At 41.9% G+C, this 240,778-nt stretch overlaps 4 protein-coding genes, 2 long non-coding RNA genes and 1 pseudogene across 7 annotated transcripts in view; 4 read left to right on the top strand and 3 right to left on the bottom strand.

Moving 5' to 3' along the window:
• The window catches only part of LOC147372851 (antigen WC1.1-like), a 64,589-nt gene extending 57,683 nt beyond the window's left edge, over positions 1 to 6,906 (top strand). The window contains exons 14-20 of the mRNA XM_086402113.1: positions 883 to 924; positions 1,013 to 1,327; positions 1,571 to 1,603; positions 2,147 to 2,284; positions 2,670 to 2,759; positions 3,629 to 3,766; positions 6,732 to 6,906. Coding sequence (XP_086258239.1) covers positions 883 to 924; positions 1,013 to 1,327; positions 1,571 to 1,603; positions 2,147 to 2,284; positions 2,670 to 2,759; positions 3,629 to 3,766; positions 6,732 to 6,877 — 902 coding nt within the window. The 3' untranslated portion in view covers positions 6,878 to 6,906. The remainder of the gene's footprint in view (positions 1 to 882; positions 925 to 1,012; positions 1,328 to 1,570; positions 1,604 to 2,146; positions 2,285 to 2,669; positions 2,760 to 3,628; positions 3,767 to 6,731) is intronic.
• A 22,711-nt stretch (positions 6,907 to 29,617) lies between these two features.
• On the top strand, positions 29,618 to 83,048 carry LOC147372850 (antigen WC1.1-like). The gene is made up of 10 exons (XM_086404356.1): positions 29,618 to 29,657; positions 46,239 to 46,553; positions 72,494 to 72,740; positions 73,911 to 74,108; positions 79,343 to 79,384; positions 79,441 to 79,787; positions 80,043 to 80,075; positions 80,640 to 80,777; positions 81,224 to 81,316; positions 82,903 to 83,048. Exons 1-10 carry the CDS (start codon positions 29,618 to 29,620, stop codon positions 83,046 to 83,048), a joined length of 1,599 nt encoding a protein of 532 aa, XP_086260482.1.
• Positions 83,049 to 101,710: 18,662 nt separating this feature from the next.
• On the top strand, positions 101,711 to 166,522 carry LOC147372847 (antigen WC1.1). The gene is made up of 20 exons (XM_086402116.1): positions 101,711 to 101,825; positions 108,308 to 108,628; positions 115,831 to 116,139; positions 116,233 to 116,550; positions 123,714 to 123,806; positions 123,883 to 124,197; positions 125,339 to 125,653; positions 136,616 to 136,930; positions 142,384 to 142,692; positions 142,786 to 143,103; positions 152,077 to 152,169; positions 152,246 to 152,560; positions 153,644 to 153,958; positions 160,368 to 160,409; positions 160,498 to 160,812; positions 161,067 to 161,099; positions 161,646 to 161,783; positions 162,169 to 162,258; positions 163,129 to 163,266; positions 166,235 to 166,522. Exons 1-20 carry the CDS (start codon positions 101,753 to 101,755, stop codon positions 166,378 to 166,380), a joined length of 4,311 nt encoding a protein of 1,436 aa, XP_086258242.1. The 5' UTR covers positions 101,711 to 101,752; the 3' UTR covers positions 166,381 to 166,522.
• Positions 130,695 to 131,271, bottom strand: LOC147372849 (NADH dehydrogenase [ubiquinone] 1 alpha subcomplex subunit 12 pseudogene; annotated as a pseudogene).
• Positions 151,856 to 153,436, bottom strand: LOC147372848 (uncharacterized). The gene is made up of 2 exons (XR_015164325.1): positions 153,251 to 153,436; positions 151,856 to 152,861 (listed from the first exon to the last, which is right to left on the bottom strand). It is a non-coding gene; the product is annotated as an uncharacterized LOC147372848 (long non-coding RNA).
• LOC147372846 (uncharacterized) lies at positions 162,533 to 180,235 on the bottom strand. Its single transcript, XR_015164327.1, has 2 exons — positions 180,153 to 180,235; positions 162,533 to 162,786 (listed from the first exon to the last, which is right to left on the bottom strand). It is a non-coding gene; the product is annotated as an uncharacterized LOC147372846 (long non-coding RNA).
• Positions 180,236 to 186,039: 5,804 nt separating this feature from the next.
• On the top strand, positions 186,040 to 237,775 carry LOC147372845 (antigen WC1.1-like). 2 transcript variants are annotated; one of them, XM_086402099.1, is made up of 20 exons: positions 186,040 to 186,176; positions 190,187 to 190,507; positions 199,536 to 199,844; positions 199,938 to 200,255; positions 204,324 to 204,416; positions 204,494 to 204,808; positions 205,924 to 206,238; positions 211,176 to 211,490; positions 215,273 to 215,581; positions 215,675 to 215,983; positions 223,290 to 223,382; positions 223,459 to 223,773; positions 224,888 to 225,202; positions 231,387 to 231,428; positions 231,516 to 231,830; positions 232,086 to 232,118; positions 232,665 to 232,802; positions 233,190 to 233,279; positions 234,151 to 234,288; positions 237,489 to 237,775. In XM_086402099.1, the coding sequence occupies exons 1-20, from the start codon at positions 186,104 to 186,106 to the stop codon at positions 237,653 to 237,655; spliced, it is 4,323 nt and encodes a 1,440-aa protein (XP_086258225.1). In that variant the 5' UTR covers positions 186,040 to 186,103; the 3' UTR covers positions 237,656 to 237,775. The 2 variants fall into 2 exon arrangements, with proteins under 2 accessions (XP_086258225.1, XP_086258224.1); XM_086402098.1 differs by having other exon boundaries at positions 231,387 to 231,830.
• The last annotated feature ends 3,003 nt before the right edge of the window (positions 237,776 to 240,778 follow it).

Genomic DNA, 240,778 nt, shown 5'->3' with positions numbered 1-240,778 from the left:
GGATCCAGTGGAGAAGTGAATAGCAATCCACTCCAGTGTGTTTGTCTGGAAAATCCTATGGACAGAGGAGCCTGGTGGGCTGCAGTCCATAGGGTCACAAAGAGTTGGACATGACTGAGTGACTAACACACACACACACATAACCAACACTACATTGTGGAGCAATTATCTTCCAATTAAAAATAAATTTAGAAAAGAGAGTTTCCTTTTACAACAGTAGTCTTCACTTGCCCACTTGTCACATTGAATAATAGGTAAGAGTAGTTTATAATCTATCTAATAATTTTCCATTAAAATTATGTATATGAGATTTTGAATATAAATTGACTCTGTGCTTCTGGACTGAATATTTTTAATATGAACTATTATCATAGGCTGTTACCATTAATTTATATTTGGTTTACTATTTCACAGATTAGTATGAATTTAAAAAAAGAAATTTTATTTCACTGAATTTTATTTGTCTATTCATTCATATAATAAATATTTATCAAGCCCCTCTCTAGGTATTTCGAAATGGCTTTCCATAGATATTTGTTGAATGAGTGCATACAATGAGCAGGCACTGTCCTAATAGCAGAAACATGGCACATATAAGATGTACAAGGTCCTTCTTCTAATGGAACTTTCATTCAGAGGGGTGTGTGTACATTCGTAGATGTCTGTGTTTATATTTGCTGTGGGGTGTGAAGACTGATAAACAAGTAAATATTTAAAGTAATTTCAGCTGGTGATCAGATGCAGTGAATGTTTCAGCCCAGGAGATAATGAGCCTGTGTTTTCACATGTCATTTGCACCGAGCCATGGACCTTAGATAATCTTATGTGGGGACAGGAACACCCTCAGCTATTCCTGATCCACTGTTTCCCTGTTGTGTGCAGGAAGAAGACCCAAGAGCTGTCCAACTGCTGCCCCCTGCACAGGTACTTCGGCCCCGCCCCATCCCGTGTGGCTCCCAGGGGCTCCTTCCTCTCACCAGGGCAGTCACAGGAGGGGCTGCTGCCTTTTCAGACAGAGAGAAGCTCCGCCTCAGGGGAGGAGACAGCGAGTGCTCAGGGCGGGTGGAGGTGTGGCACAACGGCTCCTGGGGCACCGTGTGCGATGACTCCTGGAGCCTGGCAGAGGCTGAGGTGGTGTGTCAGCAGCTGGGCTGTGGCCAGGCCCTGGAAGCCGTGCGGTCTGCAGCATTTGGCCCTGGAAATGGGAGCATCTGGCTGGACGAGGTGCAGTGTGGGGGCCGGGAGTCCTCCCTGTGGGACTGTGTTGCGGAGCCCTGGGGGCAGAGCGACTGCAAGCATGAGGAGGATGCTGGTGTGAGGTGCTCTGGTGAGTGAGGGGCTCGGGGTCCGCCCTGGGTGACCTGGGGCAGCGGGCTGGGCCGGGCATGGTGGGGAGTGTGTGTTCAGACATCCCAGGTGCTGGGCCTCTGATCTAGGATGAGGGAGCTGGGAGGCCTGGACATTGATGCTGTGGAGACTGAGAGGGGTGATTTCAGGCTCAGGAGGGAAAAATGGGTTGCCCTGCATTCTGGCCAATTCTTCTTCCCCACACTACTGTTTTTCTCTTTAGGTGTAAGGACAACATTGCCCACGACCACAGCAGGTACTGTGATCCATCCACGGGCAGGAGAGAACACTCAAATACTGGGCACCTAGTCTGTGGGCCCTCTGACAACTCAGAAGAGGAAAGAGTCTGAGAAGCCATGGCTGTTGGGGAGGAGCCAGGGCATTACACTGGGGAAATCCCCTGCCTTGATGTCCAGGGTCAAATGTTCTCATGCCTGGGGTCCAAGGAAGTCTGGCTTCCTTGTAGAATCTAAGGATCTCCCACCTGCCCTTGAGTGTTGCTCCTCATCAGAGAGGTGCAAGTCCCTGGACTGTTTGATGCTCTGTCTCCTGAAGCCCAAAGAGAAGGGATCAGCTGGGTCCTCAGAGGCTGTCTCTGCAGGGCAGCTCCCTGACAATCCCCATCTCTGCCTCGGGGCCACACTGGCCAGAGTGGAGTTGACTTGTCTCAGGACGAGACCCGGAGGAGCCCTGACAGTATGAGGCTGAGACGCCATTGTCCAGAGCTCCTGAAAATGCTGACACAGGAGATTTCTCTGTGCCCAAGACTATCTCCAGCCCTTTTTCCTGTTCTCCTTAGGGACCAGAACAACCTCAAATTCTCTCCCTGGCATCTTCTCCCTGCCTGGGGTCCTCTGCCTTATCCTGGGGTCGCTTCTCTTCCTGGTCCTCGTCATCCTGGTGACTCAGCTACTCAGATGGAGAGCAGAGCACAGAGGTGGGCTGCAGGGGGAACTGGGGACCAGGGAGAGTGTGTGGAGGCAGGAGATGGGGCAGGTATGAGGAGGGGAACCTGGGCCAGGTACTGTTCGGAGTTGTAGACTCCATGTGCTCCGTGCTGAGCTCTAAGGGCTGAGTAGACAGAGGTTCTTAGGACTGGGGTGTGAACTCTCATAAGTCATGGCCTCTCCTGTGAGACCAGACAGAGTTGGCACTGAGATGTAATCAGGGTCAGATGAGGGAGAAGGTGCTGACATGGTGCATGGGGTAGGAGACGATGCTGAGGTCCTGGCAGCTCCATGTGAGCACTAGGGAGATGAAGGTGGGCTGGCTGGATCGGGGTATCTGGGGAAGCTTCTCTGACTTGCTGGGGGATCTCTCAGCCTTATCCAGCTATGAAGATGCTCTTGCTGAAGCTGTGTATGAGGAGCTCGATTACCTTCTGACACAGAAGGAAGGTCTGGGCAGCCCAGGTGAGTGTCTCTGCCCTCCTGGGATCTCTGGTTGTCACCACCCACTGGCTGTGCACATCTTCTCAGCATCTGCAGACCCCATGTGTGCCCCAGGCTCACAGAGACAGCTCCTCTAAAGAGGCAGGATGGCCTCTCAGAGCCCCGTGACCTCCCAGCCTCTGTCTACACTGCAGAATCCAGGCCTGTCCCTTCTCAGCCTTAACACAGGTCCCGTGGGTGTGGGGAGGGTCATGTTGTGTGTTGTGTGATGTTTGTCTCCACATGAGGCTTCCTGTTAGATTTCTCACTGACTAAACTGCTGTATTACACCAGAGATGGTGAGGACAACAGTGACTACAGATCCAGTCCAGGAAATAGAGGTGGACCTGCCTTGGCTGGGCTCTGGGGAGGAGAGTTTCCCTCACAGAGAGGAGATTTAAGGGGAATGGTTTTCCTTTGATGGACCAGAGGCATCCCTTGTGTCCAGATGGGGTTCGTCCTTCTCCTTCTCTGGCTGTTCTGTGATGTGTCACATTGGGACTGGTCTCTCTGTGTACAGAATCACAACAGGCACACAATGTTTAAAAAAAATTAACATCTGTAAAGCACAGTTTGTCAAAGTACTTTAGCCATGCTCAATGGTGGAAGAGTTGCTTTGAGGTATGTAGTTTCCACCAGAAAATATTGAGATATGTAATATCATGTTTTGGCTATGGACACATCAAAATGAAACATGGTCTTAGAGAAAAAAGTCTTTTGAAACAAGGAGTGACTGGTGCCTCTATTCAGAAACTTGGAAACTCTGGGTCAGAAGGTATCTTAGATATTCCCCAGACCAACCCACTTACTGTGGTTTCATCCACTCCCTTGTCTGCTCTTGGAACCCCCAGATCAGATGACTGATGTCCCTGATGAAAATTATGATGATGCTGAAGAAGTACCAGTGCCTGGAACTCCTTCTCCCTCTCAGGGGAATGAGGAGGAAGTGCCCCCAGAGAAGGAGGACGGGGTGAGGTCCTCTCAGACAGGTGAGTGGGGTCAGTTGATCTCCTGCAATCTTTCTATCTGAAAAGAGTGAATTTGTGCTCCTCAATGCCCAGCCTCCCTAGAGATTCAAAATATAGGTAATCTCATACATTTGGTAGCATTATCTTGACCATATGCCATATTTAATGCTGTCAGACTCCTTGCAAGGAGTGAGAATCACTCTGCTTTTGGCATTTATGTCTCCATAATGTGACATAAACTTATCATTTTGTATGTGATATACTTGCATAAAGGTTTATAGATTACGGAATTTCCTGGTGGTCCAGAGGTTCGGATTCTGCACTTTTACTGCTAGGGCCTAGGTTCAACCCTGGTCAAGGAACTAAGATCCCACAAGCATTATGTCATGGCCAAAAGAGAAACTTATCGATTAATTGAGCATATTTAAAAGAAAGCTAAGCGCTGAAGAATTGATGCTTTTGAACTGTAGTGTTGGAGAAGACTCTTTAGAGAGCCTTGGATGGCAAGGAGATCAACCCAGTCATATTAAAGGAAATCAATCTTGAATATTCATTGGTAGGACTGAGCTGAAGTAGAAGCTCCAATACCTTGGCCACCTGATGTGAAGAACTGACTCCTTAGAAAAGACCCTGATGCTGGGAAAGATTGAAGGCAGGAGGAGAAGATGACAGAGGATGAGGTGGTTGGATGGTATCACCAACTCAATGGATATGAGTTTCAGCAAGCTCTGGGTGTTGGTGATAGGGAAGCCTGGTGTGCCGCAGTCCATGGGATCACAGAGAGTCAGGCATGACTGAGTGACTGAACTGAACTAAACCAAATTCAAAGGCGGAACAAGTGTTTTAATAATATCTTTGCATGGTCACATACATGAAGGCAAACCATTCAATATCACAGTAATCCAGGTCTATGCCGGATCAGTAATGCTGAAGAAGCTGAAGTTGCCGTTCTATGAAGACCTACATGACCTTTTAGAACTATCACCTAAAAAAGAGGTCCTTTTGATTATAAGGGACTGGAATGCAAAAGTAGGAAGTCAAGAGATACCTGGAGTAACAGCCAAATTTGGCCATGGAGTACAAAATGAGGTAAGGCAAAGGCTAATAGAGTTTTGCCAAGAGAATGCACTGGTCATAAAAAACACCCTCTTCCAACAACACAAGAGAGGACTCTACACGTGGACATCATCAGATGGTCAGTACCAAAATCAGGTTAATTATATTCTTTGCAGCCAAAGATGGAGATGCTGTATACTGTCAGCAAAAACAAGACCGGGAGCTGACTGTGGCTCAGATCATGAACTCCTTATGTCAAATTCAGACTTAAATTGAAGAAGGTAGAGAAACCCACTAGACCATTCAGGTATGACCTAAGTCAAATTCCTTATGATTATACAGTGGAAGTGAGAAATAGATTCAGGGGATTACATCTGATAGGCAGAGTGCCTGATGAATTATGGTCGGAGGTTCATGACATTGTATAGGAGGCAGGGATCAAGACCATCCCCAAGAAAAAGAAATGCAAAAAGACAAAATGGTTGTCTGAGGAGGCCTTACAAATAGCTGAGAAAAGACGAGAAGTGAAACCAAAGGAGAAAAGGGAAGATATCTCCATTTGAATACAGAGTTCCAAAGAATAGCAAGGAGATATAAGAAAGCCTTCCTCACTGATCAATGCAAAGAAGCAGAGGAAAACAATGGAATGGGAAAGACTAGAGATCTAGTCAAGAATATTATAGATACCAAGGGAATATTTCATGCAAAGATGGGTACAATAAAGGACAGAAATGTTATGGACCTAACAGAAGCAGAAGATATTAAGAAGAGGTGGCAAGAACACACAGAACAACTATACAAAAAAAAGTCTTCATGACCCAGATAATCAGATGGTGTGATCACTCACCTAGAGCCAGATATCTTGGAATGTGAAGTCAAGTGGGCTTTAGGAAGCATCACTCTGAACAAAGCTAGTGGAGGTGATGGAATACCAGTTGAGTTCTTTCAAATCCTAAAAGACGATGCTGTGAAAGTGCTGCACTCAATATGCCAGCAAATTTGGAAAACTTAGCAGTTTTAATAATATCTTTCCAGGCCATAGGACTGGAAAAGGTCAGTTTTCATTCCAATCCCAAAGAAAGGTGATGCCAAAGAATGTTCAAACTACTGCACAGTTGCACTCTTCTCACACTCTAGCAAAGTAATGCTCAAAATTCTCTAAGCCAGGCTTCAACAAGGCATGAACCATAAAATTCTCAATGTTCAAGCTGGACTTAGAAAAGGCAAAGGAACCAGAGATCAAATTGCCAAAATTCGCTGGATCATGGAAAAAGCAAGAGAGTTCCAGAGAAGCATCTATTTCTGCTTTATTAACTATGCCAAAGCCTTTGACTGTGTGTATCACAATAAACTAATATTTCAGTAGCTGCAAGAAGACCCTCATTCTCTAGAAAAGAGTATTTCTCCATCTGAGGGCCTGTGTAGTTTCTGGGGAGGAGATATCTGTGGGTGTACCTGTGATACTATTTGTGGACATTTGGGGACAGGAGTCAAGTCAACTAAGAGCAGACTTGGGTTGTGAGTGAGGAATTCAGATTTTTCCTGTCTCCAGTCTCCCTCTTATTGTGAATTTGCATCTATCACCTGTGAAAGGAGAACATTTAAATTCCTTTTTATGATTCTTACCATTGCTGGGCATCTCCTTGGTATTGTGTTGCCTGGAAGCAGGTCTCCCAGAACATCTGAGCACAGGTCTCCTGTGATGCAGGATTTCCCCAACACTGAGGCCCAGGAGACCACATGCACTGGATCTGAGAGGACAGCTGGGATCCATCCTCACTGGAACTCATGTGAAATAGCCTGAGCCTCCCTCCCCAACCTGGGTCCCAGGGATGCTTTGTTATAACCACGTGCTTGTCTCCCTTCCACCAGAGCGTTCTGTCCCATCCTCCTGTCTCAGTTCTAATCAAACTTCTCTTTTCTACTTCAGGCTCTTGCCTGAACTTCTCCAGAGAGGCAGCTGATCCTGGGGAAGGAGAAGAGAGCTTCTGGCTGCTCCAGGGGAAGAAAGGGGATGCTGGGTATGATGATGTTGAACTCAGTGCCCTGGGAACATCCCCAGTGACTTTCTCGTGATGCTGTATTAAATACGAGATGAAGCCTCAGATATTCTAATTGCCTGTATTTCAGTAGAGTAGTGCTGACCTATAATTGTGTCATATGAAAATTGCTGAAAATGAAATATTCTTAATAAATTAACTTTTTGCTGTGCTGTTAATTTAGCAAGCTCCATGTCAAACGCTTTTAGAGGATCAGTCCTCAAATGCCATCTTTCTCAAAGGAAATGAAAGATGAGTGAGCTGACCTGCTTTCTCACTTGTCCTAGAGGCTAATGAGGGCATGCACACAAGTGCTCCAGGTCACTCTTAAGGATGTAAACTTGGTCTATATTCACATACTCCTTCCTAACAAGATGAACTCATGGAAAAACAAAACAAAACAAAATAGTTCTAAACACCTCTGAGATGTCACATCACCAGTTTGTAACTTGTCCTTGGACACCAGACTGGGTATGAGTTTCAAAGTGGAAGGTTGGCTGGTGGGAGAGAATGGATACAGCTTTCCTTATCCTGCCTCAATATTCACAGGCCAATTAAAACTCTAACTGTACATAACTACCTCTTCCTTTTTCATCTCTCATTTATTCCTTTAGTGGATACAGACACCTCTTTGCTCATCTCCCATGTCTATTTGATTATCCAATCCTTATAAATCCATTCTTTCTTTTCCATCTCTTCCTACCATTTCTTTAGGATGCTGCTATTTCTTGTCTCTCCAAGGATCTCTCCTTCTAAGTGAATTATATCAGTTCATATATATCTTCAAGTTGATGGAAGGCAAATTGGTGCTCACCCGCACCCTGTATTCAGATGGGACAAGAAGGCAAGAAAGTGGAGACCTAGGCAGAGGGGATCCAGAAGAATAGATGTAGATAGAAAGATAAGAACATTTGGCTATTTATGTTTCAGAGATATGGATGGAAGCATCTGACATGACTGATCTCTTAGAGGAAGAATTTCAGACCAGGGGCTTGTTTGAAAACATCTATTTTTCAGATGTTTCAAGATTGCTTAAACAGTGTCAGACTTCATTTTTTTGGGCTCCAAAATCACTGAAGATGGTGACTGCAGCCATGAAATTAAAAGACGCTTACTCCTTGGAAGGAAAGTTATGACCAACCTAGACAGCATATTCAAAAGCAGAGACATTACTTTGCCAACAAAGGTCCATCTAGTCAAGGCTATGGTTTTGAACTGTGGTGTTGGAGAAGACTCTTGAGAGTCCCTTGGACTGCAAGGAGATCCAACCAGTCCCTCCTAAAGGAGATCAGTCCTGGGTGCTCATTGGAAGGACTGATGCTGAAGCTGAATCTCCAATATTTTGGCCACCTCATGGGAAGAGTTGACTCATTGGAAAAGACCCTGATGCTGGGAATGATTGGGGGCAGGAGGAGAAGGGGACGACAGAGGATGAGATGGCTGGATGAAATCACCGACTTGATGGACATGAGTTTGGGTGAACTCTGGGAGTTGGTGATGGACAGGGAGGCCTGGCGTGCTGTGATTCATGGGGTCACAAAGAGTGGCACACGACTGAGCGACTGAACTGAACTGAAAATGTAATTGTGATCCTGCTGTGACTCCTCAGTGTAGACAGAGCTGGCATGAAGAAGTGACAAAGTAAAGATTACGTTTACACAGCAATACCCCTGCAACCCTCCCTGCCCCCCACCCCCACCCTCAGCCAATTCCATTGTGGACATGTGGAGAAGCTGCTGAACTAATAAAAAACCTGAGAGTGCTGGCCTGGTTGTGAGCTGGACCCACCCAGTTACTTGGTTGATGACTCGGGATGGTTTCTAGGACTCCAACCTACACTCATGCTTGCAGTCTTCATAGTTCGAGGCTGTGCTTGGGGATGGGAAGATGCCCAGGGCTTCTTCCAGGGCAGCTCACATGGCTATTCACTTGGGAAGTGATGAAATAGAAGACATATGATGAAATAAGGCAGACACACAAAGAAGCTCAGTGAACTCCAAAAAACACAGATAAACAATTGAATTCAGGAAGACAATATAAGAAGAAAATAAGATTAAAAAAAATTTCTCATCATCATTATTATTGTTTTTAATTTTTGGTTGCATGAGTCTTTGTTGCTGCACATGGGCTTTCTCCAAATGCAGCAAGCAGGCACTACTCTTTTTTGTGGGCAGCAGGTTTCTCTATGCATGGGCTTCTCTTATTGTGAACAGGTTCTAGGCACCCAGGCTTCAGGGGTTGCAGCGTCACCTCCTATTTGTGATTTGTGGGTCCTAGAGCTCAGGCCCAGTAATTATTGAGCTAGGGCTCAGTAATTGTTGAGCTAGGGTGTTACTTCACAGAATAAATTCAGATTTTTTTTTTAAACAGAGATAGAAATCATAAAAAAGGAAGTAAACAGGGAGTTTTGCTGATGGTTTAGTGGTTAGGATTTGATGCATTTGCTGCTGTTGTCTGGATTCAATCCCAGTAGGGGAACTGAGGTCCCTCAAGCTCTGCAGTGAGGCAAAGAGAATAACACAAGGAACAAAACAGAAAATGAACCAAACAGAGATTCAGTTGCTTAAGACTCAGTTCAGTTCAGTGGTTCAGTCGTGTCCGACTCTTTGCGACCCCAGGGACCGCAGCACGCCAGGCTTCCCTGTCCATCACCAACTCCTAGAGCTTGCCCAAACTCATGTGCATTGAGTCAGTGATGCCATCATCAAACAGTTTCATCTCCTGTCGTTCCCCTTTCCTCCTGCCCCGAATCTTTTGCAACCTTAGGGTCTTTACTAATGAGTTCTTCACATCAGTTCTTCACATCAGGTTGTCAAAATATTGGAGTTTCAGCTTCAGCATCAGTCATTCCAATGAATACTCAGGACTGATTTCCTTTAGGGTGGACGGGTTGGATCAGTTGCTTAAGACTACAATGAGAGGAGGAGCTAAGATGGTGGGGGAGTAGGACGGGGAGAACACTTTCTCCCCCACAAATTCATCAAAAGAACATTTAAACGCTGAGTTAATTCCAGAAAACAACTTCTGAATGCCGGCAGAGGACATCAGGCACCCAGAAAAGCAACCCAAGTCTTTGAAAGGAAGTAGGAAAAAATATAAAAGACAGAAAAAGAGACAAAAGAGGGAGGGACAGAGTTCCGTCCTGGGAAGGGAGTCTTAAAAAGAGAGAAGTTTCCAAACATCAGGAAACCTTCTCACTGCCGAATCTGTGCCGAGCCTTGGAAGCACAGAGGGCAACATAACAGGGAGGAAAAATAAATAAACAATTAAAACCCGCACATTGTGAGCCCTTCAGTGACTCCCCCAGCAGAGAAGCAGCGCAGATGCCTGCATTCACCATTAGCAAGCGGGGGCTGGGCAGGGAGGCACGGCGCTGGCTGCATCGCAAGGATCTGGCCTGAATACCCCGAGCGCTATCTGAGTGAAATAATTTGGGCTAGCAAACCAGACTGCGGGATATCTACCACGCAAAAAGCCGGCCCTAACCTAAGACACCGCCAGGCCGCCGGCGGCAGACCATCCCCCTCCAGTGATAGGCAGCCAGAGCCGGAAGGGGACAATCGCAGCCCCAGAGAGACATTATCTATAAAACTGTAAGCAGGCTTCTTTGCTAACTAAAACTTCTTGGGGGTCTGGACGGTCAACATCTGCCTGAGAAGGTGCGTTAGTGCACACCTAGATAACCGAGCGGCGGGGAGGCGATAAGTCGCAACAATCGCGCATGCCAAACACCTCATCACCTGAGCTGCTCGGATCTGGGAAGGGCACAAAACACAGGCCCAACCGAGAGTCTGCACCTCTGAGGACTACCCGAGTGCCTGAACCTGAGTGGCTTGGACCTGGGAAGTACAGGCAGCCCAGGGCCGGCGACGGATGGTTCCCAGTGGAGCAACCTAGAGCCTGAGCAGTGTGGGCAGGGAGCCTACACAAGCCGTGAACGGGGGGCAGACCCAGTGTGGCTGAGGCACTGCGAGCACATGCCAGTGTTATTTGTTTGCAGCATCCCTCCCTACCTCCCCTCAGTGCGACTGAACAAGTGAGCCTAAAATAAAAAAAAAAGTGTCCTCCACCGTCCCCTTTGTGTCAGGGCGGAAACCAGACACTGAAGAGAACAGCAAACAGAAGAAGCTATAAGAGAGGGAACCGCCTTGGAAGCTACAGGCAACAGATTAAAACCCTGTGGTTAGTGCCAACTACATAGGAAGGTGCCTATAGATCTTGAGAAATATGTCAGACCAAGGAACTAGCCAAAAGTGAACTGAACCTGCAATACGCACAACAAAACCGGAGAAAGTCCTAGATATATTTTTACTATTTTTATGATCATTCTTTCTTTCTTTTTATTTTATTTTTTTAATTAAAAAAATTTTAAGTCCTCTATTATTCCTTTAATTTTCACTTTTATAACCGATTACTTTGCAAAAAAAAAAAAAAAAGGTCCGTATTTTTTTTAAAGCAAACTTCATATATATATATTTCAAATTTTTTTGACCTTGTTTTTTTTTTTTTCCTTCTTTTCTTTAACATTGTACTTTTGAAATTCCAAACTCTACTCTGGATTTTTAATTTTAGCTTTTTGGTATTTGTTATAAATTTTGTACCTATAGTTTTTTTTTTTTATAATTTCTGTGACCCTTTTTTATTTTTTATTTTTCTTTTTCTCTGTTTCTTTCTCATCTTCTTTTAAATAACATTGTATATCTGAAATTCCAAACTCTACTCTAGATTTTTAATTTGTGCTTTTTGGTATTTGTTATCAATTTTGTACCTGTATTTTCTTTATAATTTATACGACTTTGTTCTTGTATTTTTTTTCCCTCTCTCTTTCTTTTTCTTCTTCTTTTTTTAACATCGTATTTTTGAAATTACAAACTCTACTCTAGATTTTCAATTTTTGCTTTTATGTATTTGTTACCAATTTGGTACCTTTAAGAACCCAATCTTCAGTACCCATTTTTCACTAGGGAGCGAGATTAATGGCTTAACTGCTCCCTCTCCCTTTGGACTCTCCTTTTTCTCCACCAGGTCGCCTGTGTCTCCTCCCTAACCCCTCTCTACTCTACCCAACTCTGTGAATTTCTGTGTGTTCCAGACGGTGGAGAATACGTAGGAAACTGATTACTGGCTGGATCTGTCTCCCTCCTTTTCATTCCCCCCTTATATCCTCCTGGCCACCTCTGTCACCTTCCTCCTTCTTCTGTTCTCTGTATAACTCCGTGAACAACTCTGAGCGGTCCAGTTGTGGAGTGCACATAAGGAAGAGATTACTGGACAGCCCACTCTCTCATTGATTCCACCTCATCTCATTCAGGTCACCTCTAACTCCCCCCTCCCTCTTCTCTTCTCCATATAACGCTGCGAACCTCTCTGGGTGACCCTCATGGTAGAGAAACTTTTCATCTTTAACATAGATGTTTTGTCAATGGTGCTGTATAGAAGGAGAAGTTCTGAAACTACTGTAAAAATAAGACCAATAACTGGAAGCAGGAGGCTTAAGTCCAAACCCTGACTCCAGGGAGCTCCTGAAGGAACATTAATTGACAGGAGCTCATCAAATGCCTCCATACCTGCACTGAAACCAAGCACCACACAAGGGCCAACAAGTTTCAGGGCAAGACATACCAAGCAAGTTCTCCAGCAACAAGGAACACAGCACTGAGCTCCAAGAAACAGGCAGCCCAAAGTCACCCGAAAACCATAGACATCACATAACTCATTACTGGACATTTCATTGCACTCCAGAGAGAAGAAATACAGCTCCACCCACCAGAACACCGACACAAGGTTCCCTAACCAAGAAACCTTGACAAGCCACCTGTACAAACCCACACAGAGCGAGGAAATGTCACAATAAAGAGAACTCCACAGAATACAGAAAGGACACCCCAAACTCAGCAATTTAAACAAGATACAGAGACAGAGGAATACCCAGCAGATAAAGGAACAGGATAAATGCCCACCAAACCAAACAAAAGAGGAAGAGATAGGGAATCTACCTGATAAAGAATTCCAAATAATGATAGTGAAATTGATCCAAAATCTTGAAATCAAAATGGAATCACAGATAAATAGCCTGGAGACAAAGATTGAGAAGATGCAAGAAAGGTTTAACAAGGGCCTAGAAGAAATAAAAGAGAGTCAATATATAATGAATAATGCAATAAATGAAATTAAAAACACTCTGGAGGCAACAAATAGTAGAATAACAGAGGCAGAAGATAGGATAAGTGAGGTAAAAGGTAGAATGGTAGAAATAAATGAATCAGAGAGGATAAAAGAAAAATGAATTAAAAGAAATGAGGACAATCTCAGAGACCTCCAGGACAATATTAAACACTACAACATTCGAATTATAGGGGTCCCAGAAGAGGAAGACAAAAAGAAAGACCATGAGAAAATACTTGAAGAGATAATAGTTGAAAACTTCCCTAAAATGGGGAAGGAAATAATCACCCAAGTCCAAGAAACCCAGAGAGTCCCAAATAGGATAAACCCAAGGCGAAACACCCCAAGACACATATTAATCAAATTAACAAAGATCAAACACAAAGAACAAGTATTAAAAGCAGCCAGGGAAAAACAACAAATAACACACAAGGGAATTCCCATAAGGATAACAGCTGATCTTTCAATAGAAACTCTTCAAGCCAGGAGGGAATGGCAAGACATACTTAAAGTGATGAAAGAAAATAACCTACAGCCTAGATTATTGTACCCAGCAAGGATCTCATTCAAATATGAAGGAGAAATCAAAAGCTTTTCAGACAAGCAAAAGCTGAGAGAATTCAGCACCATCAAACCAGCTCTCCAACAAATACTAAAGGATATTCTCTAGACAGGAAACACAAAAATGGTGTATAAAATCGAACCCAAAACAATAAAATAAATGGCAACGGGATCATACTTATCAGTAATTACCTTAAATGTAAATGGGTTGAATGCCCCAACCAAAAGACAAAGACTGGCTGAATGGATACAAAAACAAGACCCCTACATATGTTGTCTACAAGAGACCCACGTCAAAACAGGGGACACATACAGACTGAAAGTGAAGGGCTGGAAAAAGATTTTCCATGCACATGGGGACCAAAAGAAAGCAGGAGTAGCAATACTTATATCAGATAAAATAGACTTTAAAACAAAGGCTGTGAAAAGAGACAAAGATGGTCACTACATAATGATCAAAGGATCAATCCAAGAAGAAGATATAACAGTTATAAATATATATGCACCCAACACGGGAGCGCCGCAATATGTAAGACAAATGCTAACAAGTATGAAAGGAGAAATTAACAATAACACAATAATAGTGGGAGACTTTAATACCCCACTCACACCTATGGATAGATCAACTAAACAGAAAATTAACAAGGAAACACAAACTTTAAATGATACAATAGACCAGTTAGACTTAACTGATATCTATAGGACATTTCATCCCAAAACAATGAATTTCACCTTTTTCTCAAGCACACATGGAACCTTCTCCAGGATAGATCACATCCTGGGCCATAAATCTAGCCTTGGTAAATTCAAAAAAATAGAAATCATTCCAAGCATCTTTTCTGACCACAATGCAGTAAGATTAGATCTCAATTACAGGAGAAAAACTATTAAAAATTCCAACATATGGAGGCTGAACAACACGCTGCTGAATAACCAACAAATCACAGAAGAAATCAAAAAAGAAATCAAAATTTGCATAGAAATGAATGAAAATGAAAACACGACAACCCAAAACCTATGGGACACTTTAAAAGCAGTCCTAAGGGGAAAGTTCATAGTAATACAGGCATACCTCAAGAAACAAGAAAAAAGTCAAATAAATAACCTAACCCTACACCTAAAGCAACTAGAAAAGGAAGAAATAGAGAACCACAGGGTTAGTATAAGGAAAGAAATCTTAAAAATTAGGGCAGAAATAAATGCAAAAGAAACAAAAGAGACCATTGCAAAACTCAACAAAGCCAAAAGCTGGTTCTTTGAAAGGATAAATAAAATTGACAAACCATTAGCCAGACTCATCAAGAAACAAAGGGAGAAAAATCAAATCAATAAAATTAGAAATGAAAATGGAGAGATCACAACAGAAAACACAGAAATACAAAGGATCATAAGGGACTACTATCAACAATTATATGCCAATAAAATGGACAACGTGGAAGAAATGGACAAATTCTTAGAAAAGTACAACTTTCCAAAACTCGACCAGGAAACAATAGAAAATCTTAACAGACCCATCACAAGCACGGAAATTGAAACTGTAATCAAAAATCTTCCAGCAAACAAAAGCCCAGGTCCAGGCAGCTTCACAGCTGAATTCTACCAAAATTTTTAGAGAAGAGCGAACACCTATCCTGCTCAAGGTCTTCCAGAAAATTGCAGAGGAAGGTAAACTTCCAAACTCATTCTATGAGGCCACCATCACCCTAATCCCAAAACCTGACAAAGATCCCACAAAAAAAGAAAACTACAGGCCAATATCACTGATGAACATAGATGCAAAAATCCTTAACAAAATTCTAGCAATCAGAATCCAACAACACATTAAAAAGATCATACACCATGACCAAGTGGGCTTTATCCCAGGGATGCAAGGATTCTTCAATATCCACAAATCAATCAATGTAATACACCACATTAACAAATTGACAAATAAAAACCATATGATTATCTCAATAGATGCAGAGAAAGCCTTTGACAAAATTCAACAACCATTTATGATAAAAACTCTCCAGAAAGCAGGAATAGAAGGAACATACCTCAACATAGTAAAAGGTATATATGACAAACCCACAGCAAACATTATCCTCAATGGTGAAAAATTGAAAGCATTTCCTCTAAAGTCAGGAACAAGACAAGGGTGCCCACTTTCACCATTACTATTCAACATAGTTTTGGAAGTTTTGGCCGCAGCAATCAGAGCAGAAAAAGAAATAAAAGGAATCCAAATTGGAAAAGAAGAAGTAAAACTCTCACTATTTGCAGATGACATGATCCTCTACATAGAAAACCCTAAAGACTCCACCAGAAAATTACTAGAACTAATCAATGATTATAGTAAAGTTGCAGGATATAAAATCAACACACAGAAATCCCTTGCATCCCTATACACTAATAATGAGAAAACAGAAGGAGAAATTAAGGAAACAATGCCATTCACCATTGCAATGGAAAGAATAAAATACTTAGGAATATGTCTAAATAAAGAAACTGAAGACCTATATATAGAAAACTATAAAACACTGGTGAAAGAAATCAAAGAGGACACTAATAGAAGGAGAAATATACCATGTTCATGGATTGGAGGAATCAGTATAGTGAAAATGAGTATACTACCCAAAGCAATTTATAGATTCAATGCAATCCCTATCAAGCTACCAACAGTATTCTTCACAGAGCTAGAACAAATAATTTCACAATTTGTATGGAAATACAAAAAACCTCGAATAGCCAAAGCTATCTTGAGAAAGAAGAATGGAACTGGAGGAATCAACCTACCTGACTTCAGGCTCTGTTACAAAGCCACAGTTATCAAGACAGTATGGTACTGGCACAAAGACAGAAATATTGATCAATGGAACAACATAGAAAGCCCAGAGATAAATCCACGCACCTATGGTCACCTTATCTTTGACAAAGGAGGCAAGAATATACAATGGATTAAAGACAATCTCTTTAACAAGTGGTGCTGGGAAAACTGGTCAACCACTTATAAAAGAATGAAACTAGAACACTTTCTAACACCATACACAAAAATAAACTCAAAATGGATTAAAGATCTCAACATAAGACCAGAAACTATAAAACTCCTAGAGGAGAACATAGGCAAAACACTCTCTGACATACATCACAGCAGGATCCTCTCTGACCCACCTCCCAGAATATTGGAAATAAAAGCAAAAATAAACAAATGGGACCTAATTAAACTTAAAAGCTTCTGCACAACAAAGGAAACTATTAGCAAGGTGAAAAGACAGCCTTCAGAATGGGAGAAAATAATAGCAAATGAAGCAACTGACAAACAACTAATCTCAAAAATATACAAGCAACTCCTACAGCTCAACTCCAGAAAAATAAACCACCCAATCAAAAAATGGGCCAAAGAACTAAATAGACATTTCTCCAAAGAAGACATACAGATGGCTAGCAAACACATGAAAAGATGCTCAACATCAGTCATTATCAGAGAAATGCAAATCAAAACCACTATGAGGTACCATTTCACACCAGTCAGAATGGCTGCGATCCAAAGTCTACAAATAATAAATGCTGGAGAGGGTGTGGAGAAAAGGGAACCCTTTTACACTGTTGGTAGGAATGCAAACTAGTACAGCCACTATGGAGAACAGTGTGGAGATTCCTTAAAAAACTGGAAATAGAACTGCCTTATGATCCAGCAGTCCCACTGCTGGGCATACACACTGAGGAAACCAGAAGGGAAAGAGACACATGTACCCCAATGTTCATTGCAGCACTGTTTATAATAGCCAGGACATGGAAGCAACCTAGATGTCCATCAGCAGATGAATGGATAAGAAAGCTGTGGTACATATACACAATGGAGTATTACTCAGCCATTAAAAAGAATACATTTGAATCAGTTCTAATGAGGTGGATGAAACTGGAGCCTATTATACAGAGTGAAGTAAGCCAGAAAGAAAAACACCAATACAGTACACTAACGCATATATATGGAATTTAGAAAGATGGTAACAATAACCCTGTGTATGAGACAGCAAAAGAGACACTGATGTATAGGTCAGTTTTATGGACTCTGTGGAGAGGGAGAGGGTGGGGAGATTTGGGAGAATGGCATTGAAACATGTAAAATATCATGTATGAAACGAGTTGACAGTCCAGGTTCGATGCACAATACTGGATGCTTGGGGCTGGTGCACTGGGACGACCCAGAGGGATGGTATGGGGAGGGAGGAGGGAGGAGGGTTCAGGATGGGGAACACATGTATACCTGTGGCGGATTCATTTTGATATTGTCAAAACTAATACAATTATGTAAAGTTTAAAAATAAAATAAAATTAAGAAAAAAAACACAAAAGTTTACAAGCAATAAATGGTGGAGAGCGTGTGGAGAAAAGGAAACCCTCTCACACTGTTGGTGGGAATGCAAACTAGTACAGCCACTATGGAGAACAGTGTGGAGATTCCTTAAAAAACTGGAACTAGAACTGCCTTATGATCCAGCAATCCCACTGCTGGGCATACACACTGAGGAAACCAGAAGGGAAAGAGACACGTGTACCCCAATGTTCATCACAGCACTGTTTATAATAGCCAGGACATGGAAGCAACCTAGATGCCCATCAGCAGATGAATATATAAGAAAGCTGTGGTACATATACACAATGGAGTATTACTCAGCCATTAAAAAGAATACATTTGAATCAGTTCTAATGAGGTGGATGAAACTGGAACCTATTATACAGAGTGAAGTAAGCCAGAAAGAAAAACACCAATACAGTACACTAATGCATATATATGGAATTTAGAAAGATGGTAACAATAACCCTGTGTATGAGACAGCAAAAGAGACACTGATGTATAGGTCAGTCTTATGGACTCTGTGGGAGAGGGAGAGGGTGGGGAGATTTGGGAGAATGGCATTGAAACATGGGTAATATCATGTATGAGATGAGTCGCCAGTCCAGGTTCAATGCACGATGCTGGATGCTTGGGGCTGGTGCACTGGGACGGCCCAGGGGGAGGGTATGGGGAGGGAGGAGGGAGGAGGGTTCAGGATGGGGAGCACGGGTATACCTGTGGCGGATTCATTTTGATATTTGGCAAAACTAATACAATTTGTAAAGTTTAAAAATAAAATAAAATTAAAAAAATAAAATTATATTAAAAAAAAGAAAGAAAAGAAAAAGGAAGAAAGAAAAAAAAAGACTACAATGAATGGAATGCAACAAAATGAAAAATTGTTGATGCTACCTAAAGCATCAACAACAGCAGAAGACTCTGTAACTTAGAAAACAGGGCCATTGAGATTACCCAGCCAGGGGACAAAGAAAAAGAGGAATGAAAAAGAGTGAAAGAACCTGTGTGAACTATGGGGTAACATTCACAGAAACAACCTGCACATTATTGGAGTCCAGGAAGGACAAGAGAGGGAGAAAGGGACACAGATTGTACTTAAAGAAATAATACCAGATAAGTCCCAAATCTGATGAGATTTAGACATCCAAGTTCATGTAGCTAATAGGTCACTCCTCAGGGTTCATTCAAAATGATCATCCCCAAGACACATTTCTTATAATCAAGAAAAAGAGAGAATATTATAAGCAGCAAGAGAAAAGTAAATGCTCACAAAAAAGAAATTCCCTTAAAAATATCAGTGGACTTTTTAGTAGAAAACTGACTGTCCAGGAGAGAAAGGATGATATATTCAAACTTTAGGAAAAAAAAAAAAGCCTACCAACCACAAATACTTTTCTCAGGAAGGTTGTTTTTCATAAATGAAGATGATATAAAGACTTTCCCAAACAAACAACAGTTGAGGGAATTCACCAACATTAGGCTTGTCTTACAAGATTGCTGAGAGGAGTTCCTTAAACTAAATGAAGGATGCTAATTTTTATATGAAAGAAGTGAAAATATGCAACAGACTTGTAAATGTAAATACTGAATCCAATTCAGCATCCTCTGACACTGTAACACGGTAGTGTGCTAATCAGTTAGCTTTAGTCTGAAGAAAGTATTAAAATAGCTATAGAGAAAAATATTTTGTTAGTGGATATACAATATCAGATCAGATCAGATCAGATCAGTCGCTCAGTCGTGTCCGACTCTTTGCGACCCCATGAATCGCTGCACGCCAGGCCTCCCTGTCCATCACCAACTCCCCGAGTTCACTGAGATTCACGTCCATCGAGTCAGTGATGCCATCCAGCCATCTCATCCTCTGTCATCCCCTTCTCCTCCTGCCCCCATTCCCTCCCAGCATCAGAGTCTTTTCCAATGAGTCAACTCTTCGTGTGAGGTGGCCAAAGTACTGGAGTTTCAGCTTTAGCATCATTCCTTCCAAAGAAATCCCAGGGCTGAGCTCCTTCGGAATGGACTGGTTGGATCTCCTTGCAGTCCAAGGGACTCTCAAGAGTCTTCTCCACACCACAGTTCAAAAGCATCAATTCTTTGGCGCTCAGCCTTCTTCACAGTCCAACTCTCACATCCATACATGACCACAGGAAAAACCATAGCCTTGACTAGACGAAGCTTTGTTGGTAAAGTAATGTCTCTGCTTTTGAATATGCTATCTAGGTTGGTCATAACTTCCCTTCCAAGGAGTAAGCGTCTTTTAATTTCATGGCTGCAGTCACCATCTGCAGTGATTTTGAAGCCCCCCAAAATAAAGTCTGACACTGTTTCCACTGTTTCCCCATCTATTTCCCATGAAGTGGTGGGACCGGATGCCGTGGTCTTCATTTTCTGAATATTAAGCTTTAAGCCAACTTTTTCACTCTCCACTTTCACTTTCATCAAGAGGCTTTTGAGTTCCTCTTCACTTTCTGCCATAAGGGTGGTGTCATCTGCATATCTGAGGTTATTGATATTTCTCCCGGCAATTTTGCTTCCAGTTTGTGTTTCTTCCAGTCCAGCGTTTCTCATGATGTACTCTGTATATAAGTTAAATAATCAGGGTGACAATATACAGCCTTGAGGTACTCCTTTTCCTATTTGGAACCAGTCTGTTGTTCCATGTCCAGTTCTAACTGTTGCTTCCTGACCTGCATACAAATTTCTCAAGAGGCAGATCGGCAGATCAGGTGGTCTGGTATTCCCATCTCTTGAAGAATTTCCACAGTTTATTGTGATCCACACAGTCAAAGGCTTTGGCATAGTCAATAAAGCAGAAATAGATGTTTTTCTGGAACTCTCTTGCTTTTTCTATGATCCAGCGGATGTTGGCAATTTGATCTCTGGTTCCTCTGCCTTTTCTAAAACCAGCTTGAAATCAGGAAGTTCACAGTTCACGTATTGCTGAAGCCTGGCTTGGAGAATTTTGAGCATTACTTTACTAGCGTGTGAGATGAGTGCAATTGTGTGGTAGTTTGAGCATTCTTTGGCATTGCCTTTCTTTGGGATTGGAATGAAAACTGACCTTTTCCAGTCCTGTGGTAGAGAGAGGTAAATTGTGACATCCAAAACAAAATGCGTAGAAGGGGATAAAAAGGTAGAGCTTTTGCATGTCATTGGAATTAATTTGTTATCAGTGTAGTATTTACTGTTGTCCCTCTAAGATGTTTTATGTGAGCCATGTGGCAACAGAAATGTAAAAATGTACAGTAGATTCACAAAAAGTAACAAGAAGGGACTCAAAGAGCAACAGTATCCAAAATCATCAGTTCACAGTTCTAACTGTTGTGCACAACAGTTGAGTTGTCCTGGTCTCCACATCATCTTTCAAGATCAGCTGAAGAGGACTCTCCTTCGAAAAGTGAAACACTAATTAAGCTGTCTGTTATTTTAAGCCAAAGAAGTCTTTTGGCACCTTATCTCCTTCCTTATGTCATATCGATGGTGCAGCTGTACTTTTTTAATCGCAAATTTCCTTCCTGTGATATTGCTATGTGGTTTTAATGAAAAAAAAAAAACTGCCAATGATAAACCATATGAATATCCTGTCTCCTCAGTTGGGTTTGATTAAGACTTATTAAGAAGCCACATGTAGGTACTTTGTGGTTTGCCTTGTGTATCCTTAGAGATAGAAATTTGCAGTGTTCATTGTGACATATTTGTTGGTGATAGCTGCTTGTTTTTGAAAATCAAATTCTGCCTTGCTAATTGCCATAAACATTTGCCTTTAAAACAAAAATATTAGCTAAATGATGTTCTCAGAAACATTTCTTTATATTTAAGACAATTTATCTTCAATATTTAATACAGTGCCATTCAGCCATTCAATAAATATTAGCTGAGCATCTGTGAAGTTACAGAGAGGGAAAATATAGAGCTTAGACACAGGCACAGGCCTCACTCCAATCCTGGGCCCTGGCAAGGCCTCAGACAATGCCTGCAGACTGCAGGAGCCTTGGTTAGCATGCCCAGATTGGGAAGCATTCGATGACAAGAAAAAGAGATCTGTTCACAGAGTCTTTCATGTTAAAGGAGGAACACATTTTGCTTGTATTTCCAGTGTTCTGAGGCTGGTCTGCGGGCAGGACTCAGCTGCACCAAAGCTCCATGTGCAATAGAGCCTCAGTTCATAGACTTTGAGTCTGAGCAATCACTCAGGCTTTGAACTCTGAGTGCCACCCCAGAGGCACTAACCTTAGGTTGCAGTGGTTTAAGAATCACCACCCACAAGAACTCAATAGCTCTGCAGTTGGTAATTACATCAGCTCTGAGCAGGGGTGGGTTAATCGTGAAGTTAATGAAGCGTATTTTTCAGAGCCTCTCCTTGCACCAGCCCCTTCCAAGTCCCAGGGGGGGCCCTAGGGCTGCAGTTGAAGCAGAGAGGACTCTATGATCCTTGCCCTCTCACCGTGTCTTCTGCCTGCCTTTTGCCTGTGGAAAACTTTAGTCAAAGAATATGTTTAATTGGAGAAGCGAGAAACGTGGAAACAAAGGAAAACAGTCAGAGGAGACTAAATATTAATAATGTAGTCATTAAGCACAGTCAAGGACCTTTAGTTCTTTCTCAAGGGTTATAGATGATATTCTAAGCCATGTCCTGTGAGCTGTCTTATAGACACAAAACACCAGGCGGAGCAGTGAACTACATGATGACCACACTGTATCCAGGACTTGAGCATCCACAGTTCTGAGAACTGACCACAAAGACATGGGAACAAGTACACCCAGGCACTAAAGATCAACTGTACCTAAAACAACCAGTGGATGTTTTGGATGGCATCACTGACTCAATGGACATGAGTTTGAGCAAGTTCCAGGAGTTAGTGATGGACAGGGAAGCCTGGTGTGCTGCAGCCCATGGGGTTGCAAAGAGTCGGACTCGACTGAGCGACTGAACTGAACTGAAAACCACCAAGATGATGCTAATCAGACCACTGATGACCAATTTGAAGATGATTGTTAGAGATGAGTGTGCTGTTTCTGCATATAACCTCCCCCCACCCCGGCTCTGTCTATAGAAGCTCTCACCCTCTTGTCATGGGGTGGGCGGAGTCAGCCCTTGTACACATGTCCACCACCATCCCCGCCAGTTGCTGGCATCTGGAATAAAACAAACTTTCCTTTCCACCAACCTGGCCTGTATGCTGGCTTTTTAGCGGTTAGCAGCCGGACCCCTCACGCATACCTTTCGGTTACATGGTCACAAGGAGATAGGTTTTGAATGTGCCATTTTCTTCAGTTGAGGGAAAAAATAATTCAGCAAAATTATTTCTTACCCAAAGGTGAAGAATTTAATTAACTACATGAAGAACTAAATCCAGGAATCAGATTTGTTCCGGAAATCAAGAAGAAACAGAAGAGGTTTGGAAAGTACATGCTGCTTTTTCATTAGTACAGGATTGGTGGAATGTAAAAATAAGATGAAAGATGATGAACTGACTAACTCAGAGCAAAGGAGAGCTGTTTAAGGATGAAGGTCCTGATGCTCAGAGACAAAGATGGGGAGATGGAAGCACAACTGTCAGCACAGACTGATGTAAAGGGAGGAGGAGCTGCACCAGGTGTGGATGCTCTTAAGCAGAAGTTTAGGTCTAGTTGTTGGTCAATCAGTGATGGTGACTAGGAATCAACCAAGCCCCAAAGAGGAATCAAGTTGAGACCTGAGGGAGCAGCTTGGGATGAAGACACAGAAGGAAGAGGAGATCCAGAAAAGTACCTGCTTCATGGGACAGATTTTGTCTTCCTTTCAAGTCTTCAGAATAGGCTCTGTTCTGATGCTGGAACAACTGACTCCCAAATCTCAGAAGGAACACACACATGCATACACACATTCATTACCAGCCTGCAAACGTACTGTGGTCAGTGAGGCTCCACTAGCTTACACGTGTACCATGTGGAACACGCAGCTTCTGGGGCAGGAAAGAGAGAAACCAGAGAGTCGCATGGGGTTTTCATGCCTCTACTCAGAAGTGACACAGGTGACAACACCCACGTTTCATTGGCCAGAATGAGTCACTGGGAGATAGAAAAACAGCTATTTGATGAATATTACTATTGATGCCACGTCCTTGGTAGCAATGCTGTCAGTTTTGTTTTTTGTTTTTTCCTTGCCTTGGTGAAGTTTCTGAGGTACAATTTTGTGCAGAAATTAAATGTCATTAGACCGTCCCCAGAATGGGATTTGAAGAAGGCCTTCTGTATCGGGTTCCTTCGTCTGGTGTGTCTCTGGCTCCTTACTGCACTTCTGTCTGTGCTGAGTGGGAGTACTCAGATTCGTGTTCCCCTGCCCCCACCACCCTCCCCACTCAGTATCACTAACTGCAGGGTGATTTTCAGCATTTGTTTATGCATTCATTTCTTCATTTATCCACTATTTGTTAAGCTCTGTCTATGTGTCTTTACCTGACTTTAAAGAGATATTGAAGAGTAAGACACAATACTTCTTCTCAAGAAGCCCCCACTTTAGAGACAGTGAGCAAGGTTTTACAGATTAAATAAACACAGCAGTAATTTTGAGTAGGAGGAATTAGAAAGAGTTTATAGATGTGACAACTCTGTGCTTTTAAAAACAAGAGAAGATTTATGAATTTTCTTTCTGTAATGGGCTTAAAAGTGTGTCCTCTAGAATTGAAATATACATAAATGTAATATTCTCTATTTTTATCACGGATTTCATCTTGTGCACTAGCAAGGGATGTTTGTGTGGATTGAAAGTTCCATAAAGTTAACACAGACTCTCCCATTTAAAATTTATCCCTCAACTTAGCTCAGGTTCATGGTAATAACTGTCTTGTCATTTCTAGTTCAAGCTCCCTGCTGAGACTGGTTTTCCTCTCTTTCAGGAGGCATCTTCTTGTCTCTCCTCCCACAGGTGGTGCCTGGGGTGGGAGGGCTTCTTTCCAACAGCAGCAGGGAAGACCCTTTGTCTGCATGCTCTCCACTTAGAATCTGCTTGTCTTTGATTTCTTAGCTTTGATCTGCTCTTGTCTCTGGGTATCTGGTGTTGCACTATGGAGGAGTGAATGAGGCCAATTCAGTGCCACACTCTGTTCGATGTTTCTGGTTATAGACTGTAACGGGCTGAACAGAGATGATGGGCTGGACCTCAACCAGCTCATGGCCTTGCTCTTTCCTTCATGCTCTTGTGATGAAGTGGTCTTTGGTAAAGGAGTCTTTACTAACCTTGGTCCCATCCATGCAAGGAACGCAGATGGTGAAGGGTGTCGCCAATGCTTTGGTGTAACAACTCAGTTAATAATTTTCCTTTAGAGTTGTATACTTCTTTTTTAATTTAAAAATATTTTGTATTTTAGTCTGTCTGATTGGTCCTGAGGAAATTTTCCTCAAGCAAGCAGGTTTAATTATTAACTTGCCTAGCAAAGTGATTACTGAACCTCTGACCACCATTTTCTCATGGTGATTTGGGGATAATAATGCTACATGTTGTATTGCTTTAGAATCCATAAGGACAAATAGTTAGCCTAAGTCAAAGAACAAGATTCTGCTCTTTACTTCTGTACTTCTAATTCAACATGGAAGATGTTTAAATTTTTTTATAACAAAATTTCTTCCTGTTACAGTTGTGTGTGGTTTGAATTGAAAATATGCCAAATGATAAATACATAAACATCCTGACCACTTGGCCGTATCTGATTAAGACCAGAACAGGAGGCTTCATGGTCTTCACCTGTCAGTGTTCTGTGGTTTGTCTTCTTTATCTTCAGATATACAAAGAAATTTGCAGCATTTGTACGTGTTGAGAACTGGCTGTCTCAGCACTGCTCTTGTACTGGGGCTAGGTTGTTTCTAGTTATTGAAATTTACTGCCTTCATTGCATAAAGGTGTTGAAGTCAACCATATATAGCTCATACCATTTAACAGTATTGAAATATCATTAAAACAAATGATGCAGATTGCATTGTGCTGTTACATCCTCACAACAAGTTAAATTATTTCTCAAAAGATTTCTTTTTCCTTTAAAAAAAAAGACTTCTTTTTGATTGAAATGATTTGTGTAAAATACCAGGCTGACATTCATTCATTCAGGTATATAAGAGACATCATTACGATTTTTAGTTAGCCAAGCACTGGGGATATGGAGGTGAATTAGACACAAAATGTTTTACCAAGTATATCTGAGTTTATAAAGTAAAATGATTAAGTAAACAAATTAATTCACAAAAGCTCACCAATGGTAAGGTCGAGGTTCTTGAGCAGTTACATGGGGCACAGAGAGAAGGAGTGATGTGTGGAAAACTCACAACTCTGATTGGCACCAATGACCATCACAGCATGTGGTTCCTGGGAGACTTCTGACAGCCTCAGTCAAGGCTCCAGGTCACAGAATTGAATTCCTGTTCTAGAGTCCTGGGATTCCTGGGATGAGATGGTGGGAGATGCCCTAACACTGCTTCTCTTCTACTACTACGTGTGTAAGTATGTGTGCGTGTTAGTCACTCAGCTCTGACCAACTCATTGCGACTCCATGGACCGTAGCCCCTCCAGGCTCCTCTGTCCATGGGATTTCCCAGGAAAGAATACCGAAGTGGGTTGTCATTTCCTTCTCCAGAGAATCTTCCTGACCCAGGGACCGAGCTCAGATCTCCTGCATTGCAGGCAGATTCTTTATCATCTGAGCCATCAGGAAAGCAAGTTAACAGTAGTACATAATACTACGACTATGCACTACTGCTGTTGCCTGGAATGTTCCATGGACAGAGGAACCTGGCATGGGTTTGCAAAGTGCTGGCCACGACTGAGCACATCAGCATCAGCACATGTACTACTGTTAACTAGTGTTGTAATATCACATGCTAATGCCAACTCACCTAATCCTCACCAAAATCAGTCATCTTGGTGGGATCATCACCCTCCTTTTACTAATCAGAGAGTGTAAGAACCCCCTGTTCAAGGCCCACACTTGGCATGTGGCTAAACTGTGAGTCAAGACCAGGCAGTCTGGCTCCTGAGCCTGTTTTCCTGACCCTGTACTGCACTCTCTCATGTTCATTGTGGACACAGCTGGGTTAGTGTCCTCCCTAAAATTTTCCTCCTTCAAATCTTTGATGAGATTGGATACTGAGATTTCTTTACGTGTCAGAAAGATGTAGCTTCATCCGAGGGTGAGTTGGTCCATGCTGACCCTGCACCCCCAGCTCTGGGGTAGAGGGTGCTGTGGGGACAGGCTGCCAGCCCTGAGTTTGCTGCTCCTTATAGCCCATCCCTTTCTATAAAGGGTCTGGAGCTGCTAACAGCATCTTACCTGTGAGATCTCCATCCCAAGTTGAGACCATGTGTACCTGGTTCACTAAACGCATCCCTGTGTCACCCTGTGGGAGGGATGACTAGACCTCAGGAAGCACGTCCTGTGTTCTCGGTGTCTGGCTGGTGGTTTCTGGTGATGGTGTGGACTCCACATCTGGGTAAGGAATGATGACTCTGGGCCCAGAGGGAGTAGAGCATCAATTCTAAGTGACTGAGCAGATCCTGGTCTTACTTCATCAACTGAGTGTAAATTTTGGTTTTGATATTTATAATAAGTTTTTATCATTAATGTGTTAAAGGTCCAGATATAGAAGGAGACGGGGTCAGGTACAGTCATTGGGCTTGAGAGTGAGAGGACCAGATGACAAGGAAGTGATACTTAAATAAATAATGGGTAAATATTAGCATATTTAGAGGAAGAAAAGCACGTGTTCAACTGTCTTTTCTCCCATCTCAAGTAGGAAGAACAGGCATGGCGGGACAGAGAAGTTGTGTCTGCTGACTGGGATGAGGGGTTCTCTGGTGGGGGATGTGGCAGGGCTGTGGACTAACCTGCAGCTGCCCTCAGTGTTGGCCCTACTGAGACCTTAAGGTGGGCCGTGGGTAGCTCTTGAAGCTGTCTCTGAGCTCCGGTGGGGACCCTGGGGCCTGTGTGTCACAGATGCTTGCTTCCACGTCTGTGCTGAAAAGATGGAGTCAGGGTGAGGGGGCCTCAGGGTGGGCTTGTGTGGACCACAGGGCTGCATCATGGGAATCTTGAGCCTGAGGGGGCATGAGGAAAGGGAGCAGCACATTAGTGACCTTGAATTTCGATTGGGGAGCTCTATCTTGCATCACTTATGGCCCTTCTCAGTCTCTCTATTCATCCCTGAGGTACCTTCCAGGGGAGCATCTGGGAGCTTCTCTGATGAGTGGAAACAGAACAAGGCAACAATGGCTACACTGGACACCATCCCTTCTGCTTGGATCTCTCCCCTCAACCCACCTGGGATTCCATTCTTGCCACCACCTTTCCTCTTAAATGCAGAACAGAGGAGGTGGGTTCATTGGTGGTTTCAGGCAGCATGAACCCCTTTCTCTTCTCTGCTTCAGTCACCCCTTCTTTGCCCCCTGCCTGCAGCTATCATGTAGCAGACTTTCTATTTCCCCATCTCTCTGGAGCTGTTCCCCTTAAATTATATTTTGCATCTTCTTTAGTTATGGTTTTATAGTACAAATGTATTCTGAATCTTATCAAACCATACTCTCAGCATATAAAGGGGGTACATGTGAAGTTTAGAAAACTTTAGTCTTTCTAAAGTATAATTTTATTCTTGTTTTCATTGTTTAGTCACTTAGTCGTGCCCAACTCATTTCGACATGATGGACTGTAGCTGCCCAGGCCATTCTGTCCGTGGAATTCTCCAGGCAAGAATACTGGAGTGGGTTGCCATTTCCTTCTCCAGGGGATCTTCCCGACCCAGGGATCGAATCCACATCTCTTGCTTTGTGCGCGGATTCTTTATTGGCTGAGCCAAGAGTGAAGCCCCATGTTTTCGTCTAGAGATCCCTGCTCCTATTTTGGTGGGCTAGAGTTGAATGACGACTCCTACTTTCTCTTTGTTTCCTTTAATAGCAATCTCTTTCTCTCTGTCAGCCTCGTTTAGTGACTAGCTGAAAGAGATACTTCACATAAAATGAAATTCAATAAAGGGAAAGGGATTTAACACATCTGAATGTCCCTTTAGGGAACCCGCCTGCCAATGCAGGAGAAGCAGATTTGATCCTTGAGTCAGAAAGATCCCTTTAGAAGGAAATGGCACCCCCTCCAGTATTCTTGCCTGGGAAATCCATTGGACAGAGGAAGCTGGTGAGCTACAGTCCATGGGTTGCAAAGAGTCAGACATGACTGAGCATGCAGGCACTTGCTCCAGGACCAAGTCTACAGATCAGTCTGAGAAGGGGGGAAACCCTGCAATCTCATCCCCCCAACTTGATGGGTCTCACTTCATGGCTTCACAGTCACCTGTGAATTCCTGTACTCCTGGTCCTCATTTTCTGCTGACCTGATAAATACTCCTGTATTTCAAGACTTCTTGTAGTTCTCTGCTTCCACCCTGAGCTCAGTGCCGGGGAAGATCAATACTTGATTCCACAAAAGTTATTCTCCACGGGTCAACAGATCCCACACCCAGACCCTGTGAGATCTCATAGTCTGCAGATATTGACCAGGGTGATCAGGGGAGAGAAAGGCACTCATGATTTTTGATGAACCATTTCTACCCCAGTCCCAGTGGTGGGACCTAGCTGTCAGGACTATGGAAGCAGGAGGTCAAAGGACCATGTTGCTCATATAAGGAGATGTTGAAGATTAAGAAGCTCATTGGTGTCTGAGCTTCAGAAAGTGGCAGATGCAGCCTCTGATAGTGCCTGAAATGGCGAAAGGTGTCGCTATTGGCTCTCAGGCAGGAGGGTGTAAGGGGTGGTCTATATAGACCCCAGTCGGCACCCTGACGCCTCCTCACAGGCTGATCCTGCAGCTGGGACTGTGACCTTGAGGACGTGGGGTCAGGATGGCTCTGGGAAGACACCTCTCCCTGCGGGGACTCTGTGTCCTCCTCCTTGGCACCCTGGTGGGTGGTCAAGGTAGGAGCTCCCCTCTGTCCCAGTTCACAGCAGGGGAGAGGATGCTTTGATGAAGGGAAAGGTGTCTGGAGTTATGGAACCTGGCCTCAGTGTTTCTGACCAAAAAAGAACCATGCTGATGTGAATCCTGGTTCCTCTCCTATGGAGGGTGGGGGAATGTCCATTGGTCATAGTGGCAGATTTTACAGAGCTGTGAGGTTTTGTCTGGATCGAGCTGGGTCAGCCTAAGTCCCCTCCATGGTCTCCCTTGTCTTCAGGGAGCTTCTAGGAGTCCCAGTGGCTGTCAGTGTGTGGAAGGTCCAGTGACTGAGCTCAGCTGGGACTCTGGGCTGTTCCCACACGCTCCATTTGCCTGGTGTGTGAGCACCACCCCTGGTTCCCTGTGTTTCCTGTGTCTTTGCTCCTGTAGGCTCTGTGATTGTGTGTGTGTATATGTGTGTGTATGTGTGCAGGTGAGGAGTGTGTGAGGGTGTGTGTGTGTGTGAGGGTATGAAGAGTGTGTGTGTGAGAGTGTGTGAGGGTGTGTATGTGTGAGGGTATATGTGGGTGTGAAGAGTGTATGTGTTTGTGGAGTGTGTGAAGAGTGTGCAAGTGATGTATTAAGGTGTGTGAGGAGTATGTGTGGGTGAGTGAGGGTGAGTGAGGGGTGTGTGAGTAGTGTGTGAGGCTGTGTGTGTGGGGGGAGTGTGTGAGCCTGTGTGTGTGTGTGTGTGTGTGTGTGTGAGTGTGTGTGTGTGAAGGGAGGTGGAGCCTGTCTGTGTGAGAGGAACAGAGCTGCTGAGCAGGGAGTGAGTCTCTTGGTCTGTGAATCACACGGGGTGTTCACAGGGCTGGGTGTTATGACCGCTGCATGTAATTGGATCAGCGATAATCATATACCTGCCTGCCTCTCTCTGGCTCCTCTCCCCCATCTCTCGGGCTCCCCTCTGCTTGTTGCCATGTGTGCCTAGCACTGGGCTCTGTGAGAGGCTCTGCCTGCTGGCCTCATCTGTTCCCACCAGGTGTCCATTAGGGAGCAGAGAAGCCTGCATCCAGGAGAGGGGACCTCTTGTCTGTTCAGTTCAGTTCAGTTCAGTTTAGTCGCTCACTGGTGTCTGACTCTGCGATCCCATGGACTGCAGCATGCCAGGCCTTCCTGTCCATCACCAACTCCCAGAGTCTACCCAAACTCATGTCCATTGAGTCGGTGATGCCATCCAACCATTTCATCCTCTGTCGTCCCCTTCTCTTCCCACCTTCTCTCTTTCCCAGCTTCAGGGTCTTTACGGATGTGTCAGGTTTTCACATCAGGTGGCCAAAATATTGGAGTTTCAGCTTCCACATCAGTTCTTCCAATGAACGACTTGTCCCTCTGTTTGTAAAGATCAGTTGATGTGCAGCCCCACGTGTATAAGTTCCCAAGTCCCTGCCCCGGTCCCTGTGACTCATTTCCTGATGTGCTGGGGGCCTGGGATGGTCCTTTCCCCTCCCAGGATCTGCTGTGACTCTGTAGGGAGCACTTTCTCTCATGCTCTCTCCTGTCCCTCCCTCCCTGGGAGCTGCTTTCCACTGAGTTAGGGTGGAGTATGTTACCAGTTGTTCTGTTGTGGTCTGCAAGGTTTCTTTGGACAAATCCACTGATCTCCTTATGGGAGTTCTCTTGGGTGATAGAATTTTTTTCTTCTCTTTTTTTTTTTTCTTTTAAATTTTATTTTATTTTTAAACTTTACATAATTGTATTAGTTTTGCCAAATATCAAAATGAATCCGCCACAGGCATACATGTGTTCCCCATCCTGAACCCTCCTCCATCCTCCCTCCCCATACCATCCCTCTGGGTCGTCCCAGTGCACCAGCCCCAAGCATCCAGTATCGCGCATCGAACCTGGACTGGCAACTCGTTTCTTACATGATATTCTACATGTTTCAATGTCACTCTCCCAAATCTTCCCACCCTCTCCTTCTCCCACAGAGTCCATAAGACTGTTGTATACATCAGTGTCTCTTTTGCTATCTCGTACACCAGGTTATTGTTACCATCTTTCTAAATTCCATATATATGCGTTAGTATACTGTATTTATGTTTTTCCTTCTGGCTTACTTCACTCTGTATAATAGGCTCCAGTTTCATCCACCTCATTAGAACTGATTCAAATGTATTCTTTTTAATGGCTGAGTAATACTCCATTGTGTATATGTACCACAGCTTTCTTATCCATTCATCTGCTGATGGACATCTAGGTTGCTTCCATGTCCTGGCTATTATAAACAGTGCTGCGATGAACATTGGGGTACACGTGCCTCGACTTTTAGAATTCTCTCTTTCTCTTTGCATTTGAACAGTTTACTCTGTGAGTCTTGGAGAAGGTTGTTTGGATTGAAATTTTGGGGTGACTTATTAGCTTCTTGAACAAAGATGTCCAGATCTTTCCCCAGGTTTGGAAATTCGCAGCTTGTCTTTCTTTCTTTTTTAATTATTTATTTTTGGCTGTGCTAGGTCTCCTTGCTGCATGTGGGCTTTCTCTAGCTGTGGTAAGCAGGGGCTACTCCTCGCTGCAGTGCACAGGCTTCTCACTGCAGTGGCTTCTCTTGCTGGAGACCACAGGCTCTAGGTGCACACGTTTCAGCAGCTGTGGCACACTGGCTTAGTTGCTCTGCGGCATGCGGAATCTTCCTGGACCAGGGATTGAACCCATGTCCCCTACATTGGCAGGTGGATTCTTAACCACTACACCACCAGGGAAGTCCTCAGCCCTTAATTCTTTTCTCCTTCACTTCTTCTGCTATGACTCCGGTCCATACATTGTTTCTCTTTATGGTGTCCATTGGCTTTCTATATTCCTTTCATTCTCTTTTGACTCCTCTATTTGGATGCTTTCAACTAATCTTTCTTCTAACACATTGATTCTTTTTTCTTTTTCTTTCCCTTGGTCAAGTCTGTTGTTGAATCTCTGTGTTGAATTCTTCAGTTTACTCATTGTATTGTGCATATTAAGTTGCCTCAGTCATGTCTGACTCTTTGTAACCCTATGGACTGTAGCCCACCAGGCTCCTCTGTCCATAGGATTCTCCAGGCAAGAGTACTGAAGTGGGTTGCCATGCACTCCTCCAGGGGATCTTCCGGAGCCAGGGATTGAACCTGAGTCTCTTATATTTCCTGCACTTGCAGACAGGTTCTTTACCACTAGCGCCACCTGGGAAGCCCAGTCACTTATTATTCAACTTCAAAATATATGGTTGAAGAATTGAAGAAGTGAAAGTCACTCAGTCATGTTTGACTCTTTGTACACAGTCCATGGAATTCTCCAGACCTTAGTGGAGTGGGTAGTCTTTCCCTTCTCCAGGGGGTGTTCCCAACCCAAGGATCAAACCCAGGTCTCCAGCATTGCAGACTGATTCTTTATCAGCTGAACCACAAGAGAAGACCAAGAGAAGACTGGAGTGGGTAGCCTATTCCTTCTCCAGCAGATATTCCTGACCCAGGATTTGAACCGGGATCTCCTGCATTGCAGGATTCTTTACCAACGAGCTATCAGGGAATTGCAAAATATCTGGTTAGTTCTTTAAAAAAAAAAAAATAGAGTCTTCTGATGCTGGGAAAGATTGAAGGTGGGAGGAGAAGGGGACGACAGAGGATGAGATGATTGCATGATATCACTGACTGAATGGATATGAGTCTGAGTAAACTCCGTGAGTTGGTGATGGACAGGGAGGCCTGGTGTACTGTAGTCCATGGGATCTCAAGGAATCAGACACGACTGAGCAACTGAACTGAAATGAACACTGGTAATGTCTCCATCTATGATGTTCCTGCTAATGAAATCCTTTTTATATGCAGAAACCAGAGTCATCTTATGACTTAATCGCTAAAGTGACATCTGATCACTTTCGTCAAATTCCATTTGTTAGATGCGTGTTACAGGTACATTGGAGTGTGGAATTACACAAAGACATGAACACCAGATGGCAGGAATAACCAGGACATTTTAGAGCCTGTTATCCCAGCCCTCTGTTCCCGAAATGGATGAGATGCTTCCTATGGACAGGGAAGGAGAGGGAGGATTCCTCCCTGGGTCCTGGGCCATGAGCAACTGAGATGGAGAAGCTGGACCCTAAGTACCCTTGGGCACATCTATAGGGAGGGCAGCATCCAGAGTCTCTGAAGGCCTGTCCTCGGTGGTGTCCCTGGAGCTGGTTCTACAGGCTCCTGAGAAATACTTGGTGCCTCCCTTCCTGCTCCAGGTTCAGTGATGGCACATTGGGGGTTTAGAGTTGGCCATGCTGGGAATGTTTATACCACAGAGGTCAGGAAATACTATATCCCATGCACTGTTTTGCTCCTCAGAGAGCTAATGTTTTAAATATTATACCACTCTAAGTCTCCTAAAATCTTTCCTGTTGTGTGTCTCCTTTGCAGTACTGGAGCTGAGGCTGAAGGATGGAGCCCACCCCTGTGAGGGGAGAGTGGAAGTGAAGCACCAAGGAGAATGGGGCACAGTGGATGATCTGGAATGGACCTTGAAGGATGCATCTGTAGTGTGCAGACAGCTGGGGTGTGGAGCTGCCATTGGTTTTCCTGGAGGGGCTTATTTTGGGCCAGGACTTGGCCCCATTTGGCTTTTGTATACTTCATGTGATGGGACAGAGTCAACTGTCAGTGACTGTAGGCATTCTAATATTATAGACTATCGTAATGATAGCTATTCCCACGACTGGGATGCTGGAGTAGTCTGCTCAGGTAAGTCCTGTCTGGTTTGTGTGGGGATCTCTAGCAGGAAAAGCCTCTGTCTTATTACCAGAATGACTTGAGATTACGGATACAGTTTTTAGAACATACTTGGGTGAAGGGTCTTTGTGATGTGTCACAGGAGGCAGAGGTGAGGCCAAAAGTTTCATACAGATTAGCTTCTGGATTCGAGCTCTGTGACACAGTCTCAGCATGGTAATTGTTCTGTATTCTTTGACATAATGGTCAGTAGGGTGTGGCTACATTGATGGGGGGGTGGTGTCATAGGAGAGTTGTAGGCAACAAGGTTTATTATCCTCATTAGTCCTAAAAGTCAGAGTCACCACACTCCATCAGGTTGATATGTGGGTGATGTGCCAATAGAACAGGCTCAACCAAACAATGGTGACCCCAAAAGGGCATGTGAAGACCCATGGACAAGTGACCATACCCGAAGTCATGGTGCAGTTGCATAAGGAAAAGGTGTGAGAGAAATTCAGTGGTGCATTTAAATGTCCCTAGGTCACAGTCAGAGGAGGCCCGAAGTGGGACGTGTGGCAGGGAAAATCTCATCACACTGGTGTACCTGATGAATCGAGTGTGGAGCTCACACCAATTTGCAAGGATGTTGAGGGAGCAGGAAAATGAAGTCTTGAAGTTTACAACACAGCAGCTGAAGTGCATCACGTATAAGAGGCAGTGAAGCTAAGAGTTTATGGGGTTCTCAAGGCAAGAATACTGAAGTGGTTTGCCTTTCCTTTTCCAGTGGACCATGTCTTGTCAGAACTTTCCACTAAGACCCGTCTGTCTTGGGTGGCCCTACATGGCATGGCTCATAGTTTCATTGAGTTAGACAAGGCTGTGGTCCATGAACTGTGAACTTCCAGATGTTCAAGCTTGATTTAGAAAAGACAGAGGAACCAGAGGTCAAATTGCCAACATCCATTCGATAACTGAAAATGCAAGAGAGTTCCAGAAAAACATCTACTTCTACTTTATTGACTATGCCATAGCCTTTAACTGTGTGGATCACAACAACCTGGAAAATTCTTCAAGAGATGGGAATACCAGACCATCTGACCTGCATCCTGAGAAATCTGTATGTAGGTCAAGAAGCAACAGTTAGAACTGGACATGAACAAAAGACTGGTTCCAAATTGGGGAAGGAGTAAGTCAAGGCTGTATATCGTCACCCTGCTTACTTAACTTATATGCAGAGTACATCATGAGAAATGTTGGACTGGATGAAGCACAAGTTTAAATCAAGATTGTCGGGAGAAATATCAATAACCTTAGATGCAGATTACATCACACTTCTGGCCAAAAGCAAAGAACTAAAGAGCCTCTTGATGATAGTGAAAGAGGAGAGTGAAAAAGTTGGCTTAAAACTCAACATTCAGAAACTAAGATCATAGCATCTGGTCCCATCACTTCCTGGCAAATAGATGGGGAAACAGTGGAAATAGTGACAGACTTTTTTTTTTTTTTTTGGCTCCAAAATCACTGCAGGTGGTGACTGCAGCCATGAAATTAAAAGATGCTTGCTCCTTGGAAGAAAAGCAATGACCAACCTAGACAGCATATTAAAAAGCAGAGACATTTCTTTGCCAGCAAAGACCGACCTAGTCAAAGCTATGGTTTTTCCAGTAGTCCTGTATGGATGTGAGATTTGGACTATAAAGAAAGCTGAGCACCAAAGAATTGATGCTTTGAACTGTGGTGTTGGAGAAGATGCTTGAGAGTCCTTTGGACTGCAAGGAGATCCAACCAGTCCCTCCTAAAGGAGATCAGTCCTGAGTGTTCATTGGAAGGACTGATGCTGAAGCTGAAACTCCATTACTTTGGCCACCTCATTCGAAGAACCGATTCATTGGAAAAGACCCTGATGCTGGGAAAGATTGAAGGTGGGAGGAGAAAGGGTTTACAGAGGATGAGGTGTTTGGATGGCATCACCGACTGAATGCACATGAGATAGAGTAAACCCCAGGAGTTGGTGATGGACAGGGAGGCTTGGCATGCTGCAGTCCATGGTGTTGCAAAGAGTCAGACATGACTGAGGAACTGAACTGAACTAAATTGAAGCTAAGAGGACCTGATGTGACTCCTAAGAAGTACTCAGTTCTACCTAAGTGTGTTTGACCTATGCCAAGGTGGATGCAGGAAAGACAGCAGTGAAACTAGGGTGTGACTGGGTGCTCACAGTGTTTGGCAGAGATGTTTCTAGTTGTTATCACAATTGCAGATTGGATGTCCAGGTTATTAATCACATCAGAACAACTGGACTGGAGGAAGATATTGTCAGTTATCACAGTGAATTCCCTAAGGTAGAAGGCTGGTCTTAGGATAGTACCACCCCATCTAATGGGATGGTGGGACAGGGGAGCCCTGAAGACATCTGCAGTAGGTCCTTAACAGCCACAGCCAATCAGCTCTTGGGTATTTATGTTGAGGAAGATCATTGGAAAAGTGATCTTTTCTAATCTCACCTTCAGCAGATCTTTGATGATTCTAGTTGATGCCCTTAAGGAAACAATTCTTTTCCTTTTTAAAAAGTACTTTATTGAGGTATGTCTGACATACAAAACTGCTTGATAAGTATGCATTTGTGAAACCACTACAGCACTTATGTCATAAATCTATTCACCTCTTCAAAATGTTTTCTTCCATTCTCTTTATCATTCTTATTAAAAATAATTATTTTCAAGGTGACTTTGAATTTTAGTTAGAAACTTTTGTTTTAAACAAACCTGTTTTCTTGCATCTCAAGTAACCTTCCTCATTGTCACAATGTCATAATCATGGTTCCAACTTAAGATAAATTTATGGAAATACTACAGGTGTCTCTACCATATTTTGATAAATCAGCATCTGAATAAAAATGGAGTGTGTGATGTTGAAACTTTGTGTGAAATTAGAACTCCCAATGTTATCTTAAGAAAACTGATGTCTTGTTATTAATTCCAGTTAAGATATACTTAGAAGTAGAGAATTGGAAGTGCTCTGATATTTAACAAAGGTCTGTCTAGTCAAGGCTATGGTTTTCCAGTGGTCATGTATGGATGTGAGAGTTGGACTGTGACGAAAGCTGAGCATTGAAGAATTGATGCTTTTGAACTGTGATGTTGGAGAAGACTCTTGAGAGTCCCTTGGACTGCAAGGAGATCCAACCAGTCCATTCTGAAGGAGCTCAGCCCTGGGATTTCTTTGGAAGGAATGATGCTAAAGCTGAAACTCCAGTACTTTGGCCACCTCATGGGAAGAGTTGACTCATTGGAAAAGACTCTGATGCTGGGAGGGATTGGGGACAGGAGGAGAAGGGGATGACAGAGGATGAGATGGCTGGATGGCATCACCGACTCGATGGATATGAGTTTGAGTGAACTCCGGGAGTTGGTGATGGACAGGGCAGCCTGGCGTGCTGGGATTCATGGGGTCACAAAGAGTCGGACATGACTGAGCAACTGAACTGAACTAATATTTAAACCCTGATTGTGGTTTGTACACCCTGACTACCATTGCTGTAACTTAGACTATCACATTTTTATGAACGGTTCCAGGTTCCTTCTATTTCTCTTTTTGTCACTAGTTTCCTCTTCCTGGTCTGTTTTTTCTGTATTTTCAGACATATTTTAATGATGTGAAGAAAAGTCAGTGGTAGTGATGTAGCAAAAATAAGATTAGAACCACATGTGTTTTCATTATCTTAATCAAAACTCTTGGAGTTTCTTCTGCTCAACCTTAGCAGTCAGGTATGGAAGAGAAATTCTAGCCTCAGTAGTGGATGCTGGAAGTGAAGTACCATATTTAGGAGAAATATAGAGTGGAAACAGGAGAAGGCAATGGCACCCCACTCCAGTACTCTTGCCTGGAAAATCCCATGGGCGGAGGAGTCCGATAGGCTGCGGTCCATGGGGTCGCTAAGAGTCGGACACGACTGAGTGACTTGACTTTCACTTTTCACTTTCATGCTTTGGAGAAGGAAATGAGAACCCACTCCAGTGTTCTTGCCTGGAGAATCCCAGGGACAGGGGAGCCTGGTTGGCTGCTGTCTCTGGGGTCGCACAGAGTCGGACACGACTAAAGCGACTCAGCAGCAGCAGCAGCAGCAGCAGAGTGGAAACAATGACCAGAGGAGAATGTAGAGAAGTTTGTTTGAAAAAACGAGGAGATTTCAAGGAGTTCAGGTGGAAGATCTGGGAGGGAATACACAAATTGTGAAGGACTGTGGTGCAAGCGTTCCAAGTTCCTTCAGTCCTGTCCTACTCTTTGTGACCCTACTGGAGTGGGTTGCCATTTCCTTCTCCAGGGGATCTTCTCACCCAGGGATCAAACCTGGGTCTCCTGCATTGCAGGCAGAGTCTTGATTATCTTCTGAGCCACCAGGGACTACAGTACTGAAGTGCAAAATGATGAGGGGATGAAGGTGCAAGGATTGCAGGAGGGGAGGGTTGGAAAGATGCAGGTCAATTCATATATTCACCACAGCCTCTGTGTTACACTTCCTTCCTGCCCTCATTCCTTCCCTCCCTCTCTTCCTTTATCCTGTTGTGGGAGTCATTTCTCAGCTCTGTGGAAGTGCTAGCATTTGTAGCTGGCAGTTTTCTTAGTGGAAAATTTTTATAATATGGATTCTGTTTATTTAACAAATAAGTTTACTCATATTTTTCTCTTTTTTTGTATCAGATTTTGGTGAGTTGTGTTTCACAAGTAACATGTTTTTAAGGACTTGGCCCATTTTACAAAAAAATTTCAAATTAGTAACACTGGTTCATATCTCATATCTTTACATGTTGGGAAGATCTACAATGATACTCCTCCTTTTGTTACTGGTGCTGTTAATGTGTTCCCTCTTTTTTCTTAATTGGTTTGCTAGAAGATTATCCATGTTAATGTTCTTTTTAAGAGAATCACTAATGGACTGTATTGATTTTCTTGATCATGTATTTGCTTTCTTCTTAATTGATTTCTATGCTCAGTTTTCATTCCTCTTTTTCAGTTATGATTGTGGTTGCTTTTGTGGAGTCTTGGATCATTTCCTTCTGTTTCTATTTTTATTCTAATGTAATCATCAAGGAAGCATCAAGGTTCTAAATTTTCTTCTAAGCATCACTTTATTTTTAACCCACCAGTTTCAATACTATATAATTTCTTTTGTATTTTATTATCATAAAATGTTTCTTTTTCTCTGAATGAATTCTTTGTCTTATAGTCTGACTTTGTATGATATTAATTTAGATATTATATAGAGTTTTCTCTGAATTGTGTTTGCATGGTTTTAATTTTTACCTCTAATATGTTTCTGTGTTTATATTTAAACACATAAAAGTTTGTAGACAGTATATTGTTTTGTCTTATTTTATCTGGTCTAATTATCTTGTTTTTTATTTGGAGTACTTAAGTTATTTATTTAATGTAATTGTTGACGTAATTGGGTTTAAGTGTACTTGCCTGCTGTTTGTCAGAGAAGGCAATGGCAGCCCACTCCAATGCTCTTGCCTGGAAAATCCCGTGGACAGAGGAGCCTGGTAGGCTGCAGTCCATGGGGTCGCTAAGAGTTGGACACGACTGAGCAAATTCACTTTCACTTTTCACTTTTATGCATTGGAGAAGGAAATGGCAACCCACTCCAGTGTTCTTGCCTGGAGAATCCCAGGGCAGGGGAGCCTGGTGGGCTGCCGTCTATGGGGTCTCACAGAGTCGGACATGCCTGAAGTGACTTAGCAGCAGTAGCAGCAGCAGCAGCTGGTATATGTTATATCTTTGTTCTTATTTTAATCTTCGAGTATATTTTATCATTTTAATTTAAATACTGTATTGGTTTATTAATTATATCAGATTTTTAGGTGATTATAATGTTTAATTTTATTAATTTTAAAAGTAATTTTTATTTTTTGCTGGCTGGGTCTTCACTGCTGCATGGGCTTTTCTCTAGTTGTGGAGATCAGAGACTACTCTCTAGTTGCAGGCATGAGTTTCTCATTGCAGTGGCCTCTCTTGCTGTAGTGCACAGGCTCTATGGTGCACAAGCTTCAGTAGTCGTGGCCCCTGGGCTCTAGAGTACAGGCTCACTAGTTGTGGTGCACAGGCTTAGTGGCTCCCTGGTATGTGGGATTTTCCTAGACAATGGATTGAACCCACGTCTCCTGCATTGTCAGGTGGAGTCTTCACCACTGAACCACTGGGAAAGCCCAATGTTGAATTATTAATCTTCAGTTACATTTTACCTTGAAATGATATTATGTCACAACATGCAGTGTCAGTCACTATACTTTTCTTCCACTTTCTTTTTCTTGTCTTTGGTGCTATCATTGTCATATATTCTATTTATAAATTTATTATGAATCTTATAGTTTGTTGCTAATATTTTTGCTTAAATCTTCTAATAGAGGATCAACATTTAGCACAGTCTCTATAGCTTTGAGAGGATCCATGTTTTCATCTGCTTTCATCTCCCTTTAGCTTGAAGAACTTTCTGAGGCAATTTTGTGTAGTGTGTGTCTGGTGGCCTCCAATTCTATCATCTCTCATTTACCTGAAATCATTTTAATTTTCATTCAGTTTTGAAAAGTATTTTCATAGCTGATTCAATTTTAGTGTAACAAATGCCAAATCCCAATACTTTAAATATGTATTACATTGTCATCTGACTTTCATTGCCTTCAACAAAATGTCAGTAAATAATACTTATCCTTTTGTTCCCTGTATATAATGTGTCAAACTTCCCTGGCTACTCTTAACATATTTTTGTTTGTTTGTTTGTTTACCAATGAATTTCAGTAATTACATTGTCAAGTTTTCTGAGAATGGTTTCATTATCTTGTTTGGGGTTTGTTTAGCTTTTTGGATCAGTGGGTTTACAGTTTTCAATAACTTTGTGAAAATGTCATTTATCTTATCTTAATATTTTTCTGCATATCCCTTATTCTGAATCTCCAAATACACATATTTTATATATTTTGATGTTATCCCACATGCCATTGAGTTTCCATTCTTATTTTTCTGCCTTTTTACTCTTTGGTTCAATTTAAATAGTTTCTACTGCTGTGTTTTACTTCCCAGTTCTTTTATTCTGCAATGTCTAGTCTCCTGTGTAATTAATCCAGATGACTGTTCGTTCCAATACTATATTTTTCAGTTTCAGAAGTCTCATTTGTTTATTTTTCCTAGTTTTCCTCCCTGTTTATTTTTATTGTTCATTAAGCATATTGATATTAGGGGTTTAAGGAGCTCTTCAGCCAATTCAATCATTTCTGTAATTTCTCAACCTACTTTAAATGATTGTTTTTAAAAAAGGTGTTATGTGTTACATTTCTCTCTTTTGGAAATTCTAATAATTTTTTGGTTGGATGTTGGGCATCACTAAGCAGTCCTTAATCAGGAAGAAATTCAGAAATAAATAATCAGGACACACCCAAAAAATTGGCCATGGGCTTGAATAGACATTTCTCTAAAGAAGACATACAAATGGCCAGTGGGTGTATGAAAAATGCTTGACATTGTCAATCATCAGGGAAGTGTAAATCAAAACCAGAAAGAGATATCATCTCACACATGTCAGAATGACTGTTTTTTTTTTTAAAGACACCTAAGTGTTTGCAAGGCTGTGGAGAAATTGACACTTTCTGTGTACTTATCCACATGAAATGTATAAATTTTATTAATAAAGCTATGTAATCCAGGGGTTAAATCTCTGGATTTTCACTGTCATGGGTCCAGGTTCAATCCCTGACCTGGGAACTAAGATCCCACAAGCCACAGCACAGCCAAAAACAAACGAACAACAACACAAAAACTATGACCAAAAAATCTGTATGATTTGTAGTGATGTCCCTTTTCATTCTTGGTATTGTTAACTTCATTTACTCTCTGCTCTTCATTGGTATTGATCAGTGTTCATCAGTTTTCAATGAGCCATGTTTAAAGGGTTTTTTCCTGTGTTTTCTATCTTATGCTTACCTTCTTTTCTGTTCATTATTATTCCTTTTTTAATTAACCCCAACATTCTATATTCTTTAGGCTTTCTCATCTCCTAGTTTCTTAATTGAAACTTACATTTTTTTCACTTTTGGTCTTTCCTCTTCTCTAAATCTAGGGTATAAATGTCCCTTAGGCACTACTTGAGTTTCATTAGAGGAATTTATGATAATATCATTATTTTGTGTTTATTATCATTATTATTGTATTTTTATTATCATTATTTCACAATATTTGGTAAATTTTAAATTTATTCCCAGACTCGGGTGTTTTTTGGAAGGGTGTTGCTGAATTTCCCAAAATAGGGATGGCTAACAATATTTTCTTTTTAATTCTTAGTTTTATTCCACTGTGGTCAGAGTAAATACTCTGTATGTATTCAAAGAGTGAAATATTTTGTCCTATTATGTGGTCATTTTTGATAATTGTTCCTAGTGCATTTACAATAATGTGAACTCTTGCATTGTTGGGTGCATTGCTCTATGTGTTACTTAGTTAAATGTGCTGATTATTTTGTTGTACATCTACTGTATTCTTTGTTTTTTGTATGTCTGGTCTGTATGCTATTGAAAAAGATACAGTAAAAATCCCCCATTTTGATTGTGATTTTGCCTATTTCTTCCTTTCATTCTGTCAAGTATATTTCAAAGCTATGTTCTGTTACCTTTCTTGAATTTTGATGTCTATATCTTTATTAAGGGTGGATCTCATTATAATCTTGAAAATTCCCTCTCTAATTCAATTAGTGTTCAGTTTAGTTCAGTTAAGTTGCTCAGTTGTGTCCGACTCTTTGTGACCCCATGGACTGTAGCATGCCAGGCCGCCCTGTCCATTACTAACTCCCAGAGTTTTCCCAAACTCATGTCCATTGAGTCAGTGATGCCATCCAGCAATCTCATTCTCTGTCCTCCCCTTCTCCTTCTGCCCCCAATCTTTCTCAGCATCGGGGTCTTTTGAAATGAGTCAGCTCTTCACATCAGGTGGCCAAAATATTGGAGTTTCAGCTTCAACATCAGTCCTTCCAGTGAACACTCAGGACTGATCTCCTTTAGGATGGACTGGTTGGATCTCCTTGCAGTCCAAGGGACTCTCAAGAGTCTTCTCCAACATCACAGTTCAAAAGCATCAATTCTTCAATGCTCAGCTTTCATCACAGTCCAACTCTCACATCCATACATGACCACTGGAAAACCATAGCTTCTGACTAGATGGACCTTTGTTGGCAAAGTAATGTCCTGCTTTTTAGTGTGCTGTCTAAGTTAGTTATAACTTTCCTTCCAAGGAGCAAGCGTCTTTTAATTTAATGGCTGCAGTCACCATCTGCAGTGATTTTGGAGCCCCCAGAATAAAGTCAGCCACTGTTTCCATATCTATTTGCCATGAAGTGATGGGACCAGATGCCATGATCTTGTTTCCTGAATGTTGAGCTTTAAGCCAACTTTTTCGCTCTCCTCTTTCACTTTCATCAAGAGGCTCTTTAGTTCTTCTTCACTTTCTGCCATAAGGGTGGTGTCGTCTGCATATCTGAGGTTATTGATATGTCTCTCAGCAATCTTGATTCCAGCTTGTGCTTCATCCAGCCCAGCATTTCTCATGAGGTACTCTGTATATAAGTTAAATAAGCAGGATGACAATATACAGCCTTGAGGTACTCCTTTTCCTATTTGGAACCAGACTGTTGTTCCATGTCCAGTTCTCACTGTTGCTTTCTGGCCTGCATACAGGTTTCTCAAATGGCAGATCAGGTGGTCTGGTATTCCCATCTCTTTCAGAATTTTCCACAGTTTATTGTGATCCACACAGTCAAAGCCTATGGCATAGTCAATAAAGCAGAAATAGATGTTTTCCTGGACCTCTCTTGCTTTTTCAATGATCCAGCAGATGTTGGCAATTTGATCTCTGGTTCCTCTGCCTTTTCTAAAACCAGCTTGAACATCAGGAAGTTCACGGTTCACGTATTGCCGAAGCCCGGCTTGGAGAATTTTGAGCATTACTTTACTAGCGTGTGAGATGAGTGCAATTGTGTGGTAGTTGGAGCATTCTTTGGCATTGCCTTTCTTTGGGATTGGAATGAAAACTGACCTTTTCCAGTCCTGTGGCCACTGCTGAGTTTTCCAAATTTGCTGGCATATTGAGTCCAGCACATTCACAGAATCATCTTTCAGGATTTGAAATAGGTCAACTGGAATTCCATCACCTCCACTAGCTTTGTTCGTAGTGATGCTTCCTAAGGCCCACTTGACTTCACATTCCAGGATGTCTGGCTCTAGGTGAGTGATCACACTCTCATGATTATCTGGATTCAAGGCTACTGGAAAAACCATAGCCTTGACTAGACGGAACTTTGTTGGCAAAGTAACATTTACTCTTTCTTAAAAAACATTTTTCAGCTTTTTAAGTTGTATCCAGCAAGACCCAGCAAAACACAATGGCCTGCTGTGAATTCCTCCATTCTCCATGGAAGTGGAAAATTTTAGGTTTAATTCTCTACTTCCTCATTTACTTAAAGTGCAACATTGATAGACATTCTTTAACCCTTCTTTACATCACTTTTATGTATAAAAGGAGAGGAGAATACAGTGAGCTTGTTAATATTATTTGTTCAAGGGCTTGCATGAATGTGACCTATTTCTGCTCAGTGATAGAACTAGAAGAACTTTTCCGGTGGCTCAGCTGTAAAGAATCCACCTGTAATGCAGGAGACACTGGTTAGATTGCTGGGTCAGGAAGATCCCCTGGAGGAGGGCATGGCAACCTACTCCAGTATTCTTGCCTGGAGAATCCCATGGGCAGAGGAGCCTGGTGGGCTACAGTTCATAGGGTCTTAAAGAGTTGAACATGACTGAAGTGACTAAGCAAACATACACACTATTTCCCCCTAAAGATCGCATAACTCCAAAATTTGAATAACAGAGATTCTTGACACAAAGTCCAAGGAGGGATTATATATTTTTTGGGAGTAGAAGCAACATTCTATGATTCCCAATGGCATCTGGCCAGTGTCAATGTTCCCTGACATCATGTCTCCTGCAAAGTTGTTCAGTCTACTCAAAGAGATCACATTCTTTGAAAGTAAGTATCCAGATCTGAAGTCTGAAGCTTAGAACCACAAATGAAATATTCTGGGGTAAACCAAGATATCACAGAATCCATTTGTTTTTCAGTTCTGAATGACTGTACCAAGGAGAAGAATTCTAATGGTAGAGGATTCATGATTGCTATCTGAGGCATCTGATAAGGGCAGTTCCTGACTCCACTCCCTTTACTCAACCCCTTTAACTCTTAGGTCAACGGCATCAAAATGTGTGTGCTTTGAAAGGAATCCATCCAGCTGCCAGCTCATTCCTGTGACTCTGAAATCTTTTAACTGCTCCGGGTAGAAAGACTAACATTTCCTGTAAATCTTTCTCTGGTGCTGTGCAGAACTCTACAGATCAGAATGTTAACTCTGATAGGACCTTGTACCACCTTCTGTCTCAGACTACTCACTAGACTGGTTTCAACTTAATATTTCCTGTTTTATTTTCTACCTATTCTTCAACCTTATTATTCTCTTGCCACTGGTATAAAAAAACCAGACCCAGCTGCTGCCCAAGTGCAATGACTCCGTGTCTGAATCAGCAGGGTCGGCAGCCTCAGAGGAGAGCGCCCCCTACTGCTCTGGTGGGGGGGGGGGTCCCACAGGACAGAAAACCCTTCCCAACCCCTGGTGTCCCATTTCTCTCTGCTCAGACAGCAGACAGATCCGCCTGGTGGACGGAGGTGGTCGCTGCTCTGGGAGAGTGGAGATCCTTGACCAGGGCTCTTGGGGCACCATCTGTGATGACGGCTGGGACCTGGACGATGCCCGCCTGTTGTGCAGGCAGCTGGGCTGTGGAGACGCCCTGGACACCACTGTCTCTTCCTCCTTCGGGAGGGGATCAGGGCCCATCTGGCTGGATGAAGTGAACTGCAGAGGAGAGGTGTCCCAAATGTGGAGGTGCCCTACCTGGGGATGGCAGCCACACACCTGCAATCATCAAGAAGATGCAGGAGTCATCTGCTCAGGTATGGTCAGTTCTTTGTCCACAGGCAGAGAAAATGGAAAGTTCCAAGAAAGCTGGTGTCTGATCAGCAGGGCAATGGGAGATAGGTGGGCTAGAGAGGACTCAGACGCCTACCCATCCTTCCTGAGTGCACTGTGGCTATGAGTGATGAGCTTCATATACTTTCCTATTATAAGTCTCTGCTATTCTTTTCGTCTCCAGTGGACTTACCTGACGCTAAAATAGCTGTATTCATTCTCCCAATTAAAATAAATCCTCATAAGTTGTTTTCATAATTCACTTTTTGTAAGAGTGAATCATTTGCTAACTGCCACATACACATTCTCTTTGCACAGGGAGGCTATGAGAAGGAGGGAAAAGAATGAGGATGTACTTTCCTGGGTGCAGTTGTTTCTGTACAAACAATGTGAGACATTATTTTGCACTAGGCCAGTAGGAGTGGAGGTTACTCTTACTATAGGATGATATCATTTACATATATAGAGGTGATCCCTAAAGGGATATCATTTAACAAATCAGAGATTCTTATGGATTTGTGGCAGATTCAAGTTTCCTTTGGAAATTTAGTTGTAAATGTTCATAGTTCTTTGATGGTAGAACTAGAGAACTGTGAATGAAATGCTCTGAGTCATATATTCTTTCATTGTTACTAGAAAAGTCTCTCTCCCCAATTTTTCCTTTAAGATATCTGTATAAATGCAAACTTTGGAGGAACACTTAGCCGTGCACTAGCAAGTCAAAGGTGGAGGTAATAAAACATGAATTTCTGTGTTTTATGACAAGAGATTATGTAGTTTATATTTGATGATTTCAGTGATATAAGAGACTTGTGTTTGGGGGCTTATTTGGAGCAAGAGGACAAATGTAATTTTTGAAGAAGGTGGAACAGGTTTTATAGTAGCTGGGAGGAAGGGGAATGGCAATGGGAGCTGATGAAGGCAACTGTGAGGTTCTCTGAGCAGCACTGAAGGTCCAGGTGTGGTGTGGAAGATGTTATGTGCGCCTAAGGACCCAAGATGTCTACACAGCCAGAGACCAGACAAGGATATATCTTTATTATATTTAATATCTTTATTCATTCATGTCAGTTCAGTTCGGTTCAGTCTCTCAGTTGTGCCTGACTCTTTGCAACCCCATGAATTGCAGCACATCAGGCCTCCCTGTGCATCACCAACTCCCAGAATTCACTCAAATTCACATCCATCGAGTCGGTGATGCCATCCAGCCATCTCAACCTCTGTCGTCCCCTTCTCCTCCTGCCCGCAATCCCTCCCAGCATCAGAGTCTTTTCCAATGAGTCAACTCTTTTCATGAGATGGCCAAAGTACTGGAGTTTCAGCTTTAGCATCATTCCTTCCAAAGAAATCCCAGGGCTGATCTCCTTCAGAATGGACTGGTTGAATCTCCTTTCAGTTCAAGGGACTCTCAAGTGTCTTCTCCAACACCACAGTTCAAAAGCATTAATTCTTCGGTGCTCAGCTTTCTTCATAGTCCTTCTCTCACATCCAAACATGACTACTGGAAAAACCATAGCCTTGACTAGATGGACCTTTGTCAGCAAAGTAATGGCTCCGCTTTTGAATATGCTATCTAGGTTGGTCATAACTTGCCTTCCAAGGAGTAAGCGTCTTTTAATTTCATGGCTGCAGTCACCATCTGCAGTGATTTTGGAGCCCCCCAAAATAAAGTCTGACACTGTTTCCACTGTTTCCCCATCTATTTGCCATGAAGTGATGGGACCAGATGCCATGATCTTAGTTTTCTGAATGTTGAGCTTTAAGCCAACTTTTTCACTCTCCTCTTTCACTTTCATCAAGAGGCTTTTGAGTTCCTCTTCACTTTCTGCCATAAGGGTGGTGTCATCTGCATATCTGAGGTTATTCATATTTCTCCCGGCAATCTTGAGTCCAGCTTGTGCTTCATCCAGCCCAGCATTTCTCGTGGTGTACTCTGCATAGAAGTTAAATAAGCAGGGTGACAATATACAGCCTTGATGTACTCCTTTTCCTATTCAGCTTTCTATTTAATAATTTTCTTGGAATTTTCACACAGTTATTCTTGTATATAAATTTTAAAATCAAGTAGAAAATAAAAAAGTAATAAGATATCTCAGAAGTCTCTATCTTAATATGTCCTAAGACTTTATTGATTATCCAGCACATATTTGAATATGTAACTTTTATCAGGGTATATAAACAGAATACAAGAAATACTTCTCTCTTTGTCTTTCTAAATTTTTAATCTTGTGTAATTAATATAATATCAACAACCTCAGATATGCAGATTACTTCACTCTAAATGTCAGAAAGTGAAGAGGAACTAAAGAGCCTCTTGATGAAAGTGAAAGAGGAGAGTGAAAAAGCTGACTTGAAACTCAGCATTCAGAAAACTAAGATCATGGCATCCTGTCCCAGCACTTCATGGCAAACAGACGGGGAAAAAATGGAAACTGTGACAGACTTTTTTTTCTTGGTCTCCAAAATCATTTTGGACAGTGACTGCAATCATGAAATTAAAAGATGCTTGCTCCTTGGAAGAAAAGCCGACAAACCTAGACAGTATATTAAAAAACAGAGACATCACTTTGAGACAAAGGTCCATCTAGTCAAAGCTATGGTTTTTTCAATAGTCACGGATGGATGTGAGAGTTGGACCATAAAGAAGGCTGAACACTGAAAAACTAATGCTTTTGAACTGTGGTGTTGGAGAAGACTCTTGAGAGTCCCTTGCACTGCAAGGAGATCAAACCACTGAATCCTAAATGAAATCAACCCTGAATATTCACTGAAAGGACTGATGCTGAAGCTGAAGCTCCAATACTTTGGCCACCTGATATGAAGAGCTGATTCACTGGAAAAGATCCTGATGCTGGGAAAGATTGGAGGCTGGTGGAGAAGGGGACGACAGAAGATGAGATAGTTAGATGGCATCACCGACTCGATGGACATGAGTTTGAACAAACTCAGGGAGATAGTGAAGGACAGGGAAGCCTTTGCTACCCCATGGACTGAATGATCTTCAGTCCAACTTGATGGGCATGAGTTTGAACAAACTCAGGGAGATAGTGAAGGACAGGGAAGCCTTTGCTACCCCATGGACTGAATGATCTTCAGTTCATGGGGTAGCAAAGAGTCAGACACGACTGAATGGCTGAGCAACAACAACAACAATAACCAGTTAAATAAAAATGGTTTATCTAGAGTGTGTAGCCTATGACCAAACTCCCAGCCAGAATAGATTAGGGGTCCTAACCTGGGCGTCTCTGGGGAGATGGAAATGGATAAATAATAAAAGGCAAGCAGATCATCCTCTCTCTCTTCATTCATTCTTGTATGAGTGGTCAAGCTAATCCTTCAATTCTTTAATTTCTGCAGTGCCTTTTCTGTTCTCTCCTGCTCTCTATCCTGCTGCTGCTGCTAAGTTGCTTCAGTCATCTCTGACTCTGTGCGACCCCACAGATGGCAACCCACCAGGCTCCACGGTCCCTGGGATTCTCCAGGCAAGCACACTGGAGTGGGTTGCCATTGCCTTCTCCACCTGCTCTCTATAGTCGATTTTTATTCTGTTACATCATTCTCTTTGGGACTTCAAAGTTCACAAATGTATGCAATCAGAGTCCTTCACCAGAACAAATTCCACCATGTACATAAATAATCATGAGCACACTCAGAAACCAGGAAAATTATTTAAAAAGTTGTTCTTTATGATGTGCAGATTTTTTTCCTATTGGATTACCTTTTCTGTATCTAAAATATGGTCTCTGAAGGATGAAATCATTATCATCAGTCTTTTTTTGGTCTCTCTCTCTCATACTCCATTCACTCCCCATTTAACCTGCCACTCACTCCACCTCACTCCCTACAGAAGTTCTTTCCTTTTGGAGTCTCCTTTCCATCTATTTGTAGCTCTTAAGCTTGTTTTTTCTTTTCTGCATTGGGAAAAATCAGAAAGGGTAGCAGGGTTATGTGGTAAATGGGAGGAACACAGGGGATAAAAAGTGTTAAAATCTTGTTGAACAAGTCTTTTTCCCCCCAAATCTTTTTGTGTTTCATTCCTATTGAGGCATTTGCAATTTAGAAATCTCTAAAGTATGTATTAAAAGACGCTTAGTCCTTGGAAGGAAAGTAACCTTCCTAGACAGCAACCTAGTAACCAACCTAGACAGTATATTAAAAAACAGAGATACTACTTTGCCAACAAAAGTCCATCTAGTCAAGGCTATGGTTTTTCCAGTGGTCATGTATGGATGTGAGAGTTGGACTGTGAAGAAAGCCGAGCGCTGAAAAATTGATGCTTTTGAACTGTGGTGCTGGAGAAGACTCTTGTGAGTCCCTTGGACTGCAAGGAGATCCTTCCAGTCCATTCTAAAGCAAACCAGTCTTGGATGTTCATTGGAAGGACTGATGCTGAGGCTGAAACTCCAATACTTTGGCCACCTCATGCGAAAAGACCCTGATGACTCATTGGAAAAGACCCTGATGCTGGGCAGGATTGGGGGCAGGAGGAGAAGGGAACGACAGAGGATGAGATGGCTGGATGGCATCACCCACTCGATGTACATGAGTTTGGGTGAACTCCGGGAGTTGGTGATGGACAGGGAGGCCTGGCATACTGTGATTCATGGGGTCGCAAAGAGTCGGACATGACTGAGAGGCTGAACTGAACTGAAAGTATATTGGGTTGTTTGCTGTCTGCTCTCTTCCTCTCATTCTCCTTTTTTATAGCTTGCTGGCTTCTTATCTCAGAAATCCAAATAGGAAAGGCATATGCAGTTAGCATATAGATAAGGTTAGAATACATTGAATTATCATTACTCTTTCACATTTGCAGAGAATCTCATGTCTAGTATGAAGCAATCAACTAACTCAATTGTCTTGCATAATCCCACTGAGACCTCACTTTCTCCTAGGTGTCTTGATAAATCCTAGGTTTTTAAAAAATATGGCTAGGACAATTTCCTCCCTCTCCTATGACTCTCTGAGCTTTTGTCATTTCTAAACTTACCCGTGGACAACTTCTTTCACAATTAGATTATAATATCTGCACTCAGATCCAGCCCGTGTGATATTCCCTGTCCTCAGTGACTTGAATATTGGCTCTGAGAGAAAACTGGCCAGAATTTTAGCCCCAGAAATCTCAGGATGGTCCTCTAAACTTCTAAACTTCTCTGGCTCTTAGGCCTCTAAGCTATTGAACCCCATGAACCTTTTTCACTCTCACTTCAGCTCTGCATGCATGTTTGAATGTCTACTACTGTGCGGTTTCTTTGGGCACCGTAGTTTCCATGCCCCAGATAGGAATTAACATTCCTAACCAATATATATTCTCGGGATTCAGCCATTCCGAACTGACCCTTCAATCCTTCTGGATATCTCTTCAGAAACTTGCTCATGAAAATGCAGTTTGACAAGGACAGTCAAATTCTCTTTTCTTATCCCCTCTTATTCCACTGTTGGAAAGAAAAGCTTTCACTCCATCTCATGCCTGTGAATGTTGTTTCCAATTGTCAAGCCAGGTTCATGAACAATCACTGCGTTTGTTGTTCTTTGTTTCTCTTAGGATTTGTGCGTCTGGCTGGAGGGGATGGACCCTGCTCAGGGCGAGTAGAAGTGCATTCTGGAGAAGCCTGGACCCCAGTGTCTGATGGAAACTTCACACTCCCCACTGCCCAGGTCATCTGTGCAGAGCTGGGATGTGGCAAGGCTGTGTCTGTCCTGGGACACGTGCCATTTAAGGAGTCAGATCACTGGGTCTGGGCTGAAGAGTTCAGGTGTGAGGGGGAGGAGCCTGAGCTCTGGTCCTGCCCCAGAGTGCCCTGTCCAGGGGGCACATATCTCCACAGTGGAGCTGCTCAGGTTGTCTGTTCAGGTGAGATGCACATCAGGACTTAACCTCCGTGTACGCTTAGTTCAAGGTAAAAAAGAAATCAGATTGTGCTGAAATCCTGTCTTTTTCTATCAGTGTACACAGAAGTCTGGCTCATGAAAAATGGCACCTCTCAGTGCAGGGCAGGTGGAGATGAAGATTTCTGGACATTGGAGAGCTCTGTGTGCCTCCCACTGGAGTCTGGCCGACGCCAATGTTGTTTGTCATCAGCTCGGCTGTGGAGTCGCCATCTCCACCCCAAATGGAACAGAAGGAAGTGATCAATTCTGGAAAGCCTGATTTCACTGCTCAGGGACTGAGTCCTTCATGTGGAAATGCCCTGTGACTACCCTGGGTGTTCCTGACTGTTCTCATGGCAATACGGCCTCTTTGATCTGCTCAGGTAAGACAGGGAAGGGCTACTATACTTAGGATGCTCCTGGAGTGAAACTTCCCAAGAGCAGAGAGTAAGGGAAAACAGGCTTAAAAAGGAAGATATTCTATAGTGAAATTATTGAACTCAGGTTTCAACTGCTCATTACTCAAGAATCCAATACTGAGAGATAAGCGTGGGGTAAAATTAAAGATAGCTTTGTTGAGGAAACCAGCAGTTCTGGGGAGACAGAGGACTAATGTACCAAAGAACCAGCTCCCCCTTGCTGATCAGGACAAGTGTTTTTAAACGGGAATTTCAGGAGTGCACAGGTGGAAGTAGGGGACAGGTTACCTGCAGAATAGCACAGCTAGCTCCGACAGTCATCTTGAAATAGGTCTGAACAGTGTCACCTTTATTGTTTGAAATACAGTTAATCATCAGTTCTAGTGTTGGTTTGTTCCCATTTCCTTGAGGCTGATTCTTGGAATTGTGCAAGATGAAGAAGATTATGGGCTTCCCTGTTGACTTAGATGGTAAAGAATCCGCTTGCAATGCAAGAGACTCAGGTTTGATCCCTGGGGTGGGAAGATCCCCTGGAGAAGAAAATGGCACCCCACTAGTCTGGTCATCATGTAATTTACTTCTACCTCCTGGTTGGGATTTCAGCATCTGCAAAACAGCTCAAAGGATATGGCTCAGAATGTTAGCTATAGCCCATGAGGAGGAACTAAAAACCCTTGACTTTGTTAGGGCTAAACTATTATTATTTTATCCTATTTGACTGTTTTTGTTTGTTTCTGAAATTTTTCATTTCTGTGATTAAATTTATTCTTTGGCTAAGGCTTTTCTACAGACAGAAGCAGGTGCAGGACATGAGGGTGGTCTGTCCTGAGAAGGCCCCGTAAGGTCCTGCTCCATAACCTTCTCATTGTTCACTCATTTTTTTCAGGGGAAAGAAGTGCTAAGAAATGCTAAGAAGTGCTATGTCGGGAAAGAAATGCTTAGATGAATAATATTTTTATGAAACATTATTATTTAAGGATAATAATAGAGAACAAAGTACAAACAGTAAGTGTATGCCTAGGTCATGTTCCCCAACCCAGATCTACAAAGAGAACATTCACAGCACCACAGAATCACTATTGCCTCCCAATAGCTGTGTCCTCCTCCTCTCCAGGGAAGACTGCTTACCTAAGACTTGTACTGCCATAGAATATTTTCCCAGTTTTTGAACTTTATGTATAACCATACAGAATGTTTTCTTTTGTGTCTAATTTCTCACTCATGATGTTGTTTATGGCAACATTGTATTCAATTTTATTACTATAGAGTAGTCCTTTGAATGATCACATGACCATGCATTGATCCATTCAACTAGTGGCAGAAATTTGAGTTTGTTGCCAGGTTTTGACTATTACAAATACAGTGGTGCAAGTTACCATGATGGTGACTTTTGGAATAAATATTTATTATTATTTTTTTTGTGTGTTTAATTCTGTTTTATATTTTTATTTTCTTAATGGTACGGTGTACTTCAATAAGCCAAGTTACTCATCTTAAGTTAATTCATTCACGTTTTTTACTGTACATATAGTGCTCCTTCAGTCAGTCAGTTCAGTTCAGTCACTCAGTCATGTCCGACTCTTTGCAATCCCATGGACTGCAGCACATCAACCTTCCCTGTCCTTCATCATCTCCCACAGCTTGCTCAAGCTCATATCCATTGAGTTGGTGATACCACCCAATCATGTCATCCTCTGTCATCTCCTTCTCTTCCTGCCTTCAGAATTTTTCAGCATCAGGGTCTTTTCCAATGAGTCAGTTCTTCCCATCATGTGGCCAAAGTATTAGAGCTTCAACTTCAGCATCAGTCCTTCCAATGAATATTCAGCACTGATCTCCTTTAGGATTGACTGGTTTAATATCCTTGAAGTCCAAGGGACTCTCAAAAGTCTTCTCCAACACCACAGTTCAAAAGCATCAATTCTTCTGTGCTCAGCTTTCTTTATGGTCCAACTCTCACATCCATACATGACTACTGGAAAAACTATAGCTTTGTTGGACCTTTGTCAGCAAAGTAACATCTCTGCTTTTTAATATGCTATCTAGGTTTGTCATAGCTTTTCTTCCAAGGAGCAAGTATCTTTTAATTTCATGGCTGCAGTCACCATTTGCAGTGATTTTAGAGTCCAAGAAAATAAAGTCTGTCACTGTTTTCATTGTTTCCCCATCTATTTGCCATGAAGTGATGGGACCAGATGCCATGATCTTCCTTTTCTGAACGTTGAGTTTCAAGCCAACATTTTCACTCACCTCTTTCGCCTTCATCAAGAGGCTCTTTAGTTCCTCTTCACTTTCTGCCATAAGGGTGGTGTCATCTGCATATCTGAGGTTATTGATATGTCTCCCAGCAATCTTGACTCCAGCTTGTGCTTCATCCATCCCGGCATTTCGCGTAACGTGCTCTGCATAAAAGTTAAATAATCAGGGTGACAATATACAGGCTTGACGTACTCCTGTCTCAGTTTTGAACCAGTCCCTTGTTCCAGTCCATAGAGCTCCTTATATCCTTCTAGAAAGAACTTTTTCTACTCCAAAATCACAAACATGTTGTCTGAGAGTATCTCAGAGAAGTGTAATTACTTTTCTTTTGCATGTAATCATACAGTGCCTCTAGGATTGATAACTGTGTAGGATAAGGGTCAAGTGTCAGGTTTTCAAATGGGCATACAGTTGACTGAAAGTCTTTTTCTGGAAAGACTATTGCCTACTGCAGTGCCACCTTTGTGATAAATGAAAGGCACATATGTCTGAGTACTTCTTTTAGACTTTCTATTCTGTTCCACTGTGTCATTTGTCTATCCTTCCACCTGTACCACACTTTGTTAATTATTGTAATTTTATAGCAAATCTTGAACCTTTCCTAGTGGCTCAGATGGTAAAGAATCTGCCTGCAATGTGGGACACCTGGGTTTGATCCCTGGGTTGGGAAGATCCCCTGAAGAAGTGCATGGCAACCCACTCCAGTGTTCTTGCCTGGAGAGTCCGCATGGAGAGAGGAGCTTGGTGGGCTATAGTCCATTGGGTCACAAAGAATCGTAAATAACTGAGTGACTAAGCACACGTAGTAAGTCTGGGTAACTTTAATTTAAAGAAGTTATGTTGTTGCTGTTCTTCCTAACTGCTTCGGTCATTCTTGGTTTTTGTATTTTGTATACATTTTTGAGCTGAAGCTCCAATACTTTGCCACCTGATGTGAAGAGCTGACTCATTAGAAAAGACCCTGATGCTTGGAAAGATTGAAGGCAGGAGGAGAAGGGGACAACAGAAGATGAGATAGTTGGATGGCATCACTGACTCAGTGGACATGAGTTTGGGTAAACTCTGGGAGTTGGTTATGGATAGGGAAGCCTGGCATGCTGCAGTCCATGGGATTGCAAAGAGTCAGACATGACTGAGTGACTGAACAACATCATAAATTTTGAATCATCTTGTCATGTTTCACACACACAAAAGCATCAGGGAATTTTATTGAGGTTAGCTTTAATCTGTATATAAATTTGAGAATGATTTATTTTGACAACATTGAGTTTCCCAAATCATTGGCAAAATATATCCCTTCATTCAGTTCGGTCTTGAATTTCTCTCAGATGTTTTGCACATCTTTACCTAGGTTTTCTCCTAGGCATTTTATGGGTTTGATGTTACTAGTATTTCCTTTAGTGAAGGTTTTCTAGGAATGAATTCTCTCTGAACTTTATCTGGATTCCCCAAACGTTAGGTTAGTATTTTGCTTTAATCCTTCATTCTTTCTTTCTTTTCTCTCCCTCTCTCTCTCACTCTAGTTTTCTCTGTCTTGTTCTAGCTTTCCCTCTCTCTCCTCCTTTGTCCCTCTCCTGTCCAATTTTCCCCTTGAGTATGTAAAATCTTTCTGGATTAAGTTGCAGAGAGGATGCTCCTTTATCCCACCCCCTCCCCAACAACAACAACAAAAAACTTCAGGGAATTTCCTTACATATCCACAGTTCAATCAAACCTTTAGAGATATCAGCCCCAGATAACATCTAAGTCCAACCACATGAGAGACCCTAAAGATAGAACTGCCAAGTTGAGTCTTTCCCAAATTACTGACCAGAAAATTATGATCAAAATTAAAAAAAAAAATTCCTTCAACTGCTAAGTTTGGGGGGAAACTTTGTTATACAGTATTGTTAACCAGGCACTTACCATGTAACCAGCTTTTCTATATAGAGGAATATTTATCCTCTCATCTTCCATTTTACTATTTCTACTTTATATTGATCTAATGTGCTGATAGACTCATTCTCCAGTTCTTAATTTCAGCTGTTAACTTTTTCAGCTGTAGAATTTTCATTTGTTTTTGTTACCATTTCTCTGCCAAGACACACATCTTGTTAATTAATTCTTTGAGGACTTTAATCATGGCTTTTAAAATTCTCTGTCAGACTATAAAGCTCTTAGAGGAAAACATAGGCAGAAGATTCTTTGACATAAATTGCAACAAGATCTTTTTTGACCAACCTTCTAGAGTGAAGAAAATAAAAACAAAAATAAACAAATAGGACCTGATTAAACTTAAAAGGTTTTGCATAGCAAAGGAAACCATAAACAGAACAAAAAGACAACTGTCAGAATGGGAGAAAATATTTGCAACTAAAATGAAACAACTAACAAGCGACCAATCTTCAAAATGTACAAACAACTCAATATCAACAAACCAAACAACCCACTTGAAAAATGGGAAAAAGACCTAAACAGACGTTTCTCCAGACATACAGATGGCTAACAAATACATGAAAAGATGTTCAACATCACTAACTACTAGAGAGATGCAAAACTGCAGTCAGGTATTACTTCACACCAGTTAGAATGTCTATCATTAAAAAAATCTACAAACAATAAATTCTGGAGAGAATGTGCAGAAAAGGGAATCCTCCTACATATGGGTATGTAAATTGGCACAACTACTATGGAGAACAGTCTGGAGGTTCCTCAAAAAACTAAAAATAGAACTATCGTATGACTTAGCAATCCCAATCCTGGGCACATACCTGGAGAGAATCATCATTCAAAAAGACACATTCATCCTAATGTTCATTGCAGCACTATTTACAACAGTCAGGAGACAGAAGCAACCCAAATGTCCCTCACAGGAGGAATGGATAGAGAAGATGTTGTGCATATATAAAATGGAATATTACTCAGCCATAAAAGAATAAAGTTGTGAAATTTGCAGAGACATGGATAGACCTAGAGATTGTTATGTTCGGTTTAGTTCAGTTCAGTCACTCAGTCATGTCCGACTCTTTGCCACCCCATTGACTGTAGCACAAGAGGGCTCCCTGTCCATCACCAACTCCCAGAGATTACTCAAACTCATGTTCACTGAGTTGGTGATGCCATCCAACCATCTCATTCTCTGTCGTCCCCTTCTCCTCCTGCCTTCAATCTTTCCCAGCATCAGGGTCTTTTCAAATGAGTCAGTTCTTCACATCAGGTGGCCAAAGTACTGGAGCTTCAGCTTCAGCATCAGTCCTTGCAATGAACATTCAGGACTGATTTCCTTTAGGATGGACTGGTTGGATCTCCTTGCAGTCCAAGGGACTCTCAAGAGTCTTCTCCAACACCACAGTTCAAAAGCATCAATTCTTTGGTGCTCAGCTTTCTTTATAGTCCAACTCTCATATCCATACATGACTATTGGAAAAACCATAGCCTTGACTAGATGAACCTTTGTTGGCAAAGTAATGTCTCTGCTTTTGAATATGCTGTCTAGGTTGTTCATAACTTTTCTTCCAAGGAGTAAGCGTCTTTTAATTTCATGGCTGCAGTCACCATCTACAGCGATTTTGGAGCTCAAAAAAGTAAAGTCAGCCACTGTTTCCACTGTTTCCCCATCTCTTTGCCATGAAGTGATGGGACTGGATGCCATGATCTTTGTTGTCTGAATGTTGAGCTTTAAGCCAACTTTCTCACTCTCCTCTTTCACTTTCACCAAGAGGCTCTTTAGTTCCTCTTCACTTTTTGCCCTAAGGGTGGTGTCATCTCCATATCTGAGGTTACTGATATTTCTCCCAATAATCTTGATTCCAGCTTGTGCTTCATCCAGCCCAGCATTTCTCATAATGTACTCTGCATAGAAGTTAAATAAGCAGGATGACAATATACAGCCTTGACGTACTCCATTTCCTGTTTGGAACCAGTCTGTTGTTCCATGTCCAGGTCTAACTGGTGCTTCCTGACCTGCATACAGATTTCTCAAGAGGCAGGTCACGTGGTCTGGTATTTCCATCTCTTTTAGAATTTTCCATAGTTTATCGTAATGCACACAGTCAAAGGCTTTGGCATAGCCAATAAAGCAGAAATAGATGTTTTTCTGGAACTCTCTTGATTTTTGATGATCCAGCGGATGTTGGCAATTTGGTCTCTGGTTCCTCTGCCTTTTCTAAAACCTGCTTGAACATCTGGAAGTTCAAGGTTCATGTGTTCTTAAAGCCTGGCTTGGAGAATTTTGAGCATTACTTTACTAGCGTGTGAGATGAGTGCAATTGTGTGGTAGTTTGAGCATTCTTTGGCATTGTCTTTCTTTGGGATTGGAATGAAAACTGATCTTTTCCAGTCCTGTGGCCACCGCTGATTTTTTCAAATTTTCTGGCATATTGAGTTCAGCACTTTCACAGCATCATCTTTTAGCATTTGACATAGGATTGTTATGTAGAATGAAGTAAATCAGAAAGAGAAAAACAGATACTGTATAACATCACTTATATGTGGAATCTAGAAAAATGGTAGAGATGAACTTACTGCAAAACAGAAATAGAGACACCAACATCAGATCAGATCAGATGAGTCACTCAGTCATGTCTGACTCTTTGCGACCCCATGAATCACAGCATGCCAGGCCCCCCTGTCCCTCACCAACTCCTGGAGTTCACTCAGACTCCTGTCCATCAAATCAGTGATACCATCCAGCCATCTCATCCTCTGTTGTCCCCTTCTCTTCCTGCCCCCAATCCCTCCCAGCATCAGAGTCTTTTCCAATGAGTCAACTCTTTGCATCAAGTGGCCAAAGTACTGAAGTTTCAGCTTTAGCAGCATTCCTTCCAAAGAAATCCCAGGGCTGATCTCCTTCAGAATGGACTGGTTGGATCTCCTTGCAGTCCAAGGGACTCTCAAGAGTCTTCTCCACACCACAGTTCAAAAGCATCAATTCTTTGGCGCTCAGCCTTCTTCACAGTCCAACTCTCACATCCACACATGACCACAGGAAAAACCATAGCCTTGACTAGACGAACCTTTGTTGGCAAAGTAATGTCTCTGCTTTTGAATTGCTATCTAGCGGGGAGGAGCTAAGATGGCGGAGGAGTAGGACGGGGAGAACACTTTCTCCCCCACAAATTCATCAAAAGAACATTTAAACGCCAAGTTAATTCCAGAAAACAACTTCTGAATGCCGGCAGAGGACATCAGGCACCCAGAAAAGCAACCCAAGTCTTCAAAAGGAGGTAGGAAAAAATATAAAAGACAAAAAAAGAGACAAAAGAGGGAGGGACAGAGTTCTGTCCTGGGAAGGGAGTCTTAAAAAGAGAGAAGTTTCCAAACACCAGGAAACCTTCTCACTGCCGAATCTGTGCCGAGCCTTGGAAGCACAGAGGGCAACATAACAGGGAGGAAAAATAAATAAACAATTAAAACCCGCACATTGCGAGCCCTATGGTAACTCCCCGGCGAAAAAGCAACGCAGACGCCTGCATCCGCCATTAGCAAGCAGGGACTGGGCAGGGAGGCGCGGCGCGGGCTGCATCGCAAGGATCTGGCCTGAATACCCCAAGCGCTATCTGAGTGAAATAATTTGGGCTAGCAAACCAGACTGTGGGATATCTATCACGCCAAAAGCCAGCCCTAACCTAAGACACCACCAGGCCCGCGCATGGAACAAAGGACTGAACAGAGATAGCCGGCGGCAGACCATCCCCCTCCAGTGATAGGCAGCCAGAGCCGGAAGGGGACAATCGCAGTCCCAGAGAGACATTATCTATAAAACTGTAAGCAGGCTTCTTTGCTAACTAAAACTTCTTGGGCGTCTGGACGGTCAACATCTGCCTGAGAAGGTGCGTTAGTGCACACCTAGATAACCGAGCGGTGGGGAGGCGGTGGTAAGTCGCAACAATTGCGCGCGCCAAACACCTCATCACCTGAGCTGCTCGGATCTGGGAAGGGCACAAAACGCAGGCCCAACCGAGAGTCTGCACCTCTGAGGACTACCCGAGTGCCTGAACCTGAGCGGCTTGGACCTGGGAAGTGCAGGCAACCCAGGGCCGGCGACGGATGGTTCCCGGTGGAGCAACCTAGAGCCTGAGCAGCGTGGGCAGGGAGGCTACATGCGCTGTGAACGGGGGGCAGACCCAGTGTGGCTGAGGCACTGCGAGCACATGCCAGTGTTATTTGTTTGCAGCATCCCTCCCTACCTCCCCTCAGTGCGACTGAACGAGTGAGCCTAAAATTTAAAAAAAAAAAAAAAAAAAAAAGTGTCCTCCACCGTCCCCTTTGTGTCAGGGCGGAAACCAGAGTCTGAGGAGACCAGCAAACAGAAGAAGCTATAACAGAGGGAAACGCCTTGGAAGCTACAGGCAATAGATTAAAACCCTGTGGTTAGTGCCAACTACATAGGAAGGGGCCTATAGATCTTGAGAAATATAAGTCGGACCAAGGAACTAGCCAAAAATGAACTGAACCTGCAATACTCACAACAAAACCAGAGAAAGTTCTAGATATATTTTTACTATGTGTACGATCATTTTTCTTTCTTTTTTTTAATTTTTATTTTTTAATTAAAAAAAATTTTTTAACTCCTCTATTATTCCTTTAATTTTCACTTTTATAACCGATTACTTGGCAAAAAAAAAAGTCCCAATTTTTTTTTTAAGCAAACTTCATATATATATTTTATAATTTTTTTGACCTTGTTTTTTTTTTTTTCCTTCTTTTCTTTAACATTGTATTTTTGATATTCCAAACTCTACTCTAGATTTTTAATTTTAGCTTTTTGGTATTTGTTATCAATTTTGTACCTGTATTTTCTTTATAATTTATACGAGTTTGTTTGTTTTTGTTTGTTTGTTTTTTCTCTTTCTTTTCCTTCTTCTTTTCTTTAACATCGTATTTTTGAAATTCCAAATTCTACTCTAGATTTTTAATTTTTGCTTTTATGTGTTTGTTACCAATTTGGTACCTTTAAGAACCCAATCTTCAGTACCCATTTTTCACTAGGGTGCGAGATTACTGGCTTAACTGCTCTCTCTCCCTTTGGACTCTCCTTTTTCTCCACCAGGTCGCCTGTGTCTCCGCCCTAACCCCTCTCTACTCTACCCAACTCTGTGAATTTCTGTGTGTTCCAGACGGTGGAGAACACGTAGGAAACTGATTACTGGCTGGATCTGTCTCCCTCCTTTTCATTCCCCCCTTATATCCTCCTGGCGACCTCTGTCACTTTCCTCCTTCTTCTCTTCTCTGTATAACTCCGTGAACAACTCTGAGCGGTCCAGTTGTGGAGTGCACATAAGGAAGAGATTACTGGATAGCCCACTTTCTCATTGATTCCACCTCATCTCATTCAGGTCACCTCTAACTCCCCCCTCCCTCTTCTTTTCTCCATATAACGCTGTGAACCTCTTTGGGTGACCCTCACGGTAGAGAAACGTTTCATCTTTAACATAGATGTTTTATCAATGGTGCTGTATAGAAGGAGAAGCTCCGAAACTACTGTAAAAATAAGACCGATAACTGGAAGCAGGAGGCTTAAGTCCAAACCCTGACTCCAGGGAGCTCCTGACTCCAAGGAACATTAATTGACAGGAGCTCATCAAATACCTCCATACCTGCACTGAAACCAAACACCACACAAGGGCCAACAAGTTTCAGGGCAAGACATACCAAGCAAGTTCTCCAGCAACAAGGAACACAGCCCTGAGCTCCAAGATACAGGCAGCCCAAAGTCACCCCAAAACCATAGACATCCCATAACTCATTACTGGACATTTCATTGCACTCCAGAGAGAAGAAATACAGCTCCACCCACCAGAACACCGACACAAGCTTCCCTAACCAAGAAACCTTGACAGGCCACCTGTACAAACCCACACAGAGCGAGGAAACACCACAATAAAGAGAACTCCACAAACTGCCAGAATACAGAAAGGACACCTCAATTCAGCAATTTAGACAAGATGAAGAGACAGAGGAATACCCAGCAGATAAAGGAACAGGATAAATGCCCACCAAGCCAAACAAAAGGGAAAGAGATAGGGAATCTACCTGATAAAGAATTCTGAATAATGATAATGAAATTGATCCAAAATCTTGAAATCAAAGTGGAAACACAGATAAATAGCCTGGTGACAAAGATTGAGAAGATGCAAGAAAGGTTTAACAAGGGCCTAGAAGAAATAAAAGAGAGTCAATATATAATGAATAATGCAATGAATGAAATTAAAAACACTCTGGAGGCAACAAATAGTAGAATAACAGAGGCAGAAGATAGGATTAGTGAATTAGAAGATAGAATGGTAGAAATAAATGAATCAGAGAGGATAAAAGAAAAACGAATTAAAAGAAATGAGGACAATCTCAGAGACCTCCAGGACAATATTAAACACTACAATGTTCAAATCATAGGGGTCCCAGAAGAAGACAACAAAAAGAAAGACCATGAGAAAATACTTGAAGAGATAATAGTTGAAAACTTCCCTAAAATGGGGAAGGAAATAATCACCCAAGTCCAAGAAACCCAGAGAGTCCCGAACAGGATAAACCCAAGGCGAAACACCCCAAGACACATATTAATCAAATTAACAAAGATCAAACACAAAGAACAAGTATTAAAAGCGGCAAGGGAAAAACAACAAATAACACACAAGGGAATTCCCATAAGGATAACAGCTGATCTTTCAATAGAAACTCTTCAAGCCAGGAGGGAATGGCAAGACATACTTAAAATGATGAAAGAAAATAACCTACAGCCCAGATTATTGTACCCAGCAAGGATCTCATTCAAATATGAGGGAGAAATCAAAAGCTTTTCAGACAAGCAAAAGCTGAGAGAATTCAGCACCACCAAACCAGCTCTCCAACAAATACTAAAGGATATTCTCTAGACAGGAAACACAAAAATGGTGTATAAAATCGAACCCAAAACAATAAAATAAATGGCAACGGGATCATACTTATCAGTAATTACCTTAAACGTAAATGAGTTGAATGCCCCAACCAAAAGACAAAGACTGGCTGAATGGATACAAAAACAAGACCCCTACATATGTTGTCTACAAGAGACCCACCTCAAAACAGGGGACACATACAGACTGAAAGTGAAGGGCTGGAAAAAGACTTTCCATGCAAATAGAGACCAAAAGAAAGCAGGAGTAGCAATACTTATATCAGATAAAATAGACTTTAAAACAAAGGCTGTGAAAAGAGACAAAGAAGGTCACTACATAATGATCAAAGGATCAATCCAAGAAGAAGATATAACAATTATAAATATATATGCACCCAACATGGGAGTGCAGCAATATGTAAGACAAATGCTAACAAGTATGAAAGGAGAAATTAACAACAACAGAATAATAGTGGGAGACTTTAATACCCCACTCACACCTATGGATAGATCAACTAAACAAAATTAACAAGGAAACACAAACTTTAAATGATACAATAGACCAGTTAGACCTAATTGATATCTATAGGACATTTCATCCCAAAACAATGAATTTCACCTTTTTCTCAAGCGCACAAGAAACCTTCTCCAGGATAGATCACATCCTGGGCCATAAATCTAGCCTTGGTAAATTCAAAAAAATTGAAATCATTCCAAGCATCTTTTCTGACCACAATGCAGTAAGAGTAGATCTCAATTACAGGAGAAAAACTATTAAAAATTCCAACATATGGAGGCTGAACAACACACTGCTGAATAACCAACAAATCACAGAAGAAATAAAAAAAGAAATCAAAATTTGCATAGAAATGAATGAAAATGAAAACACAACAATCCAAAACCTATGGGACACTTTAAAAGCAATCCTAAGGGGAAAGTTCATAGCAATACAGGCATACCTCAAGAAACAAGAAAAAGTCAAATAAATAACCTAACCCTACACCTAAAGCAACTAGAAAAGGAAGAAATGGAGAACCACAGGGTTAGTAGAAGGAAAGAAATCTTAAAAATTTGGGCAGAAATAAATGCAAAAGAAACAAAAGAGACCATAGCAAAACTCAACAAAGCCAAAAGCTGGTTCTTTGAAAGGATAAATAAAATTGACAAACCATTAGCCAGACTCATCAAGAAACAAAGGGATAAAAATCAAATCAATAAAATTAGAAATGAAAATGGAGAGATCACAACAGACAACACAGAAATACAAAGGATCATAAGAGACTACTATCAACAATTATATGCCAATAAAATGGACAACGTGGAAGAAATGGACAAATTCTTAGAAAAGTACAACTTTCCATAACTCGACCAGGAAGAAATAGAAAATCTTAACAGACCCATCACAAGCATGGAAATTGAAACTGTAACCAAAAATCTTCCAGCAAACAAACGCCCAGGTCCAGACGGCTTCACAACTGAATTCTACCAAAAATTTAGAGAAGAGCGAACACCTATCCTGCTCAAACTCTTCCAGAAAATTGCAGAGGAAGGTAAACTTCCAAACTCATTCTATGAGGCCACCATCACCCTAATCCCAAAACCTGACAAAGATGCCACAAAAAAAGAAAACTACAGGCTAATATCACTGATGAACATAGATGCAAAAATCCTTAACAAAATTCTAGCAATCAGAATCCAACAACACATTAAAAAGATCATACACCATGACCAAGTGGGCTTTATCCCAGGGATGCAAGGATTCTTCAATATCTGCAAATCAATCAATGTAATACACCACATTAACAAATTGACAAAACCATATAATTATCTCAATAGATGCAGAGAAAGCCTTTGACAAAATTCAACATCCATTTGTGATAAAAACTCTCCAGAAAGCAGGAATAGAAGGAACATACCTCAACATAGTAAAAGGTATATATGACAAACCCACAGCAAACATTATCCTCAATGGTGAAAAATTGAAAGCATTTCCTCTAAAGTCAGGAACAAGACACGGGTGCCCACTTTCACCATTACTATTCAACATAGTTTTGGAAGTTTTGGCCACAGCAATCAGAGCAGAAAAAGAAATAAAAGGAATCCAAATTGGAAAAGAAGAAGTAAAACTCTCACTGTTTGCAGATGACATGATCCTCTACATAGAAAACCCTAAAGACTCCACCAGAAAACTACTAGAACTAATCAATGATTATAGTAAAGTTGCAGGATATAAAATCAACACACAGAAATCCCTGGCATCCCTATACACTAATAATGAGAAAACAGAAAGAGAAATTAAGGAAACAATTCCATTCACCATTGCAACGGAAAGAATAAAATACTTAGGAATATGTCTAAATAAAGAAACTAAAGACCTATATATAGAAAATTGTAAAACACTGGTGAAAGAAATCAAAGAGGACACTAATAGATGGAGAAATATACCATGTTCATGGATTGGAAGAATCAATATAGTGAAAATGAGAATACTACCCAAAGCAATTTATAGATTCAATGCAATCCCTATCAAGCTACCAACAGTATTCTTCACAGAGCTAGAACAAATAATTTCACAATTTGTATGGAAATACAAAAAACCTTGAATAGCCAAAGCTATCTTGAGAAAGAAGAATGGAACTGGAGGAATCAACCTACCTGACTTCAGGCTCTATTACAAAGCCACAGTTATCACGACAGTATCGTACTGGCACAAAGACAGAAATATTGATCAATGGAACAACATAGAAAGCCCAGAGATAAATCCACGCACCTATGGATGCCTTATCTTTGACAAAGGAGGCAAGAATATACAATGGATTAAAGACAATCTCTTTAACAAGTGGTGCTGGGAAAACTGGTCAACCACTTGTAAAAGAATGAAACTAGAACACTTTCTAACACCATACACAAAAATAAACTCAAAATGGATTAAAGATCTAAACATAAGACCAGAAACTATAAAACTCCTAGAGGAGAACATAGGCAAAACATTCTCTGACATACATCACAGCAGGATCCTCTCTGACCCACCTCCCAGAATATTGGAAATAAAAGCAAAAATAAACAAATGGGACCTAATTAAACTTAAAAGCTTCTGCACAACAAAGGAAACTATTAGCAAGGTGAAAAGGCAGCCTTCAGAATAGGAGAAAATAATAGCAAATGAAGCAACTGACAAACAACTAATCTCAAAAATATAAAAGCAACTCCTACAGCTCAATTCCAGAAAAATAAATGACCCAATCAAAAAATGGGCCAAAGAACTAAACAGACATTTCTCCAAAGAAGACATACAGATGGCTAACAAACACATGAAAAGATGCTCAACATCACTCATTATCAGAGAAATGCAAATCAAAACCACTATGAGGTACCATTTCACGCCAGTCAGAATGGCTGCGATCCAAAAGTCTACAAGCAATAAATGCTGAAGAGGGTGTGGAGAAAAGGGAACCCTCTTACACTGTTGGTGGGAATGCAAACTAGTACAGCCACTATGGAGAACAGTGTGGAGATTCCTTAAAAAACTGGAACTAGAACTGCTTTATGATCCAGCAATCCCACTGCTGGGCATACACACTGAGGAAACCAGAAGGGAAAGAGACACGTGTACCCCAATGTTCATCGCAGCACTGTTTATAATAGCCAGGACATGGAAGCAACCTAGATGCCCATCAGCAGATGAATATATAAGAAAGCTGTGGTACATATACACAATGGAGTATTACTCAGCCATTAAAAAGAATACATTTGAATCAGTTCTAATGAGGTGGATGAAACTGGAGCCTATTATACAGAGTGAAGTAAGCCAGAAAGAAAAACACCAATACAGTATACCAACGAATATATATGGAATTTAGAAAGATGGTAACAGTAACCCTGTGTATGAGACAGCAAAAGAGACACTGATGTACAGATCAGTCTTGTGGACTCTGTGGGAGAGGGAGAGGGTGGGGAGATTTGGGAGAATGGCATTGAAACAAGGGTAATATCTTGTATGAGATGAGTCACCAGTCCAGGTTGGATGCGTGATGCTGGATGCTTGGGGCTGGTGCACTGGGATGGCCCAGGGGGAGGGTATGGGGAGGGGGGAGGGAGGAGTGAGGAGGGTTCAGGATGGGGAGCACGGGTATACCTGTGGCGGATTCATTTCGATGTTGGGCAAAACTAATGCAATATTGTAAAGTTTCAAAAAAAAAAAAAAAAAAAAAAGAATATGCTATCTAGGTTGGTCATAACTTTCCTTCCAAGCAGTAAACGTCTTTTAATTTCATGGCTGCAGTCACCATCTGCAGTGATTATGGAGCCCAGAAAAATAAAGTCTGCCACTGTTTCCACTGTTTCCCCATCTATTTCCCATGAAGTGGTGGGACCAGATGCCATGATCTTCATTTTCTGAATGTTGAGCTTTAAGCCAACTTTTTCACTCTCCACTTTGACTTTCATCAAGAGGCTTTTGAGTTTCTCTTCACTTTCTGCCATAAGGGTGGTGTCATCTGCGTATCTGAGGTTATTCTTATTTCTCCCTTCAACCTTGATTCCAGCTTGTGTTTCTTCCAGTTCAGCGTTTCTCATGATGTACTCTGCATATAAGTTAAAAAAGCAGGGTGACAATATACAGCCTTGACGAGGTCCTTTTCCTATTTGGAACCAGTCTGTTGTTCCATGTCCAGTTCTAACTGTTGCTTCCTGACCTGCATACAAATTTCTCAAGAGGCAGATCAGGTGGTCTGGTATTTCTATCTCTTGAAGAATTTTTCACAGTTTATTGTGATGCACACCATTAAAGGCTTTGGCATAGTCAATAAAGCAGAAATAGATGTTTTTCTAGAATTCTCTTGCTTTTTCAATGATCCAACAGATGTTGGCAATTTGATCTCTGGTTCCTCTGCCTTTTCTAAAACCAGCTCGAACATCAGGAAGTTCATGGTTCACTTATTGCTGAAGCCTGACTTGGAGAATTTTGAGCATTACTTTACTAGCGTGTGAGATGAGTGCAACTGTGCAGTAGTTTGTGCATTCTTTGGCATTGCCTTTCTTTGGGATTGGAATGAAAACTGACCTTTTCCAGTCCTGTGGCCACTGCTGAGTTTGCCAAATTTGCAGGCATATTGACTGCAGCACTTTCACAGCATCATCTTTCAGGATTTGAAATAGGTCAACTGGAATTCCATCACCTCCACTAGCTTTGTTCATAGTGATGCTTCCTAAGGCCCACTTGACTTCACATTCCAGAATGTCTGGCTGTGGGTCAGTGATCACACCATCGTGATTATCTGTGTCATGAAGATCTTTTTTGTACAGTTCTTCTGTGTATTCTTGCCATCTCTTCTTAATATCTTCTGATTCTGTTAGGTCCATACCATTTCTGTCCTTTACCGAGCTCATCTTTGCATGAAATGTTCCTTTGGCATCTCTGATTTTCTTGAAGAGATCCCTAGTCCTTCCCATTCTGTTGTTTTCCTCTATTTCTTTGCATTGACCGCTGAAGAAGGCTTTCTTATCTCTTCTTGCTATTATTTGGAACTCTGCATTCAGATGTTTATATCTTTCCTTTTCTCCTTTGCTTTTTGCTTCTCTTCTTTTCACAGCTATTTGTAAGGCCTCCCCAGACAGCCATTTTCTGTTTTGCATTTCTTTTCCACAGGGATGGTCTTGATCCCTGTCTCCTGTACAATGTCACGAACCTCATTCCACAGTCCATCAGGCACTCTATCTATCCGATCTAGGCCATTAAATCCATTTCTCACTTCCACTGTATAATCATAAGGGATTTGATTTAGGTCATACCTGAATGGTCTAGTGGTTTTCCCTACTTTCTTCAATTTAAGTCTGAATTTGGCAATAAGGAGTTCATGGTCTGAGCCACAGTCAGCTCCTGGTCTTGTTTTTGCTGCCTGTATAGAGCTTCTCCATCTTTGGCTGCAAAGAATATAATCAATCTGATTTCGGTGTTGTCTATCTGGTGATGTCCATGTATAGCGTCTTCTCTTGTGTTGTTGGAAGAGGGTGTTTGTTATGACCAGTGCATTTTCTTGGCAAAACTCTGTTAGTCTTTGCCCTGCTTCATTCTGTATTCCAAGGCCAAATTTGCCTGTTACTCCAGGTGTTTCTTGACTTCCTACTTTTGCATTCCAGTCCCCTATAATGAAAAGGACATCTTTTTTGGGTGTTAGTTCTGAAAGGTCTTGTAGGTCTTCATAGAACCGTTCAACTTCAGCTTCTTCAGCATTACTGGTTGGGGCATAGAGTTGGATTACGGTGATATTGAATGGTTTGCCTTGGTGGTAGAGATGAACTTACTGCAAAACAGAAATAGAGACACCAACATAGAGAACATCATATGGATACTAAGAGGGGAAATGAAGAGTGGGATGAATTGGGACACTGAAATTGACATATATGACATATATACACTATTGATGTGCTGTGCTGTGAGCTTAGTCGTATCCGACTCTTTGCAACCCCATGGACTGTAGCCTGCCAGGCTCCTCTGTTCATGGGGATTCTCCAGGAATGAATTGTGGAGTGGGTTGCCATGCCCTCCTCCAGGGGATCTTCCCAACCCAAGGATCAAACCCAGGTCTCTTGCATTGCAGGTAGATTCTTTACTGCCTCAGCCACCAGACTCAGAAGCTCTACACTATTGATACTAAGTATAAAATAGATATTGCCTGGAGAATCACATAGACATGGAGCCTGATGGGCTACAATCTATAGTGTCACAGAGTCAGACACGACTGAATTGACTTAGCATGCACACACACATAAACTTTGCCAACAAAGTTCTATCTAGTCCACCAGGCTCCCCCTTCCATGGGATTTTCCAGGCAAGAGTACTGGAGTGGGGTGCCATTGCTTTCTCTGCTATCTAGTCAAGGCTATGGTTTTTCCAGTGGTCATGTATGGATGTGAGAGTTGAACTGTAAAGAAAGCTGAGCACCAAAAAATTGATGCTTTTGAACTGTGTTGTTGGAGAAGACTCTTGAGAATCCCTTGGACTGCAAGGAGATCCAACCAGTCCATCCTAAAGGAAATCAGTCCTGGGTGTTCATTGGAAGGACTGATGTTGAAGCTGAAGCTCTAATACTTTGGCCACCTGATGTGAAGAGCTGACTCATTGGTAAAGACACTGATGCTGGGAAAGATTGAGGGCAAGAGGAGAACGGGACGACAGAGGATGAGATGGTTGGATGGCACCATCAACTCGATGGACAGGGGTTTGGGTGGACTCTTGGAGTTGGTGATAGATAGGGAGGCCTGGCGTGCTTCGGTTCATGGGGTCGCAAAGAGTTGGACACTACTGAGCTACTGAACTGAACACATAAAATAGATAAATAATAACCTATTGTATAGCACAGCGAACTCTACTCAGTGCTCTGTGGTGATGTAAAGAGGAAGTAAATCCAAGAAAGAGGGGATATATATATATATATATATATATATATATATATATATATATATGGGTCATTGTTGTTTGGTCGCTGAGTTGCATCTGACTCTTTTGTGACCTCATGGACTGTAGCCTGAGACACTCCTTTGTCCATTGGATTTCCCAGGCAAGAATACTGGAGTGGGTTGCCATTTCTTTCCTCAGAGGATCTTCCCAACAAGGGATGGAACCCCGGTCTCCTATTTGGCAGGCAGATTTTTTTTTACCACTCAGTCACCTAGGAAACCCTTACATGTATATATAAGGTATTAAGTTTGCTGTAAAGCAGAAGCTACCACAATGCTGTAAAGCAATTATGCTCAAATAAAAATTAATAAAAATAAATAAACTCTTTGTCAGGTAACTCTAAGAGCCAAATACCCTGGGAAAATTTTTTAATGTTTCTTTTTCCTCTTGTTTTCCATGAGATCTCTTTTATGTAAGTGTTTTTAAAATCACAAACATTGTAGATAAAAAGTTGTACAAATCCTTCAGAAAGGATTTTGTTTTGCTTCTTCTATTTAGGGGTAGATTAAGGATAGAGCAACTTATTTAACTCATTCTTAGGGCAAAGCTTGGCTTAAAACAGTAATCGTGGCATTGTCAGGACCAGGGCTGTTCATAGAGAAAGGGAACACTAAGATTATGGTAACTTTACTGGTATGTTACAGCTTTCATCTCAGCTCCATCACTAGGTCATTATTATTATTATTATTATTTTATTTTGAATTTTTTACTTTGTATTGGGTTTAGCCGATTAACAATGTTGTTACAGTTTCAGGTGAACAGGCAGGGACTCAGCCATACATATACATGTATCCATTTCCCCCCAAAGTCCCCTCCCTTCCTAAAAATTATTTTGCTTAACTGAGTTTCCTGTTCTTCAACCCTCCCAACCCTCTAATCATCGCTCTTTTTTCAGGAAATCACACCCAGGTGCTGCCCCAGTGCAATGACTCTTGTGTCTGAACAAGCACGGTCTGCAGCCTCAGAGGAGAGCACCCCCTACTGCTCACGTGAGGGTCCCACAGGACAGAAGACCCTATTCATTCCCCAGGTCAGCGCCTCATTGTCCCATTTCTCTCTCCTCAGACAGTAGACAGCTCCGCCAGGTGGATGGGGGCGGTCCCTACGCCGGGAGAGTGGAGATCCTTGACCAGGGCTCCTGGGGCACCATCTGTGATGACGGCTGGAACCTGGACGATGCCCGCGTGGTGTGCAGGCAGCTGGGCTGTGGGGAAGCCCTCAGTGCCACGGGGTCTGCTCACTTCGGGGCAGGATCAGGGCCCATCTGGCTGTATGACCTGAACTGCACAGGAACGGAGTCCCACGTGTGGAGGTGCCCTTCCTGGGGCTGGGGGCAGCACGACTTCAGACACAAGGAGGACGCCGGGGTCATCTGCTCAGGTCAGCACTCCACACTGTCCACAGGCAGGGGGAAGGGAGGGCCCAGGAGGACGGGGGTCTGAACCCTGAGGGAGAGATGCTGAAAGGACCAGAGAAGGAGGCTTCCTCCCATGGAGCCTGTCTTTCCAGCAGACGTGAAGACGAGGTGCTTTCACTGCCTCCTGCAGCAGCTGAGATTCTGGTCCTTTCTCCTCGGTAGTGTTTGCTGGCATAGCCTTTTCTCAGTTTTCCTTGTAATCAGGGCTCACTCTTCTGGTACATAGGGTAGAGAAGTCTTAAAGCCAAGGTGCTAGTTTTTTTTTTGTTTGTTTGTTTGTTTGTTTTGTAACAAATTACCACATAGTTAATGGTTTAAAACAACACATGTACTTCCTTACACTTCTGTAGCTTAGATGTCCAGCAGGAATCTCACTGGATGGGGATCAAGGTTTCAGTAGGGTCACATCACCTCTCAGCCTCTGGGAAAGAATCTGTTTTTTGTCTTTTCAAGCTTCTAAAAACTGCCTGCCTGCCTTTGGTCATAACCCCCTTCTGTTCATCATCAGACCAGCAAAGCTCCACCTCTCTAACTGTTATACATATTCACATCTCCCTCTAACCAAAACAAGGAAAAGTATTCCACTCTAAAGGATAGTGAGTCTAAGAATGTGATTAGAATGTGCTCAGGTGGTTAATCCATCATATTTCAGGGTAATCTCAAGGTCCTTACCTTAATCACATCTGTAAAGTCCCCTTTGCCAGATAAGGAAACAGTCACAGATCCATTATTCTATCTGCCTCCACACTGTCCACATCACACCCCTTTCAAACACTCTTTTAGATGTTTTGTCAGGAAGCAGGAGTCAGCTCTCTCTCCCTGCAGGTGTCCCGGTTGGTCTTCCTCAGTTTATATTCACTACATCATGGTGGTAGAAATATTTAGAAAGACAGACACAGATGGACAAAGTCAGATAAAAAGGAGACAGGTTTGACTCTGGTCATCTAGTGGATTTGCTTCCTCAGCTGGGTCAGAGATGAATGTTCACAATTTTGGGGAGAGAGGAAAACCCAGAGCACTGAGCTGGGTTCTCACTGTGTCCTGTCTCCTCCCTTTCAATCTCAGGTTCCTGGCCCTCAGGATGGTGAGCGAGGACCAAGAGTGTGCTGGGTGGCTGGAAGTTTTCTACAATGGGACGTGGGGCAGTGTCTGCCACAGCCCCATGGAAGACATCACTGTGTCTGTGATCTGCAGACAGCTTGCCTGTGGGAACAGTGGAAGTCTCAATGCTTCTGTTGGTCTCAGGGAAGGTTCTAGACCCCCGTGGGTAGATTTAATCCAGTGTCGGAAAATTGATACCTCTCTCTGGCAGTGTCCTTCTGACCCTTGGAAGTACAGTTCCTGCTCTCCAAAGGAGGAAGCCTACATCTCATGTGCAGGTGACTTATGTCTGTTTCTGTGTCTTTCCCAACCCTGTAGGATGTTGTTAGTGAGATTTGATATTTTAAAATCTAAGTGATGGGTTTAAGTTGAGTTTATAAAATGAAGTTGGATGGAGCTAATTTAATCCACATGTTCCAAACTTGCTTTTATTAAAAGTTTTTAATTGATATAATTGACATAACATTATATTGTTTGCTGTGTACAACATAATGCTTATATATTTGTGTATATTGATAAATGATCACTACAGTAAGTCTAGTTATATCCATAACCATATATACAGTTAAATATTTTTTTATATGATGAGGATGTTTAAGATGTATTTTCTCATCATCTTTCAAACAGACAGTATGGTATTCACTATAGTCACCATGCTGTTTATCTCTTCACCTATTAATTTTATAACTCAAGTTTATACCTTTTGATTACATTTGCCACACCAAATTCCCCACCTCTGGCAGGCACCAACCACTCAGCATCTCTGAACTTGCTTTTTGTTTTAAGATTACACATATAAATGAGATTTTATGGTATTTTTCTTTCTCTGTCTGATTTGTTTCGCCTAGCATAATGCCCTCAAGGTCCATCCGTGTTGAAACTGGCAAAATTTTCTTCTTTTTTAAGGGTGGATATATGTCTATGTTACATTTTCTTTATCCATTCATCCATCACTGAAAACTTACCTTGTTTGGCTCTTGTATACATTGCTATAAAATACTAAAAAGTAATGCTGTTAAAGTGCTGCAGTCAATATATCAACAAATTTGGAAAATTCATCAGTGGCCACAGGATGGAGAAGGTCAATTTTCATTCCAATCCTGAAGAAGGGCAGTGCCAAAGAATGTTCAAACTACTGCACAATTGTGCTCATTTCACATGCTAGCAAGGTTATGCTTAAAGTCTTTCAAGCTAGGCTTCAGCAATAAGTGAACTGAGAACTTCCAAGATGTACAGCTGGGTTTAGAAAAGGCAGAGATCAAATTGCCAACATTTGTTGGCTCATAGAGTAAGCAAGAGAATTCCAGAAAAACATCTGCTTCATTGACTAGACTAAAGCCTTTGACTATGTGGACTGCAAGGAGATCCAACCAGTCCATTTGGAAGGAGATCAGCCCTGGGATTTCTTTGGAAGGAATGATGCTAAAGCTGAAACTCCAGTACTTTGGCCACCTCGTGTGAAGAGTTGACTCATCGGAAAAGACTCTGATGCTGGGAGAGATTGGGGACAAGAGGAGAAGGGGATGACAGAGGATGAGATGGCTGGATGGCATCACTGACTCGATGGACATGAGTCTGGGTGAACTCCAGGAGTTGGTGATGGACAGGGAGGCCTGGCATGCTGCGATTCATGGGGTCGCAAAGAGTCAGACACGACTGAGCGACCGATCTGATCTGATGTGGATCACAAGGAACTGTGGAAAATTTTTAAAGAGTTGAGAATACCAGACCACTTTTCCTGCCTCCTGAGAAACCTGTATGCAGGTCAAGAAGCAACAGTTGGAACTGGATATAAACAACTGACTTGTTCAAAATTGGGAAAGGAATTCGTCAAGGCTGTATATTGTCACCCTGTTTATTTAAATTATATGTAGGGTACATCGTGGGAAATGCTAGGCTGAATGAATCACAAGCTGGAATCAAGATTGCCATGAGAGATATCAACAACCTCAGATATGCAGATGATACCACTCTATTGGAAGAAAGAGAAGAGGGAAATAAAGAGCTTCTTGTTGAGGGTGAAAGAGGAGAGTGAAAAAGTTGGCTTAAAGCTCAACATTCTAAAAATTAAGATCATGGCATCTGGCCCCATCACTTCATGGCAAATAAAAAGGGAGAAAGTGGATACAGACACATTTTCTTTTCTTGGGCTCCAAAATCACTGCTGATGGTGATGGTAGCCATGAGATTAAAAGAGGCTTGCTCCCTGGAAGGAAAGCTATGACACACCTAGACAGAATATTAAAAAGCAGAGACATCACTTTGCTGACAAAGGTCCATCTAGTCAAAGTTATGTTTATTTCAGTAGTCATGTATGGATGTGAGAATTGGATTATACAGAAGCTGAGTGCCAAAGAGTTGATGCTTTTGAATTGTGGTTCTTGGATGCCACAAATGAATTGTGAGTCCCTTGGGCAGCAAGGAGATCCAATCAGTCCATCCTAAAGGAAATCGACTCTGAATATTCATTGGAAGGACTGATGCTGAAGCTCCAGTACTTCTGCCACCTGATGAGAAGAGCTGACTCATTTGAGAATACCCTGATGCTGAGAAAGCCTGAAGGCAAAAGGAGAAGTGGGCCACAGAGGATGAGATAGTTAGATAGCATCAGCAATTCAGTGGACATGAATTTGAGCAAACTCTGGGAGATAGTGAAGGACAGAAGAACCTGGCATGCTGCAGTCCATGGGATTGCAAAGAGTCAGACACAACCTAGCAACTGAACAAATATTGCTGCACTGAACATTGTGTTTTCAAGTTAGTGTTTCCTTCAGATAAATGCCCCAAAGTGAAATTGCTAAATCATATGGCAATTCTATTTTTAATTTTTGATGCACCTCAATACTGTTTCCATAGGGGCTGCATCAACTTACATTCCCTCTAACTGTGCAAAAGCTTTCCTGTCTCTTCACATTCTCCTCAACTCCTGTTATTTCTTCTTTTTGATAAAAGCCTTTCTAGAAGATATGAGGTCATATCTCATTGTGGTTTTGATTTGTATGTTCTGATGATTAGTAGTGTTGAGCACATTTTCATGTACCTATTGGCAAGTTGTATGTATTCTTTAAAAAAAGTATTTATCAGTTTCTCTGCCCATTGTTTGAAAGTCATATTGTTTGATTTTTGCTACTGAGTTGTGTGAGTTCCTTGTGTATTTTGGATAATAATCTTTATGAGAAATATAATATGTAAATATTTTCTCCAGTTCCATAGGTTGCTTTTTCATTTTGTTGATGGTTTCCTTAATTGGGCAGAAGCTTTGTAGCCTTATGTGGTCCCAATTGCTTGTTTTTACTCTTGTTCACTTTGATTTGGTGTCAAATCCAAAAAAATCCTCATGAAGACCAGTGTCAACGATTTTATTTTCTGTTTTTTCCTGTAGAAATTTTATGGCTTCAGGACTTGTGATCAAGTCTTTAATCTATTTTGAGTTAATTTTTGTGTGTGGTGTAACACAATGGTTCAGCTTCATTCTTTTGCATGTGGCTCTCCGGTTTTCCCAATGCCATTTACTGAAAAAACTGTCCTTTCCTCATTGTATATTCTTGGTTTCTTTGTCAAAAATTAATTGACCATACAAATGTGGGTTTATTTCTGGGCTCTCTATTCTGTTCCATTGATCTCTGTGTCCATTTTTATACTAACAACATACTGTTTTGATCAATATAGCTTTGTAACATAGTTTGAAAACAAGAAGTATGACACTTCCAGCTTTATTACTCTTTCTCAAGATTGCTTTGGTATTCAGTGTCTTTTGTGGTTCCATGCAAATTTTAGGATTGTTTGTCTGTATCTGTGAAAATTTCCATTGACATTTTGGTAAGGATTGCAGTGAATCTGTAGATTGCTTTGGGTAGTATGGGCATGTTAATAATATTAGATCTTCCAATCCATGAGCACAGAATATCTTTCCATTTATTTGAGTCATCTTCAGTATCTTTCATCAATGTGTTTATAGTTTTCAGTGTACAGGTCTTTCACCTCCTTGGTTAAGTTTATTCCTAGATATTTTATTCATTTTCATGCAAATGTACATCAAATTGTTTTCTCAGTTTCTCCTCCTGGCAGTTTATTGTTAGTGCATAGAAATGCAACTGATTTTTGTATATAGATTTTTCATTCTACAACTTTACTGAGTGTATTAGTTCTCATATTTTTGGTGAGGTCTTTAGGGTTTTCTATATATCATATCATGTAAGGGAGTCTCCTTCTTCATGACTCTGATGGTAAAGAATCCATCTGCAATACAAGAGACCTGGATTTGATCCCTGGGTTGGGAAGATCCCCTGGAGGAGGGAACAGCAACCCACTCCAGTATTCTTGCCTGGAAAATCCTATGGACAGTGTAGCCTGGTGGGCTGCATTCCATAGGTCACAAACAGTCAGACACGACTGAGAGACTAACACACACACACACACACACATAACCAACACTGCATTGCAGATCAATTATCGTCCAATTAAAAATAAATTTAGAAAAGAGAGTTTCCTTTTACAACAGTAGTCTTCACTTGCCCACTTGTCACACTGAATAGTAGGTAAGAGTAGCTTATAATCTATCTAATAATTTTCCATTAAAATTACATACGTGAGATTTTGAGTATAAATTAGCTCTGTTCTTCTGGACTGATTATTTTTAATATGAGCTATTATCATAGACTATTACCATTCACTTATATTTGGTTTACTATTTCACTGATTAGTGTGAATTTAGTTTTATTTTACTGAATTTACTTCATCTATTCATTCATTCAATAACTATTTATCTAGCCCTTATCTAGGTATTTAGAAAAGGTTTTCCATACATATTTGTTGAGTGAGTGCATACAATGTGCAGGCACTGTCCTAATAGCAGAAACATGGCACATATAAGATATACAAGGTCCTTCTTCTAATGGAACTTTCATTAAGAGTTTGGCCACCTCATGTGAAGAGTTGACTCGTTGGAAAAGACTCTGATGCTGGGAGGGATTGGGGGCAGGAGGAGAAGGGGATGACAGAAGATGAGATGGCTGGATGGCATCACTGACTCGATGGACGTGAGTCTGAGTGAACTCTGGGAGTTGGTGATGGACAGGGGGGCCTGGCATGCTGCGATTCATGGGGTCGCAAAGAGTCAGACACGACTGAGCGACTGAACTGAACTGAACTGATGTGTACATTTGTAGATGTCTGTGTTTATATTTGCTGTGGGATGTGAAGACTGATAAACAAGTAAATATTTAAAGTAATTTCAGCTGTGATCAAATGCAGTGAAAGTTTCAGCCCAGGAGTTAATGAATGAGCCTGTGTTTTCATATGTCATTTGCACTGACCCAAGGACCTTAGATAATCCTATGTGGGGACAAGATCACCCCCAGCTGTTCCTCATCCAAGTGTTTCCTTCTTGTTTGCAGGAAGAAGACTCAAGAGCTGTCCAACTGCTGCCCCCTGCACAGGTACGTCAGCCCCGCCCCCTCCCCTGTGGCTCCCAGGGGCTCCTTCCTCCCACCAGGGCAGTCACAGGAGGGGCTGCTGCCTTTTCAGACAGAGAGAAGCTCCGGCTCAGGGGAGGAGACAGCAAGTGCTCAGGACGGGTGGAGGTCTGGCACAGTGGCTCCTGGGGCACTGTGTGTGATGACTCCTGGAGCCTGGCAGAGGCCGAGGTGGTGTGTCAGCAGCTGGGCTGTGGCCAGGCCCTGGAAGCCATGCAGGCTGTGGCATTTGGCCCTGGAAATGGGAGCATCTGGCTGGACAAGGTGCAGTGCAGGGGCCGGGAGTCCTCCCTGTGGGACTGTGTTGCGGAGCCCTGGGGGCAGAGCGACTGCAAGCATGAGGAGGATGCTGGTATGAGGTGCTCTGGTGAGTGAGGGGCTCGGGGTCCACCCTGGGTGAGCTGGGGCACTGCGGAGGCACTGGGCTGGGCCAGGCGTGGTGGGGAGTTTGTATTTAGACAGTGTCCAGGTCCTGGGGCTCTGATCTAGGATGGGGCAGCTGGGAGGACGGGACACTGGTGTTGTGGAGACTGAGGTCTGATTTCAGGCTCAGGAGGGAAAAATGGGTTTGCCCTGCTTTCTGGCCAATTTCTTTTCCTCACACTGCTGTTTTTCTCTTTAGGTGTAAGGAAAACATTGCTCCCAACTGCCACAGGTACTGTGAACACCCATGGGCAGGAGAGAATACTCAGGTCTGGGGACCTGTTCTGTGGGCCCTCTGACAGCTCAGGAGAGGAAAGAGCCTGAGGAGCCCTGGCTGGTGGGGAGGAGCCCGGGGCATTATGTTGGGGAACTCCTCTGCCTTGGTTCCTGGGGCTGCATTTTTCTCATGACTGGGGTCCAAGGGAGACTGGTTCCTGTGTTGCAGGATCTAAGGTTCTCCCGCCTGCCTCTGAGTGTTGCTCCTCATCAGTGAGGTGTGGGTCCCAGGACTGTTTGACACTGTCTCCTGAAGTCCAAGGAGAAGAGATGAGCCGGGTCCTCAGAGGCTGTCCGCAGGGCAGCTCCCTGACAATCCCCTGCTCTGCCTCCGGGCCACACTGGCCGGAGTGGAACTGACCCATCTCAGGATGAGAGAGACCTGGGGGAACCAGGTCACTGTCAGTGTACTGGTGTCTGAGGCTGGGACGCTATTGTCTGGAGCCCCTGGAAATGCTGGCACAGGGGGTTTCTCTGTGCCCAGGACCTTCTCCATACCCTGTTGCCTTGTTCTCTTTAGGGTCCAGACCAGTTTCAAGTCCTCTCCCTGGGATCTTCTCCTTGCCTGGGGTCCTCTGCCTCATCCTGGTGTCCCTTCTCTTCCTGGTCCTCATCATCCTGGTGACTCAGGTGTTCAGATGGAGAGCAGAGTGCAGAGGTGGGCTGCAGGGGGAACCAGTGACCAGAGAGAGTGTGTGGAGGCAGGAGATGGGGCAGGTGTGAGGAGGGGAACCTAGGCCAGGTCTCTGCTGTGAGTCTGAAGAACTCCATGTGCTCCATGCTAAGCTCTAAGGGGTGAGTAGACAGAGGTTCTTAGGACTGGGGCATGAACTTTTGTAAGTCATAGCCTCTCCTACAAGACCATAGAGTCGGGGCTGAGCTGTGAATTCAGGTCAGACGAGGAGAGAAGGTGCTGACATGGTGCACGGGGTGGGAGATGATCCTGAGGTCCAAGCAGCCTCTGTGTGAATATCGGGGAGATAAAGGGTGGGCCTGCAGGACCGGGGTGTCTGGGGCGGCACCTCTGACCTGCTAGGGGATCTCTCAGCGGGCTGGATCAGAGTGTCTGGGGCAGCATCTCTGACCTGCTGGGGCATCTCTCAGCCTTATCCAGCTATGAAGATGCTCTTGCTGAAGCTGTGTATGAGGAGCTTGATCACCTTGTGACTCAGAAGAAGGGTCTTCTGGGCAGCCCAGGTGGGTGTCTCTGCCTGCCCTCCTGGGACCTCTGGTTGTTACACCCACTGGGTGTGCGCATTTTCTCAGCATCTGCAGACCCCACACGTTCCCCAGGCTCACAGAGGCAGCTCTCCAAAGTGGCAGGATGGCCTCTCACAGCCCTGTGAGCCCCAGCCTCTGTCTACACTGCAAGAGCCAGACCCATCCCTTCTAAGCCTTAACACTGGTCCCGTGGGTGTGGGAGGGTCATTCTGTGTGTTGTGTGATGTTTGTCTCCACTTTAGGCTTCCTGTCAGATGGTGAGGACAAAATTGACTCCAGATCCACTCCAGGTAATAGAGGTGGACCTGCTTCAGCTGAGTGTTACGGAGGAGAGTTTCCCTCCTCATAGAGAGGAGATGTAAGGGAAGTCTTCCTTTACAGTCTCCTTTGATGGACCAGAGGGATCCCTTGTGTCCGGATCTGGTCTGTCCTTCTCCTTCTCTGGCTGTTCTGTGATGTTGCACATTTGGGGCTGGGCTCTCTGTGTTCAGAATCACAAGTGACACACACTGGTTTTAAAAATAACATCTGTAAAGCACAGTTTGTCAAAATACTTTAATAATGCTCAATGGTGGGAGAGTTGCTTTGAGATATATATTTTCAATCAGGAAATATTAAGATATGTAATATCATGTTTTGGTTTATGGACACATCAAAATGAAACATGGTCTCAGAGAAAAAAATCTTTTGAAACAAGGAGTGACAGGTGCCTCTATTTAGCATCTCAGAAACTCTGGGTCAGAAGGTATCTTAGGTATTTCCCAGATCAACCCCCTTACTGTGGTTTCATCTGATCCCTGCTCTGCCCTCAGAAGTGCCAGATCAAAGGACTGATGCCCCTGGTAAGGATTATGATGATGCTGAAAGGTACCAGTGCCTGGGGCTCCTCCTGCCTCTCAGGGGACCAAGGAGGAAGTGCTCCCAAAGAAAGAAGATGGGATGAGGTCTCAGAGAGGTGAGTGGGGATTAGCTGATCCCCTGTAATCTCTGGTTTCTGTCCAGGAAAGGGTGAATTTGAGCTCCTCAATGCCAAACCTCTCTACAGTTTCAAAACATGGGTAGTCTCATGCATTTGATGGGCTTCCCTGGTGGCTCAGATGGTAAAGAATCTGCCTGCAATTCAGTAGACTGGGGTTTGATCCCTTGAGCAGGAAGATCCCCTGGAGACGTGAATGGCTACCCACTCCAGTATTCTTGCCTGGAGAATCCCATGGATAGAGGAGCCTGGCAGGCTACAGTTCATAGGGTTGCAAAGAGTCAGACACAACTGAATAACTAGCACTTCACTGCCTGGAGGCAGGTCTCAGAGCTCCTGTGTGAGCACAGGTCTCCTGTGATGCAGGGTTTCCACATGAGCTGAGGCCCCAGAGAGTAAATGGACTGGACCTGAGAGGACAGCTGGGATCCATCCTCACTGTAGCTGATATGAAATAGTCTGAGCCTCCCTGCCCACCCCTGGATTCCAGGGATGCTTTGTCATTACCACTTGCTTAACTTGCTTCCTCCTCACTGTCTGGCCCCCTTGTCTCTGTTCTAAATCATACCTCTCTTTCCTCTTTCAGGCTCTTCTCTAAACATCTTTACAGAGGAAGCTGATCTTGGGGAAGGAGGAGAGAGCCCCTGGCTGCTCCAGGGGGAGAAAGGGGACCCTGGGTATGATGATGTTGAACTAAGTGCCCTGGGAACATCCACAGTGACTTTTCCATGATGTTGTATTAAATACAAGATCATGCCACAGATATTCTAATTGCCTGTATCTCAATAGAATAGTGCTGACCTCTGATTGTGTTATATGGAAATTGCTTAAAGTGAAATATTCTCAATAAAGTAAATTTTTTTTTTGCTTTGTTAATAATTACCACGTTCCATTGACTCAGAAAGTAAAGCATCTGTCTACAATGTGGGAGACCCGGGTTCTATCCCTGGATTGGGAAGATCCCCTGGAGAAGGAAATGGCAATCCACTCCAGGACTATTGCCTGGAAAATCCCATGGACAGAGGAGAGTGGTAGGCTACAGTCCATGGGGTCGTAAAGAGTCGGACACGACTGAGCGACTTGACTTTCACTTTCACCACGTTCCATGTCAAATGCTTTTAGAGGATTTCCTCAAAGGAAATACACGATGAGTGCACTGCCCTCTTTTCTCACGTTCTTCAAAGGCTAATGAGAGCATGAATTTGTCCGGGATTACAGATGCTCCAGGTCACTCTTGCTTAGAATAAGTATCTAAACTTGGTCCACATTCACACCCTCCGTCCTAGCAAGATGACTTTGTTGACCAAAAGGTATAGTCAGAACCTGGTAGAGTTATTTTATTTGGTGGGAATGCTTAAGACTTGAAGCCCTGGAGATATAGCATCTCAGTAGCTTTGAGAAAACTGCTCCAAAGAGGCAGCAGGGGAAGTCAGGCTGTATACAAGTTTGCAACAAAGGGAGCAGGGAATCTGAACATCAAAGATCAGGTACCAAGTTAAGGAATGTAGCGTTCTATAACGCTGGACTGGGAGAAACACAAGCTGGAATCAAGATTGCCGGGAGAAATATCAATAACCTCAGATATGCAGATTACACCACCCATATGGCAGAAAGTGAAGAGGAACTCAAAAGCCTCTTGATGAAAGTGAAAGTGGAGAGTGAAAAAGTTGGCTTAAAGCTCAACATTCAGAAAATGAAAATCATGGCATCCGGTCCCATCACTTCATGGGAAATAGATGGGGAAACAGTGGAAACAGTGTCAGACTTTATTTTTGGGGGCTCCAAAATCACTGCAGATGGTGACTGCAGCCATGAAATTAAAAGACGCTTACTCCTTGGAAGGAAAGTTATGACCAACCTAGATAGCATATTCAAAAGCAGAGACATTACTTTGCCAACAAAGGTTCGTCTAGTCAAGGCTATGGTTTTTCCCGTGTATGGATATGAGAGTTGGACTGTGAAGAAGGCTGAGCACCGAAGAATTGATGCTTTTGAACTGTGGTGTTGGAGAAGAGTCTTGAGAGTCCCTTGGACTGCAAGGAGATCCAACCAGTCCATTCTGAAGGAGATCAGCCCTGGGATTTCTTTGGAAGGAATGATGCTAAAGTTGAAACTCCAGTATTTTGGCCACCTGATGCGAAGAGTTGACTCATTGGAAAAGACTCTGATGCTGGGGGAGATTGGGGGCAGGAGGAGAAGGGGACGACAGAGGATGAGATGGCTGGATGGCATCACTGACTTGATGGACGTGAGTCTGAGTGAACTCCGGGAGTTGGTGATGGACAGGGAGGCCTGGTGTGCTGCAATTCATGGGGTCGCAAAGAGTCGGACACGACTGAGCGACTGATCTGATCTGATATATGGAAAGATGCAAGCCTCTGGTCTCACTGGATTCATTCCTTCCATATGCAGCTCAGCTATCTGGGGCCAACCTGTTTCCCTGTTCACCTTAAGGAGAAGCAGATGGCTGCTTCTTGCATCCCCCAGCTCCTCAGCCATCACCATGGGGGGTGGCAGCATCCCCTGGACCAGTTTTGGGAGCCCTCATTCACAACTGGAGACCAGAAGTCATTGATGGCTGTGACATTTCTCGTTTATTGATATGCCAGGAGATATTTTCATTTCACAAACTCATGGAAAAAACTCAATCCTGAACATTCCTGTATGTTCTTCCCTGAGATGTCACATCACCTGTTTTTAACCTATTCTTGGGCACCAGACTTGGGTGTGGGTTTCAAAGCGGGAATTTGCTGGTGGGAGAGAATGGATACAGCTTTCCTTATCCTGCTTAAGTGTTCATGGGTCAATTAAAACTCTAACTCTAGGTAACTACCTTTGCCTTTTCATCTCTCATTCCCTAGGTTACTTTATTTGTTTATTCCCCAAGCAGATATAGATTCCTTCTTGCTCTTCTCCCATGTCTAGTTGGTTATCAAATCCTTATGAATCCATTCTTCCCATCCCTGCCTACTATTTCTTCAGAACATTGTCATTTCTTGTCTGTCCAATTATCTATCCTTCTGAGCAAATTATATCAGCTCCTATCTCTCTCTAGTTGATGGATGGCAAACTGGTGCTCACCCACACCCTGCATCCATGTGGGACAAGAGGGCAAGAAAGTGAGACCTAGACAGAGGGGATCCAGAAGAAGGGATAGATGGGGAAATCAGGTACGTTTGTCTATTTACATTTCAAAGATGTGGATGGAGGGGTCTGATATGACTGAATTCTTAAAGGAAGTATTTCAGACTAATGGACTCCTCTGAAGACATACTGTTTCAAGATTGCTTTAATCTGGTTACTACTGAAAATGTAAACGTGATCTTGCTGTGATTCTTCAGGGTAGAGAGAGCTGTCATGTAGGAGTGGCCAAGTAAAGATTACATTTCACAACACCCGCCTCCCCTCCAGTTCCATTGTGGACATGTGGAGAGGCTGCTGAACTAATATAAGACCTGAGAGTGATGGCCTGGTTGTGAGTTGAACCCACCCACTTCCTGGCTGATGGCTCTGCATGGTGTCCAGGGCTCTGACCTACAGTCACGCTTGCAGTCTTCATAGTTCTAGGCTGTGCTTGGGGATGGGAAGACGTCCAGGACTCCTCCTAGGGCAGCTCACATGTCTATTCACCACTGGGAAGTGATGAAATAAATGACATATGATGAAAGAAATAAAGTATACCCACCAAGAAGCTCAGGGAGCTCCAAAAAATGCAGATAAACAATCAAATCCAGGGAAAGAATATGTGAACAAAATAAGATTAAAAAGTTATTTATTATTATTATTGTTTTCAATTTTTGGTTTCACTGGGTCTTTGTTGACACACATGGGCTTTCTCTAGTTGTGGCAAGCAGGCACTACTCTTCTTTGTGGACAGCAGGCCTCACTGTGTGGGGGCTTCTCCTGTTGTTGAGCACAGGCTCTAGGTGCACAGGCTTCAGTACTTGTAGCATGCCAGCTCCTATGAGCAGCCTGTGGGTCCTAGAGCACAGAGTAGTTGTGCCCAGGCTCTGAGTTGCTCTGCAGAATAAACTCAGTTTTTTTTTTTTTTTCTGTACAGAGCCTGAAATCATAAAAACGGAAGCAACCAGGGAGTTTGCTGATGGTTTAGTGGTTAGGATTCGATGCTTTCACTGCTGTGCCTGTATTCTATCCTGGTCAGGCAACTGTGCAATGAGGCAAAAAAAGAGATCCCTCAAGCTGTGCAATGAGGCACAAAAAGAGAAGGAACCAAATAGAAATTCTGTTGCTTAAGATTACAATGAATGAAATGCAACAAAATAAAAAATGCTACAGAGAGCATCAGCAACAGCAGAAAAATCTTTGAGGCACAAGACAAGAAAATTGAAATTAGCCAGCCAGAGGACAAAGAAGCAAAAAGAATGAAAAGGTGTGAAAGAACCTGTGCGAACTTTGGGATAACATTTACAGTAACAACCTGCACATTATTGGAGTCCCAGAAGGAGGAGAGAGGGAGAAAGGGACAGAGATTGTACTTAAAGAAATAATACCGATAAGTTACACATCTGATGAGACTTAGGCCTCCAAGTTCATGTAGCTAATAGGTCACCTCTCAGAGTTCACTCAAAATGATCGTCTCCAAGACACATTGTTTATAATCAAGACAAAGAGAGAATTTTAGAAGCATCGAGAGAAAAGCAAATGCTCACAAAAAAGGAATTCCCTTAAGAATTATCAGTGGACTTCTGAGAAGAAACCTGTCAAACCAGGAGAGAAAGGGATGATATATTCAAACTGAAAAAAATAAACCTGCCAGCCAAGAATACTTTTCTCAGGAAGGTTGTCTTTCAGAAATGAAGACGAGATAAAGACATTCCCAAACAAACAACAGTTGAGGGAGTTCACCAACACAGGTTTGTCTTACAAGATTGCTGAGGGGAGTTCTTCAAGCTAAATGAAGGATGTTAATTATTACATGAAAGAAGTGAAATTTTACAACAGACTTGTAAATGTAAATGTGTAATCCAATACAGAATACTCTAACACTGAATATAGTAGTGTGTTAACCAGTTAGCTCTAGTCTAGGGGGAAGTATTAAAATAACTATAGAGAAAAATATTTTGTTAGTGATATACAATATAAAAGAGGTAAATTCTGACATCAAAAACAGAAAGTGTAGTGAGGGGATCAAAATGTAGAGCTTTTGTATGTGATTGAAATTAATTTGTTATCAATATAATAGAATACTGTGTCTATAAGATATTTTATGTGAACCATGTGGCAATAAAAGTGTAAAAACCTACAGTAGATTCACAAAAAGTAAAGAGAAAAAAATCAAAGCACATCATTATCCAAAATCATCAGTTCACAGTTCTAACTGTTGTACAGAACAGTCGAGTTGTCCTGGTCTCTACAGCATCCTTCAAGATCAGCCCCAGAGGGCTCTCCTTTCACAAAGTGAAAAACTAATTAGTCTGTCTGTTATTATAAGCCAAAGAACTCTTTCTGCACCTCATCTCCTTCCTTATATCATATAGATGGTGCAGCTGTACTTTTTTAATTGCAAATTTTCATCCTGTGACATTCCTGTGTGGTTTTAATTGAAAACTGCCAAATGATAAATCATCCCAATACCCTGTCTCCTCTGTTGGTTCTGATTAAGACTTAATAAGAAGACATGTGAGTGTGTTGTGGTTTGTCTTGTGTATCCTTAGAGATAGAGATTTTCAGAGTTTGTTGTAATGTATCTGGTGGTGATATGCACCTTCTTTTTGAAAATCAAATTTTGAGAACTCTGCAGTCAGGAGGAAAGTACTTCTTGCAGCAAATGCAACTTAAACCTATGGGTTTTTCAGTTGCTTTCACATATAACCAGAGGACTAAAAAGTTTCCTTAGCCAGTGACTGTACCTTTTTGACTCCAAAGAACCTGCAGCTACTTCTGTGGCATTGGGCTTCAACTAGATGTTTTATCAATGGTGCTGTATAGAAGAAGTTTTGAGACTACTGCAAAAATAAGACTGATAACTGGAAGCAGGAGGCTTAAGTCCAAACCCTGACTCCAGGGAACCCCTGACTCCAGGGAACATTAATTGACAGGAGCTCATCAAACGCCTCCATACCTACACTGAAACCAAGCACCACACAAGGGCCAACAAGTTCCAGGGCGAGACATACCAAGCAAATTCTCCAGCAACACAGGAGCACAGCCCTAAGCTCCAATATACAGGCTGCCCAAAGTCACTCCAAAACCATAGACATCTCATAACTCATTACTGGACACTTCGTTGCACTCCAGAGAGAAGAAATCCAGCTCCACCCACCAGAACACTGACACAAGCTTCCCTAAGCAAGAAACCTTGACAAGCCACCTGTACAAACCAACACACAGTGAGGAAACGCCACAATAAAGAGAATTCCACAAACTGCCAGAATACAGAAAGGACACCCCAACTCAGCAATTTAAACAAGATGGAGAGACAGAGGAATACCCAGCAGGCAAAGGAACAGGATAAATGCCCACCAAACCAAACAAAAGAGGAAGAGATAGGGAATCTACCTGATAAAGAATTCCAAATAATGATAGTGAAATTGATCCAAAATCTTGAAATCAAAATGGAATCACAGATAAATAGCCTGGTGCCAAGGATTGAGAAGATGCAAGAAAGGTTTAACAAGGACCTAGAAGAAATAAAAAAGAATCAATATATAATGAATAATGCAATAAATGAGATGAAAAACACTCTGGAGGCAACAAATAGTAGAATAACAGAGGCAGAAGATAGGATTAGTGAATTAGAAGATAGAATGGTAGAAATAAATGAATCAGAGAGGAAAAAAGAAAAACGAATTAAAAGAAATGAGGACAATCTCAGAGATCTCCAGGACAATATTAAATGCAACAACATTCGAATCATAGGGGTCCCAGAAGAAGAGGACAAAAAGAAAGACCATGAGAAAATACTTGAGAAGATAATAGTTGAAAACTTCCCACAAATGGGGAAGGAAATAATCACTCAAGTCCAAGAAACCCAGAGAGTCCCAAACAGGATAAACTCAAGGTGAAACACCCCAAGACACATAGTAATCAAATTAACAAAGATCAAACACAAAGAACAAATATTAAAAGCAGCAAGGGGAAAACAACAAATAACACACAAGGGAATTCCCATAAGGATAACAGCTGATCTTTCAATAGAAACTCTTCAAGCCAGGAGGGAATGGCAGGACATACTTAAAGTGATGAAAGAAAATAACCTACAGCCCAGATTATTGTACCCAGCGAGGATCTCCTTCAAATATGAAGGAGAAATCAAAAGCTTCTCAGACAAGCAAAAGCTGAGAGAATTCAGCACCACCAAACCAGCTCTCCAACAAATACTAAAGGATATTCTCTAGACAGGAAACACAAAAAGGGTATATAAATTCAAACCCAAAACAATAAAGTAAATGGCAATGGGATCATACTTATCAATAATTACCTTAAATGTAAATGGGTTGAATGCCCGAACCAAAAGACAAAGACTGGCTGAATGGATACAAAAACAAGACCCCTACATATGTTGTCTACAAGACACCCACCTCAAAACAGGGGACACATATAGACTGAAAGTGAAGGGCTGGAAAAAGATTTTCCATGCAAATAGGGACCAAAAGAAAGCAGGAGTAGCAATAGTCATATCAGATAAAATAGACTTTGAAACAAAGGCTGTGAAAAGAGACAAAGAAGGTCACTACATAATGATCAAAGGATCAATCCAAGAAGAAGATATAACAATTATGAATATATATGCACCCAACATAGGAGCACCGCAATATGTAAGACAAATGCTAACAAGTATGAAAGGAGAAATTAACAATAACACAGTAATAGTGGGAGACTTTAATACCCCACTCACACCTATGGATAGATCAACTAAACAGAAAATTAACAAGGAAACACAAAATTTAAACGATACAATAGACCAGTTAGACCTAATATCCATAGGAAATTTCATCCCCAAACAATGAATTTCACCTTTTTCTCAAGCGCACATGGAACCTTCTCCAGGATAGATCACATCCTAGGCCATAAATCTAGCCTTGGTAAATTCAAAAAAATTGAAATCATTCCAAGCATCTTTTCTGACCACAATGCAGTAAGATTAGATCTCAATTACAGGAGAAAAACTATTAAAAATTCCAACATATGGAGGCTGAACAACACGCTGCTGAATAACCAACAAATCACAGAAGAAATCAAAAAAGAAATCAAAATTTGCATAGAAACGAGTGAAAATGAAAACACAACAACCCAAAACCTGTGGGACACTGTAAAAGCAGTCCTAAGGGGAAAGTTCATAGCAATACAGGCATACCTCAAGAAACAAGAAAAAAATCAAATAAATAACCTAACTCTACACCTAAAGCAACTAGAAAAGGAAGAAATGAAGAACCACAGGGTTAGTAGAAGGAAAGAAATCTTAAAAATTTGGGCAGAAATAAATGCAAAAGAAACAAAAGAGACCATAGCAAAAATCAACAAAGCCAAAAGCTGGTTCTTTGAAAGGATAAATAAAATTGACAAACCATTAGCCAGACTCATCAAGAAACAAAGGGAGAAAAATCAAATCAATAAAATTAGAAATGAAAATGGAGAGATCACAACAGACAACACAGAAATACAAAGGATCATAAGAGACTACTATCAACAATTATATGCCAATAAAATGGACAACGTGGAAGAAATGGACAAATTCTTAGAAAAGTTCAACTTTCCAAAGCTGAACCAAGAAGAAATAGAAAATCTTAACAGACCCATCACAAGCACGGAAATTGAAACTGTAATCAAAAATCTTCCAGCAAACAAAAGCCCAGGTCTAGACAGCTTCACAGCTGAATTCTACCAAAAATTTAGAGAAGAGCTAACACCTATCCTGCTCAAACTCTTCCAGAAAATTGCAGAGGAAGGTAAACTTCCAAACTCATTCTATGAGGCCACCATCACCCTAATCCCAAAACCTGACAAAGATGCCACAAAAAAAGAAAACTACAGGCCAATATCACTGATGAACATAGATGCAAAAATCCTTAACAAAATTCTAGCAATCAGAATCCAACAACACATTAAAAAGATCATACACCATGATCAAGTGGGCTTTATCCCAGGGATGCAAGGATTCTTCAATATCTGCAAATCAATCAATGTAATACACCACATTAACAAATTGACAAGTAAAAACCATATGATTATCTCAATAGATGCAGAAAAAGCCTTTGACAAAATTCAACATCCATTTATGATAAAAACTCTCCAGAAAGCAGAAGTAGAAGGAACATACCTCAACATAATAAAAGCTATATACGACAAACCCACAGCAAACATTATCCTCAATGGTGAAAAATTGAAAGCATTTCCCCTAAAGTCAGGACCAAGAGAAGGGTGCCCACTCTCACCACTACTATTCAACATAGTTTTGGAAGTTTTGGCCACAGCAATCAGAGCAGAAAAAGAAATAAAAGGAATCCAAATTGGAAAAGAAGAAGTAAAACTCTCACTATTTGCAGATGACATGATCCTCTACATAGAAAACTCTATAGACTCCACCGGAAAATTACTAGAGCTAATCAATGAATATAGTAAAGTTGCAGGGTATAAAATCAACACACAGAAATCCCTTGCATTCCTATACACTAATACTGAGAAAATAGAAAGAGAAATTAAGGAAACCATTCCATTCACCATTGCAAGGAAAAGAATAAAATGCTTAGGAATATGTTTACCTAAAGAAACTAAAGACCTATATGTAGAAAACTATAAAACACTGGTGAAAGAAATCAAAGAGGACACTAATAGATGGAGAAATATACCATGTTCATAGATTGGAAGAATCAATATAGTGAAAATGAGTATACTACCCAAAGCAATCTATAGATTCAATGCAATCCCTATCAAGCTACCAATGGCATTCTTCACAGACCTAGAGCAAATAATTTCACAATTTGTATGGAAATACAAAAAACCTCAAATAGCCAAAGCTATCTTGAGAAAGAATAGAACTGGAGGAATCAACGTTCCTGACTTCAAGCTCTACTAGAAAGCCACAGTTATCAAGACAGTATGGTACTGGCACAAAGACAGAAATATAGATCAATGGAACAAAATAGAAAGCCCAGAGATAAATCTACGCACATATGGATACCTTATCTTTGACAAAGGAGGCAAGAATATACAATGGATTAAAGACAATCTCTTTAACAAGTGGTGCTGGGAAAATTGGTCAACCGCCTGTAAAAGAATGAAACTAGAACACTTTCTAACACCATACACAAAAATAAACTCAAAATGGATTAAAGATCTAAACGTTAGACCAGAAACTATAAAACTCCTAGAGGAGAACATAGGCAAAACATTCTCTGACATACATCACAGCAGGATCCTCTATGATCCACCTCCTAGAATATTGGAAATAAAGGCAAAAATAAACAAATGGGACCTAATTAAACTTAAAAGCTTCTGCACAACAAAGGAAATTATAAGCAAGGTGAAAAGACAACTTTCAGAATGGGAGAAAATAATAGCAAACGAAGCAACTGACAAACAACTAATCTCAAAAATATACAAGCAACTCCTACAGCTCAATTCCAGAAAAATGAATGACCCAATCAAAAAATGGGCCAAAGAACTAAACAGACATTTCTCCAAAAAAGACATACAGATGGCTAACAAACACATGAAAAGATGCTCAACATCACTCATTATCAGAGAAATGTAAATCAAAACCACAATGCAGTATCATTTCTCACCAGTCAGAATGGCTGTGGTCCAAAAGTCTACAAGTAATAACTGCTGGAGAGGGTGTGGAGAAAAGGGAACCCTCTTACACTGTTGGTGGGAATGCAAACTAGTACAGCCACTATGGAGAACAGTGTGGAGATTCCTTAAAAAACTGGAACTAGAACTGCCTTATGATCCAGCAATCCCACTGCTGGGCATACACACTGAGGAAACCAGAATTGAAAGAGACACATGTACCTCAATGTTCATCGCAGCACTGTTTATAATAGCCAGGACATGGAAGCAACCTAGATGTCCATCAGCAGATGAATGGATAAGAAAGCTGTGGTACATATACACAATGGAGTATTACTCAGCCATTAAAAAGAATACATTTGAATCAGTTCTAATGAGGTGGATGAAACTGGAGCCTATTATACAGAGTGAAGTAAGCCAGAAAGAAAAACACCAATACAGTATACTAACGAATATATATGGAATTTAGAAAGATGGTAACAGTAACCCTGTATACGAGACAGCAAAAGAGACACTGATGTATAGAACAGTCTTTTGGACTCTGTGGGAGAGGGAAAGGGTGGGATGATTTGGGAGAATGGTATTGAAACATGTATAATATCATATATGAAACGAGTCTCCAGTCCAGGTTCGATGCGCGATACTGGATGCTTGGGGCTGGTGCACTGGGACGACCCAGAGGGATGGTATGGGGAGGGAGGAGGGAGGAGGGTTCAGGATGGGGAACACATGTATACCTGTGGCGGATTCATTTTGATATATGGCAAAACCAGTACAATATTGTAAAGTTAAAAAATTAAATTAAATTAAAAAAAAATCAAATTTTGCCCTGTTAATTGCTGAAAGCATTTGACTTAAAAAAAAAAAGGTATCAATTAGCTAAATAATGTCCTCAAAACTAGTTCTTTATGTTTAAGACACTTTCTTTTAAAAGTCTAGAATAGTACCATTCAGTCATTCAATAAACATTAGCTGAGCATCTATTAGTCAAGGCTATGGTTTTTCCAGTGGTCATGTATGGATGTGAGAGTTGGACTGTGAAGAAAGCTGAGTGCCAAAGAATTGATACTTTTGAACTGTGGTGTTGGAGAAGACTCTTGAGAGTCCCTTGGCCTGCAAGGAGATCCAACCAGTCCATTCTAAAGGAGATCAGTCCTTGGTGTTCATTGGAAGGACTGATGTTGAAGCTGAAACTCCAATAATTTGGCCGACTGATGCAAAGAGCTAACTCATTGGAAAAGACCCTAATGCTGGGACGAATTGGGTGGGCAGGAGGAGAAGGGAACAACAGAGGATGAGATGGCTGGATGGCATCACTGACTCGATGGACATGAGTTTGAGTGAAGTCCGGGAGTGGGTGATGGACAGGGAGGCCTGGTGTGCTGTGATTCATGGGGTCGCAAAGAGTTGGACACTACTGAGAGACTGAACTGAACTGAACTGAACTGAGCATCTATTAACTTATAGAGAGTAGAAATACAGAGCTTATACACAGGAACAGGCTTCACTCCAATCCTGGGCCTTGGCAGGGCCTCAGCAGATGCCTGCAGCCTGTAGAAGCCTTGGAAAGCATGCCCAGATGCGGAAAGATTCGATGATAAGGAAAAGAGAATCTGTTCCAGACTTGCAGATGTTAAAGAAGAAGCACATTTTGCTGTGTTTCCGGTATTCTTATCCTGGTCTGCAGCTTGGACTCAGCTGCACCAAAGCTCCATGTGCAATAGAGCATCAGTTTCATAGAGTTCAAGTCTGAGCAACCACACAGGCTTTAAACTATGAGGGCCATCCCAGTGACGCTAATCTTGGGTTTAAGAGGCTTAAGAATGACCACCCACAGGAGCTCAATAGCTCTGGAGTTGGTCATTACATCAACTTTGAGCAGAGGTGGATTAATTATGAAGCTATTGAAGCTTCACTTTCATAGCCTTTCCTTACACCAGCCCCTTCCAAGTCCCATGAGGGAAGCCCTAGGGCTGTGCTCACAAGGATATAGGTTTTGAAACAGCCATTTTCTTGAGATGAGGAAAAAAATATTCAGCAAGATCACTTCTTAACCAAAGGTGAAGTAGTTTATTAAGTGCTGCTGCTGCTAAGTCGCTTCAGTCGTGTCCGACTCTGTGCGACCCCATAGACAGCAGCTCACCAGGCTCCCCCATCCCTGGGATTCTCCAGGCAAGAACACTGAAGTGGGTTGCCATTTCCTTTTCCAACGCATGAAAGTGAAAAGTGAAAGTGAAGTCACTCAGTCGTGTCCCACTCTTAGCGACCCCATGGACTGCAGCCTACCAGGCTCCTCCGTCCATGGGACTCTCCAGGCAAGAACACTGGAGTTGGTTGCCATTTCCTTCTCCAATGCATAAAAGTGAGAAGTGAAAGTGAAGTCACTCAGTTGTGTCCCACTCTTAGTGACCCCATGGACTGAAGCCTACCAGGCTCCTCCGTCCATGAGATTTTCCAGGCAAGAGTACTGGAGTGGGGTGCCATTGCCTTCTCCGTTATTAAGTGCATGGAGCACTAAATCCAGGAATCAAATTTGTTCAGGAAATCAAGAAAAGACTTAGGGGGCTTAGAAAGTACATGTTGCCCTTTCATTAGTACAGGATTGGTGGAAGGTAAAAACAGGATCAAAGATGATGAACTGACTAACTCAGAGGAAAGGGGAGCTGTTTAAGGATGAAGGTCAAGATGCTAAGAGACAAATTCGGGAAACTGAGCCTGACTGTCAGCACAGAGTGATGTAAAGGGAACAGGAGATGTACCAGGGGTGGGTGCTCTTAAACTGGACTTAGATCTAGTTGTTGGTCAATCAGAAATGGTGACTGAGAAACAACCAAGCCCAACAGAGGAAACAAGGTGAGACCTGAGGGAGCAGCTTGGGATGAAGACACAGAAGGATGGGGAGATCCAGGAAAGTACCTGCTTCATGTGACAGATTCTGTCTTCTTTTCAAGTCTTCTTTCTCCTTTGTATCCATCAGAAGAGACTCTGCTCTGCTGCTGGATAAAGTGACCCCCAAATCTCTCTCACACACACACACACACACACACACACACAGAGATACAAATGCACACATACACACGCACTCATATACACACACATGCACACTCATCACAACCTACAGATGTTTGTGGTCAGTGAGGCTCTTGCACATGCACCATCTGGAACATGCAGCTTCTGGGGCAGGAAAAAGAGGCAGACTAGAGAGTCACATTTGGTCTTTTCATGCCTCCACTCAGAAGTGACACAGGTGACACCACCCATGTTTCATTGGCCAGAATGAGTCACCGGGGAATAGAAATACAGCTATTTGACAAGTATTACTGTCTATCCACATCCTTCAGTAGAACTCTTGAGAGCAGTCCTGTCAGTTTTTTCTCACCTTGGAGAAGCTTCTGAGGTACAGCTTTGTGCAGAGATTGAACATGATCTGACCCTCTGGAGTGGGCTTGAAGGCATTTTCTATTTGGATCCTTTGGCTGGTGTGTCTCTGACTCCTTACTCCACCTCAGTCTGTGCCGAGTGGGATTAGTCAGATTTTGCCCCCACCTCCCTTCCCCACTCAGTATCACTAACTGCATAGTGATTTTCCACATTTCTTCATGCGTTCATTTCTTATCCAATGTTTGTTATACTCCTTCTATGTGCCTTTACTTGACCTTATAGACACATTGAAGAACAAGACACAATACTTGCTCTCAAGAAGCCCCCGCTTTAGAGACAATAAGAAAGTTTTTACAGATTGAAGAGACACAGCAGTAATTTTGAGCTGCAAGAATTAGAAAGAGTTCATGGAGGTGACAACTCTGTGCATCTAAAAACAGGGAAAGATATACGTATTTTCTTTCTGTAGTGGGCTTGAAAATGTGTCCTCTAGGATTCAAATATGCATAAATGTAATATTCACTATTTTTATAACTGATTTCATCTTGTGCAGTAGCAAGTGGTGTTTGCATGGATTGAATGTTCCACAAAGTTAACACAGACTCTCCCGTTTAAAATCGCAGACTCTCCCATTTAAAATTTGTCCCCCTAGTTAGCTCGGGTTTATGGTAATAACTATCTTGTCAACTCTAATTGAAGCTCCCTGCTGAGACTGGTTTTCCTGTATTTAAGGAGACATCTTCTTCTTTTTTTTTTTTTAAAGTTAAAAATAACAAATTTATTTATTTATTTATTTATTTTCTTAATTAGTATACATGTGTTCCCCATCCTGAACCCTCCTCCCTCCTCCCTCCCCATACCATCCCTCTGGGTCGTCCCAGTGCACCAGCCCCAAGCATCCAGCATCGTGCATTGAACCTGGACTGGCATCTCGTTTCATACATGACGTTTCACATCTTCTTTTCTCTCTTCCCCTAGATGATGTCTGGGATGGGAGGGTTTCTTACTTCCCAACAGCAGAGGGGAAGGGTCCTTGGTCTGCATGCTCTCCATTTAGAATCTGCTTGTCTTTGATTTAGTAGCTTTGATTGCTCTGGGCTCTGGGTATCTGAAGCTGCACTATGGAGGAATGAATGAGGCCAATTCAGTGCCACGCTGTTAGATGTTGCTGGTTATAGACTGTAAAGGGCTGAAGAGAGAGGATGGGCTGGACCTCAGCCAGCTCATGCCCAAGCTCATCACATGCCCTTGTGATGAAGTGGTCTTTAGTAAAGAAGCCTTTACCAACCTTGGTCTCATTCATACAAGGAACACAGATGGTGAGGTGGGTCTCCAAAACTTTGGTGTAACAAATCAATTAATTGTTTCCTTTTAAAGTTGTATAGTTATTTTTTAATCCAAAAATATTTTGTATATTAGTCACTCTGATTGGTCCTGAAAATGTCCCTCTACCAAGGATATTTAATTATTAATTTTCCCAGCAAAGAGATTACTTAACCTCTGAAACCTCCATATTTTCATAGTGATTTGGGTATAATAATGGTACATATTGTATTGCTTTACAATCCATAAGATGAAATAGGCAGTCTAAGTTAAAGAACAGGATTCTTCCTACTCTTTACTTCTGCACTTGTAATTCAATATAGAAGCTGTTAAACTAACTTTTTTTATAACAGAATTTCTTCCTGTTACAGTTATGTGTGGTTTGAATTGAAAATATGCCAAAAGATAAGTATATAAACATCTGGACCACATGGCCATATCTGATTAAGACCAGACCAGGAGGCTTCATGGTGTTCACCTGTCAGTGTGCTGAGGTCTGTCTTCTTTATCTTCAGATATACAAAGATGCAGCATTTATACATGTTTACAACTGGCTCTCTCAGCACTGCTCTTGGAATGGGGCCAGCCTTGTTTCTGGTATTGCAATTGACTGCATTCATTGCAGAAAAGTGTAGAAGTGAACCATACATAGCTTATATCATTTAATCATATTGAAATATCATTACAACAATTGACACAACTTGCATTGTGCTGTTAAGTCCTCACATCAAGTTAAATTATATCTCAAAAGATTTATTTTGATTGAAATGATTTGTGCAAAATATCTGGCTGACATCCATTCATTCAGGTATACAAGAGACACCATTTAGGTGTCTCTTAGCAGGCATTGGGGATAAGGAGGTGAATTAGACACAGAACATTTACCAAGTCCATTTATAAAGTAAAATTAGCAAGTAAACAACTTAATTCATGAGGTTCACAGTTGGTAAGGTCGAGGTTCATGAGCAGTAGAACCTCTGTCTGGGGCACAGAGAGAAAGGGCAATGTGTGGAAGACTCACAACTCTGGCCCCAATCACTGTCACAGCATGTGGTTCCTGGGAGAGTTCTGACAACTCCAGTCAAGGCTCCAGGTAACAGAATTGAATTCCTGTTCTAGAGCCCTGAGATTCCTGGGATGGGATGGAGAGAGGGGCCCTAATATTGTTTCTCCACCAAGATGATGTACTACTGTTGACTAGTTATATCTCTTACTAATGCCAACTCATTTAATTCTAACCAAAACTCTGTCATCTATACACAAGTATAACTCTTCTTTTACAGACAAAGCCACTATACAGAGAATGCAAGGACCCTGTTCAAGGTCACACACATGGTATGTGGCTGAGCTCTGAGTCAGGCCAGGCAGACTGGTTCCTGAGCCTGTTCTCCTGACCCCTGAAGTTCATATGGACACAGCTGGGTTAGTGTCCTCCCTAAAGCTTCCCTCCTTCAAATCTTGGATAAGATGGGACACTGAGATTTCCTTATGTGTCAGAGAAGACGAATCTTCATCAGAGGGTGAGTTGGTCCATGCTGACCCTGCATCCCCAGCTCTGGGTAGAGGGTGCTGCCTGGGCACAGCCTGCCAGGCCTGGGTTAACCCCTCCTTCCAGCCCACTCCATCCTTATAATGGGGTATGGAGTCCCTAACAGTATGTTACCTACGAGATCTCAATCCTGAGGTGAGACTACGTGTACCTGGTTCACTAAATGCATCCCTGTGTCATCCTGTGGGAGGAATGACTGGACTCCAGGAAGCACGTCCTGTGTTCTAGGTGTTTGTCTGGTGGTTTCCGGTGATGCTGCAGAATCCATAACTGGGTAAGGAATGGTGACTCTGGGTCCCAGGGGGAGTAGAGCATCGACTCTAGTGACTGAGCAGATCCTGTTCCTACCCTAGCACCTGAGTTTATATTCGGGTTCTGACATTTATAATCAGTTATTATCACTACTGTGTTAAGCATCCAGAAGGAGATGGGGTTCATGTACAGATGGGGGCTTGGAAGTCAGAGGAACACAGGACAAGTGTTATAAAATAACAGGTTAATATTAACATATTTAGAGGGAGAAAAGCATGTGTTCAATTGACTTTTCTCCCTTTTCATTTACCTGAGTCTCAAGTAGGAAGGATGGGTATGGCAGGACAGAGAAACTGTGTCTGCTGACCGGGATGAGGGGTCCTTCCAGTGGGGGATGTGACAAGCCTGTGGACTGGTCCACAGCTTCCCTCCGTGTTGGCTTCATTAAGACCTTCAGGTGTGGGTGGGGAAGGGTGTGACGCCATCTCTGAGCTCTGGTGGGGACTCTGGGGCGTGTGTGTCACAGGTGGGTCCTTCCCAAGTTTGTGCTGAAATGATGAGAGTCAGCGTGAGGGGGCCTCACAGTGGGTTTGTGTGGACCAGAAGGTGTATCATGGGAATCTTGAGCCTGAGGGAGTATGAGGAATGAGGGCAGTTTGTTAGTGACCTTGACTTTCGATGGGGGAGCTCTGTCTTGCATCCTTACTGCTCTTCTCTGTCTCTATATGCATCCCTGGGCTACTTTCTGGAGAGCATCTGGGGGCTTCTCTGATCAGTGGGACACAACAAGGCAGCAATGGCCACACTGGACATCAGTCCCTCCTGCTTGGCTCTGTGCCCTCAGTCCACCTGGAATTCCGTTCTTGCCGCCAACTTTCCTCTTGAACTCAGAATGAATGGACTTCTCTTTTCTGCTTTGTTAGCATCTTCTTTGCCCCTTGCCTGCAGCCACAGTGCAGCAGAATACTTTCTATTTATCATTCTCTCTGGGGGCAGTTCCCTTAAATAATATTTTGCATCTTCTTTAGTTATGGCTAATAATACAGGTGGGTTCTGAATCCTATCAAACCAAACTTTCCCTTTCCAAAGGCAGAAATCGTGAAGTTTAGAAAATGTTAATCTTTCTAAGCTATATATTTTCTTCTATAGAGCCCCACTCCTATTTTGGAGGGTTAGGGTTGAATGATGACTACTACTTTCTCTTTGTTTCCTGTAACAGCAATCTCTTTCTCTCCTGAAGCATCATTTGTTGACTAGGTGAAAGGGGTATTTCATATAAAATGAAATGCAATAAAGGGAAAGGGATTTAGCATGTGTGAAAATCCCTTATAGGGCTTCCCAGGTGGTTCAGCAATAAAGAACCCCCCTGTCAATGCAGGAGACACAGGAGACATGGATTTGATCCTTGGGTCTAGAGGAACCCCTCGAGAAGGAAATGGCAATCCACTCTAGTATTCTTGCTTGGGAAAGCCTATGGACGGAGGAGCCTGGCGGGTTACATCCCAGGGGTCACAAAGAGTAGGACACAACTGAGCATAAATACACCTTCTCCAGGACCCAGTCTCCAGATCATTCTGAGAAGAGAAGAAAGACCAGCAGACTCATCCCCTCAACTTAATGGTTTCCACCTCACCCTCTCCATGGTCACCTGTGAATTCCTGAAATCCTTGTCCTCATTTTCTGCTGGCCCAATAAATATTCTTGTATTTCAAGCCTTCTTGTAGTACTCTGCTTCCAGCCTGAGGTCAGTACTGGGAAGATCAGTGTTTGATTCCACTAGAGTTATTCCCCGAGGGCCAATCGTTTCCACAACCTGACTCTGTGAAATCTCAGTCCTTGGGGATTGGCCAGGGTGATCAGAGGAAAGAAAGGTACTCATAGTTTTCTACGCCAGCCCTGATTATGGGGCCTGGCTCTCAGGACCACGGAAGAAGGAGGTCAAAGGACCGTGTTGCTCATATAAGGAGATGTTGAAGATTCAGAAGCTCATTGGTGTCTGAGCTGCAGAAAGTGGCAGATGCAGCCTCCGATAGTGCCTGAAATGGTGAGAGGTGTCGCTATTGGCTCTCGGGAGGGAGGGTGTAAGGGGTGGTCTATATAGACCCCAGTCGGCACCCTGACGCCTCCTCACAGGCTGATCCTGCAGCTGGGACTGTGACCTTGAGGACGTGGGGTCAGGATGGCTCTGGGCAGACACCTCTCCCTGCGGGGACTCTGTGTCCTCCTCCTCGGCACCGTGGTGGGTGGTCAAGGTAAGAGCTGCCCCTGTCCTGGGTCCACAGCAGGGAGTGGATGCCTTGATGAAGGGAAAGGTGTGTGGAGTTGTGGAGCTGCAGTCTTAGTGTTTTTCACCAAAAAGGAAGCACTGTGGCTGAGAATACTGGTCCGTCTCCTGTGGGGGGTCCACTGGTCATAGCGGCAGATTTTACAGAGCAGTGAGGTTTGGTCTGGACCGAGCTGGGTCAGCCTGAATCTCCTCCGCTGTCTCCCTTGTCCTCAGGGAGCTTCTAGGGTCCCAGTGGCTCCAAGTGTGTGCAAGTTCCAGCGACTAACCCCAGCTGGGACTCTGGGCTGTTCCCACCCGCTCCACGTGCCTGGTATGTGAGCACTGCCCCTGGGTCCCCATGTTTCCTGTGTCTGTGCTCCTGTAGGCTCTGTGCTTGTGTTTTTTGTGTGTGTGTGTGTGTGTGTGTGTATGTGTGCAGGTGAGGAGTGTGTGAGGGTGTGCGTGTATGAGGGTATGAGAAGTATGTGTGTGTGTGTGAGGAGTGTGTGAGGGTGTATGTGTGTGTGAGAAGTTTATGTATTTGTGTGTGTGAGGGTGTGAAGAGTGTGTATGTGTGTGTTTGGAGTATGTGAGGAGTGTCTGAGTGGTGTATGAGGGTGTGTGAGGAGTATGTGAGGGTGAGTGAGGGTGTGTGAGGAGTGTTTGAGTAGCGTGGGAGATTGTGTGAATTTGTGTGAGAATATGTGTGTGTATGTGGGAGTGTGTGAGGCTGTGTGTGTAAGGGGGATGGAGCCTGTCTGCATGACAGGAACGGGGCTGCTGAGCATGGACTGAGTCCATTGGCCTGTGAAGCACACAGGGTGTCCACAGGGCTGGGTGTCACGGCCACTCCTTGTAACTGGATCAGAGATAATTGTGCACCTGCCTGCCTCTCTCCGGCTCCCATCCCCCAGGCTCCCCTCTGCTTGTTGACGTGTCTGCCCAGCACTGGGCTCTGTGAGAGGTTCTGTCTGCTGGCCTTGCCTGTTCCTACCAGGTGTCATTAGGGAGCAGAGAAGCCTGCATCCAGGAGAGGGGACCGCTTGTCTGTAGAGATCAGTTGATGCATAGCCTCAGGTGTCTAAGTTCCCAAGTCCCTGCCCCAGTCCCGGTGACTCATTTTCTGATGTGCTGGGAGCCTGGGATGGTCCTTTTCCCTCCCAGGATCTGCTGTGACTCTGTAGGGAGCACTTTCTCTCGTGCCCTCTCCTGTCCCTCCCTGGGAGCTGCTTTCCCCTGAGTGAGAGTGGAGTATGTTATCAATCCTTCTTCATGGTCTGCAAGGTTTCTTTGGACAAATATGCCAATCTCCTTACGGGAGTCCTCTTGGGTGACAGGATATTTTTCTTCTCTTTAGACATTTAGAATTCTCTCTTTGTCTTTGCTTTTGGATGGTTTACTCTGTGCGTCTTGGAGAAGGCTGTTTTGAATTGAAATTTTGGGGTTACTTATTAGCTTCTTGAACTTACATGTCCAGATTTCCCCCAGGTTTTGGAAATTCTCAGTCTTTCTTTCTTTGCTAGGTCTCCTGGCTGCATGCGGGCTTTCTCTAGCTGTGGTAAGCAGGGGCTGCTCCTCACTGCAGTGCACAGACTTCTCATTGTGGTGGCTTCTCTTGGTGCAGAGCACAGGCTCTAGGTGCACAGGTTTCAGCAGCTGTGGCACACCAGCTTAGTTGCTCTGCGGCATGTGGAGTCTTCCTGGACCAGGGATTGAATTCACGTCCCCTGCACTGGCAGGCGTATTCTTATCCACTTCATCACCAGGGAATTCCTCAGCCATTATTTCTTTTCTCCTGTGACTCCATTCAATACATTGTTTCTTTTTATGGTGTGCATAGTTCCCACTGCTTTCTATATTCTTTTCATTCTCTTTTTGTTCCTCTATTCAACTGATCTTTCTTCTAACTTTTTGGTTCTTTTTTTTTTTTCTTTTCCTTGGTCATGTTTGTTGTTGAATCTCTGTACTGAATTCTTCAGTTTACTCATTGTATTGTGTTCATGCTAAATCACCTCCGTCATGTGTGATTCTTTGTGACCCCATGGACTGTAGCCCTCCAGGGTCCTCTGTCCTTGGGATTCACCAGGCAAGAATACTGGAGTGGGTTGCTATGTACTCCTCCAGGGGATCTTCCAGACCCAGGGATTGAACTCGAGTCTCTTACATCTCCTGCACTGGCAGATGGGTTCTTTACCACTAACGTCACCTGGAAAACCCATTCATTTATTATTCAGCTTCAAAATATCTGGCTAGTTCTTTTTTTTTTTTTTAAGTATATGTCTTTATTGCTCTTATTTTATTTGTATTATTTTCCTGTTATCCATAAATATTTGAATTTTCTTGTAACTCTCTGAGCATCTTTTGAAGTATTATTTTGAATTCTTTGTCAGGCAGTTCTTGGATCTCCATTAATTTGAGCTGGTTACAAGAGGTTTACTGTATTCCTTTGGTGTCATTCTCTTGTAGATGTCTGCACATTTTAAAAAGCTGTCACCTCTGCCAGACTCTATGTCCTGATTCAGTAGAGAAAGCCTTTCACTTCTGGGTAGTGGCACACTGGAATGTACTGAGGGTGCCAAGTGCAGAGGCATAAGGTGGCACTGGGTCCGGGAGGGCATGAGGCTGTTTGGCTCAGGCTGCTGATGTCCACAGCACTGACAACTGTGTGGTGTTTGGCAAGTGTTGCAGGGGGTCTGCTGTCACTGGAATGGTAGTTAGTGTTCTCAGCAGTGCCTCTGGTTCCAGAGCCTAGGGTCATGACCAGCAGTGGTAGTGGCCAGAGCCAATGGTGTGTGCACATTTGGCTTTGGGGGCCTGTTGCAGGTGCCTCTGTCGGGGAGTTAATGGTTGCAGGTGCTCAGGTTGTGGGAAGGCCTAGGAAGACAGCAAAGGCCAAGACCAACAATGGCTCATTGCTCAAACTCATGTCCATTGAGTTGGTGATGCTATCTAACATCTGATCCTGTGCTGCTCTTCTCCTTGTCCTTCAGTCTTTCCCAGCATCAGGGTCTTTTCCAATGAGTCAGCTCTTTGCATCAGGTGGCCAAAATATTAGAGCTTCAGCTCCAGCATCAGTCTTTTCAATAAATATTCAGGGTGGATTTCCTTTAGGATTGACTGGTTCTATCTCCTTGCTCTCCAAAGAACTCTCAAGAGTCTTCTCAAGCACCACAGTTTGAAAGCATCGATTCTTCAGGGCTCAGCCTTATTTACTGTCCAACTCTCACATCCATTCATGACTACTGGAAACCATCATCTGTGCTGTTATTAATTCTTTCAGGGGTAAAATCTGCTGCATCTGTCTGCAGAGCACGTCACTGTGAACTGTGATTTCTCCTGTCATGTGGTTGCTATTGGTCCTTTGCTCTTCTTTCTTATGCCTAGCCATCTCTATAAGACTGGCTCAGCTTTGCAGGTCTGCGTGAAGTGAACCTGAAGCAGGACTTTCATATGGTGCCCCCAAAGGCTAGGGACACTGGTTACTCAGCCTGCTCTTACCCTCCTGGTGAGAGGAACTCTCCTGGCACCCTTGACACTGAGTGATTCTGGTTTGGAGGATGTAATGATGCCTCCAAAATGATAGTATCTTGGCATGGTCAAACTTCTTAGGGTACTCAGATCTTCTGGAGCTGTTTTTGTTACTGATGGCTGTCTAAGTTTGGTCTTTTTTCATAGGATGGAGGCTGCTGTCTCCTACATCAGCATTTTGGTAATGGCACATTTGAGGTCTTTATTCTTTGAGAGAATGGTTTTGAGTGTAGAATTTTAGATTGGCAATTTTATTTTTTTCTTTCGGTAAATCTAAGGCTTCAGTCTACTCTACCCTGACATCTCTTTTTGTTCTTGGGGTTTTAGATGTTAGTATAGATGTTTCTCAATTTTATATACCTAGTCTTTATCTTAGTATTTTTCTTTCTGTCAATTTTCTGCTGTTATTTTCCATTTTAGTAAAAGTAAGCTAGGTATGGTGCAGTAAAAATACAAAATGTATCCTTACATAACATGTTCTGTTCACTTTGGCAGGACTTCTGCTATGGTAATTCTTCAAGCACTCAGGTTGTTGGATTCTCCACCATTGTATTATATCCCACTGTGATACAAGGCTGCAATATTCACTGTGGTAGAAAAATATACTGGCTCTTAAATGTTTCTATGTGGAAGTGACATCATTTGTTCTGCCACTTTGTTGAATGAGCCAGATCACATGGTTATGCTTAACTTCAAATAGGCAAGGAAGTATTACTATTTCCACATGCTCATAAAAAGAGAATTTTAAATGTTGTTGAACACTAGTAATGTCTCCATCTATAATGTTCCTACAAATGAACTCCTTTTTAATGCAGAAACCAGAGTTGTCTTAAAACTTAATCGCTAAAGTGACATTTGATCACTTTTGTCAAATTCCACTTGTTAGATGTGTGTTACTAGGTACATTCGAGTGAGGATTACACAAGGACATGAACACCAGGTGGCAGGAATAGCCAGGACATTTCAGAGCCTGTTACCCCAGCCTCTGTTCCTGAGCTGGATGAGATGCTCCTTACGGACAGGGAAGGAGAGGGACGATTCCTTCCCGGATCCGGGGCCATGAGCTGTAACTGATGGGGAAGCTGGGCCCTAGTAGCCATGGGCACATCTACAGGGAGGGCAGCATCCAGAGTCTCTGAAGGCCTGTCCTCGGTGGTGTCCCTGGAGCTGGTTCTACAGGCTCGTGAGAAACACCTGGTGCATCCCTTCCTGCTCCAGGTTCAGTGATGGCACATTGGGAGCTTAGAGTTAGCCACGGTGGGAATGTTTATATCACAGAGGTCAGGAAATACTATATCCCATGCACTCTTTTTTTTTTTCTTTACAGTTATTTATTTATTTATTTTTCTCTAATTTTATTTTATTTTTAAGTTCATAGCAATACAGGCACACCTCAAGAAACAAGAAAAAAGTCAAATAAATAACCTAACTCTACACCTAAAGCAACTAGAAAAGGAAGAAATGAAGAACCCCAGGGTTAGTAGAAGGAAAGAAATCTTAAAAATTAGAGCAGAAATAAATGCAAAAGAAACAAAAGAGACCATAGCAAAAATCAACAAAACCAAAAGCTGGTTCTTTGAAAGGATAAATAAAATTGACAAACCATTAGCCAGACTCATCAAGAAACAAAGGGAGAAAAATCAAATCAACAAAATTAGAAACGAAAATGGAGAGATCACAACAGACAACACAGAAATACAAAGGATCATAAGAGACTACTATCAACAATTATATGCCAATAAAATGGACAACGTGGAAGAAATGGACAAATTCTTAGAAAAGTACAACTTTCCAAAACTGGACCAGGAAGAAATAGAAAATCTTAACAGACCCATCACAAGCATGGAAATTGAAACTGTAATCAAAAATCTTCCAGCAAACAAAAGCCCCGGTCCAGACGGCTTCACAGCTGAATTCTACCAAAAATTTAGAGAAGAGCGAACACCTATCCTGCTCAAACTCTTCCAGAAAATTGCAGAGGAAGGTAAACTTCCAAACTCATTCTATGAGGCCACCATCACCCTAATCCCAAAACCTGACAAAGATGCCACAAAAAAAGAAAACTACAGGCCAATATCACTGATGAACATAGATGCAAAAATCCTTAACAAAATTCTAGCAATCAGAATCCAACAACACATTAAAAAGATCATACACCATGATCAAGTGGGCTTTATCCCAGGGATGCAAGGATTCTTCAATATCCGAAAATCAATCAATGTAATACACCACATTAACAAATTGACAAATAAAAACCATATGATTATCTCAATAGATGCAGAGAAAGCCTTTGACAAAATTCAACATCCATTTATGATAAAAACTCTCCAGAAAGCAGGAATAGAAGGAACATACCTCAACATAATAAAAGCTATATATGACAAACCCACAGCAAACATTATCCTCAATGGTGAAAAATTGAAAGCATTTCCTCTAAAGTCAGGAACAAGACAAGGGTGCCCACTTTCACCTTTACTATTCAACATAGTTTTGGAAGTTTTGGCCACAGCAATCAGAGCAGAAAAAGAAATAAAAGGAATCCAAATTGGAAAAGAAGAAGTAAAACTCTCACTATTTGCAGATGACATGATCCTCTACATAGAAAACCCTAAAGAGTCCACCAGAAAATTACTAGAAATAATCAATGACTACAGTAAAGTTGCAGGATATAAAATCAACACACAGAAATCCCTTGCATTCCTATACACTAATAATGAGAAAACAGAAAGAGAAATTAAGGAAACAATTCCATTCACCATTGCAATGGAAAGAATAAAATACTTAGGAATATATCTACCTAAAGAAACTAAAGACCTATATATAGAAAACTATAAAACCCATGCACTCTTTTACTCCTCAGAGAGCTTACATTTTAAACATACACCACTACATGGTCTCCTAAAATCTCTCCTGTGTCCTGTGTCTGTGTCTCTCTTGCAGCTCTGGAGCTGAGGTTGAAGGATGGAGCCCATCGCTGTGAGGGGAGAGTGGAAGTGAAGCACCAAGGAGAATGGGGCACAGTGGATGGTTACAGGTGGACATTGAAGGATGCATCTGTAGTGTGCAGACAGCTGGGGTGTGGAGCTGCCATTGGTTTTCCTGGAAAGGCTTATTTTGGGCCAGGACTTGGCCCCATTTGGCTTTTGTATACTTCATGTGAAGGGACAGAGTCAACTGTCAGTGACTGTGAGCATTCTAATATTAAAGACTATCGTAATGATGGCTATAATCATGGTCGGGATGCTGGAGTAGTCTGCTCAGGTAAGTCCTGTCTGGTCTGTGTGGGGATCTCTAGCAGGAAAAGCCTCTGTCTTATTACCAGAATGACTGAGATTATGGATACAGCCTTTAGAGCATACTTGGGTGAAGGATCTTTGTGATGTGTCACAGGAGACAGAGAGGTGAGGTCAAAAGTTTCATACAGATACAGCTTCTGGGTTCGGCTTCTGTGATGTAGTCTCATCATGGTAATTGTTCTGTTTTCTTTGATGTAATGGTCACTAGGGTGTGGCTACATGGTGAGGGGAGGGGTCGTAAAAGAGTTGTGGGCAACAAGGTTTATCATACTCATAGGGTCTAAAAGAGTCACACTCCTCCATGTTGGTATGTGGAGGATGTGACAATAGAAAACGCTCAACCAAGCAATCGTGACCCCAAATGGCATGGGAAGACCTGCGGACAAGTGACCATACCAGGGGTCAGGGTGCAGTTACACAAGGAAAAGGTGTGAAGGGATTTCACTGGTGCATCTAAATGTCTCTAGGTCACAGTCAGAGGAAGCCAAAGTGGGACTTGTGGCAGAAAACAATCTCATCACACTGGTGCACCTGATCAACAGAGTGGGGAGCTCACATCACATTTGCAGGGATGTTGAGGGAGCAGGAAAGTGCAGTCTTGAAGTTTACAACACAGCAGCTGGAGTGCATCACGTATAAGAGGCAGTGAAGCTAAGAGGACCTGAAGTGACTCCTAAGAAGTGCTCAGTGCTGTCTATGTGTTTGACCTGTGCCAAGGTGGATGCAGTAAAGACAGCAGTGAAACTAGGGTGTGGGTGGGTGGTCACAGTATTTGACAGAGAGGCTTCTAGTTGTTATCATAATTGTGGATTAGATGTCCAGGATATTAATCCCATCAGAGCAGCTGGACTGGAGGAAGATATTGTTGGTTATCACAGTGAGTTTCCTGAAGTAGGGAGCTGGTCTTAGGCAAGAATCACCCCATCTGATGTGATCGTGGGACAAGGGAGCCCTGAGGACATCTGCAGTAGGTCCTTAGCAGCCACAGCCAATCAGCTCTTGGGTGTTTATGTTGAGGAAGATCATTGGAAAAGTGATCTTTTCTAATCTCACCTTCAGCAGATCTTTGATGATTCTAGTTGAAGCCCTTAAGAAAACAATTCTTTTCCTTTTTAAAAGGTACTTTATTGAGGTATGACTGACATACAAAACTGCTTGATAAGCATGCATTTGTGAAACCATTACAGCACTATGTCATAAATCTATTCATCTCTTCAAAAGTTTTCTTCCATTCTCTTTATTATTCTTATTAAAAATAATTATTTTCAAGGTGCTTTTAAATTTTAGTTAGAAACTTTTGCTTTAAGCAAACCTGTTTTCTGGCATCTCAAGTAACCTTTGTCATTGTCACAATGTCCTAATCATGGTTCCAACTGCAGATAAATTTGTGGAAACACTACAGGTGTCTCTACCATATTTTGATAAATCAGCATCTGAACGAAAATGGAGTGTGTGATGTTTGAACTTTCTGTAAAATTAGAACTCCGAATGTTATCATCCTAAGAAGATTGATGTCTTGATATTAATTCCAGTTAAGATACACTTAAAAGTAAAGAATTGGAGAATGCTCTGATATTTAAACACTGCTTGTGGTTTGTACTCCCTGACTACCATTGCTCTAACTTAGGCTCTCACATTTTTATGAATGGTTCCAGGTTCCTTCTGTTTCTCTTTTTGTCACTAGTTCCCTCCCCTTGGTCTGTCTTTTCTGTATTTTCAGACATGTTTTAATGATGAAGTTAAGTGGTGGTGATTTAGTAGAGATAAGATTAGAATAGCTTGTCTTTTCATTATCTTAATCAAAATTGAACTCTTGGAGTTTCTTCTGCTTAATCTTAGGAGTCAGGTATGGAAGAGAAATTTCAGCCTCAGTAGTGGATTGTTGGAAGTGGAGTACTGTGTTTAGGAGAAATCTAGAGTAGAAACAATGACTAGAGAAGGCTGTAGAGAAGCTTGTTTGAAATAAGGAGGAGCTTTCAATGAGGGGCTAAACAAATTGAGAAGGACTGTGGTGCAAGTGTTCCAAGTTGCTTCAGTCCTGTCCTACTCTTTGTGACACCATGGACCCTAGTCCACCAGGCTCCTCTGTCCATGGGATTCTCCAGGCAAGAATACTGGAGTGGGTTGCCATTTCCTTCTCCAGGGGATCATCTTCACCCAGGGATCAAACCTGGGTCTCCTGCATTGCAGGCAGAGTCTTGATTATCTTCTGAGCCACCAGGTACTACAGTACTGAAGTGCAAAATGGTGAGGGGATGAAGATGCGAGGATTGCAGGAGGGGAGGGTTGGAAAGATGCAGGTCAACTTGTACATTCACCACAGCCTCTGTGTTACACTTCCTTCCTGCCCTCATTCTTTCCCTCCCTCTCTTCCTTTATCCTGTTGTGGGAGTCATTTCTGAGCTCTGTGGAAGTGCTAGCATTTGGAGGTTGCAGTTTTCTTAGAGGAAAGTTTTTATAATACGGATTCTGTTTATTTAACAAATATAAGTTTACTCATATTTTTCTCTTTTTTTTGTATCAGATTTTGGTGAGTTGCGTTTCACAAGTAATGCATTTTCAAGGACTAGGCCCACTTTACAAAAAATTTCAATTTAGAATAACACTGGTTCATATCTCTTATCTTTAAATGTTGGGAAGATCTATAATGATATTCCTCCTTTTTTTACTGGTGTTGTTAATTTGTGTTCCCTCTTTTTTCTTAATTGATTTTGCTAGAAGATTATCCGTGTTAATGTTCTTTTTAAGAGAATCACTAATGGACCCTATTGATTTTTTTGATTTGTATTTGCTTTCTACTTAGTTGATTTCTGTACTCAGTTTTCACTCCTCTTTTTCAGTTATGATTTTCTGTGATAGCTCAGCTGGCAAACAGTCTGCCTGCAATGCAGGAGACCCCTGTTTGATTCCTAGGTCAGGAAGATCCCCTGGAGAAGGGATAGGCTACCCACTCCAGTTTTCTTGGGCTTCGCTTGTGGCTCAGCTGGTAAAGAATCTGCCTGCAATGCGCGGCACCTGGGTTCAATCCCTGGGTTGGGAAGATCCCCTGGAGAAGGGAAAGGCTACCCACTCCAGTATTCTGGCTTGGAGAGTTCCATGGACTGTATAGACCACGAGGTCATAGAGTCAGACACGACTGAGTGACTTTCACTTTCCAGTTATGATTGTTGTTGCTTTTGTAGATTCTTGAGTCTTGGATCATTTTCTTCTGTTTCTATGTTTATTCTAATGTAGGTATCAAGGAAGCATCAAGGTTCTAAATTTTCTTCCAAGCATCATTTTATTTTTAAGCCACCAGATTTGCTAGTATATAATTTCTTTTGTATTTTATTACCATAAAATGTTTCTTTTTTTTCTGAATGTATTCTTTGTCTTATAGTCTGACTTTGTATGATATTAATATAGATACTGTATACAGCCTTCTCTGATTTGTGTTTGCATAGTATATAATTTTTTACCTTTTTAATATGTTTCTGTGTTTATATTCAAACACATATGTATTTATAGGCAGTATATTGTTTTGTCTTATTTTATCTGGTCTGATCATCTTGTTTTTTATTTGGAGTACTTAAATTATTTACCTTTAATGTAATTATATACATTATGTATATAATGTAATTATATACATATAATTGTGTTTAAGTGTACTTGCCTGCTATTTGTTATATCTTTGTTCCTATTTTAATCATTGAGTATATTATTTTATCTTAAAACTCTATTGGCTTATTAATCATATCAGATTTTTAGGTGATAATGTTGATTTTTTTTTAAATTTTAAAATAATTTTTATTTATTTTTGGCTGTGCTGGGCCTTCATTGCTGCATAGATTTTTCTCTAGCTGTGGAGATCAGAAGCTACTCTCTAGTTGCAGTGCACAAGGTCTTCACTGCGGTGGCCTCTCTTGCTGTGGAGCAAGGCTCTATGGTGCTCAAGCTTCAGTAGTCGTGGCTCCCGGGCTCTAGAGCACAGGCTCACTAATTGTGGTGCATGGGCTTATTTGCTCCGTGGTATCTGGGATTTTCCTAGACCTGGGATCAAAACCGCATCTCTTGCATTGGCAGATGGATTGTTCGCCACTGAACCACTGGGGAAGCCCATGTTGAATTACTAATCTTTAATTACATTCTACCTTGAAATGATGTTATGTCGCAACATGCAATGTCAGTCACTATACTTTTCTTCCACTTTGGTCATTGGTGCTGTCATTGTCATACATTCTACTTACAAATTTATTATGAATCTTGTAGTTTGTTGCTAATATTTTTGCTTTAAATCTTCTAATAGAGAATCAACATCTAGCACAGACTCTATACCTTTGAGTGGATCCATGTTTTCATCTGCTGTCATGTCCCTTTAGCTTGAAGAACTTTCTGAGGCAGTTTTGTGTAGTGTGTGTCTGGTGGCCTCCAATTCTATCATTTTTCATTTATCTGAAGTCATCTTAATTTTCATTCAGTTTTGAAAAGTATTTTTATAGGTGATTCAATTCTAGAGTAACAAATGCCCAACCCCAATACTTTAAATATGTTTTTACATTGTCATCTGACTTTCACTGCCTCCAACAAAAAGTCAGTAAATAATACTTATCCTTTTGTTCTGCTGTATATAGTGTGTCAAATTTCCCTGGCTGCTCTTAAGATATTTTTGTTTGTTTGTTTGTTTACCACTGAATTTCAGTATTTACATTGTCATGTTTTCTGAGAATGATTTCGTTACCTTGTTCGGGGTTTGTTTAGCTTTTTGAATCAGTGGATTTATAGTTTTCAATAAATTTGGAAAAGATTTCATTTATCTTTTCTTAATATTTTTCAGCACAGCCCTTATTCTGAATCTCCAAATACGCATATTTTATATATTTTTATATTATCCTACATGCCATGGAGTTTCCATTCATATTTTTCTGCCTTTTTACTCTCTTTGGTTCAGTTTAGACAGTCTCTACTTCTGTGTTTTACTTCCCAGTTCTTCTATTCTGCAATGTCTAGTCTCTTGTGTAATTAATCCAAATAATTGTTCATTCCAATACTATATTTTTTCAGTTTTAGAAGTCTCATTTGTTTATTTTTCCTAGTTTTCCTCCCTGTTTATTTTGATTGTTCATTAAGCATATTGATATTAGTGGTTTAAAGATATCTTCAGCCAATTCAATCATTTCTGTAATTTCTGAAGTTGATTTAAATGATTATTTTTTTAAAATGTGTTATGGGTTACATTTTTCCCCTTTGGAAATTCTAATAATTTTTTGGTTGGATGTTGGGCATCACTAAGCAGTCCTTTACCAGTAAGAACTTTAGAAATAAATAATCAGAACACATCTAAAAATCAGGGAATTGTACTTGATGAATCAAATAAAGTTTTTTCATTGGGTTATTTTCATTCTGTTCAAAATGTGTTCCTCTAATGACCAAATGATGAACTTTTATTTTTAATAAAAAAAAAAAAAACTTTTATTTTTCTCTCCTTTAGTTTTAAAACTTCCTTGATCCCACCTTGCCTGCCGTATGCCCCACCTACACCCTACTTCTACAGCAGTAGCTATCCTTTCTGATTTTCTTTTCCATTCATCTGTGTCTTTTAAAATTGTGTTTGCTTGTCTGAAGTGGGAGAAATGAAAAAGGATAGCAGCTTAAGTGGTAGATGGGAGGAGCAGAGGGTGATGTAATATGCTAACAACCTATTCAACAAGTGTTTCCCACAAATATTTACATATTTTGCCTGTACTGAGGCTTTTTCAACTTGGAACTCTCCAAATGATGGCTTGTTTGCTCACTTCCTCCTCCTTCTCCTTCTTCTTCCTCCTTTTAGAATTGTAAACCATTCAACATGCCATCTTCTTTTAGAATTGTAAAACATGCATGAAAGAAATTAAAGACAATATAATCAATGGAAAGTCATTCTGTGCTTCTGGGCTGGAAGAAGTAATATTGTTAAAATGCCTGTACTTGTCAAAGTGATCTACAGATTTAATGCAATTCCTATCTAAATCCCAATGGCATTCTTAATAGAAGTAGAGAAAACAGTCTTAAAATAGAAGAGTGTGGTTTAATTTTTATATATTCATGAATTTCCTGTTTCCTTATTACTATTGAGTTTTATTTCTATCCCATTATGGTCATGAAAGATATTATTTTAATATTTTTGAATTTGTTAAGACTTATTTGTAACCTAGCCTGGAGAATATTTCATTTGTGCTTGAGAAGAATGCATATTGTTCTGTTGTTAGAATTAGTACAATGATAGTATTAAAATCAATTAGCATTTTCTATGAGTCCTGTTTCAGAAGAAAAACCTTTAATAGGAGATGATCTGGAAACTCAGCTGTCTGGTAAGGTCCCACTGAGAACACACACTCTACCAGGTCCTTTGACAAATCCTAGGGTTTCAAGAGAGATGGCCGGGACTCTCTCTCTGTGACTCTCTGAGTTTTCTTAACTCATCTTCTTTCCCACTAAGGTCACTGAAGAAATTAATGGAATTTTTGCCATTGAAAAGACAAGATGTGATGACATAAACATGAATTAGTAATAGTGTCCATATTTCTTCTCTGGAGGCGTCACCCATCTACAGGTTGGCATCCCCTCATGGATCCAGCCTCAAGACTTTCCCTCACCTAAGTCACTTGAGAACTAGCTCCTGGGAGAGAAAACTGATCAAAATATTAGCCCCACAAGTTCCAGGAAAGCTTTCTAAGCTTGTCTGGATGCTAGGTCTCTCATATCATAGCCCATGTTTCTCTGGGTGGGTTCCGTTCTGCATATCTCTACTTTCAAGTGCTGGCATATTACACATTATCCTTGGATCTGTAGGTATTAGGCTGCTAAATGAGAAATTCACTTCTTCAACCAATGCTAAAAGATGTGTTTCCAGTATTCAGCCATTCCAATGATCTGAATTGGGCTCTGTAGTTTCTAGGCTCCTAGACCGAGGAATTCAGATTTCTAACCAGTCTCAAAGTGTATGTTCTTAGGATTCAGCCACTCCAAACTGACCTTGTAATCCTCCTGAATTTCTGTTTAGAAACCTGCTCAAGAAAATTCAATTATGACACTAACTATCAAAGACTCTCTACATGCTCCACTTCTAAAAAGAAAAACTTTCACACCACGGCCTGTAATGTGCAGTTTCAAGTCAGTACCATGAACACTGGTTTTGTTGTTTCCTCTTAGGATTTGTGCGTCTGGCTGGAGGGGATGGACCCTGCTCAGGGCGAGTAGAAGTGCATTCTGGAGAAGCTTGGATCCCAGTGTCTGATGGGAACTTCACACTTGCCACTGCCCAGATCATCTGTGCAGAGTTGGGTTGTGGCAAGGCTGTGTCTGTCCTGGGACATGAGCTCTTCAGAGAGTCCAGTGCCCAGGTCTGGGCTGAAGAGTTCAGGTGTGAGGGGGAGGAGCCTGAGCTCTGGGTCTGCCCCAGAGTGCCCTGTCCAGGGGGCACGTGTCACCACAGTGGATCTGCTCAGGTTGTTTGCTCAGGTGAGATGCAGGTCAGGCCTTTCACCTCTGTGAACACCCTATTCAGGTGAGAAAGTCATGTGATTTTGCTGAAACTCTGTCTTCTTCTACCAGCATACTCAGAAGTCCGGCTCATGACAAATGGCTCCTCTCAGTGTGAGGGGCAGGTGGAGATGAACATTTCTGGACAATGGAGAGCGCTCTGTGCCTCCCACTGGAGTCTGGCCAATGCCAATGTTATCTGTCGTCAGCTCGGCTGTGGAGTTGCCATCTCCACCCCCGGAGGACCACACTTGGTGGAAGAAGGTGATCAGATCCTAACAGCCCGATTTCACTGCTCAGGGGCTGAGTCCTTCCTGTGGAGTTGTCCTGTGACTGCCCTGGGTGGTCCTGACTGTTCCCATGGCAACACAGCCTCTGTGATCTGCTCAGGTAAGAGAGAGGAAAGGGCTACTGGTACTCAGGATGCTCCTGGAGTGAAATGTTTCCAAGAGCAGAGAGTGAGGGAAAATGGACTTCAAAGTCAGATATTTCTTGGTGAAATATGGATCTTCTCATTGTTCCTTCATTTTTCAGGTCAGGGCAAGAAGTGTGAAGGGGAATAATATACTTTTAAGCAACATTGTTGCTTACTTATAATCAGAGAAAACAGTGTAGGAGCAGTAAGTATAGACCTCAGTATGAACCCCAACCCAGAGCAACAGAGAGAATGTCCCCAGCACCACAGTCACTGTCGTCCCTTCTCTACAGGGAAAAGCACTTACTGAACTTCTACTAACGTAGAAAGTTTTATCAATTTTTGAACTTTATATAAAATGATGCAGTATGATGCATCTTTTGTATCTAATTTCTTTAGACTCAAAATTATGTTTGGGATTCACTCATGATGTTGTATATTGTAGCACTTTATTTTTTTTTTTATTACTGTAGAGTATGACTTTGAATGATCACATGGCCATGTACTGATCAATTCTACTGACAGTTTAAATCTGAGTTGTTTCCAGTTCTTGACTATTATAAATATGATATTACAACTTACCATGACAATGTCTTTGGATGCAAATATGTGTTACTTACTTTCCATGTTTAACCCTTGGTCTTTTATTTTCTTTTTCTTAATCAAATGGTGTCCTTTGATGAACTCATTTCTTAATCTTATGGAAACATAACTTGCCAACTTTTTCCTGTACATTTAATGCTTCTTATAGCCTTTAAAAGAGAATTTTTGCCTACTCCAAGATCATAAAAACATTCTCCATGAGCGTCTTATGGAAATTTTATTATCTTTCTCTTGCATATAATTGTGCATTCCTTCTGGGATTGATATCGGTGTAAGAAGAGCGTCAGGTTTCATATGGACATCCAATTAACTCAATCTTTTTCTGCAAAGATTCTTTTCCCCACTTCAGTGCCGCCTTTGTCATAAGCAGAAGGGCAAGTATGTCTGTCCTTTTTAAGACTCTCTATTCTGTTCCATGTTATCATTTGTCTATCCTTGCACCATTACTGCATTTTCTTAATTATCATAACTTTGTCATTGTTGTTGTTCAATCGCTAAGTCATGTGTGACTCTTTGTGACCCATGAACTACAGCTCACCAGGCTTCCGTGTCCTTTACTATCTCCCAGAGTTTCAACGGAGAAGGCAATGGCAACCCACTCCAGTACTCTTGCCTGGAAAATCCTATGGACGGAGGAGCCTGGTAGGCTGCAGTCCATGGGATCGCTAAAGAGTCGGACGACTGAGTGACTTCACTTTCACTTTTCACTTTCATGCATTGGAGAAGGAAATGGCAACCCACTCCAGTGTTCTTGCCTGGGGAATCCCAGGGACGGGGGAGCCTGGTGGGCTGCCATCTATGGGGTTGCACAGAGTTGGACACGACTGAAGCGACTTAGCAGCAGCGGGAGCAGAGTTTCAAACTTCGTAGTTAGTCTTAATAACTTTAATTTACAAGAGTTACTTTATATTAACTCCTCTAAATTTGTTGCTTTTCTTACCAACTGTGATGGTCATTCTTGGTTGCTTGTATTTTGTATCAATTTAGAAATCAGCTTGTCATTTTCGCCAAAAGAAAAGCTTAAGGGTACTTTCACTGGGATTACATTTAAAAATTTGAGAGGAGACAAAGAAATTTGAGGATGATTGACATTGACAATGTTGAGTTTTCCAAATCATTGACATAATACATCCTTCCATTCAGTTAGATCTTGAATTTTTCTCAGAGATTTTGCCCATCTTCTACTAGGATTTCTCCTAGGTATTTTATTTTTGATGTCATGAGTATTTTTGTGGAAGTGTCCTGGCAATGAATTCTCTTTGAGTTGTTTTCATCTTTTAATTTTTAAAATTTTGATGTCATTTGAGACATTAAAATGTTGGGAAAGTTATATGAAAATTCCTTTATGACCTTTACCTGGGTTTCTAAATGTTAGTATCAATATTTCCCTTTAATCTCTGTGTGTGTGTGAGTGTCTTTCCTTCTCGATTCCCCTTCTGCCCCATTTCTTCCTGAATATGTAAAATCCTTCTGAATTAAGTTGAAGCCATGATGTTCCTTTACCCTTAGGACACTTCTGGGAATTTCCTTACAGAACCAGAGTTCAGTCAAGTCTTTAAATGACTTCAGCCCCAGGTGACATCTAATTGCAGCACTGAAAGACCCCACTGGAAGACTGCCAAACTGAGTCTTCTTCTGATTAATGACCCAAAGTCATAAGCAAAATGAAGTATATATTCTTTTTCTTCAGCTAAAAGTTTTTCCTTTTCATGTTGATCAAATTGCTAACATCTGTTGAATCACAGAAAAAGCAAGAGAGTTCCAGAAAAACATCTACTTCTGCTTTATTGACCATGCCAAACCTTTGACTGTGTGGATCATGACAAACTGTGGAAAATTCTGAAAGAGATGGGAATACCAGACCACCTGACCTGCCTCCTGTATGCAGATCAAGAAGCAATAGTTAGAACTGGACATGGAAAAAGAGACTGGTTCCAAACTGGGAAAGGTGTATGTCAAGGCTGTATGTTGTCACCCTGCTTATTTAACTTATACGCAGAGTGCATCATGTGAACTGCTGGGCTGGATGAAGCACAAGCTGGAATCAAGATTGCCAGGAGAAATATCAATAACCTCAGATATGCTGATGACACCACCTTTACGGCAGAAAGCAAAGAGGAGCTGAAGAGCCTCTTGATGAAAGTGAAAGAATAGAGTGAAAAAGCTGGCTTAAAACTCAACATTCAAAAAACTAAGATCAAGGCATCCAGTCCCATCACTTCATGGCAAATAGATGGGGAAACAATGGAAACAGTGACAGATTTTATTTTCTTGGGCTCCAAAATCACTGTAGATGGTGACTGCAGCCATGTTTTAAAAGACATCTTCTCCTTGGAAGAAAAGCTATGACAAACCTGCTGCTGCTAAGTCACTTCAGTTGTGTCCAACCCTGTGCGACCCCATAGACGGCAGCCCACCAGGCTCCCCCTTCCCTGGGATTCTCCAGGCAAGAACACTGGAGTGGGTTGCCATTTCCTTCTCCAATGCATGAAAGTGAAAAGTGAAAGTGAAGTCGCTCAGTCGTGTCCGACTCTTTAGCGACCCCATAGACTGCAGCCTACCAGGTTCCTCCGCCCATGGGATTCTCCAGGCAAGAGTACTGGAGTGGGGTGCCATTGCCTTCTCCGACAAACCTAGACAGCATATTAAAAAGCAGAGACATTACTTTGCTGACAATTGTCCATTTGGTCAAATCTGTGGCTTTTCCAGTAGGCATTTATGGATGTAAGAGTTGGACCATAAAGAAGGCTGAGCGCCAAAGAATGGATGCTTTTGAACTGTGGTGTTGGAGAAGACTGCTCTGAGTCCCCTGGACTGCAATGAGATCAAACCAGTAGGTCCTAATGGAAATCAGTCCTGAATATTTATTGGAAGGACTGATTCTGAAGCTGAAGCTGCAATACTTTGGCTACCTGATGAGAAGAATTGACTCATTGGAAAAGACCCTGATACTGTAAGATTGAGGGTGGGAGAAGAAAGGGATGACAGAGGATGAGATGGTTGGATGGCATCACCGACTTGATGGACATGAGTTTGAGCAAGCTCCAGGAGTTGGTGATGGACAGGGAAGTCTGGCGAGGTGCAGCCAATGGGGTCACAAAGAGTTGGACATGACTGAGTGACTGAACTGAACTGGGCTAAATTTTTGGGGAAAATCTTCTATACAACAATGTCACCAGAACTCTTGTTATGTGACCTGAATTTCTACATTGAAGACTATCCTCTGATCTTGCACTGTGATGTTTCCACCTTATGCTGAGCTAGTGCATGACTACTATTATTCTTTAATTCTTAATTTCAGCTAACACATTTTTCAGCTCTAGAAGTACTTCACTTTTGTTATCATTTCTCTGCAAAGATACACATTTTGTCTATTATTTCCATAAACACTTTAATCGTGGCTATTTAAATTCTCTGTCAGGTAAATCTAGCAGGTGAAAAATCTGGGAAATTCTTTCCAATGTCTCCTTTTTCCTTTCTGTTTTTCACGAGATCTATTTTATTTAAGTGTTTGTTTTAAAGTTAGACATTGAAGAAATTATAGAAATCCTTCAGAAAGAATTTTGTTTTGCTTTTACTTATGGATAGATTTGGCCTTCCTTGGTGACTCAGATGGTAAAAAATCTGGCTGCAATGCGGGAGACCTGGGTTTGATCCCTGGATTGGGAAGATCCCCTGGAGGAGGGCATGGCAAGCCACTCCAGTATTCTTGCTTGAAAAATCCTATGGGCAGAGGAGCCTGGTGGGCTATAGTCCATGGGGGTCACAAACAATCTGACATGACTGAGCAACTAAGCACAGCACAGGGATAGATATAGGGATACAACAACTTATTTAACTCATTCTTATAGCAACACTTGGGTTAAAACAAAAATTGTGATACTGTCAGAAGCAGAACTCTCCACAGAGAAGGTGAACAATAAGAGTATGATAACTTTACTGCTGGGTCACGGCTTTCATAGCAAACATCCTCTTCCAAGAACACAAGAGAAGACTCTACACATGGACATCACCAGATGGTCAACACCGAAATCAGATTGATTATATTCTTTGCAGCCAAAGATGGAAAAGCTCTATACAGGCAGCAAAAACAAGACTGGGAGCTGACTGTAGCTCAGATCATGAACTCCTTATTGCCAAATTCAGACTTAAATTGAAGAAAGTGCGGAAAAGCACTAGACCATTCATATATGATCTAAATCAAGTCCCTTATGACTATACGGTGGAAGTGAGAAGTAGATTTAAGGGACTAGATCTGATAGACAGAATGCCTGATGAACTATGGACAAAGGTTCATGACATTGCACAGGGGACAGGAATCAAGACCATCCCCAAGAAGAAATGCAAAAAAAGAAAATGGCTGTCTGAGGAGGCCTTCCAAATAGGTGTGAAAAGAAGGGAAGCAGAAAGCAAAGGAGAAAAGGAAATATATACCCATTTGAATGCAGGGTTCCAAAGAATAGCAAGGAGATAAGAAAGCCTTCCTCAGTGATCAATGCAAATAAATAGAGGAAAACAACAGAATTGGAAAGACTAGAGATCTCTTCAAGAAAATTAGAGATACCAAGGGAACATTTTATGCAAAGATGGGGTCAATAAAGGATAGAAATGGTATGGACCTAACAGAAACAGAAGATATTAAGAAGAGGTGGCAAGAATACATAGAACTGTACAAAAAAGATCTTCACAACCTGGATAATGATGATGGTGTGATCACTCACACTCACCTAGAGCCAGACACCCTGGAATGTGAAGTCAAATGGGCATTAGGAAGCATCACTACTAACAAAGCTGGTGGAGGTGATGGAATTCCAGTTGAGCTCTTTCAAATCTGAAAGATGATGCTGTGAAAGTGCTGCATGCAATATGTCAGCAAATTTGGAAAACTCAGCAGTGGCCACAGGACTGGAAAAGCTCACTTTTCATTCCAATCCCAAAGAATGCTCAAACTACCGCACAATTGTACTCATCTCACATGCTAGGAAAGTAATGCTCAAAATTCTCCAAGCCAGGCTTCAGCAATATGTGGTCCATGAACTTCCAGATGTTCAAGCTGGCTTTAGAAAAGGCAGAGGAACCAGAGATCAAATTGCCAACATCTGTTGGATCATCAAAAAAGCAAGAGAGTTCCAGAAAAAACATTTATTTCTGCTTTATTGACTATGCCAAAGCCTTTGACTGTGTGGATCACAATAAACTGTGGAAAATTCTGAAAGAGATGGGAATACCAGACCACCTGATCTGCCTCTTGAGAAACCTGTATGCATGTCATAAAGCAACAGTTAGAACTGGACATGGAACAACAGACTGTTTCCAAATAGGAAAAGGAGTACATCAAGCCGTATATTGTCACCCTGTTTATTTAACTTATATGCAGAGTACATCATGAGAAACACTGGGTTGGATGAAGCACAAGCTGGAATCAAGATTGCTGGGAGAAATATCAATAACCTCAGATATGCAGATGACACCACCCTTATGGAGGAAAGTGAAGAAGAACTGAAAAGCCTCTTGATGAAGGTGAAAGAGGAGAGTGAAGAAGTTGGCTTAAAGCTCAACATTCAGAAAATGACGATCATGGCATCTGGCGCCATCACTTTGTGGGAAATAGATGGGGAAACAGTGGAAGAAGTGGCTGACTTTATTTTTTTGGGCTCCAAAATCACTGCAGATGGTGACTGTAGCCAAGAACTTAAAAGACGCTTACTCCTTGGAAGGAAAGTTATGACCAACCTAGACAGCATATTAAAAAGCAGAGACAATACTTTGTCAACAAAGTTCCATCTAGTCAGAAGCTATGGTTTTTCCAGTAGTCATGTATGGATATGACAGTTGGACTATAAAGAAAGCTGAGCACCAAAGAATTGATGCTTTGAACTGTGGTGTTGGAGAAGACTCTCGAGAGTCCCTTGGACTGCAAGGAGATCCAACTAGTCCATCTTAGAAGAGATCAGTCCTGGGTGTTCATTGGAAGGACTGATGAAGCTGAAACTCCCAGTACTTTGGCTACCTGATGTGAAGAACTCTATCATGTGAAAAGGCCCTGATGCTGGGAAAGAGTGATGGCAGGAGGAGAAGGGGAGGATAGAGGATGAGATGGTTGGATGGTATCATCGACTGGATGGACATGGGTTTGGGTGGACTCTGGGAGTTGGTGATGGACAAGGAGGCCTTGCGTGCTGTGGTTCATGGGGTTGCAAAGAGTCAGACATGACTGAGTGAATGAACTGAAGTGAACTGAATACAGCTTTCATATAAGCTCCATCAGGAGGGATTGGGGGCAGGAGAAGGGGATGACAGAGGATGAGATGGCTGGATGGCATCACCGACTCAATGGAGGTGAGTCTGAGTGAACTCCAGGAGATGGTGATGGACAGAGAGGCCTGGCCTGCTGCAATTCATGGGGTCTCAAAGAGTCGGACACGACTGAGTGACTGAACTAACTAACTAACTAACTAACCAAGTCATTATTTCCCTTAATTCAGTTTCCTGTTCTTCAACCCTTCCAGACTTCTGATCATTGTTGTTTCTTCAGGAAACCAGATCCAGGTGCTTCCCCAGTGCAACGACTCCGTGTCTCAACCTACAGGCTCTGCGGCCTCAGAGGACAGCGCCCCCTACTGCTCAGGTGAGGGTCCCACAGGACAGAAGATCCTTCTCATTCCCCAGGTCGACGCCCCATTGTCCCATTTCTCTCTCCTCAGACAGCAGGCAGCTCCGCCTGGTGGACGGGGGCGGTCCCTGCGCCGGGAGAGTGGAGATCCTTGACCAGGGCTCCTGGGGCACCATCTGTGATGACGGCTGGGACCTGGACGATGCCCGCGTGGTGTGCAGGCAGCTGGGCTGTGGAGAAGCCCTCAATGCCACGGGGTCTGCTCACTTCGGGGCAGGATCAGGGCCCATCTGGTTGGACAACTTGAACTGCACAGGAAAGGAGTCTCACGTGTGGAGGTGCCCTTCCCGGGGCTGGGGGCAGCACAACTGCAGACACAAGCAGGACGCGGGGGTCATCTGCTCAGGTCTGAGCTGCACACTGTCCACAGGCTGGAGGAGGGGTGGGGCCTTGGAGGACGGGGTCTGAGCCCTGAGGGAGAGATGCTCAAAGGACCAGCGAAGGAGGCTTCCTCCCATGGAGCCTGTCTTTCCAGCAGACGTGAAGACGATGTGCTTTCACTTCCTCCCGCAGCAGCTGCGGATCTGGTCGTCTCTTCTCAGCAGTGTTTCCTGGCAGAGCCGATTTTTACAGTTTTTCTTGAAAGCAGGGCTCTCTCTCCAGTTACATACAAAAAATTTAAACCCACGGTACTAGTTTCCGTTTGCTTCAGTAACAATTTTAAATTAGTGGGTTAAAACAACATATATTTATTTCCTTTGGGGGAGAATCTATTTCTTGTCTTTTCAGTGTTCTAGATTAAAAAAAAAAAAAAAGAAAGTCGCACAATCGTGTCTGACTCTTTGCGATCCCATGGACTGCATCCTGCCCTGCCCCTCTGTCCATGGAATTCTCAAGCTTCTAGACACTGTCTACATCCCTTGATTCACAGCCTCCTTCATCCATTATCAGGCCAGAAATGCTGCAGGCCTCCAGATATTAGCCAGAGTCACATTTCTCTCTTTAGGCAGAGCTAAGAAATGTATTCCATGTTTAAGGATAGTGGGTCCAAGGATGTGCTCAGACTGGGCTCACATTGTTCATACAATATTCTATCTTAATCTCACCATCCCAAGGTCCTTATCTTAATCACATCTGTAAATCCTTTTTGTCAGGTATGGTAACATATTCACAGGTTGCAGAGCCTGGGATGTAGACATTTTGGGGTTAATTATTCTGCCTATCTCCCTAATATCCACATCACATCCCTTAACATACTCTTCAAAGATTTTGTTAGGAAGCAGAATTCAGCTGCCCCTCCCTGACTAGCGCCCACACAGTTTGGTCTTCCTCTCAATTCATATCCACTACACCATTGTGGTAGAAATAGAAAGACAGATACAAATGGACAAAGTCAGTTAAAAGGGCGGTGATGTCAGTCTTGTCATCTAGTGGGTATCTCTTGAACAAGGTCAGAGATGAATGTTTATTATTTCTAGAAGAAAGGAAAACCTAGAACATGCAGCAAAATTTTCACTGTGTCCTGTCTCCTCCTCTTTCAACCTTAGAGTTCCTGGCCCTCAGGATGGTGAGTGAGGACCAGCAGTGTGCTGGGTGGCTGGAAGTTTTCTACAATGGGACCTGGGGCAGTGTCTGCCGTAACCCCATGGAAGACATCACTGTGTCCACGATCTGCAGACAGCTTGGCTGTGGGGACAGTGGAACCCTCAACTCTTCTGTTGCTCTTAGAGAAGGTTTTAGGCCACAGTGGGTGGATGGAATCCAGTGTCGGAAAACTGACACCTCTCTCTGGCAGTGTCCTTCTGACCCTTGGAATTACAACTCATGCTCTCCAAAGGAGGAAGCCTATATCTGGTGTGCAGGTGATTTACTGTCTGTTTCTGTGTGTCTGTCCCAACCCTGTAGGATGCAGTGAGATTTGATATTTTAAAATCTAAGTGATGAGTTTAATTTGGGTCCACAAAATGACATTAAGTGAAAATGTTAGTGTCCAACTCAGTTGTGTCTGACTCTTTGTGTCTGCATGGACTATAGCCTGACAGGCTCCTCTGTCCATGGAATTCTCCAGGCAAGAATACTGGAATGGGTTTCCATTCCTTTCTCCAGGGGATCATCCCAACCTAGGTATCACAATTGAGTCTCCCACACTGCAGTCAGATTCTTTACCGTCTGAGTCACCAGAGAAGCCTAAATGAGGTAAGGATGAAATTAATTTTATCCACATATTCCACTCTTGTTTGTTAAAATTTTTAATTGAGATGTAATTCTTGTAACATTATATTAGTTCTAAGTGCAAAACATAGTGTTTATGTTTTTGTACATATTGGTAAATCATCACCACATGTACAGTAATATCCATCACCACATGTAGTTACAATTTTTTTCCTTATGATCCCACAAGTAAGAATTTGCATGCTGCAACTAAGACCCAGGACAACCAAATAAATAATTAATTTTCAAAGACAGCATTATTCTCTTCATAGTCGACATAAGAACATGCATCATGTTTTTTTTTTTTTTTTAATCCACATTAGGGCTTCCCTGATAGCTAAGCTGGTAAAGAATCCGCCTACAATGCAGGAGACCCCGGTTTGATTCCTGGGTCGGAAAGATCCACTGGAGAAGGGATAGGCTACTCACTCCAGTATTCTTGGGCTTCCCTAATGACTCTGCAGGTAAAGAATCTGCCTGCAATGTGGGAAACCTAGGTGCAATCCCTGGCTTGGGAAGACCCCTGGAGAAGGGAAAGGCTACCCACTCCAGTATTTTGTCCTAGAGAATTCCATGGATTGTATACTCCATGGGGTCGTAAAGAGTTGGACATGACTGAGCAACTTTCACAAACACTATATACAAAAATATTATCTTCTTTCCTATATTACAGTTTTTTTTTCTTTTTTTCTTTTTTAATATAAATTTATTTATTTTAATTGGAGGTTAATTGCTTTACAATATTGTATTGGTTTTGCCATACATCAACATGAATCCACCACATGTATACACGTGTTCCCCATCCTGAACCCCCCTCTCTCCTCCCTCCCCATACCATCCCTCTGGGTCATCTCAGTGCACCAGCTCCAAGAAACCAGTATCATGCATCGAACCTGGACTGGCGACTTGTTTCATATATGATATTATACATGTTTCAATGCCATTCTCCCAAATCATCCCACCCTTGCCCTCTCCCACAGAGTCCAAAAGACTGTTCTATACATCTGTCTCTTTTGCTGTCTCGCACACAGGGTTATCGTTACCATCTTTCTAAATTCCATATATATGCGTTAATATACTGTATTCGTGTTTTTCTTTCTGGCTTAGTTCACTCTGTATAATAGGCTCCAGTTTCATCCACCTCATTATTACAGTTAAGATATCTTTTATGACAATATTTTTTTCTCTAGAATGTTTTAAAATTTTTATTTATTTATAGGAACTCTCTATAAACAAACATCACTTCAGTTCAGTCGCTCAGTTGTGTCAGCTTCAACATCAGTCCTTCCAATGAACACTCAGGACTGATCTCCTTTAAGATGGACTGGTTGGATTTCCTTGCAGTTCAAGGGACTCTCAAGAGTCTTGTCCAACACCACAGTTCAAAAGCATCAATTCTTAGGTGCTCAGCTTTCTTTATAGTCTTATAAACAAACATCACTTACTCTTTCTTAAATATTTTTGTAAATATTTCCCCCATTTTTTGCATATATGTTTAAGGTTATATATGTGAATGGGGGGGGTTATGTTATCAAATCTATAATGGTTTACTTTTTTGACTTCTGCCTTTAATGAAATGTTTCATGTGTTCTTATCTGGTGATGATATTATACAATCACACATAGTAAAATAAATTCAGATAAATAAATGAATTCAAAATTAGGTTTTGAATATTCTTTAGTGGAACTGTAAAATTATTTGCAGAAATTTCTGTAAAACTGTAAAACTGTAAAAACTGTAAAACTGTAAAATTGTTTGCAGAAATATACTGCAAAATTAGGTTTTGAATTCATTTATTTATCTGAATTTATTTTACTATGTGTGATTGTATAATATCATCACCAGATAAGAACACATGTATACCTGTGGCAGATTCATTTTGATATTTGGCAAAACTAATACAATTATGTAAAGTTTAAAAATAAAATAAAATTTAAAAAAGAATTATATTTTAGATATATGATAGCTTCATCACAAAATAAAAACACATTGCTTCATGATTTCATGGATATGATGTCAAAAGTACAGGCAACAAAGCAAAAATAGACAAGTGGGAATATATCAAACTAAAAATCTTCAAGCCAAAGGAAACATCAACAGAGTGAAAAAGCAAGCTAGCACAAATTATATAAGGTATTAATTTGCAAACAAATGAGGAACTCCTGCAACTCAAGGAAAAAAATCCAAAACTTAACAACTGAATTAAAAAGTAGGCCAAGGGCTTGAACAGACATTTCTCTAAAGAAGACATACAAATGGCTAGTGGGTGTATGAAAAATGCTTGACATTGTCAATCATCAGGGAAATGTAAATCAAAACCAGAAAGATATCATCTCACACATGTCAGAATGACTGTTTTTTTGTTTTTTTTTTTTTTAAAGACACCTAAGTGTTTGCAAGGCTGTGGAGAAATTGACACTTTCTGTGTATTTATCCACATGAAATGTATAAATTTTATTAATAAAGCTATGCAATCCGAGGGTTAAATCTCTGGACTTTCACTGTCACGGGTCCAGGTTCAATCCCTGACCTGGGAACTAAGATCCCATGAGCCATAGCACAGCCAAAAACAAACAAACAACAACACAAAAACTATGACCAAAAAATCTGTATGATTTGTAGTGATGTCCCTTTTCATTCTTGGTTTTGTTAACTTCATTTACTCTCTGCTCTTCATTGGTATTGATCAGTGTTCATCAATTTTCAATGAGCCATGTTTAAAGGGTTTTTTCCTATGTTTTCCATCTTATGCTTACCTTCTTTTCTGTTCATTATTGTTCCTTTTTTAATTAACTCCAACATTCTCTATTCTTTAGGCTTTCTCATCTCCTAGTTTCTTAATTGAAGCTTACATTTTTTTCACTTTCAGTCTTTCCTCTTCTCTAAATCTAGGCTATAAATATTCCTTAGGCACTACTTGAGTTTCATTAGAAGAATTTATGATAATATAATTATTTTGTGTTTGTTATCATTATTATTGTATTTTTATTATCATTATTTCACAATATTTGGTAAATTTTAAATTTATTCCCAGACTCAGGTGTTTTTTGGAAGGGTGCCGCTGAATTTCACAAAATAGGGATGGCTAACAATATTTTCTTTTTAATTCTTAATTTTATTCCACTGTGGTCAGAGTAAATACTCTGTATGAATTCAAAGAGTGAAATATTTTGTCCTATTATGTGGTCATTTTTGATAATTGTTCCTAGTGCATTTACAATAATGTGAACTCTTGCATTGTTGGGTCATTGCTCTATGTGTTACTTAGTTAAATGTGCTGATTATTTTGGTGTACATCTACTGTATTCTTTGTTTTTTGTATGTCTGGTCTGTATGCTATTGAAAAAGATACAGTAAAAATCCCCCATTTTGATTGTGATTTTGCCTATTTCTTCTTTTCACTCTGTCAAGTATATTTCAAAGCTATGTTCTATTACCTTTCTTGAATTTTGATGTTTATATCTTTATTAAGGGTGCATCTCATTATAATCATGAAAATTCTCTCTTTCATTCAATTAGTGTTCGGTTCAGTTCAGTTCGGCCGCTAAGTTGTGTCTGACTCTTTGCGATCCCATGGACTGCAGCACCCCAGGCTGCCCTGTCCACCACCAACTCCCAGAGTTTACCCAAACTCATGTCCATTGAGTCAGTGATGTCATCCAGCAATCTCATCCTCTGTCATCCCCTTCTCCTTCTGCCCCCAATCTTTCTCAGCATTGGGGTCTTTTGAAATGAGTCAGCTCTTCACATCAGGTGGCCAAAATATTGGAGTTTCAGCTTCAACATCAGTCCTTCCAGTGAGCACTCAGGACTGATCTCCTTTAGGATGGACTGGTTGGATGTCCTTGCAGTCCAAGGGATTCTCAAGAGTCTTCTCCAACACCACAGTTCAAAAGCATCAATTCTCCATTGCTCAGCTTTCTTTACAGTCCAACTCTCACATCCACACATGACTACTAGAAAAACCATAGCTTCTGACTAGATGGACATTTGTTGGCAAAGTAATGTCTCTGCTTTTTAGTATGCTGTCTAGGTTGGTTATAACTTTCCTTCCAAGGAGCAAGCGTCTTTTAATTTCATGGCTGCAATCACCATCTGCAGTGATTTTGGAGCCCCCAAAATAAAGTCAGCTACTGTTTCCACTGTTGCCATATCTATTTGCCATGAAGTGATGGGACCAGATGCCATGATCTTGTTTCCTGAATGTTGAGCTTTAAGCCAACTTTTTCACTCTCCTCTTTCACTTTCGTCAAGAGGCTCTTTAGTTCTTCACTTTCTGCCATAAGGGTGGTGTCATCTGCATATCTGAGGTTATTGATATGTCTCCCAGCAATCTTGATTCCAGCTTGTGCTTCATCCAGCCCAGCATTTCTCATGTGGTATTCTGTATTTAAGTTAAATAAGCAGGATGACAATATACAGCCTTGAGGTACTCTTTTTCCTATTTGGAACTAGTCTGTTGTTCCATGTCCAGTTCTAACTGTTGCTTTATGACATGCATACAGGTTTCTTAAGAGGCAGGCAAGGTGGTCTAGTATTCCCATCTCTTTCAGAATTTTCCACAGTTTATTGTGATCCACAGTCAAAGGCTTTGGCATAGTCAATAAAGCAGAAATAGATGTTTTCCTGGAACTCTCTTGCTTTTTCAATGATCCAACAGATGTTGGCAATTTGATCTCTGGTTCCTCTGCCTTTTCTTTCTTTTTTTTTTTTAATCAAATAACTTTAATCAAGTTAACAGTAAGCAGTACAATTATAGGAAAAGCCCCATATTTTATACGTAAATTGCTTTTCGTTGTCTTCACTTGTAAGGTGTCAAAGGTGGGACCCACTCCTGAATCTTCTTTCTAGTGGTGGAATAAGGTACGTACTGTTGTGGAGTGCCACTCAGATTGAATTTATGGTTTGTCCAAACGAATTTACGAGCAGTAGGTGGTTTTACTGTTGGAGGATCATCAGTCATACAGTGAAGTCAACGATGCCATTCAGGGGGCACCATGCTTCCATCCACATCCCAGAATGTGTTTTTGCCATTCATTTCAGTAGTATATATAACCCATCTGTGTCGGCCAAAAAACTGCTTGTTGTCTTCATAGTATTTATTTCCATATTTGTCTTCTCCCACTAATGTGCCAACCCTCACATCATTCGCCCTGAACAAGACTTGTAGATAGCCGCGGAGGCCACCGTGGCCGCTGACCTGCTGCAGCCCGCGCTTCAGGACCTGCAGCAACTCCCCCTCTGCCTTTTCTAAAACCAGCTTGAACATCAGGAAGTTCACAGTTCACGTATTGCTGAAGCCTGGCTTGGAGAATTTTGAGCATTACTTTACTAGCGTGTGAGATGAGTGCAATTGTATGGTAGTTTGAACATTCTTTGGCATTGCCTTTCTTTGGGATTGGAATGAAAACTGCCCTTTTCCAGTCCTGTGGCCACTGCTGAGTTTTCCAAATTTGCTGGCATATTGAGTGCAGCACCTTCACAGCATCATCAGGATTTGAAATAGGTCAACTGGAATTCCATCACCTCCACTAGCTTTGTTAGTAGTGATGCTTCCTAAGGCCCACTTGACTTCACATTCCAGGATGTCTGGCTCTAGGTCAGTGATCACACCATTGTGATTATCTGGGTTGTGAAGATCTTTTTTGTACAGTTCTTCTGTGTATTCTTGCCACCTCTTCTTAATATCTTCTGCTTCTGTTAGGTCCATACCCTTTCTGTCTTTTATTCATCTTTGCATGAAATGTTCCCTTGGTATCTCTAATTTTCTTGAAGAGATTTCTAGTCTTTCCCATTCTTTTGTTTTCCTCTATTTCTTTGCACTGATCACCAAGGAAGGATTTCTTATCTCTCCTTGCTATTTTTTGGAACTCTGCATTCACATGAGTATATCTTTCCTTTTCTCCTTTGCTTTTTGCTTTCCTTCTTTTCACAGCTATTTGTAAGGCCTCCTCAGACAGCCATTTTGCTTTTTTGTATTTCTTTTTCTTGGGGATGGTCTTGATTTCTGTCTCCTGTACAGTGTCACGAACCTCTGTCCATAGTTTATCAGGCACTCTGTCTATCAGATCTAGTCCCTTAAATCTACTTCTCACTTCCACTGTATAGTCATAAGGGATTTGATTTAGGTCATACCTGAATGGTCTAGTGTTTTTCCCCACTTTCTTCAATTTAAGTCTGAATTTGGCAATAAGGAGTTCATGCTCTGAGCCACAGTCAACTCCTGGTCTTGTTTTTGCTGCCTGTACAGAGCTTCTCCATCTTTGGCTGCGAAGAATGTAATCTATCTGATTTCAGTGTCGGCCATCTGGTGATGTCCCTGTGTAGAGTCTTCTCTTTTGTTGTTGGAAGAGGGTGTTTGCTATGATCAGTGTGTTTTCTTGGCAAAACTCTCTTAGCCTTTGCCCTGCTTCATTCTGTACTCCGAGGTCAAATTTGCCTGTTACTCCAGGTGTTTCTTGACTTCATACTTTTGCATTCCAGTCCCCTATAATGAAAAGGACATCTTTTTTGGGTATTAGTTCTAAAAAGTCACGTAGGTCTTCATAGAACCATTCAACTTCTGCTTCTTCAGCATTACTGGTTGGGGCATAGACTTGGATTACTGTGATATTGAATGGTTTGCCTTGGAAATGAACAGAGAGATCATTCTGTTGTTTTTGTGATTGCATCCAAGTACTGCATTTCAGACTCTTTTGTTGACTATGATGGTTACTCCATTTCTTCTAAGTGATTCCTGCCCATAGTAGTAGATATAATGGTCATATGAGTTAAATTCACCTATTCCAGTCCATTTTAGTTCACCGATTCCTAGAATGTTGACATTCACTGTTGCCATCTCCTGTTTGACCACTTCCAATTTTCCTTCATTCATGGACCTAACATTCCAGGTTCCTATGCAATATTGCTCTTTACACCATTGGACCTTGCTTCTATCACCAGTCACATTCACAACTGGGTATTGTTTTTGCCTTGGCTCCCTACCTTCATTCTTTTTGGAGTTATTTCTCCACTGATCTCCAGTAACATATTGGGCACCTACTGACCTGGGGAGTTCATCTTTCAGTGTCCTATCTTTTTGCCTTTTCATACTGTTCATGGGGTTTTTCAAGGCAAGAATACTTCAGTGGTTTGCCATTCCCTTCTCCAGTGGACCACATTTTGTCAGACCTCTCCACCATGACCTGTCCATCTTGGTTGGCCCTATACAGCCTGGCTTAGTTTCATTGAGTTAGACAAGGCTGTGGTCCATATGATCAGGTTGGCTAGTTTTCTGTGATTGTGGTTTCAGTCTGTCTGCCCTCTGATGCCCTCTCAGCACTACTGTCAATTAGTGTATCTTTTCCTAAAGTCTACTTTCTGGGACATTGATAAAGCTACTCCAGTTTTCTTATAGTTAGTACATTTTTTCCATCATTGTACTTTCAGCCTTTCTTTGTTTTCATAATATAAGGTTATCATTTTGCAAGTAACATTTGCATCAGTTTTGTTTTATCTTAATCCATTCACTGTAAATGCAATTACTGATATTGATGTATTGGTATCTGCCATTTGCTTTTAATTGATCCACATGCTTTATGTCCCTTTTTCTCTCCCTTTTTTTCCCCTTCCTTTAGTATTAAATAAATCTGTTATTATTTCAGATTTTCCTTTTCCTTTTAATTTTCAGTAGCTTTACTAGGAAGTTTATGAAAACTCTTCCATTTATATTTTTAAAAAATTTTCTATCATTATACCTTCAATTATGACTTCTGTAGTTCTGTCTCTCTGTCTCTGTATCTCTTCTCCCTCTCCTACTCTTTCTTTTCCTTCTCATCTCTCATCTTTATGACTCCTCTAAATCACTGTATTCTAAGTTCTATCTAAAATTTGTTTGACTTATCCATTCACTTTTAATCCTAGATATTTTATTTTAGGTCAACAATGGTTCCATTGCTATTTTTATTTGTTTATGATTATTTGTTAATTTTTTCATCTTTTTACCTGTATATTCTCCCCTTCTCTCTTTTTCCCTAAATACACTGATTGTAGTTAAAATCCTTATGCATTTCTATCATGTGTGTCTCTGAATTCTCTTATCTCTTTTTTTCACTTTGGTCATTTGTCGTGTTATCCTAACTTGTCAAATGTCATGTCATTTTTTATTGAATGCTATAAATTATATATGAAAAAGTAAGATACTCCTGATACATTTTCTAATACCTGAAAGGATCTACCCTTTTATTTTGCTAGGCAGATGGGGGAAGGGGTGTACATCACTCAAACATCTAAATATAACCTAAGACTGAGCTGTAATAAGTGTGGGTTGCAGTTTTGGTAGTACCCGGTCCACCTGTGATTTTTCTGTCCCTGTGACAGGGGATTTCAGACATTTCAGTTCAGAGCCTGGATTCTTTGGCAGCTCAGTACCCAAGAGAATGAGAAAGACTCTGCTTTCCAAGTCTTTTTATATAGTTCTTTAGCCTACTGTCCTTCACAGCTTATATACTGGGCAGATATTTGAGGAGAAAATGTGTTGTGTGAGAGAGGCTCTCAAGACTCTAATTTTGTCACTCCAGCACCAGGTAACTCCCAAATTATGCTGGTTTCCTGTCACAACAATAGTCCTCTGCTTGCCCAAGACCAGATTCAGAATCATTAAATTATGCAATGAATCAGCAAATTCCCAGAGAAAAAGAAGCTATAGATCCTTGGCTAACATTGAAATAACCTCCACTCTTTAGAATTTTAGCATATTTAGTCCATGTTGTATCAACAAATGTTGAATACATTTCAGTTCAGTTCAGTTCAGTCGCTCAGTAGTGTCTGACTCTTTGTGGCCCCATGAATTGCAGCACGCCAGGCCTTCCTGTCCATCACCAACTCCCGGAGTTCACTCAAACTCACCTCCATCGAGTCGGTGATGCCATCCAGCCATCTCATCCTCTGTCGTCCCCTTCTCCTCCTGCCCCCAATCCCTCCCAGCATCAGAGTCTTTTCCAATGAGTCAACTCTTCGCATGAGGTGGCCAAAGTACTGGAGTTTCAGCTTTAGCGTCATTCCTTCCAAAGAAATCCCAGGGCTTATCTCCTTTAGAATGGACTGTTTGGATCTCATTGCAGTCCAAGGGACTCTCAAGAGTCTTCTCCAACACCACAGTTCAAAAGCATCAATTCTTTGGTGCTCAGCTTTCTTCATAGTCCTTCTCTCACATCCATACACGACTACTGGAAAAACCATAGCCTTGACTAGATGGACCTTTGTTGGGAAAGTAACATTTACTGTTTCTTAAAAAACATTTTTCAGCTTTTTAAGTTGTATCCAGCAAGACCCAGCAAAACACATTGGCCTGCTGTGAATTCCTCCATTCTCCATCGAAGTGGAAAATTTTAGGTTTAATTCTCTACTTCATCATTTACTTAAAGTGCAACATTGATAGACATTCTTTAACCCTTCTTTACATCACTTTTATGTATAAATGGAGAGAATAATACAGTGAGCTTGTTAATATTATTTGTTCAAGGGCTTGCATGAATGTGACCTATTTCTGCTCAGTGATAGAACTAGAAGAACTTTGCCAGTGGCTCAGCTGTAAAGAATCCACCTGCAATGCAGGAGACACTGGTTAGATCACTGGGTCAGGAAGATCCCCTGGAGGACTGCATGGCAACCCACTCCAGTATTCTTGCCTGGAGAATCCCATGGGCAGAAGAGCCTGGTGGGCTACAGTTCATAGGGTCTTAAAGAGTTGAACATGACTGAAGTGACTAAGCAAACATACACACTGTTTCCCCCTAAAGACCACATAACTCCAAAATTTGAATAACAGAGATTCTTGACACAAAGTCCAAGGAGGGATTATATTTTTTGGGAGAAGAAGCAACACTCTATGATTTCCAATGGCATCTTGCCAGTGTCAGTGTTCCCTGACATCATTTCTCATGCAAAGTTGTTCAGTCAACTCAAAGAGATCACATTCTTTGAAAGTAAGTATCCAGATCTGAAGTCTGAAGCTTAGAACCACAAATGAAATATTCTGGGGTAAACCAAGATATCACAGAATCCATTTGTTTTTCAGCTCTGAATGACTGTACCAAGGAGAAGGATTCTAATGGTAGAGGATTCATGATTGCTATCTGAGGCATCTGATAAGGCCTGACTCCACTCCCTTTACTCAACCCCTTTAACTCTTAGGTCAACGGCATCAAAATGTGTGTGCTTTAAAAGGAATCCATCCAGCTGCCAGCTCATTCCTGTGACTCTGAACTCATTTAACTGCTCTGGGTAGAGAGACTAACATTTCCTGTAAATCTTTCTCTGATGCTGTGCAGAACTCTACAGATCAGAATGTTAACTCTGATAGGACCTTGTACCACCTTCTGTCTCAGACTACTCACTAGAGTGCTTTCAACTTACTTACTTCCTGTTTTATTTTCTTCCTATTTTTCAACCTCATTATTCTCTTGCCACTGGTATAAAAAACCAGACCCAGCTGCTGCCCCATTGCAACAACTCTGTGTCTGAACCAGCAGGGTCTGCAGCCTCAGAGGAGAGCGCCCCCTACTGCTCAGGTGGGGGTCCCAGAGGACAGAAAACCCTTCCCAACCCCTGGTATCCCATTTCTCTCTGCTCAGACAGCAGACAGATCCGCCTGGTGGATGGAGGTGGTCGCTGCTCTGGGAGAGTGGAGATCCTTGACCAGGGCTCCTGGGGCACCATCTGTGATGACAGCTGGGACCTGGAAGATGCCCGCGTGGTGTGCAAGCAGCTGGGCTGTGGAGAAGCCCTGGACGCCACTGTCTCTTCCTTCTTCGGGACGGGATCAGGGCCCATCTGGCTGGATGAAGTGAACTGCAGAGGAGAGGAGTCCCAAGTATGGAGGTGCCCTTCCTGGGGATGGCGGCAACACAACTGCAATCATCAAGAAGATGCAGGAGTCATCTGCTCAGGTATGGTCAGTTCTTTGTCCACAGGCTGAGAAAATGAAAAGTTCCAAGAAAGCTGGTGCCTGATCAGCAAGGCAATGGGAGATAGGTGGACTAGAGAGGACTCAGACGCCTACCCATCCTCCCTGAGTGTGCTGTGGCTATGAGTGATGAGTGTTATATACTTTGCTCTTATAAGTCTCTGCTATTCTTTTTGTCTCCAGTGGACTTACCTGACGCTAAAATAGCTTTATTCATTCTCCTAATTAAAATAAATCCTTATAATTTTTTTTCATAATTCACTTTTTGTAAGAGTGAAACATTTGCTAACTGCCACATACACGTTCTCTTTGCACAGGGAGGCTATGAGAAGGAGGGACAAGAATGAGGATGTACTTTCCTGGGTGGAGTTGTTTCTGTACAAACAATGTGAGACATTATTTTGCACTAGGCTAGTAGGACTGGAGGTTACTCTTACTATAGGAGGATATCATTTACATATATAGAGGTGACCCCTAAAGGGATATTATTTAACAAATCAGAGATTCTTATGGATTTGTGGCAGATTTCAAGTTTCCTTTGCAAATTTAGATGTAAATGTTCATAGTTCTTTGATGGTAGAACTAGAGAACTGTGAATGAAATGCTCCGAGTCATATATTCTTTCATTGTTACTAGAAAAATCTCTCTCCCCAATTTTTCCTTTAAGATATCTGTATAAATGCAAACTTTGGAGGAACACTTAGCCATGCACTGGCAAGTCAAAGGTGGAGATAATAAAACATGAATTTCTGTGTTTTATGATAAGAGATTATGTAGTTTATATTTGATGATTTCAGTGATATAAGAGACTTGTGTTTGGGGGCTTATTTGAGCAAGAGGACAAATGTAATTTTTGAAGACAGTGAAACAGGTTTTATAGTAGCTGGGAGGAAGGGGAATGGCAATGGGAGCTGATGAAGGCAACTGTGAGTTTCTCTGAGCAGCACTGAAGGTCCAGGTGTGGTGTGGAAGATGCTATGTGTGCTTAAGGACCCAAGATGTCTACACAGCAAGAGACCAGACAAGGATATATCTTTATTATATTTAATATCTTTACTCATTCACATCAGTTCAGTTCAGTTCAGTCTTTCAGAAGTGTCAGACTCTTTGTGACCCCATGAATTGCAGCATGCCAGGCCTCCCTGTCCATCACCAACTCCCGGAGTTCACTCAGACTCATGTCCATCGAGTCGGTGATGCCATCCAGCCATCTCATCCTCTGTCATCCCCTTCTCCTCCTGCCCCCAATCCCTCCCAGCATCAGAGTCTTTTCCAGTGAGTCAACTCTTCGCATGAGGTGGCCAAAGTACTGGAGCTTCAGCTTTAGCCTCATTCCTTCCAAAGAAATCCCAGGGCTGATCTCCTTCAGAATGGACTGGTTGGATCTCCCTGCAGTCCAAGGGACTCTCAAGAGTCTTCTCCAACACCACAGTTCAAAAGCATCAATTCTTCAGCTCTCAGCTTTCTTCATAGTCCTTCTCTCACATCCATACATGACCGTAGGAAAAACCATAGCCTTGACTAGATGGACCTTTGTTGGCAAAGTAATGTCTCTGCTTTTGAATATGCTATCTAGGTTGGTTCTAACTTTCCTTCCAAGGAGTAAGCATCTTTTAATTTCATGGCTGCAGTCACCATCTACAGCGATTTTGGAGCCCCCCAAAATAAAGTCTGACACTGTTTCCACTGTTTCCCCATCTATTTCCCATGAAGTGATGGGACCAGATGCCATGATCTTCGTTTTCTGAGTGTTGAGCTTTAAGCCAACTTTTTCACTCTCCTCTTTCACTTTCATCAAGATGCTTTTTAGTTCCTCTTCACTTTCTGCCATAAGGGTGGTGTCATCTGCATATCTGAGGTTACTGATATTTCTCCCAGTAATCTTGAGTCCAGCTTGTGCTTCTTCCAGCCCAGCATTTTTCGTGATGTACTCTGCATATAAGTTAAATAAGCAGGGTGACAATATACAGCCTTGATGTACTCCTTTTCTTATTCAGCCTTCTATTTAATAATTTTCTTGGAATTTTCACACACTTACTCTTCTATGTAAATTTTAAAATCAAGTAGAAAATAAAACGGAAGTAAGATATCTCAGAAGTCTCTATCTTAATATGTTCTAAGACTTTACTGATTATCCAGCACCTATTTGAAAATGTAACTTTTATCAGGGTATATAATACAGAACACAAGAAATACTTCTCTCTTTGTCTTTCTAAATTTGTAATCTCATGGAATTTATATAATATCAACAACCTCAGATATGCAAATGACATCACCTCAAATGGTAGAAAATGAAGAGGAATTAAAGAGCCTCTTGATGAAAGTGAAAGAGGAGAGTGAAAAAGCTGACTTGAAACTCAGCATTCAGAAAACTAAGATCATGGCATCCTGTCCCATCACTTCATGGCAAACAGACGGGGAAAAAATGGAAACTGTGTCAGACTTCATTTTCTTGGGCTCCAAAATCACTGTGGACAATGACTGCAATCATGAAATTAAAAGATGCTTGCTTCTTAGAAGAAAAGCTGACAAACCTAGACAGTATATTAAAAAACAGAGACATTACTTTGAGACAAAGGTCCAACTAGTCAAAGCTATGGTTTTTTCAATAGTCAGGGATGGATGTGAGAGTTGGACCATAAAGAAGGCTGAACACTGAAAAACTAATGCTTTTGAACTGTGGTGTTGGACAAGACTCTTGAGAGTCCCTTGCACTGTAAGGAGATCAAACCACTCAATCCTAAATGAAATCAACCCTGAATATTCACTGAAAGGACTGATGCTGAAGCTGAAGCTCCAATACTTTGGCCGCCTGATATGAAGAGCTGATTCACTGGAAAAGACCCTGATGCTGGGAAAGATTGGAGGCTGGTGGAGAAGGGGACGACAGAAGATGAGATAGTTAGATGGCATCACCGACTCGATGGTCATGAGTGTGAGCAAAGTCAGGGAGATAGTGAAGGACAGGGAAGCCTGTCATTCTTCAGTCCATGGGGTAGCAAAGAGTCAGACACGACTGAGTGGCTGAGCAACAACAACAACAACAAACAGTTAATTAAAAATGGTTTATCTAGGATGTGTATCCTGTGACCAAACTCCCAGCCAGAATAGATTAGGGGTCCTAACTTAGGCCTCTCTGGGGAGATGGAAATGGATTAACAATAAGGGGCAAGCAGATCATCCTCTGTCTCATCATTCATTCTTGTATGAGTGGCCAAGCTAATCCTTCAATTCTTTAATTTCTGCAGTGCATTTTCTGTTCTCTCCTGCTCTCTATGCTGCTGCTGCTGCTGCTAAGATGCTTCAGTCATCTCTGACTCTGTGCGACCCCATAGACAGCAGCCCACCAGGCTCTGCTGTCCCTGGGATTGTCCAGGCAAGCACACTGGAGTGGGTTGCCATTGCCTTCTCCACCTGCTCTCTATAGTCGATTTTTATTATATTACATCATTCTTTTTGGGACTTCAAAGTTCACAAATGTATGCAATCAGAGTCCTTCACCAGAACAAATTCCACCATGTACATAAATAATTATGAGCACACTCAGAAACCAGGAAAATTATTTGAAAAGTTGTTCTTTATGATGTGCAGGTTTTTTTCCTATTGGATTACCTTTTCTGTATCTAAAATATGGTCTCTGAAGGATGAAATCATTATCATCAGTCTTTTTTTGGTCTCTCTCTCTCATACTCCATCCACTCCCCATTTAACCTGCCACTCACTCCACCTCACTCCCTACAGAAGTTCTTTCCTTTTGGAGTCTCCTTTCCATGTATTTGCAGCTCTTAAGCTTGTTTTTTCTTTTCTGCATTGGGAGAAATCAGAAAGGGTAGCAGGGTTATGTGGCAAATGGGAGGAGCACAGGGGATAGAAAGTGTTAAAATCTTGTTGAACAAGTCTTTTTTCCCCAAAATGTTTTTATGTTTCATTCTTATTGAGGCGTTTGCAATTTAGAAATCTAAAGTATATATTAAAAGACACTTACTCCTTGGAAGGAAAGTAACCTTCCTAGACAGCAACCTAGTAACCAACCTAGACAGCATATTAAAAAGCAGAGATATTACTTTGCCAACAAAAGTCCATCTAGTCAAGGCTATGGTTTTTCCAGTGGTCATGTATGGATGTAAGAGTTGGATTGTGAAGAAAGCTGAGCGCTGAAAAATTGATGCTTTTGAACTGTGGTGCTGGAGAAGACTCTTGTGAGTCCCTTGGACTGCAAGGAGATCCAACCAGTCCATTCTAAAGGAGACCAGTCCCGGGTGTTCATTGGAAGGACTGATGCTGAGGCTGAAACTCCAGTACTTTGGCCACCTCATGCGAAGAGCTGACTCATTGGAAAAGACCCTAATTCTGGGAGGGAATGGGGGCAGGAGGAGAAGGGGACGACAGAGAATGAGATGGCTGGATGGCATCACTGACTCGATGCACACGAGTTTGGGTGAAGTCCTGGAGTTGGTGATGGACAGGGAGGCCTGGCGTGCGCAATTCATGGGGTCACAAAGAGTCGGACATGACTGAGGGACTGAACTGAGCTAAACTGAACTGAAAGTATATATGGCTTTGTTGCTGTCTGCTCTCTTCCTCTAATTCTCCTTTTTTATAGCTTGCTGGCTTCTTATCTCAGAAATCCAAATAGGAAAGGCATATGCAGTTAGCATATAGATAAGGTTAGAATACATTAAATTATCATTACTCTTTCACATTTGCTGAGAATCTCATGTCTAGTATGAAGTAATCAACTAACTCAATTGTCTTGCATAATCCCACTGAGACCTCACTTTCTCCCAGGTGTCTTGATAAATCCTAGGTTTTTAAGAAAGATGGCTAGGCCAATTCCCTCCCTCTCCTATGACTCTCTGAGCTTTTGTCATTTCTAAACTTACCTGTGGACAACTTCTTTCACAATTAGATTATAATACCTGCACTCAGATCCAGCGTGTGTGAAATTCCCTGTCCTCAGTGACTTGAATATTGACTCTGAGAAAACTGGCCAGAATTTGAGCCCCAGAAATCTCAGGATGGTCCTCTAAACTTCTAAACTTCTCTGGCTCTTAGGCCTCTAAGCTCTTGAACCCCATGGACCTTTTTCACTCTCACTTCAGCTCTGCACACATGTTTGAATGTCTACCACTGTGTGGTTTCTTTGGGCACTGTAGTTTCCATGCCCCAGATAGGAATTAACATTCCTAACCAATATATATTCTCGGGATTCAGCCATTCCAAACTGATCCTTCAATCCTTCTGGATATCTCTTCAGAAACTTGCTCATGAAAATGCAGTTTGACAAGGACAGTCAAATTCTCTCTTCTTATCCCCTCTTATTCCACTGTTGGGAAGAAAAGCTTTCACTCCATCTCATGCCTGTGAATGTTGTTTCCAATTGTCAAGCCAGGTTCATGAACACTCACCGGGTTTGTTGTTCTTTGTTTCTCTTAGGATTTGTGCATCTGGCTGGAGGAGATGGACCCTGCTCAGGGCGAGTAGAAGTGCATTCTGGAGAAGCCTGGACCCCAGTGTCTGATGGAAACTTCACACTCCCCACTGCCCAGGTCATCTGTGCAGAGCTGGGATGTGGCAAGGCTGTGTCTGTCCTGGGACATATGCCATTCAGAGAGTCCGATGGCCAGGTCTGGGCTGAAGAGTTCAGGTGTGATGGGGGGGAGCCTGAGCTCTGGTCCTGCCCCAGAGTGCCCTGTCCAGGAGGCACATGTCTCCACAGTGGAGCTGCTCAGGTTGTCTGTTCAGGTGAGATGCACATCAGGACTTAACCTCCGTGTATACTCAGTTCAAGCTAAAAAAGAAATCAGATTTTACTGAAATCCTGTCTTTTTCTCTCAGTGTACACAGAAGTCCAGCTTATGAAAAACGGCACCTCTCAATGTGAGGGGCAGGTGGAGATGAAGATTTCTGGACGATGGAGAGCGCTCTGTGCCTCCCACTGGAGTCTGGCCAATGCCAATGTTGTCTGTCGTCAGCTCGGCTGTGGAGTCGCCATCTCCACCCCCAGAGGACCACACTTGATGGAAGGAGGTGATCAGATCTCAACAGCCCAATTTCACTGCTCAGGGGCTGAGTCCTTCCTGTGGAGTTGTCCTGTGACTGCCTTGGGTGGGCCTGACTGTTCCCATGGCAACACAGCCTCTGTGATCTGCTCAGGTAAGAGAGGGAAGGGCTACTATACTTAGGATTCTCATGGAGTGAAATTTCCCCAAAGCAGAGAGTAAGGGAAAACAGGCTTAAAAAGGAAGATATTCTGTAGTGAAATTATTGAACTCAGGTTTCAGCTGCTCATTACTCAAGAATCCAATACTGAGACACAAGCGTGGGATAAAATTAAAGATAGCTTTGTTGAGGAAACCAGCAGTTCTGGGGAGACAGAGGACTAATGTACCAAAGAACTAGCTCCCCCTTGCTGATCAGGGACAAGACTTTTTAAATGGGAATTTCAGGAGTGCACAGGTGGAGGTAGGGGACAGGTTACCTGCAGAAGAGTACAGCTAGCCCTGACAATCATCTTGAAATAGGTCTGATCTGTGTCACCTTTATTGTTTTGAAATACAGTTAATCATCAGTTCTAGTGTTGGTCTGTTCCCATTTCCTTGAGGCCAATTCTTAGAATTGTGCAAGATGAAGAAGATTATGGGCTTCCCTGTTGACTCAGATGGTAAAGAATCTACTTGCAATGCAAGAGACTCAGGTTTGATCCCTGGGTTGGGAAGATCCCCTGGAGAAGGAAATGGCACCCCACTAGTCTGGTCATCATGTAATTTACTTCTACCACCTGGTTGGGATTTCAGCATCTGCAAAACAGCTCAAAGGATATGGCTCAGAATGTTAGCTATAGCCCATGAGGAGGCACTAAAAATACTTGACTTTGTTTAGGGTTAAACTATTATTATTTTATCCGATTTGACTGTTTTCCTTTGTTTCTGAAAAATTTTCATTTCTGTGATTAAATTTATTCTTTGGCTAAGGCTTTTCTACAGACAGAAGCAGGTGCAGGACATGAGGGGGGTCTGTCCTGAGAAGGCTCTGTAAGGTCCTGCTCCATAACCTTCTCATTGTTCACTCATTTTTTCAGGGGAAAGAAGTGCTAAGAAATGCTAAGAAGTGCTATGTCAGGGAAAGAAATGCTTAGATGAATAATATTTTTATGAAACATTATTATTTAAGGATAATAATAGAGAACAAAGTACAAACAGTAAGTGTATGCCTAGGTCATGTTCCCAACCCAGATCCACAAAGAGAACATTCGCAGCACCACAGAATCACTATTGCCTCCCAAGAGCTGTGTCCTCCTCTCCAGGGAAGACTGCTTACCTACGACTTGTACTGCCATAGAATATTTTTTCAGTTTTTGAACTTTATGTATAACCATATAGAATATTTTATTTCGTGTCTAATTTCCCACTCATGATGTTGTTTATGGCAACATTGTATTCAATTTTATTACTATAGAGTATTCCTTTGAATGATCACATGAGCATGCGTTGATCCATTCAACCAGTGGCAGAGATTTCAGTTTGTTGCCAGGTTTTGACTATTACAAATACAGTGGTGCAAATTACCATGACAATGACTTTTGGCATAAATATTTATTATGTTTTTTTGTGTGTAATTCTGTTTTATATTTTTATTTTCTTAATGGTATGGTGTACTTTAATGAGCCAAGTTACTCATCTTAAGTTAATTCATTCACCTTTTTTACTGTACATGTAGTGCTCCTTCAGTCAGTCAGTTCAGTTCAGTCACTCAGTCATGTCCGACTCTTTGCAATCCCATGGACTGCAGCACATCAACCTTCCCTGTCCTTCATCATCTCCCACAGCTTGCTCAAGCTCATATCCATTGAATTGGTGATACCACCCAATCATGTCATCCTCTGTCATCTACTTCTCCTCCTGCCTTCAGAATTTTTCCGCATCAGGGTCTTTTCCATTGAGTCAGTTCTTCCCATCATGTGGCCAAAGTATTAGAGCTTCATCTTCAGCATCAGTCCTTCCAATGAATATTCAGCACTGATTTCCTTTAGGATTGACTGGTTTAATATCCTTGAAGTCCAAGGGACTCTCAAAAGTCTTCTCCAACACCACAGTTCACAAACATCAATTCTTCAGTGCTCAGCTTTCTTTATGGTCCAACTCTCACATCCATACATGACTACTGGAAAAACTATAGCTTTGTTGGACCTTTGTCGGCAAAGTAACGTCTCTGCTTTTTAATATGCTATCTAGGTTTGTCATAGCTTTTCTTCCAAGGAGCAAGTATCTTTTAATTTCATGGCTGCAGTCACCATTTGCAGTGATTTTGGAGTCCAAGAAACTAAAGTCTGTCACTGTTTTCATTGTTTTCCCATCTATTTGCCATGAAATGATGGGACCAGATGCCATGATCTTCCTTTTCTGAATGTTAAGCTTTAAGCCAACATTTTCACTCACCTCTTTCACCTTCATCAAGAGGCTCTTTAGTTCCTCTTCACTTTCTGCCATAAGGATGGTGTCATCTGCATATCTGAGGTTATTCATATGTCTCCCAGCAATCTTGACTCCAGCTTGTGCTTCATCCATCCCGGCATTTCGCATGACGTGTTCTGCATAGAAGTTAAATAATCAGGGTGACAATATACAGGCTTGATGTACTCCTGTCTCAGCTTTGAACAAGTCCCTTGTTCCAGTCCATAGAGCTCCTTATATCCTCCTAGAAAGAACTTTGTCTACTCCAAAATCACAAAAATATTCTCTGAGAGTATCTCACAGAAGTGTAATTACTTTTCTTTTGCATGTAATTATACAGAGCTTCTAGGATTGATAACTGTGTAGGATAAGGGTCAAGTGTCATGTTTTCACATTGGCATCCAGTTGACTCAGAATCTTTTTCTGGAAAGACTATTCCTTACTTCAGTGCCACCTTTGTGATAAACCAAAGGCACATATGTCTGAACACTTCTTTTAGACTATCTCTTCTGTTCCACTGTATCATTTGTCTATCCTTCCACCTGTACCACATTTTCTTAATTATTGTAATTTTATAGTAAATCTTGAACCTTCCCTGGTGGCTCAGATGGTAAAGAATCTGTCTGCAAGGCGGGAGACCTGGGTTTGATCTCTGGGTTGGGAAGATCCCCTGGAGAAGTGCATGGCAACCCACTCCAGTATTCTTGCCTGGAGAGTCCCCATGGAGAGAGGAGCTTGGCGGGCTGTAGTTCATTGGGTCACAAAGAATTGGAAATGACTGAGTGACTAAGCACACATAGTAAGTCTGGGTAACTTTATTTATTTATTTTTTAGGATTGTTGGATTTTATTTATTTATTTTTAAAATATAAATTTATTTATTTTAATTGGAGGTTAATTACTTTACAAGATTGTATTGGTTTTGCCATACATCAACATGAATCCACCACAGGTATACAAGTGTTCCCAATCCTGAACCCCCCTTCCTCCTCCCTCCCCGTACCATCCCTCTGGGTCATCTCAGTGCACCAGTTGTTGCTGTTCTTCCTAACTGCCTTGGTCATTCTTGGTTTTTGTATTTTGTATACATTTTTGAGCTGAGGCTCCAATACTTTGCCACCTGATGTGAAGAGCTGACTCATTAGAAAAGACCCTGATGCTTGGAAAGATTGAAGGCAGGAGGAGAAGGGGACAACAGAAGATGAGATAGTTGGATGGCATCACTGACTCAGTGGACATGAGTTTGGGTAAACTCTGGGAGTTGGTGATGGACAGGGAAGCCTGGCGTGCTGCAGTCCATGGGGTTGCAAAGAGTCAGACATGACTGAGTGACTGAACAACAACATAAATTTTGAATCATCTTGTCATGTTTCACACACACAAAAGCATCAGGGAATTTTATTGAGGTTAGCTTTAATCTGTATATAAATTTGAGAATGGTTTATTTTGACAACATTGAGTCTCCCAATTCATTGGCAAAATATATCCCTTCATTCAGTTTGGTCTTGAATTTCTCTCCGATGTTTTGCACATCTTTACCTAGGTTTTCTCCTAGGCATTTTATGGGTTTGATGTTACTAGTATTTACTTTGGTGAAGGTTTTCTAGGAGTGAATTCTCTCTGAACTTTATCTGGATTCCCCAAATGTTAGGTTAGTATTTTGCTTTAATCCTTCTTTCTTTCTTTCTTTTCTCTCCCTCTCTCTCTCACTCTAGTTTTCTCTGTCTTGCTCTAGCTTTCCCTCTCTCTCCTGCTTTGTCCCTCTCCTGCCCCATTTTCCCCCTGAGTATGTACAATCTTTCTGGATTAAGTTGCAGATAGGATGCTCCTTTATCCCTCCCCCTCCCCAAAAACAACAACAACAAAAAAAAACTTCAGGGAATTTCCTTACATAACCACAGTTTAATCAAATCTTTAGAGATATCAGCCCCAGATAACATCTAAGTGCAACCACATGAGAGACCCCAAAGATAGAACTGCCAAGTTGAGTCTTTCCCAAATTACTGACCAGGAAATTATGATCAACATTTAAAAAAAAATTCCCTCAACTGCTAAGTTTGGGGGGAAACTTTGTTATACAGTATTGTTAACCAGGCACTTACCATGTAACCAGCTTTTCTATATAGAGGAATATTTATCCTCTCATCTTCCATTTTACTATTTCTACTTTATATTGATCTAATGTGCTGATAGATTCATTCTCTAGTTCTTAATTTCAGCTGTTAACTTTTTCAGCTGTCGAATTTTCGTCTGTTTTTGTTATCATTTCTCTGCCAAGACACACATCTTGTTAATTTTTTGTGCAATTTAATCATGGCTATTTAAATTCTCTGTCAGACTATAAAACTCTTAGAGGAAAACATAGGCAGAAGATTCTTTGACGTAAATTGCAACAAGATCTTTTTTGACCAACCTTCTAGAGTGAAGAAAATAAAAACAAAAATAAAGAAATAGGACCCGATTAAACTTAAAAGGTTTTGCATAGCAAAGGAAACCATAAACAGAACAAAAAGACAACTGTCAGAATGGGAGAAAATATTTGCAACTAAAATGAAACAACTAACAAGCGACCGATCTTCAAAATGCACAAACAACTCAATATCAACAAACCAAACAACCCAATTGAAAAATGGGGAAAATACCTAAACAGACGTTTCTCCAGACATACAGATGGCTAACAAATACATGAAAAGATGTTCAATATCACTAATTACTAGAGAGATGCAAAACTGCAGTCAGGTATTACTTCACACCAGTCAGAATGTCTATCGTTAAATCTACAAACAATAAATGCTGGAGAGAATGTGCAGAAAAGGGAATCCTCCTACACATGGCTATGTAAATTGGCACAACTACTATGGAGAACAGTATGGAGGTTCCTCAAAAAACTGAAAATAGAATTATCATATGACTCAGCAATCCCACTCCTGGGCACATACCTGGAGAGAATCATCATTCAAAAAGACACATTCATCCTAATGTTCACTGCAGCACTATTTACAACAGCCAGGACACAGAAGCAACCTAAATGTCCCTCACAGGAGGAATGGATAGAGAAGATGTTGTGCATATATAAAATGGATTATTACTCAGCCATAAAAGAATAAAGTTGTGAAATTTGCAGAGGCATGGATAGACCGAGAGATTGTTATGTTCGGTTTAGTTCAGTTCAGTTGCTTGTCATGTCTGATTGTTTACGACCCCATTGACTGTAGCACAAGAAGGCTCCCTGTCCATCACCAACTCCCGGAGATTACTCAAACTCATGTTGTATGACGCCATGTTGGTGATGCCATGCTGGTGATGCCAACCATCTCATCCTCTGTCGTCCCTTTCTCCTCTCACCTTCAATCTTTCCCAGCATCAGGGTCTTTTTAAATGAGTCAGTTCTTCACATCAGGTGGCCAAAGTACTGGAGCTTCAGCTTCAGCATCAGTCCTTCCAATGAACATTCAGGACTGATTTCCTTTAGGATGGACTCGTTGGATCTCCTTGCAGTCCAAGGGACTCTCAAGAGTCTTCTCCAACACCACAGTTCAAAAGCATCAATTCTTTGGTGCTCAGCTTTCTTTATAGTCCAACTCTCATATCCATACATGATTACTGGAAAAACCATAGCCTTGACTACTAGGACCTTTGTTGGCAAAGTAATATCTCTGCTTTTTAAAATGTTGTCTAGGTTGGTCATAACTTTTCTTCCAAGGAGTAAGCGTCTTTTAATTTCATGACTGCAGTCACCATCTACAGCGATTTTGGAGCTCAAAAAAATAAAGTCAGCCACTGTTTCCACTGTTTCCCCATCTATTTGCCATGAAGTGATGGGACTGGATGCCATGATCTTTGTTTTCTGAATGTTGAGCTTTAAGCCAACTTTTTCACTCTCCTCTTTCACTTTCACCAAGAGGCTCTTTAGTTCCTCTTCACTTTCTGCTATAAGGGTGGTGTCATCTCCATATCTGAGGTTATTGATATTTCTCCCAGAAATCTTGATTCCAGGTTGTGCTTCATCTAGCCCAGCATTTCTCATAATGTACTCTGCATATAAGTTAAATAAGCAGGGTGAAATATACAACCTTGACCTACTCCTTTTCCTGTTTGGAACCAGTCTGTTGTTCCATGTCCAGTTCTAACTGTTGCTTCCTGACCTGCATACAGGTTTCTCAAGAGGCAGGTCAGGTGGTCTGGTATTCCCATCTCTCTTAGAATTTTCCACAGTTTATTGTAATGCACACAGTCAAAGCCTATGGCATAGTCAGTAAAGCAGAAATAGATGTTTTTCTGGAACTCTCTTGCTTTTTCAATGATCTAGCGGATGTTGGCAATTTGATCTCTGGTTCCTCTGCCTTTTCTAAAACCTGCTTGAACATCTGGAAGTTCACGGTTCATGTGATGTTGAAGCCTGGCTTGGATAATTTTGAGCATTACTTTGCTAGTGAGATGAGTGCAATTGTGTGGTAGTTGGAGCATTCTTTGGCATTGTCTTTCTTTGGGACTGGAATGAAAACTGCCCTTTTCCAGTCCTGTGGCCACTGCTGAGTTTTCCAAATTTTCTGGCATATTGCATGCAGCACTTGCACAGCATCATATTTTAGGATTTGAAATAGGATTGTTATGTAGAATGAAGTAAATCATAAAGAGAAAAACAAATACTGTATAACATCACTTATATGTGGAATCTAGAAAAATGGTAGAGATGAACTTACTGCAAAGCAGAAATAGAGACACACCAACATAGAGAACATCATATGGATACTAAGAGGGGAAATGAAGAGTGGGATGAATTGGGACATTGAGATTGACATGTATGACATATAGACACTATTGATGTGCTGTGCTGTGTGCTTAGTCATATCTGACTCTTTGCAACCCCATGGACTGTAGCCCGCCAGGCTCCTCTGTTCATGGGGATTCTCCAGGAATGAATTGTGGAGTGGGTTGCCATGCCCTCCTTCAGGGGATCTTCCCAACCCAAGGATCAAACACAGGTCTCTTGCATTGCAGGCAGATTCTTTACTGCTTCAGCCATCAGACTCAGAAGCCCTACACTATTGATACTAAGTATAAAATAGATATTGCCTGAAGAATCACGTAGACATGGAGCCTGATGGGCTACAATCCATAGTATCACAGAGTCAGATACGACTGAAGTGACTTAGCATGCACGCACACATAAACTTTGCCAACAAAGGTCTACCTAGTCAAGGCTATGGTTTTTCCAGTGGTCATGTATGGATGTGAGAGTTGGACTATAGAGAAAGCTGAGCACCAAAGAATTGATGCTTTTGAACTGTGGTGTTGGAGAAGACTCTTGAGAGTCCCTTGGACTGCAAAGAGATCCAACCAGTCCATCCTAAAGGAAATCAGTCCTGAATGTTCATTGGAAGGACTGATGTTGAAGCTGAAGCTCCAATACTTTGGCCACCTGATGTGAAGAGCTGACTCATTGGAAAAGACACTGATGCTGGGAAGGATTGAGGGCAGGAGGAGAAGGGGACGACAGAGGATGAGATGGTTGGATGGCATCATTGACTTGATGGACATGGGTTTGGGTGAACTCTGGGAGTTGGTGATGGACAGGGAGGCCTGGCGTGCTGCGGTTCATGGGGTCACAAACAGTCGGACACTACTGAGCGACTGAACTGAACACATAAGATAGATAAATAATAACCTATTTTATAGCACAGTGAACTCTACTCAGTGCTCTGTGGTGATGTAAATAGGAAGTAAATCCAAGAAAGAGGGGATATATATACATATATATATACACATACATATATATATATATGTATGTATATATATATATTTCGTTGTTGTTTGGTCGCTGAGTTGTGTCTGACTCTTTTGTGACCTCATGGACTGTAGCCTGCGACACTTCTTTGTCCATAGGATTTCCCAGGCAAGAATACTGGAGTGGGTTGCCATTTCTTTCTCCAGAGGATCTTCCCAACCAGGGATGGAACCCAGTCTCCTATTTGGCAGGCAGATATTTTTACCACTGAATCACCTAGGAAACCCTTACATGTATATATAATGTATTAAATTTGCTGTACAGCAGAAGCTACCACAACGTTGTAAGGCAATTATGCTCAAATAAAAATTAATAAAAATAAATAAACTCTCTGTCAGGTAACTCTAAGAGCCAAATACCCTGGGAAATTTTTTAAATGTTTCTTTTTCCTCTTGTTTTCCATGAGATCTCTTTTATATGTGTTTTTAAAATCAGAAACATTTTAGATAAAAAATTGTACAAAGCCTTCAGAAAGGATTTTGTTTTGCTTCTTCTATTTAGGGGTAGATTAAGGATAGAGCAACTTATTTAACTCATTCTTAGGGCAAAGCTTGGCTTAAAACAGGAATCGTGGCATTGTCACGACCAGGGCTGTTCATAAGGAAAGGGAACACTAAGATTATGGTAACTTTACTGGTATGTTACAGCTTTCATCTCAGCTCCATCACTAGGTCATTATTATTATTTTATTTTGAACTTTTTACTTTGTATTGGGTTTAACCGATTAACAATGTTGTCACAGTTTCAGGTGAACAGGCAGGGACTCAGCCATACATATACATGTATCCATTTCCCCCCAAAGTCCCCTCCCCTCCTAAAAATTATTTTGCTTAACTGAGTTTCCTGTTCTTCAACCTTCCCAACCTTCTAATCATTGCTCTTTTTTCAGGAAACCACACCCAGGTGCTGCCCCAGTGCAACGACTTCCTGTCTCAACCTGCAGGCTCTGCGGCCTCAGAGGAGAGTTCTCCCTACTGCTCAGGTGAGGGTCCCACAGAACAGAAGACCCTTTTCATTCCCCAGGTCAACGCCCCATTGTCCCATTTCTCTCTCCTCAGACAGCAGGCAGCTCCGCCTGGTGGACGGGGGCGGTCCCTGCGCCGGGAGAGTGGAGATCCTTGACCAGGGCTCCTGGGGCACCATCTGTGATGATGACTGGGACCTGGACGATGCCCGTGTGGTGTGCAGGCAGCTGGGCTGTGGAGAAGCCCTCAATGCCACGGGGTCTGCTCACTTCGGGGCAGGATCAGGGCCCATCTGGCTGGACGACCTGAACTGCACAGGAAAGGAGTCCCACGTGTGGAGGTGCCCTTCCCGGGGCTGGGGGCGGCACGACTGCAGACACAAGGAGGACGCCGGGGTCATCTGCTCAGGTCAGCACTCCACACTGTCCACAGGCAGGGTGAGGGGAGGGCCCAAGAGGACGGGGGTCTGAACCCTGAGGGAGAGATGCTGAAAGGACCAGAGAAGGAGGCTTCCTCCCATGGAGCCTGTCTTTCCAGCAGACGTGAAGACGAGGTGCCTTCACTGCCTCGTGCAGCATTTGAGATTCTGGTCCTTTCTCCTCAGTAGTGTTTGCTGGCATAGCCTTTTCTCAGTTTTCCTTGAAATCAGGGCTCACTCTTCTGGTACATATGGTAGAGAAGTCTTAAAGCCAAGGTGCTAGTTTTTTTCCTTTGTAAAAAATTACCACATAGTTAATGGTTTAAAACAACACATTTACTTCCTTACACTTCTGTAGCTTAGATGTCCAGCAGGAATCTCACAGGATGGGGATCAAGGTTTCAGTAGAGTCACATCACCTCTCAGCCTCTGGGAAAGAATCTGTTTCTTGTCTTTTCAAGCTTCTAAAAACTGCCTGCCTGCCTTTGGTCATAACCCCCTTCTGTTCATCATCAGACCAGCAATGCTCCACCTCTCTAACTGTCATACATAATCACATCTCCCTCTAACCAGAACGAGGAAAAGTATTCCACTCTAAAGGATAGTGAGTCTAAGATTGGGATTAGACTGTGCTCAGGTGGTTAATCCATCATATTTCAGGGTAATCTCAAGGTCCTTACCTTAATCACATCTGTAAAGTCCCCTTTGCCAGATAAGGAAACAGTCACAGGTCCATTAGTCTATCTGCCTCCACACTGTCCACATCACACCCCTTTCATACACTCTTTTAGATGTTTTGTCAGGAAGCAGGAGTCAGCTCCCTCTCCCTGCAGGTGTCCCGGTTGGTCTTCCTCAGTTTATATTCACTACATCATGGTGGTAGAAATATTTAGAAAGACAGACACAGATGGACAAAGTCAGATAAAAAGGAGACAGGTTTGACTCTGGTCATCTAGTGGATTTGCTTCCTCAGCTGGGTCAGAGATGAGTGTTCACAAGTTTGGGGAGAGAGGAAAACCCAGAGCTCTGAGTGGGTTTCTCACTGTGTCCTGTCTCCTCCCTTTCAATCTCAGAGTTCCTGGCCCTCAGGATGGTGAGCGAGGACCAGCAGTGTGCTGGGTGGCTGGAGGTTTTCTACAACGGGACCTGGGGCAGTGTCTGCCGCAGCCCCATGGAAGATATCACTGTGTCCGTGATCTGCAGACAGCTTGGATGTGGGGACAGTGGAAGTCTCAACACCTCTGTTGGTCTCAGGGAAGGTTCTAGACCCCGGTGGGTAGATTTAATTCAGTGTCGGAAAATGGATACCTCTCTCTGGCAGTGTCCTTCTGGCCCATGGAAATACAGTTCATGCTCTCCAAAGGAGGAAGCCTACATCTCATGTGCAGGTGACTTATGTCTATTTCTGTGTCTTTCCCAACCCTGTAGGATGTTGTTAGTGAGATTTGATATTTTAAAATCTAAGTGATGGATTTAAGTTGAGTTTATAAAATGAAGTTTGGATGGAGCTTATTTAATCTACATGTTGCAAACTTGATTTATTAAAAATTTTTAATTGATGTAATTGATACAGCATTAAATTTTTTGCTGTGTGCAACATAATGCTTGTATGTTTGTGTGTATTGATAAATGATCACTACAGTAAGTCTAGTTATATCTATATATATGAATCCATATATATAGATCCATATATATAGTTAAAAATTTTTCTTACATGATGAGAATGTTTAGGATGTATTTTCTTGCCATCTTTCAAATAGACAATACAGTATTCCCTATAGTCACCATGCTGTATGTTATATCTCTTCACCTATTAATTTTATAATTCAAATTTATACCTTTTATTACCTTTGCCCATACCAAATCCCCCACCTCTGGCAGCCACCAACTAGTCAGCATCTCTGAACTTGTTTTTGTTTTAATATTACACATATAATGAGATTATATGGTATTTTTCTTTCTCTGACTGATTTGTTTTACTTAGCATAATGCCCTTGAGGTCCATCCATGTCGTTGAAACTGGCAAGATTTTCTTCTTTTTTATGGGTGGATATAAATCTATATTACATTTTATTTATCCATTCATCAGTGAAGACTTACATTGTTTGTCTCATATATATTGCTATAAAATACTAAAAGGTAATACTGTTAAAGTGCTGCAGTCAATACTTCAGCAAATTTGGAAGATTCATCACTGGCCACAGGACTGGAGAAGTTCAGTTTTCATTTCAATCTCAAAGAAGGGCAATGTCAACGAATGGTCAAACTACCTCACAACTGTGCTCATTTCACAGACTAGCAAGGTTATGCTCAAAATCTTTCAAGCTAGGCTTCAGCAGTAAGTGAACTGAGAACTTCCAAGATGTACAAGCTGGGTTTAGAAAAGGCAGAGAAACCAGAGATCAAACTGCCAACATTTGTTGGATCATAGAGTAAGCCAGAGAATTCCAGAAAAACATCTGCTTCATTGACTACATAAAACCTTTGACCATGTGGATCACAATGAACTGTGGAAAATTCTTAAAGAGATGAAAATACCAGGGCACCATACCTGCCTCCTGAGAAACCTGTATGCAGATCAAAAAGCAGCAGTTGGAACGGGACATGAAACAACCGACTGGTTCCAAATTGGGAAAAGAGTTCGTCAAGGCTGTATATTGTCACCCTGTTTATTTAACTTATATACAGAGAACATCATAGACATCAAAGGAAATGCCAGGCTGGATGAATCACAAGCTGGAATCAAGATTGCTGTGAGAAATATCAACAACCTCAGATACACAGATGATACCACTCTAATGGCAGAAAGTGAAGAGGAACTAAAGAGCCTCTCATTGAGGGTGAAAGAGGAGAGTGAAAAAGCTGGCTTACAGCTCAACATTCTAAAACCTAAGATCATCAGCACTTCATGGCAAATAAAAGGGGAGAAAGTGGAAACACTGACAGATTTTCTTTCTTGGACTCCCAAATCATTGCTGACAGTGACTACAGCCATGGATTAAAAGAGGCTTGCTGCTCTGTGACAAACCTAGACAGAGTATTAAAAAGCAGAGACATCACTTTGCTGACAAAGGTCCATATGGTCAAAGCTATATTTTTTCCAGTAGTCAAATCTGGACGTGAGATCCAGGTTATAGAAGAAGCTAAAGAGAGTTGATTCTTTTGAATTGTGGTGCTTGGATGTCACAATTGAATTGAGAGTCCTTTGGGCAGCAAGGAGATCAAACCAATCAATCCTAAAGGAAATCAACCCTGAATAGTCATTGGAAGGACTGATGCTGAAGCTGAAGCTCCAGTACTTTGGCCACCTGATGAGAAGAGCTGACTCATTGGAACAGACCCTGATGCTGGAAAAGATTGAAGGCAAAAGAAGGGGGCCACAGAGGATGAGATAGTTAGATAGCATCACCAGTTCAGGGGACATGAATTTGAGCAAACTTTGGGAGTTAGTGAAGGACAGAGGAGCCTGGCATGCTGCAGTCCATGGGGTTGCAAAGAGTCAGACACAACCTAGCAACTCAACATATGTTGCTGCAGTGAACATTGGGTTTTCAAGTTAGTGTTTTTGTTTCCTTCAGATAAATACCCCAAAGTGAAATTCCTAAATCATATGGCAGTTCTATTTTTAATTTTTGATGCACCTCAGTACTGTTTCCATAGGGGCTGCATCAACTTACATTCCCTCTAACTGTGCAAAAGCTTTCCTGTGTCTTCACATTCTCCTCAACTCCTGTTAGTTCTTCTTTTGGATAAAAGCCTTTCTAGAGGATATGAGGTCATATCTCATTGTGGAATTGATTTGTATTTTCTGATGATTAATAATGTTGAGCACATTTTCATGTATCTATTGGCAAGTTGTATGTATTCTTAAAAAAAATGTCTATTCAGGTTCTCTGCCCATTTAAAAAAAATCAGACTGTTTTTTGCTACTGAGTTGTATGAGTCCCTAGTGTATTTTGGATAATAATCCTTACCAGAAATATAATATGCAAATATTTTCTCCCATTCCATAGGTTGCTTTTTCACTTTGTTGATGGTTTCCTTAATTGGGCAGAAGCTTTTTAGCCTTATGTCATCACAACTGCTTGTTTTTACTCTTGTTCCCTTTGCTTTTGGTGTCAGATCCAAAAAATCATCACAAAGACTGGTGTAAAGGATTTTATTTTCTGTTTTTTCTTGTAGAAATTTTATGGCTTCAGGACTTGTGATCAAGTCTTTAATCTATTTTGAGTTAATTTTTGTGAATGGTGTAAGATAGTGGTCCAGTTTCATTTTTTGCATGTGGCTGTCCAGTGTTCCCAATGCCATTTACTGAAAAAACTGTCCTTTTCCCAGTGTGTATTCTTGGCTTCTTTGTCAAAAATTAATTGACCATAGAAATGTGGGTTTATTTATGGACTCTCTATTCTATTCCATTGATCTCTGTGTTCATTTTTATACCAAAGACATACTGTTTTTATTAATTTAGCTTTGTAATATAGTTTAAAATCAGGAAGCATGACACCTCTAGCTTTGTTATTCTTTCTCAAGATTGCTTTGGTATTGAGCGTCTTTTGTGGTTCCATGCAAATTTTAGGATTGTTTCTTCTGTATCTGTGAAAATTTCCATTGAATTTTGATAAGAATTGCAGTGAATCTGTAGATTGCTTTGGGTAGTATGGGCATATTAATAATATTAGATCTTCCAATCCATGAGCACAGAATATCTTTCCATTTATTTGAGTCATCTTCAGTATCTTTCATCAATGTGTTTATAGTTTTCAGTGTACATGTCTTTCACATCCTTGGTTAAATTTATTCCTAGACATTTTATTCATTTTCATGCAAATGTAAATAGAATTGTTTTCTCAGTTTCTCTTATAGCAGTTTGTTGTTAGTGTAAAGAAATGCATATGATTTTTGTATACAGATTTTTCTTCTGCAACTTTACTGAGTGTATTAGTTCTCATATTTTTGCTGAAGTCTTTAGTGTTTTCTACATATAATATCATGTAAGGGGATTTCTTTCCTCATGACTCTGATGGTAAAGAATCTGTCTGCAATGCAAGAGACCCGGGTTCAGTCCCTGGGTCAGGAAGATCCCCTGGAGGAGGGAATGGCAACCCACTCCAGTATTCTTGCCTGGAGAATCCCAATGGACAGAGGAGCCTGGCAGGCTGCAGTCCTTGGGGTTGTGAAGAGTCAGACACGACTGAGTGACTAACACTTTCACTTTTCAATCTGAAAATAGTGTCAGTTTTGCCTCTTCCTTTCAGATTTGGATGTCTTGAGTTTCTTTTTATTGCCTGATGGATCTGGATAGGACTACCAAAACTAAGTTGAATAAAAGTGGTGAGAGTAGACATTTTTGTTTTGTGTCTAATTTCAGAGGAAAAGCTTTTGGTTTTTTACAGTCAAGTATGATGTTAGCTGTGTACTTTTCATATGGCCTTAATTATGTTGAGATGCAATCCTTCTATACCTACTTAGTAAAAGAGTTTTTACTGTAAGTGGATGTTGAATTTGTCAAACACTTTTTCTGTATCCTTTGAGGATATGATTTTTACCTTCATTTTGTTTATTTGGTATATCACATTGATTAATTTGTGAATGTCAAACTATCCTTGTATCCTTGCAACAAATATCACTTGATCATGGTGTATGATTCTTTTAGTGTATTCTCAAATTCAGTTTTCTAGTATTTTGTTGACGATTTTTTCACCTGTATTTATCAGAGTATTAGCCCGTAATTTTCTTTTCTCATGGTGTCCTTATCTGGCTTTGGTATCAGACTGATGTTGGATTCATAAAATGAATTTGGAAGTGTTCTTTTCTTCTGTTTTTGGAAGAGTTTGAGAAGGCTCCACCACTAAATACTGTTACATTGGGGATGAGATTTCAGCAGTAAATTTTGAATGAAATAAATAAATGTTTGCGAGGGCAACAAATAGTCAAACCATAGCATCTTATTCCTTCAACATTTCTCTCTCTGTTTCTCTCTCTCCTTCCCTCCCCCTCCACATACACAAACACACACACCCCATTCAGGTGCACCTTGAAGGGTATGCTGGATGTTGCCTAAAACCCATAGCTAAGAGAATGTGGGATCAGATACTTTAAAAGCAGAGGCTCACTCCCTTCCTTGCCTCTCTTTGCTCATCTCTTTGTCTTTTTCATTTGAAAGCCAAAGAGGCATTAAACTATGAGACCTTTTATTGATGATATTTTCCCTACAGTTAAACCTTGTGAATTGAGAGGTGGTAAAGTCTTTGACCATGAAAATGAGCAACCCGCTCACAGAGGTCCTGCCATCATTTTCTCAGAGGTTCTCTGCATAGAGTGGGTAGGAGTTTTGAAAGGATGATCTGGAAAGAATATATAAATATTGATACTTTATGACAGGTACTATTTACCCTTCTGTTTTATTGAATTTATATTTATTTCTCTCAGCTTCAATTCTTTTGTATATATTTTCAGTCTTTTGTTTATTATTTCTGCATCTTCTCAATACAAATTTTTCTCAGTAGGCTTTTTCTTTTTCCATTCCCCCATCACTTTTCCCCTGTACCATCACTTTTCCCCTGTAGTTTTTTTTCAAGATTATAATAGATTTTTATTTTTATTTTTTTAAATATAAATTTATTTATTTTAATTGGAGGTTAATTACTTTACAATATTGTATTGGTTTTGCCATACATCAACATGAATCCGCCACAGATATATCAATAGGCTTTTTTTAACTATTGCAAGCATTTCTGGCTTACTCAGTGTGTACATATATGTGTCCATATATCTTCTCAGAATTCTACTAAGTCTTTCCTGTATACTTCCTTTTTAAGAGATTCCTAACCAACACTATGGGCTTTTCTGGTGGCTCAGACAGCAAAGAAACTGCCTGCAGTGCAGGAGACCTGGGTTTGATCCCTGGGTAGGGAAGATCCAGTGGAGAAGTGAATAGCAATCCACTCCAGCATGTTTGTCTGGAAAATCCTACGGACAGAGGAGCCTGGTGGGCTGCAGTCCACAGGGTCACAAAGAGTTGGACATGACTGAGTGACTAACACACACACACACATAACCAACACTACATTGTGGAGCAATTATCTTCCAATTAAAAATAAATTTAGAAAAGAGAGTTTCCTTTTACAACAGTAGTCTTCACTTGCCCACTTGTCACACTGAATAATAGGTAAGAGTAGTTTATAATCTATCTAATAATTTTCCATTAAAATTATGTATATGAGATTTTGAATATAAATTGACTCTGTGCTTCTGGACTGATTATTTTTAATATGAACTATTATCATAGACTGTTACCATTAATTTATATTTAGTTTACTATTTCACTGATTAGTATGAATTTAAAAAAAAGAAATTTTATTTCACTGAATTTTATTTGTCTATTCATTCATATAATAAATATTTATCAAGCCCCTCTCTAGGTATTTCGAAATGGCTTTCCATAGATATTTGTTGAATGAGTGCATACAATGAGCAGGCACTGTCCTAATAGCAGAAACATGGCACATATAAGATGTACAAGGTCCTTCTTCTAATGGAACTTTCATTCAGAGGGGTGTGTGTACACTCGTAGATGTCTGTGTTTATATTTGCTGTGGGGTGTGAAGACTGATAAACAAGTAAATATTTAAAGTCATTTCAGCTGGTGATCAGATGCAGTGAATGTTTCAGCCCAGGAGATAATGACTCTGTGTTTTCACATGTCATTTGCACTGAGCCATGGACCTTAGATAATCTTATGTGGGGACAGGAACACCCTCAGCTATTCCTGATCCATTGTTTTCCTGTTGTGTGCAGGAAGAAGACCCAAGAGCTGTCCAACTGCTGCCGCCTGCACAGGTACGTCGGCCCCGCCCCATTCCGTGTGGCTCCCAGGGGCTCCTTCGTCCCATAAGGGCAGTCACAGGAGGGGCTGCTGCCTTTTCAGACAGAGAGAAGCTCCGCCTCAGGGGAGGAGACAGCGAGTGCTCAGGGCGGGTGGAGGTGTGGCACAGCGGCTCCTGGGGCACCGTGTGCGATGACTCCTGGAGCCTGGCAGAGGCTGAGGTGGTGTGTCAGCAGCTGGGCTGTGGCCAGGCCCTGGAAGCCGTGCGGTCTGCAGCATTTGGCCCTGGAAATGGGAGCATCTGGCTGGACGAGGTGCAGTGCGGGGGCCGGGAGTCCTCCCTGTGGGACTGTGTTGCGGAGCCCTGGGGGCAGAGCGACTGCAAGCACGAGGAGGATGCTGGTGTGAGGTGCTCTGGTGAGTGAGGGGCTCGGGGTCCGCCCTGGGTGACCTGGGGCAGCGCAGGGGCACTGGGCTGGGCCGGGCGTGGTGGGGAGTGTGTGTTCAGACATCCCGGGTGCTGGGGCTCTGATCTAGGATGAGGGAGCTGGGAGGCCTGGACATTGATGCTGTGGAGACTGAGAGGGGTGATTTCAGGCTCAGGAGGGAAAAATGGGTTGCCCTGTATTCTGGCCAATTCTTCTTCCCCACACTACTGTTTTTCTCTTTAGGTGTAAGGACAACATTGCCCACGACCACAGCAGGTACTGTGATCCATCCACGGGCAGGAGAGAATACTCAAATACTGGGCACCTATTCTGTGGGCCCTCTGACAACTCAGAAGAGGAAAGAGTCTGAGGAGCCATGGCTGTTGGGGAGGAGCCAGGGCATTACACTGGGGAAATCCCCTGCCTTGATGTCCAGGGTCAAATGTTTTCATGCCCGGGGTCCAAGGAAGTCTGGTTTCCTTGTTGTAGAATCTAAGGATTTCCCACCTGCCCTTGAGTGTTTCTCCTCATCAGAGAGGTGCAAGTCCCTGGACTGTTTGATGCTCTGTCTCCTGAAGCCCAAGGAGAAGGGATGAGCTGGGTCCTGAGAGGCTGTCTCGGCAGGGCAGCTCCCTGACAATCCCCATCTCTGCCTCGGGGCCACACTGGCCAGAGTGGAGTTGACTTGTCTCAGGACGAGACCCGGAGGAGCCCTGACAGTATGAGGCTGAGACGCCATTGTCCGGAGCTCCTGAAAATGCTGACACAGGAGATTTCTCTGTGCCCAAGACTATCTCCAGCCCTTTTTCCTGTTCTCCTTAGGGACCAGAACAACCTCAAATTCTCTCCCTGGCATCTTCTCCCTGCCTGGGGTTCTCTGCCTTATCCTGGGGTCGCTTCTCTTCCTGGTCCTCGTCATCCTGGTGACTCAGCTACTCAGATGGAGAGCAGAGCGCAGAGGTGGGCTGCAGGGGGAACTGGGGACCAGGGAGAGTGTGTGGAGGCAGGAGATGGGGCAGGTATGAGGAGGGGAACCTGGGCCAGGTACTGTTCAGAGTTGTAGACTCCATGTGCTCCGTGCTGAGCTCTAAGGGCTGAGTAGACAGAGGTTCTTAGGACTGGGGTGTGAACTCTCATAAGTCATGGCCTCTTCTGTGTGACCAGACAGAGTTGGCACTGAGCTGTAATCAGGGTCAGATGAGGGAGAAGGTGCTGACATGGTGCATGGGGTAGGAGATGATGCTGAGGTCCTGGCAGCCCCATGTGAGCGCTAGGGAGATGAAGGTGGGCTGGCTGGATCAGGGTATCTGGGAAAGCTTCTCTGACCTGCTGGGGGATCTCTCAGCCTTATCCAGCTATGAAGATGCTCTTGCTGAAGCTGTGTATGAGGAGCTCGATTACCTTCTGACACAGAAGGAAGGTCTGGGCAGCCCAGGTGAGTGTCTCTGCCCTCCTGGGATCTCTGGTTGTCACCACCCACTGGCTGTGCACATCTTCTCAGCATCTGCAGACCCCATGTGTGCCCCAGGCTCACAGAGACAGCTCCTCCAAAGAGGCAGGATGGCCTCTCAGAGCCCCGTGACCTCCCAGCCTCTGTCTACACTGCAGAATCCAGGCCTGTCCCTTCTCAGCCTTAACACAGGTCCCGTGGGTGTGGGGAGGGTCATGTTGTGTGCTGTGTGATGTTTGGCTCCACATGAGGCTTCCCGTTAGATTTCTCACTGACTAAACTGCTGTATTACACCAGAGATGGTGAGGACAACAGTGACTACAGATCCAGTCCAGGAAATAGAGGTGGACCTGCCTTGGCTGGGCTCTAGGGAGGAGAGTTTCCCTCATAGAGAGGAGATTTAAGGGGAATGGTTTTCCTTTGATGGACCAGAGGCATCCCTTGTGTCCAGATGGGGTTCGTCCTTCTCCTTCTCTGGCTGTTCTGTGATGTGTCACATTGGGACTGGTCTCTCTGTGTACAGAATCACAACAGGCACACAATGTTTTTAAAAAAATAACATCTGTAAAGCACAGTTTGTCAAAGTACTTTAGCAATGCTCAATGGTGGAAGAGTTGCTTTGAGGTATGTAGTTTCCACCAGAAAATATTGAGATATGTAATATCATGTTTTGGCTATGGACACATCAAAATGAAACGTGGTCTTAGAGAAAAAAAGTCTTTTGAAACAAGGAGTGACTGGTGCCTCTATTCAGAAACTCGGAAACTCTGGGTCAGAAGGTATCTTAGATATTCCCCAGACCAACCCACTTACTGTGGTTTCATCCACTCCCTTGTCTGCTCTTGGAACCCCCAGATCAGATGACTGATGTCCCTGATGAAAATTATGATGATGCTGAAGAAGTACCAGTGCCTGGAACTCCTTCTCCCTCTCAGGGGAATGAGGAGGAAGTGCCCCCAGAGAAGGAGGACGGGGTGAGGTCCTCTCAGACAGGTGAGTGGGGTCAGTTGATCTCCTGCAATCTTTCTATCTGATAAGAGTGAATTTGTGCTCCTCAATGCCCAGCCTCACTAGCGATTCAAAATATAGGTAATCTCATACATTTGGTAGCATTATCTTGACCATATGCCATATTTAATGCTGTCAGACTCCTTGCAAGGAGTGAGGAATCACTCTGCTTTTGGCATTTATGTCTCCATAATGTGACATAAACTTATCACTTTGTATGTGATATACTTGCATAAAGGTTTATAGATTATGGAATTTCCTGGTGGTCCACGGGTTCGGATTCTGCACTGTCACTGCTAGGGCCTAGGTTCAACCCTGGTCAAGGAACTAAGATCCGACAAGCATTATGTCATGGCCAAAAGAGAAACTTATCGATTAATTGAGCATATTTAAAAGAAAGCTAAGCGCTGAAGAATTGATGCTTTTGAACTGTAGTGTTGGAGAAGACTCTTTAGAGAGCCTTGGATGGCAAGGAGATCAACCCAGTCATATTAAAGGAAATCAATCTTGAATATTCATTGGTAGGACTGAGCTGAAGTAGAAGCTCCAATACCTTGGCCACCTGATGTGAAGAACTGACTCCTTAGAAAAGACCCTGATGCTGGGAAAGATTGAAGGCAGGAGGAGAAGGAGATGACAGAGGATGAGGTGGTTGGATGGTATCACCAACTTGATGGATATGAGTTTGAGCAAGCTCTGGGTGTTGGTGATAGACAGGGAAGCCTGGTGTGCCGCAGTCCATGGGATCACAGAGAGTCAGGCATGACTGAGTGACTGAACTGAACTAAACCAAATTCAAAGGTGGAACAAGTGTTTTAATAATATCTTTGCACGGTCACATACATGAAGGCAAACCATTCAGTATCACAGTAATCCAGGTCTATGCCGAATCAGTAATGTTGAAGAAGCTGAAGTTGCTGTTCTATGAAGACCTACATGACCTTTTAGATCTATCACCTAAAAAAGAGGTCCTTTTGATTATAAGGGACTGGAATGCAAAAGTAGGAAATCAAGAGATACCTGGAGTAACAGCCAAATTTGGCCCTGGAGTACAAAATGAGGCAAGGCAAAGGCTAATAGAGTTTTGCCAAGAGAACGCACTGGTCATAAAAAACACCCTCTTCCAACAACACAAGAGAGCACTCTACACGTGGACATCATCAGATGGTCAGTACTGAAATCAGGTTAATTATATTCTTTGCAGCCAAAGATGGAGATGCTCTATACTGTCAGCAAAACAAGACTGGGAGCTGACTATGGCTCAGATCATGAACTCCTTATGTCAAATTCAGACTTAAATTGAAGAAGGTAGAGAAACCCACTAGACCATTCAGGTATGACCTAAATCAATTCCTTATGATTATACAGTGGAAGTGAGAAATAGATTCAGGGGATTACATCTGATAGGCAGAGTGCCTGATGAATTATGGTCGGAGGTTCGTGACATTGTACAGGAGGCAGGGATCAAGACCATCCCCAAGAAAAAGAAATGCAAAAAGACAAAATGGTTGTCTGAGGAGGCCTTACAAATAGCTGAGAAAAGACGAGAAGTGAAACCAAAGGAGAAAAGGAAAGATATCTCCATTTGAATACAGAGTTCCAAAGAATAGCAAGGGGATATAAGAAAGCCTTCCTCACTGATCAATGCAAAGAAGCAGAGGAAAACAATGGAATGGGAAAGACTAGAGATCTGGTCAAGAAAATTACAGATACCAAGGGAATATTTCATGCAAAGATGGGTACAATAAAGGACAGAAATGATATGGACCTAACAGAAGCAGAAGATATTAAGAAGAGGTGGCAAGAACACACAGAACAACTATACAAAAAAAGTCTTCATGACCCAGATAATCAGATGGTGTGATCACTCACCTAGAGCCAGATATCTTGGAATGTGAAGTCAAGGGGGCATTAGGAAGCATCACTCTGAACAAAGGTAGTGGAGGTGATGGAATACCAGTTGAGTTCTTTCAAATCCTAAAAGACGATGCTGTGAAAGTGCTGCACTCAATATGCCAGCAAATTTGGAAAACTTAGCAGTTTTAATAATATCTTTCCAAGCCATAGGACTGGAAAAGGTCAGTTTTCATTCCAATCCCAAAGAAAGGTGATGCCAAAGAATGTTCAAACTACTGCACAGTTGCACTCTTCTCACACTCTAGCAAAGTAATGCTCAAAATTCTCTAAGCCAGGCTTCAACAAGGCATGAACCATAAAATTCTCAATGTTCAAGCTGGACTTAGAAAAGGCAAAGGAACCAGAGATCAAATTGCCAAAATTCGCTGGATCATGGAAAAAACAAGAGAGTTCCAGAGAAGCATCTATTTCTGCTTTATTAACTATGCCAAAGCCTTTGACTGAGTGTATCACAATAAACTAATATTTCAGTAGCTGCAAGAAGACCCTCATTCTCTAGAAAAGAGTATTTCTCCATCTGAGGGCCTGTGTAGTTTCTGGGGAGGAGATATCTCTGGGTACACCTGTGATACTATTTGTGGACATTTGGGGACAGGAGTCAAGTCAACTAAGAGCAGACTTGGGTTGTGAGTGAGGAATTCAGATTTTTCCTGTCTCCAGTCTCCCTCTAATTGTGAATTTGCATCTATCACCTGTGAAAGGAGAACATTTAAATTCCTTTTTATGATTCTTACCGTTGCTGGGCATCTCCTTGGTATTGTGTTGCCTGGAAGCAGGTCTCCCAGAACTCCTGAGCAGAGGTCTCCTGTGATGCAGGATTTCCCCAACACTGAGGCCCAGGAGACCACATGCACTGGATCTGAGAGGACAGCTGGGATCCATCCTCACTGGAACTCATGTGAAATAACCTGAGCCTCCCTCCCCAACCTGGGCCCCAGGGATGCTTTGTTATAACCACGTGCTTGTCTCCCTTACACCAGAGGGTTCTGTCTCATCTTCATCTCAGTTCTAATCAAACTTCTCTTTTCTACTTCAGGCTCTTTCCTGAACTTCTCCAGAGAGGCAGCTAATCCTGGGGAAGGAGAAGAGAGCTTCTGGCTGCTCCAGGGGAAGAAAGGGGATGCTGGGTATGATGATGTTGAACTCAGTGCCCTGGGAACATCCCCAGTGACTTTCTCGTGATGCTGTATTAAATATGAGGTGAAGCCTCAGATATTCTAACTGCCTGTATTTCAGTAGAGTAGTGCTGACCTGTAATTGTGCCATATGAAAATTGCTCAAAATGAAATATTCTTAATAAATTAACTTTTTGCTGTGCTGTTAATTTAGCAAGCTCCATGTCAAACGCTTTTAGAGGATAGTCCTCAAATGCCATCTTTCTCAAAGGAAATGAAAGATGAGTGAGCTGACCTGCTTTCTCACTTGTCCTAGAGGCTAATGAGGGCATGCACACAAGTGCTCCAGGTCACTCTTAAGGATGAAACTTGGTCTATATTCACATACTTCTTCCTAACAAGATGAACTCATGGAAAAAGAAAACAAAACAAAATAGTTCTAAACACCTCTGAGATGTCACATCACCAGTTTGTAACTTGTTCTTGGACACCAGACTGGGTATGAGTTTCAAAGTGGAAGGTTGGCTGGTGGGAGAGAATGGATAGAGCTTTCCTTATCCTGCCTCAATATTCAGAGGCCAATTAAAACTCTAACTTTACATAACTACCTCTTCCTTTTTCATCTCTCATTTATTCCTTTAGTGGATACAGACACCTCTTTGCTCATCTCCCATGTCTATTTGATTATCCAATCCTTATAAATCCATTCTTTCTTTTCCATCTCTTCCTACCATTTCTTTAGGATGCTGCTATTTCTTGTCTCTCCAAGGATCTCTCCTTCTAAGTGAATTATATCAGTTCATATATATCTTCAAGTTGATGGAAGGCAAATTGGTGCTCACCCGCACCCTGTATTCAGATGGGACAAGAAGGCAAGAAAGTGGAGACCTAGGCAGAGGGGATCCAGAAGAATAGATGTAGATAGAAAGATAAGAACATTTGGCTCTTTATGTTTCAGAGATATGGATGGAAGCATCTGACATGACTGATCTCTTAGAGGAAGAATTTCAGACCAGGGGCTTCTTTGAAAACATCTATTTTTCAGATGTTTCAAGATTGCTTAAACAGTGTCAGACTTTATTTTTTTGGGCTCCAAAATCACTGAAGATGGTGACTGCAGCCATGAAATTAAAAGACGCTTACTCCTTGGAAGGAAAGTTATGACCAACCTAGACAGCATATTCAAAAGCAGAGACATTACTTTGCCAACAAAGGTCCATCTAGTCAAGGCTATGGTTTTGAACTGTGGTGTTGGAGAAGACTCTTGAGAGTCCCTTGGACTGCAAGGAGATCCAACCAGTCCCTCTTAAAGGAGATCAGTCCTGGGTGTTCATTGGAAGGACTGATGCTAAAGCTGAAACTCCAATATTTTGGCCACCTCATGGGAAGAGTTGACTCATTGGAAAAGACCCTTTTGCTGGGAATGATTGGGGGCAGGAGGAGAAGGGGACGACAGAGGATGAGATGGCTGGATGAAATCACCGACTTGATGGACATGAGTTTGGGTGAACTCTGGGAGTTGGTGATGGACAGGGAGGCCTGGCGTGCTGTGATTCATGGGGTCACAAAGAGTGGCACACGACTGAGCGACTGAACTGAACTGAAAATGTAATTGTGATCCTGCTGTGACTCCTCAGTGTAGACAGAGCTGGCATGAAGAAGTGACAAAGTAAAGATTACGTTTACACAGCACTACCCCTGCAACCCTCCCTGCCCCCCCACCCCCACCCCCAGCCAATTCCATTGTGGACATGTGGAGAAGCTGCTGAACTAATAAAAAACCTGAGAGTGCTGGCCTGGTTGTGAGCTGGACCCACCCAGTTACTTGGTTGATGACTCGGGATGGTTTCTAGGACTCCAACCTACACTCATGCTTGCAGTCTTCATAGTTCGCGGCTGTGCTTGGGGATGGGAAGATGCCCAGGGCTTCTTCCAGGGCAGCTCACATGGCTATTCACTTGGGAAGTGATGAAATAGAAGACATATGATGAAATAAGGCAGACACACAAAGAAGCTCAGTGAACTCCAAAAAACACAGATAAACAATTAAATTCAGGAAGACAATATAAGAAGAAAATAAGATTTAAAAAAATTTCTCATCATTATTATTATTTTTAATTTTCGGTTTCATGAGTCTTTGTTGCTGCACATGGGCTTTCTCCAAATGCAGCAAGCAGGCACTACTCTTTTTTGTGGGCAGCAGGTTTCTCTATGCATGGGCTTCTCTTATTGTGAACAGGTTCTAGGCACCCAGGCTTCCGGGGTTGCAGCATCACCTCCTATTTGTGATTTGTGGGTCCTAGAGCTCAGGCCCAGTAATTATTGAGCTAGGGCTCAGTAATTGTTGAGCTAGGGTGTTACTTCACAGAATAAATTCAGATTTTTTTTTTTTTTAACAGAGATAGAAATCATAAAAAAGGAAGTAAACAGGGAGTTTTGCTGATGGTTTAGTGGTTAGGATTTGATGCATTTGCTGCTGTTGTCTGGATTCAATCCCAGTAGGGGAACTGAGGTCCCTCAAGCTCTGCAGTGAGGCAAAGAGAATAACACAAGGAAGAAAACAGAAAAATGAACCAAACAGAGATTCAGTTGCTTAAGATTCAGTTCAGTTCAGTGGTTCAGTTGTGTCCGACTCTTTGCGACCCCAGGGACCGCAGCACGCCAGGCTTCCCTGTCCATCACCAACTCCTACAGCTTGTCCAAACTCATGTCCATTGAGTCAGTGATGCCATCATCAAACAGTTTCATCTCCTGTCGTTCCCCTTTCCTCCTGCCCCGAATCTTTCACAACCTTAGGATCTTTACTAATGAGTTCTTCACATCAGTTCTTCACATCAGGTTGTCAAAATATTGGAGTTTCAGCTTCAGCATCAGTCATTCCAATGAATACTCAGGACTGATTTCCTTTAGGATGGACTGGTTGGATCAGTTGCTTAAGACTACAATGAGAGGAGGAGCTAAGATGGCGGAAGAGTAGGACGGGGAGAACATTTTCTCCCCCACAAATTCATCAAAAGAACATTTAAACGCCGAGTTAGTTCCAGAAAACAACTTCTGAATGCCGGCAGAGGACATCAGGCACCCAGAAAAGCAACCCAAGTCTTCGAAAGGAGGTAGGAAAAAATATAAAAGACAAAAAAAGAGACAAAAGAGGTAGGGACAGAGTTCCATCCTGGGAAGGGAGTCTTAAAAAGAGAGAAGTTTCCAAACACCAGGAAACCTTCTCACTGCCGAATCTGTGCCGAGCCTTGGAAGCACAGAGTGCAACATAACAGGGAGGAAAAATAAATAAACAATTAAAACCCGCACGTTGTGAGCCCTACAGTAACTCCCCCAGCGAAGAAGCAGCGCAGATGCCTGCATCTGCCATTAGCAAGCGGGGGCTGGGCAGGGAGGCGCGGCGCGGGCTGCATCGCAAGGATCTGGCCTGAATACCCCGAGCGCTATCTGAGCGAAATAATTTGGGCTAACAAACCAGACTGCAGGATATCTACCACGCAAAAAGCCAGCCCTAACCTAAGACACCACCAGGCCGCCGGCGGCAGACCATCCCCCTCCGGTGATAGGCAGCCAGAGCCGGAAGGGGACAATCGCAGCCCCAGAGAGACTTTATCTATAAAACTGTAAGCAGGCTTCTTTGCTAACTAAAACTTCTTGGGGGTCTGGACGGTTAACATCTGCCTGAGAAGGTGCGCCAGTGCACACCTAGATAACCGAGCGGCGGGGAGGCGATAAGTCGCAACAATCGCGCGCGCCAAACACCTCATCACCTGAGCTGCTCGGATCTGGGAAGGGCACAAAACGCAGGCCCAACTGAGAGTCTGCACCTCTGAGGACTACCCGAGTGCCTGAACCTGAGTGGCTTGGACCTGGCAAGTACAGGCAGCCCAGGGCCGGCCACGGATGGTTCCTGGTGGAGCAACCTAGAGCCTGAGCAGCGTGGGCAGGGAGGCTACACGCACCGTGAACGGGGGGCAGACCCAGTGTGGCTAAGGCACTGCGAGCACATGCCAGTGTTATTTGTTTGCAGCATCCCTCCCTACCTCCCCTCAGCGCGACTGAACAAGTGAGCCTAAAATTAAAAAAAAAAAAGTGTCCTCCACCGTCCCCTTTGTGTCAGGGCGGAAACCAGACACTGAAGAGAACAGCAAACAGAAGAAGCTATAAGAGAGGGAACCGACTTGGAAGCTACAGGCAATAGATTAAAACCCTGTGGTTAGTGCCAACTACATAGGAAGGGGCCTATAGATCTTGAGAAATATGTCAGACCAAGGAACTAGCCAAAAGTGAACTGAACCTGCAATACTCACAACAAAACCGGAGAAAGTCCTAGATATATTTTTACTATTTTTACGATCATTCTTTCTTTCTTTTTATTTTATTTTTTTAATTAAAAAATTTTTAAGTCCTTTATTATTCCTTTAATTTTCACTTTTATAACCGATTACTTTGCAAAAAAAAAGTCCCTTTTTTTTTTAAAGCAAACTTCATATATATATTTTTTATAATTTTTTTGACCTTGTTTTTTTTTTTTTTTTCCTTCTTTTCTTTAACATTGTACTTTTGAAATTCCAAACTCTACTCTGGATTTTCAATTTTAGCTTTTTGGTATTTGTTATAAATTTTGTACCTATAGTTTTTTTTTATAATTTCTGTGACCCTTTTTTCTTTTTCTTTTTCTCTGTTTATTTCTCTTCTTCTTTTAAATAACATTGTTTATCTGAAATTCCAAACTCTACTCTAGATTTTTAATTTATGCTTTTTGGTATTTGTTATCAATTTTGTACCTGTATTTTCTTTATAATTTATGTGACTTTGTTCTTGTATTTTTTTTTCTCTCTCTCTTTCTTTTTCTTCTTCTTTTTTTAACATTGTATTTTTGAAATTCCAAAGTCTACTCTAGATTTTTAACTTTGCTTTTTAGGTATTAGCTGTCAATTTTGTACCTATATTTTCTTTATAATTTTCGCGACCTTGTTTGTTTTTGTTTGTTCGTTTTTTCTCTCTTTCTTTTCCTTCTTCTTTTCTTTAACATTGTATTTTTGAAATTACAAACTCTACTCTAGATTTTTAATTTTTGCTTTTATGTATTTGTTACCAATTTGGTACCTTTAAGAACCCAATCTTCAGTACCCATTTTTCACTAGGGAGCGAGATTACTGGCTTAACTGCTCTCTCTCCCTTTGGACTCTCCTTTTTGTCCACCAGGTCGCCTGTGTCTCCTCCCTAACCCCTCTCTACTCTACCCAACTCTGTGAATTTCTGTGTGTTCCAGACGGTGGAGAACACGAAGGAAACTGATTACTGGCTGGATCTGTCTCCCTCCTTTTCATTCCCCCCTTATATCCGCCTGGCCACCTCTGTCACCTTCCTCCTTCTTCTCTTCTCTGTATAACTCCATGAACAACTCTGAGTGGTCCAGTTGTGGAGTGCACATAAGGAAGAGATTACTGGATAGCCCACTCTCTCCTCTATTGATTCCACCTCATCTCACTCAGGTCACCTCTAACTCCCCCCTCCCTCTTCTCTTCTCCATGTAACCCTGCAAACCTCTCTGGGTGACACTCATGGTAGAGAAACTTTTCATCTTTAACGTAGATGTTTTATCAATGGTGCTGTATAGAAGGAGAAGCTCTGAAACTACTGTAAAAATAAGACCGATAACTGGAAGCAGGAGGCTTAAGTCCAAATCCTGACTCCAGGGAGCTCCTGACTCCAAGGAACATTAATTGACAGGAGCTCATCAAATGCCTCCATACCTGCACTGAGACCAAGCATCACACAAGGGCCAACAAGTTTCAGGGCAAGACATACCAAACAAGTTCTCCAGCAACAAGGAATACAACCCTGAGCTCCAAGATACAGGCAGCCCAAAGTCACCCCAAAACCATAGACATCCCATAACTCATTACTGGACACTTCATTGCACTCCAGAGAGAAGAAATACAGCTCCGCCCACCAGAACACCGACACAAGCTTCCCTAAACAAGAAACCTTGACAAGCCACCTGTACAAACCCACACAGAGCGAGGAAACACCACAATAAAGAGAACTCCACAAACTGCCAGAATACAGAAAGGACACCCCAAACTCAGCAATTTAAACAAGATACAGAGACAGAGGAATACCCAGCAGATAAAGGAACAGGATAAATGCCCACCAAACCAAACAAAAGAGGAAGAGATAGGGAATCTACCTGATAAAGAATTCCAAATAATGATAGTGAAATTGATCCAAAATCTTGAAATCAAAATGGAATCACAGATAAATAGCTTGGAGACAAAGATTGAGAAGATGCAAGAAAGGTTTAACAAGGGCCTAGAAGAAATAAAAGAGAGTCAATATATAATGAATAATGCAATAAATGAAATCAAAAACACTCTGGAGGCAACAAATAGTAGAATAACAGAGGCAGAAGATAGGTTAAGTGAGATAAAAGATAGAATGGTAGAAATAAATGAATCAGAGAGGATAAAAGAAAAACGAATTAAAAGAAATGAGGACAATCTCAGAGACCTCCAGGACAATATTAAACACTACAACATTCGAATTATAGGGGTCCCAGAAGAAGAAGACAAAAAGAAAGACCATGAGAAAATACTTGAAGAGATAATAGTTGAAGACTTCCCTAAAATGGGGAAGGAAATAATCACCCAAGTCCAAGAAACCCAGAGAGTCCCGAACAGGATAAACCCAAGGCGAAACACCCCAAGACACATATTAATCAAATTAACAAAGATCAAACACAAAGAACAAGTATTAAAAGCGGCAAGGGAAAAACAACAAATAACACACAAGGGAATTCCCATAAGGAGAACAGCTGATCTTTCAATAGAAACTCAAGCCAGGAGGGAATGGCAAGACATACTTAAAGTGATGAAAGAAAATAACCTACAGCCTAGATTATTGTACCCAGCAAGGATCTCATTCAAATATGAAGGAGAAATCAAAAGCTTTTCAGACAAGCAAAAGCTGAGAGAATTCAGCACCACCAAATCAGCTCTCCAACAAATACTAAAGAATATTCTCTAGACAGGAAACACAAAAATGGTGTATAAAATCGAACCCAAAACAATAAAATAAATGGCAATGGGATCAGACTTATCAGTAATTACCTTAAACATAAATGGGTTGAATGCCCCAACCAAAAGACAAAGACTGGGTGAATGGATACAAAAACAAGACCCCTACATATGTTGTCTACAAGAGACCCACCTCAAAACAGGGGACACATACAGACTGAAAGTGAAGGGCTGGAAAAAGATTTTCCATGCACATAGGGACCAAAAGAAAGCAGGAGTAGCAATACTTATATCAGATAAAATAGACTTAAAAACAAAGGCTGTGAAAAGAGACAAAGATGGTCACTACATAATGATCAAAGGATCAATCCAAGAAGAAGATATAACAATTAAAATATATATGCACCCAACACGGGAGCGCCACTATATGTAAGACAAATGCTAACAAGTATGAAAGGAGAAATTAACAATAACACAGTAATAGTGGGAGACTTTAATACCCCATTCACACCTATGGATAGATCAACTAAACAGAAAATTAACAAGGAAACACAAACTTTAAACGATACAATAGACCAGTTAGACCTAATTGATATCTATAGGACATTTCATCCCAAAACAATGAATTTCACCTTTTTCTCAAGCACACATGGAACCTTCTCCAGGGTAGATCACATCCTGGGCCATAAATCTAGCCTTGGTAAATTCAAAAAAATTGAAATCATTCCAAGCATCTTTTCTGACCACAATGCAGTAAGATTAGATCTCAATTACAGGAGAAAAACTATTAAAAATTCCAACATATGGAGGCTGAACAACACGCTGCTGAATAACCAACAAATCACAGAAGAAATCAAAAAAGAAATCAAAATTTGCGTAGAAATGAATGAAAATGAAAACACGACAACCCAAAACCTATGGGACACTTTAAAAGCAGTCCTAAGGGGAAAGTTCATAGCAATACAGGCACACCTCAAGAAACAAGATAAAACTCAAATAAATAACCTAACCCTACACCTAAAGCAACTAGAAAAGGAAGAAATGGAGAACCACAGGGTCAGTATAAGGAAAGAAATCTTAAAAATTAGGGCAGAAATAAATGCAAAAGAAACAAAAGAGACCATTGCAAAACTCAACAAAGCCAAAAGCTGGTTCTTTGAAAGGATAAATAAAATTGACAAACCATTAGCCAGACTCATCAAGAAACAAAGGGAGAAAAATCAAATCAATAAAATTAGAAATGAAAATGGAGAGATCACAATAGAAAACACAGAAATACAAAGGATCATAAGAGACTACTATCAACAATTATATGCCAATAAAATGGACAACGTGGAAGAAATGGACAAATTCTTAGAAAAGTACAACTTTCCAAAACTCGACCAGGAAGAAATAGAAAATCTTAACAGACCCATCACAAGCACGGAAATTGAAACTGTGATCAAAAATCTTCCAGCAAACAAAAGCCCAGGTCCAAGCAGCTTCACAGCTGAATTCTACCAAAAATTTAGAGAAGAGTGAACACCTATCCTGCTCAAACTCTTCCAGAAAATTGCAGAGGAAGGTAACCTTCCAAACTCATTCTATGATGCCACTATCACCCTTATACCAAAACCTGACAAAGATCCCACAAAAAAAGAAAACTACAGACCAATATCACTGATGAACATAGATGCAAAAATCGTTAACAAAATTCTAGCAATCAGAATCCAACAACACATTAAAAAGATAATACACCATGACCAAGTGGGCTTTATCCCAGGGATGCAAGGATTCTTCAATATCTGCAAATCAATCAATGTAATACACCACATTAACAAATTGACAAATAAAAACCATATGATTATCTCAATAGAGGCAGAGAAAGCCTTTGACAAAATTCAACATCCATTTATGATAAAAACTCTCCAGAAAGCAGGAATAGAAGGAACATACCTCAACATAGTAAAAGCTATATATGAGAAACACACAGCAAACATTATCCTCAATGGTGAAAAACTGAAAGCATTTCCTCTAAAGTCAGGAACAAGACAAGGGTGCCCACTTTCACCATTACTATTCAACATAGTTTTGGAAGTTTTGGCCACAGCAATCAGAGCAGAAAAAGAAATAAAAGGAATCCAAATTGGAAAAGAAGAAGTAAAACTCTCACTATTTGCAGATGACATGATCCTCTACATAGAAAACCCTAAAGACTCCACCAGAAAACTACTAGAACTAATCAATGATTATAGTAAAGTTGCAGGATATAAAATCAACACACAGAAATCCCTGGCATCCCTATACACTAATAATGAGAAAACAGAAAGAGAAATTAAGGAAACAATTCCATTCACCATTGCAATGGAAAGAATAAAATACTTAGGAATATACCTACCTAAAGAAACTAAAAACCTATATATAGAAAACTATAAAACACTGGTGAAAGAAATCAAAGAGGACACTAATAGAAGGAGAAATATACCATGTTCATGGATTGGAGGAATCAATATAGTGAAAATGAATATACTACCCAAAACAATTTATAGATTCAATGCAATCCCTATCAAGCTTCCAACAGTATTCTTCACAGAGCTAGAACAAATAATTTCACAATTTGTATGGAAATACAAAAAAGCTCGAATAGCCAAAGCTATCTTGAGAAAGAAGAATGGAACTGGAGGAATCAACCTACCTGACTTCAGGCTCTATTACAAAGCCACAGTTATCAAGACAGTATGGTACTGGCACAAAGACAGAAATATTGATCAATGGAACAAAATAGAAAGCCCAGAGATAAATCCACGCACCTATTGTCACCTTATCTTTGACAAAGGAGGCAAGAATATACAATGGATTAAAGACAATCTCTTTAACAAGTGGTGCTGGGAAAACTGGTCAACTACTTATAAAAGAATGAAACTAGAACACTTTCTAACACCATACACAAAAATAAACTCAAAATGGATTAAAGATCTCAATGTAAGACCAGAAACTATAAAACTCCTAGAGGAGAACATAGGCAAAACAGTCTCTGACATACATCACAGCAGGATCCTCTATGACCCACCTCCCAGAATATTGGAAATAAAAGCAAAAATAAACAAATGGGACCTAATTAAACTTAAAAGCTTCTGCACAACAAAGGAAACTGTTAGCAAGGTGAAAAGACAGCCTTCAGAATGGGAGAAAATAATAGCAAATGAAGCAACTGACAAACAACTAATCTCAAAAATATACAAGCAACTCCTACAGCTCAACTCCAGAAAAATAAACTCTGACACTGTTTCCACTGTTTACCCATCTGTTTCCCATGAAGTGGTGGGACCGGATGCCGTGGTCTTCATTTTCTGAATATTAAGCTTTAAGCCAACTTTTTCACTCTCCACTTTCACTTTCATCAAGAGGCTTTTGAGTTCCTCTTCACTTTTTGCCATAAGGGTGATGTCATCTGCATATCTGAGGTTATTGATATTTCTCCTGGCAATCTTGATTCCAGTTTGTGTTTCTTCCAGTCCAGGGTTTCTCATGATGTACTCTGTATATAAGTTAAATAAACAGGGTGACAATATACAGCCTTGACTGACTCCTGTTCCTATTTGGAACCAGTCTGTTGTTCCATGTCCATTTCTAACTGTTGCTTCCTGACCTGCATACAAATTTCTCAGGAGGCAGATCGGCAGATCAAGTGGTCTGGTATTCCCATCTCTTTCAGAATTTTCCACAGTTTATTGTGATCCACACAGTCAAAGGCTTTGGCATAGTCAATAAAGCAGAAATTGATGTTTTTCTGGAACTCTCTTGCTTTTTCTATGATCCAGCGGATGTTGGCAATTTGATCTCTGGTTCCTCTGCCTTTTCTAAAACCAGCTTGAACATCAGGAAGTTCACGGTTCACGTATTGCTGAAGCCTGGCTTGGAGAATTTTGAGCATTACTTTACTAGCGTGTGAGATGAGTGCAATTGTGCGGTAGTTTGAGCATTCTTTGGCATTGCCTTTCTTTGGGATTGGAATGAAAACTGACCTTTTCCATTCCTGTGGTAGAGAGAGGTAAATTGTGACATCCAAAACAAAATGCGTAGAAGGGGATAAAAAGGTAGAGCTTTTGCATGTCATTGGAATTAATTTGTTATCAGTGTAGTATTTACTGTTGTCCCTCTAAGATGTTTTATGTGAGCCATGTGGCAACAGAAATGTAAAAATCTACAGTAGATTCACAAAAAGTAACAAGAAGGGACTCAAAGAGCAACAGTATCCAAAATTATCAGTTCACAATTCTAACTGTTGTGCACAACAGTTGAGTTGTCCTGGTCTCCACATCATCTTTCAAGATCAGCTGAAGAGGACTCTCCTTCGAAAAGTGAAACACTAATTAAGCTGTCTGTTATTTTAAGCCAAAGAAGTCTTTTGGCACCTTATCTCCTTCCTTATGTCATATTGATGGTGCAGCTGTACTTTTTTAATCGCAAATTTTCTTCCTGTGATATTGCTATGTGGTTTTAATGAAAAAACTGTCAATGATAAACCATATGAATATCCTGTCTCCTCAGTTGTGTTTGATTAAGACTTATTAAGAAGCCGCATGTAGGTACTTTGTGGTTTGCCTTGTGTATCCTTAGAGATAGAGATTTGCAGTGTTCGTTGTGACATATTTGTTGGTGATAGCTGCTTGTTTTTGAAAATCAAATTCTGCCTTGCTAATTGCCATAAACATTTGCCTTTAAAACAAAAATATTAGCTAAATGATGTTCTCAGAAACATTTCTTTATATTTAAGACAACTTATCTTCAATATTTAGTACAGTGCCATTCAGCCATTCAATAAATATTAGCTGAGCATCTGTGAAGTTATAGAGAGGGAAAATATAGAGCTTATACACAGGCATAGGCCTCACTCCAATCCTGGGCCCTGGCAAGGCCTCAGACAATGCCTGAAGACTGTAGGAGCCTTGGTTAGCATGTCCAGATTGGGAAGCATTCGATGACAAGAAAAAGAGATCTGTTCACAGAGTCTTTCATGTTAAAGGAGGAACATATTTTGCTGTATTTCCAGTGTTCTGAGGCTGGTCTGCGGGCAGAACTCATCTGCACCAAAGCTCCACATGGAATAGAGCCTCAGTTCATAGACTTTGAGTCTGAGCAATCACTCAGGCTTTGAACTCTGAGTGCCACCCCAGAGGCACTAACCTTAGGTTGCAGTGGTTTAAGAATCACCACCCACAAGAACTCAATAGCTCTGCAGTTGGTAATTACATCAGCTCTGAGCAGAGGTGGGTTAATCGTGAAGTTGATGAAACGTGTTCTTCAGAGCCTTTCCTTGCACCAGCCCCTTCCAAATCCTGAGGGGAGCCCTAGGGCTGTTGTTGAAGCAGAGAGGACTCTATGATCCTTGCCCCCTCACCGTGTCTTCTGCCTGCCTTTTGCCTGTGGAAAACGTTAGTCAAAGAATACGTTTAATTGGAGAAGTGAGAAACGTGGAAACAAAGGAAAACAGTCAGAGGAGACTAAGTATTAATAATGTAGTCATTAAGCACAGTCAAGGACCTTTAGTTCTTTCTCAACGGTTATAGATGATATTCTGAGCCATGTCCTGTGAGCTGTCTTATAGACACAAAACACCAGGCGGAGCAGTGAACTACATGATGACCACACTGTATCCAGGACTTGAGCATCCACAATTCTGAGAACTGACCACAAAGACATGGGAACAAGTACACCCAAGCACTAAAGATCAACTGTACCTAAAACAACCAGTGGATGTTTTGGATGGCATCACCGACTCAATGGACATGAGTTTGAGCAAATTCCAGGAGTTAGTGATGGACAGGGAAGCCTGGTGTGCTGCAGCCCATGGGGTCGCAAAGAGTCGGACTCGACTGAGCGACTGAACTGAACTGAAAACCACCAAGATGATGCTAATCAGACCACTGATGACCAATTTGAAGATGATTGTTAGAGATGAGTGTGCTGTTTCTGCATATAACCTCCCCCCACCCCGGCTCTGTCTATAGAAGCTCTCACCCTCTTCTTGTCATGGGGTGGGCGGAGTCGGCTCTTGTACAGATGTCCACCACCCTCCCTGCCAGTTGCTGGCATCTGGAATAAAACAAACTTTCCTTTCCACCAACCTGGCCTGTATGCTGGCTTTTTAGTGGTTAGCAGCTGGACCCCTCACACATACCTTTCGGTTACATGGTCACAAGGAGATAGGTTTTGAATGTGCCATTTTCTTCAGGTGAGGGAAAAAAAAATTCAGCAAAATTATTTCTTACCCAAAGGTGAAGAATTTAATTAACTACATGAAGAACTAAATCCAGGAATCAGATTTGTTCCGGAAATCAAGAAGAAACAGAAGAGGTTTGGAAAGTACATGCTGCTTTTTCATTAGTACAGGATTGGTGGAATGTAAAAATAAGATGAAAGATGATGAACTGACTAACTCAGAGCAAAGGAGAGCTGTTTAAGGATGAAGGTCAAGATGCTCAGAGACAAAGATTGGGAAATGGAAGCACAACGGTCAGCACAGACTGATGTAAAGGGAGGAGGAGCTGCACCAGGTGTGGATGCTCTTAAGCAGAAGTTTAGGTCTAGTTGTTGGTCAATCAGTGATGGTGACTAGGAATCAACCAAGCCCCAAAGAGGAATCAAGTTGAGACCTGAGGGAGCAGCTTGGGATGAAGACACAGAAGGAAGAGGAGATCCAGAAAAGTACCTGCTTTATGTGACAGATTTTGTCTTCCTTTCAAGTCTTCAGAATAGGCTCTGTTCTGATGCTGGAACAACTGACTCCCAAATCTCAGAAGGAACACACACATGCATACACACATTCATTACCAACCTGCCAACGTGCTGTGGTCAGTGAGGCTCCACTAGCTTACACGTGTACCATGTGGAACATGCAGCTTCTGGGGCAGGAAAGAGAGAAACCAGAGAGTCGCATGGGGTTTTCATGCCTCTACTCAGAAGTGACACAGGTGACAACACCCACGTTTCATTGGCCAGAATGAGTCACTGGGAGATAGAAAAACAGCTATTTGATGAATATTACTATTGATGCCACATCCTTGGTAGCAATGCTGTCAGTTGTTTTCTTGCCTTGGTGAAGTTTCTGAGGTACAATTTTGTGCAGAAATTAAATGTCATTAGACCGTCCACAGAATGGGATTTGAAGAAGGCCTTCTGTATCTGGTTCCTTTGTCTGATGTGTCTCTGGCTCCTTACTCCACTTCTGTCTGTGCTGAGTGGGAGTAGTCAGATTCGTGTCTCCCATGTCCCCACCACCCTCCCCACTCAGTATCACTAACTGCAGGGTGATTTTCAGCATTTGTTTATTCATTCATTTCTTTCTTTATCCACTATTTGTTAAGCTCTGTCTATGTGTCTTTACTTGACTTTGAAGAGATATTGAAGAGTAAGACACAATACTTCCTCTCAAGAAGCCCCCACTTTAGAGACAGTGAGCAAGGTTTTACAGATTAAATAAACACAGCAGTAATTTTGAGCTGGAGGAAATAAAAAGAGTTCACAGAGGTGACAACTCTGTGCTTTTAAAAACAAGAGAAGATTTATGAATTTTCTTTCTGTAATGGGCTTAAAAGTGTGTCCTCTAGAACTGAAATATACATAAATGTAGTATTCTCTATATTTATCACCGATTTCATCTTGTGCACTAGCAAGGGATGTTTGTGTGGACTGAAATTTCCATGAAGTTCACACAGACTCTCCCATTTAAAATTTATCCCTCAACTTAGCTTGGGTTCATGGTAATAACTGTCTTGTCATTTCTAGTTCAAGCTCCCTGCTGAGACTGGTTTTCCTCTCTTTCAGGAGGCATCTTCTTGTCTCTCCTCCCACAGGTGGTGCCTGGGGTGGGAGGGCTTCTTTCCGACAGCAGCAAGGAATACCCTTTGTCTGCATGCTCTCCACTTAGAATCTGCTTGTCTTTGATTTCTTAGCTTTGATCTGCTCTTGTCTCTGGGTATCTGGTGTTGCACTATGGAGGAGTGAATGAGGCCAATTCAGTGCCACACTCTGTTCGATGTTTCTGGTTATAGACTGTAACGGGCTGAACAGAGATGATGGGCTGGACTTCAGCCTGCTCATGACCTTGCTCTTTCCTTCATGCTCTTGTGATGAAGTGGTCTTTGGTAAAGGAGTCTTTACTAACCTTGGTCCCATCCATGCAAGGAACACAGATGATGAAGGGGTCTCCAATGCTTTGGTTTAACAACTCAGTTAAATTTTTCCTTTAGAGTTGTATACCTCTTTTTTTAATTTAAAAATATTTTGTATTTTAGTCTGTCTGATTGGTCCTGAGGAAATTTTCCTCAAGCAAGAAGGTTTAATTATTAACTTTGCTAGCAAAGAGATTACTGAACCTCTGACCACCATTTTCTCATGGTGATTTGGGGATAATAATGCTACATGTTGTATTGCTTCACAATCCATAAGGACAAATAGTTAGCCTAAGTAAAAGAACAAGATTCTTTCTGCTCTTTACTTCTGTACTTCTAATTCAACATAGAAGATGTTTAAATTTTTTTATAACAAAATTTCTTCCTGTTACAGTTGTGTGTGGTTTGAATTGAAAATATGCCAAATGATAAATACATAAACATCCTGACCACTTGGCCATATCTGATTAAGACCAGAACAGGAGGCTTCATGGTCTTCACCTGTCAGTGTTCTGTGGTTTGTCTTCTTTATCTTCAGATATACAAAGAAATTTGCAGCATTTATACGTGTTTAGAACTGGCTGTCTCAGCACTGCTCTTGTGCTGGGGCTAGGTTGTTTCTAGTTATTGAAATTTACTGCATTCATTGCATAAATGTGTTGAAGTGAACCATATATAGCTCATACCATTTAACAGTATTGAAATATCATTAAAACAAATGATGCAGCTTGCATTGTGCTGTTACATCCTCACAACAAATTAAATTATTTCTCAAAAGATTTCTTTTTGATTGAAATGATTTGTGTAAAATACCAGGCTGACATTCATTCATTCAGGTATACAAGAGACATCATTACGATTTTTAGTTAGCCAAGCACTGGGGATATGGAGGTGAATTAGACACAAAATGTTTAAAACAAAATGTTTTACAAAAAGTATATTCAAGTTTATAAGGTAAAATGATTAAGTAAACAACTTAATTCACAAAAGCTCACCAATGGTAAGGTCGAGGTTCTTGAGCAGTTACATGGGGCACAGAGAGAAGGAGTGATGTGTGGAAGACTCACAACTCTGATTGGCACCAGCGACCATCACAGCATGTGGTTCCTAGGAGAGTTCTGACAGCCTCAGTCAAGGCTCCAGGTCACAGAATTGAATTCCTGCTCTAGAGTCCTGGGATTCCTGGGATGAGATGGTGGGAGATGCCCTAACACTGCTTCTCTACTACTACTACATGTGTAAGTATGTGTGTTAGCCACTCAGCTGTGACCAACTCATTGTGACTCTATGGACTGTAGCCCCTCCAGGCTCCTCTGTCCATGGGATTTCCCAGGAAAGAATACCAAAGTGGGTTGTCATTTCCTTCTCCAGAGAATCTTCCTGACCCAGGGATCGAACTCAGATCTCCTGCATTGCAGGCAGATTCTTTATCATCTGAGCCATCAGGAAAGCAAGTTAACAGTAGTACATACATACTACTACTATGCACTACTGCTGTTGCCTGGAGAGTTCCATGGACAGAGGAACCTGGCATGGGTTCGCAAGGCGTTGGCCACGACTGAGCACATCAGCATCAGCACATGTACTACTGTTAACTAGTGTTGTAATATCACATGCTAATGCCAACTCACCTAATCCTCACCAAAATCAGTCGTCTTAGTGGGATCATCACCCTCCTTTTACTAATCAGAGAGTGTAAGAACCCTGTTCAAGGCCTGCACTTGGCATGTGGCTAAACTGTGAGTCAAGACCAGGCAGTCTGGCTCCCGAGCCTGTTTTCCTGACCCTGTACTGCACTCTCTCATGTTCATTGTGGACACAGCTGGGTTAGTGTCCTCCCTAAAACTTTCCTCCTTCAAATCTTTGATGAGATTGGATACTGAGATTTCTTTATGTGTCAGAAAGATGTAGCTTCATCCGAGGGTGAGTTGGTCCATGTTGACCCTGCACCCCCAGCTCTGGGGTAGAGGGTGCTGTGGGGACAGGCTGCCAGCCCTGAGTTTGCCGCTCCTTATAGCCCATCCCTTTCTATAAAGGGTCTGGAGCTGCCAACAGCATCTTACCTGTGAGATCTCCATCCCAAGTTGAGACCATGTGTACCTGGTTCACTAAATGCATCTCTGTGTCATCCTGTGGGAGGGATGACTGGATCTCAGGAAGCACGTCCTGTGTTCTCAGTGTCTAGCTGGTGGTTTCTGGTGATGGTGTGGACTCCACAACTGGGTAAGGAATGATGACTCTGGGCCCAGAGGGAGTAGAGCATCAATTCTAAGTGACTGAGCAGATCCTGGTCTTACTTCAGCAACTGAGTGTAAATTTTGGTTTTGATATTTATAGTAAGTTTTTATCATTAACATGTTAAAGGTCCAGATATAGAAGGAGATGGGGTCAGGTACAGTCATGGGGCTTGAGTGTGAGAGGACCAGATGACAAGGAAGTGATACTTAAATAAATAATGGGTAAATATTTGCATATTTAGAGGAAGAAAAGCATGTGTTCAACTGTCTTTTCTCCCATCTCAAGTAGGAAGAACAGGCATGGCGGGACAGAGAAGCTGTGTCTGCTGACTGGGATGAGGGGTCCCTCTTGTGGGGGATGTGGCAGGGCTGTGGACTAACCTGCAGCTTCCCTCAGTGTTGGCCCTACTGAGACCTTAAGGTGGGCCATGAGTGGCTCTTGAAGCTGTCTCTGAGCTCCGGTGGGGACCCTGGGGTCTGTGTGTCACAGATGCTTGCTTCCACGTCTGTGCTGAAAAGATGGAGTCAGGGTGAGGGGGCGTCAGGGTGGGGTTGTGTGGACCATAGGGCTTCATCATGGGAATCTTGAGCCTGAGGCAGCATGAGGAAAGGGGGCAGCACATTAGTGACCTTGAATTTCGATGGGGGAGCTCTATCTTGCATTACTTACGGCCCTTCTCAGTCTCTCTATTCATCCCTGGGGTACCTTCTGGGGGAGCATCTGGGACTTCTCTGATGAGTGGAAACAGAACAAAGCAGCAATGGCTACACTGGACATCATCCCTTCTGCTTGGATCTGTCCCCTCAACCCGCCTGGGATTCCATTCTTGCCGCCACCTTTCCTCTTAAATGCAGAACAGAGGAGGTGGGTTCATTGGTGGTTTCAGGCAGCATGAACCCCTTTCTCTTCTCTGCTTCAGTCACCCCTTCTTTGCCCCCTGCCTGCAGCTATCATGTAGGAGACTTTCTATTTCCCCATCTCTCTGGAGCTGTTCCCCTTAAATTATATTCTGTGTCTTCTTTAGTTATGGTTTTATAATACAAAAGTATTCTGAATCTTATCAAACCATACTCTCGCATATAAAGGGGGTACATGTGAAGTTTAGAAAACTTTAGTCTTTCTAAAGTATAATTTTCTTCTTGTTTTTGTTGTTTAGTCACTTAGTCGTGCCCAACTCATTTCGACACGATGGACTGTAGCTGGCCAGGCCATTCTGTCCGTGGAATTGTCCTGGCAAGAATACTGGAGTGGGTTGCCATTTCCTTCTCCAGGGGATCTTCCCGACCCAGGGATTGAATCCATGTCTCTTGCTTTGTAGGCGGATTCTTTACTGCTGAGCCATCAGTGAAGCCCCATGTTTTCTTCTAGAGATTCCTGCTCCTATTTTGGTGGGCTAGAGTTGAATGATGACTCCTACTTTCTTTTTGTTTCCTTTAATAGCAATCTCTTCCTCTCTGTCAGCATTATTTAGTGACTAGCTGAAAGAGATACTTCACATAAAATGAAATGCATTAAAGGGAAAGGGATTTAACATGTCTGAATGTCCCTATAGGGAACCCGCCTGCCAATGCAGGAGAAGCAGATTTGATCCTTGAGTCAGAAAGATCCCTTTAGAAGGAAATGGTAACCCCCTCCAGTATTCAAGCCTGGGAAATCCATTGGACAGAGGAGGCTGGCAAGCTACAGTGCAGGGGTTTCAAAGAGTCAGACAGGACTGAGCATGCAGGCACATGCTCCAGGACCAAGTGTCCAGATCATTCTGAGAAGGGGAAAAACCCTGCAATCTCATCTGCCCAACTTGATGGGTCTCACTTCATGGCTTCACAGTCACCTGTGAATTCCAGTACTCCTGGTCCTCATTTTCTGCTGACCTGATAAATACTCTTGTGTTTCAAGACTTCTTGTAGTTCTCTGCTTCCACCCTGAGCTCAGTGCTGGGGAAGATCAATGCTCGATTCTACAAAAGTTATTCTCCACCAGTCAACAGATCCCACACCCAGGCCCTGTGAGATCTCAAGTCTGCAGATATTGACCAGGGTGATCAGGGGAGAGAAAGGCACTCATGATTTTTGATGAACTGTTTCTACCCCAGTCCCAGTGGTGGGACCCAGCTCTCAGGACTACGGAAGCAGGAAGTCAAAGTACCGTGTTGCTCATATAAGGAGATGTTGAAGATTCAGAAGCTCATTGGTGTCTGAGCTTCAGAAAGGGGCAGATGCAGCCTCTGATAGTGCCTGAAATGGTAAAAGGTGTCGCTATTGGCTCTCAGGAGGGAGGGTATAATGGGAGGTCTATATAGACCCCGGTTGGCACCCTGACGCCTCCTCACAGGCTGATCCTGCAGCTGGGACTGTGACCCTGAGGACGTGGGGTCAGGATGGCTCTGGGCAGACACCTCTCCCTGCAGGGACTCTGTGTCCTCCTCCTTGGCACCATGGTGGGTGGTCAAGGTAAGAGCTGCCCCTCTGTCCTGGTTCACAGCAGGGGAGAGGACACCTTGATGAAGGGAAAGGTGTCTGGACTTGTGGAACCTGGCCTCAGTGTTTCTGACCAAAAAAGAACCATGGTGATGTGAATACTGGTTCCTCTCCTATGGTGGGGTGGGGGGAGGTGTCCATTGGTCATAACGGCGGATTTTACAGAGCCGTGAGGTTTTGTCTGGATCGAGCTGGGTCAGCCTAAGTGTCCTCCATGGTCTCTCTTGTTTTCAGGGAGCTTCTAGGAGTCCCAGTGGCTCTCAGTGTGTGGAAGGTCCAGTGACTGAGCTTAGCTGGGACTCTGGGCTGTTCCCACACGCTCCACATGCCTGGTGTGTGAGCACCGCCCCTGAGTCCCTGTGTTTCCTGTGTCTTCTCTCCTGTAGGCTCTGTGATTGTGTGTGTGTATGTGTGTGTATGTGTGCAGGTGAAGAGTGTGTGATGGTGTGTGTGTGTGAGGGTATGAAGACTGTGTGTGTGAGTGTGTGTATGTGTGAGGGTGTATGTGGGTGTGAAGAGTGTATGTGTTTGTGGAGTGTGTGAGGAGTGTGCAAGTGATGTATTAAGGTGTGTGAAGAGTATGTGTGGGTGAGTGTGGGTGAGTGAGGGTGAGTGAGGAGTGTGTGAGTAGTGTGTGAGGCTGTGTGTGTGTGTGTGTGTGTGTGAGGGGAGGTGGAGCCTGTCTGTGTGAGAGGAACAGAGCTGCTGAGCAGGGAGTGAGTCCGTTGGTCTGTGAAGCACACGGGGTGTCCACAGGGCTGGGTGTCATGGCCGCTGCATGTAACTGGATCAGAGATAATCATACACCTGCCTGCCTCTCTCTGGCTCCTCTCCCCCATCTCTCGGGCTCCCCTCTGCTTGTTGCCATGTCTGCCTAGCACTGGGCTCTGTGAGAGGCTCTGCCTGCTGGCCTCACCTGTTCCCACCAGGTGTCCATTAGGGAGCAGAGAAGACTGCATCCAGGAGAGGGGACCTCTTGTCTGTTCAGTTCAGTTCAGTTCAGTCTCTCACTGATGTCTGACTCTGCGATCCCATGGACCGCAGCACGCCAGGCCTTCCTGTCCATCACCAACTCCCGGAGTCTACCCAAACTCATGTCCATTGAGTCGGTGATGCCATCCAACCATCTCATCCTCTGTCGTCCCCTTCTCCTCCCACCTTCTCTCTTTCCCAGCTTCAGGGTCTTTACAGATGTGTCAGCTCTTCACATCAGGTGGCTAAAATATTGGAGTTTCAGCTTCCACATCAGTCCTTCCAATGAACGACTTGTCCCTCTGTTTGTAAAGATCAGTTGATGTGCAGCCCCACATGTATAAGTTCCCAAGTCCCTGCCCCGGTCCCCGTGACTCATTTCCTGGTGTGCTGGGGGCCTGGGATGGTCCTTTCCCCTCCCAGGATCTGCTGTGACTCTGTAGGGAGCACTTTCTCTCGTGCCCTCTCTTGTCCCTCCCTCCCTGGGAGCTGCTTTCCACTGAGTGAGAGTGGAGTATGTTATCAATCCTTCTTCATGGTCTGCAAGGTTTCTTTGGAAAAATCCGCTGATATCCTTATGGGAGTTCTCTTGGGTGACAGATTTTTTTCTTCTCTTTAGACTTTCAGAATTCTCTCTTTCTCTTTGCATTTGAACAGTTTACTCTGTGAGTCTTGGAGAAGGTTGTTTTGGATTGAAATTTTGGGGTGACTTATTAACTTCTTGAACTTAGATGTCCAGATCTTTCCCCATGTTTGGAAATTTGCAGCCTGTCTTTCTTTCTTTCTTTTTTTTTAAAGTATATAGACTTTTATTGAGTATCTATAATGTGTTAGTCACTATATTTGGCTCTTTATTTTTTATTTTATTTTTTTAAATTTTATTTTACTTTTAAACTTTACATAATTGTATTAGTTTTGCCAAATATCAAAATGAATCCGCCACAGGTATACATGTGTTCCCCATCCTGGACCCTCCTCCGTCCTCCCTCCCCATACCATCCCTCTGGGTCGTCCCAGTGCACTAGCCCCAAGCATCCAGTATCTTGCATCGAACCTGGTTATAATTATTTATTTTTGGCTGTGCTAGGTCTCCTTGTTGCATGCGGGCTTTCTCTAGCTGTGGTAAGGAGGGGCTACTCTTCGCTGCAGTGCACAGAATTCTCACTGCAGTGGCTTCTCTTGCTGGAGACCACAGGCTCTAGGTGCACACGTTTCAGCAGCTGTGGCACACTGGCTTAGTTGCTCTGCGGCATGTGGAATCTTCCTGGACCAGGGATTGAACCCATGTCCCCTACATTGGCAGGTGGATTCTTAACCACTACACCTCCAGGGAAGTCCTCAGACCTTAATTCTTTTCTCCTTCACTTCTTCTGCTATGACTCCGGTCCATACACTGTTTCTCTTTATAGGGTCTTTATATATAGGCTTTCTATATTCCTTTCATTCTCTTTTGGCTCCTCTATTTGGATGCTTTCAACTAGTCTTTCTTCTAACACATTGATTCTTTTTTCTTTTTCTTTCCCTTGGTCAAGTCTGTTGTTGAATCTCTGTGCTGAATTCTTCAGTTTCCTCATTGTATTGTGCCTGTTAAGTCGCCTCAGTCGTGTCTGACTCTTTGTGACCCTATGGACTGTAGCCCACCAGGCTGCTCTGTCCATAGGATTCTCCAGGCAAGAATAATGAAGTGGGTTGCCATGCACTCCTCCAGGGGATCTTCCGGACCCAGTCATCAAACCCGAGTCTCTTACATTTCCTGCACTTGCAGACAGGTTCTTTACCACTAGTGCCACCTGGGAAGCCCATTCATTTATTATTCAGCTTCAAAATATCTGGTTGAAGAATTGAAGAAGTGAAAGTCACTCAGTCATGTTTGACTCTTTGTACACAGTCCATGGAATTCTCCAGGCCTTACTGGAGCAGGTAGTCTTTCCCTTCTCCAGGGGGTCTTCCCAACCCAAGGATCAAACCCAGGTCTCCAGCATTGCAGACTGATTCTTTACCAGGTGAGCCACAAGAGAAGACTGGAGTGGGTAGCCTATTCCTTCTCCAGCAGATATTCCTGATGCAGGATTTGAACCGGGGTCTCCTGCATTGCAGGTGGATTCTTTACCAACTGAGCTATCAAAGAATCACAAAATATCTGGTTAGTTCTTTTTTTTTTTAATAGAGTCTTCTGATGCTGGGAAAGATTGAAGGTGGGAGGAGAAGGGGATGACAGAGCATAAGATGCTTGCATGGCATCACTGACTGAATGGATATGAGTCTGAGTAAACTCCATGAGTTGGTGATGGACAGGGAGGCCTGGCGTACTGTAGTCCATGGGGTCTCAAAGAATCAGACATGACTGAGCGACTGAACGGAACTGAACTGAACACTGGTAATGTCTCCATCTATGATGTTCCTACTAATGAACTCTTTTCTATATGCAGAAACCAGAGTCATCTTATGACTTAATCACTAAAGTGACATCTGATCACTTTCCTCAAATTCCATTTGTTAGATGCATGTTACTAGGTACATTGGAATGTGGAATTACACAAAGACATGAACACAAGATGGCAGGAATAAGCAGGACATTTTAGAGCCCATTACCCCAGCCCTCTGTTCCTGAGCTGGATGAGATGCTTCCTATGGACAGGAAAGGAGAAGGAGGATTCCTCCCTGGATCCCAGGCCATGAGCTGCAACTGAGATGGAGAAGCTGGGCCGTAGTAGCCTTGGGAGCATCTACAGGGAGGGCAGCATCCAGAGTCTCTGGAGGCCTGTCCTCGGTGGTGTCCCTGGAGCTGGTTCTACAGGCTCCTGAGAAATACTTGGTGCCTCCCTTCCTGCTCGGTGTTCAGTGATGGCACATTGGGGGCTTAGAGTTGGCCACGCTGGGAATGTTTATACCACAGAAGTCAGGACATACTATATCCCATGCACTGTTTTGCTTTTCAAAGGGCTAATGTTTTAAATATTATACCACTCTAAGTCTCCTAAAATCTTTCCTGTCGTGTGTCTCTTTTGCAGCTCTGGAGCTGAGGCTGAAGGATGGAGCCCACCACTGTGAGGGGAGAGTGGAAGTGAAGCACCAAGGAGAATGGGGCACAGTGAATGATGTGAAATGGAGCTTGAAGGATGCATCTGTAGTGTGCAGACAGCTGGGGTGTGGAGCTGCCATTGGTTTTCCTGGAGGGGCTTATTTTGGGCCAGGACTTGGCCCCATTTGGCTTTTGTATACTTCATGTGATGGGACAGAGTCAACTGTCAGTGACTGTAGGCATTCTAATATTATAGACTATCGTAATGATAGCTATTCCCACGACTGGGATGCTGGAGTAGTCTGTTCAGGTAAGTCCTGTCTGGTTTGTGTGGGGATCTCTAGCAGGAAAAGCCTCTGTCTTATTACCAGAATGATTTGAGATTACGGATACAGCCTTTAGAACATACTTGGGTGAAGGGTCTTTGTGGTGTGTCACAGGAGGCAGAGGTGAGGTCAAAAGTCTCATACAGATTAGCTTCTGGATTCGACCTTTGTGACACAGTCTTAGCATGGTAATTGTTCTGTATTCTTTGACATAATGGTCAGTAGGGTGTGGCTACATTGATGGGGGTGGGGTGTCACAGGAGAGTTGTAGGCAACAAGGTTTATTATCCTCATTGGTCCTAAAAGTCAGAGTCACCACACTCCATCAGGTTGGTACGTGGGTGATGTGCCAATAGAACAGGCTCAGCCAAGCAATGGTGACCCCACAAGGGCATGTGAAGACCCATGGACAAGTGACCATACCCGAAGTCATGGTGCAGTTACACAAGGAAAAGCTGTGAGAGAAATTCAGTGGTGCATTTAAATGTCCCTAGGTCACAGTCAGAGGAGGCCAGAAGTGGCACTTGTAGCAGGGAAAATCTCATCACAATGGTGTACCTGATGAATCGAGTGGGGAGCTCACACCACATTTGCAGGGATGTTGAGGGAGCAGGAAAATGAAGTCTTGAAGTTTACAACACAGTAGCTGAAGTGCATCATGTATAGGAGGCAGTGAAGCTAAGAGTTCATGGGGTTCTCAAGGCAAGAATACTGAAGTGGTCTGCCTTTCCTTCTCTAGTGGACCACGTCTTGTCAGAACTCTCCACTAAGACCCGTCTGTCTTGGGTGGCCCTACATGGCATGGCTCATAGTTTCATTGAGTTAGACAAGGCTGTGGTCCATGAACTATGAACTTCCAGATATTCAAGCTGGATTTATTAAAGACAGAGGAACCAGAGGTCAAATTGCCAACATCTGTTTGATCACTGAAAATGCAAGAGAGCTCCAGAAAAACATTTACTTGTACTTTATTGACTATGCCAAAGCCTTAAACTGTGTGGATCACAACAAACTGGAACATTCTTCAAGAAATGGGAATACCAGACCATCTGACCTGCATCCTGAGAAATCTGTATGTAGGTTAAGAAGCAACAGTTAGAACTGGACATGGAACAAAAGACTGGTTCCAAATCGGGGAAGGAGTACGTCAAGGCTGTATATTGTCACCCTGCTTATTTAACTTACATGCAGAGTACATCATGAGAAATGTTGGACTGGATGAAGCACAAGTTGGAATCAAGATTGTCAGGAGAAATATCAGTAACCTTAGATGCAGATTCCATCACACTTAGGGCCGAAAGCAAAGAACTAAAGAGCCTCTTGATGATAGTGAAAGAGGAGAGTGAAAAATTTGGCTTAAAACTCAACATTCAGAAACTAAGATCATAGCATCTGGTCCCATCACTTCCTGGCAAATAGATGGGGAAACAGTGGAAATAGTGACAGACTTTTTTTTTTTTGGCTCCAAAATTACTGCAGGTGGTGACTGCAGCCATGAAATTAAAAGACACTTGCTCCTTGGAAGAAAAGCTATGACCAACCTAGACAGCATATTAAAAAGCAGAGACATTTCTTTTCCAAAAAAGATGGGTCTAGTCAAAGCTATGGTTTTTCCAGTAGTCCTGTATGAATGTGAGAGTTGGACTATAAAGAAAGCTGAGGGCCAAAGAATTGATGCTTTTGAACTGTGGTGCTGGAGAAGACTCTTGAGAGTCCCTTGGACTGCAAGGAGATCCAACCAGTCCCTCCTAAAGGAAATCAGTCCTGGGTGTTCATTGGAAGGACTGATGCTGAAGCTGAAACTCCAGGACTTTGGCCACCTCATGTGAAGAACCAACTCATTGGAAAAGACCCTGATGCTGGGAAAGATTGAAGGTTGGAGGAGAAAGGGATGACAGAGGATGAGGTGGTTGAATGGCATCACCGACTGAATGGACATGAATTAGAGTAAACCCCGGGAGTTGGTGATGGGCAGGGAGACCTGGCATGGTGCAGTCCATGGTGTTGCAAAGAGTCAGACATGACTGAGGAACTGAACTGAACTGAATTGAAGCTAAGAGGACCTGATGTTACTCCTAAGAAGTACTCAGTTCTACCTAAGTGTGTTTGACCTATGCCAAGGTGGATGCAGGAAAGACAGCAGTGAAACTAGGGTGTGAATGGGTGCTCACAGTGTTTGGCAGAGATGCTTCTAGTTGTTATCACAATTGCAGATTGGATGTCCAGGTTATTAATCACATCAGAACAACTGGACTGGAGGAAGATATTGTCAGTTATCACAGTGAATTCCCTAAGGTAGAAGGCTGGTCTTAGGATAGTACCACCCCATCTAATGGGATGGTGGGACAGGGGAGCCCTGAAGACATCTGCAGTAGGTCCTTATCAGCCACAGCCAATCAGCTCTTGTGTGTTTATGTACAGGAAGATCATTGGAAAAGTGATCATTTCTAATCTCACCTTCAGCAGATCTTTGATGATTCTAGTTGATGCCCTTAAGGAAACAATTCTTTTCCTTTTTAAAAAGTACTTTATTGAGGTATGCCTGACATACAAAACTGCTTGATAAGTATGCATTTGTGAGACCACTACAGCACTTATGTCATAAATCTATTCATCTCTTCAAAATGTTTTCTTCCATTCTCTTTATCATTCTTATAAAAATAATTATTTTCAAGGTGAATTTGAATTTTAGTTAGAAACTTTTGTTTTAAACAAATCTGTTTTCTGGCATCTCAGGTAACCTTCCTCATTGTCACAATGTCATAATCATGGTTCCAACTGAAGATAAATTTGTGGAAATACTACAGGTGTCTCTACCATATTTTGATAAATCAGCATCTGAGTGAAAATGGAGTGTGTGATGTTGAAACTTTATGTGAAATTAGAACTCTCAATGTTATCCTAAGAATACTGATGTCTTGTTATTAATTCCAGTTAAGATATACTTAGAAGTATAGAATTGGAAGTGCTCTGATATTTAACAAAAGTCTGTCTAGTCAAGGCTATGGTTTTCCAGTGGTCATGTATGGATGCGAGAGTTGGACTGTGAAGAAAGCAGAGAGCCGAATAATTGATGCTTTTTAACTGTGGTGTTGGAGAAGACTCTTGAGAGTCCCTTGGACTGCAAGGAGATCCAACCAGTCCATTCTAAAGGAGATCAGTCCTGGGTGTTTATTGGAAAGACTGATGCTAAAGCTGAAACTCCAATACTTTGGCCACCTCATGTGAAGAGTTGACTCGTTGGAAAAAACTCTGATGCTGGGAGGGATTGGGGGCAGGGGGAGAAGGGGACGACAGAGGATGAAATGGCTGGATGGCATCACTGACTCGATGGATATGAATTTGAGGGAACTCTGAGAGTTGGTGATGGACAGGAAGGCCTGGCATGCTGCGATTCATGGGGTTGCAAAGAGTCGGACATGACTGAGTGACTGAACTGAACTGAACTGACCTAATATTTAAATCCTGATTGTGGTTTGTACACCCTGACTACCATTGCTCTAACTTAGACTCTCACACTTTTATGAACAGTTCCAGGTTCCTTCTATTTCTCTTTTTGTCACTAGTTTCCTCTTCCTGGTCTGTTTTTTTTTCTGTATTTTCAGACATATTTTAATGATGTGAAGATAAGTCAAAGTGGTGGTGATGTAGCAGAAATAAGATTAGAATAGCATGTATTTTCATTATTTTAACCAAAACTCCTGGAGTTTCTTCTGCTCAACCTTAGGAGTCAGGTATGGAAGAGAAATTTCAGCCTCAGTAGTGGATTGCCGGAAGTGAAGTACTGTGTTTAGGATAAATCTAGTGTGGAAACAATGACCAGAGGAGAATGTAGAGAAGCTTGTTTGAAATAATGAGGAGATTTCATGGAGTTCAGGTGGAAGATCTGGGAGGGAACACACAAATTGTGAAGGACTGTGGTGCAAGTGCTCCAAGTTCCTTCAGTCCTGTCCTACTCTTTGTGACACCATGGACCATAGGATTCTCCAGGCACGAATACTGGAGTGAGTTGCCATTTCTTTCTCCAGGGGATCTTCCTCACCCAGGGATCAAACCTGGGTCTCCCGCATTGCAGGCAGAGTCTTGATTATCTTCTGAGCCACCAGGGACTACAGTACTGAAGTGCAAAATGGTGAGGGGATGAAGATGCAAGGATTGCAGGAGGGGAGGGTTGGAAAGATGCAGGTCAACTCCTACATTCACCACAGCCTCTGTGTTACACTTCCTTCCTGCCCTCATTCCTTCCCTCCGTCTCTTCCTTTATCCTGTTGTGGGAGTCATTTCCGAGCTCCGTGGAAGTGCCAGCATTTGTAGCTGGCAGTTTTCTTAGTGGAAAATTTTTATAATATGGATTCTGTTTATTTAACAAATAAGTTTACTCATATTTTTCTCTTTTTTTCTGTATCAGATTTTGGTGAGTTGTGTTTCACAAGCAATGTGTTTTTAAGGACTTGGCCCATTTTACAAAAAATCTTCAAATTAGTAACACTGGTTCATATCTCATATCTTTACATGTTGGGAAGGTCTACAATGATATTCCTCCTTTTGTTACTGGTGCTGTTAATGTGTTCCTCTTTTTTCTTAATTGGTTTGCTAGAAGATTATCGATGTTAATGTTATTTTTAAAAGAATCACTAATGGACTGTATTGATTTTCTTGATTGTGTATTTGCTTTCTTCTTAATTGATTTCTATGCTCAGTTTTCATTCCTCCTTTTCTGTCATGATTGTGGTTGCTTTTGTAGATTCTTAAGGTGGAGTCTTGGATCATTTTCTTCTGTTTCTATTTTTATTCTAATGTAATCATCAAGGAAGCATCAAGGTTCTAAATTGTCTTCTAAGCATCACTTTATTTTTAACCCACCAGTTTCAATACTATATAATTTCTTTTGTATTTTATTATCATAAAATGTTTCTTTTCTCTGAATGAATTCTTTGTCTTATAGTCTGACTTTGTATGATATTAATTTAGATATTATATAGAGTTTTCTCTGAATTGTGTTTGCATGGTATGTAATTTTTACCTCTTTAATATGTTTCTATGTTTATATTTAAACACATATAAGTTTGTAGACAGTATATTGTTTTGTCTTATTTTATCTGGTCTGATTATCTTGTTTTTTATTTGGAGTACTTAAATTATTTACAGTTAATATTATTATTGATATAATTGGGTTTAAGTGTACTTGCCTGCTATTTGTTGGAGAAGGCAATGGCAACCCACTCCAGTACTCTTGCCTGGAAAGTCCCATGGACGGAGGAGCCTGGTAGGCTGCAGTCCATGGGGTCCCTAAGAGTCGGACACGACTGAGCAAATTCACTTTCACTTTTCACTTTTGTACATTGGAGAAGGAAATGGCAACCCACTCCAGTGTTCTTGCCTTGAGAATTCCAGGGACCAGGGAGCCTGGTGGGCTGCCATCTATGGAGTCACACAGAGTCGGACACAACTGAAGTGACTTAGCGGCAGTAGCAGCAGCAGCTGCTATATGTTATATCTTTGTTCTTATTTTAATCTTCGAGTATATTTTATCATTTTAATTTAAATACTGTATTGATTTATTAATTGTATTAGATTTTTAAGTGATTATAATGTTTAATTAAAAAATTTTTAAGTAATTTTTATTTTTTGCTGGCTGGGTCTTCCTTGCTGCATGGGCTTTTCTCTAGTTGTGGAGATCAGAGGCTGCTCTCTAGTTGCAGGCATGAGTTTCTCATTGCAGTGGCCTCTCTTGCTGTAGTGCACAGGCTCTATGGTGCACAAGCTTCAGTAGTCGTGGCCCCTGGGCTCTAGAGTACAGGCTCACTAGTTGTGGTGCACAGGCTTAGTGGCTCCGTGGTATGTGGGATTTTCCTAGACCACGGATTGAACCCACGTCTCCTGCATTGTCAGGAGGAGTCTTCACCACTGAACCACCGGGAAAGCCCAATGTTGAATTATTAATCTTCAGTTACATTTTACCTTGAAATGATATTATGTCACAACATGCAATGTCAGTCACTATACTTGTCTTCCACTTTCCTGTTCCTGTCATTGGTGCTGTCGTTTTCATACATTCTATTTATAAATTTGTTATGAATCTTATAGTTTGTTGCTAATATTTTTGCCTTAAATCTTCTAATAGAGGATCAACATTTAGCACAGTCTCTATAGCTTTGAGAGGATCCATGTTTTCATCTGCTGTCATCTCCCTTTAGCTTGAAGAACTTTCTGAGGCAGTTTTGTATAGTGTGTGTCTGGTGGCCTCCAATTCTATCATCTCTCATTTACCTGAAATCATTTTAATTTTCATTCAGTCTTGAAAAGTATTTTCTTGGGTGATTCCATTCTAGGTTAACAAATGCCCAACCCCAATACTTTACATATGTTTTTACATTGTCACCTGACTTTCATTGCCTCCAACAAAAAGTCAGTAAGTAATATTTATCCTTTTGTTCCCTGTATATAATGTGTCAGACTTCCCTGGCTGCTCTTAACATATTTTTGTTTGTTTGTTTACCAATGAGTATCAGTAATTACATTGTCAAGTTTTCTGAGAATGGTTTCATTATCTTGTTTGGGGTTTGTTTAGCTTTTTGGATAAGTGGGTTTATAGTTTTCAATAACTTTGGGAAAATGTCATTTATCTTTTCTTAATATTTTTCTGCACATCCCTTATTCTGAATCTCCAAATACACGTATTTTATATATTTTTATATTATCCTACATGTCATTGAGTTTCCATTCATATTTTTCTGCCTTTTTACTCTCTTTGGTTCAATTTAGATAGTCTCTACTGCTGTGTTTTACTTCCCAGTTCTTTTATTCTGCAATGTCTAGTCTCTTGTGTAATTAATCCAAATGTTCATTCCAATACTATATTTTTCAGTTTCAGAAGTCTCATTTGTTTATTTTTCCTAGTTTTTCTCCCTGTTTATTTTTATGCTTCATTAAGCATGTTGATATTAGGGGTTTAAGGTGCTCTTCAGCCAATTCAATCATTTCTGTAATTTCTGAACCTGCTTTAAATGATTGTTTTTTTAAAAAAATGTGTTATGGGTTACATTTCTCTCTTTTGGAAATTCTAATAATTTTTTGGTTGGATGTTGGGCATCACTAAGCAGTCCTTTACCAGGAAGAACTTCAGAAGTAAATAATCAAAACACACGCAGAAATCAGGGAATTGTACTTGGTGAATTAAATAAAGTTTTTTTTCATTGGATTATCTTCATTCAGTTCAAAATGTGTTCCTTTGATGACCAAATGATGAACTTTTATTTTGGTTTTCCTCCTGTAGTTTCAAAACTTCCTTGATCTCACCTTGCCTGCCATATGCCCCAGCTACATCCTACTTCTTCAGGAGTAGCTACCCTTTCTGATTTTCTTTTCCATCCATCTGTATCTTTTAAAATGGTGTTTGCTTGTCTGAAGTGGGAAAAATGAGAGGGGATAGCAGTTTAGGTGGTAGATGGGAGGAGCAGAGGGTGATGTAGTATGCTAACAACCTATTCAACAAGTGTTTGCCACAAATATTTGCATATTTATCCATATTGAGGCTTTTTCAACTTGGAACTCTCCAAATGATGGCTTGTTTGCTCATTTCCTCCTCCTCCTCCTTCTTCTTCCTCCTTCTCTTTGGCAACATGCCATCGTCTTTTAGAATTGTAAAACATTCATGAAAGAAATTAAAGATAATATCATCAATGGAAAGTCATTCTGTGTTTCTGGCCTGAAAGAATTAGTATTGTTAAAATGCCTGTGCTTCTCAAAGTGATCTATAGATTTAATGCAATTCCTATCTAAATAGCATTCTTTATAGAAATAGGAAAACAATGTTAAAATATGAGTGTGTGGTTTAATTTTTATAGATTCATGAATTCCTGTTTTGTGATCATTATTGAATTTTAGCTCCATTCCATTATGGTCATGTAAGATACTTGGAATTATTTTAATATTTTTGCATGTGTTAAGGCTTATTTGTAACCTAGCTTGGAGACTATTCCATGTGTACTTGAGAAGAATGCATGTTTTTCTGTGGTTAGAGTTAGTACAATGATAGTATTAAAATCAATTATTATCAGCCCTTAGCATTTTCTATGAGTCCTGTTTGAGAAGAAAAACCTTTAATAGGAGATAATGTGGAAACTCAGCTATCTGGTAAACTCCCACTGAGAGCACACTCTCCCCCAGATTCTTTGACAAATCCTAGGATTTCAAGAGAGATGGCTGGGACTCTCTCTCTATGACTCTCTGAGTTTTCTTAACTCATTTTCCTTCCCACTGAGGTCACTGAAGGAATTCATGGAATTTTTTGGCATCAAAAAGTATCAGAAAGACAAGATGTGATGCCATAAACGTGAATTAGTGATAGTGTCCATATTTCTTCTCTGGAGCTGTCACCCATCTACAGGTTGGCATGCCCTCATCGATCCAGCCTCAGGACTTTCTTTAACCTAAGTCACTTGAGGACTAGCTTCTGGGAGAGAAAACTGGTCAGAATGTTAAGCCCACAAGTCCCATGAAAGCTTCTAAGCTTGTCTGGATGCTAAGTCTCTAATCTCATAGCCCACGTCCCTCTGGGTGGCTTCTGGTCTGCATATCTCTATGTTCAAGTTTAAGTGCCTGAATATTATACAGTGTCTTTGGACCTGTATATATGTCCTAGGCTGCAAAATGAGAAATTCACTTCTCCAACCAATGCTAAAAGATATGTTTCCAGTATTCAGCCATTCCAATGATCTGAATTGGGCTCTGTAGTTTCCAGGCTCCTAGACCAAGGAATTCACCTTTTTAACCAGTCTCAAAATGTATGTTCTTGGGATTCAACCATTCCAAACTGACCTTGTAATCCTCCTGGATTTCTCTTTAGAAACCTGCTCATGAAAATTCAATTATGACGCTAACTGTCAAAGACTCTCTACATGCTCCACTCCTAAAAAGAAAAACTTTCACTCCACTGCCTGTATTGTGCGGTTTCCAGTTGCCAAGCCAGTACCATGAACACTCACTGGTCTTGTTGTTGTTTCCTCTTAGGATTTGTGCGTCTGGCTGGAGGGGATGCACCCTGCTCAGGGCGAGTAGAAGTGTATTCTGGAGAAGCCTGGATCCCAGTGTCTGATGGGAACTTCACACTCCCCACTGCCCAGGTCATCTGTGCAGAGCTGGGGTGTGGCAAGGCTGTGTCTGTCCTGGGACATGAGCTCTTCAGAGAGTCCAGTGCCCGGGTCTGGGCTGAAGAGTTCAGGTGTGAGGGGGAGGAGCCTGAGCTCTGGGTCTGCCCTAGAGTGCCCTGTCCAGGGGGCACGTGTCACCACAGTGGATCTGCTCAGGTTGTCCGTTCAGGTGAGATGCAGGTCAGGCCTTTCACCTCTGTGAACACCCTGCTCAGGTGAGAAAGTCATGTGATTTTGCTGAAACTCTGTCTTCTCCTACCAGCATACTCAGAAGTCCGGCTCATGACAAACGGCTCCTCTCAGTGTGAGGGGCAGGTGGAAGTGAAGATTTCTGGACGATGGAGAGCGCTCTGTGCCTCCCACTGGAGTCTGGCCAATGCCAATGTTGTCTGTCGTCAACTTGGCTGTGGAGTTGCCATCTCCCCCCCCGGAGGACCACACTTGGTGGAAGGAGGTGATCAGATCCTAACAGCCCGATTTCACTGCTCTGGGGCTGAGTCCTTCCTGTGGAGTTGTCCTGTGACTGCTCTGGGTGGTCCTGACTGTTCCCATGGCAACACAGCCTCTGTGATCTGCTCAGGTAAGAGAGAGGGAAGGGCTATTGGTACACAGGATGCTCCTGGAGTGAAATGTCTCCAAGAGTAGAGAGTGAGGTTAAACGGGCTTCAAAGTCAGAGATTTTGTGGTGAAATATGGACCTTCTAATTGTTCATTCATTTTTCAGGCCAGGGCAAGAAGTGTGAAGGGGAATAATATATTTTTAAGCAACATTGTTGCTTACATAAAATCATAGAAAACAATGTAGGAGCAGTAAGTATAGACCTCAGTATGAACCTCAACCCAGAGCAACAGAGACAATGTCCCCAGCACCACAGTCACTGTCGTCCCCTCTCCTCGACAGGGAAAAGTGCTTACCGAACTTCTACTAATGTAGAGAGTTTTATCAATGTTTGAACTTTCTATAAAAGGATGCCATATGTTTCATCTTTTGTATCTAATTTCATAGACTCAAAATTATGTTTGGGATTCACACATGATGTTGTATATTGTAGCACTTTATTTTTTTTTATTAGTGTAGAGTATGCTTTGAATGATCACATGGCCATGTACTGATCCATTCTACTGACAGTATAAATCTGAGTTATTTCCAGTTCTTGACTATTAAAAATATGATATTATAACTTACCATGACAATGTCTTTGGATGAAAATATGTGTTACTTATTTTCCATGTTTAACCCTTGGTCTTTTATTTGTATTTTCTTAATCAAATGGTGTCCTTTGATGAACTCATTTCTTAATCTTATGTAAATATAACTTACCAACATTTTTCTGTACATTTAATGCTTCTTATATACTTAAAAAATTTTTTTTCCTACTCGAAGATCTTAAAAACATTCTCTAAGAGTATCTTATGGAAATTTTACTATATTTCTCTTGCATATTATTGTGCATTCCTTCTGGGATTGATATCTGTGTAAGATAAGGATCAGGTTTCATATAGACATCCAGTTGACTCAGAATCTTTTTCTGAAAAGACTCTTCCCCACTGCAGTGCTGCCTTTGTCATAAGCAGAAGGGCAATTATGTCTGTCTTATCTGAGACTCTCTATTCTGTTCCATGTTATCATTTGTCTATCCTTGCACCAATACTGCATTTTCTTAATTATCATAACTTCGGAGTTGTTGTTGTTCAATCGCTAAGTCATGTCTGACTCTTTGTGACCCCATGGACTACAGCACACCAGGCTTCCCTGTGCTTCACTATCTCCCTGAATTTCAAACTTTGTAGTTAGTCTGAATAAGTTTAATTTACAAGAGTTACTTTATATTAACTCCTCTAATATCGTTGCTTTTCTTATCAACTGTGCTGTTCATTCTTGGTTGCTTGTATTTTGTATGAATTTAGAAATCAGCTTGTCATTTTAACCAAAAGAAAAGCTTAAGGGTATCATTGAGATTAGATTTAAAAATTTGAGAGTAGACATAGACATTTGAGGATGATTGACATTGACAATGTTGAGTTTTCCAAATCATTGACATAATACATCCCTCCATTTGGTTAGATCCTGAATTTCAGAGGTTTTGCCCATCTTCTACTAGGATTTCTCCTAGGTATTTTATTTTTGATGTTATGAGTATTTTTGTGAAAGTGTCCTGGCAATGAATTCTCTTTGACTTGTTTTCATCTTTTAATTCTTTCAATTTTGATGTATGTTGAGACATAAAAATGTTGGGAAAACAATATAAAAATTCCTTTATGAACTTTATGTGGGTTTCTAAATGTTAATATCAATATTTTGCTTTAATCTGTGTGTGTCCTTCCTTCTCTGTTCCCCTTCTGCCCCATTTCTTCCTGACTATGTAAATTCTTTCTGAATTCAGCTGAAGACATGATGTTCCTTTATCCTTAGAACTTTTCTTGGAATTTCCTTACAGAACCAGAGTGCAGGCAAGTCTTTAAATGACTTCAGCTCCAGGTGACATCTAATTGCAGCACTGAAAGACCCCACTGAAAGACTGCTGAACTGAGTTTTTTTCTGATTAATGACCCAAAGTCATAAGCAAAACTAAGTACATATTTTTTTCTTCAGCTACTAAGTTTTACCTTTTCATATTGATCAAATTGCCAACATCCACTGGATCACAGAAAAAGCAAAAGAGTTCCAGAAAAACCTCTACTTCTGCTTTATTGACTATGACAAAGCCTTTGACTTTGTGGACCACAACAATGTGTGGAAAATTCTTAAAGAAATGGAAATACTAGACCACCTATCTGCCTCCTGATAAATCTGTGTGCAGGTCAAGAAGCAACAGTTAGAATTGGACATGGAACAACAGACTGTTTCCAAATTGGGAAAGGAGTACGTCAAGACTGTATATAGTCACCCTGCTTATTGAACTTGTACTCAGAGTACATCAAGTGAAATGCTGGACTGGATGAAACACAAGCTGAAATCAAGATTGTCAGGAGAAATATCAATAATCTCAGATATGCTGATGACACCACCTTTATGGCAGAAAGCGAACAGGAACTGAAGAGCCTCTTGATGAAAGTGAATGAGGAGAGTGAAAACGCTGGCTTAAAACTCAACATTCAAAAAACAAAGATCATGGTATCTGGTCCTATCATTTCATGGCAAATAGATGGGGAAACAATGGAAACAGTGACAGACTATTTTCTTGAGCTCCAAAATCACTGCAGATGGTTACTGCAGCCATGAAATTAAATCATGCTTGCTCCTTGGAAGAAAAGCTATGTCCAACCAAGACAGCATATTAAAAAGCAGACACATTACTTTGCTGACAAAGGTCCATCTAGTCAAATCTGAGATTTTTGCAGTAGTTATGTATGGATGTGAGAGTTGGACCATAAAGAAAGTTGAGCACCAAAGAATTGATGCTTTTGAACTGTGGTGTTGGAGAAGACTCTTGAGAGTCCCCTGGACTACAAGGAGATCAAACCAGTGGATCCTAATGGAAATTAGTCCTGAATATTCATTGGAAGGACTGATACTGAAGCTGAATCTTCAATACTTTGGCCACCTGATGAGAAGAGCTGACTCATTGGAAAAGACCCTGATGCTGGGAAAGATTGAGGGCAGGAGGAAAAGGGGATGACAGAGGATGAGATGGTTGGATGGCATCACCGACTTGATGGACATGAGTTTGAGCAAGCTCCAGAAGTTGGTGATGAACAGGGAAGCCTGGCAAGCTGCAGTTAATTGGGTCACAAAGAGTTGGACATGACTGAGGGACTGAACTGAAGTGAACCAAGTTTTTTGGAAAAACTGCCATACAACAATACGACCAGAACTCTTGCTACATGACCTGAATTAATTGAAGAATATCCTCTGATTTTGCATTTTGATGTTTCTAGTTTATGTTGAGCTAATGTGAGGCTACACTTATTCTTTAGTTCTTAATTGCAGCTAACAAGTTTTTCAGCTCCACAAGTATTTGGTTTTGGTTATCATTTCTCTGCAAAGACACACATTTTGTCAATTTCATAAGCACTTTAACCGTGGCTATATATATTCTCATCAGGTAACTCTAGCAGCTGAAAACCCTGGGAAATTCTTTCTAATGTCTCCTTTTCCCTTTCCATTTTTCATGAAATCTATTTTATATAAGTGTTTGTTTTAAAGATACACATTAAAGAACTTGTAGATATCCTTCAGAAGGAATTTTGTTTTGCTTTTACTTAGGGATAGATTTGGGCTTCCCTGGTGGCTCAGATGGTAAAAAATCCGCCTGCAGTGTGGGAGGCCTGTGTTTGATCCCTAGGTGGGGAAGATCCCCTGGATGAGAGCTTGGCAACTCACTCCAATATTCTTGCCTGAAAAATCTGGTGGGCTACAGTCCAAGGGGTTACAAAGAGTTGGACATGACTGAGCAACTAAGCACAGCACAGGGATAAATTTAGGGATACAATTTACTTAACTCATTCTTACAGCAAGACTTGGGTTAAAACAGAAATTGTGGTCAGAAGCAGAACTCTCCAGGGAGAAGGTGAACACTAAGAGTATAATAACTTTACTGTTGGGTCACAGCCTTCATCTTAGGCTCCATCAGTGGTCATTATTTTCCTTAATTCAGTTTCCTGTTCTTCAACCCTTCCAGACTTCTGATCATTGTTGTTTCTTCAGGAAACCAGACCCAAGTGCTGCCCCAGTGCAACGACTCTATGGCAGAACCAGCAGGCTCTGCAGCCTCAGTGGAGAGCGCCCCCTACTGCTCAGGTAAGGGTCCCACAAGACAGAAGACCCTTCTCAACCCTTGGGGTCACCGCCCCATTGTTCCATTTCTCTCTCCTCAGACAGCAGACAGCTCCGCGTGGTGGGTGGAGCCAGTCCCTGCGCCGGGAGAGTGGAGATCTTTGACCAGGGCTCCTGGGGCACCATCTGTGATGACGGCTGGGACCTGGACGATGCCCACGTGGTTTGCAGGCAGCTGTGCTGTGGAGAAGCCCTTAATGCCACGGGGTCTGCTCACTTCGGGGCAGGATCAGGGCCCATCTGGCTGGACGACCTGAACTGCACAGGAAAGGAGTCCCATGTGTGGAGGTGCCCTTCCCGGGGCTGGGGGCGGCACGACTGCAGACACAAGCAGGACGCGGGGGTCATCTGCTCAGGTCTGTGCTGCACACTGTCCACAGGCTGGAGGAGGGGTTGGGCCCTGGAGGACGGGGGTCTGAGCGCTGAGGGAGAGATGCTGAAAGGACCAGAAAAGGAGGCTTCCTTCCATGAAGCCTGTCTTTGCAGAAGACGTGAAGACGAGGTGCTTTCACTTCCTTCTGCAGCAGCTGAAGTTCTGGTCCTTTCTTCTCAGCAGTGTTTCCTGGCAGAGCCGTTTCTTACAGGTTTTCTTGAAAGCAGGGCTCTCTCTCCAGTTACATACAAAAAAATTAAACCCATGGTACTAGTTTCTGTTTGCTTCCCTAACAATTTACCAATTACTGGTTTAAAACAGCATATATTTATTTCCTTACTCCTCTGTAGCTTAGATGTCCAGCAGGGATCTCACTGGGCTGGGATCAAGGCTTCAGCAGGGCCACATCACTTTTGCGGCTCTAGGGGAGAATCTGTTTCTTGCCTTTTCAAACTTCTTGAAACCACCTACATTCCTTCCTTCACAGCACCCTTCATCCATTATCAGACCAGCAATGCTGCAGGCCTTCAACCATCATCCAGAATCACATCTCTCTTTCTAGCCAGAGCTAAGAAAAGTATTCCACGTTAAAGGATAGTGGATCTAAGGATGTGATCAGACTGGGCTCATATCGTTAATACATCATCTCACCATCCCAAGGTCCTTACCTTAATCACATCTGTAAATTCCTCTTGTCAGGTATGGTAACATATTCACAGATTGTAAAGATTGGGATGTGGACATTTACATTTTGGGATTAATTATTATCCCTATCTCCCTAATATCCACGTCACATCCCTTTGACATATTCTTTAAAGATTTTGTCAGGAAGCAGGATTCAGCTGCCCCTCTGTGACTAGCATCCATGAAGTTTGGTCTTCCTCTCAGTTCATATCCACTACACCATTGTGGTAGAAATAGACAGAGAGACACAAATGGACAAAGGCAGTTAAAAGGGAGGCGACGTCAGTCTTGTCATCTAGTGGGTATCTCTTGAACAAGATCAGAGATGAATGTTTACCATTTCTAGAAGAAAGGAAAACCTAGAACATCCAGCAAAATTTTCACTTTATCCTGTCTCCTTCCCTTTCAACCTAGAGTTCCTGGCCCTCAGGATGGTGAATGAGGACCAGCAGTGTGCTGGGTGGCTGGAAGTTTTCTACAACGGGACCTGGGGTAGTGTCTGCCGCAGCCCCATGGAAGACATCACTGTGTCCGTGATCTGCAGACAGCTTGGCTGTGGAGATAGTGGAAGTCTCAACTCTTCTGTTGGTCTCAGGGAAGGTTCTAGACCCCGATGGGTGGATGGAATCCGCTGTCAGAAAACTGACACCTCTCTCTGGCAGTGTCCTTCTGACCCTTGGAATTACACTTCATGCTCTCCAAAGGAGGAAGCCTATATCTCGTGTGCAGGTGACTTACTATTTCTGTGTGTCTGTCCCAACCCTGTAGGATGCAGTGAGATTTGATATTTTAAAATCTATGTGATGAGTTTAATTTGGGTCCACAAAATGATATAAAGTTAAAATGTTAGTTGCTCAGTTGTGCTCTTTGCGACCATGTGGACTGTAGCCCGCCAGGCTCCTCTGTCCATGGGATTCTCCAGGCAAGAATGCTGGAATGGGTTACCATTCCTTTCTCCGGGGGATCATACTGACCCAGGTATGAAAATCGGGTCTCCTACACTGCAGTCAGATTCTTTACTGTCTGAGCCACCAGAGAAGCTTAAATGAGGTAAGAATGAAACTAATTTAATCCACACATTCCAACCTTGTTTGTTAAAATTTTTAATTGAGACGTAATTCTCATAACATTATATTAGTTCTAAGTGTAAAACATAGTGTTTATGTATTTGTACATATCAGTAAATCACCACACATACAGTAATATCCATCACCACATGCAGTTACAATTTTTTTCTCTTATGATCCCACAAGTAAGAATTTGCATGCTGCAACTAAGACCCGGCACAACCAAATAAATACTTAATTTTAAAAGAGAGTATTGTTTTCTTCATAGCATCATGGTTTTTTATCCACATAAGGGCTTCCCTGGTAGGTCAACTGGTAAAGAATCTGCCTGCCATGCAGGAGACCCTGGTTTGATTCCTAAGTCTGGAAAATCCACTGGAGAAGGATAGGCTAGTCACTACAGTATTCTTGGGCTTTCCTTGTGACTCAGCTGGTAAAGAATCTGCCTGCAATGTGGGAGACCTGGGTTTGATCCCTGGGTTGGGAAGACCCCCTGGAGAAGGGAATGGCTACCCACTCCAGTATTCTCGCCTGGAGAATTCCATGGACTGTATACCCCATGGGGTCGCAAAGAGTTGGACATGACTAAGTGACTTTCACAAACACTATATACAAAAATATTTTCTTCTTTCCTATATTACTGTCTTAAGATATCTTTCATGACAATATTTTTTCTCCAGAATGTTTTAAAATTTCTTATTTATTCATAAGAACTCTTTATAAACAAACATCACTTACTGTTTTTCTTAAATATTTTGGTAAGATTTTCCCCATATTTTACATATATTTTTAAGATTGTGTATGTGTATGGGTGGGTTATGTGATCAAATCTGTAATGTTTTACTTTTTTTGACTTCTGCCTTTAGTGCAATGTTTCAAACGCCATTCTTCATCTCAAAATAACATTGAATCAAGTTTTATTTTCTGCAAACAACTTAATAGTTCCACTAAAGAATATTCAAAACCTAATTTAAAATTTATGTATTTATCTGAATTTATTTTACTATGTGTGATGGTGAAACATCATCACTAGATAGGAATTACATTTTAGATATGTGATATCTTAGCTCCATCACAAAATAAAAGCACATTGTCTCATGAGTTCATGGATATGATATCAAAAGTACAGGCAACAAAGCAAAAATAGACTAACAAATAATAGCAAACTAAAAAGCTTCTGCAAACCAAATGAAAGATCAACAGAGTAAAAAAGCAAGCTAGCGCAAATTATATAAAGTATTAATTTCCAAAAATAATAAGGAACTCCTATAACTTAAGAGAAAAAAACCCCAACAAACTTAAAACCTAATAACTCAATTAAAAAATTGGCCAAGGGCTTGAATAGACATTTCTCTAAAGAAGACATACAAATGGCAATAGGTTAGGGTGACATTGTCAATCATCAGGGAAATGTAAATTAAAACCACAAAGAGATATCATCTCACACATGTCAGAATGACTGTTTTTTTTTTTTTTTTAAGACACTTAGTGTTGGCAAGGCTGTGGAGAAATTGACACTTTATGTGTACTTATCCACATTAAATGTATAAATTGTACTAATAAAGCTATGTAATCCAGGGGTTAAATCTCTGGGCTTTCACTGTCATGGGTCCAGGTTCAATCCCTGACCTGGAAACTATGATCCCATGAGCAACAGCACAGCCAAAACACAAACAAACACCAGCACAAAAACTATGACCAAAATATCTGTATGATTTATACTGATGTCCCTTTTCATTCTTGGTATTGTCAACTTCATTTTCTCTCTGCTCTGCATTAGTATTGCTCAGTGTTCATCAATTTTCAATGAGCCACGTTTAAAGGGTTTTCTTCTATATTTTCTACCTTATGCTTACCTTCTTTTCCATTAATTTTTGATCCTTTTAAAATTAACCCCAACATTCTACATTGTTGACTTTCTCATCTAGTTTCTTAATTGGAAGCTTACTTTTTTTCACTTTCAGTCTTTCCTCTTCTCTAAATCTAGGGTATAAATTTCCCTTAGGCACTACTTGAGTTTCATTAGAAGAATTTATCATACCATTATTTTGTGTTTATTATCATTATTTCACAATATTTTGTAAGTTTTAAATTTATTCCCAGACTCATGTGGCTTTTGGAAGGATCTTGCTGAATTTCCCCAAATAGAAATATATAAATATTTTCTTATTAGTTCTTAATTAGTTCTTAATTTTATTCCACTGTGGTCAGAGTAAATACTCTGTATGAATTCAAAGAGTGAAAGATTTTGTCCTATTACATGGTCGTTTTGATAAAAGTTCCCAGTGCATTTACAGTAATGTGAATTCTTGCATTGTTGGGTGTGTTGCTCTCCGTGTTACTTAGTTAAATGTGCTGATTACGTTGTTGTACATCTACTGTATTCTTTGTTTTTTGTATGTTTGGTGTGCATGCTATTGAAAAAGATATGGTAATAATCCCCATTTTTATTGTGATTTTGTCTATTTCTTCTTTTCACTCTGTCAAGTATGTTTCAAAGTTATGTTCTGTTACCATTCTTGAATTTTGTTGTCTAAAATATCTTTATTAAAGGTGCATCTCATTATAATCATGAAAATTCCCTCTTTAATTCAATTCGTGTGTCTTGGCTTAAAGTCTACTTTCTGGGACATTGATATAGCTACTCCAGTTTTGTTACAGTTAGTACATTTTCCCATCATTTTACTTTCAACCATTCTTTGCTTTCATAATTAAGGTGGGCATTTTGCAAGTAACATTTGTGTCAATTTTGTTTTATCTTAATCCATTTACTGTAAATGCAATTACTGATATTGATGTGTTGGTATCTGCCATTTGTTTTTAATTGATCCACCTGCTTTATGTTCCTTTTTGTCTCCTTATTTTTCCTCCTTTTGTATTAAATAAATCTGTTATTATTCCAGATTTTCCTTTTTCCATTTTATTTTCAGCAGCTTTACTAAGAGTGGGGGCTTTCATATGCCTTCATTTATTTTTTTTTAAAGTTCTCTATTGTTATATCATCAGATATTACTTCTGCAGTTCTTTCTCTCTGTCTCTGTATCTCATCTCCCTCTCCTCCGCCTCTTTCTTCTCTTTCTCATGTCTCATCTTTAGGACTCCTCTAAATCACTGTATTCTAAGTTCTATATAAAATTCTTTTAACTTATTCATTCACTTTTTAAACCTAGATATTTTATTTTAGGTTGGCAATAGTTCCTTAGATATTTTTATTTATTTATGATTATTTGTTATTTTTTCATCTTTTTACCTGTTTATTCTCTCCTTCTCTCTTTTCCCGTAAATACATTGATTGTAGTTAAAATCCTTATCTGCTAAATCCACCATTTCTATCATAGGTGTCTCTGCATTCTCTTATCTTTTTTCACTTTGGTCATTTGTCATGTTATCCTAGCTTGTCAAATGTCATGTCATTTTTTATTGAATGCTATAAATTATATATGAAAAAGTAAGATACTCCTGATACATTTTCTAACACCTGAAAGGATTCACCCTTCGTTTTCCTAGGCAGGTAGGGGGAGGGGGTGTGTTCACTCAAACATCTAAATATAACCTAAAACTGAGCTATAACAGTATGGGTTGCAGTTTTGGTAGCACTCAGTCCACCTCTGATTTCTCTGTCCCTGTGACATAGGCCTTCAGAGATTTCAGTTCAGAGCCTATATTCTTTGGTAGCTAGGTACCCAAAATAATGAAAAAGACTCTGCTTTCCAAGTCTTTTTATATAGATCTCTAGCTTTCTGCCCTTCACAGCTTATATACTGGGCAAATATTTGAGGGGAAAACCTGCTGTGTGAGAGAGGCTCTCAAGACTCTAATTTTGTCTCTCCAGCATCAGGTAACCCCCAAATTATGCTGGCTTCCTGTCACAACAGTAGTCCTCTGCTTGTCCAAGCCCAGATTCTGAATCATTAAATTATGCAATGAATTGGCAAATTCCCACAGAGAAAAAGAAGCTATAGATCCTGGACTAATATTGAAATAATCTCCACTCTTTAGAATTTTAGCATATTTAGTCCATGTTGTATTAACAAATGTCGAATACATTTACTGTTTCTTAAAAAATAGTTTCCAGCTTTTAAAGTTGTATCCAGAAAGACCCAGCAAGACACATTGGCCTGCTGTGAACTCCATTCTCCCTGGAAGTGGAAAATTTTAGGTTTAATTCTCTACTTCATTGTTTACTTAAAGTGCAGCACTGATAGACATTATTTAACCTTTCTTTACCTACTTTTTTTTTTTTTAAACCTTTCCTCCTACTTTTCAACCTTATTAATTCTCTTGCCACTGCTATAAGAAACCAGACCCAGCTGCTGCCCCAGTGCAATGCTGCTGTTGCTGCTGCCAAGTTGCTTCAGTGGTGTCCGACTCTTAGCGACCCCATGGACTGCAGCCTACCAGGCTCCTCTGTCCATGGGGTTGTCCAGGCAAGAGTACTGGAGTGGGTTGCCACTGCCTTCTGCAGGAGTGCAAAGACTATATCAGAACCACCAGGGTCAGAGGAGAGCGCCTCCTACTGCTCAGGTGAGGGTCCCACAGGACAGAAGACCCTATTCATTCTCCAGGTCAACGACCCATGTCCCATTTCTCTCTCCTCAGACAGCAGACAGCTCCGCCTGGTGGACGGGGGCAGTCACTGCGCCGGGAGAGTGGAGATCCTTAACCAGGGCTCCTGGGGCACCATCTGTGATTACAGCTGGGACCTGGACGATGCCCGCGTGGTGTGCAGACAGCTGGGCTGTGGAAAAGCCCTCGATGCCACTCTCTCTTCTTCCTTTGGGGCGGGATCAGGGCCCATTTGGCTGGACAACGTGAGGTGCACGGGAAAGGAGTCCCACGTGTGGAGGTGCCCTTCCCGGGACTGGGGGAAGCACTACTGCGATCATAGCTGGGATGCAGGAGTCATCTGCTCAGGTATGGTCAGTTCATTGCCCACCAGCTGAGAGAATGGAAAGTTCCATGAAAGCTGGTGTCTGATCAGAGGGACAATAGGGGACGGGTGGGCTAGAGAGGGCTGAGACAACTACCCATCCTCCGTGAGTGCCCTGTAGCTGTGAGCAATGAGCTTCATATACTTTCCTCTTACAAGTCTCTGCTATTCTTTTCTTCTCCAGTGGTCTTACCTGACACTAAAATAGCTTTATTTATTCTCCCAGTTAAAATAAATCCTCATAATTTTTTTCATAATTCACTTTTGTAAAAGTGAAACATTTGCTAACAGCCACATACACACTCCCTTTGCACAGGAAGGCTATGAGAGGGAGGGACAAAAAATGAGGATGTACTTTCCTGGGTAGAGTTGTTTCTATACAAACAGTGTGAGACATTATTTTGCACTAGGTTAGTATGAGTGGAGGCTACTCCTACTATAGGAGGATATAATTTACATGTATAGAGGGTATCCCTACAAGGGTTATCATTTAACAGATCAGAGATTCTTATGGATTTGTGCCAGATTTCAAGTTTCCTTTGCAAATTTAGACATAAATGTTTATAGTTCTTTGATGGTAGAGAATTGTTGATGAAATGCTCTGACTCATATATTCTTCCATTGTTACTAGAAAAGTCTCTCTCTCCAATTTTTCCTTTAAAACATTTGTATAAATGCAAACTTTGGAGGAACACTTAGCCATGCACTGACAAGTCAAAGGTGGAGGTAATAAAACTTGAATTTCTGTGTTTTATGTTAAGAGAATATAAAGTTTATATCTGATGGCTTCAATAATATAAGAGAATTGCATTTGGGGGCTTATTTGGAGTAAGTGGACAAATTTAAGTTTTGAAGAAGGTGGAAAAGGTTTTATAGTAGCTGGGAGGAAGGTGAATGGCAATGGGAGTTGATGAAGGTAACTGTGAGGTTCTCTGAGCAGCACTGAGGGGCCAGGTATGGTGTGAAGGATGCTACACATGTCTAAGGACACAGGATGTGTACACAGCAAGAGGCCAGACAAGGATATGTCTTTACTATATTTAATATCTTTACTCCCATCGGCCTTCTATTTAATAATTTTCTTGGAATTATCACACACTTATTCTTCCATGTAAATTTTAAAATCAATAGAAAATGAAAAAGATATACTATATCTCAGAAGTCTCTGTCCTGGTATGTATAAGACTTTATTGAGTATTCAGCATATATTTGAATATTTCACATGTATCAGGGTATACAAAACAGAATACAAGAAATACTTTTTTCTTGTTCTTTCTAAATTTTTGATCTCATAGAATTAATATAACAATATCAATAACCTCATATATGCAGATGACACCACCCTAATAGCAGAAAGTAAAGAGGAATAGAGGAGAGCCTCTTGATGAAAGTGGAAGAGAAGAGTGAAAAAGCTGGCTTGAAATTCCACATTCAAAAAACTAATATCATGGCATCCAGTCCCATCACTTCATGGCTAAGAGATGAGGAAAAAATGGAAACAGCAATAGACTTATTTTCTTGGGCTCCAGAATCACTGCAGACTGTGACTGCAGCCATGAAATTAAAAGACGCTTGCTCCTTGGAAGAAAAGCTATGACAAACCTGCACAGCATATTAAAAAGCAGAGACATTACTTTGTGACAAATGTCCATATAGTCAAAGCTATGTTTATTTTTCCGGTAGTTATGTATGGACGTGAGAGTTGGATCATAAAGAAGGCTGAGCGCTGAAGAATTGATGTTTTTGAACTGTGGTGCTGGAGAAGACTCTGGAGAGTCCCTTGGATAGCAAGGAGATCAAATCAGTCAATCCTAAAGGAAATCAACCCTGAATAACTCATTGGAAGGATGTATGCTGAAGCTAAAGCTCCAATACTTTGGCCACATGATAAGAAGAAATGACTCATTGGAAAAGACCCTGAGGCTGGGAAAGATTGAAGACCGGAGAAGAAGGGGACAACAGAGGATTAGATGGTTGGATGGCATCACTGACTCAATGGACATGAGTTTGAGTAAACTCAGGGAGATAGTGAAGACAGGGAAGCCTGGAGTGCTGCTGTCCATGGGGTCACAAAGAGTCAGACACGACTGAGTGACTGAGCAACAAAAACAACCAGTTAAATAAAAATGCTTTAATTAGAATGTGTAGCCTGTGACCAAACTCCCAGCCAGAGGAGGCTAGGGGTCCTAACCTGGGCCTCTCTGGGGAGATGGAAGTGGATAAATAATAAAAGGCAAGCAGATCATCCTCTCCCTCATCATTCATTCTTATATCAGTGGTCAAGCTAATCCTTCAATTCTTTAATTTCTGTGGTGTCTTTTCTGTCCTCTCCTGCTCTCTATAGTAGATTTTTATTCTGTTACATCATTCTTTTTGAGACTTCAAAGTTCACATACTTATGCAATCAGAGTCCTTTACCAGGACAAATTCCACCATTACCTACATAACCATGAGCACACTCAGAAACCAGGCAAATTATTTTAAAAATTGTTCTTTATGATTTTCAGGTTTTTTTTTTCCCCATTGGATTACCTTTTCTCTGTCCAAATATGGTCCCTGAAGCATGAAATCATGATCATGAGTCTTTTCTTTGGTCTCTCTCTCATACTCCATCCACTCCCCATTTAACCTACCACTCACCCCACCTCACTCCCTACAAAAGTTCTTCCCTTTTGGAGTATCCTTTCCATCTATTTGTAGCTCTTAAGATCATTTCTTCTTTTCTGCATTGGGGGAATTGGGAAAGGGTAGGAGTGTTAGGTGGCAAATGGGAGCAGCCCAGGTGATAAAAGGTGTTAAAATCTTGTTGAACAAGTATTTGGTTTCCAAATCTATGTTTCGTCACTACTGAGGCTTTTGCAATTTAGAAATCTCTAAAATATATATGGCTTGCTTGCTCTCTGCTATCTTCCTCTCACTCTCCTTTTTCGTAGCTTGCTGGCTTCTTATCTCAGAAATCCAAATAGGAAAGGAATATGCAGTAGGCATATAGATAGGGTTAGAATACATTAAACTCTCATCACTCCTTCACATTTGCTAAGAATTCATGTCTAGGATGAAGTAATCAACTAACTCAGTTGTCTTGCATAATCCCACTGAGACTTCACTTTCTCTCAGGTGTGTTCATAAATCCTAGGTTTTTAAGAAAGATGGCTAGCATCATTCCCTTCCTCTCCTATGACTCTCTGAGCTTTCATCATTTCCAAACTTATCTGTGAACAACTTCTTTCACAATTAGGTTACCTAATTGTGACCTAATGCCTGCACTCAGATCCAGCCCACATGATGTTCCCATCCCCAGTGACTTGAATATTGGCTCAGAGAAACGTGCCCAAAATTCTAGCCCCAGAAATTTCAGGATGACATTCTAAACTTCTCTGACTCTTAGGCCTCTGACCTCTCGAATCCCATGATCTTCTTTCACTCTCAGTTAGTTCAGCTATGCACTCAAGTTTGAATGTCTACCGCTGTGCGGTTTCTTTGGGCCTTTGTAGTTTCTAGGCCCCCAGATAAGAATTAACATTCCTAACCACTATATATTCTCGGGATTCAGCCATTCCGAACTGACCCTGCAATCCTTCTGGTTATCTCTTCAGAAACTCGCTCATGGAAATGCAATTTGACAATAACAGTCAAATTTTCTCTTCTTATCCCCTTTTATACCACTGCTGGAAAATGTTTTCCCACCATTGCCTGTGAGGTGTTGTTTCCAATTGTCAAGGCAGTTTCATGAACAGTCACTGGGTTTGTTCTTTGTTTCTCTTAGGATTTTTGCGTCTGGCTGGAGGGGATGGACCCTGCTCAGGGCGAGTAGAAGTGCATTCTGGAGAAGCCTGGATCCCAGTGTCTGATGGAAACTTCACACTCCCCACTGCCCAGGTCATCTGTGCAGAGCTGGGGTGTGGCAAGGCTGTGTCTGTCCTGGGACATGTGCCCTTCAGAGAGTCCAATGCCCGGGTCTGGGCTGAAGAGTTCAGGTGTGAGGGAGAGGAGCCTGAGCTCCGGGTCTGCCCCAGAGTGCCCTGTCCAGGGGGCACTTGTCACCACAGTGGAGCTGTTCAGGTTGTCTGTTCAGGTGAGATGCACGTCAGGATTTAGCCTCTGTGTACCCTCACTTCAAGCTAAAAAAGAAATACGATTTTTCTGAAATCCTGTCTGTTTCTATCAGTGTACACAGATGTCCGGCTCATGACAAATGGCTCCTCTCAGTGTGAGGGGCAGGTGGAGATGAACATTTTTGGACAATGGAGAGCGCTCTGTGCCTCCCACTGGAGTCTGGCCAATGCCAATGTTGTCTGTCGTCAGCTCGGCTGTGGAGTCGCCATCTCCACCCCAAACAGAGCAGAAGGAAGTGATCAACTCTGGAAAGCCCGATTTCACTGCTCAGGGACTGAGTCCTTCCTGTGGAAATGCCCTGTGACTACCCTGGGTGTTCCTGACTGTTCCCATGGCAACACGGCCTCTGTGATGTGCTCAGGTAAGAGAGGGAAGGTCTGCTATACTTAGGATGCTCCTGGAGTGAAATTTCCCCAGAGCAGAGAGTAAGGGAAAACAGGCTTAAAAAGAAAGATATTCTGTAGTGAAATGTTTAATCTTGTTACTGAACTCGAGTTTCAGCTGCTCACTACTCAAGAATCCAACAGTGAGAGACAAGTGTGGGGCAAAATTAAAGACAGCTTTATTGAGGAAACCAGCAGTTCTGGGGAGACAGAGGACTAGTGTACCAAAGAACCAGCTCCTCCTTGCTAATCAGGAGTGCACAGGTGGAAGCAGGGGACAGGTTACCTGCAGAGTAGCACAGCTAGCTCTGACAATCATCTTGAAATAGGTCTGGTCAGTGTCACCTTTATTGTTTGAATTACAGTTAATCATCAGTTCTAGTGTTGGTTTATTCCCATTTCCTTGAGGCTGATCTTGGAATTGTGTAAGATGAAGATTATGAACTTCCCTGTTGGCTCAGATGGTAAAGAACCTGCTTGCAATGCAAGAGTCTAGGGTTTGATCCCTGGGTTGGAAAGATCCCCTGGAGAAGGAACTGGCTCCCCACTAGTCTGGTCATCAGACTAGTGGGGAGCCAGTTATTTATTGCTACCACCTGTTTGGGATTTCAGTATCTGCAAAATAGCTCAAAAGATATGGCTTAGAATGTTATCTATAGCCCCTGAGAAGGAACTAAAGGTCCTTGACTTTGTTTAGGGTTAAACTATTATTATTTTGTACTATTTGACTGTTTTCCTTTGTTTCTGATTTTTTTTCATTTCTGTGATCAAATTTACTCTTTAGCTAGGTTTTTTTACAAACAGAGGCAGGTGGAGGACATGAGGGTGGTCTGTCCTGAGAAGGCTCTGTAAGGTCCTGCTCCATAGCATTCTCATTGTTCACTCATTTTTTTCAGGGGAAAGAGGTGCTAAGAAATGCTAAGAAGTGCTATGTCAGGGAAAGAGACGCCTAGACGAATATTTTTTATGAAACATTATTATTTAAGGATAAAAATAGAGAACAAAGTACAAACAATAAGTGTATACCTAGATCATGTTCTCCGACCCAGATCTACAAAGAGAACATTCACAGCACCACAGAATCACTATCGCCTCCCAATAGCTGTGTCCTCCACTCCAGGGAAGGCTGCTTACCTAAGACTTGTACTGCCATAGAATATTTTCTCAGTTTTTGAACTTTATGTAAAATCATACAGTATGTTTTCTTTTGTGTCTAATTTCTTTGACTCCAAACTGTGTTTGAGATTCACTCATAATGCTGTTTATGGCAACATTTCATTCACTTTTATTATTATAGAGTATTCCTTTGAAAGATCACATGACCATGCATTGAACCATTCAACTAATGGCAGAGATTTGAGTTTATTTCCAGTTCTTGACTATTACAAATACAATGGTGCAAATTACCATAATGATGACTTTTGGTAAAAGTATTTATTATGACTTTTGTGTGTTTAATTCTTGGTCTTATATTTTTATTTTCTTAATGGTATGCTGTACTTCAATGAGCCAAGTTACTCATCTTTGGTTTGACTTATCAACTTTTTTTTCTGTACATGCAGTGCCTTTTCAGTCAGTCAGTTCGGTTCAATCACTGTCATGTCTGACTCTGCAACCCCATGGACTACAGCATGCCAAGCTTTTCTGTCCTTCACCATCTCCTGGAGCTTGCTCAAGCTCATATCCATTGAGTCGGTGAAACCATCCAGTCATCTGATTCTCTGTCGTCCCCTTCTCCTCCTGCCTTCAATCTTTCTCAGCTTCAGGGTCTTTTCCAATGAGTCAGTTCTTCCCATCATGTGGCCAAAGTATTGGAGCTTCAGCTTCAGCATCAGTTTTTCCAATGAATATTCAGGACTGATTTCCTTTAGGATAGACTGATTGGACCTCCTTGCCATCCAAGGGACTGTCAAGAGTCTTCTCCAACACCACAGTTCAAAAGCATCAATTATTCAGCATTCAGCTTTCTTTATGGTCCAACTCTCACATCCATACATGATTACTGGAAAAATCATAGCTTTGACTAGATGGGCCTTTGTCAGTAATGTCTCTGCTTTTTAATATGTTGACTAGGTTGGTCATAGCTTTTCTTCCAAGCAGCAAGCATCTTTTAATTTCATGGCTGTAGACATAATCTGCAGTGATTTTGGAGCCCAAGAAAATAAAGTCTGTCCCTGTTTCCCCATCTTTTTGCCATAAAATGATGGGACCAGATGTCATGATATTAGTTTTTTGAATGTTGAGTTTTAAACCAACATTTTCACTCTCCTCTTTCAGTTTCATGATGTATGGCAAAATCAATACAATATTGTAAAGTAAAAAAAAAAATAACAATAATAAAAAAATTAAAAAATAAATTAAAAAAGAGGCTTTTTAATTTCTGCTCACTTTCTGCCATAAAGGTGGTGTCATCTGCGTATCTGAGGTTATTGATATTTCTCCCAGAAATCTTGACTCCAGTTTGTGCTTCATCCAGCCCAGCATTTTGCATGATGTACTCTGCATATAAATTAAATAAGCAGAGTGACAATATACAGCCTTGACGTACTTCTGTCTCAGTTTTGAGCTAGTCCATTGATCCAGTCCCTAGAACTCCTTATATTCTTTTTAAATGAACTTTGTCTACTCCAAAATTACAAAAATGTTTTCTGAGAGTATCTCACAGAAGTGTAATTACTTTTTTTTTTTTGCATATAATTGTACATTGCTTCTAGGATTGACATCTGTGTAGGATAAGGGTCAAATATCCTGTTTTCATATGGGTATCCAGTTGACTCAAAATCTTTTTCTGAAAAGACTATTCCCCACTGCAGTGCCACCTTTGTGATAAGCGAAAGGGCACATATGTCTGAATACAGTTTTTATACTCTCTATTCTGTTCCACTGTATCCTTTGTCTCTCCTTGCACCTGTACCACATTTTCTTTTTCTTTTTTTTTAAATTTTATCCGTCGGCCGCACCGAGTCCCGCGGCGCGGCTATAGCACCACCGCAGGTTTCAGTTAGCTTCCCGCAGCTCGCGCAGGCATACGGACTGCAAACGCGTCCAAGCTCCACATTTTCTTAATTATTGTAATTTTATAGTAAGTCTTGAACCTTCCCTGGTGTCTCAGAGAGTAAAGAATCTTCCTGCAAGGCGGGAGACCTGGGCTTGATCCCTGGGTTGGGAAGATCTCCTGGAGAAGGGCATGACAACCCACTCCAGTATTCTTGCCTGGAGAATCCCCGTGGACAGAGGAGCCTGGTGGTCTATAGTCTATTGGGTCACAAAGAGTTGAACATGACTGATTGACTAAGCACACATAGTAAGTCTGGGTAACTTTAATTTAAAGAAGTTATGTTGTTGCTTTTCTTGCCAACTGCTTTGGTCAGTCTTGGTTTTTGTATTTTGTACACATTTTCGAGCTGAAGCTCCAATACTTTGGCCACCTGATGCAAAGAGCTGACTCACTAGAAAAGACCCTGATACTAGGAAAGACTGAAGGCAGGAGGAGAAGGGGATGACAGAGGATGAGATGGATGGATGGCATCACTGACTCAAAAGACATGAGTTTGAGCAAGCTCCAGGAGTTGGTGATGGACAGGGAAGCCTGGTGTGCTGCAGTCCTTGGGGTCACAAAGAGTCAGACACGACTAAGTGACTGAACAACAGCAACATACATTTTGAATCAGCTTGTCATGTTTCAGACAAACAAAAGCACAAGGGAATTTGATTGAGGTTAGATTTAATCTGTATGTAAATTTGAGAATGACTGACTTTGACAACACTGAGTTTCCCAATTCACTGACAAAATATATCCTTTCATTCAGTTAGGTCTTGAATTTCTCTCAGATGTTTTGCACATCTTTAACTAGGTTTTCTCCTAGGCACTTTATGGGTTTGATGTTATTAGTATTTCCTTTAGTGAAGGTTTTCTAGGAATGAATTGTCTATGAACTTTACCTGGATTTCCCAAATGTTAGATTAGCATTTTGCTTTAATCCTTCTTTCTTTCTTTTCTCTCTCTCTCTCTTGCTCTTGCTTTCCCTTTCTCTCCTTATTTGTTCCCCTCCTGCCCTGTTTTTCCCTGAGTATGTAAAATCTTTCTGGATTAGGTTCAGACATGATGCTCCTTTATCCTTCCCTCCTAACAACAACAAAAGTACTTCTGGGAATTTCCTTACATAACCACAGTTCAGTCAGACCTTTAGAGATGTCAGTCCCAGATGACATCTAAATGCAACCACATGAGAAACCCCAAAGATAGAACTGCCAAGTTGAATCTTTCCCGAATTACTGACCCGAGAAATCATAAGCAAAATTAAAAACTAAATTCCTTCAACTACTAAGTTTGGGGGGAAACTTTGTTATACAGTATTGTTAACCAGGCACTTACCATGTAAACAGCTTTTCTATATAGAGGAATATTTATCCTCTCATCTTCCATTTTATTATTTCTACTTTATATTAATCTAATGTGCTGATAGATTCATTCTCTAGTTCTTAATTTCAGCTGTTAACTTTTTCAGCTGTAGAAGTTTCATTTGTTTTTGTTATCATTTCTCTGCCAAGACACACATCTTGTTAATTAATTCTTTGAGGACTTTAATCATGGCTATTTAAATTCTCTGTCAGACTATAAAACTCTTAGAGGAAAACATAGGCAGAAGATTCTTTGACATAAATTGCAACAAGATCTTTTTTGACCAACCTTCTGGAGTAAAGAAAATAAAAGCAAAAATAAAGAAATAGGACCCGATTAAACTTAAAAGGTTTTGCATAGCAAAGGAAACCATAAACAGAACAAAAAGACAACTCTCAGAATGGGAGAAAATATTTGCAAATGAAGTAATTAACAAGGGATTAATCTTCAAAATACACAAACAACTCAATATCAACAAACCAAACAATCCAATGAAAAGATGGGGAAAAGACCTAAATAGACATTTTTTCCAGACATACAGATGGCTAACAAATACAACATCACTAACTATTAGAGAGATGCAAGTCAAAACTACAGGCAGGTAACACTTTACACCAGTTAGAATGTCTAATATTAAAAAAACCCACAAATAAATGCTGGAGAGGATGTGCAGAAAAGGGAGTCCTCCTACCTATGAGTATGTAAATTGGTACAACTACTGTGGGTTGCCATGCCCTCCTGCAGGGGACATTCCAACCCAAGGATCAAAGCCAGGTCTCCCGCATTGCAGGCGGATTCTTTACTGTCTGAGCCACCAGACTCAGAAGCCCTACACTATTGATACTAAGTACAAAATAGATATTGCTTGGAGAATCCCATAGACATGGAGCCTGATGGGCTACAATCCAGAGTCAGACACTACTGAAGTGTCTTAGCATGCATGCACATATACATAGATAAATAATAACTTTTTTATAGCACAGGGAACTCTACTCAGTGTTCTGTGGTGACCTAAATAGGAAGTAAATCCAAGAAAGAGGGGATATATATATATATATATATAGATAGATAGATACATAGATAGATAGATATAAATAGATAGGTAGATAAATAGATAGATAGAGTTGTTGTTTAGTCACTGAGTTGTGTCTGACTCTTTTGTGACCTCATGGACTGCCATGCTCCTTTGTCCATAGGATTTCTCAGGCAAGAGTACTGGAGTGGATTACATTTTTTTCTCCAAAGGCTCTTCCCAACCCGGGAATGGAACCCCAGTCTCCTGTTTGGCAGGCAGGTTCTTCACCACTGAGTCACCTGGGAAGCCCACATGTATATGTGTAACTTACTAAATTTGCTGTACAGCAGAAGCTACCACAGCATTGTAAAGCAATTATACTCAAAAGTTAATAAATGAAATAAAATAAATTCTTTGTCAGGTAACTTTAAGAGCCAAATACCCTGGGAAATTTTTTAATGTTTGTTTTTGCTCTGGTTTTCCATGAGATCTCTTTTATATAAGTATTTTTAAATCACAAACATTGTAGATAAATAATTGTACAACTCCTTCAGAAAGGCTTTTTTTTGCTTCTTCTATTTAGGGGTAGATTAAGCTCAACATTCAGAAAACGAAGATCATGGCATCTGGTCCCATCACTTCATGGGAAATAGATGTGGAAACAGTGGAGACAGTGTCACAGTTTATTTTTGGGGGCTCCAAACCACGGAGAATGGTGATTGCAGACATGAAATTAAAAGACACTTACTCCTTGGAAGGAGGGTTGTTACCAACCTAGATAGCATATTCAAAAGCAGAGACATTACTTTGCCAACAAAGGTTCATCTAGTCAAAGTTATGGTTTTTCCAGTAGTCATGTATGGGTGTGAGATTTGGCCTGTGAAGAAAGCTGAGCACCAAAGAATTGATGCTTTTGAACTGTGGTGTTGGAGAAGACTCTTGAGAGTCCCTTGGACTGCAAGGAGATCCAACCAATCCATTCTGAAGGAGATCCAACCAATCCATTCTGAAGGAGATCAGTCCTGGGTGTTGTTTTAAGTATCGTGCCATTGTCAGGACCAGGGCTCTTCATGGAGAAAGGGAACACGAAGATTAATGTAACTTTGCCAGTATGTTCCAGCTTTCATCTCAGCTCCATCACTAGGTCATTATTTATTTTTTTCTTTTCAACTTTAAGTCCATTCTGAAGGAGATCAGTCCTGGGTGTTCTTTAGAAGGAATGATGCTAAAGCTGAAACTCCAGTACTTTGGCCACCTCTTGCGAAGAGTTGACTCATTGGAGAAGACTCTGATGCTGGGAGGGATTGGGGGCAAGAGGAGAAGGGGACGACAGAGGATGAGATGGCTGGATGGCATCACAGACTTGACGGACGTGAGTTTGAGTGAACTCTGGGAGTTGGTGAGGACAGGAAGGCCTGGCGTGCTGCAATTCATGGGGTCGCAAAGAGTCGGACACGACTAAGCGACTGAACTCAACTGAACTGAAGGATAGAACAACTTGTTTAACTCATTCTTAGGGCAAAGCTTGGCTTAAAACAGGAATCATGCCATTGTCAGGACCAGGGCTCTTCATGGAGAAAGGGAACACGAAGATTATGGTAACTTTACCAGTATGTTCCAGCTTTCATCTCAGCTCCATCCCTAGGTCATTATTTATTTTTTTTTTCTTTTGAACTTTTTACTTTGTATTGGGGTATAGCCAATTAACAATGTTGTTTTAGTTTCGGGAGAACAGCCAGGGACTTGGCCATACATATATATGTACCCATTTTACCCCAAACTTCCCTCCCCTCCTAAAATTATTTAGTTTAACTGACTTTCCTGTTCTTTAACCCTCCCAACCCTCTAATCATCACTGTTTCTTCAGGAAACCAGACCCAGGTGCTGCCCCAGTGCGACCACTTTGTGTCTGAACCAGCAGGATCTGCGGCCTCAGAGGAGAGGGCCCCCTACTGCTCAGGTGAGTGTCCCACAGGACAGAAGACCCTTCTCATTCCCTAGGTCAATGCCCCATTGTCCCATTTCTGTCTCCTCAGACAGCAGGCAGCTCCGCTTGGTGGACGGGGGCAGTCACTGTGCCGGGAGAGTGGAGATCCTTGACCAGGGCTCCTGGGGCACCATCTGTGATGACGGCTGGGACCTGGATGATGCCCGCGTGGTGTGCAGGCAGCTGGGCTGTGGAGAAGCCCTTAATGCCACGGGGTCTGCCCACTTTGGGGCAGGATCAGGGCCCATCTGGCTGGACGACCTGAACTGTGCTGGAAATGAGTCCCAGGTGTGGACGTGCCCTTCCCGGGGCTGGGGGCGGCACGACTGCAGACACAAGGAGGATGCCGGGGTCATCTGCTCAGGTCTGTGCTGCACACTGTCTACAGTTTGGGGGAGGGGTGGGGCCCAGGAGGACGGGGGTCTGAGCCCTGATGGAGAGATGCTGAAAGGACCAGAGAAGGAGGCTTCCTTCCATGAAGCCTGTCCAGCAGAGGTAAAGACGAGGTGCTTTCACTGCCTCCTGCAGCAGCTGAGATTCTGGTCCTTTCTTCTCAGTAGTGTTTCCTGGCAGAGTCTTTTGTCACAGTTTTTCTTGAAATCTGGGCTCACCCTTCTGGTACATATAGTAGAGACGTCTTAAAGCCACTGTGCTAGTTTTTGCTTGTTCTATAACAAATTGCTACATTGTTAATGGTTTAAAACAACATATTTATTTCCTTACACTTCTGTAGCATAGATGTCCAGCAGGGATCTCACTGGATCGTGATAAAAGTTTCAGCAGGGCCACATCACTTCTGAGCCTCTGGGAAAGAATCTGTTTCCTGTCTTTTCAAGCTTCTAGAAACCGCCTGCCTTCCTTCACTCATAACCCTATATGTTCATCATCAGACCAGCAATGCTCCACCTCTCTAACCATTATCCATATTCACATCTCCCTCTAACCAGAATGAGGAAAAGGATTCCACTTTAAAGGACAGTGAGTCTAAGAATGTGATTAGACTGTGCTCAGGTGGTTAATCTGCCGTATTTCAGGTTACTCTTAGCATCCAAAGGACCATACCGTAATCACATATGTAAAGTCCCTTTTGCCAAATAAGGAAACATAGACACGGGTTCCATGTAGACATCTGTGGGTCCATTACTCTATCTGCCTCCACATTGTCCACATCACACCCCTTTCATACACTCTTTTAGATGTTTTGTCAGGAAGCAGGAGTCAGCTCCCTCTCCCTGCAGGTGTCCTGGTTGGTCTTCCTCAGTTTATATTCACTACTTCATGGTGGTAGAAATATTTAGAAAGACAGACACAGATGGACAAAGTCAGATAAAAAGGAGACAGGTTTGACTCTGGTCATCTAGTGGATTTGCTTCCTCAGCTGGGTCAGAGATGAGTGTTCACAAGTTTGGGGAGAGAGGAAAACCCAGAGCTCTGAGTGGGTTTCTCACTGTGTCCTGTCTCCTCCCTTTCAATCTCAGAGTTCCTGGCCCTCAGGATGGTGAGCGAGGACCAAGAGTGTGCTGGGTGGCTGGAAGTTTTCTACAACGGGACCTGGGGCAGTGTCTGCCGCAGCCCCATGGAAGATATCACTGTGTCCGTGATCTGCAGACAGCTTGGATGTGGGGACAGTGGAAGTCTCAACACCTCTGTTGGTCTCAGGGAAGGTTCTAGACCCCAGTGGGTAGATTTAATTCAGTGTCGGAAAACGGATACCTCTCTCTGGCAGTGTCCTTCTGGCCCATGGAAATACAGTTCATGCTCTCCAAAGGAGGAAGCCTACATCTCATGTGCAGGTGACTTATGTCTGTTTCTGTGTCTTTCCCAACCCTGTAGGATGTTGTTAGTGAGATTTGATATATTAAAATCTAAGTGATGGGTTTAAATTGAGTTTATAAAATGAAGTTTGGATGGAGCTAATTTAATCTACATGTTCCAAACTTGCTTTATGAAAATTTTTAATTGATATAATTGATACAACATTATTTTTTTGCTGTGTACAACATAATGTTTATATATTTGTGTGTATTGATAAATGATCACTACAGTAAGTCTAGTTATATCTCTATCTATGGATCCATATATATAGATCCATATATATAGTTAAAAATTTTTCTTACATGATGAGAATGTTTAAGATGTATTTTCTTGCCCTCCTTCAAATAGACAATACAGTATTCACCATGCTGTATGTTATAGCTCTTCACCCATTAATTTTATAATTTAAATTTATACCTTTTGATTACCTTTGCCCTCACCAAATCCCCCACCTCTGGCAGCCACCAACTACTCAGCATCTCTAAACTTGCTTTTTGTTTTAATATGACACATATAAATGAGATTATATGGTATTTTTCTTTCTCTGTCTGATTTGTTTCACTTAGCCCTTGAGGTCCATCCATGTTGTTGAAACTGGCAAGATTTTCTTCTTTTTTATGGGTGGATATAAGTCTATACTACATTTTCTTTATCCATTCATCAGTGAAGACTTACATTGTTTGACTCACATATATTGCTATAAAATACTAAAAGGTAATACTGTTAAAGTGCTGCAGTCAATACGTCAGCAAATTTGGAAGATTCAGCAGTGGCCACTGGACTGGAGAAGGTCAGTTTTCGTTTCAATCTCAAAGAAGGGCAATGTCAATGAATGGTCAAACTACCTCACAATTGTGCTCATTTCACATGCTAGCAAGGTTATGCTCAAAGTCTTTCAAGCTAGGCTTGAGCAGTAAGTGAACTGAGAACTTCCGAGATGTACAAGCTGGGTTTAGAAAAGGCAGAGAAACCAGAGATCAAACTGCCAACATTTGTTGGATCATAGAGTAAGCCAGAGAATTCCAGAAAAACATCTGCTCATTGAGTACATAAAGCCTTTGACCATGTGGATCACAATGAACTGTGGAAAATTCTTAAAGAGATGAGAATACCAGGGCACCTTACCTGCCTCCTGAGAAACCTGTATGCAGATCAAAAAGCAGCCGTTGGAACTGGACATGAAAAAACCGACTGGTTCCAAATTGGGAAAAGAGTTCATCAAGGCTGTATATTGTCACCCTGTTTATTTAACTTATATGCAGAGACCATCATAGGAAATGCCAGGCTGGATGAATCACAATCTGGAATCAAGATTGCTGTGAGAAATATCAACAACCTCAGATATGCAGATGATACCACTCTAATGGCAGAAAGCAAAGAGGAACTAAAGAGCCTCTCATTGAGGGTGAAAGAGGAGAGTGAAAAAGCTGGCTTACAGCTCAACATCTAAAACCTAAGATCATTAGCACTTCATGGCAAAGGGGACAAAGTGGAAACAGTGACAGATTTTCTTTTCTTGGACTCCCAAATCACTGCTGATGGTGACTGCAGCCATGAGATTAAAAGAGGCTTGTTCCTCTGTGACAAAACTAGACAGAGTATTAAAAAGCAGAGACATCGCTTTGCTGACAAAGGTCCATATGGTCAAAGCTATATTTCTTCCAGTAGTCAAGTCTGGACATGAGAGTCGGGCTATAGAAGAAGCTAAAAAGAGTTGATGCTTTTGAATTGTGGTGCTTCAATGCCGCAATTGAATTGAGAGTTCTTTGTGCAGCAAGGAGATAAAACCAATCAATCCTAAAGGAAATCAACCCTGAATAGTCATTGGAAGGACTGATGCTGAAGCTGAAGCTCCAGTACTTAGGCCACCTGATGACAAGAGCTGACTCATTGGAAAAGAGCCTGATGCTGGGAAAGATTGAAGGCAAAAGAAGACGGGGGCCACAGAGGACGAGATAGTTAGATAGCATCACCAGTTCAGTGGACATGAATTTGAGCAACCTTTGGGAGTTAGTGAAGGACAGAGGAGCCTGGCATGCTGCAGTCCATGGGGTTACAAAGAGTCAGACACAACCTAGCAACTGAACATATGTTGCTGCAATGAACATTGGGTTTTCAAGTTAGTGTTTTTGTTTCCTTCAGATAAATACTCCAAAGTGAAATTCCTAAATCATATGGCAGTTCTATTTTTAATTTTTGATGCACCTCAATACTGTTTCCATAGGGGCTGCATCAACTTACATTCCCTCTAAGTGTGCAAAAGCTTTCCTGTCTCTTCACATTCTCCTCAACTCCTGTTATTTCTTCTTTTTGATAAAAGCCTTTCTAGAGGATATGAGGTCATATCTCATTGTGGTTTTGATTTGTATTTTCTGATGATTAATAGTGTTGAGCACGTTTTCATGTATCTATTGGCAAGTTGTATGTATTCTTTAAAAAAATGTCTGTTCAGGTTCTCTGCCCATTTTTAAAAAATCAGACTGTTTGTTTTTTGCTACTGAGTTGGAAGAGTTCCTTGTGTATTTTGGATAATAATCCTTACCAGAGATATAATATGCAAATATTTTCTCCAATTCCATTCGTTGCTTTTTCACTTTGTTGATGGTTTCCTTAATTGGGCAGAAGCTTTTTAGCCTTATGTCATCACAACTGCTTGTTTTTACTCTTGTTCCCTTTGCTTTTGGTGTCAGATCCAAAAAATCATCACAAAGACTGGTGTAAAGGATTTTATTTTCTGTTTTTTCTTGTAGAAATTTTATGGCTTCAGGACTTGTGATCAAATCTTTAATCTATTTTGAGTTAATTTTTGTGAATGGTGTAAGACAGTGGTCCAGTTTCATTTTTTGCATGTGGCTGTCCAGTGTTCCCAATGCCATTTACTGAAAAAACTGTCCTTTTCCCAGTGTATATTCTTGGCTTCTTTGTCAAAAATTAATTGACCATAGAAATGTGAGTTTATTTATGGACTCTCTGTTCTGTTCCATTGATCTCTGTGTTCCTTTTTATACCATCAACATACTGTTTTGATTAATACAGCTTTGTAATATAGTTTGAAATCAGGAAGCACGACACCTCTAGCTTTGTTATTCTTTCTCAAGATTGCTTTGGTATTGAGCGTCTTTTGTGGTTCCATGCAAATTTTAGGATTGTTTCTTCTGTATCTGTGAAAATTTCCATTGGAATTTTGATAAGGATTGCAGTGAATCTGTAGATGCTTTGGGTAGTATGGCCATATTAATAATATTAGATCTTCCAATCCATGAGCACAGAATATCTTTCCCTTTATTTGAGTCATCTTCAGTATCTTTCTTCAATGTGTTTATATTTTTCAGTGTGCAGGTCTTTCACCTCCTTGGTTAAATTTATTCCTAGATATTTTATTCATTTTCATGCAAATGTAAATAGAATTGTTTTCTCAGATTCTTTTATAGCAGTTTGTTGTTAGTGTAAAGAAATGCATATGATTTTTGTATACAGATTTTTCTTCTACAACTTTACTGAGTGTATTAGTTCTCATATTTTTGCTGAAGTCTTTAGTGTTTTCTACACATAATATCATGAGGGGGTTTCTTTCTTCATGACTCTGATGGTAAAGAATCTGTCTGCAATGCAAGAGACCCGGGTTCAGTCCCTGGGTCGGGAAGATCCCCTGGAGGAAGGAATGGCAACCCACTCCAGTATTCTTGCCTGGAGAATCCCAATGGACAGAGGAGCCTGGCAGGCTGCAGTCCTTGGGGTTGTGAAGAGTCAGACATGACTGAGTGACTAACACTTTCACTTTCCAATCTGCAAATAGTGTGAGTTTTGCCTCTTCCTTTCAGATTTGCATATCTTGATTTTCTTTTTATTGCCTGATGGATCTGGATAGGACTACCAAAACTAAGTTGAATAAAAGTGGTAAGAGTAGACATTTTTGTCTTGTGTCTAATTTCAGAGGAAAAGCTTTTGGTTTTTTATAGTCAAGTATTTTGTTACCTGTGTACTTTTCATATGGCATTAATTATGTTGAGATGCAATCCTTTTATACCTACTTTGTAAAAGAGTTTTTACTGTAAGTGGATATTGAATTTGTCAAACACTTTTTCTGCATCCTTTGAGGATATGATTTTTACCTTCATTTTGTTTATTTGGTGTATCACATTGATTAATTTGTGAATGTTGAACTATCCTTGTATCCTTGGAACAAATATCACTTGATCATGGTGTATGACTCTTGTAGTGTATTGTCAAATTCAGTTTTCTAATATTTTGTTGACGATTTTTGCACCTGTACTTGTCAGAGTATTAGCTCGTAATTTTCTTTTCTCATGGTGTCCTTATCTGGCTTTGGTATCAGACTGATGTTGGCTTCATAAAATGAATTTGGAAGTGATCTTTTCTTCTGTTTTTGGAAGAGTTTGAGAAGGCTCCGCCACTAAATACTGTTACATTGGGAACTGAGATTTCAGCAGTAAATTTTGAATGAAATAAATAAATGTTGGAGAAGGCGACAAATAGTTAAGCCATAGCACCTTATTCCTTCAACATTTCTCTCTCTGATTCTCTTTCTCCTTCCCTCCCCCTCCACATACACAAACACACACGCCCCGTTCAGGTACACCTTGAATGGTATGCTGGATGTTGCCTGAAACCCATAGCTGAGAGAATGTGGGATCAGATACTTCAAAAGCAGAGGCTCACTCCCTTCCTTGCCTCTCTTTGCTTATCTCTTTGTCTTTTTCATTTGAAGGCCAAAGAGGCATTAAACTATGAGACCTTTTATTGATGATGTTTTTCCTACAATTAAACCCTGTGAATTGAGAGGTGGTAAAGTCTTTGACCATGAAAATGAGCAACCTGCTCACAGAGGTCCTGCCATCGTTTTCTCAGAGGTTCTCTGCATAGAATGGGTAGGAGTTTTGATAGGATGATCTGGAAAGAATATATAAATATTGATAGTTTATGACAGGTACTATTTACCCTTCTGTTTTTTTGAATTTCTACTTCTCTCAGCTTCAATTCTTTTATATATATTTTCAGTCTTTTGTTTATTGTTTCTGCATCTTCTCAATACAAATTGTTCTCAGTAGGCATTTTTTAACTATTGCAAAAATTTCTGGCTTACTCAGTGTGTACATATATGTGTCCATATATCTTCTCAGAATTCTACTAAGTCTTTCCTGTATACTTTCTTTTTAAGAGACTCCTAACCAACACTATGGGCTTTTCTGGTGGCTCAGACAGCAAAGAAACTGCCTGCAGTGTGGGAGACCTGGGTTTGATCCCTGGGTAGGGAGGATCCAGTGGAGAAGTGAATAGCAATCCACTCCAGCATGTTTGTTTGGAAAATCCTATGGACAGAGGAGCCTGGTGGGCTGCAGTCCATAGGGTCGCAAAGAGTTGGACAAGACTGAGCGACTAACACACACACACACACACACATAACCAACACTACATTGTGGAGCAATTTCTTCCAATTAAAAATAAATTTAGAAAAGAGAGTTTCCTTTTACAACAGTAGTCTTCACTTGCCCACTTGTCACACTGAATAATAGGTAAGAGTAGTTTATAATCTATCTAATACTTTTCCATTAAAATTGTGTACATGAGATTTTGAATATAAATTGACTCTGTGCTTCTGGACTGATTATTTTTAATATGAACTATTATCATAGACTGTTACCATTAATTTATATTTGGTTTACTATTTCACTGATTAGTATGAATTTAAAAAAAGAAATTTTATTTCACTGAATTTTATTTGTCTATTCATTCATTTAATAAATGTTTATCAAGCCGCTATCTAGGTATTTCGAAATGGTTTTCCATAGATATTTGTTGAATGAGTGCATACAATGTGCAGGCACTCTCCTAATAGCAGAAACATGGCACATATAAGATATACAAGGTCCTTCTTCTAATGGAACTTTCATTCAGAGGGGTGTGTGTACATTCGTAGATGTCTATGTTTATATTTGCTGTGGGGTGTGAAGACTGATAAACAAGTAAATATTTAAAGTAATTTCAGCTGGTGATCAGATGCAGTGAATGTTTCATCCCAGGAGATAATGAGCCTGTGTTTTCACATGTCATTTGCACTGAGCCATGGACCTTAGATAATCTTATGTGGGGACAGGAACACCCTCAGCTATTCCTGATCCACTGTTTTCCTGTTGTGTGCAGGAAGAAGACCCAAGAGCTGTCCAACTGCTGCACCCTGCACAGGTACGTCAGCCTGCCACCTCCCCTGTGGCTCCCAGGGGCTCCTTCCTCCCACCAGGGGAGTCACAGGAGGGGCTGCTGCCTTTTCAGACAGAGAGAAGCTCCGGCTCAGGGGGGGAGACAGCAAGTGCTCAGGGCGGGTGGAGGTCTGGCACAGCGGCTCCTGGGGCACCGTGTGCGATGACTCCTGGAGCCTGGCAGAGGCTGAGGTGGTGTGTCAGCAGCTGGGCTGTGGCCAGGCCCTAGAAGCCGTGCAGTCTGCAGCATTTGGCCCTGGAAATGGGAGCATCTGGCTAGACGAGGTGCGGTGTGGGGGCCGGGAGTCTTCCCTGTGGGACTGTGCTGCGGAGTCCTGGGGGCAGAGTGACTGCAAGCACGAGGAGGATGCTGGTGTGAGGTGCTCTGGTGAGTGAGGGACTCGGGGTCCACCCTGGGTGAGCTGGGGCACTGCGGGGGCACTGGGCTGGGCCAGGCGTGGTGGGGAGTTTGTATTTAGACAGTGTCCAGGTCCTGGGGCTCTGATCTAGGACAGGGGAGCTGGGAGGACGAGACACTGGTGTTGTGGAGACTGAGGTCTGATTTCAGGCTCAGGAGGGAAAAATGGGTTTGCCCTACTTTCTGGCCAATTCTTCTTCCCCACACTACTGTTTTTCTCTTTAGGTGTAAGGACAACAGTGCCCACGACTACAGCAGGTACTGTGATCCATCCACAGGCAGGAGAGAATACTCAAATACTGGGGATCTGTTCTGTGGGCTCTCTGACAACTCAGAAGAGGAAAGAGTCTGAGGAGCCGTGGCTGTTGGGGAGGAGCCAGGGCATTATACTGGAGAAATCCCCTGCCTTGATGTCCAGGGTCAAATATTCTCATGACCCGGGTCCAAGAAAGTCTGGTTTCCATGTTGTAGAATCTAAGAATCTCCCACCTGCCTTGAGTGTTGCTCCTCATCAGAGAGGTGCAGGTCCCTGGACTGTTTGATGCTCTGTATCCTGAAGCCCAAGGAGAAGGGATGAGCTGGGTCCTCAGAGGCTGTCTCGGCAGGGCAGCTCCCTGACAATCCCCATCTCTGCCTCGGGGCCACACTGGCTAGGGTGGAGTTGACTTGTCTCAGGACGAGACCTAGGGGAACCCTGACACTGTCTGAGGCTGAGACACCATTGTCCGGAGCTCCTGAACATGCTGATACAGAGATATCTCTGTGTTCAAGACTACCTCCAGCCCTTTTTCCTGTTCTCATTAGGGACCAGAACAACCTCAAATTCTCTCCCTGGCATCTTCTCCCTGCCTGGGATCCTCTGCCTTATCCTGGGGGCCCTTCTGTTCCTGGTCCTCGTCATCCTGATGACTCAGCTGCTCAGATGGAGAGCAGAGCGCAGAGGTGGGCTGCAGGGGGAACTGGGGACCAGGGAGAGTGTGTGGAGGCAGGAGATGGGGCAGGTATGAAGAGGGGAACCTGGGCCAAGTACTGTTCTGAGTTGCAGACTCCATGTGCTCCGTGCTGAGCTCTAAGGGCTGAGTAGAAAGAGGTTCTTAGGACTGGGGTGTGAACTCTCATAAGTCATGGCCTCTTCTGTGAGACCAGACAGAGTTGGCACTGAGCTGTAATCAGGGTCAGACGAGGGGAGAAGGTGCTGACATGATGCATGGGGTAGGAGATGATGCTGAGGTCCTGGCAGCCCCCATGTGAGCACCAGGGAGATGAAGGTGGGCTGGCTGGATCAGGGTATCTGGGAAAGCTTCTCTGACCTGCTGGGGGATCTCTCAGCCTTATCCAGCTATGAAGATGCTCTTGCTGAAGCTGTGTATGAGGAGCTCGATTACCTTCTGACCCAGAAGGAAGGTCTGGGCAGCCCAGGTGAGTGTCTCTGTCTGCCCTCCTGGGATCTCTGGTTGTCACCACCCACTGGCTGTGCATATCTTCTCAGCATCTGCAGACCCCATGTGTGCCCCAGGCTCACAGAGATGGCTCCTCCAAAGAGGCAGGATGGCCTCTCAGAGCCCCGTGACCTCCCAGCCTGTCTACACTGCAGAAGCCAGGCCTGTCCCTTCTCAGCCTTAACACACGTCCCGTGGGTGTGGGGAGGAAAAATTCTGTGTGTTGTGTGATGTTTTTCTCCACATGAGGCTTCCCGTCAGATTTCTCACTGACTAAACTGCCGTATTCCACCAGGGATGGTGAGGACAACAGTGACTACAGATCCAGTCCAGGAAATAGAGGTGGACCTGCCTCGGCTGGGTCTGGGGAGGACAGTTTCCCTCATAGAGAGGAGATTTAAGGGGAATGGTTTTCCTTTGATGGACCAGAGGCATCCCTTGTGTCCAGATGGGGTTCGTCCTTCTCCTTCTCTGGCTGTTCTGTGATGTGTCATGTCGGGGCTGGTCTCTCTGTGTCCAGAATCACCACAGGCACACAATGTTTTAAAAAAATAACATCCATAAAGCACAATTTTTCAAAGTACTTTAGCAATGCTCAGTGGTGGAAGAGTTGCTTTGAGATATGTAGTTTGCACTAGAAAATATTGAGATATGTAAAATCATGTTTTGGCTTACGGATACATCAAAATGAAACATGGTCTTAGAGAAAAAAGTCTTTTGAAACAAGGAGTGACTGGTGCCTCTATTCAGAAACTCAGAAACTCTGGGTCAGAAGGTATCTTAGGTATTCCCCAGACCATCTCACTTACTGTGGTTTCATCCACTCCCTTGTCTGTTCTTGGAACCCCCAGATCAGAGGACTGATGTCCCTGCTGAAAATTACGATGATGCTGAAGAAGTACCAGTGCCTGGAACTCCTTCTGCCTCTCAGGGGAATGAGGAGGAAGTGCCCCCAGAGAAGGAGGATGGGGTGAGGTCCTCTCAGACAGGTGAGTGGGGTCAGTTGATCTCTTGCAATCTTTCTATCTAAAAAGAGTGAATTTGTGCTCCTCAATGCCCAGCCTCTCTAGAGATCCAAAATATAAGTAATCTCATATATTTGGTAGCATCATCTTGACCATATGCCATATTTAATGCTATCAGACTCCTTGCAAGGAGTGAGGAAATCACTCTGCTTTTGGCATTTATGTCTCCATAATGTGACATAAACTTATCACTTTGTGATATACTTGCATGAAGATTTATAGATTATGGAATTTCCTGGTGGTTCAGAGGTTAGGATTCTGCACTTTCACTGCTAGGGCCTAGGTTCAACCCTGGTCAAGGAACTAAGATCCCACAAGCATGTGTCATGGCCGAAAGAGAAACTTATCGATTAATTGAGCATACCCCACTCCAGTACTCTTGCCTGGAAAATCCCATGGATGTAGGAGACTGGTAGGCTGCAGTCCATGGGGTCGCTAAGAGTCAGACATGACTTAGTGACTTTACTTTCACTTTTCACTTTGATGCATCGGAGAAGGAAATGGCAACCCACTCCAGTGTTCTTGCCTGGAGAATCCCAGGGACTGGGGAGCCTGGTGGGCTGTCGTCGATGGGGTCACACAGAGTCGGACACGAGTGAAGTGACTTAGCAGTAGCAGCAATAAAAGAAAGCTAAGCGCTGAAGAATTGATGCTTTTGAACTGTAGTGTTGGAGAAGACTCTTCAGAGACCCTTGGATGGCAAGGAGATCAACCCAGACAATTTAAAGGAATTCAATCTTGAATATTCATTGTTAGGACTGAGCCGAAGTAGAAGCTCCAATACCTTAGCCACCTGATGCGAAGAACTGACTCTTTTGAAAAGACCCTGATGCTGGGAAAGATAGAAGGCAGGAGGAGAGGGAGATGACAGAGGATGAAGTGGTTGGATGGCATCACCGACTCGATGGATATGAATTTGAGCAAGCTCTGGGTGTTGGTGATAGACAGGGAAGCCTGGCATGCTGCAGTCCATGGGATCACAGAGAGTCAGGCATGAGTGAGTGACGGATCTGAACTAAACCAAATTCAAAGATGGAACAAGTGTTTTAATAATATCTTTTCACTGTCACATACATGAAGGCAAACCATTCAATATCACAGTAATCCAGGTCTATGCCGAATCAGTAATGCTGAAGAAGCTGAAGTTGCCATTCTATGAAGACCTACATGACCTTTTAGAACTATCACCTAAAAAAGATGTCCTTTTGATTATAAGGGACTGGAATGCAAAAGTAGGAAGTCAAGAGATACCTGGAGTAACAGCCAAATTTGGCCATGGAGTACAAAATGAGGCAAGGCAAAGGCTAATAGGGTTTTGCCAAGAGAATGAACCGGTCATAACAAACACCCTCTTCCAACAACACAAGAGAGAACTCTACACGTGGACATCATCAGATGGTCAGTACTGAAATCAGATTAATTATATTCTTTGCAGTCAAAGATGGAGATGCTCTGTACTGTCAGCAAAATAAGACCGGGAGCTGACTGTGGCTCAGATCATGAACTCCTTATTGCCAAATTCAGACTTAAATTGAAGAAAGTAGAGAAACCCACTAGACTATTCAGGTATGACCTAAATCAAATTCCTTATGATTACACAGTAGAAGTGACAAATAGATTCAGGGGATTATGTCTGATAGGCAGAGTGCCTGATGAATTATGGATGGAAGTTTGTGACATTGTACAGGAGGCAGGGATCAAGACCATCCAAAGAAAAAGAAATGTAAAAAGGCAAAATGGTTGTCTGAGGAGGCCTTACAAATAGCTGAAAAAAGATGACAAGTGAAACCAAAGGAGAAAAGGAAAGATATCTCCATTTGATTCCAAAGAATAGCAAGGAGAGATAAGAAAGCCTTCCTCACTGATCAATGCAAAGAAACATAGGAAAACAATGGAATGGGAAAGACTAGAGATCTGGTCAAGAAAATTAAAGACACAAAGGGAATATTTCATGCAAAGATGGGTACAATAAAGGACAGAAATGTTATGGACCTAACAGAAGCAGAAGATATTAAGAAGAGGTGGCAAGAACACACAGAAGAACTATAAAAAAAAAAACCTTATGACCCAGATAATCACAATGGTGTGATCACTCACCTAGAGCCAGATATCCTGGAATGTGAAGTCAAGTGGGCCTTAGGAAGCATCACTCTGAACAAAGCTAATGGAGGTGATGGAACACCAGTTGAGCTCTTTCAAATCCTAAAAGATGATGCTGTGAGAGTGCTGCACTCAATATGCCAGTAAATTTGGAAAACTTAGCAGTGGCCACAGGACTGGAAAAGGTTGGTTTTCATTCCAATCTCAAACAAAGGCAATGCCAAAGAATGTTCAAACTACCACACAATTGCACTCATCTCACACGCTAGGAAAGTAATGCTCAAAATTCTCCAAGCCAGGCTTCAACAGGACATGAACCATGAAATTCTAGATGTTCAAGCTGGACTTAGAAAAGGCAGAGGAACCGGAGATCAAATTGCCAAAATTCGCTGGATCATCGAAAAAGCAAGAGAGTTCCAGAGAAACATCTATTTCTGCCTTATTAACTATGCCAAAGCCTTTGACTGTGTGTATCATAATAAACTGATATTTCAGTAGCTGCAAGAAGACCCTCATTCTCTAGAAAAGAGTATTTCTCCATCTGAGGGCCTGTGTAGTTTCTGGGGAGGAGATATCTCTGGCTGCACCTGTGATACTATTTGTGGACATTTGGGAACAGGAGTCAAGTCAACTAAGAGCAGACTTGGGTTGTGAGTGAGGAATTCAGATTTTTCCTGTCTCCAGTCTCCCTCTTATTGTGAATTTGCATCTATCACCTGTGAAAGGAGAACATTTAAATTCCTTTTTATGATTCTTATCGTTGCTGGGCATCTCCTTGGTATTGTGTTGCCTGGAAGCAGGTCTCCCAGAGCTCCTGAGCACGGGTCTCCTGTGATGCAGGATTTCCCCATGCACTGAAGCCCAGGAGACCACATGAACTGGATCTGAGAGGACAGCTGGGATCCATCCTCACTGGAACTCATGTGAAATAGCCTGAGCCTCCCTCCCCACACCTGGGTCCCAGGGATGCTTTGTCATAAGCACTTGCTTGACTCCCTTCCACCAGAGGGTTCTGTCCCATCCTCATGTCTCAGTTCTAATCAAACTTCTCTTTTCTACTTCAGGCTCTTATTTGAACTTCTCCAGAGAGGCAGCTGATCCTGGGGAAGGAGAAGAGAGCCTCTGGCTTTTCCAGGGGAAGAACGAGGATGCTGGGTACGATGATGTTGAACTCAGTGCCCTGGGAACATCCCCAGTGACTTTCTGTGATGCTGTATTAACTAGGAGATGAAGCCTCAGATATTCTAATTGCCTGTATTTCAATAGAGTAGTGCTGACCTGTAATTGTGCCATATGAAAATTGCTCAAAATGAAATATTCTAAATAAATTAACTTTTTGCTGTGCTGTTAACTTAGCAAGCTCCATGTCAAACGCTTTTAGAGGATTGGTCCTCAAATGCCATCTTTCTTGAAGGAAATGCAAGTGAGTGAGCTGACCTGCTTTCTCATCTGTCTTAGAGGCTAATGAGAGCATGCTCACAAGTGCTCCAGGTCACTCTTATTTCGAAAAGGATGTAAACTTGGTCTACATTCTTACACTCCTTCCTAACAAGATGAACTCATGGGGGAAAAAAAAAAAAAAAAACAGTTCTAAACACCTCTGAGATGTCACATCACCAGTTTGTAACTTGTTCTTGGACACCAACCTGGGTGTGAGTTTCAAAGTGGAAGGTTGGCTGGTGGAAGAGAATGGATACAGCTTTCCTTATCCTGCCTCAATATTCACAGGCCAATTAAAAATCTAACTGAACATAACTACCTCTTCCTTTTTCATCTCTCATTTATTCCTTTAGTGGATACAGACACCTCTTTGCTCATATCCCATGTCTGTTTGATTATCCAATCCTTATAAATCCATTCTTTCTTCTCCATCTCTTCTTACTATTTGTTTAGGATGCTGCTATTTCTTCTCTCTTCAAGGATCTCTCCTTCTAAGTGAATTATATCAGTTCATATATGTCTTCAAGTTGATGGAAGGCAAATTGGTGCTCACCCACACCCTGTATTCAGATGGGACAAGAGGGCAAGAAAGTGGAGACCTAGGCAGAGGGGATCCAGAAAAATGGATGTATATAGAAAGATCAGGAACATTTGGCTATTTATATTTCAGAGATATGGATGGAGGCATCTGACATGACTGATCTCTTAGAGGAAAAATTTCAGACCAAGGGGATTCTTTGAAAACATCTGTGTTTCAGATGTTTCAAGATTGCCTAAGCAGTGTCAGACTTTATTTTTTTGGCTCCAAAATCACTGCAGATGGTGATTACAGCCATGAAATTAAAAGATGCTTATTCCTTGGAAGGAAGGTTATGGCCAAACTAGATAGCATATTCAAAAGCAGAGATATTACTTTGCCAACAAAGGTCTGTCTAGTCAAGGCCAAGGTTTTTCCAGTGGTCATGTATGGATGTGAGAGTTGGACTGTGAAGAAAGCTGAGTGCTGAAGAATTGATGCTTTTGAACTGTGGTGTTGGAGAAGACTCTTGAGAGTCCCTTGGACTGCAAGGAGATTCAGCTAGTCCCCCCTAAAGGAGATCAGTCCTGGGTGTTCATTGGAGGGACTGATGCTGAAGCTGAAACTCCAATATTTTGGCCACTTCACGTGAAGATTTGACTCATTGGAAAAGTCCCTGATGCTGGGAATGATTGGGGGCAGGAGGAGAAGGGGACAAAAGAGGATGAGATGGCGTGATGACATCACCGACTCGATGGACATGAGTTTGGGTGAACAGTGGGAGTTGGTGATGGACAGGGAGGCCTGGCGTGCTGTGATTCATGGGGTCACAAAGAGTGGGACACGACTGAGTGACTGAACTGAACTGAACTGAAAATGTAATTGTGATCCTGCTGTGACTCCTCAGTGTAGAGAGAGATGGCATGAAGAAGTGACAAAGTAAAGATTACGTTTACACAACACTACTCCTGCAACACCCCCTGCTCCCCATCCCCACCCCTGGCCAATTCCATTGTGGCCATGTGGAGAAGCTGCTGAACTAATATAAAACCTGAGAGTGCTGGCCTGGTTGTGAGCTGGACCCACCCAGTTACTTGGTTGATGACTCTGGATGGTTTCTAGGACTCCAACCTACACTCATGCTTGCAGTCTTCATAGTTCTAGGCTATGCTTGGGGATGGGAAGATGCCCAGGGCTTCTTCCAGGGCAGCTCACATGGCTATTCACTTGGGAAGTGATGAAATAGATAACATATGATGAAATAAGGCACACACACGAAGAAGCTCAGTGAACTCCAAGAAAACACAGATAAACAATGAAACTCAGGAAGACTATATATGAAGAAAATAAGATTTAAAAAAATTTCTCATCATCATTATTACTGTTTTCAATTTTTGGTTGCATGAGTCTTTGTTGCTGCACATGGGCTTTCTCCAAATGCAGCAAGCAGGCACTACTCTTCTTTGTGGGCAGCAGGTTTCTCTATGCATGGGCTTCTCTTGTTGTGAACAGGTTCTAGGCACCCAGGCTTCAGGGGTTGCAGCATCACCTCCTTTTGTGATTTTCGGGTCCTAGAGCTCAGGCTCAGTAATTATTGAGCTAGGGCTCAGTAATTTTTGAGCTAAGGTGTTACTTCACAGAAAAAATTCAGATTTTTTAACAGAGATAGAAATCATAAAAAAGGAAGTAAACAGGGAGTTTGCTGATGGTTTAGTGGTTAGGATTAGATGCATTCACTGCTGTTGTTTGGATTCAGTCCCAGTAGGGGAACTGAGATCCCTCAAGCTTTGCATTGAGGCAGAGAGAATAACAGAAGGAACAAAACAGAAAAATGAACCAAACAGAGATTCAGTTGCTTAAGATTCAGTTCAGTTCAGTGGTTCAGTCGTGTCCGACTCTTTGTGACCACATGGACCGCAGCACACCAGGCTTCCCTCTCCATCACCAACTCCTAGAGCTTGCCCAAACTCATGTTCATTGAGTCGATGATGCCATCATCCAACTGTTTCATCCCCTGTCGTCCCCTTCTCCTCCTGCCCTCAATCTTTCCCAGCATTAGGGTCTTTCCTAATGAGTCAGTTCTTCACATCAGGTTGTCAAAATATTGGAGTTTCAGCTTCAGCATCAGTCCTTCCAATGAATATTGAGGACTGATTTCCTTTAGGATGGACTTGTTGGATCAGTTGCTTAAGACTACAATGAATGGAATGCAACAAAATGAAAAATGCTACCTAGAGCATCAACAACAGCAAAAGACTGTAACTTAGAAGGCGGGACCATGGAGATTACCCAGCCAGGGGACAAAGAAAAAGAGGAATGAAAAAGTGTGAAAGAACCTGTGTGAACTCTAGGGTAACATTCACAGAAACAACCTGAACATTATTGGAGTCCCAGAAG

This window comes from Bos grunniens, chromosome 5 (assembly GCF_055505025.1).
Source record: "Bos grunniens cultivar Pamir isolate PY7600 chromosome 5, Bosgru_T2T1.0, whole genome shotgun sequence".
Lineage (NCBI taxonomy): Eukaryota > Metazoa > Chordata > Mammalia > Artiodactyla > Bovidae > Bos > Bos grunniens.
This window is presented reverse-complemented; position numbering and strand designations above follow the sequence as displayed.

What these genes read in the sequence shown, in the direction of transcription:
- LOC147372850 (XM_086404356.1), top strand. Translation starts at nt 29,618, where the DNA reads ATGGCGAAAGGTGTCGCTATTGGCTCTCAGGCAGGAGGGT. An exon ending in AGGGAAGGTTCTAGACCCCC is followed by an intron (nt 74,109 to 79,342) that starts GTGGGTAGATTT and finishes TCTTGTTTGCAG; the next exon opens with GAAGAAGACTCAAGAGCTGT. An exon ending in TGCTGGTATGAGGTGCTCTG is followed by an intron (nt 79,788 to 80,042) that starts GTGAGTGAGGGG and finishes TTTTCTCTTTAG; the next exon opens with GTGTAAGGAAAACATTGCTC.
- LOC147372847 (XM_086402116.1), top strand. Translation starts at nt 101,753, where the DNA reads ATGGCTCTGGGCAGACACCTCTCCCTGCGGGGACTCTGTGTCCTCCTC. An exon ending in CGCCGGGGTCATCTGCTCAG is followed by an intron (nt 152,561 to 153,643) that starts GTCAGCACTCCA and finishes TTTCAATCTCAG; the next exon opens with AGTTCCTGGCCCTCAGGATG. An exon ending in AACTGCTGCCGCCTGCACAG is followed by an intron (nt 160,410 to 160,497) that starts GTACGTCGGCCC and finishes CTGCCTTTTCAG; the next exon opens with ACAGAGAGAAGCTCCGCCTC.
- LOC147372845 (XM_086402098.1), top strand. Translation starts at nt 186,104, where the DNA reads ATGGCTCTGGGCAGACACCTCTCCCTGCAGGGACTCTGTGTCCTCCTC. An exon ending in AGCCTACATCTCATGTGCAG is followed by an intron (nt 225,203 to 231,386) that starts GTGACTTATGTC and finishes TGTTGTGTGCAG; the next exon opens with GAAGAAGACCCAAGAGCTGT. An exon ending in GGTGAGGTCCTCTCAGACAG is followed by an intron (nt 234,289 to 237,488) that starts GTGAGTGGGGTC and finishes TTTCTACTTCAG; the next exon opens with GCTCTTATTTGAACTTCTCC.